This window comes from Ranitomeya variabilis, chromosome 1, assembly GCF_051348905.1.
Source record: "Ranitomeya variabilis isolate aRanVar5 chromosome 1, aRanVar5.hap1, whole genome shotgun sequence".
Lineage (NCBI taxonomy): Eukaryota > Metazoa > Chordata > Amphibia > Anura > Dendrobatidae > Ranitomeya > Ranitomeya variabilis.
Genome location: NC_135232.1, coordinates 1,117,275,233 through 1,117,563,590, shown reverse-complemented (window position 1 = coordinate 1,117,563,590; position 288,358 = coordinate 1,117,275,233). Strand labels below are relative to the sequence as shown.

The 288,358-nt window shown below is 42.6% G+C and overlaps 2 protein-coding genes across 2 annotated transcripts; one reads left to right on the top strand and one right to left on the bottom strand.

The window, feature by feature from the left end:
• The first annotated feature begins 96,209 nt into the window (after nt 1-96,209).
• Nucleotides 96,210-268,155, top strand: FGFRL1 (fibroblast growth factor receptor like 1). Its single transcript, XM_077280222.1, has 7 exons — nt 96,210-96,393; nt 103,675-103,769; nt 200,606-200,878; nt 257,767-257,847; nt 259,884-260,168; nt 261,357-261,710; nt 263,882-268,155. The coding sequence occupies exons 2-7, from the start codon at nt 103,709-103,711 to the stop codon at nt 264,280-264,282; spliced, it is 1,455 nt and encodes a 484-aa protein (XP_077136337.1). The 5' UTR covers nt 96,210-96,393; nt 103,675-103,708; the 3' UTR covers nt 264,283-268,155.
• On the bottom strand, nt 190,786-192,452 carry LOC143811469 (uncharacterized). The gene is made up of 4 exons (XM_077293225.1): nt 192,376-192,452; nt 192,079-192,289; nt 191,841-191,997; nt 190,786-191,719 (listed from the first exon to the last, which is right to left on the bottom strand). The coding sequence occupies exons 2-4, from the start codon at nt 192,191-192,193 to the stop codon at nt 190,786-190,788; spliced, it is 1,206 nt and encodes a 401-aa protein (XP_077149340.1). The 5' UTR covers nt 192,194-192,289; nt 192,376-192,452.
• Nucleotides 268,156-288,358: the final 20,203 nt, after the last annotated feature.

The following is a 288,358-nucleotide window of genomic DNA, read 5'->3' as shown; positions in this document are numbered from 1 at the left end:
TCTCCTGGCGCCAATGAGAAAGCCCAATCCTGAGGGTCGCCCCGCAAGAAGGAGATAACAATTTTAACTTGCTGAGCTGAGTCTCCAGACGAACGAGGTCTCAAAGAAAGAAACAATTTACAATTATTCCTAAAATTCCCAAATTTAAATCGATCTCCAGAGAACAGCTCAGGAATAGGAATCTTAGGCTCTGACCAGAGGCGTAGCTAGGTTTCAACTTAGGGGGGGCGAAACATCTGAGTGGGCCCCTAACCAGCTAACCCTGATTACAGCTACGGTTGCGCACTCTAGTTGTGAATATAGGGGAACCTCAGAATATGACCGCACTGTTATTGAAAATAAATCTATATACAAAAACGAACATTGACTTTACCGCCATATTGTGACCATATGCAACTTTGATGGTCACAATACTCTGAGTGCCACTATAACAATAATGCTTAAGTGCCCACTTAACATTTATTAATGTCCCCTAAGTTCCCCCATGTACTGCTCCATTATACACAGTATGGTGAGCTCAAAGCTTCCTTATACACAGTCTAAGGCCCCCACAGCTCCCCAATACACAGTATGACGATTCTATAACTTCCCTATACACCGTATGATGTTCCCACTGCTCCTTTACACAGTATGATGTTCCCACTGCTCCCCTATAGATAATATGAGCCCAACGCTCCCCTATACACAGTATAATGCTGACAGAACTCCACTATAGAAAGTATAATGCCCCCCAGAGCTCCCCTATATACAGTGTAATGGGCCAACAGCTCCCATATGCACAATATGCCTTCACAGTTCCCTATACACAGTATGATGGGCCGGCAGCCCCGTCAAACAGTATGATGTCCCCCACAGTTCCCCTGTACACAGTATGATGGACCCGCAGCTCCCTTATACACAGTATGATGAGCCCACAGCTCCCTTATACACAGTATGATGGGCCTGCAGCTCCCGTCAAACAGTATGATGGGCCCACAGCTTCCTTATACACAGTATGATGGGCCCACAGCTCTTTTATACACAGCTATGTGCAAAAAGAAAAAAAAGAGCATGAACCGCACATCCCAAAATCATACAAAAATTTAAATACTGAACATGAGGTTTTCAGTTTAACATTCTGATCAGACTGTATGAAGCCCACTGCCCCTTCACGGCAAACCTCGTAGTGGGTCCTAACGCCCTAACGGAGCGGAGCCGTGCGGCGACCACCGCCACCGCGGCAATGCACCAGCAGGGCGGACGGCCTGTTGCCCCACAGCACCCATGCTGCGAGACTGAGCCCCCAAGACTCCAGACCGGAGTCTTGGGGGCTCAGTCTCGCAGCATGGGTGCTGTGGGGCAACAGGCCGTCCGCCCTGCTGGTGCATGGCCTCTGCGGCGGTGGTCGCCGCACGGCTCCGCTCCGTTAGGGCGTTAGGACCCACTATGAGGTTTGCCGTGAAGGGGCAGTGGGCTTCATACAGTCTGATCAGAATGTTAAACTGAAAACCTCATGTTCAGTATTTAAATTTTTGCCTAGCGGCTTTAGATCAACGTATGATTTTGGGATGTGCGGTTCATGCTCTTTTTTTTCTTTTATACACAGTATGATGGGCCCGCAGCTTCCTTATACACAGTATGATGGGCCCGCAGCTCCCGTATACACAGTATGATGGGCCCGCAGCTCCCGTATACACAGTATGATGGGCCCGCAGCTCCCGTATACACAGTATGATGGGCCCGCAGCTCCCTTATACACAGTATGATGGGCCCGCAGCTCCCTTATACACAGTATGATGGACCCGCAGCTCCCGTAAACACAGTATGATGGGCCCGCAGCTCCCTTATACACAGTATGATGGACTCACAGCTTCCTTATACACAGTATGATGGACTCACAGCTCCCTGTAATGATTTGGATGCCCCGGTCATTTACTCATCCTCCGGCGTATTCACTATTTTGTGGCACTGCTGCAGTGTGGCTGCTCAAACTTGTGAGCGCAGCTTCTGACTGGCCAGAAGTTAGAAGCTATGTCACAAGCGCTCAATGTAAGACTATGAGGCTATGTGCACTTGTTGCGGATTTGTGCGGACTTACTGCGGATTTCCTGTGTTTTTTGTGCAGATTTCACCTGTGTTTTACTACCTGCAGAATCCTATACATGAGCAGATGTAAAACGCTGCGGAATCCGCGAATAGAATTGACATGCTGTGGAAAATACAAGGCAGCGTTTCCGTGCGTTTTTTTCCGCACCACGGGCACTGCGGATTTGGTTTTCCATAGGTTTACATGGTACTGTAAACCAGATGGAAAACTGCTGCAGATCCGCAGCGGCCAATCCGCACCGTGTGCACATAGCCTGAGAGTGAGAAAGAGGCCAGAACGAGCCTCTCATAGACTCACATTGATTAGTGACCTCTGCGCTGCTCCATGAAACACTGGAGCCTCGGACAGGCCACAAACTGCAGGAGACGGAGCCGAGCGGAGACAAAAACAGATGATAACGCCAGAAGGTGAGTATCAGACAGGGGGCAGGGGACGGGGATTATCAGCACCGCTCCAGCAATGAAATAAAAAATAATGCTGGAGTGGTGCTGTAAATGTGATGCAGCTCTTGGTTACTGTATGCGGGCTCCTTATACTAATACTCATAAAAGACCCAGGTGGTACGTATCAAAAGCCCCCTAACCCCATCTCCAGCCTCCCCAGACAGCAAATGTTACATGATGGAGTACATATAATATCATAACAAAACATTATGATATTCAGCCCCCAGTGCCCTGTCTCCCCTTCCCCACTTCAGCCCCAATACCCCCATCATCTCACATCCATCCCTCAGTGCCCTGTCCCACCTCACCCACCTTCTGCCCTCACATTACCCCCGTGGTCTCACATTTACCCCCCAGTGCCCTGTCTCCCCTCCCCCACTTCAGTATCCAATACCCCCATAGTCTCACATCCACCCCCTCAGTGCCCTGTCCCACCTCACCCACCTTCTCCCCTCACAACACCCAAATAGTCTTACATTCACCCCCCAGTACCCTGTCTCCCCTCCCCGCAATACCCCCATGGTCTCACATTCACCCCCCAGTACCCTGTCCCCCCTCACCCACTTTTAGCCCCCACAATACCCCAACGGTCTCACAGTGACATACCTGAATTTAATAAACCTAATAAGTTCCATCTCCACTTACTGATAACGTTTGCAGGCAGGACCAGGAAGTAGTGAAATGTAAGATGTGGGCACTAGGACCCAGCGTGCCTGAGCCAATCCCAGCGTGCACAGAGTGAAGAAAACTGCAGTCGGGGAAAAGCTTCATGATCAGGTCAGAGGGGCGAAACCATTCACTGCAGGGGGGAGGCTGCAGCCGCCACTGTGCTAATAGCCAGCTTGCAGCTTGTCAGACCCTCGTCACAGAAGTGGCCCTGCCCTGGCTCCCGGTGGGCCCCTTCATGTGACAGGGCCCGGGGCAATGGCCCCCTCTGCCCCCCCAGTAGCTACGCTACTGGCTCTGACATAGGACTGCCAATAACAAAATCCTGAATGCTCTGCACACGAGCAGCAAGCTGATCCACACTAGTAATCAGAGTTTGCACATTCATGTCTGCAGCAGAGTTTCAAGCCATTCAGAGGTAAAGGGGAAGGAAGAAAAAAAAAACAAAAAAACAAAACTCAGAACTTCTTTTTTCTTTTAATCCCACTTCTGCAATGCATTAACTATTCAGTGGCCTGGCATACTGTTGTGATCCTAATGGCAGAGGATCTCAGAGTCTTCAGCAAAGTCTGCAAACATAAAAACTAGCTCTTAGGGAGGTGGTAACTGAGCTGACCACATACCTGATCCTAGCCCACAAATAATAGCAGCCGGGGAACGTGCCTACGTTGGTTCTAGACGTCTCGCGCCAGCCGGAGATCTAACTAACCCTTTCAGAGAAAATACAGACCTCACTTGCCTCCAGAGAAAGATACCCCAAAGTAGATACAGGCCCCCAACAAATAATAACGGTGAGGTAAGAGGAAAGGACAAACGTAAGTATGAACTAGATTCAGCAAAGAGAGGCCCACTAAATAATAGCAGAAATATAGAAAGCGGACTTATGTGGTCAGCGAAAAACACTACTAAAATATCCACGCTGAATATCCAAGAACCCCCGTACCGACTAGTGGTATGGGGGGAGAATATCAGCCCCCTAAGAGCTTCCAGCAAAATCAGGAATCACATTATGAACAAGCTGGACAAAAAACAGAATAATACAAATAAACAAAAAACAAGAAAGCAGGACTTAGCTTATGTTGCAAAAATCAGGACCAGTAGACAAGAGCAACCAGACAAGGACTGATTACATGGATGCCAGGCAATGGACTAAGACTCCAGGAAGTTTAAATAGAAACACCCAGAGTCTTAACGAACAGGTGACTACAAACCTGAGGAAAGAGAATCCAAGAACCATACCGCGAGTGACCACAAGAGGGAGCCCAAAAGTATAGTTCATAACAGCAACCCTAGCCCTAAGTGCAACCCTAACCCTAACCCTACCCCTAACCCTAACCCTAATGGAAAAACAAAAATAATTATATTTTCTGTATTTTATTATTGTCCCTACCTATGGGGGTGATAAAGGGGGGGGGGGTTATTTACAATTTTTTTTATTTTGATCGCTGTGATAGAACTTATCACAGCGACCAAAATGTACAGGAACGAATCTGCCGGCCGGCAGATTCGGCGGGCGCACTGCGCATGCGCCCGCCATTTTCCAAGATGGCGGCGCCCATGGAGAAGACGGCCGGACACCGGGAGGGACATCGGAGCTAGGTAAGTATGGGGGGGTGGGATCGGAACACGGGGGGATCGGAGGACCGGGGGAGCGGACAGGAGGGAGGAGGGGAGCGGACAGGAGATCGGGGCAGAAAGGACGACTGGGGAGGCGATCGGTGGTGGTGGGGGGGGCAGATCGGGGTCTCCAGCCATGGCAGATGCTATTGCAGCATCGGCCATGGCTGGATTGTAATATTTCACCATTTTCATAGGTGAAATATTACAAATCGCTCTGATTGGCTGTTTCACTTTCAACAGCCAATCAGAGCGATCGAAGCCACCCCCCCTGGGCTGAAGTACCACTCCCCCAGTCCCTGCAGATCGGGAGAAATTGGAGTTAACCCTTTCACCCGATCTGCAGGGACACGATCTTTCCATGATGCCACATAGGCGTCATGGGTCGGATTGGCACCGACTTTCATGACGCCTACGTGGCATCATGGGTCGGGAAGGGGTTAATGATTATAGACAGCATTATTGGCGGGCATTACCTTGGCGGCGGGCAAATGCGAGAGTCTCTCCACTCTCAGGATGATGCGCCGGCCTCGGTGACGTCATTAAGTCGCACGAGCGTTCAAAGCTCGCGCATGTGTTATTCTGTGACTGCGCATCGCTGCGCATCGCTGCACATCGCTACGCATTGCCGGGGAACAAAACAAAGGGGGCACCATAGTTTGGGGAACTTTCCCCGCGGCACACCCGACCATGTGTCGCGGCACACTAGTGTGCCGCGGAACACTGGTTGAAAATCACTGGCCTAACACATAGAACCTTTTGCTCCCCCTGGTGGCCAAAGTGTGAAGTGTAATGTGTGACTGTGATACCTGGTCAGGTGAACTCCTTTAGTGCCATCAGACGTACCATCACTCCCCTTAGTGGCGGAGCGACAATACTGCAACAACCAGGACTCTGGGGCACTGCACAGTGACACACAGAACAAGGGTAGGAGGCAGAACAAGGGTTAACAGGTTCTTTATGTATAAGAACAGTAATGGTACAAGCAGGGCGGTAAGGAATGTGATTGGAGGATGGGGGGAAAGTCAAATGCAATAGAATGTAACAGGTTAACTTATCAGTAGTGTTGAGCGATACCTTCCGATATTCAAAAGTATCGGTATCGGATTGGATCGGCCGATATCCAAAAAATATCGGATATCGCCAATACCGATACCCGATACCAATGCAAGTCAATGGGACACAAATATCGAAACGTAAATAAGCCCTTTCTGTCCTTCTATGTTCTGTGCCGGAGGGGGGAAGAGTGTGGGCGGTGTGTGGGTGGTGCATGGGCGGACACTGAGTGTCTGTGTCTGTGGGTGTGGTCTGTGCGGGCCTGCCAGGGATCTGTACGTGCCTTCCGGGGCTGTATGCGGCGTGCAGAGGATCTCTGCGGTGTGCCGGGGTTGCCCGAGCTCTATGCGGCGTGGGGGGGTCTCTGTGCGGCGTGCGGGGTCTCTGCAGCGTGCGGGGTCTCTGTGCGGCGTGCGGGGTGTCTCAGTGCAGGCATCGTCCGATGGGACTACAAGTCTATCTCCCGTGGAGAACGGCAGCAACAGCTCTTGCAACCGCTCTCCAGGGGACCCAGATACACAATGACAGGAGGAAGGTATCCTTCCGCATTGTATTCCTCCACCACTGTAAAAAAAAGTCCCTAGTCTCACTTTATGGCATTGTTGTATGAGAAATTTTCCCAGGCAGCAATTGCCATAAAGTGAGACTTTGAACTCAGGTAACCTCGGTGATACACTGCAGGAGCCATTGTCTCCTGTCAGTGTGTCACTGAGGGTCCTATAGAGCAGTGACATCACCCGATGTCACTGTTCTATAGGGAAGATCGTCGTGGGACACTCGTTATTAATTGGACTACGGTAGACAGGTAGTATGCGGTTTATTATTTTACGTTTTTTGCAGGCGCTGAAGTATGGTAAGTATGGTGAAATGAAGAATATTAAAACACAGCAGCTGTCTGCGTAGCCTTTCTGGCTATAAAATATAGGGGGACCCCACGTCATTTTTTGGGGGATCCCCCTATTTTAATAGCCAGTAAAGGCTACGCAGACAGCTGCGGGCTGATATTCATCGCAGGCTACAAATATTGGCCCCCGGATGTCGGCTTTCCCCCTCTGCCCACGCCATTTTTTTCCGTTATTTATTTTATTTTTTTTAATTCAACGCTCATAAAGGCCTGTTTCACACTTGCATTGGTATGGGTCCGTCGCTATGCGTCGGGCCGACGTACCGACGCACGTTGTGAAATTTGTGCACGACATGGGCAGCGGATGCAGTTTTTCAACGCATCCGCTGCCCATTCTGAAGTGCGGGGAGGAGGGGGCGGAGTTTCGGCCACGCATGCGCGGTAGAAAATGGCGGACGCGATGGACAAAAAAACGTTCACTTGAACGGTCCGCCAAAACACGACGGATCCGTTGCACGACGGACGCGACGCGTGGCCATCCGTGGCCATCCGTTGCTAGTACAAGTCTATGGGAAAAAACGCATCCTGCGGGCACATTTGCAGGATCCGTTTTTTTCCACCAGATCCGTTTTTTCCACCAGATCCGTTTCTTCCACCGGATCCGTTTTTTTCTGCCGGATCCATTTTTTCCCGCCGGATCCGTTTCTTCCGCCGGATCCGTTCTTTTCCGTCGGATCCGTTTTTTTCCGCCGGATCCGTTTTTTCCACCAGATCCGTTTTTTTCCGCCGGATCCGTTTTTTTCCGCCAGATCCGGTTTTTCTCATAGAGTTGTTTTAGCGCCGGATTGTGCCTGATGGCCACACGTTTCATCGGTTTTTGCAGGATCCGTCAAAAAAGCTGTTTCCGCCGGACGGAAAACACATACAGAGGAACGGTTTTTCTGTCCGGCGAAAAAACGCACAGCAACGGATCCAGCAAAAAACGGATGAAATAGATGTGAAATGATGAATCCAGCCTCCGAATCCGTTTTTTCATGTATGTTTCCATTCAAATCATGCACATTTTCCATTTATTTATTTCCAAAAAATGCATCAAAACCGGTCAAAAAAACGGAACGAAAACTGCATCAAAAACAGCATCAAAAACCGCATCAAAAACAGCATCTAAAACCTCACCAAAAACTGCACCAAAAACTAGCATCAAAACCTGCACCAAAAACTACATGTCGTGTTTTGGCGGACCGTCGGCATGAAAAAACTTTCAAGTGAACGTTTTTTTGTCCATCGCGTCCGACCTTTTTCTACCACGCATGCGCAGCAGAAACTCCGCCCCCTCCTTCCCGCACTTCAGAATGGGCAGCAGATGCGTTGAAAAACTGCATCCGCTGCCCACGTCGGGCACAAATTTCACAACGTGCATCGGTACGTCGGCCCGACGCATAGCGACGGACCCGTACCAACGCAAGTATGAAACAGGCCTTTATGAGCTTTGAATAAAAAAAAAACACAAAAAAAGGAAAAAAACGGCATGGGCTCCCGCCCAATTTTCTGCGCCAGAGGGGGAAAGCCGACAGCCGGGGGCCAATATTTGTTGCCTGCGATGAATATCAGCCCGCAGCTGTCTGCATAGCCTTTACTGGCTATTAAAATAGGGGGACCCCCCAAAAAAATGACGTGGGGTCCCCCTATATTTTATAGCCAGAAAGGCTACGCAGACAGCTGCGGGCTGATATTCATAGCCTAGAGAGGGGCCATGGATATTGGCCCCCTCCCGGCTACAAATACCAGTCTGCAGCCGCCCCGGAAATGGCGCATCGGTAAGATGCGCCAATTCCGGCACTTAGCCCCTCTCTTCCCACTCCCGTGTAGCGATGGGATATGGGGTAATAAGGGGTTAATGTCATCTTGCTATTGTAAGGTGACATTAAGCCGGGTTAATAATGGAGAGGCGTCAATAAGACGCCTATCCGTTATTAATCCAATAGTAAGAAAGGGTTAATAAAACACACACACATTAGAAAAAAGTATTTTAATATTCTTCATTTCACCATACTTACCATACTTCAGCGCCTGCAAAAAACGTAAAATAATAAACCGCATACTACCTGTCCGCCGTAGTCCAATTAATAACGAGTGTCCCACGACGATCTCCCCTATAGAACAGTGACATCGGGTGATGTCACTGCTCTATAGGACCCTCAGTGACACACTGACAGGAAACAATGGCTCCTGCAGTGTATCACTGAGGTTACCTGAGTTCAAAGTCTCACTTTATGACAATTGCTGCCTGGGAAAATTTCTCATAAAGCAATGCCATAAAGTGAGACTAGGGACTTTTTTCTTACAGCGGCGGAGGAATACCTTCCTCCCGTCATTGTGTATCTGGGTCCCCTGGAGAGCGGTTGCAACAGCTGTTGCTGCCGTTCTCCACGGGAGATCGTCGTGGGACACTCGTGGATTTCTGCGGACTGGGAGTATATTGGTTGTTTGTTTTTTTCATATTTTTTACAGATGACACTGGCTTCGGGGATCAAAATGACAAGTAATGGTGAGTATGTAATCTATGTTTAATGTACTGTATGTCTATATGTATGTCATGTATGTAATGTATGAATGTACTGTATGTAGTATGTATGTATGTATGCAGTATGTATGTAGTACGTATGTATGTATGTACGCAGTATGTATGTATGTAGCATGTATGTATGTAGCATGTATGTAGCATGTATGTAGCATGTATGTATGTAGCATGTATGTAGCATGTATGTAGTATGTATGTAGTATGTATGTAGTATGAATGTATGTAGTATGTATGTAGCATGTATGTAGCATGTATGTAGTATGTATGTATGTATGTATGTAGTATATATGTATGTAGTATGTATGTAGTATGTAAGTATGTATGTAGTATGTATGTAGTATGTATGTAGCATGTAGGTATGTAGCATGTATGTAGCATGTATGTCGCATGTATGTATGTAGCATGTATGTAGCATGTATGTATGTATGGAGTATTTTTTTTTTTTTTCATTCAACACATTAGCCGGATGATGGGACTACTACTGTCCCATCATTGGCTAATGTGTCGATCACTGTCAGTGTAGCAGGCATCGTCCGATGGGACTTGTAGTCCCATCAGATGATGCCCGCACTGAGACACCCCGCACGCCGTAGAGACATGCTGCACGCCGCACAGACACCCCGCACGCCGCAGACACTCCGCACGCCACGCAGAGACCCCGCACGCCGCACAGAGACACCCCGCACGCCGCACAGAGACCCCACACGCTGCACAGAGACACCCCGCACGCCGCACAGAGACACGCCGCACAGAGACACGCCGCACAGAGACACCCCGCACAGAGAAACCCCGCGCGCCGCATAGAGCCCCGGCACACACGCAGAGAGCCCCACGGTCACGCACAGACACCGCCCGCACACACGCACAGGCACACATGCAGTCTCCGCCCACGCACCGCCCACACTTCATTATACTGCATAATTTCACTATAGGAACTTCCGATTCCGATTTCCGATATCGCAAAAATATCGGAACTCGGTATCGGAATTCCGATACAGTGAATATCGGCCGATACCCGATATTTGCAGTATCGGAATGCTCAACACTACTTATCAGTCTCTGTGCGCTGGAGGAAGGCAGCTGGAAGATCCCACGGCGGCACCTCAGGCGGCGCGAGATGTCTCTGATCCGGTCCCGCAGATGAGCTATGCACTTTCTCCTGGCTACGACGAATCCTCCGGGTTCTTCGGCACTCGATCTCCTGATCCATGCACACGGTGAGGCAGAGGTGATGGACGGCGGCACAGAAGAGGAAGCAGAGAGTTCAGTAGACAAGGCCGCAGTAGAAGCACACAGTCCAGCGGACACAGCCACAGGCAGGGGCCGGTCCTCAGCAGGCACCGTAAGGATGGGACTAAGCGGTGCCTCCACGGTGGTGAGCAGAGCGAAAGTCTATACTTTATCCTGGTCACTACCCTGTGAGGAAGTCTCTCTGGGCTGAGGGTATAAAGCGTTGGCAGTCTGGCTAGCTGGGGGTATAGGCACAGCTAGCGGGCGTGGGTCCATGAAGAGGGAGTTAACTGTCTTACTACTCACAAGTTTGGTCTCCGCCAAGTGTCCTGTGTTCCCGCTCAAACTGCTGTTTAAGTCCGACCCTCCCCATCAGTCAGGTGCTCCGGTCAGTAATCTCTTCCCCCTGCAACACTGGTGACAGCCCCGACGGTTCTGGCCCAGATACGCAGGAGAGACCATCAACTTGGTTCTCCTTCCTACATGTATTTTGTACATTGATGGTAGTGGGTTGTCTCAAAGGAGCTAGGGAATAGGTAAGGGTATACTGTCTAAGGGAAATATCCACAGTATTAGTAATTAGTAGTAGTGGATATTTCCCTTAAACAGTACACCCTTACCTATTCCTTAGCTCCATTGTATTGACGCTATTCAAACCCCTATCCCTCTTCCATTGTTACCTCGTTTCCCCTTGTCTACGTGATTAAAAATTAGGGGGTCTTTTATTTATTATGTATGACGCTTATGTCACTGTTACATTTTTGTAAATATTGTCTGTGGATTATTATAACCTCAGTTTTTATATATATATACACTCACTGGCCACTTTATTAGGTACACCTGTCCAACTTCTTGTTAACACTTAATTTCTAATCAGCCAATCACATGGCGGCAACTCAGTGCATTTAGGCATGTAGACATGGTCAAGACAATCTCCTGCAGTTCAAACCGAGCATCAGTATGGGGAAGAAAGGTGATTTGAGTGCCTTTGAACGTGGCATGGTTGTTGGTGCCAGAAGGGCTGGTCTGAGTATTTCAGAAACTGCTGATCTACTGGGATTTTCACGCACAACCATCTCTAGGGTTTACAGAGAATGGTCCGAAAAAGAAAAAAAATCCAGTGAGCGGCAGTTCTGTGGGCGGAAATGCCTTGTTGATGCCAGAGGTCAGAGGAGAATGGGCAGACTGGTTCGAGCTGATAGAAAGGCAACAGTGACTCAAATCGCCACCCGTTACAACCAAGGTAGGCCTAAGAGCATCTCTGAACGCACAGTGCGTCGAACTTTGAGGCAGATGGGCTACAGCAGCAGAAGACCACACCGGGTACCACTCCTTTCAGCTAAGAACAGGAAACTGAGGCTACAATTTGTACAAGCTCATCGAAATTGGACAGTAGAAGATTGGAAAAACGTTGCTTGGTCTGATGAGTCTCGATTTCTGCTGCGACATTCGGATGGTAGGGTCAGAATTTGGCGTAAACAACATGAAAGCATGGATCCATCCTGCCTTGTATGGAGCATCTTTGGGATGTGCAGCCGACAAATCTGCGGCAACTGTGTGATGCCATCATGTCAATATGGACCAAAATCTCTGAGGAATGCTTCCAGCACCTTGTTGAATCTATGCCACGAAGAATTGAGGCAGTTCTGAAGGCAAAAGGGGGTCCAACCCGTTACTAGCATGGTGTACCTAATAAAGTGGCCGGTGAGTATATATATATATATATATATATATATATATATATATATATATATATATATAATACACTGATGACTGTTGTTTTTACTTTTAGCGAATTTGAGAAAGACCCAGGCTCGGGTCGAAACGTTAAGAAATTGCTTGAAAGAGAAAAAATCTTTTTTGCCTTCCTTCACTGATTTGTCATTTACCACTGTGGTGGTGAACTACTTTGCAGAAGAATTAAACTGTATTCTTTGAAATATTTCTCATGAGTGCAGTTGTTAACCATATACTCTTTCTCCTCCTGGACTGATCCTTCTCATTCCTAAATTTCCCAATTTGCTTAATACAGATTTTCCTATTACTGAGATAGGAGATGATGTTGATCAAAAAGTTCTATGGAAGAACTGTAAGTGTCATTTTAGGAGAACTTGCAGCAGAATGTCCGATTCTGCCTCTAGCTCCTCCCCTCTCCATATAATTTTAAAATCACCAACTGCCATTTCCTATCTTTAACAAGCAGTAAATTGCAAAAGTGCTTGTTATTTCAAGCACTATACATCAATACCCATTTTTGAAGAAGGGGAATAACCCTTTAAATGCCCTTGGATCAATTTTTCCATGCTGTTTACTAGACTACACCCACGTGAAACCACTGATGCTGTTTATGGATCACAAGTGGAGTTTTATTTTTATCCAATAGCGCTTCTATCAAGGCAAGGATCCCCCCTAGAGTTTTATATTAGGACCAGATATGTATTCATAGCTCATGACTTCTTATTAAAGGGACCTCTATGAAGTGTGATAGGATTACTATGAGTCACTTTATATTTATTTTATTTTCCTTTGCTCGCCGCTTTAGGTATTTAGACGGCTCCATCTGTTCTGCTCTGACTCACTTATCGTAAATTGGTCCCCCAGAATGAAGAGTTCTCATCACATTGCTGGATGAGCGGTATGTGACACTACATGCATTACATCAAGTGGAAAACTGGGGCTGGGCTCCACCATGGAATATGTAATCCTCGTGCTGAACACTGGAATGGCACGGCCTCTGTTCATCCTTGGAATAGACCCTGAGAAATTATTTCACGACATGGGTCCTCCCAGCTGATATTTTTGCTTCCAGGCATGCAGTGACATAATATTATCATCCATTTAAATCTTAAAGGCCCAGAAAATAACATCTAATGTTGCAAAAATATGGAAAAAAATCACTTAATAGGGAGTTCCACAAATTAAAACCACAGACTCCAATTGAGATGCATTGTCTTATGGGAGCTTCTGGTAGTCTGAAAAATCACTTTGTGTCTCATCAGAAGCTTAGGGTATGTGTACACGTTCAGGATTTACAGAAGAAAATTCTACTGCAAATCCTGATGTGTTGGTTGGAAATTATGAGAGTTATTGCTATGTATGTGGTATATTTTTTTCATGCTTAGTACACCCTTTTTTTAGACATAGATTTTATCCCACTCATTAATATGGCTGCAAAAGTTAATATGCTGCATATTTAAATCTGCTGCAAATCTGCCTAGGAAGAGACCATGGATATTGCACCCCCTCCCGGCTACAAACATCAGCACTCAGCCACCCCAGAAAAGGCGCATCTCTAAGATGCGCCAATTCCGGCACTTAGGCTCGCTCTTCCCACTAGCCCTGTAGCAGTGGCATATGGGGTAATATTTGTAAATGAATGCCAGTTAATTTTCCCTCGCTCCAGAGTTCAGCACAGGTCAGGCTGTGAGGGAGCGCAGAATCAGTGACATCAGTGCTAGTCTCTGAAGCAGCACCAACAGCATCTCATTCATTCATCAGTGGTTTACAGCCGGGGTGGTCGCATCTTGACACCGTCATGTGGGAAGAGCGAGGCTAAGTGCCAGAATTGGCGCATCTTAGAGATGCGCCTTTTCTGGGGCGGCTGAGTGCTGATGTTTTTAGCCAAGGGGTCAATATCCATGGCTCCTTAGGCTATTAATATCAGCCCACAGTTGTCTGCATAGCCTTTGCTGATTATTAATTATGGGGGACCCCACGTAATTTTTTGAGGGGTCCCACATTTTAATAGCCAGTAAACGCTAAGTATTCACCTGTGAGCTGATATTAATAGCCTGTGAAGCTCCATGGGTATTACCCCTTTCCCAGGCTATAAACATCTGCCCCCAGTCGCTGGCTTTCCCTCTGCTAGGTTTGCGGGAGCCCACACCAATTTTTTCCATAAAATAATCATTTATTAATTAAGTACATGTCCAGTAATTTGCACACACACTGTACTAATTGCATTTGTCATCTATATATCTACCTATTCTATATTTATTTACTGTATGTAATCCATCTCTTCTATCCTGCAGATGAATTACCGACTATAGTCTGTGTATATTTCTATTCTATCAATTCTATTCTAACCGGTCAGTGTGATTTTACTGTACACCGCACATGAATTACCGGCTTTTCAAAGGACACCGGTGCGTAAAATATGGACAGCACTCGCATGGTGCGAGTGCTGTGCGATTTTTTTTTTTTGCACCCATTGACTTGCATTGGCGAGTCTCATCCGAGATACGCAGCAAATCGCAGCATGCTGTGATTTTTGTCTCAGTCCGATTTCAGCTGAGAAAAAAATTGCAGATGAGATGTTACCCATTGAATAACAATGGTCAGAATGCAATCCGATTTTTTATTGGATTGCACTCATCCGTTTTTCTCGTAAATGAGTATGAGCCCTAAGGGTCTGCATATATATGCAATCGCATTATTTTAGAACTTTAGTTTTCTTTTTCCACCTGAAAATATTTCAGTTTATTTTTTAACATAATTGTACAGATAGGTGACGTTAAAAGGTGGAAAAAGTCTAAAATTATTATTTTTGGTTTGATTTTACGTAACAAAAACCTATATGGGGCGCATAGTCTTTTTATATCCACTGTCTTTTTTTAACTTCTTTTTAACCTCTTCAGGCTTCGAAAGCCGTGAAGCAGCTAAAAAAAAAGCAACCTGACCGTCCGACGCTATTGTATATATTTTTAAAAATCACACTGGTGGCAAAGTGGTTGCAAAAACTGCAAGAAAGGCGACAAAGAAGATGCTTAAGGAAAAATAAACTAAGAAATGATGTGCACAGACTCTAAAAAGGAATTGCATGACTTTACAGTTAGTGGAGTACACAAACGCGCCATAAACTTTACTTTTTAATATAGTGAGTGGAATTAATAGATTTTTTTCTCCCTTAAAAGGCAATGTATGGCTCTCTCTTTCCCTTTTACCTTCCTGTATATAGTGAATTTCATTGCTCAACTTTTATGCTGCGGAAATGAGACTCTCCCCTCCATATAGTTCTGGAGCAGAGGTGTCCACGGCAGGTGCGGATATAATCCACATGACATTTATCCTCTTCTTATCGCTTTTTCTATGCAAAACATTTCCTTATCTCACATAGAAGGTGTGAATTGTAACCTCATACATGTAGCATTGTACAATGTCATTCATATAAGTTTCCTTAAAGAAGAAGCTCACAATACACTGCTTCTCGGGGTATGTTCACCCATGGCATAATTGCTGCTGATATTACTGCATCAAAAAAAGAATGTTGGCAGGAAAAATGCTACATTTTTTACTTTCCTTATGAATATTTTTGAGCTTTTTTTAAAATTTGTATAGGTTAAAAAGTGCTGCAGAAACGTTAAAAGAATAGACATGCTGCAGTTTAAAAAAGGCTCAAACCTGCAAAGTAAAAATAAGCAGCGTATGGTCTGATTTAAGCATTTTCAGCAACAGATATTCTCATCTTCCTAATCGTCCTAAACTAAAATCTTCCTATTCTTTATCACGGAGTCGTCAACTGCAGTAATTTTCCTTTCGATCTGTAATTTACTTCTGGATTACCTGCCAAATATATGTTAGCACAAAGTAGAGGAAAAATGGAATAAATACAAGACGGCAGGATTACACTACACCAAATTTATTTGGAGATGTTTGACATGGAGATGTAGAGTTCTAGTGAAAAACGGTAGAAAAATTGGAATATTTGCTTAATTTTTCACTTTTGATTTATTGGCACAAATAAAAAAAAATTCAAAGGAGTACACATAGTTTTTAACAGTCTAGGGGAAATATAACATACAGTGGGTACGGAAAGTATTCAGACCCCTTTAAATTTTTCACTCTTTGCTTCATTACAGCCATTTGGTAAATTAAAAAAAGTTCATTTTTTTCTCATTAATGTACACTCTGCACCCCATCTTGACTGAAAAAAAACAGAAATGTAGAAATGATGGCAAATTTAATAAAAAAGAAAATCTGAAGTATCACATGGTCATAAGTATTCATACCCTTTGCTCAGACACTCATATTTAAGTCACATGCTGTCCATTTCCTTGTGATCCTCCTTGAGATGGTTCTACTCCTTCATTGGAGTCCAGCTGTGTTTAATTAAACTGATAGGACTTGATTTGGAAAGGCGCACACCTGTCTATATAAGACCTTACACCTCACAGTGCATGTCAGACCAAATGAGAATCATGAGGTCAAAGGAACTGGCCAAGGAGCTCAGAGACAGAATTGTGGCAAGGCACAGATCAGGCCAAGGTTACAAAAGAATTTCTGCAGTGCTCAAGGTTCTTAAGAACACAGTGGCCTCCATAATCCTTAAATGGAAGAAGTTTGGGACCACCAGAAGTCTTCCTAGACCTGGCCGTCCAGCCAAACTGAGCAATTGTGGGAGAAGATCCTTGGTGAGAGAGGTAAAGAAGAACCTCAAGATCACTGTGGCTGAGCTCCAGAGATGCAGTAGAGAGATGGGAGAAAGTTCCACAAAGTTAACTATCACTGCAGCCCTCCACCAGTTGGGCCTTTATGGCAGAGTGGCCCAACGGAAGCCTATCCTCAGTGTAAAGCATATGAAAGCTCACATAGATTTTGCTAAAAAAAACACGTGAAGGACTCCCAGACTATGAGAAATAAGATCCTCTGGTCTGTTGTGATGAAGATAGACCTTTTTGGTGATAATTCTAAGTGGTATGTGTGGAGAAAACCAGGCGCTGCTCATCACCTGCTCAATACAATCCCAACAGTGAAACATGGTGGTGGCAGCATCATGCTATGGGGGTGTTTTTTAGCTGCAGGGACAGGATGACTGGTTGTTATTGAAGGAAACATGAAAATGGCTGTCCACCAACGTTCACCATCCAACCTGATGGACCATCCATCCAAATATCGGGTATCGGCCGATATTTGCTGTATCGGAATTCCGATACCGAGTTCCGATATTTTTGCGATATCGGAAATCGGAATCGGAAGTGTGCGGTGCGTATGGTTCCCAGGGTCTGGAGGAGAGGAGACTCTCCTTCAGGCCCTGGGATCCATATTCATGTAAAAAATAAATAACAAAAATAAAAAATATTGATATACTCACCCCTCCGGCGGACCCTGGCTCTTAGCGGTGCCTCCGTTCCAAAGAATGCAGTGAGTGTAGGACCTGCGATGACGTCGCGGCTTGTGATTGGTCGCGTGTGCGGTCACATGAGCAGTCTCGCGACCAATCACAAGACCGCGACGTCATCGCAGGTCCTTCACTCCCTGCATTCTTAGGAACGGAGGCAGACGCTTGGACCGGTGAGAGCCGAGGCCGTCGGAGGGGTGAGTATATCAATATTTTTTATTTTTATTCTTTATTTTATACATGAATATGGATCCCCGGGCCTGAAGGAGAGTTTCCTCTCCTTCAGACCCTGGGAACCATTCTGATATTTTGTGTCCCATTGATATGCATTGGTATCGGGTATCGGTATCGGCGATATCCAATATTTTTTGGATAACGGATGATCCAATCCGATACTGATACCTTTGCATATCGGAAGGTATCGCTCAACACTACATTGCATTAGTAGGAGTTCATTATTTTTCTTGGTCGCTAATAAGTAGATTTGAGATGTGTCTTTCTTGGAACTGGAGGGACGTAAAAGCGATCCTCCTGTAAAAGGTAAGTAACGCTGAATGAGAAGCCCTTGGCATCCATGATAGCTAAGTGAGTCGCCCACCAGGGCCGTGGGGTACTCAGCACCAGGTCCGGTCGCTTTTAACGGGGATGTCACGGTGGTTCTCGATCAGTAGGGACCGACGCAGCTTAAAGGGGTTCTCTGGAGTGATGATATGGTGGCTGGATGGTTACACTTCCCACAGGTGAAGCGGGGTCCCCAGGGCTCCCAAGGTGAGGGCAGCAATGATGGTGTATGCCAATAAATAACGAAGGACACTGTATGATAGTATTTACCTGGTTTACTGATGGTAGCAGTCCATCTCAGTCCAGGGTAAAAGGTACAGGTGTCGCGGTGGTCCAGCCGGCCTGGAGGCAATAGATGAATCCCTTTTCCAGTTGAGATCCATGAGCCTTTCCTGCTAACGCTGGTGTGCGAGCTCCCTGCTGCCTGAAGCTTGCTGGCAAGGTACCCCTTCTTCCCCTGTCCTGGGACAGGTATCTGTATGGCGAGCAGCATGAGCCATTTTACAGGGTCTCTATCATGACCCATGCTCTTCAGGTGCTGCTGCATCTTCAGGTGTGGTGTGGGCAAATCACATACAATTCTTGGCCCTCTAGTTCTGTTGTGCATCCTGGAGAGCGACACAACCTCGGGCTCCCGGCGCCCGGTTTCTGCGTTCTGGCTCTAAGGGTGCCCAGTCGCAGTTCCCCTCTGAGCCCTTTATCTCCTCTGTTCCTTCCCTCTGAATCCAAGTTCAGAGCTCCCCCTTCTGGCCTGGATTTGGAATGTGTTGTGTGTGGGTGCCTTACCTGGTAAAGAGGATCCCCCTTGCCTCCAAGCATGATATAACCCTCCCCGAAAGGAAGGCAATATCACTGTAACAACCGGTCACCTGGGGTGTTACATAAGTATAACTTTATTTTCTTCTTGTTTTTCCATAAAATAGATGAGCGAATCTATTTGAGCTGAATTAATGCATTTTAAGAAATTTGCTGGATCCAGCAAATTCAAACAAATCACCATAAAAATGACTGCTACACCCATTTTACACAGAGGAATAGACTGCATCAGCAAAAGCATTTTCACCTGACCTCAGGCACAGGCCCATAATGTCTTACAGCAATCACATCACATGATATGGCCCACACAATCAGAAAGGACTATCATAGTCTGTATAAAAGCCGAGGCAGAGAATTCAACATCCACTTTAGGGTGAATCTGGATAGTGAGAAAATGTCAGAGCTTTAAGGCCACGTTCACACTTTGCGGGTTCCTCTGCGGGTTAATCCCGCAGCGGAATTGATAAATCTGCAGGGCAAAACCGCTGCGGTTATCCCTGCAGATTTATCGCGGTTTGTTCCGCGGTTTCCGCTGCGGGATTACTCCTGTACTATTGATGCTGCATATGCAGCAATATGCAGCATCAATAGTAATGTAAAAAATAATAAAAATCGGTTATACTCACCCTCTGACGTCGCGATCTCCTCGGCGCTGCAAGCGGCTGTGCCGACAAGGACCTTCGTGATGTCACGGTCATGTGACCGCGACGTCACCACAGGTCCTGTTCGGCACAGCAACTGAGACCGGACGCCGCGGGCAGCGCTGAGAGGTGAGTATAGCATTATTTTTTATTTTAATTCTTTTTTTTACACCAAAATATGGTTCCCAGAGCCTGGAGGAGAGTCTCCTCTCCTCCACCCCGGGTACCATCGGCACATTATCCGCTTAACTTCCCGCAACGTGGGCACAGCCCCATGCGGGAAGTGAGCGGATCAATGCATTTCTATGGGTGCAGAATCGCTGCAATTCTGCACCAAGAAGTGACATGCTCCTTCTTTTTTTCCGCAGAAAAGCCGCGCGGCTTTTTCCGCGGAAATCCGCAGCATGTGCACAGCGGGTTTTGTTTTCCATAGGGTAACATTGTACTTTACCCTGCATGGAAAACTGCTGCGGATCTGCAGTGTCAAATCCGCTGCGGATCCGCGGCAAAACCCGCAAAGTGTGAACATAGCCTTAACAGTAGAGATAGAGAGAAAGCCATAAAAGAATGAAAAAAAATCATAAAAATAAAAACAAAGAAGCAAACAGATCAATCAAACTGTGATCACAAGTGGTTTAAAATCTTCAATTAATTTTCTCGGTGAGAGTTTTGATCATGTTGATACAATTTTTTTAAAACACAAATTCACAATAATTAAAGAATGGTTTGTCCCAAAAGAGATACCAAAAATTCCAGAAGTGTGTTCTCCTCTGTCCTTTGGCTTTAAAATAGATGTCAATCTGTTTCCAGCCTATTTTTCAAAGGAGAATTTAAATGGAGCCTTTAAATGTTTGCGTTGACCTCTAGGGTTTCTCTGGTAGAAGAACAGCTGTTTTAAGTCTTGAAGCTTCTGACAAACCTTTGTGAGGGCCATGGCAGAGCCGGCTGATCCCAGAACAAGATTAGGACAAATAGGGAATCTATGAATGTCTCTGTGTCACTGACATTGATTAAGAAGTCCTGTTCAATATGGCGCAGTGCAAGTTACATGGCCAAATATTTGACTTGGCCGATCGTGGAGGTATTTGCTCATTGGTCAGCAAATAACATCTTCCTCCATTAAAGCTGAATGGATAACAAAGCCAAGAAAACAGGAGAAGGTAAGATAATACTCTTGTATATATTTTCCTCATTAAGTGTTTGACTGAAGCATTTGTCTAAAAAGTTTGCCCATTACAGGGGTTTCCTGTCATAGACAACCCCTTTTCAAATGGCTAGTGTTTTTTGCGTTAATGAAAGAGCTTGACAATTGCAGACCTCATATTTAGTTTCACAGTACAGGAACCCAGGGCTGGTCTTAGGTCTTGTGGTAAATATTAACTGCCCTTTTTAAAGGAGGAAGTCTTGGCGAAATGGGAGCCAAGACTTTTGAAAATGACAAATTTTAACCAGTATACCATGTGAGATATAGACAGCAATCTCAGTGTCTCCAATGTGATGTGTATAAAGCCATCTCGGCGTCTTTTATGTTATATATATACAACAGTTTCAGTGTCTCCTATGTGATGTGTATACAGCAGTTTTGATGTATCATATGTGGTGTATATACAGTTGTCTTGGTGTCTCCTATTTGACTTATATACATCTGTCTAAGTGTCTCCTATGTGATGTATATACAGCAGAACCTCAGTGTTTCCTATGTGATGTATTTACACCAGTCTCAGTGTCTCCTATATGATGTATACAGCTGTCTTGGTGTTTCCTATGTGATGTATATACAGATGTCTAGGTGTCTCCTATGTGACGTACATACAGCTGTCTCGAGGTCTACTCTGTGATGTATATACAGCAAACTCTGTGTGTCCTATGTGATGTATTTACAGTAGTCTTAGTGTCTCCTATGTGATGTATACAGCTGTCTCAGGATCTCCTATGTGATGTATATACAGCAGACTCTCAGTGTCTCCTATATGATGTATTTATAGCAGTCTCGGTGTCTCCTATATGATGCATTTACAGCAGTCTCGGTGTCTCCTATATTATGTATTTACAGCAGTCTCGGTGTCTCCTATATGAAGAATGCAGCTGTCTTGGTGAGTCCTAGGTGATGAATATACAGCAGACTCAGTATATCCTAACATTTACTTGTATAGCACTATTACCATGAACATTTTTATTACATTACTTTTTGTGTATGGATTTCTTATTTGATGACTGTATGTTTGTATAATGTGGCCACCATGAGGCACAAACAGAAGGCACTGCACAGGTACTGTCCAAGGTAAGGCCGGCCCTAGAGGAACCTTCAACAACTTTATCATTGGACACGAGACAACCTTCAATAGTGGGATCTAATTCAACCTGGACAAATGTTTACATGGCATTTATATGTAACAGATATTAGATGACAACTCACAGCTGTTAATGGCACATTATTATTTACAGTGGGGGGGGGGAAGGAATGTTGTGAGACTGATATAAGTAATAAACTAAAGTAAGGGGAAATGAAAATTATTTTCTTTTAAGAGTAACTATCATTTTTTTATTTTTTATAACTCAATAGTGCACCGGAAAATAATAAACTTTGTTGAGTATCTTTTTAGGGAAATCTGCCTCTTTCTCTTCCTGGACTGATCTTTCAGTCTCAAAATGTGTCTCTGATGAATAGAGATTTTCCCATTACTGAGATAAGTGATGACAGTTGGTGCTGATAAAAGTTCTACGGAGACCTGTAACTGTTGTTTCAGAATGTCTGTCTGACTGCAGATTCTCCCCTCCTCTCTCCATAGGATTTTAATGGCACCAACTGTTATCTATCTCATTAATTAGAAAAACTATTGTCGCTGAATACAGATTTTACAGCTTTTACCCATGAATTGAGAGTGAAATTTCAGTCCAGGAGAAGAAAGAAGCAGATTTCTCTTATAAGATATATTACAAAATGGCTTATATTCAAGTGTATTTTGGATTAATTAACTAAAAATTAAAATGATGGTTACTCTCTAACCAAAAGTAGTACAAGCATGTTCACACTTTGCATTTTTGCAATGTTTTTTTCTACACCAAAAATCAGAGTGTTGGAAGGAAAAATGCTCAATAAAAAAATGTGCATTTTTGTCACCTTTTTACATGCGATCCTCACCCATTCATTTTAACGGAAAAACAAAGTACGGTAAGTTTCAAAATACACAGCGTATGCATGAGATTTCAGAAATCTCATGGATTATACTGCTAATTGGAAAACACTGCATGTATCACGCACCAAATGCACTGCAGAAAATATGCAGCAAAAAACGCCAATTGTGAACATACCCTAATTTTCATCAGTAGAGCTAGCCATAGATAAAGGATTATTGGTAACTAAAATCTATTAATTCCGACCATTGAGAATCTGCTTCATCTGCTTTCACAGATACCACTCGTACCTATGATACTCTATTGGGCCGTCTACATGACCCATTTTTTTCCTTAGACCGACTGGTCAGCAGAGAAAATTGGAGACATGTCCGATTTTGATCCAAGTGTCAGATGATCAAAATGCAATGCAAGTCAGTGGGTCCGATTTTTATGTACTGACAGAATAGAGAAGGTGGAGAAACTTTTTCTTTCTCTCGTCCGAGAAAAATTGATAGCAGCACACTGATCAAACTCTGATCCAAATAATTGGACTGTTTTTCTCGAATGTGCAGAAATCGGTCGTGTGACCCAACCCTTACAGTGACAGCTTCCTTGAAAGTTAAAGTCTATAGTCAAACAAAGATGGTTTGCTTAATAAGTTTCACACATAACTGGGAACAGGAACCACAGGCATGAGGGAAGCAGAGTAAAACAAGACAGAATTCAGGTAATAGGTTTCAGGCAGGATAAACATGTAGTACAGTAGAAGACATTATCATAAAATTGATGTCCTCTTGTAAGGGGTGTTGCACACCCGTCCCGGTATCCCAGGCTCCACTTCCTTCCCCAGTGTTTGTTGCACCAGGTTACGCTCCACATCCGGTTTTGTAGGTTGTCCAGTGTGGGATCAGTGACATCATCTTCTTGAACCTATGTAAGTCCCATTTAGACATGCACCTGTGTCTTGGGATTGAGGCTCTAGACCTCTATGTTTGGTGTGCTCCACAATCGGTGATTTTTGTTTGTGTTTCCAGTTGCATTTCATTCCTGTTGGGTTCCACTTCATCCGTCCTGCTGCTCCTGAGATCCCTCAGTGTGACAAGTCCTTGCTGCCCACTTGTCTTCCAGTTGCTGCATCATTGCTCAGGGTCCGTGTGGCCACCTGGACCTGGGAATTAGAGGTTCCCCCAACAATTGCTCATTCAGACATGAGTGATTTTCCTGGTACAAAGAAAAACGCTCCGACTTTCCTTTGTGTTTTTGATCAGAGTCATCAGAGCTTGGTCAGTGTCAGTTCTTATCATCACAGTTTGGTCAAAGTTTCTTCAATTGTTCATGTTTTGAGAAAAAAAGAGGTTTCTAAAGCTTCTCCTGTCTAACAGTCAATGAAGATCAGACAGCACATGTAGATGACATCTGAGTGCTGTCTGATTTTTTTCACTGACCCATAAACTTGCATCGCCAATTTTTGATCCAAGACTCGGATCAATATGGAGACCATCCTTTTGGGTAGACTACTTAGTCCAAGGAAAATATCAGACACGTGAACTACCCCATAGATCATCAGGTACGAGTGCTATCCGTGAAAAACACACAGCTCTCATACAAGAAAAACTAATGTCTGAATGAGCATTTAGGCTGAGGGACTTATCCTTCAGCACAACATGGGGCTTGGATTTTTGCGAAGGTATTTTGTGAAGTGTATTGGCTAGAAGAATCCAATGTTATTTCATGGCAAAAAAAATTTGAAGATTTCGCTGAGGATTTGCATTAGAATTTTACAAACATTGAAAGTGGTGAAAAAAATAAAAATTAATTTCGATGTTGAAATTTTGTCAGTTTCCGTACGCAAGACTGGTACTGTCTTCCACTTATATGGAAGCATTTCTGCAGCATTTTTGCTACCTATGCTTTTACCCTTAATACTTGGTAATATAAAATTATGGAAATATTAATTGAAGGTTGGGGGAAAAGGTAATTTTAGATCCTGTCTGTAGAGTTTGCTCCACTGAGGAATATTTGTGGAGCGCCTTAAACACCTTAGTGTCATGGTTCCCAATGGCAAGGGAACGTAAGAAACATATAAATAACGAACGAGCTCTCGGGTGATGGAAACTCGAGTTGACCGTGAGCTAAATCTACCACACAACTAATAGTAGCCAGGGAGCATACCTACGGCTTCCTAAATTCCACGCGCCAGCCGGAGGACTAACTAAGCCTGGTAGAGGAAGAAACAGACCTGGCTTACCTCTAGGGAAATACCCCAAAAGATGATAGCAGCCCCCCACATGTAATAACGGTGAAATAAGAGGAAAAGACATACACAGTATGAAAGTAGATTTAGCAAAGAGAGGTCCACTTACTAGATAGCAGAAGGATACAAAAGAGGACTTCACGGTCAACTGAAAACCCTTTCAAAAAACCATCCTGAAATTACTTTAAGACTCCTGTGTCAACTCATGACACAGGAGTGGCAATTTCAGCCCGCAAGAGCTTCCAGCTACAGAGAATTACAAAAACTGCAAACTGGACTAAAGATACAAAACAAAAGGACAAAGTCCACTTAGCTGATCAGCAGACTAGTAGCAGGAACATGCAACCGAAGGCTCTGGTTACAATGATGACCGGCAAGGAAATGACTGGAGAGCAAGGCTAAATAGGAAACTCCCAAACGCTGATGGAAGCAGGTGAACAGAAGCAGCAAAGTGCAAACAAGTCACCAGTACCACCAGCAACCACCAGGGGAGCCCAAAAAGCGGATACACAACAGTACCCTCCCCTTAAGGAGGGGGCACTGAACCCTCACAAGAACCGCCAGGGCGATCTGGATGAGCCCTATGAAAGGCACGAACCAAATCCGAGGCATGAACATCAGAGGCAGTTACCCAAGAATTATCTTCCTGACCATAGCCCTTCCATTTAACCAGATATTGAAGTCTCCGTCTGGAAATACGGGAGTCCAAGATCTTTTCTACCACGTACTCCAATTCACCCTCCACCAGCACAGGAGCAGGAGGTTCAGTAGAAGGAACCACCGGTATCTCATATCTCCGCAACAGCGACCGATGGAACACATTATGGATAGCGAAAGATGCCGGGAGGTCCAAACGAAAGGAGACAGGGTTAAGAATCTCCAAAATCCTATAAGGACCGGTGAACCGAGGCTTAAATTTAGGAGAAGAAACCCTCATAGGGACAAAACGGGAAGACAACCACACCAAGTCCCCAACACGACGACGGCGGTTAGCAAACTGCTGAGTCCTCTCCTGGGACAATTCCAAATTATCCACCACTTGTCCCCAAATCTGATGCAACCGATCCACTACCGCATCCACTCCAGGACAATCCGAAGATTCAACCTGACCAGATGAAAAACGCGGATGAAACCCTGAATTGCAAAAGAAAGGAGAAACCAAAGTGGCAGAACTAGCCCGATTATTAAGAGCAAACTCCGCCAACGGCAGAAAGGCAACCCAATCATCCTGATCCGCAGACACAAAACACCTCAAATAAGTCTCCAAAGTTTGATTAGTTCGTTCCGTCTGGCCATTGGTCTGAGGATGGAATGCAGACGAAAAAGACAAATCAATGCCCAACCTGGCACAGACTGCCCGCCAAAATCTAGACACGAACTGGGTACCCCTGTCAGAAACGATGTTTTCCGGAATACCATGCAGGCGAACCACATTTTGAAAAAACAGAGGGACCAACTCAGATGAGGAAGGCAACTTAGGCAATGGCACCAAATGAACCATTTTAGAAAAACGGTCACACACCACCCAGATGACAGACATCTTCTGAGAAACAGGGAGGTCCGAGATAAAGTCCATAGAGATGTGCGTCCAAGGCCTCTTCGGAATAGGCAAGGGCAACAACAACCCACTAGCCCTAGAACAACAAGGCTTGGCCCGAGCACACACATCGCAAGACTGCACAAAAACACGCACATCTCGAGACAGGGAAGGCCACCAGAAGGATCTAGCCACCAAATCTCTGGTGCCAAAAATTCCCGGATGACCTGCCAGAGTAGAAGAATGAACTTCTGAGATGACTCTAGTGGTCCACTCGTCAGGAACAAACAGTCTACCAGACGGACAACGATCAGGTCTATCCGCCTGAAATTCTTGCAAAGCACGTCGCAAATCAGGAGAGACAGCAGACAAAACCACTCCATCCTTAAGGACACCAGCAGGTTCAGAATTCCCAGGAGAGTCAGGCTCAAAACTCCTAGAAAGAGCATCTGCCTTCACATTCCTAGAACCCGGTAAGTACGAGACCACAAAATTAAACCGGGAAAAGAACAACGACCAACGTGCCTGTCTAGGATTCAGGCGCCTGGCAAACTCCAAATAAATTAAATTCTTGTGATCAGTCAAAACTACCACCTGATGTTTGGCACCCTCAAGCCAATGACGCCACTCCTCAAATGCCCACTTCATGGCCAAAAGCTCCCGATTACCAACATCATAGTTTCGCTCGGCGGCCGAAAATTTTCGCGAAAAGAACGCACAAGGTCTCATCACTGAGCAGTCGGGACTTTTCTGCGACAAAACCGCCCCCGCTCCAATCTCGGAAGCATCGACCTCAACCTGAAAGGGAAGGGAAACATCAGGCTGGCGCAACACAGGGGCAGACAAAAAGCGGCGCTTAAGCTCCCGAAAGGCCTCCACGGCAGAAGGGGACCAATTGGCAACATCAGCACCCTTTTTAGTCAAATCCGTCAGAGGTTTAGCAACGCCAGAAAAACCAGCTATAAATCGACGATAAAAATTAGCAAAGCCCAAGAATTTCTGGAGACTCTTCAGAGAAGTAGGCTGCGTCCAGTCGTAAATAGCCCGAACCTTGACAGGGTCCATCTCAATAGAAGAAGGGGAAAAAATGTACCCCAAAAAGGAAATTTTTTGAACCCCAAAAACACACTTTGAACCCTTTACACACAAAGAATTCTCCCGCAAAACCTGAAAAATCCTCCTGACCTGCTGAACATGAGACTCCCAGTCATCAGAAAAAATCAAAATATCATCCAAGTACACTATCATAAATTTATCCAAATATTCACGGAAAATATCATGCATTAAGGACTGAAAGACAGAAGGTGCATTAGAAAGGCCGAAAGGCATTACCAAATACTCAAAATGGCCCTCAGGCGTATTAAATGCGGTTTTCCACTCATCCCCCTGCTTAATTCGCACCAAATTATACGCCCCACGAAGATCAATCTTAGAGAACCACTTAGCCCCCCTTATGCGAGCAAACAAATCAGTCAGCAAAGGCAACGGATACTGATATTTGACTGTAATTTTATTCAGGAGTCGATAATCAATACAAGGCCTCAGAGAGCCATCCTTTTTAGAGACAAAGAAAAAACCGGCTCCTAAAGGTGATGAAGAAGGACAAATATGTCCCTTTTCCAGGGACTCCTTAATATACTCGCGCATAGCAGCATGTTCAGGTACAGATAGGTTAAACAAACGACCCTTTGGAAATTTACTGCCAGGAATCAGATCTATGGCGCAATCACAATCCCTGTGAGGAGGGAGTGAACCAATCTTAGGCTCTTCAAAAATATCATGATAATCAGACAAAAATGCCGGAATCTCAGATGGAATAGATGACGAAATGGGCACCATAGGAGTGTCCCCATGAGCCCCCCGACATCCCCAGCTTAACACAGACATAGCTTTCCAGTCAAGGACTGGGTTATGAGACTGTAACCATGGTAATCCAAGCACCAAAACATCATGTAAATTGTACAACACAAGGAAGCGAATCACCTCCTGATGGTCTGGAGTCATACGCATAGTCACTTGCGTCCAGAACTGTGGTTTATTACAAGCCAAAGGTGTAGAATCAATACCCTTCAGAGATATAGGGACTTCCAGAGGCTCTAAATCAAACCCACAGCGCCTGGGAAAGGACCAGTCCATAAGACTCAGAGCGGTGCCAGAGTCCACATAGGCATCCACGGTAATAACTGATAATGAACAAATCAAGGTTACAGACAAAATAAATTTGGACTGTAAAGTGCCAATTGAAATAGACTTGTCAACCTTCCTAGTACGTTTAGAGCATGCCGATATAACATGAGCAGAATCACCACAATAGAAGCATAACCCATTTTTACGCCTATAATTCTGCCGCTCGCTTCTGGACATAATTCTGTCACATTGCATTTTCTCTGGCGTCTCTTCAGAAGATACCGCCAAATGGTGCACGGGTTTGCGCTCCCGCAAACGCCGATCAATCTGAATTGCCATTGTCATGGACTCATTCAGACCTGTAGGCGCAGGGAACCCGACCATAACATCTTTAACGGCATCAGAAAGGCCCTCTCTGAAATTTGCCGCTAAGGCGCACTCATTCCACTGAGTAAGCACAGACCATTTACGAAATTTTTGGCAGTATATCTCAGCTTCATCTTGCCCTTGAGATAGGGCTATCAAAGCTTTTTCAGCTTGAATCTCCAAATTAGGTTCCTCATAAAGCAACCCTAAAGCCAGGAAAAATGCATCCACATTGAGCAACGCAGGATCCCCTGGTGCCAATGAAAATGCCCAATTTTGAGGGTCACCTCGCAGCAAAGAAATTACAATCTTAACCTGCTGGACAGGATCTCCTGAGGAGTGAGGTCTGAGAGAAAGGAATAATTTACAATTATATTTGAAATTCAGAAACCGAGATCTATCTCCGGAAAACACCTCTGGTGTAGGGATTTTAGGTTCAGAAATAGGAGTATGCATAACAAAATCTTGTAAATTTTGAACCTTCGTAGCAAGATTATTTAAACCTGCAGCCAAACTCTGAGGATCCATCTTTAAACAGGTGAGCTCAGAGCCATTCAAGGATTATAAGGAGAGAAAGGCAAAGGCAGTAATTAGAGCTGAAATACAACTGATCCAACTATGGAGCAAGCATAGGGAAAAAGAAAAAAAAAATTTTTACAGACTTCCTTTTTCTCTCCTTTCTTCTGCCAATAAGTTTAACACATGGCCGGTCATACTGTCATGGTTCCCAATGGCAAGGGAACGTAAGAAACATATAAATAACGAACGAGCTCTCGGGTGATGGAAACTCGAGTTGACCGTGAGCTAAATCTACCACACAACTAATAGTAGCCAGGGAGCATACCTACGGCTTCCTAAATGCCACGCGCCAGCCGGAGGACTAACTAAGCCTGGTAGAGGAAGAAACAGACCTGGCTTACCTCTAGGGAAATACCCCAAAAGATGATAGCAGCCCCCCACATGTAATAACGGTGAAATAAGAGGAAAAGACATACACAGTATGAAAGTAGATTTAGCAAAGAGAGGTCCACTTACTAGATAGCAGAAGGATACAAAAGAGGACTTCACGGTCAACTGAAAACCCTTTCAAAAAACCATCCTGAAATTACTTTAAGACTCCTGTGTCAACTCATGACACAGGAGTGGCAATTTCAGCCCGCAAGAGCTTCCAGCTACAGAGAATTACAAAAACTGCAAACTGGACAAAAGGTACAAAACAAAAGGATAAAGTCCACTTAGCTGATCAGCAGACTAGTAGCAGGAACATGCAACCGAAGGCTCTGGTTACAATGATGACCGGCAAGGAAATGACTGGAGAGCAAGGCTAAATAGGAAACTCCCAAACACTGATGGGAGCAAGTGAACTGAGACAGTAAAGCACACACAAGTCACCAGTACCACCAGCAACCACCAGGGGAGCCCAAAAAGCGGATACACAACACCTTAGACATAATTAGAGGTATTTACTAAGTGTTGCTCAAGTAAATTGGAAGGCAATTACGGTACTTAATGACAAATTAGCAATTATGGTGATTTAATAGGAATGGCTCGAGTGTCTTGGAGTGAAGCTGATGTGATTGTGTCTGGGATACGTCATTACAACAATATTCCTAAATTAGCATTGCACTAGCAGACGAGACAATATTTTCCACAGAAACCTTTAGATATTGGAGGTTTTCTGTTCACTTTTGGAAATATTCCCAGACCAAACTGGTACACTGTCCTCTTTGTCCAATATATGATCCATTACTTTTCAGTGTAAATGTATTCCACGCCATTTTCAGTGGCCTCTTTATGCCACCCAAATATCTAGGTACATTTTGGACTATAGTAATTCCACGTGCTGATGAATCACCTCTGACTCTTTTGGATACTCCACATATCTGATTCTGTCTGATGTCTGATACCTGAATCTTGGCCTAGTCAACTATTCTCACGTGTCTTTCAAGTTAGAGCACATTTGATCCTTCGATTTTTGACGTGTTGGACCATGATCTCCAATCTCCATCTCTTCATTCTACCCTCCCAGCAATCAATGGAGAAGGACTTTCTAGTCAGAAGAATAGATAGAACAAGGAAGAGGAAGGCCATCAACCAAATGGCTTGGTACAAGCAAAATAATGATGGAGAAGACTCTGGCGGACCTATCTAGGCTTGCACAGAATCGATCTTCCTAGCTGGTTGCTGCAGTGATGTTGCCTTCCCTTCGGGGAGGGTGATGTCACGCTTGGAGGCAAGGGGGATTCTTTCTATCAGGTAAGGCACTTACATTAAACACATCCGAATCTAGGCCAGGAAGGAGAGCTCTGAACCCGGATTCAGGGGAGCGTCCCTTAGCTATATGTATCCTGGTCAGGAGGAGGAGCTAGTTAGTTTGTAGAGAGTCTGAGAGAGTGCGGAGAGTAGAAGGACGTCTGGAGCAGACATAGGGGCCGAGCAGCCACGAGGGAGCTGCTACCCCTGGAAAGAGTGAGAAGCAGAAGGAGAGTTGAATTGTGAAGGAAATGAGGGGGAAGAAGCACAGTGGAGGAAAGGGCTCAGGAGAGGAACAGCAGAAGGACACCCTCAGAGCCAGAGCACAGAAGCCGGGTACCGGGAGCCCGAGGTCGTGTTGTTCTCCAGGACACACGACAGAACCGGAGGGCATAGTACTATATGTCAATTGCCTGTAACAAGTCTGAGGTGAAGCAGTAACCCTAGGAGGCGGGTCATCTAAGAGATCCTATAAACAGGCTCAAACTGCCTATGGTACAGACATCTGTCTTAGGACAGGAGAGAGGGGACCCTGTCAGCAAGCTTTAAGCCTCAGGGACCTCACCATCTGGTGCAAGTAGGAAAGGCTTACGGACCTCACTTGGGAGAGGGATCTCCTATTGCCTCCAAGCCGGCCGGACTACGGCTACCCTACACCTGGTACCCTGGACTGAGGACTGCTACCATCAGTAAACCAGGTAAAAGACTGCAAACTCTGTGTCCTCCACTTATTCGACGGCTTACACCATCTTGTGATACATTTGGGAAGCCCTGGGGACCCCACTTCACCTGTGGGAAGAGTTACCATCTTGCTGCAACAACATCACCCCAGAGGACCCCTTTAAGCAGCGTCGGTCTCTACTGACCGAATACTACAGGTGGCATCACAAACAATAGACATTACAAATCCCTTTAAATACCTTCCCCTTTAATTGTATACCCAGGGCCACGGACCGGGTCGCAGCCACAGTGACATCCCCTTTAAGACCCGGTACCGAGTACCCCGATGCCCTGCCGGGGTGCTCCACTTTCTCCACTCATGCAAGTTGTCCAAGTATATTTGACCTGGCCATATATCCTGATAGCAGCCGAAGTTGTGATAAAATCAGGTGCTATAGGTAACCAAGTAATTCTTTTCCTGGCTATCACAGCAAAATCCTGAAAGTGCCGACCCTTAGGGCTTGAGCACATGATTGTTTAAATGGGACGAGTGCTACCGATTTTATTCTAGGGACTATGCACATGGCCAATTTTTTTTTTCTCGAACTGAGTGATCTGAGGAGAAAAGATCACAGAGTGCATTATTTGCATTCGAGCTTCGGATGGCTCTCACTCATCCAAGTCTATGGGTCCAAAAAAAAAAATCGGACTGCAATCGGATGACATCCTACGGAATGTGCTGCGATTTTCACTGACAGACATAATGGAGAAGGTGGAGAACCTTTTTTTTCTCTCCACCTCTGAGAAAATCGGATCAGATTCTGATGAGAGCCTGATTAGCATAAATCAGACTGGTTTTTTCGGATGAAGAAAAAAACGGTTGTGTGATCCGAGCCTTAAAAGGATGATAAGTTGGGGCCATCTTCTGATAACAGGGCTGATGAAGTCAGGCTATCAGTGTGTTGGTACTGTTAGCTTAGCAATGGTGCATATTCGAGGGTGGTCATCAAAGTAATCTCCAACAACATAATTTAGGTAGCCCAGACCAACCTTGAGGATCACTTTTAGTTCTGGTACAGGTTCCTGGTTCTTGGTGTTCAAATTGTCCTCAAAAGACTGTGAAAGTTGCGTCTTGCACAAGTGCAATAAAAATGTTGGCACAGTTCATCAAGGAAGTCTTCACGCTGCATTCATGCATTGCCCTAATTGTGGTTTAGGGTCAAGCTGGGTAAACAATTGTCCTGACAAAGGAATCATTCCCCGTGTAGTAATGTTGCCTACAGACGCTTTCTTGGTCAGCACGACAGGCGGCACGACCATCGAATAACATCTTCTCCGTGCAACATGATATCACTGAGCAAATGAAAAATGGATGAATTTTATATGTGCTTGGAGAAAAACAATTCTCCTTTTTTAAAAATGGGAAATAATTAGCAGGACACAAGTGACAGTCTATCCCAGTGTAAAGCTCTCTGCCAGCTGCTGTGAGTAGGGTCTTCAAAGCTTCTTCCAGGAATGTGTGGCATAGATGTAGAACGCTGGTGGCAGCTGAAGCGGGTGGAGTTGGTTTTCAATCCGCCACCATGTAATGGTAAACAGCAGTTCAATTTGTTTCACATCACCAAGGACAAGACATTACTGATGAAGGAGCAATTCATGAAAGACAGCGACATCTCAGCTCTAACGGGAGGGAATTGTACATAGGCCCAAGTAAGTCTAACATAGTCCCGTGCTGTTCCTTCCATAGACAATGGACAGCAATTTGCAGGCAGGATCATCACTTAAGGTACCTTCACACTAAACGATATCGCTAGCGATCCGTGACGTTGCAGCGTCCTGGCTAGCGATATCGTTGAGTGTGACAGGCAGCAGCGATCAGGATCCTGCTGTGATGTCGCTGGTCGTTGAAGAAAGTTCAGAACTTTATTTGGTCGTCAGATCGGCGTGTATCGTCGTGTTTGACACCAAAGTAACGATACCAGCGATGTTTTACACTGGTAACCAGGGTAAACATCGGGTTACTAAGCGCGGCCCTGCGCTTAGCAACCCGATGTTTACCCTGGTTACCCGGGGACCTCAGCATCGTTGGTCGCTGGAGAGCGGTCTGTGTGACAGCTCTGCAGCGATCAAACAGCGACGCTGCAGCGATCGGCATCGTTGTCGCTATCGCTGCAGCGTCGCTTAATGTGAAGGTACCTTTAGTTAATGAAGGATGGGGGGAGAGTCAGATCAGTACCCCTTGCTTGCTAATTTTGTAAAAGCAACAGCAAAAATAAAATTCCCATGCAGGTTCACTATACTTGCAAACTATAACAACATATTGCTCCTCTGCACAAGAATATAACTAGTATAATATGGTCCCCTATGTACAAGAATATAACTACTATAATACTGCTCCTATGTACCAGAATATAACTACTATAATACTGACCCTATGTACAAGTATATAACTACTATAATACTGCCCCTATGTACAAGAATATAACTACTATAATACTGCCCCTATGTACAAGAATATAACTACTATAATACTGCCCCTATGTACAAGAATATAACTACTATAATACTGCCCCTATGTACAAGAATATAACTACTATAATACTGCTCCTATGTACAAGAATATAACTACTATAATACTGCTCCTATGTACCAGAATATAACTACTATAATACTGACCCTATGTACAAGTATATAACTACTATAATACTGCCCCTATGTACAAGAATATAACTACTATAATACTGCTCCTATGTACAAGAATATAACTACTATAATACTGCTCCTATGTACAAGAATAAAACTACTATAATACTGCTCCTATGTACCAGAATATAACTACTATAATACTGCCCTTATGTACAAAAATATAACTACTATAATACTGCCCCTATGTACAAGAATATAACTACTATAATACTGCTCCTATGTACAAGAATATAACTACTATAATACTGCTCCTATGTACAAGAATATAACTACTATAATACTGCTCCTATGTACAAGAATATAACTACTATAATACTGCTCCTATGTACAGGAATATAACTACTATAATACTGCCCCTATGTACAAGAGTATAACTACTATAATACTGCTCCTATGTACAAGAATATAACTACTATAATACTGCTCCTATGTACAAGAATATAACTACTATAATACTGCTCCTATGTACAAGAATATAACTACTATAATACTGCTCCTATGTACAAGAATATAACTACTATAATACTGCCCCTATGTACCAGAATATAAGTACTATAATACTGCTATGTACAAGAATATAACTACTATAATACTGCACATATGTATAAGAATATAACTACTATAATACTGCTCCTATGTACAAGAATATAACTACTATAATACTGCTCCTATGTACAAGAATATAACTACTATAATACTGCCCCTATGTACAAGAATATAACTACTATAATACTGCTCCTATGTACAAGAATATAACTACTATAATACTGCTCCTATGTACAAGAATATAACTACTATAATACTGCCCCTATGTACAAGAATATAACTACTATAATACTGCTCCTATGTACAAGAATATAACTACTATAATACTGCTCCTATGTACAAGAATATAACTACTATAATACTGCCCCTATGTACAAGAATACAACTACTATAATACTGCTCCTATGTACAAGAATATAACTACTATAATACTGTCCCCTATGTACAAGAATATAACTACTATAATACTGCTCCTATGTACAAGAATATAACTACTATAATACTGCTCCTATGTACAAGAATATAACTACTATAATACTGCTCCTATGTACAAGAATATAACTACTATAATACTGCTCCTATGTACAAGAATATAACTACTATAATACTGCTCCTATGTACAGGAATATAACTACTATAATACTGCCCCCTATGTACAAGAATACAACTACTATAATACTGTCCCCTATGTACAAGAATATAACTACTATAATACTGTTGTCACGGGGGTACTGGGTAGACTACAGCTGATTACCCGGGCCCCTGCAATATCCCTCAAACTAGGGAAACCCTGTCTGTCCCTCTCCCAGAGTTTACACTGAAGGTGTGCATGTCTGGGCCGCCAGGCCTGACCCTAAATCCTGTTTCAGTACTAAGCTGAAACCTCCACCCGCCACCCAGTGATAAGACTTCTCACCAACCACTACAGAAAGCACAGACAGGGAAAACTAAAAACGCACCACGCCGCAGACACACAGGAAAATACTATAATGTGCACAGGGCAAAACAATACAAACATAGGAAGGAGAAATATAACGAAGGATAATACACCACCAGATACGATATTTTCTCGCCTAGACCACCACTCCAGACCGAGATCACCAGGCACAAGACAAGCTATAATCGGCGACGCCCAAAGCCCAGCAAAACTATTTAAAGGCAATGGGCGTGACTAAGCCTCCAACCCGAGTACCAGCCAGATTAACCCCGGAAAATCTGGATCAATCTAGCCGGCGCCACTGAGCATATAGTGGACAAATGAGGAATTACCGCTGTCTGTCGGACGCCCTAGTGTGAACAGCGTCCGACATGACAACTGTCCCCTATGTACAAGAATATAACTACTATAATACTGCTCCTATGTACAAGAATATAACTACTATAATACTGCTCCTATGTACAAGAATATAACTACTATAATACTGCTCCTATGTACAAGAATATAACTACTATAATACTGCCCCATGTACATGAATATCACTACTATAATACTGCCCCTATGTACAAGAATATAACTACTATAATACTGCCCCCAATGTACAAGAATATAACTACTATAATACTGCTCCTATGTACAAGAATATAACTACTATAATACTGCCCCTATGTACAAGAATATAACTACTATAATACTGCCCCTATGTACAAGAATATAACTACTATAATACTGCCCCCTATGTACAAGAATATAACTACTATAATACTGCCCCTATGTACAAGAATATAACTACTATAATACTGCTCCTATGTACAGGAATATAACCACTATAATACTGCCTCCTATGTACAAGAATATAACTACTATAATACTGCTCCTATGTACAAGAATATAACTACTATAATACTGCTCCTATGTACAGGAATATAACCACTATAATACTGCCTCCTATGTACAAGAATATAACTACTATAATACTGCTCCTATGTACAAGAATATAACTACTATAATACTGCTCCTATGTACAGGAATATAACTACTATAATACTGCCTCCTATGTACAAGAATATAACTACTATAATACTGCTCCTATGTACAGGAATATAACCACTATAATACTGCCTCCTATGTACAAGAATATAACTACTATAATACTGCCCCCTATGTACAAGAATATAACTACTATAATACTGCCCCTATGTACAAGAATATAACTACTATAATACTGCTCCTATGTACAGGAATATAACCACTATAATACTGCCTCCTATGTACAAGAATATAACTACTATAATACTGCCCCTATGTGCAAGAATATAACTACTATAATACTGCTCCTATGTAAAAGAATATAACTACTATAATACTGCCCCATGTACATGAATATCACTACTATAATACTGCCCCTATGTACAAGAATATAACTACTATAATACTGCCCCCAATGTACAAGAATATAACTACTATAATACTGCTCCTATGTACAAGAATATAACTACTATAATACTGCCCCCTATGTACAAGAATATAACTACTATAATACTGCCCCTATGTACAAGAATATAACTACTATAATACTGCTCCTATGTACAGGAATATAACTACTATAATACTGCCTCCTATGTACAAGAATATAACTACTATAATACTGCTCCTATGTACAAGAATATAACTACTATAATACTGTTGTCACGGGGGTACTGGGTAGACTACAGCTGATTACCCGGGCCCCTGCAATATCCCTCAAACTAGGGAAACCCTGTCTGTCCCTCTCCCAGAGTTTACACTGAAGGTGTGCATGTCTGGGCCGCCAGGCCTGACCCTAAATCCTGTTTCAGTACTAAGCTGAAACCTCCACCCGCCACCCAGTGATAAGACTTCTCACCAACCACTACAGAAAGCACAGACAGGGAAAACTAAAAACGCCCCACGCCGCAGACACACAGGAAAATACTATAATGTGCACAGGGCAAAACAATACAAACATAGGAAGGAGAAATATAACGAAGGATAATACACCACCAGATACGATATTTCCTCGCCTAGACCACCACTCCAGACCGAGATCACCAGGCACAAGACAAGCTATAATCGGCGACGCCCAAAGCCCAGCAAAACTATTTAAAGGCAATGGGCGTGACTAAGCCTCCAACCCGAGTACCAGCCAGATTAACCCCGGAAAATCTGGATCAATCTAGCCGGCGCCACTGAGCATATAGTGGACAAATGAGGAATTACCGCTGTCTGTCGGACGCCCTAGTGTGAACAGCGTCCGACATGACAACTGTCCCCTATGTACAAGAATATAACTACTATAATACTGCTCCTATGTACAAGAATATAACTACTATAATACTGCTCCTATGTACAAGAATATAACTACTATAATACTGCTCCTATGTACAAGAATATAACTACTATAATACTGCTCCATGTACATGAATATCACTACTATAATACTGCCCCTATGTACAAGAATATAACTACTATAATACTGCCCCAATGTACAAGAATATAACTACTATAATACTGCTCCTATGTACAAGAATATAACTACTATAATACTGTCCCTGTGTACAAGAATATAACTACTATAATACTGCTCCTATGTACAAGAATATAAATACTGTAATACTGCTCCTATGTACAAGAATATAACTACTATAATACTGCCCCTATGTACAAGAATATAACTACTATAATACTGCTCCTATGTAAAAGAATATAACTACTATAATACTGCCCCATGTACATGAATATCACTACTATAATACTGCCCCTATGTACAAGAATATAACTACTATAATACTGCCCCCAATGTACAAGAATATAACTACTATAATACTGCTCCTATGTACAAGAATATAACTACTATAATACTGCCCCTATGTACAAGAATATAACTACTATAATACTGCCCCTATGTACAAGAATATAACTACTATAATACTGCCCCCTATGTACAAGAATATAACTACTATAATACTGCCCCTATGTACAAGAATATAACTACTATAATACTGCTCCTATGTACAGGAATATAACCACTATAATACTGCCTCCTATGTACAAGAATATAACTACTATAATACTGCTCCTATGTACAAGAATATAACTACTATAATACTGCTCCTATGTACAGGAATATAACCACTATAATACTGCCTCCTATGTACAAGAATATAACTACTATAATACTGCTCCTATGTACAAGAATATAACTACTATAATACTGCCCCTATGTACAAGAATATAACTACTATAATACTGCCCCCTATGTACAAGAATATAACTACTATAATACTGCCTCTATACACAAGGATATAACTATTATAATACTGCCCTCTATTGTACAAACATCAGTACAATAATTATACCGTAACTACTCAGTGGGTGCTATTACTGTGAGAATAAATTGACAGAAAGCACCAGAATCAGCAGAGAGATCAAGGGGAATAACAATAGAAATTTCAATCGTGCCAGCCTAAAACCTTAAGATGTAGATTATTCTTCATCTCGGACCTAATCATAGAAAGGTTGGAGGAGATAACACCACAGACAGCTCATCCAGAAACTGGCTACAAAGGATACCTCTACACATAATAAGACATATTTTCTTTGGTAAGACATCAAGATCAAGAGGATGCTAATATCGACCAAGCATGGTGTCAACAATCATGAGTCATGACACATTCCTACACAGCATGGAAGTAACATTGTCCAAACTGGAAACCCTATCAAAAGGGGATTTGTACATGATGTCATTTAGATGTCGGCACAGTCACCGAATTATACCAGGCGAAACCTCATCAGGAAAACACCAAAGTCTGTTTTCCTAAATTGCCCTTGTAGCTATTGAGGCATCACCATATCCAGCGTCTTTTAATCTATACTGTGAGGGCTCGCAAGCCTCCTGAAGATTGAGAATGTCACTTCTTGCAACCACTCCAAAGTTTGTGGACAGAAATGCAGCATGTTTTGGTGCTTTTTCACGTGGATTCAAGCCTGAATCCCCTTGAAAAAGACATTGTTTGCAGATACCCTAAGGGAACTTTAATTGTTGAGGTTTTTTTTTCTAAACACAGTAATGTAATGGGATAAGGCTAAGTATACTTAAAAAGTAACATTGAGCCAACAAGAAAAAAGTTCCCACTTGCTCAAAGTCTACATCTGAGATGCTGAAGGACAAACTGTTCCCATGCAGATTAGTCTGTCATCAGAAATGGTCAGGAGTGACCCACGCACACCTAATGTCTATGGCCAACTTAAGGTCACAGTGTCCCTAGTGGGTTAATGATCACCTGGGGGTGTAAAATAAATTCTATCTCATCCTGTGTTGCTTCTAACAACACCCAATAGTGTTGTATTCCAGATATTCCCATCCTGAAGGAATGTGTGAGCTCAGCTGACTCAGGCAGTGGTGGGATTCACACCTTCTCCTCCTCCATGAGACACCACCAAACCATTCTCATCAAACAATGACATATGCAGATGTTTATCTGACCCCTAGCATTAGACATGGTGGGAATTTGGTGGGTTTTATCTTCTTAAAGTAAATGTATGCATACCAGCGGCACACAGCAGGGTATGGCGAAATGATCTTCCGAACATGGCTGCATAAATTGTAGGTGAAACTATGAGACAACTTCTACAAGACCAGAACCTAAAATATGGCTCAATTGTCAATTTTGTGAACCCAATGAGGAAATTAACATTTGCCAATCCCTGCTGTAATATTTAGATTAATTATAACATTTCTCTACAGTTGTACAACTCTTGGCTAAAGGAAGATATCTGCCATACATCTTCGTTGCAAGAGGTCATCAAGAGAGACTTGAATGAGAACAAAGTAAGTGAGAAGCTGTCATGACAAGGTTTGGAAAGAGTGAACGGTTGAACAGGTTGTCTCATGACTTGAACCCTTTGTCCATATACCGTTTTATGACATTTGGGGGCAGATTAATTAAGACTGATGTTGCACACCCAGTCTTAACGAAGGTATCACTGGAGTACGATGCACCAAATTCATTAAGAGGCTCATTCCACTCAATAAATTTAGTGTATCTTCTCAGTGCATATGCCTCACCAGAAATGCTACTCTTGTTAGATACTGGAGTAGTATAGTTAGCGTAGGGAACACACTTTTAATGAATATGATGGATGCTCCTCCCCAGCTCCACCTATTTTGGTGGCGTGAAAAAGTCAAGTCACTACATTTGTGCACAACTTCATTATGTGCAAAAACTTGCAGCTTTTCAAAGCATTTTACACTAGTTGCCTGGAGAAAAAGCTTTGGTGAATCGGCGTAATGGACTTCATAAAGCGGGCTTCCCTGCTCAGGACCCTCCTCGATGTCACACTTGTCATACTTGTTAGGTGCACCCTTGATGTGGCCTAGAGGATCAGTGTATCGCTCTCTCCCCTGATTTTGCATTCCCCACCTCCTTTTCTGATAATCCAAGTCACCCCGCGAACTCCTTTGACATAATCACCAAAGGTGTTTGAGGCCAACTCAGACACCTGGTGCTGTCTGAGTATTCAGTAAGCTTTACGTTAAGTTACCAAACATATTTCTGGAGTTTGCTTTTCCTTTCCATTTCTCTCAGTTGGATAATCATCTCTTAAGAGAACTCCTGCTTCTTTAGCATTTGCCTGAATTTACTTTCTGGCTCAGATCTGCAGATAACTATTTGTTTAATGTAAACATAACATACTATTCTCTGATAATACTGGTGCTGTTCACGCTACAACCCTGCAGCAACACTACAGCGTGGAATCTTTTCTGCAAGCATTTATCCAGTTTGCCTATTCATCACTTCTGACTGCGGTTGAACATTTGTTTGCTGATTGCTTATGTCTCTGCTATTGCCATCTGTCTCCTGGTAGCATGCAATGCCGCCATTAACCATTTGTTTTCTGCAAGTCCAGGCTTGACTTCTTCAGTTCCTGTGCACATTCACACTCCCAACTCTGTCTCTTCTACTGTATTCTGCTTTTCTTGCCTCCCTCCATACACTGATCTACTGGTCCTCAGTGTTCCATGTGCCATTCTGCAAAGTCCTACCCACTGTACAGTTGTCATGATTAGGCCAGGGTCACACTTGTGAGAAACTTGCACGAGTCTCGTGTTTCAATACCCGGCACTGCCGCCGGTACATGGCACTGGAGTGTGCAGCTGCATGTATTTCTATGCAGCTGAGCGCTCTGGTCCGAGTGCCAGCGGCAGTGCCGGGTATTGAGACGTGAGACTCGTGCGAGTTTCTCGCAAGTGTGACCCCGGCCTTACACACCCTTTTTTTTCTGTACCAGAACCAGAGTGTTGGCAGGAAAAACACAGTGCAAAATACCAACATTTTTTAAGCATTTTTATGTTTTTTTACTTGCGTTTTGTTCTTATTTATTTGAATGGGTAAAAAATGCTGTAAAAGTGCTGAAAGAATTCACCTGCAGGGAAAAAAAGGAAAAAATAAGTAGCTAATGTATCAGATTTAATAAATCTCATTCACTTCCTACTTTATAATGTCAGTTTGGACTGACAGACTTCCCTTAAAGGGAATCTGTCAGCAGGTTTTTGCTATGTAATCTGAAGACAGCATGCTGTAGGAGTTAAAACACAGATTTCAGTGATGCCTCTCTTATCAAGCTCCGTAGTTTTGTTTACTTGCAATTAAGGTTTTATCACCTGTTGATTATCATTGCTCTGACACAGTAGCACGAGCCTGGTAGTCTGACTCCACCTACTCCTGTGATAAGCAGCTCACCGTCTATGGACATTGTATATAGAAAGCCTGATGGGGGTAGGGTTAGCTTTCTCAGTTCTGCTACATTGCTAAATCTAAAAGCTCTGATTGTGTCAGAAAGGCTGCACCCAGTAAGCTAAATGATACATAGTTGGATTCAGTGTCTCTTTGCCTACATAACGCTGCTCTCAGATGACGTAGTAAAAACCTGCAGACAGATTCCCTTTAAGGTAGCTTCTGTGCTCGTTAACTAACCGGATCAGAAAGAACTCCAATCTTGGCAGCTAACCTTTTAAGTGTCATGATTGGGTGGCAGGGGACCTTTCTTGTATGTGTGATCACTGCCGACAGCCTGAGGGCAAACAAAGGTGCCCATGGCTATGTCTTCTGAAATTCTGTTAGGGAACACATTATGTATTTTACTAGGAAAATGTATAATATATAGTACTTACATAAATACATTATATAAAAGCTATGCATAGTAATATTACTTCCACATATTTAATGTGGCCATAACCATCAGAACCAATTATTTAAAATGAGTAATGAACAATGTATAAAAAAGCTTAAGATATTCTAGAATTATGTTGTTTTATTCACTCTCACCTTTTTTACACACACACAAAAAAAATCATAATTATAACAATAATTGCAGATTGGTGAGTTAATGCAAAAGTTAAAAAAAGAACTTATTATTTCTGGAATTTTGAGCTGGAAAACCTGAAGCCAAAATGGCTTTGTTCTTAAGTGGTTAATAATAGCTGGGACTATCATGCTGAATAGGCAAGGCTGTGTTCCCACCATGAGCATTGTAAGAAAGTCCTTACTGAGAGCTGGAAGAGCCAGGAAAAATATGTAGACAATCCTCTTATCAAGCTGAGACTGAAGTTTATATGGAGATTTTGCAGCAGAAGAGCACATGGAATAGTCAGTGAGGTGAAGCATGCAGGCACGAACAGGAGTCCAGACAGATAAAGTGACGCTGGGATATCTGGCGATGGTTTGGCCCTAGCCTTGATGGAATGACCCCGAACAACACTAACAGGGGCTTTTTATACATGATACAGACAAAGAAAGCACATTGCGGCAAAAAGGGCGTATACATGATAATAACATCATATTGCAGAAAAGCATACATTCAAGGACAAAACAATGGTTAAATGTAATGACTTTGAGGCTCTTTTCCCCAAAGTCCATTAGAACTCGTAAATCCCATGATCCTTTGTTCCTTTTAACCACAGTCATTAATTATATTACATGTCTATTTTCCAATATCACTACAACAAATGCACTTGTTTATTACCATACGTTACCCTTTTTCTGATCCAAATAACCTGTGTGTATGCCAGATATATCTGCTAATGACCATGATCTCATATTGTGTCTGACTTTCAGAAGTACATCTTATTAGCTTTTTAGAAGCAGAATTAGCTAGTTTATATCTTTGCACAAGATGGCTGCTAGAGCTAACATGGCTGTTCAGTATATTATGACTGACAATTCTCTTACAAGCATTTGGTGAATTTTTCATGATGCCAATTTTCTGCACCCATTAAGGGGTCTAGTTTCCAAAATAGTATCACTTGTGGGGGGTTTCCACTGTTTAGGCACATCAGGGGCTCTCCAAACGCGACATGGCATCCGATCTCAATTCCAGCCAATTCTGCATTGAAAAAGTCAAACGGTGCTCCTTCACTTCCAAGCTCTGCGGTGCGCCCAAACAGTGGTTTACCTCCACATATGGGGTATCGACGTACTCAGGAGAAATTGCACAACAACTTTTGTAGTCTAATTTCTCCTGTTACCCTTGTGAAAATAAGAATTTGTGGGCGAAAAAATCATTTTTGTGAAAACAAATGCGATTTTTTATTTTCACGGCTCTACGTTATAAACTTCTGTGAAGCACTTGGGGGTTCAAAGTGCTCACCACACATCTAGATAAGTTCCTTGGGGCGTCTAGTTTCCAAAATGGTGTCACTTGTGGGGGGTTTCCACTGTTTAGGCACATTAGGGGCTCTCCAAACGCAACATGGCGTCCGATCTCAATTCCAGCCAATTCTGCATTGAAACAGTCAAACGGTGCTCCTTCACTTCCAAGCTCTGCGGTGCGCCCAAACAGTGGTTTACCTCCACATATGGGGTATCAGCGTACTCAGGAAAAATTGCACAACAAAATTTGTGGTTCAATTTCTGTTTTTACACTTGTGAAAATTAAAAAAAATGGTTCTGAAGTAAAATGTTTGCAAAAAAAAGTTAAATGTTCATTTTTTTCTTCCACATTGTTTCAGTTCCTGTGAAGTACATAAAGGGTTAATAAACTTCTTGAATGTGGTTTTGAGCAGCTTGAGGGGTGCAGTTTTTAGAATGGTGTCACACTTGGTTATTTTCTATCATATAGACCCCTCAAAATCACTTCAAAGGTGATGTGATCCCTAAAAAAAACATGGTGTTGCAAAAATGAGAAATTGCTGGTCAACTTTTAACCCTTATAACTCCCTAACAAAAAAAAAAATTGTTTCCAAAATTGTGCTGATGTAAAGTAGACATGTGAGAAATGTTATTTATTAACTATTTTTTGTGACATATCTCTCTGATTTAAGGGCATAAAAATACAAAGTTTGAAAATTGCAAAATTTTAAAAATGTTCGCCATATTTCCATTTTTTTCATAAATAATCGCAAGTAATATCGAAGAAATGTTACCACTAACTTGAAGTACAATATGTCACGAAAAAACAGTCTCAGAATCAGCGGGATCCGATAAAGCGTTCCAGAGTTATAACCTCTTAAAGTGACACTGGTCAGAATTGTAAAAATTGGCTCGGTCATTAAGTACCAAATTGGCTCTGTCACTAAGGGGTTAAGTAAAATAAGTTATTTGCATTTTTTTTTAATACGCAGCGTCAAAAACTCATTGTGTGAATGTAGCCCGATAGTGAATGAAATCTGTCTAAAAAAAAGTCTTGCGTCTCACTGTACATGATGCACATGTAACTTGAGTGACGCAATTTTATTTTCTCCCCATAGGGGTCATTGGAAGTGTCATCTTACGGTTATACAACTGTCAAATGGTGACAGTGGTGCTATTGCAGTATGTGCCATAACCCACAACCGTGATCGACTCTATTCGTGCAGTAAACATTCCGCCGGGTGCTACGAGGGATTTGAACAATGATTGTTTGGCATCACGGTCATGTAATCTGTAGTGAAGGTCAACTCAAGAAATCGTAGCTGCGAAGTAAACAGTGCGAAAGAAAGGCAAACAGTAAAGTCCACCAGGCAGCGAGATAAGCAAGACAGCAGTTTATTGCCCTTGTGTATTACTCCTCTGCTACTTGTTTTATATTCTAGAAGTCAGGAGGACTCCGGGCACTGACCACCTCATACCAGATGCTGGCGGCAAATAAAACTCTGACCATATTTAGGAGCCTTTAAGCCCTCCCTGATCCTGAGTTGACTGTAGATGACAACAGACCACTGCTCCTCTCAGAGGTTCACAATGCAAAAAGGACAGGTCCAAAGCAGATAAAAAATTGGACCCTCTGGGCCATATAGGCTAAAATCTGAAAACAACACTTCTCAATCACCGCCTTAGTCCATATTTTTTGAGTGTAATGAATGTGTTATGGTGCTGTTGTAGGATATCCCGAGGCTAGGGGCTCCTTCCCTATCCCTAAAGCTAGGATTGCCCTAGCTATCCCTGCTCCCTGGATTACTTCTAATGGTGAAGACGTCGGGGCCACATGCCTTGCTGAGCTCTTAAATCAGCCCTTATCTGTCCCCTCCCCAGTAAGGGAAGTGGGGAGTAGCGGTGCATAAGAAAACACAAAGCAGCCTAACAAGGCAAGATATACAGGGATAAATGAAAATACCAAAGATACAAATATGTACTCACAAACAGAGTGGAACATCGGGAAGTAAAGGAAGGAAAAAACAAATAGGAGAGGATGAGGCTATGCACATAGACAAATCACCAAGCAACAGTCTTCTGAGCAACACTCCAAACGCCTCCTCAAACAACCAACACCTCCAACTCCAGAACCAGGCAGTATTAAACTAACATTGGTAATCCCTGATTGACAGAGGAGAGTATAAATAGTAGAGGGGAGAGGCCTACACTGAACAGATGAGATCTTCAAAGCGTGGAAGTTCCAGGGGCTCTCAAATGAACAGATTAACCCCTGCACTGCAAAGAGAAACCTACACTGTTTATTAATATGATGGGGAAGTACTGCTAATTAGTGCAGAAGTACGTGAAATCAGACACCGTGGTTTTCTGGCCCCTCTTTGTTGCGGTAAGCCAATTACAGAATTAGTCTAAATGCCACCGTACACATTAGAGTCTAATGATTATATGTATATAAGTTTGAAGTCAGTTTATCAAAACCATAAGGCAGATTTCAAAAGAAAAAGTTTGATAAACTTTTCTATCCTTGTTTCTACTTCTGGGTCTATTCCTTGAGGAATGGGTTCCTCCGAAGCTAATCTGAAGGACGTTTACTAGACAAGGAGTTGTGCGACTATATGTGACCCCTATTACTTCTTCAGTTCAGCTCAAAAATGAATTTGTAGCCCATAAAAGTGTCCGCACATCATGAACAACATTCCTGTGAACCCAAACAATGTAATAAATTCATATTCCTGAGAGGATCTGCAATGGATTCCATGATTTCATACGTGGCTGCACTGAATCCACAGAGATTGTATTATTCATAGACATCCCGATGACAACCACTGCTATGACGTTTGCTCCTTTTCATTGTTCGTTTGCTTCCTAGGCGCAAAGTTAAGCAACTTTCATAATAGTCTTCATTAAAAATATTCTTCCATTTTCCTGCTGCAGAGAATCTAAGTTCTTTATCTAGCGGAGTGCTCTGAAAAATGTTACAAATCTAACAAAGATCCTGGTTCTGACAGCTCTCTCTGCTTCTTCTGTTCCCGTCTCCCAGTGTTAGAGATAGCAGCAGGATAAGGGCTGATCTGCAATGGAGAGGTGAGAAAGTGTCTCAAGGAGGGCAGAGAAAATGATCTATAGATAAGGAGGAAAGCACATGAAGAGAAAATCAGTGCAGGATAGAAGCTGTGCTGAAGGCTGACATGTCAAGTCAGCACATCTTCTATGCTGGATCCACACAGACCCCACATCCAGCCTGGGAGAGAAACTTTTAGGCCATGTGCACACGTCAGGAATGTTTGCAGAAAATTCCTGACCCAAACCGGACTTTTTCCGCAGAAAATCCACATGCGTTTTTTTGCGCATTTTTATCACCTTTTTGCGGGGTTTTTTTTTTCCGCGTAAAAAAACGCAACATGTGCACAAAAATTGCGGATTGCATTCTAGTAATAGGATGTTTAATGGATGCAGTTTTTCACGGTTTTGTCGCATTTTTATAGCTAACAAACGTGAAAAAAAAATGCAAAAAATCCGGAATGTCTGCACACAGCCTTAAAAGAGAAAAATCTGAAACTTGGATAGGGATATAAACTACTTATCTGGGGTTTCTGAAAATAAATGCATGAAGGAATGAATAATGAAGATGGAAACTTACTGCAATTTTATTAACGATTTTATTTTTCTATGTGACTAATGCCTTAAAAGGCTATTAATTTTGGGTTAATTTTGATTAAAGGAATTGTCCACTTTTTATTTTATTTTCTTGCTTAAATGAATGTATTTTAGGCGAAAAATATTTTTTTTGCAATTGGGTTTCAATAAAAAGTTTGCCTTCTATAACCTCTGTGTTGCACTGTCTATTGCTGGCTGCAGAATGAGTTAACTGAGAATCTATCTGAGAGCTCAGTCTCTTTTTGTATCATTTTTTTAGCTTCTCTGAGCTGATTTAGGACCACAGACCACATCAAAACTGAATGTGCCAGGACACAAAGAGTCTGGAAAAGCCAAACGATGCCAAAGTTATATTGAAACCCAATTGCAAACATTATTTTTAACCCAAAATACATGTGCATAAAATAAAAAAAATGGTCCTGAAAAGTGGAGAATAGTGAGCGAACGTGGTCGGATAAGGCGACAATACTTGAATTCCTTTGCAGTAAAACTGTACAGAACAAGCCCTGCTGTTTCCAGTCTAGACAATGCTCTGTGAGCGGCCCATGAGAAGCAGCTGCACAAATCTGCCCGCTGCACACAGTGTATCAGTCTGGAGCTGTTTTTCTCACCTTTCCTTACCAAGTGGCAAATTTTACAATGGTATGACAGCAATGTGGGAAAAAAGGGGGAGAATAGTCAAAGTTGCTATCCAAAAATTTGGTAAAACTGGGTGGTGGACATATAAGCCGTCACCCATCTTCCCTAGATAAAAAATGCCACATTTCTGGTGTACTCTGGAAATCGAGGATGAAATTCTATAAAATTCCAATCACAACGTCATTGCCGGTAATTTTTCCATTTTCGGCTAATACGTTCTGCTTTCACAACAATGGATTCCCAGATATTCCCCGTCGTCATCTAGAGAAGCATTTCCAGGGGTATAACGAGAAGCTCAAGGCGCCTTAATGCAAAATCCTCAACAGGGTTCTCAACTATCACGGGTCTTTAGCAGCATGGTACTTCACAATTCCAATTTTTTAGTGTATGAGAAAATCAGACCTAATATTCTGATAAGACTCTGATCTGCATTTGGTCAGAGTTTGATCAGAGTTTGCTCAGCGTTTGTTCAAAGCTTGGTCAAGGTTTGGTCAGAGTTTGGCCACAGTTTTGTCAAAGTTTGGTCAGAGTTTGGTCAGAGTTTGGCCAGAGTTTGGTCAGAGTTTTGTCAGCGTTTGCTCAGAGTTTGATCAGAGTTTGGTCAGGTTTGATCAGAGTTTTAGTCAGAGTTTGATCAGAGTTTGGTCAACGTTTTGTCAAAGTTTGATTAGAGTTTGATTAGAGTTTGGTCACAGTTTGGTCAGAGTTTGATCAAAGTTTGGTCAGATTTGGTCAGAGTTTGATCAGAGTTTGGTCAGAGTTTGGTCAGAATTTGGTCACAATTTGGTCAGAGTTTGGTCAGAATTTGATCTGAGTTTGATCATTGCTTGGTCAGAGTTTGGTCACAGTTTGATCAGAGTTTGATCAGAGTTTGATCAGAGTTTGGTCAGAGATTGGCCAGAGATTGGTAAGAGATTTGTCAGCGTTTAGTCAGAGTTTAGTCAGAGTTTGGTCAGAGTTTAGTCAGAGTTTGGTCAGAGTTTAGTCAGAGTTTAGTCAGAGTTTGGTCAGAGTTTAGTCAGCGTTTAGTCAGAGTTTAGTCAGAGTTTGGTCAGAGTTTAGTCAGAGTTTGATATGAGTTTGGACAGAGTTTGGTCAGAGTCTGATCAGCGTTTAGAGTCATAGTGTGGTACGAGTGTCGTCTAATTTTCTCGTACATGTTGAAATGAAAAAAAAAAAAAGTTTCTCCACCTTCTTCATTCTGACAGTCTGTGAATATCAGACCGCACTCGGATTTAATCCCAGTGCTGTCCAATTTTTCTCACAGACCCATTGACTTGCATTGCTGATTTTGATCCAACCCTTGGATCAAAATCGGACGTGTCTCGAACATTTTCCATGGACCTCTTGGAAAAAGTCAGACATGTGAATAACCCCATAGAATATCACAGGTAGTCGTGAAAAACACTGATACGCAAAAATTGGACGTGAGAACGAGCCCTTATAATAGCAAAAGGAGACTGCAACCCCTGCACCGTCTATTCTTACACCTCATTTTTACCTAGATCATTAAGAACGCAAGCACAGGAGCCCTGGCATTTTCACATGTTTGCCTGGTTTGCCGTGCTACCATCAATCTCTCCTGGATAGAGAAATAACTCCTCAACGGTTAAAAAAAAAAATATTTGTAATAATAAAAAAAGGGAAACTCAGCGACTTACCTCTATCTATGATGGTCTCATTTTATGTACATTTTAAAAAAAAATCTAATTATTTTTTTTACCATACTTATTGTTATTACTATTATTATTTATATTTTTTTACTGTCATTTTATATTGTTTTTTTTCCTGTTGATTTTCTTTGCAGGTGTAAATAATTTGCCAAAGCTGGAACATCTCTCATCCCCTATGACTGGAATAAAGGCAAAAATGAGGCAAGGACCTTGGACCAGCTCTGTTTGTTATTCTGTAAAGTTTGGCTGTCTAGCAGGGGCGCAGGACTGAACAGCTGCGTACACGAAACGACCCAACCAAATGTCTTTCTCGGCGTTTAACCCCTGCACGACCCTGGCCCGGGACGCATGGCTCTAGACTCGACGCACCTGTGTGCTTAGCCGTGATGAATGAAATTTCAATCCAGGGTGAGACGGGCGAGAGGGGCTTCACCGGGGTCCCCCAGTCAATCGAGAAGCACACTGAGTGCGGCGAGTCTGTCTGTGCTTGTCTCCCGGCCCATTGTGTTAGTGACTGAGGGGTTGAAAGATTTAACGACTGCAGTCTACGTTCAGACATGTTTTAATGCAGCGAGTATGCAGCCTGTCGTTTTATTGCGTCCCGGCCTCCCCGCCCCATGCACAATAAATGTGCTATACGACTGATAAAAAGAAAACCTTCTTGGCTTCTGGATACAATGCTCTAATTAGGAGACCAAACTTACGTCTTATTGCATTAGGTCGGACAGGAATACTCGCGGCATTGGGTTACCATTGTGGACGCTCACGGTTCATGACTTCATCGTGGGATTGGCAAAGTTCGGGAAGAGTTCTAGGAATAGACTGAAAGTCCATGAGGACCGCCGGCCTGCGGAACGTTACACACCCTTAATAAAATTTGTCACACTTGCACCTAATTTACCAGCGCCGGGAATAAACATCTGACGAAAATAGAAAAGGCATTCTGGAAGTTTGCAAAAGTTTTTATGTCGTGGGAGTAGGACTGTGAGTTATGCGGAGGTTTTAGGCAGGGGCTCAGCAATTACATCATTTGTCTGTAGCCCGGGAACGGTATTGTCAGGTCATCGGATCTGCCAACACATCGCAACGCACTCGCTACAGATGAAGTGCAAAACACTATTAGCGCCGACCGTATACAGGAGAACAGGAAAGAAGCAGCACCTAGTGATGAGCGAACGTGCTCGGGTAGCACCTTACCGGGGCATGCGCGTGTCCTAACTGAGTGACTTCGGCATGCTCGAATAATATGTTTACTTACATGTCTCGTGGCTGATCGACAGCCATAACACATGCAGGGATTGCCTAACAGCCGTGAGACATGCACCGCGGGGACTTGAACATATTATTCAAGCACGCCGAAGACACTCGGTTAGCACCTGAGCATGCTCAGATAAGGTGTTATCCGAGCTAGCGCGTGTGCTAACCGAGTGACTTTGTCATGCTCGACGTTCGCTCATCAACAGCAGCACCCTTCCCAATAATATAACAGTATGGGTGCAGTCAGGAAAGTATCCTGGACCAGAGACACTCCAAAAACCCAAGAAAAAACAAGAAGCCTGCAGACAGCACTGTATATGGGATCATAGGAGGAGCATTAACTCCTTCACGACATGGCCAATTTCCATTTTTGCATTTCCATTTTTTCTTCCCAGATCCATAATTTTGTTATTTTTCTATCCGCATAGACATACGAGGGATTTTTTTATTTTTGCAGGACGAGTTGTACTTTTGAATGACACCATACAGAGTACTAGAAAATGGAAAATAAAAATTCAAAGTGGGGAGAAATTGTGAAAAAAAACCCCGCTATTCTGACATTGTTTTTTGGAACTTATTTTTACAGTCTACTTTTTGTGATAAAAATGACCTGAAAATATAATTCATCTCAAAAGTGCGATTACGGCGATACCCAACATGTCCAGTTTTTTTTATTAATTTAGAGGTGGGAAAAAAAAACAGAAGTTTGAAATAACAAAATTTGGGGTTCTGTCGCAATTTTTCCAGACTCGTAACTTTTTTATTTTTCAGTCAATGTAGCTGGGAGAGGGATTATTTTTTGAATGGTGAGATGACGTTTTTATTGATATCATTTTTGGATTGATGTAACAATTTGATCGCTTGTTACAGCAATTTTTGTGGAAATGCAGTGACCCAAAAAACGTAATTTTGGCGTTATGAACTTTTTTCCGCTTACAGTGTTTATTGATCAGGTTACCGTAATTGTTATTATATTTTGATAGATCAGACTTTTCCGAATGCGGCGATTCAACATTTGTGTGTTTATTTACAATTTTTGCATATCTGTATTTTTAATTTTTAATCCCTTCCCCGACATGCGCTGTACTAGTATTTGCGTTCCCGCAAAAAAAACGGTACTAGTATGGGGCATCAACCGCATGGCCTCACGCTGTGCACTGCAGCGATCAGGTGGTGCGGGTGTCACATGTATGTGACAGCTGACACCCCGCAGCAACATTTAACCCCTAAGATGCCGCTTTTCATCATGTAAAAAAAATAAACAATAAAAGTACACATATTTGGTATCGCCGGGTCCGTAACAACCCGCTCTAGAAAACTGTCCCATTAGTTAACCCCTTCAGTGAACACCGTAAAAAATAAAAAACGAAGCAAAAAACAATGCTTTATCATCATACCACCGAACAAAAACTGCAGTAAAACGTTAGCAAAAAGATGAATGCAACTAAAAATGGTACCGATGAAAACAACATCTTGTCCCACAAAAAAAACAAGCTGCCATACAGCTCCATCAGCACAAAAATAAAAAAGTTATTGCTCTCAGAATAAAGCAATGCAAAAATAATTATTTTCTCTATAAAATAGTTTTTATTGTGTAAAAGCGCCAAAACATAAAAAAAAATATAAATGTGGTATCGCTGTAATGGTACTACTGACCCAAAGAGTAAAGCTGCCTTATCAATTTTACCACATGATATTGAAAAACATAAGCAATTCCTGAATTGCAGTTTTTTGTTCATTCTGTCTCCCAAAAATCGGAATAGAAAGCGATAAAAAAAAGTGATGTGTCCGAAAATGGTACCAATAAAAACGTACGAAATATGTAAAAATTATAGCTGTCAAAATACGGTGATGCAAAAACTAGCTTTTGCAATAAAAAGCCAAACATAAAAACCCAATATAAATCTGGTATCGCTATAATCACACCGACCCGAAGAATAAAGTCGCCTGATCGCTTATACCGTACGAGGAACGGCATAAACAATAAATAAAACCAATTCTTCACCAGCTGTTGATTTTTTCATTCTGCCTCCTAAAGATTGCAGTAAGGATTGACCCACATTTATCCTGCGCTCTGCGTTGAGCTCTTACAGCGAGGTTTCTATGTACATTTTTGAATATATAATGAGGCAGATGGAAACATTGTGGATGCCGTCTGACCTGTGATCCGGCAGTGTCCGCCTTTTTAGGATTGCATAAAAGTGCCTTCGGCTACAGTTTTGTGCACTTCTGAAAAGGACACTACTGAACAGAGGCCAGATGGAGTCCAGAGTAATTATGCTGCCTCATTAAGTGAATGGATCCATCTGGGGTTTCATCTGTCACGTCAATCAGAGATTTAGATGGAAACCTCGATGTAAGTGCTCAGCGTAGAGTGCCGAATAAATGTGATCATAAATGCTATGTAAAATGTTCCCAATAAAAGCTTCAACGTTATCCACAAAAAAGCAAGTCCTCGCTCAGGTCCGTCATCTGTTAACAGAAATATAGGGGGCTTCCACGTTACTGGCAGCACAAAGGCTCTGGAAAAGCAAAATGGCTCCTCACCCGCCAAAAAAAATTCAGCAAATTCTCCTCTCCCAAATCCAAGTGCCCCCCCTCTACTGAGCCCCAGTGTGCCTAAACCACATTTAGCCTCCATGTTTGGCATTTCTGTAGTGATGCGAGCCCGCCTAATTTACAGGTGCGGGTCTCCAGAAGCATTAGCTGGGCATAATGAACTGGTGACTGCAACAGCAGTTTCCAATTTTCACTCAGCAACATCCACTGCTGGTTGTTTCTGGGAAACGCCCATGGAGTCAAAATCGTCACTACATCTGTAGATAAATTCCCAAAGGCCGGGGTCACACTTGCAACTGCAATGTGAGAAACTCACCTCAATACCTGGCACTGCCACCGGCACTCGAGACCGGAGTGTGCGGCTGCATGTATTTCTATGAAGCTGAAAGCTTCGGTCTGAACCGCTGGTGGCAGTGCCGGGTATTGAGGCGAGAGACTCTCGTGAGTTTCTCGCAATGCAGTTGCAAGTGTGACCCCGGCCAAAGGGTTATAATTTCCAAAATGCGGTCACGTGAGGGGGAATTCTGCTTTTCTAGCACTTAGGGGCTCTTTATATGGAATCCGCAAACTATTCTAGGAAAATTTGCGCTCCAGGAGGCAAATAGTGCTCTGTCCCTACTGAGTCTCTCTGTATGGCTAAGCAGTACTGTACAGCCACGTAGGGGGTATTTCTACATTCAGTTGAAATTATGGGACACATTTTGGTGCCATTTACCCATTTCCCAGAATGAAAATGTAAAACTTGGGGCTAACACACAATCTTGGTGGTAAAAATGTAAATTATTTTTTCTTCACTGTTCAATGGTATAAAAGTCTGTGACACACCTCTGGTGTCAATATAATCACCGCACCCCTAGATGAATTCATTGAGAAGTTTAGTTTGTAAAATGGAGTCACATATGTTTTTTTTTGCTGTGTTGGCACCTCAGAGGCACTGCCAATGTAACATGGCACCATCAAACAAGTGCAGCAAAATTTGCAATGTAATACGGCATTTCTTCCCTTCTGAGCTTTGCACTGTGCCTCAAAAGTAGTTTTCGATGACATATGACTATCGTAGAACTCAGGAGAAATTGCACAACCAATTTTGGGGTTGATTTTCTCCTGTTACCCTTGTGAAAATACAATATTTGGAGCTAAAAAAGATTTTTGCAGCGAATATGGGATTTTTTTTATTTTCACGGCTTAACCCCTTCACCCCCAAGGGTGGTTTGCACGTTATGAACCGGGCCAATTTTTACAATTCTGACCACTGTCCCTTTATGAGGTTATAACTCTGGAACGCTTCAACGGATCCTGGTGATTCTGACATTGTTTTCTCGTGACATATTGTACTTCATGATAGTGGTAAAATTTATTTGATATTACCTGCGTTTATTTGTGAAAAAAATGGAAATTTGGCGAAAATGTTGAAAATTTCGCAATTTTCCAAATTTGAATTTTTATGCAATTAAATCACAGTGATATGTCACACAAAATACTTAATAAGTAACATTTCCCACATGTCTACTTTACATCAGCACCATTTTGGAACCAACATTTTTTTTTGTTAGGGAGTTATAAGGGTTAAAAGTTGACCAGCAATTTCTCATTTTTACAACACCATTTTTTTTTAGGGACCACATCTCATTTGAAGTCATTTTGAGGGGTCTATATGATAGAAAATACCCAAGTGTGACACCATTCTAAAAACTGCACCCCTCAAGGTGCTCAAAACTACATTCAAAAAGTTTATTAACCCTTCAGGTGTTTCACAGGAATTTTTGGAATGTTTAAATAAAAATGAACATTTAACTTTTTTTCACACAAAATTTACTTCAGCTCCAATTTGTTTTATTTTACCAAGGGTAACAGGAGAAAATGGACCCCAAAAGATGTTATACAATTTGTCCTGAGTACGCCGATACCCCATATGTGGGGGTAAACCACTGTTTGGGCGCATGACAGAGCTCGGAAGCGAAGGAGCGCCATTTGACTTTTCAATGCAAAATTGACTGGAATTGAGATGGGACGCCATGTTGCGTTTGGAGAGCCACTGATGTGCCTAAACATTGAAACCCCCCACAAGTGACACCATTTTGAAAAGTAGACCCCCTAAGGAACTTATCTAGATGTGTGGTGAGCACTTTGACCCACCAAGTGCTTCACAGAAGTTTATAATGCAGAACCGTAAAAATAAAAAATCATAATTTTTCACAAAAATGATCTTTTCGCCCCCAATTTTTTATTTTCCAAAGTGTAAGAGAAGAAATTGGACCCCAAAAGTTGTTGTACAATTTGCCCTGAGTACGCTGATACCCCATATGTGGGGGTAAACCACTGTTTGGGCGCATGGGAGAGCTCGGAAGGGAAGGAGCGCCGTTTGACTTTTCACTGCAAAATTGACAGGAATTGAGATAGAACGCCATGTTGCGTTTGGAGAGCCACTGATGTGCCTAAACATTGAAACCCCCCCACAAGTGACACCATTTTGGAAAGTAGACCCCCTAAGGAACTTATCTAGAGGTGTGGTGAGCACTTTGACCCACCAAGTGCTTCACAGAAGTTTATAATGCAGAGCCGTAAAAATAAAACAAAAATTTTTTCCCACAAAAATTATTTTTTAGCCCACAGTTTTGTATTTTCCCGAGGGTAACAGGAGAAATTAGACCCCAAAAGTTGTTGTCCAATTTGTCCTGAGTACGCTGATACCCCATATGTGGGGGGGAACCACTGTTTGGGCGCATGGGAGGGCTCGGAAGGGATGGAGCGCCATTTGGAATGCAGACTTAGATGGAATGGTCTGCAGGCATCACATTGCGTTTGCAGAGCCCCTAATGTACCTAAACAGTAAAAAAACCCCACAAGTGACACCATTTTGGAAAGTAGACCCCCTAAGGAACTCATCTAGATGTGTTGTGAGAGCTTTGAACCCCCAACTGTTTCACTACAGTTTATAACGCAGAGCCATGCAAATAAAAAAATTTTTTTTTTCCACAAAAATTATTTTTTAGCCCACAGTTTTGTATTTTTTCAAGGGTAACAGGAGAAATTGGACCCTATATATTGTTGTCCAATTTGTCCTGAGTATGCTGATACCTGATATCTGGGGGGGAACCACCGTTTGAGCGCATGGCAGAGCTCGGAAGGGAAGGAGCATCATTTGCAATGCAGACTTAGATGGATTGGTCTGCAGGCGTCACATTGCTTTTGCAGAGCCCCTAATGTACCTAAACAGTAGAAACCCCCCCACAAGTGACCCAATATTGGAAACTAGACCCCCCAAGGAACTTATCTAGTTGTGTTGTGAGAACTTTGAACCCCCAAGTGTTTCACTACAGTTTATAACGCAGAGCCATGAAAATAATAAAAAAAACAATTTCCCCCCAAAATTATTTTTTAGCCCCCAGTTTTGTATTTTCCCAATGGTAACAGGAGAAATTGGACCCCAAAAGTTGTTTTCCAATTTGTCTTGAGTACGCTGATACCCCATATGTGGGGGGGAACCACCGTTTGGGCGCATGGGAGGGCTCGGAAGGGAAGGAGCGCCATTTGGAATGCAGACTTAGATGGAATGGTCTGCAGGCGTCACATTGCGTTTGCAGAGCCCCTAATGTACCTAAACAGTAGAAACCCCCCACAAGTGACACCATTTTGGAAAGTAGACCCCCTAAGGAACTCATCTAGATGTGTTGTGAGAGCTTTGAACCCCCAAGTGTTTAACTACAGTTTATAACGCAGAGCCATGCAAATAAAAAATATTTTTTTTTCCACAAAAATTATTTTTTAGCCCCTAGTTTTGTATTTTCCCAATGTTAACAGGAGAAATTGGACCCCAAAATGTTGTTCTCCAATGCGTTCCGAGTACGCTGATACCCCATATGTTGGGGTAAACCCTTGTTTGGGCGCACGGGAGAGCTTGGAAGGAAAGGAGCACTGTCTTACTTTTTCAACGCAGAATTGGCTGGAATTTAAATCGGACGCCATGTCACGTTTGGAGAGCCCCTGATGTGCCTAAACAGTGGAAACCCCCCAATTATAACTGAAACCCTAATCTAAACACACCCCTAACCCTAATCCCAACGGTAACCCTAACCACACCTCTAACTGAGACACACCCCTAACCCTAATCCCAACCCTATTCCCAACCGTAAATGTAATCCAAACCCTAATCCTAACATTAGCCCCAACCCTAAATGTAGCCCTAACCATAGCCCTAACCCTAACCCTAGCCCTAACCCTAACCCTAGCCCTAACCCTAATGGGAAAATGGAAATAAATACGTTTTTTTTAATTTTTTTAATTTTTCCCTAACTAAGCGGGTGATAAAGGGGGGTTTGATTTACTTTTATAGCAGGTTATTTTGCGGATTTTTATGATTGGCAGCCGTCACACACTGAAAAAAATATTTTTTTGCGTTACCACATTTTGAGAGCTATAATTTTTCCATATTTGAGTCCACAGAGTCATGTGAGGTCTTGTTTTTTGCAGGACGAGTTGACGTTTTTATTGGTAACATGTTCGGGCACGGGAGATTTTTTGATCGCTTTTTATTCCGATTTTTGTGAGGCAGAATGACCAAAAACCAGCTATTCATTAATTTCTTTTGGGGGAGGCGTTTATACCGTTCCGCGTTTGGTAAAATTGATAAAGCAGTTTTATTCTTCGGGTCAGTACGATTACAGCGATATCTCATTTATATTTTTTTTATGTTTTGGCGCTTTTATACGATAAAAGCTATTTTATAGAAAAAATAATTATTTTGGCATCGCTTTATTCTGAGGACTATAACTTTTTTATTTTTTCGCTGATGATGGTGTATGGTGGCTCGTTTTTTGCGGGACAAGATGACGTTTTCAGCAGTACCATGGTTATTTATATCCGTCTTTTTGATCGCGTGTTTTTCCACTTTTTGTTTGGCGGTATGAGAATAAAGCGTTGTTTTTTGCCTCGTTTTTTTTTTTTTTTTTTTTTTACGGTGTTCACTGAAGGGGTTAACTAGTGATATAGTTTTATAGGTGGGTTCGTTACGGACGCGGCGATACTAAATATTTGTACTTTTATTGTTTGATTTTTTTTATTTAGATAAAGAAATGTATTTATGGGAATAATTTTTTTTTTAATTTATTTATTTAGGAATTTTTTATTTATTTATTTTTTTACACATGTGGACATTTTTTTTTAACTTTTTTACTTTGTCCCAGGGGGGGACATTACAGATCGGTGATTTGACAGTGTGCACAGCACTCTGTCAGATCACCGATCTCACTTAGAGTGCAGCAAGCTTACCAGCGCCTGCTCTGAGCAGGCACTTGGTAAGCCACCTCCCTCCCTGCAGGACCCGGATGCCGCAGCCATCTTGGATCCGGGACCTGCAGCGAGGAAGGAGGTAGGAGACCCTCGGAGCAACGCGATCACATCGCGTTGCTCCGGGGGTCTCAGGGAAGCCCGCAGGGAGCCCCCTCCCTGCGTGATGCTTCCCTATACCGCAGGTACACCGCGATCATGTTTGATCGCGGTGTGCCGGGGGTTAATGTGCCGGGGGCGGTCCGTGACCGCTCCTGGCACATAGTGCCGGATGTCAGCTGCGATAGTCAGCTGACACCCGGCCGCGATCGGCCGCGCTCCCCCCATGAGCGCGGCCGATCGTGCTGGACGTACTATTCCGTCCTTGGGAAGTAGGGCCCACCCCACATGGACGGAATAGTACGTCCAATGACAGAAAGGGGTTAATATTATAAACTTCTGCAAAACACCTGGGGGTTCAAGGTGTTCAATACACATCTAGATAAGTTCCTTAGCGGGTCTAGTTTCCAAAATGGTGTCACTTGGTGGGGGTTTCCACTGTTTAGGCACATCAGGGGCTCTCCGAACACGACATGGCATCTGCTAATTATTCCAGCAAATTTTACAGTCAAAAAGTCAAATGGCACTCCTTCCCTTCCAAGCCCTGCCGTGCACCCAAACAGTGGTTTTCCTCCACACTGTGCACTCAGGAGAAATTGCACAACAAATTTTATGGAGCAATTTCTCCTGTTACCCTTATGAAAATGCAAAATTTGGAGCTAAAAAAGATTTTTCTGGGAAAAATTTGATTTTTTTATTTCCACGGCTTAACGTTATAAACTTCTGTGAAGCGCCCGGGGATTCAAGGTGCTCACCACACATTATTATAATTTATTATTATTATTTATTTATACAGCACCATTAATTCCATGGTGCTGTACATGAGAAGGGGTTACATCCAAATACAGATATCACTTACAGGAAACAAACTAACAATGACAGACTGATACAGAGGGGAGAGGACCCTGCGGGCTTACATTCTACAGGATTATGGGGAAGGAGACAGTAGGTCGAGGGTTGCAGTAGCTCCGATGGTGTTGAGGTGGCCGTGTGGTCATTACAGGTTGTAAGCTTCTTTGAAGACGTGGGTTTTCAGGTTTCTTTTGAAGGATCCAAAAGTGGTGGATAACCGGACGTGTTGGGGCACAGAATTCCAGAGGATGGGGGATATTCGGCAGAAGTCTTGGAGGCAATTGGGTGAGGAGCGAATAAGCGTGGTGGAGAGAAAGAGGTCTTGGGAGGACCGGAGATTACGTGAGGGAAGATATTGAGAGATTAGTTTGTAAATATACGGAGGAGAAAGGTTATGGATGGCTTTGTAGGTCAGTGTTAGTAGTTTAAACTGGATACGCTGGAAAATTGGGAGCCAGTGAAGGGATTTGCAAAGAGGGGAAGCAGGAGTGTAGTGAGGAGAGAGATTAATTAGTCGGGCAGCAGAGTTAAGGACGGACTGGAGGGGTATGAGAGTGTTAGAATGTAGGCCACAGAGAAGGATGTTGCAGTAGTCGAGGCGGGAGATGATTAGGGCATGCATAAGCATTTTGGTAGAGTGAGGGTTGAGGAAAGGACGGATTCTGGAAATATTTTTTGAGCTGGAGGCGACAGGAGGTGGCGAGAGCTTGGATGTGTGGTTTGAAGTACAGGGCAGAGTCCAGGGTTTCTCCGAGGCAGCGGATTTTGGGGACAGGGGAAAGTGTGATTTCATTTATTTTGATAGATAGATCAGGTAGGGAAGATATGCGAGATGCAGGAAAGATAATGAGTTCAGATTTGTCCACATTGAGCTTGGGGAAGCGAGAGGAGAAGAAGGAAGATATGGCTGATAGACACTCTGGGATTCTGGAGAGCAGAGAGGTGACATCTGGGCCAGAGAGGTAGATTTGGGTGTCATCAGCATATAGATGGTACTGGAAGCCATAGGACCTTATGAGTTATCCCAGGTCGAGTGTATAGATTGAGAAGAGTAAGGGCCCTAGGACAGAGCCTTGAGGGACACCAACAGAGAGGGGGCGAGATGAAGAGGTAGTATGGGAGTAGGAAACGCTAAATGTGCGGTTGCTAAGGTATGAGGAGATCCAAGATAGGGCAACGTCTTTGACACCAAAGGAAGAGAGGATCTGTAGTAGGAGGCAGTGATCAACTGTGTCAAAGGCAGAGGACAGGGCAAGAAGGAGGAGTATACACTCCCTGACAGAAGCTACGTCGCCCATCCATGCCATGCAAACAAAAGCTGATAACCATCCATTGGTTGTACAAACCACTCCCCTGAAAGCTGCAACCCTCCGAAATGTGGCCCAGGCCAAGAAAACAAATTGGCATCAATGCAGAAACACTGATCATCAAACGGACACAGAACACATCTAGATAAGCTCCCAAAGGGGTCTAGTTTCCAAAATGGTGTCACTTGTGGGGGGTTTCCACTGTTTAGGCACATTAGGGGCTCTCCAAACATGGCATCTACTAATTATTCCAGCAAATTTTACATTCAAAAAGTGAAACGGTGCTCCTTCCCTTCCGAGCCCTGCCGTGCGCCCAAACAGTGGAATTCCCCCACATATGGAGTATCGGCACAAATTTGCACAACAAATTGTATAGTCCATTTTCTACACCTACCCTTGTCAAAGTAAAAAAAACAGGTCTAAAAGTAAATTTTTGTGAAAGAAAAGTAAATGTTTATTTTTTCCTTCCACATTCCAAAAATTCATATGAAGCACCTGAAGCGTTAATAAACTTCTTGAATGTGGTTTTGAGCACCTTGAGGGGTGCACTTTTTAGAATGGTAGGCATGTGGGAAATCTTATTTCTGAACTATTATGTGTGACATAACTCTCTAATTTAAGGGCACAAAAATTAAAAGTTTGAAAATTGCAAAAATTTCAACATTTTTGCCCAATTTCCATTTTTTTCATATATAAATGCAAGTTATAGTGAAGAAATTTTACCACTGTCATGAAGTACAATATGTCTTGAAAAAACAATGTCAGAATCACCAGGATCCGTTAAAGCGTTCCAGAGTTATAACCTCATAAAGTGACAGTGGTCAGAATTGTAAAAATTGTCTCGGTCAATGTAGGAAGTAGAGAACTTTTTAATTTGTTTATGTTGGTTCTGGATTGTGTGTTGGACATTGGGCTGCTGTCTTGGGGTTATATTTGAGCCAGAGTTTTCCTTCACTCCATATCTCCTATCATTGGCACCTTCATGTCACCTGCACCTCAAAAACATCTGTGAAATACGGCATATTTATACCAAGGAAACCGTAAATCCTCTTATTTTTGCTCTAATTCATTCTTGTCTTGACTTCTGCAGTTCACTACTTAGGATTCTTCCCCTCACTGATCTATCCTCTCGCCAATCCTCAGTAAACCATACAGGCTCAGCATTGCGTCCAATTGTTACACCGATGCCTTTATGCTCTATAAATCATTACCCATAAGACGGAGTACAATATAAACATATCACACTCACAAAGCTCTCCACAGTGCTGCACCACCCTACATCTCCTCCCTCATCACTGTCATTCACTCTTCTCTTGCTCTCTATTTTGCTAATGTTATACAGTAAAATGTAACATCCTCCACAATCCAAACCTTCTGCTTTTGTCTTCAAAACTTTTCTAATGCTGCACCGGATCTCTGGAATGCACTACCCCAGAAAATATTTTTCTACCTTGTGTATTACCCCTACTTTCTTATAGATTGGTAACCCTTGTGAGCAGGACAAATTGTAAATTGTTGCGGTAAATGGTGGCATTATGTAAATTTTTATTTATTTTACTCACTTATATAGCGCCATTAATTCTACAGCTCTTTACAGACATCATCCTCACTGTTCCCATTGGGGCTCACAATCTAAATTCCCTATCAGTAAATCTTTGGAGTGTGGGCGGAAACAGGAGACGCCAGAGGAAATCCAGGAAAACATGGGGAGAACCTACAAACTACTTGCAGATGTTGTCCTTGGTGGGATTTGAACCCAAGACCCTAGTGCTGCAAGGCTGCAGTGCTAACCACTGAGCCATCATACTGCCCACGGTAAATAAATGCTATTAATATTTATTATTAAAGTGTGTGAAGAGTGGCTTGGAGACCTACCCTAAGAGTAGCGGTAATAGCTGTTCTGGTCCTTAGGATAGGGCATCAATATAAGATCAGTCATCAATACCGTGTACCCTCTACTATCAGCTGCTGGCAGCACCACCAGTGGCTCGATGTGTGGAGCCAGAAGAGCATGATTCCATATGTTGTGTGTTGACCATTCTCGTATAGTAGAGCTCCTCTACTATTGAAGCTCTGTCTCTGTACACTGTTTATATCCAGCTACCACCGGCGCCGTAAACAGTTGATCGGTTGTACGATTGCTAGACCCTTGATGGACAACCCCTTTTAAATATGGTTTACGTGAAGTGTCAAACTCAGCTTTAAAAGTACTTTATTAGAAGTATATGATCTGCTATCTTCTCCGTTCTCTCATCCTAGTGACATCCTTTTATTTGGATTTTTTGAGCTTCTTTTGGGAAGACAGAACGTTCGATCTATTTTAGGAACCGCTTGACATTCTAAGTTAAGAGATTTTACATGATCACCGATATGGGTATGTCACCACCTCTTCAAGTTTACAAGTCTACACAACTCTGGACTCCAACAGGGACCAAATGACATCTAATTTTGGACCCTACAAATACTTACTGGAGGACTCTGATCAGAATCTTTGTAAATAGTGTACATCACATTCCTCATCATGAACTGATCTTGAGTCTTTATTATAATCCAGAGTTGCCTTCACAATTCTGCTGGCTTCACATCTCAAATCCCCCCAGAGTATTTATTATTTGATCTTGTATTTACAAAGTTACTTAGCTGTTTATGTAATTCCTATAGAGAACCTCATGTAGCTCAGACATGTCACATTGCTCCTAAGGAGTCACACACATGGCATCTGAGAACATTTTGGTTTCCAGCCACTGGTTGGGAAACTAACAGTTCTAAAGGAGAACATTCAGCGTTTTAGAGCTTAGACCCTAAGGACAGTACTAACCATTAAGATCATTTCCATGGAAATATATTTCCAACATGATCTTACCAATGAGTGAAAAACCAAATGATGGAATAGACCAGTTACAGAAAAACGTTAGATCCACCGTTATCTCTCAAACCTTTCGTCAATAAATAACATCAATGTCTTCTTCACTTACATCTTCGAGCAGATGCTTCTGGTAGAAAATTATAATTTGTTTTTTATCAATCAGTAAGAAAATATGGTTTTTACTTTTTTATCTAATGTTTTACAGATTCTATGATAGAGTTTTCCATTCCTTTTTATCCTGTAAAAGACTTACTCCACCATTGTCCAGTTGCCATCTTGTCCCATCAGCGATCATTGTATAGATTCTTGTTGCGGACATGCCATTTGGTCTTTTCACCAATCACTTAGTGTCTAAGATGCCTGAACACCAGTTATATATGTGCATCGCTTGGTTTGGCTATGAATTTGGCTGTTTTTATTTTTAACACAGATTTCACTTCGCTAATTTGACTCCTAGGTCTACTTGATCGTCTTTACAATTACCTAGTTCATCTGTCTACTCTCCTTAGCTTACAAGGCAATATGTACTCGCCATCCCTGGTACCACATCTGTATCTGCCTGAATCCCATTACCATTTATAATTCCTCCCATCTGGAAGAATGTCCTTTTTGCCAGCCACTATCTTGCAAATCAACTACCAGACCTGGTAGAAACCTAACCAAAGTTGGGGAAAACGGGGATCACTGAGTAAAATTGTGCCCTCCGGTTGGGTCTTTACCGGAGTATTGCAGGAATAAGACTACTAAACGGATTGCACCAAAGACAGTGAAGAATCAACGCCTTCAAAATTTTGTGCTGGAGAAGGATGTTATCAATACCACAGGTGGCAAGAATAACAAACAAATCAATTTTGGAACAAATTAAGCCAGATATGTCACTCGAAGCAAGGATCACCAAGCTACGACTTACCTACTTTGAACACATTATACGAAGAGAACAATCAGTGGAGAAGGACATCATAGTGGGAAAAATAGAAGGAGCAAGGCAAAGAGTAAGACCAGCAAGATAATGGTGGAGAAGACCGTGGTGGACCTACCTAGGCTTGCACAAGATCGATCTTCCTAAAGATCTTTCATCCATCAAGTTGCCATGAATCGAGATCAAGCCTAAGGCTGTTAAATAATAAATAAATCATCTGTTTGTCGGCTGTTTGGACCCCCACAGATCTCATCCTGAGTTCTACCTGAATGGAATGAAGAGCAAGACCAGCAACCCAATGGCTTGATACTATCAAGATAATGGTGGAGAAGACCGTGGTGGACCTATCTAGGCTTGCACAAGATCGATCTTCCTAAAGATCGTTCATCCATGAAGTTGCTATGAATAGAGATCAAGCCTAAGGCTGTTAAATAACAATAAATAAATCATCTGGGTGTCGGCTGTTTGGACCCCCACAGATCTCATCCTGAGTTCTACCTGAATGGAATGGAGGTCAAGAGTGCACGCCACCGCATCATGCTTTCTCTATGGGACTGACAGAGATAGCCAAGCATTATACATGAGTTACTGCATACAAAGCCCCTATTTCAAGATCTTTGGGTGTCGAAATGGTCAGATAACCGGGGATCAGAAGTGGCTATGCATAGGGAATAATTTATAAAGCTCTTTGAGAGAAACACTCTTTTAGTAGGCCATCACTGAAACTATGGGTGATCTTCTCATAGAGTGTTACTGTATTTTCTTGTTTAGCACACAGTTGCCCTAGAGGTATAGACTTTGGTGTTCGAGGATTAACGCAAGGCTTTTAATCATGGCATAAACTGTTTATATATAGAGCAGAACAAATCGAGGATCATATAACAATTTACATCTCCATCTTATCCAGCACCGAGAAACCACAATTATCCCGAAAACAGGAAAAAGGAGATCAATAACATAAAAAATCACATTGTTCTTGCCACAATTAAAATCTTCTCACAGTCAAGAGTTAGAAAAACAAAGCCGCGAGTTTACGTGTGATGTCGGCCAATAAACAAGTGATTTTCTACATTTCCATAAACACATCTCAATGTTTAGAGATTTGCACAAATTACCATTCCAAACAGAATTCTGCTGATTAGATTTTCATCCCTCAGACTGGAGCGGCCCCAGGATGTCAAATGAAATTGTGAAAATTTAATTAATGTGCAAACAAGAGGAAGGATTCATCGCTGCAACCCAAGACATCTTGGACGCTCGAAAGCGATTCTTAAAAAAGGTTGTCAGGCTTGGAATATCCATTTCCATATACCCTGTCAAAGAATTGTAAGGGGGGTCCTCTGTTCAGGATCTCCATCTCTTGCATCCTGAACAGATCTCTCTCTGGAGGACCAGTCTTGACCTGCGTTTACACAGACAACCTATTGATTTTAATAGGCACAGTGCAATACTTAATATCTCCTGAAGAGGCACTACAGGGAAATTGAAAACTTACTGCTAAGCTTCCCTACCAAATCACAGATGATCAGTAGTGATTACAGCAGGAGGACACTTCGTGATCTGCTAACGGTCCAGTGATTGCAACAAATAAAGATTATTAGAAGTAGGGAACTCCTCCACGGTGGTGTTGGACAAAAAATGAAATTTGGGTTGCCCATTTATGTGCTATTCCAAGATGTCTAGGACCTGTCATTTGCTAAAAGAAAATTCTGTTAAATACCAAGTAAAAATCCCTGAGGTCGCTTGATTATGCCTCTTTTTTCCATTTTTTTCTGCGTGGTTCCACTGCGGAGATATTCACAACTTGTTGCTTTCAGTATGTGAAATTTTTGCTTACAGACCAACTTCGAATTTCTTCAGTCTTCTCTGGGGGTGTTATATTTCACCCCTCCCTCCCAGATGCTGCCAATCAGAGCTCAGACTGAGACTGAGAGATGACTGGATCAGCTGCCCAGCTGATATTGGAAGCAACTGGGAGGGAGAAGACTGTAAAGAAGTGCCCAGTTGGATTACAAACAGAGATTTCACATACTGTGTTTTTCAAAAGTAATAAATGAGAATATCTCTGTGAAGGAGCGTCAGAGAGCAAAATGGGAACAAGGTGCAAAATCAGGTGAGCTCAGCGGTTTTTACAGACTAACTCTTTTTCTTCTAGCAAGTGATAAGAACCCTTCACAATTTTTATATTTTGAACAAATTTGGTCTAAAGCGTAATTGGATCCAAAGTCCTTAAAGTGGATGAAAAGAACCAAAGCAAGCTAGTCAAAAATATTAGACTCTGTCCTTCTTTTAAATGAGGAACATTATCCAATATCACATGTCTGTGAGTGGCAAAAGTATGTGAACCTTTGATTTCAGTATCTGGGGTGACCTCCTTGTGTAGCAATAGTGACGTATGTTAGAATGGCAATTGAAAAATGAAATCCTGGTTATAACTCTAAAGGTCACTGAACTCCACATATATGGAATGAAAGTTATCAGCAATATCCATATCACACCTGTTATTGCAGTGTCATCTAGATTAGGAAATGGATAGATAGATAATAGATAGATAGATAGATAGATAGATAGATAGATAGATAGATAGATAATAGATAGATAGATGATAGATAGATAGATAATAGATAACAGATAGATAGATAATAGATAGAAAGATAATAGATAGAAAATAGATAGATAATAGATAGTAGATAGATAGTTGAAAGACAGATAGATTTTCCTCCCCAGGCTTGGCTTGCTTCTCTCATTACTCTTTTTGTGTGAATTATGACCCTTCTTGCTCAAGTCTGAAGGCGCACATCCCAATCTCATTGATCCACAGTTCTGTCTCTTTTTTTCTTGGCCGGACTGCATTTGCTGTGCAATAGTCCGTTACACGAGGAATATACAGCACTCATGCCATGGATAATGCTGCGCCCCTCCCCCACACCACGATTGACATCCATGGAAAATGTGTTAAACATACGGTTTCCCACCGTCGTCTGTATAGGGGGCAGCGCCATGATAATCATACAGACGGGATTAAATTGTACTGCTAATCGCACGTCGTCTTAAATTGCCTAGCAACTTGTACCAATAGATTTTCCACTTGAGATGTTTACATTGTGTGATTTATAGGAAAGCAATAAGCCACGACAGGCGATGCATTAAGGGATTTGGATGCACACCCTGGGTGTGGTCCTTCGTCCTCAGCAATTTGGACTTGCGGCTAAATCCTTTAATACACACCCCGCAATGTAATAACTCAATAACAAGCCTGAGATTGAAGGAAATTAAGAATTAGTCGAGGGGGGAGGGGACAATTAGGAAGGTAGAATAGAGTCATTACATGTGAAAAGATTCATCATTGTTACTGTAAAGCCTCTGAATACATCACGTGCCATCATAGAGTAATTGTATCCGGTTACATTATATCAATAGATCACCCACAGTGATCGCAAACAGCTATAATCAGAAAATGATCTACTGTGTAAACTAGGTGTTTGTGTTACAGTGTTACATGCATTTTGTTTTTTTTCCCACAATCTGTATTAAAAATAAAAAATAGAAATCTTGCAATTCTCACACCGGCCACCGGGGCTTTGTTAGACTCTTAACTTCCCATTGTTTCAGGAAACAACACATGTATATAGCCACAATGGTCAACCCACGACTATAGCTTTTTTATTGTAGGATCTAATGAGCGTGTGCACGGATGTTACCAGTTATTGTAATCCTGCTTCTTATTATAAGGAAACTGTTGTATACTCTGGAAGGAACTAGGAGTCTAAAATAGCCCCAGTGGCCAGTGTGAAAATTGCAAAATTACAAATTTTTTTAATAAAGATTATCAGATGAAAAAAAAACATTAACAAAACAATAAGTAATTTTCTGGTGATAGCTTTCCATTAAGATATCCACCTAGAGCTGCGGCACCCCTTAGGTAACTGATGGCTGACCACATCTGACATTGGAGGAAAGTTAAGACACCCCCTTGTACATCCGATGGTCAGGCCAGACCATAATTATCTTACAGGTCCTTTCACATTAAAACTGCAATTTTTTTTTACTGCAGTTCTGCACTGTAATATGTAAAGCAATAGAGGAGGACATGATGGTTGTCTCTAGACCATTTAAACAGAACTCATGGCAAGTGTGCTAATATCCTCCTAAGGCCTTAGTCACATGTCAAGACAGATGGCAACACAGATGGCATACGTGCATTGTCTGTTGGAACCCAAACCACCAGAATTTCTTCCTTCTTCATGATCACCATTAACTTTTTCCCAGCTATAATAACTTCCCACCCATAAAAAACCTCCGCTATGCTCCCTTTCTTCATCTGAGTTATTACAATTACTTATTTTTAGAGCACCATTGATTCCATGATGCTGATGAGGTGGCTGCTCCAGCTGTGGTGCGGTGGCAGCTCCGGTGGTGATGAGGTGGCAGCTCCGGTGGTGATGAGGTGGCAGCTCTGGTGGTGATGAGGTGGCAGCTCTGGTGGTGATGAGATGGCAGCTCTGGTGATGGTGAGATAGCAGTTCCAATGGTGATGAGGTGGCAGCTCCGGTGGTGATGAGGCGGCAGCTCCAGTTGTGATGAGGTGGCAGCTCCAGTGGTGATGAGGTGGCAGCTCCAGTGGTGATGAGGTGGCAGCTCCGGTGGTGATGAGGTGGCAGCTCCGGTCGTGATGAGGTGGCAGCTCTGGTGATGGTGAGATAGCAGTTCCAATGGTGATGAGGTGGCAGCTCCAGTGGTGATGAGGTGGCAGCTCCAGTGGTGATGAGGTGGCAGCTCCAGTGGTGATGAGGTGGCAGCTCCGGTGGTGATGAGGTGGCAGTTCCGGTCGTGATGAGGTGGCAGTTCCGGTGGTGGTGAGGTGGCAATTCCAGTGGTGGTGAGGTGGCAGTTCCGATGGTGATGAGGTGGCAGCTTCAGTTGTGGTGTGGTGGCAGCTCCGTTGGTGATGAGGTGGCAGCTCCGGTAGTGATGAGGTGGCAGCTCCGGTGGTGATGAGGTGGCAGCTCTGGTGATGGTGAGGTGGCAGTTCCGATGGTGATGAGGTGACAGCTCTAGTGGTGATGAGGTGGCAGTTCCGATGGTGATGAGGTGGCAGCTTCAGTTGTGGTGTGGTGGCAGCTCCGTTGGTGATGAGGTGGCAGCTCCGGTAGTGATGAGGTGGCAGCTCCGGTGGTGATGAGGTGGCAGCCGCGGTGGTGATGAGCTGGCAGCTCCTGTGGTGGGGAGGTGGCACCTTAGGCAGGCCGTAAACTTTCTTGAAGAGATGGGTTTTCAAGTTCTGTCTGAAGGTTCTGAATACGGCAGATAATTGGACGTGTTAGGGCACAGAGTTCCAGAGGATGAGGGAAACCCAGGAGAAGTCTTGGAGGTAATTGGGTGAGGAACGTATGAGTATGGAGGAGAAAAGGAGGTCTTGGGAGGATGGGAAGAAACGTGTTGGAAGATATTAGATTAATTCAAAGATACAGAAGAGACGGCTTTGTAAGTCAGTGTAAGCAGTTTTAACTGGGTACGTTGGTGAATTGGAAGCCAATGAAGGGATTTGCAGAGGCGAAAAATGGAGGAGTAATGAGGAGAAAGGTGGATTAATCGAACAGCGGAGCTAAGGACGAACTGGAGAGGTGCGAGAGTGTTAACAGGAAGGCCACCGAGGATATTGTAGTAGTTAAAGCAAGAGATGATGAGGACATGTACAAACATTTCAGTAGTTTCAGGGTTAAGGAATGCTTTATGCATGTTTTGTGAGGTTTTAGCACAGCTCAAGAGATTTACCAACTTCTCCAGGAGTCCAGGATGTCGCCTGTTCTCTGAAGCCTCCTGGTTATTTTGGGAAAGTTGGCAATTTTTTTTTTCTTTACAAAAGCCCATGGTTAAAGGGATCCCAAAACAACAAAAGTACATTAACTTTTTGGCCCTAGTCCCGAATCTTTGTCAGAATGTGGCGGATTGCTGAAAGAAACAGATGCATGTGGAGGAAGCGCTGAGGTAGAGCGACCACAGTCGCACATGTAATGGCGCCGTATAGAGGAAAGGAGTAAAGCAGGTATTTAAATACACGTTTCCTGGATACCCGGTACTGAGTTGGGGGCATGACAGAGATGTGTGTGGGTGTAGCTGGGTATGTAACGATGACGTCAATGGAGCCATGGGATTTCCACGCGGTGAATACATCTCCGAAAATTAGGCAGGCTCTCATAGCTACAGAAATAACAAGCATGTGGATGTCAAATATGTTTTAGGCACATTTAACTCAGAAAGGAGGGGGGATTTGGATTTGGGAGCGCAGAATTTGCAATTTCTTTGGCGGGTGAAGAGCCATTTTGCTTTTCCAGAGCCTTTGCGCTATCAGTAACGTGGAAGCCCCCTATATTTCGGTTAACAGATGACAGACCTGAGTGGGGACTTGTATTTTGTGAATTGAGTTGAAGCTTTTATTGGGAACATTTTATATAATGTTTGGGATAAGATTTATCTGGTGCTCTACCGTAAGCACTTACTTTGGGGTTTCCATCTAAATCTCTGAGTGACGTGATTCAGATGAAACCCTTGAGGGATCAATTCACTATTATGAGGCAGCAGAGTTACGTTGGACTCCATCTGGCCTCTGTTCAGTGGTGTCCTTCTTTACAGAAGTGCACAAAACAGTGGCCGATGGCACTTTTATGCAATCCTAAAAAGACGGACACTGTCGGATCACAGGTCCTATGGCACCCACAGTGCCTCCATCTGCCTCAATATAGGGAATCTTCCACCAGAGGGTCCGTCTGAATCACGTATTTCAGATATTTACATGGAAACCCTAGTGTAAGCGCTCAGTGCAGAGCGCAAGATAAATGTGTGCCGAGCCTTAATGCGATCTTTGGGAGGCAGAATGAAAAAATCAACAGCATGTGAAGAATTGGTTTGATTTATTTTTTATGCCGTTCCTCATGCGATATAAGTGACTAGATGACTTTATTCTTCTGGTCAGTGCGATTACAGCGATACAAGATTTATATCGGGTTTTTATGTTTGGCTGCTGTCACACACTAAAAGACTTTAAAAAAAAAAAAAAAAAAACAACAAGTTTTTGCATTACCATATTTTGAGAGCTATAATTTTTCCATATTTCGGCTGACAGAGTCATGTGACGCCTTGTTTTTTGAGGGACGAGTTGACGTTTTTATTTGTACCATTTTCAACCAGATAACATTTTTTGATCGCTTTGTATTCTGATTTTCAGGAGGTAGAATGAACAAAAACCGGCAATTCAGGACTTGCATCTTTTTTGTTTTTATGTTGTTCCGTGTGTGGTAAAATTGCTAAAAAAGCTTTATTCAATACGATTACAGAGATAGCTCATTTCTATGGTTGCGCTTTTACACAATAAAACAATTTTATGGAACAGAGAATTATTTTTGCATCGCTTTATTCTGAGAGCTATAACTTTTTTATTTCTCCTCTGATGGAGCTGTATGGCGGCTTGTTTTTTGTGGAACAAGATGACGTTTTCAGCGGTACATGTTTATTTTCAATCGACTTTTTGATTGTTTAATTCCACTGGCAGCCATGAGGGAGCTGCAGCCTCTGGAAGGACAGATAACCTGGAAGGGTTGGATGTGGAGTAGCCGGAAGGGAAGGAGCACAGGAGAGGAACAGAGCTCAGAGGGGAACTGTGGCAGGGCACCCTCAGAGCTGAAGCGCAGTACCGGGAACCGGGAGCTCGAGGCTTTTGTGGGACTCTAGGACACAGCAGAACCGGAGGGCATGACACTACACGTTAACTGCCCGCACCACGCCTGAGACGCAGCAGCAACTAAGGAGCCAGGGGCATGATAGAGTCCCGGTAAAAAAGGCTCAAGCTGCCAGTCATGCAGGTACCTGTCTCAGGACAGAGGGAATAGAGGACTCTGCAGGAGGCGTCAGGCAGCAGGGACCTCACCTTTGACGGCGCTAGTTGGAAAGGCTCAAACCAGGTAAAGACTTACAGCTTGTCTCCTCCATTTATTTATCGGCACATATCACATCTCGACCACACACCATAGGACCCCTGGGGACCCCGCTTCACCTGTGGGAAGTGTAACACCCGTGCTGCCACAACATCCCCCAGGGGACCCCTTTAATGCAGCGTTGGTCCAACTACTGACCGAACTCCACAGGTGGCGTCACAACAAACTTTGAACATTTTCCCCTTTAACGTTGAGGCCCTGGGCCACAGACCGGGTCGCAGCCACCGTGACATCCCCCTTGCGACCGGACCCGGAACCGAGTACCCCACTGCCCTGCGGGCGACTCAATTACACCTGTTAGTGCTTCACTGACAGAAGCCTCTTAGACCATAATCTAAACAGGCCACCGTAGCTGGCAGACCCAGAGGTCGTCATGATGATCTCGGGTTGTCATGACAATGATCGGCAGCCCACAGGGCCTTCTAAATGCTGAGATCATTACTGATCGTGTCATTTGGGGGGTTTAATAGCCAGGATCTTGGCAATTACTTAAAAAAGTCAAAATGGCAGAATTTAATTTTGTTGGTCACCTCACTTCCCTAAAAAAAAATGCAACAAAAACATTGCATGTACCCCATATTGGCAGCAATAAAAATGTCACAAAAGAAAATAAAAGCCCTCGATCAATAAAAAGATGACACAAACCAAAAAACATATTTTTTTTACAATATGCAGAATTTTTTTTCCATCACTTACAATGAATAAAATCAACACGAGTTTGATATCGCCGTAATTGCCCCTGATCTGAACACTCATCTCTCTGGGTCATTTTCATGCACAATGAATGGAGTAAAAACAATAGCCAAAAAATCATTTTTAAAAAAATTAATTTTTTTCACCATGAGATTGTTTTTCTTATCTTGAAGGGCATTATATGATGTCATACAAAAGTACAAGTCATCCAGAGAAAAAAACTAAAAGAAAAACAAAGTTTCATCCAATATTTGGGTGCCACTCGTCAATGAGTTCGTGGAGAAAAAAAAATCAGACTGAAGGCGGATGACACATGAGTGCGGTCCGGTTTCCACCATCTGACACAATGGAGAAGATGGAGAATTTTTTTTTTCCATCTTCTCCTTATTGAGAAAATGAGTCCGACCATGCTAATCACACTCTGATCAGCGTCGGCACAGTGTCATCCGATTTTCCCAGATGAGGATCAGATCTGAAAGAAAAATTTCTCCATCTTCTCCGTTCGGTAAGTCAGTGAAAATGGGACTGCACTCACATGTTATCCGACTGCAGTCTGATCTTGTACACAGGTTCATTGGCTTGTTATAGTCGAGTCTGATCTGAATGTTGGAGGCAATTCGTGCTGATTTGGTCAGGGAAAAAAATTGGACATGCACAGCCCCGTAGAATAACATTGGCCCGGAGCCATCCATGTTTGGTCAGACAGAAAATACTGTCTGATCCCAACATCTGATACACCGTGTAGAGGGGATGGAATAAAGCAAAAACCAAAGACCATGTCCTGCCTGGTGGTACGTGTGACCGTCACTCTCCCTGTGTTTTCCAAGACTGGAGATGAGCAAACATTGACTCCTGTGACTTCAGGAACCACAAAATGACGTTTCTCTACACAAGGACCACCGTGTTTGATTCCATGCTCTCAGCCAGTCCCCCGACATGAGACATGAGAAGAAAGCCTTCAATTCATCATCACATGACAAGGACGACCCTGCACCAAAATGAGGAGAGGTTCTCCAAGGGGGATCCAATGTGACAAACAGCTGTGACTCTTTAAGGCTCTGTCTACACTTGTCTATACTCCCCCTCCATGTCTGTACGGACCCTGTACGCTGGGAGCAGTCATGGGGAACCGAAAATGGATCTTTTCTAGTGATGAGCGAATATACTCATTACTCGAGATTTCTCGAGCACGCTCGGGGGTCCTCCAAGTATTTTTTCCTGCTCGGAGATTTAGTTTTCATCGCCTCAGCTGAATGATTTACATCTGTTAGCCAGCATAAGTACATGTGGGGGTTGCCTGGTTGCTAGGGAGTCCCCACATGTACTTATGCCGGCTAAGGGTATGTTTCCACGGTCAGTAAACGCTGCGTCAAACACGCAGCGTCCAGATGTTCCAGCATAGTGGAGGGGATTTTATGAAATCCCGTCTCCACTATGCGTGGAAACCCGCATCAGTCTTCCCTGCGACTCCGGACATGCTGCGCGTCTTTTCAGATCGCAGCATGTCCGTACACCTTGCGGGGACGCAGCGTCCCCGCAAGGCATAACACAGGGCCCTATGGGAGAGAGCGATGATCCCGGATGTGTACAGTTAACACATCCGGCATCATCGCGTCCCAGAAAGGGGGCGGGGCTTAGCGCCGAGCGGCTTCGCTGCTGCGGAGATACCGCCGGCCATCCTGACCGTGAACACGTACCCTTACAGATGTAAATCATTCAGCGGCGGCGATGAAAACTAAATCTCCGAGCACTAAAAAATACTTGGAGGACACCAGAGCATGCTCGGGAAATCTCAAGTAACGAGTATATTCGCTCATCACTAGTCTTTTCCCTAAACATTCCCGCAAAGCTGGAAGCTACAATTGTCCACAATGTCTGAAAAATGAAGATTTCCATCACTGGAACTAAGAAGCCAAGGCCGACCCCTGAGGAACAAGCCCAGAGCATTATCCTCCAGCATCTGTACAGGGGCACAGTGTAGTCAGGGGGCATCGTTCTCCTGGAATCGCCAAACCCAGACTCCTCCATCCGAGAAGTGTGATCCATCACTGCCCGGAATTTTGGCTAAATTTTGTTGAAATGTGACATTTGTGGAATTCAAAATTTTTGTGATTTTTTTGATTTTTGGCAGCTGTACCCCTGTCTTGGACAACTCCGTCAACTTTTTTTTAAAAGTAGGAATGGCTGGAGGGGAAGAGGGCCCCCGACAAAATCATCATAATATTCGCTGCGGAAATGAGCAATGTTCTGAATTTTTATTTTTATCGCTAATCGTACGGACCTGGAGATCATTTTCACCTCAAAATAAAAACCTTAAAAATATTACTTTGAAAACAATGGTGGAATTGTTTTTTTTTTGTTTTTTTTAATGTCACCTAAATTTGGAATTTTTATTCTCCCATTTTTTAGGACGTTAAATGGTAAAATGAATGGAATCATTGAAAACTACAACTCATCCTCCACAAAAACTAGCCCCGGTATGGCTATAGTGATGGAGAAGTAGAAAAAAAAAGTTATGGCTCTTGGAAGAAGAGGAGGAAAAAAACGACAGCAGAAAAAAAATTAAAAATCGTTGCAAGGGGATTTAAATTCTGCAAACTCCCAATTGGCTATTTCCTCTTGTTTTGATATTTGGTCAACTTTTCACATCCATTGGTTAAGAGATGGGGGGAATTCGGATCCTTATGACCGCAAACATCTGAATAATAAACCTTAGATTTAGGGGTGTAAATAAGGGTGAGGGCTCGTGTAGAAGGCTGATTTTCCCGTTCGAGCACTATCTGTGATTTTCTCGCATAGCACTCGTTCTACGGGTTCGGATAAAGTGTTATCTGAACATGCTCGGGTGCTAACCGGGTGTTTTCGGCATGCTCGAATAATATGTTTGAGTCCCGGCGGCTCGTACCCATGATATTCTATGGAGCTTTGAACATGTCCAATTTTTTTCTCGGACCGAGTAATCCACGGAAACAAATTGATGACCTGTCCAATTGATCCGAGTTGTGCAGCTACATGGGGAGCGCAGGGACAGTCAATCTGGCCGCATCCATTGCAGTGCTTGCGAGATGCAAAGCAAAAAGCTTTCAAGTGCTGAGCTTCTTGCCGAGAAGACCAGCCACCTCTGATAGACTCCATTGCAGAGGTATCATCCACATGATAGGATCATGGATAGGGTACACATTTTACCTATAGTGCAAATATTAGGACTAAATCGTGAGCGTCCATCCTGACCTTGATATCCCATCCTCCGCGAGTTCTCCAGACTCTGCACCTGTGCAAACCCCATTATATGGAAATGACAGATGCTGCGAGATCTTCTTCCTGAGCAAACGGTTCTGTTACTAGTTAATCCGAGCAATCATCTCCTGTCCGCCGCTCTATCCGCCTCCATCCATCATATGCATCTACATGAGAGCAGATTACACTGGTGGAGCATGTGATTTAGGACCTCTTCCACTTTGAACATTCTCTATAGAAACCTTTTGGCACTGCTCAGGGGCTTTTAGAAGATAAAAATTACAGACGTTTTTTAGTTAAAAAATAAATAAATAAAAGTCATTTTGGCAAATTTTTTCAGAGAAACTATATGACATACAAAGGTTTGTTGCCATTTGGAAACCATCAGCAAGTTGCTATTGACTGTTTCTGTAGCTCAAATTCTAGGTTGTACAAAGAGACAGGAACACTGGTGCCTTGTGAGTTGTTACTTTGAAACGATCAGCTTTCTGCTATTTACCGATCCTGTTATTCTTAAATTTTCATTCTTACTATAAGTTGTATGTATACCGAGTAAAACAAGACTCAATAATGCTTAAATGTCCAATTTTCTAAAGCAATCTCTTTTATAGAGGACCTGTTACTTGCTTAAAAAATTCAGTTAAATACATTGTAAAAATCTCTCGGCTCCCCTGATTCTGACGCTCTTTTCCGTTTTGCTCTACGTCGCTCCATTGCAGAGATATTCACATTTGTTGCTTTTGGAGTGTAGAATGTGAAATTTCTGTTCATAGTGCCACTGGGCGTTTCTGCAAAGTCTTCCATGGGGACTCAGCTCAGGATCTAATCTAGCAATTTTTCAGTGTTAGAAACTGCCGAGTTTGTGATTATCAAGCACTGGGAGGGTATGGTGAAAGCAGAAAACTCTAAAGAAACGCCCAGTTGCACTACAAACAGTGATTTCACATACTGCTCTCCAAAAGCAATAAATGTGAATATCTCCGCAATGGAGCTACGTAGAGCAAAACGGAAAAAAACGACGGAATCAGGGGAGCGCAGGGATTTTTTTTTTAAATAAGGTATTTAACTCAAATTTTTGGAGCAAGTAACGGGTCCTCTTTAAGTGATGAACACCTATAAAGTATGAAATGACCCTTTTTTATGATAAAACATTTTGAACTCACCTTTCACCAGAATGGAGCTCTTTTATGCCAGTTGCAGTGGAGGAGCATGAAGCATACACTACAGCCACTCCGTTCGTTACAGCAGTCCAATAGAAAATGAATAAATAGGGATAAAAGTGGGCCACACTGGCACTCGGTGGTCGTCCCAGTGGTCAAACCCTCACACGATAGGTGATGTCTTTCATCTACCACAATTTTGACCACGAGGGAACTGGAGAACCCCATAAACGCCAACTTTGGGTTGACTATGAATAAGCCTACCCTCTTTTTGACTCCCGTTGTGGGATTGCCTGGGGGAAAATTGGGACTGTTGGCTAAGTAAGCATGCTTAGACCCCTCAAACCCAGATTTTAGGCTGCAATAGAGTTCAAAGTTCAAACCAATAAAGCTGCAGAGAATCCAGGTGAAATATGGACACTAAATGTGACACTGACCGATCCCATGCCATGAAAATTTACAAAAGGGGATGTTAGAACAGCAAATCATTCACAGCCAACATCAGAGCGCACTTACCACATTACACAGAATAAGATTACTGGATCCATCAACAGCACCTTGCTGACAGTTTCCTATAACAATATTTTTTTTAAAGTTAACTAAAAGCGAAGCATAAAAAGTAATGAAGACGTGTTAAGCCTGTGCTGGATCCTACGTGTGCAGAGTATACGGCGATCGAGTGTGGGGGGAGCGCACGTAGAAGAAGGGACCACGCTGGTGCTCAGTGACCACTCGTTATCGCAGTTATGTCCACAAGTAAAGCCGGATAATCCCAAACATGTCCGAAAAAAATCACCTGTTATGAGAGGGGCTGGTGGGGGGACACTGCGGCCCCCGGTCGTTATTCAGGCTTCGATTTCACTCTTTTTCATCGCAGGATCATATGATGAAAGAGGCGGCCGGCCGTATACTGCCATCGTTACCCACCATAAACAGTATAGACATCAAAGCCTGGAAAATAATCTGGGGCAACTCATATTTGTGTCTGGCGTGGTATGTCCTGTGTATGTGTGCTATGCCGGGCTGGGGAGGGGGTCCGCACAGGGAGGGCACATTCTATGGAGGGACGGACCAGACCTCATCTATGGGATAGTCATCAGTGATGGCTGCTTTATAGTATTATTCCAGTGGGGCACAGCCCAGACCAGTGACTCCATCTTGCCTGCACTGGGAGTCTAAAGTCAGGCTGTTGTCTCATGCAAGTGATCATCTCATGAGACGTGATCATTATTATCTGAGTGCTCGTATTTATTTTACTCACTTATTAATTCCACAGTATTATCAGCACTGTCCCTATTGGGGCTCACAATCTAGATTCCCTACCAGTATGGAGTGTGGGAGGAAACAGTGCTACCCACTGAGCCACCATGCTGCCCACTGCACATTGCTAACCCCTGAGTCACCATGCTGCCCACTACAGTGCTAACCATTGAGCCACCATGCTGCCCACTGCAGTGCTAACCATTGAGCCACAATGCTGCCCACTGCTAACCACTGAGCCACCATGCTGCCCACTGCACATTGCTAACCACTGAGCCACCATGCTGCCCATTGAACAGTGCTAACCACTGAGCCACCATGCTGCCCTAGTGTTGGATCAAAATCAACAATGCAAGACAACAAGACAGTGAAAAAAAATCGCCCGCACTCGGATGCCATCTGAGTTTCACACTGTCACATAGGAGAAGGTGGACACTTTTTTTCTCCACCTATGAGAAAATTGGATGTCAGCTGGACCAAACTCAGCTCACAATAATCCGTCTATTGTTCTCGTGAGAAACTGATGTCTGAACGAGGCGCAATACACGGCACTCGGGTCAATATCAGACATATCGCTGCGATTTCATGCAGACTGCTCGGCCCGAAAAAGATCACGGAAATGTAAAACGCGCCGTAGACTTCATAGGTGAAAAGCAGCCGTGTGAATGAGGCCGCACGGCACAGAATGATCTCTGGACATGAGACGTACAGTGGTCTCTGTGCCCCCCGCATAATGGCAGGGCTGAGATCAGTAACACGTTGCTGCTGTTCACTGATCCGGGTTTCCTCTTCCTTCTGATTGTTATTATGGCTGTTGAGGGCAGTGTGAGGATAACATTGGTCAGTACAGATGTAGCAGAGCTGGGGCGGTGTGAGGATAATGCCTTCCAGCAATGGTCAGTACAGATGTATGATATATATGTGTGTGTACAAGTGTATGTATACATACAGGGCCGTATTTAGAGTTTCTGCTGCCCTTGGCACTTTTAGTGCTGCCTCCCCCTTTGGTAAGTATGACACTATCGGCAGTGACTTTGGCAAAAATCGCTGAGGTGTAAGTCGCCTTTTGCAGTAGATCCGGCAGTTTTTCCGCATCTGCAGCGTAAAGGATCACTTACGGCAACACTGCGTTCGGCCTCATTCATTTCCTATGGGATTTGTGGACATTTGCGGCACTTGCCGCGGTCCGGCAAATGCGGTATCATACCTCCCAACTTTTGAAGAAGAGAAAGAAGGGTAAAGTTTGCGGCGCGCTACGCGGCAAATTTTAGGCCATATCTCTGACTACACCCATTTCACAACTAGTCACACCCATATCCACACCCCAACCACACCCATTTAGCACTGCTGATCACACTGTTTCATAAACAATAATTATAAACAAAAAAAATATGGCCACACAGTGCTCCATACTGTATAATGACCACACATGATGCTCGATACTGTATAATGGCCACACAGTGCTCTATACTGTATAATGGCCACACATGATGCTCTATACTGTATAACGACCACACATGATGCTCCATACTGTATAATGGCCACACAGTGCTCTATACTGTATAATGGCCCCACATGATGCTAAATACTGTATAATGGCCACACAGTGCTCCATACTGTATAATGGCCACACATGATGTTCCATACTGTATAATGGCCACACAGTGCTCCATACTGTACAACGACCCCAAATGATGCTCAATACTGTATAATGGCTACACATGATGCTCCATACTGTATAATGGCCACACAGTGCTCTATACTGTATAATGGCCACACATGATATTCCATACTGTATAATGGCCACACAGTGCTCCATACTGTATAATGGCCCCACATGATGCTCAGTACTGTATAATGGCCACACATGATGCTCCATACTGTATAATGGCCACACAGTGCTCCATACTGTATAATGGCCCACATGATGCTCAGTACTGTATAATGGCCACACATGATGCTCCATACTGTATAATGGCCACACATAATGCTCAATACTGTATAATGGCCACACATGATGCTCCATACTGCATAATGGCCCCCTCCCTCCCATCTTGTATGCATGGCTCATCTCCCCCCTCCCATCTTGTATGCATGGCTCATATCACCCCCCATCCTGTATGCATGGCTCATCTCCCCCTCCCATCCTGCATGGCTCATCTCCCCCCCATCCTGTAAGCATGGCTCATCTCACCCCCCATCCTGTATGCATGGCTCATCTACCCCTCCCATCCTGTAAGCATGGCTCATCTCACCCCCCCATCCTGTATGCATGGCTCATCTCCCCCTCCCATCCTTTATGCATGGCTCATCTCCCCCTCCCATCCTGTATGCATGGCTCATCTCACCCCCCCTCCCATCCAATAAGCATGGCTCATCTCACCCCCCCCCATCCTGTATGCATGGCTCATCTCCCTCTCCCATCCTGTATGCATGGCTCATCTCCCCCTCCCATCCTGTATGCATGGCTCATCTCCCCCTCCCGTCCTGTATGCATGGCTCATCTCACCCCCCCATCCTTTATGCATGGCTCGGCTCCCCGCTCCCATCTTGCATGGCTCATCTCACCCCCCTCCCATCCTGCATGCATGGCTCATCTCACCCCCCCTTCCATCCTGTAAGCATGGCTCATCTCACCCCCCCATCCTGTATGCATGGCTCATCTCCCCCTCCCATCCTGTATGCATGGCTCATCTCACCCCCCCATCCTTTATGCATGGCTCGGCTCCCCGCTCCCATCTTGCATGGCTCATCTCACCCCCCTCCCATCCTGTATGCATGCCTCATCTCACCCCCCCTCCCATCCTGTAAGCATGGCTCATCTCACCCCCCATCCTGTATGCATGGCTCATCTCCCCCTCCCATCCTGTATGCATGGCTCATCTCCCCCTCCCATCCTGTATGCATGGCTCATCTCACCCCCCCCATCCTTTACGCATGGGGGGTGAGATGAGGGGGTGTCAGGCATCCAGATGTACCAGAGCCGGACTCGTCTAGACTGTGTGCACATACAACACACAACATACACCATGAGACAACATGCGACAAACATGCGACATGCAACATGCGACAACATGCGATGTGCAACATGTGACAACATGCATCATGCAATAACATGCGACATGGGATGACATGCGACAACATGCAACATGCGACAACATGCGACATGCAACATGCGACAACATGCAACAACATGCGACATCATGTAACATGCGACATGCAACATACGACATGCACCATACAACATACACCACATACATACAATACATACATATAGACATACAGTACATATAACATAGAGTACATACTCACCATCACTTGTCAATTTGATCCCCGAAACCAGTGTCACCTGTAAAAAATATTAAAATAATAAACAAACACTATACTCGCTGATCCGCAGAAATCCAATTAAAACGAGTGTCCCACGACGATCTCCAGTGGAGAGCAGCAGCATCAGCTGATGCGACCGCTCTCCAGGGGCTCCAGGAATACAATGAAGGAAGGTATCCTTCCGCACTGTATTCCTCCGCCACTGTAAAAAATAGTCCCTAGTCTCACTTGTGACACTGGTGTGTGAGAAAGTTCCCACGCAGCAATGCCATAAAGTGAGACCCTGAACTCAGGTAACCTCAGTGATGCACTGCAGGAGCCATTGTCTCCTGTCAGTGTGTCACTGGAGGGCCTATAGAGCGGTGACATCACCCGATGTCACTGTACTATAGGGGAGATCGTCGTGGGACACTCGTTATTAATTGGACTACGGCGGACAGGTAGTATATGGTTTATTATTTTTAATTTTTTGCAGGTGATCGAGTATGGTAAGTATGGTTAAATTAAGAATATTAAAATACTTTTTTCTGGCTGTGTCTTTATTTTTTTTTTTAACTCTTTCACTTCTCTAGGATTAATAATGGATAGGCGTCTTATTGATGCCTCTCCTTTATTAACCTGGCTTAATGTCACTTTACAATAGCAAGGTGACATTAACCCCTTATTACCCCATATCCCACCGCTACAAGGGAGTGGGAAGAGAGGGGATAAGTGCCGAAATAGCGCATCTGTAAGATGCGCCATTTCCGGGGCGGCTGCGGACTGGTATTTGTAGCCGGGGGGGCAATATCCATGGCCCCTCTCTAGGCTATGAATATCAGCCCGCAGCTGTCTGCGTAGCCTTTCTGGCTATAAAATATAGGGGGACCCCACGTCTTTTTTTGGGGTCCCCCTATTTCTATAGCCAGTAAAGGCTACGCAGACAGCTGCGGGCTGATATTCATAGCCTAGAGAGGGGCCATGGGTATTACCCCCTTCCCAGACTACAAATATTGGCCCCCGGCCGTCGGCTTTCCCCCTCTGGCGCAGAAAATTGCGCGGGAGCCCACGCCATTTTTTTTTTAATTAAACGTTCATTCCTAAACATCGGCCTTGCTATTACATATCTACTAAATGGTGGCCCGATTCTAACGCATCGGGTATTCTAGAATATGTATGTAGTTTATTTACGAAGTGGTGTTTAAATCCCGCTGCAATATCGCTGATTGGTCGCGGCCGGCCAGCAGCGAGCAATCAGCGATGCGTGGTTTAAATACCGCGCCAATTCATGGCTGGACTGCACCTGTCGCTGATTGGTTGCGCCAGCCGCCCGCGACCAATCAGCGACGCAGGATTTCCGTTACAAACAGACCCTTGTTATGATCCTAGTGGCTTAGGATCACAAATCTAACCAGCTAAGTAGAAGATAATAGGACGAGCTCTGGGGATGTGGTAACTGGACTAACCGCAAACCTGATCCTAACCGCACACACTATAGGCAGCCGTGGAACGTTTCCTGAAATCCTAGACGTCTTTTCACGGCCTGAGAAACTGACTACCCCTAAAGAGAAGGTACAGACCTCACTTGCCTCAGAGAAATAACCCCAGAGATATAGAAGCCCCCCACAAATAATAACAGTGAGTTAAGAGGAAAAGACAAACACAGAGATGAAACAGGTTAAGCAAATGAGGCCCGCTAACGCTAGATAGCAGAAAATAGCAAGGGATCTGTGCGGTCAGTAAAAAACCCTATGCAAAAATATCCACGCAGAGAATGCGAGAACCCCCACACCAACTAACGATGTGGGGGGAGCAACTCAGCACCCCAGAGCACAAGCAAGCAGGGAAATCACATATTAGCAAGCTGGACAAAACTCATCATATACTAGGAAACATCTTGAACACAGATGAGCAAAAATAAGCAATCCAAACTTAGCTTCTCTTGGAGAGACTGATAACGGATGTAGACAGGAGCAATCAGAATAGCACTGAATACAACGACAACAGGCAAGGAATGAAGGACCAGGTGGATTAAATAGGAAACCTAACTAGCAGATGACGAGACAGCTGATCCTGCCAGAAACCTGCAAAATAACAAAAAGAGCCACCAGGGGGAGCTGTCATGATCTCTACAGGCAGAGATCATAGCAAGCCTATAGAGGGACAAGCTCTCGGAAGATGGAACTATACTGACCATGAACTAAGCCTGCCGCGCAACTAGAAATAGCCAGGTAGCATTTCCTATTTATCGCTAGATGTCCAGCTCTGGCCTAAGACCTAAATAGCTAGCAGAGGGAAATATAAGACCTGGCTCACCTCTAGAGAAATATTCCAAAGAAGACAGTAGCCCCCCACATATAATGACGGTGAGTTCAGATGAAACTACAAACGCAGCAGGAAAATAGTCTTAGCAAATTTGAGGTCCGCTTACTAGACAGCAGAAGACAGATAGTATACTTTCATGGTCAGCAGAAAAACACTAACAAAACACCATCCAGAGATTACCTTAAACTCTGGCATTAACTCATAACGCCAGAGTAGCAATCCCTGATCAACGAGAGCTTTCCAGACACAGTAACAAAACTTCAGCTGTGAACTGGAACAAATAGGCAAAACAAAACATGGACAAAAGTCCAACTTAACTAGTAGTTGTCTAGAAGCAGGAACAAGCACTGAGAGGCATCAGATAACATTGTTGACCGGCAAGAAACCACCTGAGAAATGAGCTTAAATAGCGACACCCACTACTGATGGAACCAGGTGAAACAGGAAAGAGGATGACAAGTCCAATTCCACAAGCGGCCACCGGGGGAGCCCAGAATCCAAATTCACAACAGTACCCCCCCCTCAAGGAGGGGGCACCGAACCCTCACCAGATCCACCAGGGCGACCAGGATGAGCCCTATGGAAGGCACGAACAAGATCAGAAGCATGAACATCAGATGCATTGACCCAAGAATTATCCTCCTGGCCGTAACCCTTCCAGTTGACCAGATACTGGAGTTTCCGTCTGGAAACACGAGAGTCCAAAATTTTCTCCACAACGTACTCCAACTCACCCTCAACCAACACCGGAGCAGGAGGCTCAACTGAAGGTACAACAGGTACCTCATACCTGCGCAATAACGACCGATGAAAAACGTTATGAATGGAAAAGGACGCAGGGAGGTCCAAACGGAAAGAAACAGGATTAAGAATCTCCAATATTCTATAAGGGCCGATGAACCGAGGCTTAAACTTAGGAGAAGAGACCCTCATAGGGACAAAACGAGAAGACAACCACACTAAATCTCCAACACAAAGCCGAGAACCAACACGACGATGACGGTTGGCAAAACGCTGAGTCTTCTCCTGGGACAACTTCAAATTGTCCATAACCTGCCCCCAGATGTGATGCAATCTCTCCACCACCGCATCCACTCCAGGACAATCCGAGGATTCCACCTGACCGGAGGAAAATCGAGGGTGAAACCCCGAATTACAGAAAAACGGGGACACCAAGGTGGAAGAACTGGCCCGATTATTGAGGGCGAACTCTGCCAATGGCAAAAAAGCAACCCAATCATCCTGGTCAGCAGAGACAAAACACCTCAGATATGTCTCAAGGGTCTGATTAGTCCGCTCGGTCTGGCCATTAGTCTGAGGGTGAAAAGCAGATGAAAAAGACAAATCTATGCCCATCCTAGCACAGAATGCCCGCCAAAATCTAGACACAAATTGGGTACCTCTGTCAGAAACAATATTCTCAGGAATACCGTGCAATCGGACAACATTCTGAAAAAACAGAGGAACCAACTCAGAAGAAGAAGGCAACTTGGGCAGAGGAACCAAATGGACCATTTTAGAGAAACGGTCACAGACCACCCAGATGACAGACATCTTCTGGGAAACAGGCAGATCTGAAATAAAATCCATCGAGATGTGTGTCCAAGGCCTCTTAGGAATAGGCAAGGGCAACAGCAGTCCGCTAGCCCGAGAACTACAAGACTTGGCCCGAGCACAAACGTCACATGACTGCACAAAGACTCGCACATCTCGTGACAGGGAAGGCCACCAGAAGGATCTTGCCACCAAATCCCTGGTACCAAAAATTCCGGGATGACCTGCCAATGCAGAAGAATGTACCTCAGAGATGACTCTGCTGGTCCAATCATCCGGAACAAACAGTCTATCAGGCGGACAACGATCCGGTCTATCCGCCTGAAACTCTTGCAAGGACCGCCGCAGATCAGGAGAAACGGCCGACAAAATTACTCCCTCCCTAAGGATACCTGTGGGTTCAGAATTACCAGGAGAGTCCGGGTCAAAACTCCTAGAAAGGGCATCTGCCTTAACATTCTTAGAACCCGGTAGGTATGACACCACAAAATTAAAGCGAGAAAAAAATAAAGACCAGCGCGCCTGTCTAGGATTCAGGCGTCTGGCAGTCTCAAGATAAATCAAATTTTTGTGGTCAGTCAATACCACCACCTGATGCCTAGCCCCCTCGAGCCAATGGCGCCACTCCTCAAACGCCCACTTCATGGCCAAAAGCTCCCGATTCCCAACATCATAATTCCGCTCTGCGGGCGAAAATTTGCGAGAAAAGAAGGCACAAGGCCTAATGACGGAGCAGTCGGAACCTTTCTGCGACAACACTGCCCCAGCTCCGATCTCCGAAGCGTCAACCTCAACCTGAAAAGGCAGATTCACATCAGGCTGACGCAACACAGGGGCAGAGGCAAAACGGCGCTTAAGCTCCTGAAAGGCCTCTACAGCATGAGGGGACCAATTAGCAACATCAGCGCCTTGTCTGGTCAAATCAGTCAGTGGTTTAACGACATCCGAAAAACCAGCAATAAATCGGCGGTAAAAGTTGGCAAAGCCCAAAAATCTCTGAAGACCCTTAAGAGAGGAGGGCTGAGTCCAGTCACAAATAGCTTGCACCTTGACGGGATCCATCTCAATGGAAGAGGGAGAAAAAATATACCCCAAAAAGGAAATTTTCTGGACCCCAAAAACGCACTTAGACCCCTTCACACATAAAGAATTAGACCGCAGAACCTGAAAAACTCTCCTGACCTGCTGGACATGAGAGTCCCAGTCATCAGAAAAAATCAGAATATCATCCAGATATATTATCATAAATTTATCCAGAAAATCGCGGAAAATATCATGCATAAAAGACTGGAAAACTGAAGGGGCATTAGAAAGACCAAAAGGCATGACCAAATACTCAAAGTGGCCCTCGGGCGTATTAAATGCGGTCTTCCACTCATCCCCCTGCCTGATCCGCACCAAATTATACGCCCCACGAAGATCAATTTTAGAGAACCACTTAGCACCCTCTATACGAGCAAACAAATCAGTAAGCAATGGCAATGGGTATTGATACTTAACAGTGATCTTATTCAGAAGCCGATAATCAATACATGGTCTCAAAGAGCCGTCTTTTTTTGAGACAAAGAAAAACCCAGCTCCCAAGGGAGAAGAAGATGGACGAATATGTCCCTTTTCCAAAGACTCCTTTACATATTCCCGCATAGCAGCATGTTCCGGCACAGACAAATTAAACAAACGACCCTTTGGATATTTACAACCCGGTATCAAATCTATGGCACAATCGCACTCACGGTGCGGAGGTAACGACCCAAGCTTGGGTTCGTCAAAGACGTCTTGATAATCAGAGAGGAACTCAGGGACTTCAGAGGGAATGGACGACGAAATAGAAACCAAAGGTACGTCCCCATGAATACCCTTACATCCCCAGCTCAACACAGACATTGCTCTCCAGTCCAAGACTGGGTTGTGAGACTGCAACCATGGCAATCCCAGTACCAAATCGTCATGTAAATTATACAGCACCAGGAAACGAATAATCTCCTGGTGATCCGGATTGATACGCATGGTTACTTGTGTCCAGTATTGTGGTTTATTATTAGCCAATGGGGTGGAGTCAATCCCCTTCAGAGGAATAAGAGTCTCCAAAGGCTCTAAATTAAAACCACAACGATTGGCAAAGGACCAATCCATAAGACTCAGAGCGGCGCCAGAGTCAACATAGGCGTCCGTAGCAATGGATGACAAAGAGCAAATCAGAGTTACAGACAAAATAAACTTAGACTGAATGGTGCCAATGGAAACAGACTTATCAAGCTTCTTTGTACGCCTAGAGCATGCTGATATAACATGAGTAGAATCCCCACAATAGAAACACAATCCATTCTTCCGTCTAAAATTCTGTCGCTCGCTCCTGGACAGAATTCTATCACACTGCATACTTTCTGGCGTCTTTTCCATAGACACCGCCAGATGGTGCACCGGTTTGCGCTCCCGCAGACGCCTATCAATCTGAATAGCCATTGTCATGGACTCATTCAGACCTGCAGGCAAAGGGAACCCCACCATAACATCCTTAACGGCATCAGAGAGACCTACTCTGAAAGTTGCCGCCAAGGCGCACTCATTCCACTGAGTAAGCACAGACCATTTACGGAATTTTTGGCAGAAAACTTCAGCTTCGTCTTGCCCCTGAGATAGTGCCATCAAAGTTTTTTCTGCCTGAAGTTCCAAATGAGGTTCCTCATAAAGCAAGCCCAAGGCCAGAAAAAACGCATCCACATCGCGTAACGCAGGATCCCCTGCTGGCAATGAGAAGGCCCAATCTTGAGGGTCACCCCTGAGCAAGGAAATCACAATCCTAACCTGCTGAGCAGGGTCTCCAGCTGAACGAGACTTCAGAGACAAATAAAGCTTACAATTATTTCGGAAATTCTGGAAGCTAGCTCTATTCCCTGTGAAGAACTCCGGCAAAGGAATTCTCGGCTCAGATACAGGAGCATGTACCACAAAATCTTGTAAATTTTGTACTTTCGTGATGAGATTATTCAAACCCGCAGTTACACTCTGGAGATCCATTAGTGTCAGGTGCACACAGAGCATACAGAGATTAGGAGGAGAGAGAGAAAAAAGACTGCAGCAAGGCAGACTGGAGGAAAAAAAAAAAAAAAAAAAAAATACCAGCAGACTTCTTATAACTCTCCTTTCTCAACCTGGGTCTTTAACACTTTATTGGCCGGTCAAACTATCATGATCTCTACAGGCAGAGATCATAGCAAGCCTATAGAGGGACAAGCTCTCGGAAGATGGAACTATACTGACCATGAACTAAGCCTGCCGCGCAACTAGAAATAGCCAGGTAGCATTTCCTATTTATCGCTAGATGTCCAGCTCTGGCCTAAGACCTAAATAGCTAGCAGAGGGAAATATAAGACCTGGCTCACCTCTAGAGAAATATTCCAAAGAAGACAGTAGCCCCCCACATATAATGACGGTGAGTTCAGATGAAACAACAAACGCAGCAGGAAAATAGTCTTAGCAAATTTGAGGTCCGCTTACTAGACAGCAGAAGACAGATAGTATACTTTCATGGTCAGCAGAAAAACACTAACAAAACACCATCCAGAGATTACCTTAAACTCTGGCATTAACTCATAACGCCAGAGTAGCAATCCCTGATCAACGAGAGCTTTCCAGACACAGTAACAAAACTTCAGCTGTGAACTGGAACAAATAGGCAAAACAAAACATGGACAAAAGTCCAACTTAACTAGTAGTTGTCTAGAAGCAGGAACAAGCACTGAGAGGCATCAGATAACATTGTTGACCGGCAAGAAACCACCAGAGAAATGAGCTTAAATAGCGACACCCACTACTGATGGAACCAGGTGAAACAGGAAAGAGGATGACAAGTCCAATTCCACAAGCGGCCACCGGGGGAGCCCAGAATCCAAATTCACAACAGGGAGCCCAAAGAGAGAACTCACACAGTACCACTCACGACCACAGGAGGGAGCCCGGAAACAGAGTTCACAACAGACCCTTAGACGATTATATATATACACTAGATGGTGGCTCGATTCTAACGCATCGGGTATTCTAGAATATGTATGTATGTACTTCGCGCTGTGAGTGGGGGTTAAATTCCGCGCCAATATCGCTAATTGGTCGCGGCCGGCCACGTAGTATATAGCACAGCCACGTAGTATATAGCACAGCCACGTAGAATATAGCACAGCCACGTAGTTTATAGCACAGCCACGTAGAATATAGCACAGCCACGTAGAATATAGCACAGCCACGTAGAATATAGAACAGCCACGTAGAATATAGCACAGCCACGTAGAATATAGCACAGCCACGTAGTATATAGCACAGCCACGTAGTATATAGCACAGCCACGTAGAATATAGCACAGCCACGTAGTATATAGCACAGCCACGTAGTATATAGCACAGCCACGTAGTATATAGCACAGCCACATAGTATATAGCACAGCCACGTAGAATATAGCACAGCCACGTAGAATATAGCACAGCCACGTAGTATATAGCACAGCCACGTAGTATATAGCACAGCCACGTAGAATATAGCACAGCCACGTAGAATATAGCACAGCCACGTAGTATATAGCACAGCCACGTAGTATATAGCACAGCCACATAGTATATAGCACAGCCATGTAGAATATAGCACAGCCACGTAGTATATAGCACAGCCACGTAGTATATAGCACAGCCACGTAGTATATAACACAGCCCACGTAGTATATAGCAGCCACGTAGTATATAGCACAGCCAAGTAGTATATAGCACAGCGATGTAGTATATAGCACAGCCCACGTGGTATATAACACAGCCCACGTAGTATATAGCAGCCAGGTAGTATATAGCAGCCACGTAGTAAATAACACAGCCCACAAAAAGAATTAAAATAGAAAATAGTTATATACTCTCCTTCCGTCGTCCACCGAAGCTGTCCCGCTCCTCGCGATGCGGCCGGCAGCTTCCTTTCCCAGAGATGCATTGCGAAATTATCCAGATGACTTAGCGGTCTTTGCCAGAGACTGCTAAGTCATCTGTGTAATTTCGCAATGCATCTCTGGGAACGGAAGCTGTCGAGAGCATCAGGAGGAGCGGGAAAGCTGCGGAGGCGACGGAAGGTGAGAATAGCATGATTTTTTATTTTTTTAATTACTTTTACCATTATATCTTTTTACTATTGATGCTGCATAGCCAGCATTAATAGTAAAAAAGTTGGTGTAGGATGGGGAGTAGGGAGGAGCCAATTCGCGGCCGAACTGCCGTGCGCGACCAATCAGCGACTTGGGATTTCCGTTACAGACAGACAGACGGAAGTACCCCTTAGATGATTATAATGGATGGATAATCTATCTATAGATATATTTATAGATAGATATATGGATAGATACATAGATATACTAAACATCGGGCTTGGTATTATCTATCTATCGTATCTATCTATTATCTATCGATATATCTATCTAGCTATCTATAGATATATCTATCGATACATATATTTATAGATAGATAATAGATACGATAGATAGGTACGATAGATCTATCTATCATCTATCTATCGATCTATCTGTTATCTATCATCTATCTGTCTGTGTGTGTAAACATTATTCTTCAATGGAGTATGTAAATGAAGAGGTTGGACAAGAAATGACATCACCTTTTTTTTTGGTATATCTTTATTTAGCTTACAAAAACACAAATCCGCATGAAAAAAGCATCAAAAAACGCACGAAAAACATGTCAGAAACGCGTCAAAAAAGCGCATGAAAAACGGAAGTGACCTGCCAGTGACCTCAGGTGCAGATTTGGTGCAGATTTTACCTGCGTCAAATCCTGATCAAATCCTGATGCAATCCTGAACGTGGACACATACCCTAAAGGGGACGAATAATATTGCACGCCCCACTTTTCAGTTTTTGAATTTCCACAAAAATTTTAAATAACAAATAAATTTAATTCAACTTCACAATTGTGTTCCACTTGTTGTTGATTCCTCACCAAAAATTTACATTTGGTATCTTTATGTTTGAAGCATGATATGTGGGGAAAGGTAGAAAAGTTCCAGGGGGCCGAATACTTTCGCAAGGCACTATATATATATATATATATATATATATATATATATATATATACATTGAGAAAGGCTCAGTGTGAGCTGAAACGTCACAATGCCACCATATGGGTCTGAATAAAATCCTCTTTCTTCACTTTTAGGGTATGTTTCCACGGTAAGGAAACGCTGCTTGTTTGACGCTGCGCAGAGCTGCAGCGTCAAACAAGCAGCGTCCAGATGTTCCAGCATAGTGGAGGGGATTTGCTGTAATCCCGTCTCCACTATGCGTGGAAACCCGCACGCGGCGGCCTTGCGACTACGGACATGCTGCGCGTCTTTTCAGATCGCAGCATGTCCGTACACCTTGCGGGGACGCAGCGTCCCCGCAAGACATATCACAGGGCACTATGGGAGAGAGCGATCATCCCGGATGTGAAGAGTTAACACATCCGGCATGATCGCGTCCCAGAAAGGGGGCGGGGCTTAGCGCCGGGCGGCTTCGCCGCTGCGGCGATACCGACGCCCATCCGTACCGTGGAGTCATACCCTCAGGCTGGGGTAAGGCTACTTTCACACTAGCGTCGTGCACTGCACGTCGCTATGCGTCGCTTTGCAGAAAAAACGCATCCTGCAAAAGTGCTTGCAGGATGCGTTTTTTCTCCATAGACTTTTATTAGCGACGCAGTGCGACGGTTGCGTCGGACCGTCGCCACCAAAAAACGTTGCTTGTAACGTTTTTTGGTGCGTTGTCTGCAGCATTTGCGACGGCGCATGCGCGGCCGGAACTCCGCCCCCTCCTCCCCGCACCTCACAATGGGGCAGCGGATGCGTTGGAAAACTGCATCTGCTGCCCCCCGTTGTGCGGCGCATTCACAGGTAGCGTCGGTGCGCCGCAACGTTGCATAGCGACGTGCAGTGCACGACGCTAGTGTGAAAGTAGCCTAAGGGTATGTGTCCACGTTCAGGAAATGCTGCGTGTTTGACGCTGCGTGGGGCCGCAGTGTCAAACACGCAGCGTCCAGATGTTCCAGCATAGTGGAGGGGATTTTATGAAATCCCGTCTCCACTATGTGTGGTAACACGCATCTGGCAGCCCTGCGACTCCGGACATGCTGCGCGTCTTTTAAGATCGCAGCATGTCCGTGTAACTTGCGGCGACGCTGCGCCGCCGCCGCAAGGTATAACACAGGGCCCTATGTGTGGGGTGCGATGATCCCGGATGTGTGCAATGAACACATCCGGCATCATCGCGTCACAGAAGGGGGCGGAGCTTAGCACCGAGCGGGTTTAACGCTCCGACCAAACCGCCGGCCATCCTGAAGGTGGACACGCACCCTTACACTAGCGTACAATACGGACGAGTGCTATGTGAGAACATTTTGTATAGCATTCGGCCCAGTTTTAATCTATGGGGCAGCTCACATCACCGTTTATTTTCTCGGGCGTATTCAGCAGGCTGCAATTTGCAGTGTATCTTGCTCAAGTCTCGCCAATACAAGTTGCGTATTCGTGTGCGGATTTATTGCGGATTTCCTGCGTTTTTTGTGCGAATTTCACAAGCGTATTTCTATTAAGGAGCAGGTGTAAGGGTATGTGCACACGTTGCGGATTCTCTGTGGATCCGCAGTGTTTTTTGCAGTGTGCAGAAACGCTGCAGATCCGCAATTGATTTACAGTACAATGTAAATCAATGAGAAAAAAAAATGCTGTGCACACTTTGTGGAAAATCCGCTGCGGTTTTAAAGAAATAGCATGTCAATTCTTTTTTGGGAATCTGCAGCGTTTTTGTACCCATTCCATTATAGAAAACCACAGGGGTAAAAACCGCAGCAAATCCGCAAGAAAACCGAAAAAAAACGCACAAAAAAAACGCTGCAGAACCGCACAATAAACCGCAGGTGCGTTTTCTGCCAGGAGAGGCAGAATCCGCACCAGAAATTCCTAAGCTGAATCCGCAACATAAACGCTGCGGAATCTGCACAAAGAATTGACATGCTGCTGAAAATAATCTGCGGTATTTTCCGCATCATGGGCTCTGTGGATTTGGTTTTCCATAGGTTTACATGGTACTGTACAACGCATGGAAGACTGCTGTGGATCCACTCCTCCTCCTCCTCCTCCTCCCAGCACTTGTGCTGTTCTGCACAGATGTAGCAGAGCTGACTTTCACGCTTTAACCCTTTAGGACACGTCTGCCCCCTCCTGCCCTCACAGCAGCCTGGATCTGTTTTCCTGCCCCTATATATATATATATATATATATATATATATATATATATATATATAATGTTGGGGCCGGTGACAATACAACCAGTCTGGACGGTCCAATATCCTTTGTGGCCAACAGAATGAGCTGAGACTTTGTTGCAATGTGTCAGTGCAGGTAATGGCTTCAGTCTGCACAGCCTATAGCTGCACATCCAGGAGTTGTCAGCCCCGCCGCATCCTCGGTGACCTGTGCCCCTGCCCGGGGTTATCCCATCTCGTCCGCCGTGTCCTCCGGCTGCTCGGGGCTCCGCTGCCCGCTGACGGCCGCCGTGTTGCTCTTCCCCGGGGATCGCTTTACCTTGCGCTCACATTCACTCACAACCGAGTAACAGCTGCAGGGCGCTAAGGGTTAAAACTCCAGACACTTTCATTGGCTGACAAGGAGAGCAATCTACGCCGATTGGGTGAAAGTTTTGAAGTGGGAGGGGCTTGTGTTCTTGCTCTGCGGTCCCTGGAATCACAAAGCCTGCGGGGAGCGCACAGCACGGAGCGGGGATCCCGGGGCTCTGTGTGACCGGGGCCAGCGGGGAGGAGGAGGACCGGAGCCGGGAGGCAGGCTGCCCCGCACCGCCGGGATATACTGGGGATATTACTGCACGGAGGAGGAGGAGGAGAGCCCGCACTGCACGGACTGCCCGGAGGTGGGTGATCGGCGGCGGCTGCAGCGCTCCACATACAGGGCATCCATCCATCACTCACCATGTGCTCCTGCATCTGATGGAGGCACCGACCACATACAATGACCGGCAGCACCGAGACAACAAACTACAGCCGCTATATGTCACCTACCCCAGAGTACAGCCACCTATACACAGGGCTCTATATGTCACCTACCCCAGAGTACAGCCACCTATACACAGGGCTCTATATGTCACCTACCCCAGAGTACAGCCACCTATACACAGGGCGCTATATGTCACCTACCCCAGAGTACAGCCACCTATACACAGGGCTCTATATGTCACCTACCCCAGAGTACAGCCACCTATACACAGGGCGCTATATGTCACCTACCCCAGAGTACAGCCACCTATACACAGGGCTCTATATGTCACCTACCCCAGAGTACAGCCACCTATACACAGGGCTCTATATGTCACCTACCCCAGAGTACAGCCACCTATACACAGGGCTCTATATGTCACCTACCCCAGAGTACAGCCACCTATACACGGGGCGCTATATGTCACCTACCCCAGAGTACAGCCACCTATACACAGGGCGCTATATGTCACCTACCCCAGAGTACAGCCACCTATACACAGGGCGCTATATGTCACCTACCCCAGAGTACAGCCACCTATACACAGGGCTCTATATGTCACCTACCCCAGAGTACAGCCACCTATACACAGGGCGCTATATGTCACCTACCCCAGAGTACAGCCACCTATACACAGGGCTCTATATGTCACCTACCCCAGAGTACAGCCACCTATACACAGGGCGCTATATGTCACCTACCCCAGAGTACAGCCACCTATACACAGGGCGCTATATGTCACCTACCCCAGAGTACAGCCACCTATACACAGGGCGCTATATGTCACCTACCCCAGAGTACAGCCACCTATACACAGGGCGCTATATGTCACCTACCCCAGAGTACAGCCACCTATACACAGGGCTCTATATGTCACCTACCCCAGAGTACAGCCACCTATACACAGGGCGCTATATGTCACCTACCCCAGAGTACAGCCACCTATACACAGAGCGCTATATGTCACCTACCCCAGAGTACAGCCACCTATACACAGGGCTCTATATGTCACCTACCCCAGAGTACAGCCACCTATACACAGGGCGCTATATGTCACCTACCCCAGAGTACAGCCACCTATACACAGGGCGCTATGTCACCTACCCCAGAGTACAGCCACCTATACACAGGGCACTATATGTCACCTACCCCAGAGTACAGCCACCTATACACAGGGCGCTATATGTCACCTACCCCAGAGTACAGCCACCTATACACAGGGCTCTATATGTCACCTACCCCAGAGTACAGCCACCTATACACAGGGCGCTATATGTCACCTACCCCAGAGTACAGCCACCTATACACAGGGCTCTATATGTCACCTACCCCAGAGTACAGCCACCTATACACAGGGCGCTATATGTCACCTACCCCAGAGTACAGCCACCTATACACAGGGCTCTATATGTCACCTACCCCAGAGTACAGCCACCTATACACAGGGCTCTATATGTCACCTACCCCAGAGTACAGCCACCTATACACAGGGCTCTATATGTCACCTACCCCAGAGTACAGCCACCTATACACAGGGCTCTATATGTCAACTACCCCAGAGTACAGCCACCTATACACAGGGCTCTATATGTCACCTACCCCAGAGTACAGCCACCTATACACAGGGCGCTATATGTCACCTACCCCAGAGTACAGCCACCTATACACAGGGCTCTATATGTCACCTACCCCAGAGTACAGCCACCTATACACAGGGCGCTATATGTCACCTACCCCAGAGTACAGCCACCTATACACAGGGCTCTATATGTCACCTACCCCAGAGTACAGCCACCTATACACAGGGCGCTATATGTCACCTACCCCAGAGTACAGCCACCTATACACAGAGCGCTATGTCACCTACCCCAGAGTACAGCCACCTATACACAGGGCTCTATATGTCACCTACCCCAGAGTACAGCCACCTATACACAGGGCGCTATATGTCACCTACCCCAGAGTACAGCCACCTATACACAGGGCTCTATATGTCACCTACCCCAGAGTACAGCCACCTATACACAGGGCGCTATATGTCACCTACCCCAGAGTACAGCCACCTATACACAGGGCACTATATGTCACCTACCCCAGAGTACAGCCACCTATACACAGGGCGCTATATGTCACCTACCCCAGAGTACAGCCACCTATACACAGGGCTCTATATGTCACCTACCCCAGAGTACAGCCACCTATACACAGGGCGCTATATGTCACCTACCCCAGAGTACAGCCACCTATACACAGGGCTCTATATGTCACCTACCCCAGAGTACAGCCACCTATACACAGGGCGCTATATGTCACCTACCCCAGAGTACAGCCACCTATACACAGGGCTCTATATGTCACCTACCCCAGAGTACAGCCACCTATACACAGGGCTCTATATGTCACCTACCCCAGAGTACAGCCACCTATACACAGGGCACTATATGTCACCTACCCCAGAGTACAGCCACCTATACACAGGGCTCTATATGTCACCTACCCCAGAGTACAGCCACCTATACACAGGGCGCTATATGTCACCTACCCCAGAGTACAGCCACCTATACACAGGGCTCTATATGTCACCTACCCCAGAGTACAGCCACCTATACACAGGGCTCTATATGTCACCTACCCCAGAGTACAGCCACCTATACACAGGGCGCTATATGTCACCTACCCCAGAGTACAGCCACCTATACACAGGGCGCTATATGTCACCTACCCCAGAGTACAGCCACCTATACACAGGGCTCTATATGTCACCTACCCCAGAGTACAGCCACCTATACACAGGGCTCTATATGTCACCTACCCCAGAGTAAAGTATCTAATAAAAATAGCCTTTAATCTGTAGAATAAACGTTTAGCAGTTGCTGCAACAATGAAGATATGCAGCGCCCCATATACCATGGGATAAAGCATAAGAATGACAATGACCACAAAGGGTACGTTCACATTTGCGTTGTTGTGTGTTGCGTCGGCGACGCAACGCACAACGCATGCAAACCGCATGCAAAAACGCATGGTTTTGTGACGCATGCGTCCATTTTTGGCTTGCTTTTGGACGCAAAAAAAATGCAACTTGCTGCGTCCTCTGCGCCCTGACGCTTGCGCCAAAAAAACGCATGCGTCACAAAACGCAAGACATTTCATGTCCATGTGCCCCCCATGTTAAATATAGGGGCGCATGGCGCATGCGTCGCCGCGGCTGCGCCCGACGCAACGCTAATGTGAACGTAGCCTTACTGAGAAAATGCTATATTAGACACAGCCCCCCATGAGAACAACCACTAAACTGTAGAACCCCATAACTCCTATAATATCCTGTAACCATATACAGTGCCATATGGTTATAATATCCAATAAGGATTACCACTAACCCATAAGGTGCCATATAAAGTATTCTAATATCCCCTAGGAGCCCATACAGGACCCTATAAGAATTACAGCTAACCAACACAGTGCCATATAACCTTTATAATATCCCTAGAAGAATCGCTAACCCATGCAGTGTGTTACACCCCATCGAAAATTACATTGAACCTATGAAGGTCCCTAGACCCAACCACTAACCGCACAGTGTGCTCTGACCTATAGATTGTGAAAAGCTCCATATGGATAATCAGTAACCCGTGTATAAATCCTATAGTAATGCTCTTTGGTGCATGTGAAATGTTTCCGCTGTGGACATCTGCTACCATGTGCCGGTGTTCATATATGTAAAGATTTAACCTGTTATATACAAGTGTATTTTATATATACTCTCCATCTGTGTATGCAGCCCTTCATCTGTGTGGTGCTTTGTACATACAATACATAGAGGGCCCTAAACAGGCAGCCCGCACACAGGTGCCCTATACAGGCAGCCCGCGCACAGGTGCCCTATACAGGCAGCCAGCGCACAGGTGCCCTGTACAGGCAGCCGGCGCACAGGTGCCCTATACAGGCAGCCGACGCACAGGTGCCCTATACAGGCAGCCGGCACACAGGTGCCCTATACAGGCAGCCGGCACACAGGTGCCCTATACAGGCAGCCGGCGCACAGGTGCCCTATACAGGCATCCGGCGCACAGGTGCCCTATACAGGCATCCGGCGCACAGGTGCCCTATACAGGCATCCGGCGCACAGGTGCCCTATACAGGCATCCGGCGCACAGGTGCCCTATACAGGCATCCGGCGCACAGGTGCCCTATACAGGCATCCGGCGCACAGGTGCCCTATACAGGCATCCGGCGCACAGGTGCCCTATACAGGCATCCGGCGCACAGGTGCCCTATACAGGCATCCGGCGCACAGGTGCCCTATACAGGCATCCGGCGCACAGGTGCCCTATACAGGCATCCGGCGCACAGGTGCCCTATACAGGCATCCGGCGCACAGGTGCCCTATACAGGCATCCGGCGCACAGGTGCCCTATACAGGCATCCGGCGCACAGGTGCCCTATACAGGCATCCGGCGCACAGGTGCCCTATACAGGCATCCGGCGCACAGGTGCCCTATACAGGCATCCGGCGCACAGGTGCCCTATACAGGCATCCGGCGCACAGGTGCCCTATACAGGCATCCGGCGCACAGGTGCCCTATACAGGCATCCGGCGCACAGGTGCCCTATACAGGCAGCCGGCACACAGGTGCCCTATACAGGCAGTATAGGGTTCTGGTGGCGTTTTTAGGGTCTCTGAGTATAGGGTTCTGGTGGCGTTTTTAGGGTCTCTGAGTATAGGGTTCTGGTGGCGTTTTTAGGGTCTCTGAGTATAGGGTTCTGGTGGCGTTTTTAGGGTCTCTGAGTATAGGGTTCTGGTGGCGTTTTTAGGGTCTCTGAGTATAGGGTTCTGGTGGCGTTTTTAGGGTCTCTGAGTATAGGGTTCTGGTGGCGTTTTTAGGGTCTCTGAGTATAGGGTTCTGGTGGCGTTTTTAGGGTCTCTGAGTATAGGGTTCTGGTGGCGTTTTTAGGGTCTCTGAGTATAGGGTTCTGGTGGCGTTTTTAGGGTCTCTGAGTATAGGGTTCTGGTGGCGTTTTTAGGGTCTCTGAGTATAGGGTTCTGGTGGCGTTTTTAGGGTCTCTGAGTATAGGGTTCTGGTGGCGTTTTTAGGGTCTCTGAGTATAGCGTTCTGGTGGCGTTTTTAGGGTCTGAATTTGGATTTAAGAGTCCGGGACTCTTTCTGCCTTTTGAACTGTTGTATCTCTGCAGTAGATTTTTCCATATGGAATCTGCAGAACTTCTTTTCTGTGGCGCAGATGAAAACGTGTGCAGCATGTGGGATGGGTTTACGGAAACCCCATTCATGAGCATGGCATACGGATGAGACGTGGATTTTGAAGAACGCATGTGATCAGGACCCATTACTCCAGTATAAATCAGCCCTAAAATAGATCCATTTTCTTCCCCCGCGAGTCGCTTATATTTACTTAAACCTCCCGGAATTTGATATTTTGACTAAGAAACGCGTCTGAGCGCGATACACAAATGCCCTGTGTTCACCAGGAGCCCCCCGGCCCGGACCTTACCCACTGAATGCAGCTTTTCATTCTCAACCCATCAACGTGACTGCATCGTATAGGGAGTCGAGCACTGGGCCGGTATAGACCACGGGATTAACCCCTTAGGCTGTTGTATATTTTGGCTGACAAGGGGTTAAGAGCCCCCTCCGCCTCCTCTTCTTCTTTTTTGCTAAATTTGTCTTCCAGATTGTAGGTGTAATTATTTAACTTGTTGGAATCAATACGAGGATTGTTGTGTGTCCCCAGGGTGGGAAGCGTTTACAAGAGCCAGGAATTTTGACACTGTTTAGAGAGTGAGAGTTTAGCAGTGTACTTGGCTGCAATTAATGTGCACCTCTGGGCTGTTTGTGCAACGCGTTTGTAAGTCGAGACGCCCTTTGACACGCGCGTCGTAGGATGCATTGGTGGAGACGGTCGCGTGGTCACATGTGCATACGGGGGGTTTAGATTGCAAGCATTTGTGGCCAGGGCGATGTCGTCGGTAATAAAAAAAACCAAAAAACCCCCCAAAAAACGGATTATAACCGCAGCTAATAGGAGGAACAATAACCGCACCCTCATAAGGATTTTAAGAAATTCTGTCTTACAGAGTGTCAGCTCTTAGGATCACCATTAATGCAAACAAAAAAGGGAATAAAAGCAGAAAAAAATGCAACAAAAACAAATAACTCGAAAAGATTGTCAATTGTTTATTAACAATCAATAATAGTTTCCGCTCTGTGTGAACACTGCCTTTAGGATTTGCTCACACGTCACACTTTTTTTTTTTTCAGCCAAGAGTAAGGGTAAACGTGTAATCTTATGGATCCTTACTCTTTTATAACTTTTTTTGTTTATGTTTCTATGATGTTTATATCGGTCACAGTAAAAGTTTTGTGTTAATTTTATTTATTTATTTATTTATTTTTGGTGCTGGAGTTTTCTCTGTCAGCGGACCTCTCTATGTGATCACACAATGCATTTACTTTAAAATAATTTTCCAGAATTGCAGTATTAATAATTTATTAAAGCGCTTTTTAAAGAAAAAAAAGCGCTATTATTATTATGATTATTATTATGATTATTATTATTATTATTATCATTACTACACCTGTGTGCTGAAAGCATATTTTCAGTCATTCCATCAGTCCTAGACTGTAAGTTCTTGGGTTTAGAGATAAGGTATTTTCTCTATCTAGCAGCTGATTTGTGTCCACCCTATAGTCCCATGCCTAAGAAACAAAAATGCTTGTTATTTTATTTTGTATTTTTTTGCAATGTTGTACAGCATTACAGACTATGGCGGCGCTAAGTTATTATTATTACTAATTAGTAGTATTAATAATAAGAGTTGGTCATTAGGATTGTGTATTTAGTTTGGTTAGTTTATTGACTGTTGATTTATTTTTGGGGGCATTTTTCTCATAATTACATACAGTTTTTTATGCACATATCTACATTTTAGGGTCATAGAAATTTTTATATCATTTATATCATTTTTTTTTTCAGACATTAAAAAAAAAAAAAAAAAAAAAAAAAAAGATTTGTGATGTTTAAACACCTGTAACTGGAAAATATTAATAATTATAAATTTAATAATTTAATTATTTAATATTATTTATTGTATTAAATATTGGACATATTTAATTCTATATATATACATTTTTTATTTTAGGTATTTGAAAGATTTTTCCACCAGAGCTCCCAACATGGAATTCCAGTTTGCTTTCCTTATTGTTGGACTTATTGCATTTTGCGACTCTGCGAGAGGTAAGATTGATGGCTGTAAATACGTCAGGCATGATGCATGGGAAAAAAAAGAAAAAAAAAATGGATCTGGAGAGAGAAGTTGGCCTTAACAACCAATCAGATGGCAGCATTTCCTAATCTATTGCTCATAAAAAAAATGAAAGTTGATTGGTCACTATAGGTGATATTTGCATATTTGTCTGCAAATGGGTTTTCTTTGATTACCAATGAGCTTTATTTCTGGTGGTTTTCTTTAAAAATATTTGTGACACTTTTGTTTTTTTTGAGTCTTGTTCTTTGCTTTGGGTTTAAGCTTCGGTAAAGTCACATTTGTCATGTGTTATCAATGCAAAAAAAATTCCAATTTGCGATATTGCCTTTTGATTAGTGATTCTTTTTTGCATTATTCTGGATCTAAACATGAATGTTTTCCTTCACTGACAGCATGCAAAGATCCTAAAAACCATAAAAATGCGATTTTAAAAAGTTGGATAACTATTTATTATGCGAGGAGTTTATGGTATTTCTGTAGCTTTGACAAACTTTTGGAAGAGGGTTTTTTTTTGTGTAGGCTAGTTTGGAGCGAATTCCACCAGGAGCCGCTTGGAAGAAGTGACATGCATTTTCCAGATCTAAAAAAAAAAAACCACTAAAGAAAAACTCCTATGAACAGCAAAGATGATTTTCCATAGAAATGAATAGGAAGATTTTTCCAAGCTTTGTTTTTTTTTTTTTAACCAAAAAGAACAAATGTTTCAGGCAGTGTTCAAATTCGGTTTTTTTTTTTTTTGGGGTGTGGATTCTCTCCAGTAACTGCCTTAAAATGGCTTAAAAATGCTTGAAACACTAATTCATTTTCATTTCAATGTTATTTCGCTTTGTCATTCTTATGATTTTTTTTTTTAACATGTTTTTCTCCAATTCAGTTTTCGAAAAAACAAAAAAAAAATGTAAAGAAAAGTGAAAACCTAGGAGCGCAAAAACTGGACACTTATGGTGACAATTATTGTAGGTTTTAAAGGGACATCATCATTCTTGGAAATTGGTGCATAAACAGTAATAAAAAAAAACAAAAACAAACAAAAGTGAATAGTTGTTAGAAAATGTTATCAGTTGTGATTACAGAAATGCCCCTTTAAATGGGTCTTTAAGCCATAAAGATGGTAGAAGATAATGGTTCCACTAATGGATTCATCAGAAGGAGCTTTTAATCCCCTTTTGTTTTTCCTGGGGCGTAAAGCAAACAAACAATCTTGTCCTTCCCCCCCCCCAAGTGTGAATTGTGACGGCTCCTGTGGTGCGGGCCCCTTTGTTATCACTGTGGCAGGATAATGGCTGCTGCTGAAGAGATCACTTGGTTATCATGGAGGAAGCCGGACACTAAGTGCTTTATGACCTTTTAAGAAATTGTCCCACTGGGAGTAGATTGTAGGTTTTGGGATGTGGTCAGATGACACCTTATCTCAGCATGTGCTCTCATGACTAGTGCTCGGATATGCTCCAAGTATAGCGGGTGCTCGAGGACATGTTCGGGTCCCCGTGTTAGACAGCCACCATACATGCGAGGATTGCCCTTGTATATCAGGCAATCCCCGCGTGTTTTGTGGCTATCTAACATGGGGACCTGAACATGTCACTCGAGTACCCGCGATACTCATGCCTGATCACCCTTGTAAACTCACATAATGAGCACGTATTAGATGACTGGCGGCGAAATAATTGATCGACAGTCTTCTTGGCCGACTCTCCCAATGTTCTTCCCTCAGATGAACTCCTGTGTTCTCTATGAGAAGGCCACCAGCTGACACTTCGGCGGCTTACCTCCCAGGAAAACATTATGAACACCAGTCCGAAATCACATTTTCCCCCACAATAAGTTGTCGGGTGCACTCACACACATTAGAAAGTCTGTCAAACCCATCTAATGTGTATGGAGGGAAGGAGGATGTGTTCACACAGAGTCTTTTTGAAGAGGTTTTGGAGCAGAAATTCCAAGGGGGGACTATTCATCAAAGCTTTTCAGTAGATTTCTGTGGAAAAAATTTTTGAAAAGTCACAAAAAAAATGCAACTCCTGGCATTTTTACGTCATTTTTGCCCCAGCTTCGACAAAGTGGCGTGTGGCGACCCCCGCTAGTCAAATCCGTGACGAATGTTGGAGTCCGCTGCGCCACAAATCTTACACCTGCAAAGGCAGCAGTAAGATTTGTGGTGAGGCGCTCATAGCGGTGCACGCCACTACTTGTGTCTCTTAATGAATCAGGAGCGTCCGCTCCATCATGCCACCGAGAGAATCGGCGGTCTTGATGAATCAGGGCCCAAGTTTTTGAGTTAGGAGATTTGAGGAGGATTTTGGAGCATTTTGGCTCCAAAAAGACCAACCCTAAGGGCAGTCTCACACGTCCAGATAATTCCGGTACCGGAAAAAATCGGTACCGGAGTTGTCCATGTGCCCGTGAGCTCACGTAGGCCATACGTGCGGCAGTGTGCCGAGTGGGTACCACACGGAGCGTGCAGGAGACAGCGCTAAAGTTTATCGCTGTCCCCTGCATCGTGCTGAAGCCACAATTCATATCTTCTGTGCAGCAGCGTTTGCTGCATAGAAGATATGAATAATAGTGTTTAAAAGAAAGATCTATCTGTCCGCCGCCCCCCCACCCCCTGTGCGCCCGCCCGCTGTTCTGAAAATACTCACCCGCTTCCCTCATTGGCTGTCGCTGCTTCCTGTCCTGACCGCAGCGGGTGAGTATTTTCAGAACAGCGGGCGGGCGCACAGGGGGTGGGGGGGGCGGCGGACAGATAGATCTTTCTTTTAAACACTATTATTCATATCTTCTATGCAGCAAACGCTGCTGCACAGAAGATATGAGTCGCGGCTTCAGCACCTTGTGGGGGAGACAACGCTTACTGTAGCGCTGTCTCCTGCACGGCACACGGAGAACGTCCGTGTGAGGTACGTGTTTTACACGGACCCATTGACTTTAATGGGTCCGTGTAATACGTGCGCTCCCACGAACAATGACATGTCTCCGTGTTTGGCACACGGAGACACGGTCCGCAAAAAATCAGTGACATCTGCACAGATGCATTGATTTTAATGTGTCTACGTGTGTCAGTGGCTCCGGTACGTGAGGAAACTGTCACCTCACGTACCGGAGCCACTGACGTGTGAAACCGGCCTAAGGTTGTGTTCACACGTTGCGCTGTGGCTGCGGTTTTTTCTTCAGGCAAAACCTGATCTCTTGGCCGTAAAGAAGCTGCTTACAAAAAGTATGTGTTAGGCTAAGTTCGCACTAGGTGTTTTTGCTGCTCTTTTGTGCTAGTTTTCAGCTGTGTTTTAGGGTATGTGTCCACGTTCAGGATTGCATCAGGATTTGGTCAGGATTTTTCATCAGTATTTGTAAGCCAAAACCAGGACTGGAACAATTAGAGGAAAAGTATAACAGAAACACATGCACCACTTCTGCATTTATCACCCACTCCTGGTTTTGGCTTACAAATACTGATGAAAAATCCTGACCAAATCCTGATGCAATCCTGAACGTGGACACATACCCTTACAGTACCAGCAAATCCCATGAGATTTCAGAAATCTCATGCGCACACATTGGTGTTTTTGTCATCAGTATTTTGTGCTTTCCATGTTTTTTTGGACATAGAGCATGTCACTTCTTTCAGCGTATTTTCGAGGTGTGAGATTGGACAGTTCCGGTGGCTGACCAAGGTGTGAGATTGTGGAAAATGCAGGTGGCTGACCAAGGTGTGAGATTGGACAATGCTGGTGGCTGACCGAGTTGTGAGATTGGACAACGCCTGAGCAACTCAATGGCTGACCAAAGTGTGAAAGTTAAACAGTGTCCTACAAACTCAATGCACTGCCAGTGTCTTAGGGTAAATTATTCCAGAACAATTTACCTCCTCATCTGTTACATTTGTATATATATTTTTTCATGAACATATGTCTTGCATTGGTGACCTGTTTTCATGCTTCTGTGGCGAGGGCAAATCTGAACTTTGGGATCCTGAAAAACACAGCAAAAAACGTACCAAAAGATTTGTTTTGATGCTCCTTCTTTTCTGCTAATAAGTTCAGATTTTGCTGCAGAAAAAAAAAACATGCCTAGTGTGGGCTTAGCCTCTTAGTTTTTGCTGCTTTTTTCTTGTCTCTTGTACATACTGATAAAGTTTAGTGCCACCACAACTTCCTCAGGTCTTTTCACCAAAAATGTAGCAAAACCTAATGGCTGTGGTTTTTTTTTTTGCTGTGTTTTTGCATTTGCTCATCACTTTCTATGGGTGAAAAAACACTGCAAAAACTGAAAGAAGTGACACGCTGCAGTTTTTAAAAACGCATGAGTTTTCTAATTCAGTCAGGAAAAAAAATTATGCAGGAGATTTCTGAAATCTCATCGCTTTTGCTGGCATTGTAAAACGCAGCTTAAAATTTACATAAGAAAAAAAAGGCAGCAAAAAGCGCAGGTATCAGGTTTTGCTGTGTTTTTGGTACAAAAAAACCTAAGGAAGTTTTTTGTTTGTTTTTTTTGTTATGGGAGGGGGGGACACTAAACTTAATTAGCATTTAGAGGAGACAATAAAAACACAGCAAAAAACGCAGCAAACATGTGAACACAGCCTAAAACAAATTTCGACATTGCAATGAAGTGGTTTTTGGTGCTGATTGACTTTAAAAAAAAAAAAAAAAAGAAAAGTCTTCAAAACTTCTGTGTGAACCAAGCCTTAACGGATTACACCCCCTTGTGTGAGTTTTTCCGTTTCGGCACCCTGCCCCCACCCGCTATGTTGGCTTCCTCACAACCTGTACTTGATCCTGTAATGGTGTGGATCACTTAGTGAAGCGTACAAAAGTGTGAAACTACACAGATTTCTACCAGAACAAAGCTGGTGACTGAGGGGAAAGGGGGGATGGACGGGTGCAGAAAAACACGCAGCACATCTGGCTTAATTTTCATGTTATGTTCTGGCGCTACAAATTTCTCCATAATTTGTAAATTCATTTCCTGATCTGCAAGTTCTCAATGAAGGCGTTACTTGTGTCGGCCATGTTGGAATTCCTGTCAGTCACATCTATCCACTTTATGTAGCAGGTGTCGGTAGCCCCGGGCTCGGCCGCTGATGGTGTTCTACATGTACCGTCACTCCATCTAATATATAATTGCCTAGAATACTACTTCCTGCAATTTGTGCCAACTTCCGTGGCTTTGTCCGGAGCTAATGTCCGGAGCTAATGTCCGGAGCTAATGTCCGGAGATAAATGACGTCACCAGTGTCCTACACCCAGGCAGAGCACAGGGGCCCCAGGCAGCATATGGGGCCCCAGGCAGCATATGGGGCCCCAGGCAGAGCACAGTGGCCCCAGGCAGAGCACAGGGGCCCCAGGCAGCATATGGGGCCCCAGGCAGAGCACAGTGGTCCCAGGCAGAGCACAGGGGCCCCAGGCAGCCTATGGGGCCCCAGGCAGAGCACAGTGGCCCCAGGCAGAGCACAGGGGCCCCAGGCAGCATATGGGGCCCCAGGCAGAGCACAGGGGCCCCAGGCAGCATATGGGGCACCAGGCAGAGCACAGTGGCCCCAGGCAGAACATGGGGCCCCAGGCAGAGCACAGGGGCCCCAGGCAGAACATGGGGCCCCAGGCAGAGCACAGGGGCCCCAGGCAGCATATGGGGCCCCAGGCAGAGCACAGGGGCCCCAGGCAGCATATGGGGCCCCAGGCAGAGCACAGGGGCCCCAGGCAGAGCACAGGGGCCCCAGGCAGAACATGGGGCCCCAGGCAGAGCACAGGGGCCCCAGGCAGAGCACAGGGGCCCCAGGCAGCATATGGGGCCCCAGGCAGAGCACAGGGGCCCCAGGCAGAGCACAGGGGCCCCAGGCAGCATATGGGGCCCCAGGCAGAGCACAGTGGCCCCAGGCAGCATATGGGGCCCCAGGCAGAGCACAGTGGCCCCAGGCAGCATATGGGGCCCCAGGCAGAGCACAGTGGTCCCAGGCAGAGCACAGGGGCCCCAGGCAGCTTATGGGGCCCCAGGCAGAGCACAGTGGCCCCAGGCAGAACATGGGGCCCCAGGCAGAGCACAGTGGCCCCAGGCAGAGCACAGTGGCCCCAGGCAGAGCACAGGGGCCCCAGGCAGAACATGGGGCCCCAGGCAGAGCACAGGGGCCCCAGGCAGCATATGGGGCCCCAGGCAGAGCACAGGGGCCCCAGGCAGCATATGGGGCCCCAGGCAGAGCACAGTGGCCCCAGGCAGAGCACACACCAAATCGGAGGCCGAGGGGCCCCGCCCACCAAATCGGAGGCCGAGGGGCCCCGCCCACCAAATCGGAGGCCGAGGGGCCCCGCCCACCAAATCGGAGGCCGAGGGTCCCCGCCCACCAAATCGGAGGCCGAGGGTCCACACCATCCAAATCGGAGAACGAGGGTCCCCGCCCACCAAATCGGAGGCCGAGGGTCCCCGCCCACCAAATCGGAGGCCGAGGGTCCCCGCCCACCAAATCGGAGGCCGAGGGTCCCCGCCCACCAAATCGGAGGCCGAGGGTCCCCGCCCACCAAATCGGAGGCCGAGGGTCCCCGCCCACCAAATCGGAGGCCGAGGGTCCCCGCCCACCAAATCGGAGGCCGAGGGTCCCCGCCCACCAAATCGGAGGCCGAGGGGCCCCGCCAACGAAAGCGGAGGCCGAGGGGCCCCGCCCACCAAATCGGAGGCCGAGGGGCCCCGCCCACCAAATCGGAGGCCGAGGGGCCCCGCCCACCAAATCGGAGGCCGAGGGGCCCCGCCCACCAAATCGGAGGCCGAGGGGCCCCGCCCACCAAATCGGAGGCCGAGGGGCCCCGCCCACCAAATCGGAGGCCGAGGGGCCCCGCCCACCAAATCGGAGGCCGAGGGGCCCCGCCCACCAAATCGGAGGCCGAGGGGCCCCGCCCACCAAATCGGAGGCCGAGGGGCCCCGCCCACCAAATCGGAGGCCGAGGGGCCCCGCCCACCAAATCGGAGGCCGAGGGGCCCCGCCCACCAAATCGGAGGCCGAGGGGCCCCGCCCACCAAATCGGAGGCCGAGGGGCCCCGCCCACCAAATCGGAGGCCGAGGGGCCCCGCCCACCAAATCGGAGGCCGAGGGGCCTGGCCCCGCCCACCAAATCGGAGGCCGAGGAGCCCCGCCCACCAAAAGTAAGTGCGGCCACAAAAGTAAGTGCGCCCCCGGGTGCAAAAGTAAGCGCGCCCCCCAGTCCCGTGTGTGAAAAGTGCTGCTGTAAAGCTGGTAGCGCTGTTCAAGCACCATGTATTTCCTTCAGGAAATGCCCATCTAATATATAATTGCCTAGAATACTACTTCCTGCAATTTGTGCCAAGAAAGAACATACCAATATACATAGTTATTGATACATATTATTTATTATTTACATTATTGTTCTTAAGCAAAGAACCGTTGTTGTGGCATTTGCCACAACACGCAAAGTTGTTGTCTGATGTCTTTCATCCCTCTCCTCATAAGCATGTTCATGGATCCTGTGTAACTGTACCTTAAATAACAAGAATTGTCAAGAGCTGGTGAGTGCTGCCATTTTTTGTTCTTTCTTACTATTATTTATTAATTGTATTATTCTTACATTTGAATAAATAAAGTATATATGGATTCTAGACTCCCGATTCTTTAGAATCGGGCTGCCATCTAGTGCAGTGTAATAATGAGGCCGGAGCTTTCTGTATTACAACAGTGACATATTTGTGCTAAGACCCCATCACGGGAGCATGGCGGTAACTGGTACAGTAGTAATGTGACTTTACCTCAGGATGTCGCTCACAAAGGAGCTTTTGTTGGCTCGGTCGAACCTAGAATTTATTCCGTGAGCTACTGTTTAATTTTTTTTTTCTGAGCAATATTTTTGAAGTATGTTATTGGCTTCTTTTTTTTAATTTTATTTATTTATTTTTTCTTCTCTTGCTTCAAGAGCTTTTTTTCATGACTAGTGATGAGCGATGGTGCTCGGATAAGGTGTTATCTGATCATGCTCGGGTGCTAACTTTGGCGTGCTCGAATACCATGTTCGAGTCCCCACGGCTGTTCGACAGACGCAACACATGTGGGGATTCCCTGTTTGTTAGGTAAATGTATTGCGGCTGTCGAACAGACGCGAGACTTGCAGCCGCGGGGACTCGCACATATTTTTTCAAGCACCCTGAAGACACTGTTAGCACCAGAGCATGCTCAGATAACACCTTATCCGACCACGTTCACTCATCACTAATGACAAGCCCTGGAAAACATGAAAATAAATCCCAAACATTGTGAAATGGCCACTTGGCAACGCTAAGATTATGGTGGTGATGCCAAACCTTTTTTAAGTGGTTACAAAAAGTTCAGAAATTAATTTAAAAAAAATGTTTTGTTGGTCCTTTTTTTTTTTTTTTTTCTTAATCTTTCTATTGACTGAGCCATTTTACGGTTCTTTTTTTTTTTTTGGTATGTGCGATGTTTTGATGGCTTTTTGTTGCTTTGTTTAGGGTAGATGGGGCAATGGAACACACTTCTCTGGCTTTTTTGTTTCTTCATGGCATTTACCCTATGTGTTAAGGTAAAAAAAAACGCTATTAACCTCCGTATTAACCCCACATCTGCAGTTTAATAGCATTTTTTCACATCACAGGTTCCCTTTAAATTACTTTATATGTTGATAGATGACATCTTTGCAGATGTGACAATACCAGATATGTTTTTTGTCACAAGAAGTGCAAAAAATGCAACATTATAGCGGCAAAAAAGTGCCTTCTAAACACAACTTCGCAATATATCTAAGGCCATGTTCACACGCTCAGTATTTGGTCAGTATTTTACCTCAGTATTTGGTCAGTATTTTACCTCAGTATTTGTAAGCCCAAATCAGGAGTGGAACAATCAGAGGAAAAGTATAATAGAACCACATCACCTCTTCTGTATTTATCACCCACTCGTGGTTTTAGCTAGAAATACTGAGGTAAAATGCTGACCAAATACTGAACGTGTGAACGTGGCCTAATCGTGTGCTGTGCTCAGTCTTTGTTGCCCATAGCTGCCAATCAGAGGGCAGCTTTCATTTCTTAAACAGCTCTGGTGAAATATAAGCTGAGTTCTGATTGGTTGCTCTGGGCTACAAAGGCTGCGCTTTTGTTGTACAGTTAATATGGCTGCCCAGTTATAAATCACTCCTTACTATTGAAAGGGCGACTCTACTGCAGAAGAGCTCAACACACACCATTTATTAGATAGACACAACCTGCAAAAACAGCGGACGTCACGTGCAGCCATTCCTTGCGTTCTAGGGCAGGTTTAACCTTGCGGGCAGATATCAATTCTTCCGCTATCACCTGGCAAAGCGGTTTTTGGTTTATGGTACAAAATATTCATTGTGGGTCGTTTTAGATCGTCAGATAGGAAAAATTAATACATTATTATTATTTTTTTTTTTAATACGTTATTTTTCAAGGGATCCTAATATAGCAGAGCTATGCTTGTCAATGAGATAATAAGATTACATTTTTTAATATAGATTTTTTTCTTTTAATTTTACATTACTGTGTCCCGTAAAAAAAGTACAATAATGAGAAAGACCTATACAAAATGCACAATAAGAAAAAAACAAAAAAAGCCATTTAAAAAATATAAAAAATGTCTATCTATCTATCTATCTATCTATCTATCTATCTATCTATCTATCTATCTTCCATCTATCTATCTTCCTTCTATCTATCTTCCTTCTATCTATCTTCCTTCTATCTATCTTCCTTCTATCTATCTTCCTTCTATCTATCTTCCTTCTATCTATCTATCTATCTATCTTCCTTCTATCTATCTATCTTCCTTCTATCTATCTATCTTCCTTCTATCTATCTATCTTCCTTCTATCTATCTTCCTTCTATCTATCTATCTTCCTTCTATCTATCTATCTTCCTTCTATCTATCTATCTTCCTTCTATCTATCTATCTTCCTTCTATCTATCTATCTTCCTTCTATCTATCATCCTTCTATCTATCTATCTATCACCCTTCTATCTATCTATCTATCTATCTATCTATCTATCTATCTATCTATCTAATTATATTATTATATATTTGGTTTTAGAATTTTCAAAAATTAAATTTAGATTTTAATTTATTTTTTGATTAATTAGACTTGGTCAGATGTTCTCTATCATTATAATGTTATAGACTTTTGCTCTGGATGTGTAAGTATAGGCTCGGTGGCCATAATTACAGGCGGCTGACCCCAGGCGGTTGGAGAGCTGTTACGGTATTTTGTTTGTTCTGTCTATTCTGGATCTGAACTTTGGACGGGTGAATTGCCCAGTACTCAACAAAGACAATATTGTGTTTTTAATTTTATTTTGTTTTCCAAATCATTTAATTTTTAGCTATGTCTTTTTTGTTTTTCTGCGAAATATGGCAGTAGCTATGTTTGTCCTGAAAATCAGGCATGGTGACCATATATTTCCTATGGATTTATCGGTTTTTGGATGTCTCATTCCATATGGCTCTGTGTGTCCGCTGGGAATGGGTGCAAGGGCGCCCCTAGTGGATGTCCCAGCCGTCATTATTCCCCTTTTGTCAGATGTTTCAAAAACTCTTGGAAAACTTTTCCTATTAACTTCTATGGAGAATCCACTTTGCTGTTCATAGGATGAGTTTTTGTTTTTTTTTTTACATTTTCTGTTTCCTGAAGAGTTTTTTCAAAAACACTTGGTGGATTAAAAAGCGCATGTCCAATCCCAATCAAAATGCTGCAAATAATCTGGAAAATTCTTCTCCAAAACCCTTCAAAACTTCTTCAGTAAAAATAAAAACTCCTCCAAAAAGAAACATCTCTTAAGGGTATGTTCACACTGAGGTTTTTTTTTTTTTTTTTTAGGAGTTTTTGGAGCAGAAACTGTGCGGAAACTCTCCAAAGTCCTCCTCAAAACAAAAAAAAAATTTGGAGTTTCTGCTTATTTTCCACTCCAAAAACTCAGCAATCAGACTCAGTCCCTCGGGTATATGTTCACACTGTAAATTTTTCCAATGGTCAAAATATCCATTTTTCAAGCAGAAGAAATTAATTAGGACCATTCTTTTGATTGTTTTATTGTTTTTTTCAGCCATTTTTATTTCAGAGTAGCCCCCCTCAAAAAAAAAAAAAAAATGGCAAAAAAGACAGTGTGAACATGCCTTATGTTATGCCAAGGTGATCGTCTGATGGAGCCCCTCTAGAGGCTCTAGGACTTAACAGTTCCTCTGTAGCGGCCACTAGAGGTGAAATACAGTATTACAGTACGTACAGAGATCCTAATAATGGCAGCTCGTGTCATCTATGGATGGAGGGGCTTCTAGGTCCGTGAGATGGGATTGAGGAAAAATGTATCTGGTCACTGACCATCAATACAAGAGCAGGGAAGGACTTGGGTAGCGCCTGTGTCGAGCACTGGGCCGCGGAGCTTACACTCTGTAGCAATGCGGCCATATATGACAGATGTGTTGTGACATGAGCTAAGCGACATCAGCCATAATTCCAGCTTTCTCCGTCGCCCTCATTGTTCTGTAAGTGCAGTTTCTCAGAATATAAGTGGTGTTGATCCATTAGATTAGGGGGCGCTTCTGTAGGGTGCTGGTGAATCTTACAATGGGGGGACTGGTACTGGCTACAGCGGAGGATTCAGGTATAGGGTCTGTGCCCGGCCCCCTGCACTGCTGACACCGGATATACAGAAGACTTTCTGTTCCGGAGCCTCCATAATCTTATATCCTGGCTCCTATTATTCATGTTAGCAGCCGCTCAGGACCCCGGGGGTCGCCCTGCGCTCATCCAGCTCCGTAATTAGGGGCACAAGACACAAGCAGGTAATCGCCTCCAAGAAACTGGATTTTTTTTTTCCTTATTCAATAATTCATTCTTTTGTTCTATCCTTCTTTGTTTCCATACAACATACGGTACTTCTTTCTTTCTTTCCTTCTTTCCTTCTTTCCTTCTTTCCTTCTTTCCTTCTTTCCTTCCTACTTTTTTATTTCCATATATCCTTCTTTTTTTCCATCCATCGTACTTCTTTGTTTCTTTCTTTTTATCCATCGAACTTTTCCATCCATTGTTCCTTCTTTCCTTCTTTCCTTCTTTCCTTCTTTCCTTCTTTCCTTCTTTCCTTCTTTCCTTCCTACTTTTTTATTTCCATATATCCTTCTTTTTTTCCATCCATCGTACTTCTTTGTTTCTTTCTTTTTATCCATCGAACTTTTCCATCCATTGTTCTTTCGTTCGTTCTTTCTTTCCTTCTTTCCTTCTTTCCTTCTTTCCTTCTTTCCTTCTTTCCTTCTTTCCTTCCTACTTTTTTATTTCCATATATCCTTCTTTTTTTCCATCCATCGTACTTCTTTCTTTCTGTCCTTTGTTTCCATACATCACACTTTTTTCTCTTTAATTCTAACAATCCATTGTACAGGGTGGGCCATAATACAGTATGGGGATACACCTGGGTGGGCCATGTATATGGATGCACCTAAATAAAATGGGAATGGTTGGTGATATCAACTTCCTGTTTGTGGCACATTAGTATATGGGAGGGGGGAAACTTTTCAAGATGGGTGGTGACCACCTTGGCCCACCCTGTACTTAATTTCCATATATCTATCTTTCTTTCTTTCTTTCTTTCTTTCTTTCTTTCTTTCTTTCTTTCTTTCTTTCTTTCTTTCTTTCTTTCTTTCTTTCTTTCTTTCTTTCTTCCTTCCTTCTCGGCCCCCATACACAGATTAAAGTCGTCCTACCTGCAGATATTGCTGGGTTGGTTGATAGTCCAATGTGTATGGGGGTCTCTGGACTCTTCTCCCGCTGGATAATGTCAGGAATAAGAAGGATCCGGCCAGTTGAATTTCAGCACCGGTCCTTATACTCTCCACAAGATAAGCCACTATCAGAGGAGTCTGGCAATGGCTCCCTCACACAGAGGACAGGAGCCTTTGACTGAGCAGAAGGTTCCTGTATATGGGGAAGATGAATGACAAAGCTGTCAGCCAAATTCTCTGTCATATCCAATGTGTATAATGGCTTTAAAGGGGTGTGCTTTTTTTTTTCTAAGCCTGCCCCTCTGCTGTAGCTTGGGTTAGGAAAATAACCTCTTCTTTTCCCACCATCCCTGTGTCCACGGCTGAGTCTCCACCACAGCTCCCGATGCCTGCCATCATCTGGACTTCTGTACGTCTCTTCAATAGCTTGATCTTCAAAATTAGGTATCTGACGTACCAAAGGAAATTTTTGGAAGTTCCTATCACCTGGTTCTTGTCAAAGTCAGATTGACTCTTTGAAAAGACGTCTTGTTGCCCCTTAAGTGTACATTTATCTGTCCACCTCCGTCTTTGAGCCATTGTTTGTGTCTGTGAGGCACCGCTTAACGCAAATGTCAGGAAATTCCGAAAAAAAACCAAAAGTTTCATATTCCAATCGCTCTTTTTAATCTCCGCCATGCCATACAGCAGGTATGTTTAATACGTCTACATTTCATCTCTTTTTAAGACGCCGGTTGAAACTATGCCTTCAAACCTGTCGAAAGAAATAAAAACACGTCTGGGTTTCTTAATTTGGAAAAGTCTGCCATCTTTTCCCCCCCAGTGTTTATTAAGAGTGGATTTCAAGAGAGATGTTTAGTTTTCCAGAGACAAGAAAAACCTGTGACCGCATGATGTGGAGGCACGTTGCAGATAAATGCAGCCGTTAATTAGCCGTTAATTTGGGGCGCGAGACGTTCCGTATGAGGCCTCTACTGAAAAGAGCCTTTGAACTAATAACATAATATTCATTATTTTGGACAATTTCTGGCACTATATTTAGGAATCTGTCAGATGACGTCTGGCTCTACTAATGGATTTATAAGAATCCCTTACAGTAAACTTTTTGGAAACAGATATTTTGTTGGTGGAAGAGAGGGGCTAGATCGGGGGTTAGGATTTTTTACCAATTTTTGCCATTAAAGTAAACCTGTCACCAGATTTGGCCAATAAGAGATGCGGCCATCACCTTTCAGGGCTGATATACAGCATTCTATAATGCTGTATATCTGCCCCCACCCGGCCTGCAAGAGAAGAGAAATCACTTTTATTATACTCACCTAGGCGGTGGTCCGGTCCGATGGGCGTCGCTGGTCTTGGTCCGGCACCTCCCATCTTCTTACGATCCCCGTCCTCCTGCTTACTTCATGTAGATCACGCGTCTCCTCAGCACCGTGCTCAAAAAAAATATGGAAAGGAAGTCTTCCCAGCAGAACCAAAGCTCCTTCTCTAGACAGCACTGTTTTGGGTTTTTTGCTTCTCATCAGGACAAGGTACTGGTTGGCTGAATGAAATGCCTAAAAACAGCCCAGGGAAAGTACAATCTCTCATTTTTGCAACCCAACTATGTATAGAGAATTATTTTCATGGAAATACTCCATGGGGGGAAATTAAGCTAAGCTACGCTACCCCCCACTTTTTCAGCCAACCCAGTACCCTGCTTTGTACTGATGAGTGGCAAAAAGCCTTGCTATCTACAGACAGGCCTCTGGTTTGGCTGGTATGAGTTGGTTTCCATTTTGTCCCATGAAGCATTGCCCTGAAAATCAGTCTCTCTACATAGTTGGGTTACTTCATTGAGAGCCAGTACTAAGAATCTCAAGATTCTGTAATGGAGGTATTTCAATAATGGTCACCGTTCTGAGTTTTTCATGAATAGCATGCACTAAGGGTGGACTAAGGACTAAGCTTAGCCACCAATGATCTAAAGATGCCCATACATAGTAGAATAATGTTGATGAAAATGGAAGTTTTTCAAGCATAATGAATGTTTGGGCGATGAGTTTTTGATGAAAAACATGCACGATGTGTGGATCTAGAAGACCAAACTTGGTCACCTTGTTTAAAGATGCCCATACATAGTTTTTCAAGCATAATGAACGTTTGTGGGTGAGTTTTTGATGACAAACATGCTCTATGGGTGAATCTAGAAGACCAAGTTTGGTCACCACTGGTCTAATGATGCCCATACATTGTAGACTAAGGTTGATGTAAATTGATGTTTTTCAAGCTTGATGATTGTTAGTCCATGTTTTTCATTAAAATCTCACCCCACAAACATTCATTATGCTTAAAAAGCATCCATTTTCATCAATCTCACTTTGCAATGTATGGGCATCTTTAGACCAGAAGTGACCAAGCTTGGTCTTCTAAATCCATCCATAGTGCATATGTTTCATCAAAAACCCACCACACGATCATTCATTATGCTTGAAAAAGTCCATCTTCATCAACCTTAGTCTATATGGGCATCTTTAGACCAGTGATGACCTAGTTTTGGTCTTCTAGATTCGCCCATCGTGCATGTTTTTCATCAAAAACTCACCCCACGATTGGTGGATCGAGAAGGCCAAGCTTGGTCACCACTGGTCTAAAGGTGCCCTTACATTATAGATGAAGGTTGATGAAAATGGACTCTTTCAAGCATAATGAATGTTTGTCAGATGAAATTTAACAACAAATGATTGTTTTATCGAAATGATTAGACACCAAAGCCCCCCCCCCCATACCTAGTAGATGACAGATCATCTATTACAGCTGTATCACCTGACAATCTGATGAGTATAGGTGCCTCTTGTCTTTCCATGGAGAGAAGAATCGGGCAGTTGGAACTTTAGCCTTCAATTCTTTTTGTTCTAAGGGAGATTTAGACAACACATGGCCACACGATTGACTCCGGTTTCTTAAAAAAGACAAACAATTAAAGTGCCGAAACCTTAAAGGCGTCATCGCTTCTAGAGTCCGGAGGAGTGAAAGTAGATTCCTGGGGATGAATGTTACTACTTTTATAGAAATGGTAGATTTTTTTTTTTTTTTTTAAAGAAATCCCCCCCCCCCCCAAAAAAAAAAAACGTTTTGAAACTTAAACATTCCTTCCAAAAAGTTATTTATCCCCCTATCAAGAAATTTCCACCACTGCTGCCACATATCTATCGGAAGATCAGATAGGTTTGCCCTAACCTCTCCCAGCCTGAGATTGTTGTGTTCTTACTAGAGGTTTTCCATCAATTATCCAGAGTTTGCAGGTTAATAGCGATTTTGTCTATTATGCCGCTATCTACATGTATCTCCATCATGACATCAGCTAGATTCCTGCCCGGGGGGGGAAATAAAAAAAATAAATAATAATGACTACATCACTTGTGACATCAAGTAACCTCAACACATGTTCTTCATCAAGTCAAAATTGACTACTGCCACTTGAGTTTATTTCATCCGATGCCCGTGGATAACCTGATTTTGGCTTATGTCCTACGGCAGGAGTTGCCTTTTGGAATCTGTTTCCAAAATCTTCTCCATCGAAACCCCCCCCCATTCCTTAAGTACCACCAGCAACTTAGAGAGTGCGAATCCCTTGGGCGAGATCAGACGTGACATGTAACAAGGTAATAGATGTCTTCTGACATTGTGTTCATTCATTCATTCATTCATTCATTTTTTTTTTTTTTTTCTCTTCTCTTCTCGTTTTCGTTTTTTTTTTTTTTTCCACTTTTCTCCGAGTCAAATAAACATCAGCTGTATGGTGTTGCCCTGATTAGACAGTCGTCCCATTGTATCCCAACAGAAACATATTATTCCTCCGTTCCGTGAACAACCTAGAATTTTCATTTCTTTAAAGACTCTTCAATTATCGGGAGGAAATCTGGCCAGTTTCTGTAGGCTACGTCTTCCATCCAGTACGTAGTTTGTTTTTTATATATATGTATATACTATACTATATACGTATATAGTATTCACCTTTTTATTTTTAATTTTTTTTGTTCCAAATTTTTCTTCTCTTGAAAAAGGCTTATTCTGTTTTCTGTTCCAGCTGAGATTTATTTTTTTTTTTTCCCTCTGCGTAACTCAAGAAGTCAAAGTGGTTTTTCGTTTTTTGGCAGCCCTCTGAGTTATTTCCCCCCCCTTTTCTAGCCTCCTTCTTCCCATCTGGTAAATTTACTTCACAAGCGTTTCATGGAATTTGAGGTGTCGCATCGCCAAAGGGTACACAGCGAAAAAAAAAGTGCACCCCCCCCACCCCTTCCTTCTTCCCTTCCCTAAAAATGCAGTGACTTCTGGTGTTGGCTTTACGTCTCGGAGCTGATACTCGAGAATGAAAACGCGCTGTTTGTAAAATAGTTTCCCGTTACCCACAAATATGACTCCGCTCATATTCTGGACGTTCTTTATGATGCCAGTAAATTGCGAAGGGAATTTTGGCAAGCGTTGCGTCCTTACATGCTGATTCTATTCTTACTTTTTTTTCTTCTTCTGTTTTTTGTTTTTTTTGTTTCCCCGCTCCCGTCCAGGTAATATCAGTTTCTGTTGTCCAAAAATAGTAGTTGAATTGAATAAAGCAAGTAATGTCTACGGTTATTATAAATAATGTTATTCGAGGACATCGATGACAGCTGCAGAAGCGGAGTGTGCTGATCTTGTAGAGGGAAGTGACCTGTACTTTTGTGAATCTGAGGGTGTTGATGAAGGGGTGGTATCGTGAAAAAGGCAGCAAAAAGATATGGTGAAGGCAATGAGAGCTTAGGAATAATAATGGCTGCAGGACACCAATGCACTGATCTTGAGGGAGAAAGTGACCTGTTCACCAAAGCATATACGGTAAGTAAGTTTGTTAGTGAGAAAGAGAGAAAGTATGTTAGTGAGCAAAGAAATGTATGTAGCAGGGTAACATTTGTGGTAAGAGAGAGTATATAAAACCGTACAGCCAATTAAATAATGAGAATGATGACAGCAGCAGAAGAGTAGTGTGTTGATAGTGTGGGAGGCAGTGACCTGTTCATTCATGTGATTCTTTTAGTGAAAATAGGCATACTGTAACAGAGTAGCATAATATTTGTTGGTGCATGAATAGCAGTGGTCTCAATCAGATGATAGTGAAGATGGCAGCGGCAGAAGAGAAGTGTGATGAATGTGTGGAATGCAGTGACCTCTGCATTCATGTAATCAGTTTAGGGAAAATAGTGGTACAGTAATAAAAAGCGTGAGATTAGTATGATATGGGTTGGTGCAGGAATAGCCATGACGGCAATAGGATGATAGTGAAGATGTGAAGATGTCAGCAGCAGAAGAAAAGTGTGATGAATGTGTGTTAAGCAGTGACCTGTTCATTCATGGGATTATTTTAGTGAAAACAGTAGTACTGTAATAAACATGGAATAGAGTAGTATAATTTGGGTTGGTGCAGGGATATCCATGGTGGCAATCAGATCATAGTGAAGCTGGCAGAAGAGAAGTGTGATGAATGTGTTGGAAGCAGTGACCTTTTCAGTCATGTGACCATTTTAGTGAAAATAGTGGTACTGTAATAGAAAAGTAATAAAGTAGTATAAATATGGGTTGGTGCATGAATAGCAGTGGTGACAATCAGGACATAGTGAAGATGGAAGCAGCAGAAGAGAAGTGTGATGAATGTGTGGGAGGCAGTGACCTGTTCATTCCAGGGATTATTTGAGTGGTAAGAGAAGTGCTCTAGTAGTAAAGCAGTAGGGTAGTATCATATGGGTTGATGTAGGAATGGCAGTGTTGGCAATCAGATCATGGTGAAGATGACTGCGGCTGTAGAAGAGTATGATGATCTTGTAGGAGGCAGTGACTTGCACTTTCATGTCAGTATATGATTGAGGACGGTCCTGCCTACGATAGAGCAATGTAAGGAAATGATCTGGACAGACAATACAATAAAGGAGCATTAGAATTTTAACAACAGCAGGAGAGGAGTATGCTGATTTTGAGGGAGTAAAGTGGCCTGTATGTGATTTTTGTAAATGGCAGAGGGCTACAGCCTGCAGCTATAATGACCACTTGGAATGGAGAAGCCATAATCACAGTCTAATAAAACAAGACAATAGTGGGTAATTAAACCCATATTATGCCCACGCTTCTATTTTGTGCATTAATTAGTGTTGGTATTACAGCCCAGCGGGAGTTTTATAAGATGTTTGTTTTTCTAACCAGTTTTGATTGAAGGAGACACAGTAGCTATAAACCAGTTGTGGGTGAATGGCCCAGTACTGTATGTGTGAATGACTGAGCGCTATCTCGGGGGCCTAATGGCTGCATTCATGGCTTGCCAGCCCCTGTCATTTCACTCGCTCTCTCTCCTTTCTGCAGTGTGAATGCCTGAATGGATTTTGCTTTGGCAATTAAGCAGCCCCCATTGTCCTGCCAGTCTCTGCCCTTTCCAGGGCATGATGGATTTATAAGTTATCCGCTTTATCATTCTGAGCATGCAGCTCCTTCTTATTTTACTTTTATTTCATAACTGGATGTAACATATACACTATCAGAAGGTGAGAACCTGAACGTTCGCCCCTAAGATGCTATTATTTTTCAGAGGATGTCGTCCACCTTTCATAAATCCTGCCAGTCTACTTGCTGAATGATATATCGCTTGTAAACAAATATCAGTCTTTGTATTTTATGGGTTTTTTTTCAATATTTTTTTTTTTTTAAATCTATTTGATATTCTGAGTTATAGCCTGAATTATACTCCAGAGCTGCTTGCACAATTCTGCTAGACTAGATGGTGGCCCGATTCTAACGCATCGGGTATTCTAGAATATGCATGTCCACGTAGTCTATTGCCCAGTGACGTAGTATATTGCCCAGTGACGTAGTATATTGCCCAGTGACGTAGTCTATTGCCCAGTGACGTAGTCTATTGCCCAGTGACGTAGTCTATTGCCCAGTGACGTAGTCTATTGCCCAGTGACGTAGTCTATTGCCCAGTGACGTAGTCTATTGCCCAGTGACTTTGTATATTGCCCAGTGACTTTGTATATTGCCCAGTGACGTAGTCTATTGCCCAGTGACGTAGTCTATTGCCCAGTGACGTAGTCTATTGCCCAGTGACGTAGTCTATTGCCCAGTGACGTAGTCTATTGCCCAGTGACGTAGTCTATTGCCCAGTGACGTAGTCTATTGCCCAGTGACTTTGTATATTGCCCAGTGACTTTGTATATTGCCCAGTGACTTTGTATATTGCCCAGTGACTTTGTATATTGCCCAGTGACGTAGTATATTGCCCAGTGACGTAGTATATTGCCCAGTGACGTAGTATATTGCCCAGTGACGTAGTATATTGCCCAGTGACGTAGTATATTGCCCAGTGACGTAGTATATTGCCCAGTGACGTAGTATATTGCCCAGTGACGTATATTGCCCAGCCATGTAGTACATTGCCCAGTGACGTAGTATATTGCCCAGTGACGTAGTATATTGCCCAGTGACGTAGTATATTGCCCAGTGACGTAGTATATTGCCCAGTGACGTAGTATATTGCCCAGTGACGTAGTATATTGCCCAGTGACGTAGTACATTGCCCAGTGACGTAGTATATTGCCCAGTGACGTAGTATATTGCCCAGTGACGTAGTATATTGCCCAGTGACGTAGTATATTGCCCAGTGACGTAGTATATTGCCCAGTGACTTTGTATATTGCCCAGTGACTTTGTATATTGCCCAGTGACGTAGTATATTGCCCAGTGACGTAGTCTATTGCCCAGTGACGTAGTCTATTGCCCAGTGACGTAGTCTATTGCCCAGTGACGTAGTCTATTGCCCAGTGACGTAGTCTATTGCCCAGTGACGTAGTCTATTGCCCAGTGACGTAGTCTATTGCCCAGTGACGTAGTCTATTGCCCAGTGACGTAGTCTATTGCCCAGTGACGTAGTATATTGCCCAGTGACGTAGTATATTGCCCAGTGACGTAGTATATTGCCCAGTGACGTAGTATATTGCCCAGCCATGTAGTACATTGCCCAGTGACGTAGTATATTGCCCAGTGACGTAGTATATTGCCCAGTGACGTAGTATATTGCCCAGTGACGTATATTGCCCAGCCATGTTGTATATTGCCCAGTGACGTAGTCTATTGCCCAGTGACGTAGTCTATTGCCCAGTGACGTAGTATATTGCCCAGTGACCTAGTCTATTGCCCAGTGACCTAGTCTATTGCCCAGTGACGTAGTCTATTGCCCAGTGACGTAGTCTATTGCCCAGTGACTTTGTATATTGCCCAGTGACGTAGTATATTGCCCAGTGACGTAGTATATTGCCCAGTGACGTAGTATATTGCCCAGTGACGTATATTGCCCAGCCATGTAGTACATTGCTCAGTGACGTAGTATATTGCCCAGTGACGTAGTATATTGCCCAGTGACGTAGTATATTGCCCAGCCATGTTGTATATTGCCCAGTGACGTAGTATATTGCCCAGCCACGTAGTATATTGCCCAGTGACGTAGTATATTGCCCAGTGACGTAGTATATTGCCCAGTGACGTAGTATATTGCCCAGTGACGTAGTATATTGCCCAGTGACGTAGTATATTGCCCAGTGACGTAGTATATTGCCCAGTGACGTAGTATATTGCCCAGTGACGTAGTATATTGCCCAGTGACGTAGTATATTGCCCAGTGACGTATATTGCCCAGCCATGTAGTACATTGCCCAGTGACGTAGTATATTGCCCAGTGACGTAGTATATTGCCCAGTGACGTAGTATATTGCCCAGTGACGTAGTATATTGCCCAGTGACGTAGTATATTGCCCAGTGACGTAGTATATTGCCCAGTGACGTAGTACATTGCCCAGTGACGTAGTATATTGCCCAGTGACGTAGTATATTGCCCAGTGACGTAGTATATTGCCCAGTGACTTTGTATATTGCCCAGTGACTTTGTATATTGCCCAGTGACGTAGTCTATTGCCCAGTGACGTAGTCTATTGCCCAGTGACGTAGTCTATTGCCCAGTGACGTAGTCTATTGCCCAGTGACGTAGTCTATTGCCCAGTGACGTAGTCTATTGCCCAGTGACGTAGTATATTGCCCAGTGACGTAGTATATTGCCCAGTGACGTAGTATATTGCCCAGTGACGTATATTGCCCAGCCATGTAGTACATTGCCCAGTGACGTAGTATATTGCCCAGTGACGTAGTATATTGCCCAGTGACGTATATTGCCCAGCCATGTTGTATATTGCCCAGTGACGTAGTATATTGCCCAGCCACGTAGTATATTGCCCAGTGACGTAGTATATTGCCCAGCCACGTAGTATATTGCCCAGTGACGTAGTATATTGCCCAGTGACGTAGTATATTGCCCAGTGACGTAGTATATTGCCCAGTGACGTAGTATATTGCCCAGTGACGTAGTATATTGCCCAGTGACGTAGTATATAGCCCAGCCACGTAGTATATAGCCCAGCCAGGTACTATATTGGCCAGTCACGTAGTATATTGCCCAGCCACGTATGTCACAGGTTAAAAAATAAAAAATAAACATATACTCACCTTCCGAGGGGCCCCTTGTAGTTCTGTCGCCTGTGTTCAGTTCAGGCGGCAGCTTCCGGTCCGAGGGTGTGATGACGTCACAGTCACATGACCGTGACGTAATGGCAGGTCCATGTCGCACACCAACCTTAGCACCGGAACCTGCCGCTTGCATGGACCGGTCACCGGAGCGTCGAAAAGGCGGCGGAAGGTGAGTATATAATGATTTGTTGGTTTTTTTTATATTATTTTTAACATTAGATGTTTTTACTATTGAGGCTGCATAGGCAGCCTCAATAGTAAAAACTTGGTCACACAGGGTTAATAGCGGCGGTAACGGAGTGAGTTACTTGCGGCATAACGCGGTCCGTTACCGCTGGCATTAACCCTGTGTGAGCAGTGACTGCGGGGAGTATGGAGCGGGCGCCGGGCACTGACTGCAGGGGAGTAGGGAGGGACTAATTGGACTGTGCCCGTCGCTGATTGGTCGCGGCAGCCATGACAGGCAGCTGGCGAGACCAATCAGCGAATGAATATCCATGACGGAAGTTGCCGACAGAAAGACGGAAGTACCCCTTAGACAATTATATATAGATAGTTTTGAACATGCTGCAAACTTAGTGTTAGACTCCTCCAACTAATAGCTCAACTATACGTTACACGGACATTTAGTTTTTCCTATATAACTTTACTATAAAAAGACACTTCTGTGAAACATTGGGGCAAATGTACACAGTGAGTGCAGCTCTGGGGTATAATACAGGATGTAACTCAGGATCAGTAATGTAATGTATGTACACAGTGACTGCACCAGCAGAATAGTGAGTGCAGCTCTGGAGTATAATACAGGATGTAACTCAGGATCAGTAATGTAATGTACACAGTGACTGCACCAGCAGAATAGTGAGTGCAGCTCTGGGGTATAATACAGGATGTAACTCAGGATCAGTAATGTATGTACACAGTGATTGCACCAGCAGAATAGTGAGTGCAGCTCTGGAGTATAATACAGGATGTAACTCAGGATCAGTAATGTAATGTATGTACACAGTGACTGCACCAGCAGAATAGTGAGTGCAGCTCTGGAGTATAATACAGGATGTAACTCAGGATCAGTAATGTAATGTATGTACACAGTGACTGCACCAGCAGAATAGTGAGTGCAGCTCTGGAGTATAATACAGGATGTAACTCAGGATCAGTAATGTAATGTATGTACACAGTGACTGCACCAGCAGAATAGTGAGTGCAGCTCTGGGGCATAATACAGGATGTAACTCAGGATCAGTAATGTAATGTATGTACACAGTGACTGCACCAGCAGAATAGTGAGTGCAGCTCTGGAGTATAATACAGGATGTAACTCAGGATCAGTAATGTAATGTATGTACACAGTGACTGCACCAGCAGAATAGTGAGTGCAGCTCTGGAGTATAATACAGGACGTAACTCAGGATCAGTAATGTAATGTATGTACACAGTGACTGCACCAGCAGAATAGTGAGTGCAGCTCTGGGGTATAATACAGGATGTAACTCAGGATCAGTAATGTATGTACACAGTGACTGCACCAGCAGAATAGTGAGTGCAGCTCTGGAGTATAGTACAGGATGTAACTCAGGATCAGTAATGTAATGTATGTAACGTAATGTATGTACACAGTGACTGCACCAGCAGAATAGTGAGTGCAGCTCTGGGGTATAATACAGGGTGTAACTCAGGATCAGTAATGTAATGTATGTACACAGTGACTGCACCAGCAGAATACTGAGCGCAGCTCTGAAGTATACTTTGTCTCCCTGCAGCCCATTGTGTCTGTATAGCATATGATGGGATCCCGTCTGTTGAATACAAATCCACCAAGTATTTGACAATAACCTAATTCAGTAGTCCAGCTCCTCCAACAAACCCCATATTTTTAGAAAACCTCCACTTCCTTTCCATCCACCTAAAGACGTAAGAGACCTACATGAGACAGTATATAATGTAAGGGCCCTTTATATAAAGGAGGAGGGGAAAAAGGAGCATTTGTTGGGTCTCACTCTGGCCGCCTAATTGAGTCTTGTTTATCCTGTCCGCCACTGACTCCCCTTAGGTTTACTACCAGTGTTTGGCCAGAGGAAATGAATTACCATAATTTACTGTTTTTAAAACAAGACACATAGTGAACCCACTTCCCCCTACCCAACTAGGAGCCCATTTACAGAGTCTGGGTCTATTTACTGAGAACAATCACATGATTATGAGACATGTCCTCCACGGCTATGGTAGATTCAGACTCCGTTTTTGTCAGTTTGTAAACTTTTTTTTAAATAAATTTTGGGCTTGTATATACCTTACTGAAAATGTCCACCACCCAGCTTCTCACAGATCGGAAAGGAAAATCTGCTCATGGGTTAATTTGCAAAAACCATAGAGCATCGGGTCTGGTGGCCCAACCTCACAGCATCTTACATGCCCGTGGCCCAGTTGGAAATATACAGCCGGTCTTATAAGCTCATATGACCAAGCTCAATCTTGCTGGAAATCGTTAGTGTTGTCGCGTAAAGTTAGTTTGGCTAAATCGGTGTACTTGATTTGTTCCTACTGATCTTCCTGGTTCAGGAATAGAATGCCAAAACTGAATGACTATCGGGATTACTATGACACACAGGCCGAGCTGGAGGAGTTCAGAAGGTCTATATTGCGGGTGATACCCTGCAGTTATTTACAGCTCCAGACAAAGAGAGTCCACAGGCCGAGTTCATAAGTCAACTGCTGTGTACTCTCCAGCAGGGTGTCTGGAATTTCTGGAGCTCCTGGATGAAGGAATAAATATTAGCGTAGGTCTGAACATCTTTCCTGCATCACCTCGAAGATTTGTGAGCCTTGGGGGTAATTAGATGGTTAACAGAAAAGGGAGTGAGCAGTTTAAGGTCAAGGGTAGGTGACTTAACAACCTTTCTTAGCAAGTTTTGTAACAACAGGGCAGGTCTCTGGTGCGGTGGGGGTCTTTAATTCTTCTATGAACATGGTTTTTGACGGAAACCACATTGCTGGCCCCCCAGCTGTTCTTCTTGTCACTTAACAAATGGTATGCTGAGAAGCAAATTGTAGGCTTCGGGAAGCTCCTGGCTTTGGGAAAAAGAAACATTTTTGGTGCCTAAAATTAGCTCAAGTATGACCTCCGCATCTCCTTGGTTTTCTCATCTTTAGTGCTGAAGCATTTATGGATTCACCGTCTACTGCCACCTTACCAGTCACTATGGCTCCATGGTATTTTGAGAAACAAGTTGTAGGTCTTGGAAAGTCCTTGTTTTTGGGAAACTAAGACTTTTTCATACTTATTGTATCAGTTCAAGTTTGACCTTCGCATGGGCGAAGACAGAGTAAGTCTGTTCTCCTAGGCTTTTTCGTCTTTAATGCTGAACCATTACCAGTCACTAAAGGTCCATTGTATTTTGAGAAGCAAATCGTAGGCCTTGGAAACCCCTTGTCTTTGTGAAATAAAGATTCTTTCATACTTATTATAGTTAGTTCTAGTATGACCTTTGTATGGGCTGAGGCACAGTGGAAGGTTTGTTTTCCTTGGCTTCCTGTTCTTCAGAGCTGAACCATTTATGGATCCACCACCTACCACCACTTTACCTGTCACTATGGGCATTTGGTATATTGAGAAGCAAGTTGCAGGCCTTGGGAATCTCTGTCTTTGGTAAACTATTAGGTCTAGAATGACCACTTCATGAACTGAGATGTAGTAGAAGTCTGTTGTCTTTAGTTTCCTTTTCTTTGGCGCTGAACCATTCGTGGCACAACCACCTTCTGCCACCTTATCAGTCGTCACTACGGATTCATGGTGTATTGAGAAGCAAGTCGTAGACTTCAAGAAACCTGTTGGGAATAAAAAACGTGTTTGTGCTTATTGTATTACTTCTAATATGACCTTTGCATGGACTGAAGCATAGTGGAAGCCTTGTTCTTTTTGTTTCAGCCCTAAAGACATGAAAACCAATCATGGATCCACCACCTTTGGCCAACTTTAGTTGTGACATCGTGGTGTCTATTCACATATTGGTGACTCTTGGGCCGTGAGGGAAATCGGTTTGTGCCGGCTCCTGTTAATAGACTAGAGTAACCTGGTCGAATAGTTTACTATACATTTTTGCACATTCTTTCAAAGTCGGTCATGAAAAGTTCAGAGTTAGTGGAGTTGGTGCTTCCCAAACACTTTAGGATCTTGTTGGTTTATCCTGCTGTTTTCATATAATTGCACTAACACTTTATCAGCACTGAAAACTGGCAGAAAACCTTTTTGGACAACCATGTAAATGAGGCACGGAGTAAAAGTCTTTGCTTATTTCAGACCCTATGAACTGATCTTCTATCCATTGCAACGTCCGATTGGCCTTGGGATGATTTCTGTATAGTTGGAGAAATGCGGAAGTATAGTAGTGTCACCTATTCTTCTAATGATGATATATCAGAACTCGGATGTTGTACGGAGCCATAATACAGCTGTTTCCACCAATCCCGCCTAGTCTTCTTCTGTTCTTGTGAAATTCCACATTATAGTGCAGTGATTTGCCGGATTATGAGACTTTCCGGATACTAGATTAAAGGAATTTAACTCTAATGACTGGCAGAGATTCGATTTTAGAAAAGCAACAGAGAGTCTTCTTTGTGGATTTCTGTGACTCAAAAATGGGAAATTTGGTAAAAGATATCAATTTTCGATTTATTTTTTTTTTTTTAAATTTTTGCTTAAGGTTTGCCTTTTATTAAAAAAAAGTACATTAGGAGGTTCTCAGACTTATTTGTACGTAAAATTATATTTTCTCTATAAAATTAGGGAAAGTCTTGTACAATTCACTGTTGAGTAGGAAACTCAATCAAAACTTTCTTCAAACAGTCCCGAAGCTTCATTTCAAGTTTAGCCGGTCGTATTTATAAAGGGAAAAGTGGGGGAAGGTTAGCCCTATTACTCACTGTTGGTTACTCATAATATATCTTCCTCATCATCATTTTATTACCCTCTTGCAAATATGAGATTAGCTCAGGGCTCCCTCCAGCTCGAATGGTAATGAATGTTCTCCGCCATCAGGTTCAAGTTAATTGTTCACACCTGTAACTTGCGGCCTGGACGTGATGTGTAAGGTATGACAAGTAAATTAAGGCCAGATATAAAATAGGGACGGCGCGCTTTCATGTTCCATTCGAGAACACTGGATATACTGTTTGCCTTCTGTAATGGGAGTTGGCACGCAGACGTAGTCAGGTAGTGACTGAACAGTAATAGGATTTCCTGTTGTACCTCTCGTTTGATTGAATCGGTAACATAGGGACCTCTGATGAGGCGCCACATAGAGGCTTGCAGTATACGGTTTCACACGGACTGGAAAGAGTGTGAAAATGTCATGAAAATAATATTACCCCGCTGTTAAAATTGCTTCAGCTGCTCCACAATCTTCATACCATTGTGTACTTTTAATTTACATCTTAATTCGAACCAAACGGTGAACTGGGTTTCAAAAATATTTGGATGGAAGATCTGTGGAAACGATATGCTTCGGGTAATTGTAAGGCTTTCATGAAATGATCTTGCTATAATTTCTATGAAGTGCCTTTTTTTTCCCCCTAGAATTAATTAAGGCTTTACAGAAAGGTTTATAATGTATAGGAAATTCCTGATGGTATGGTCCAGGTGGTGGAGGGATGACGGAACAGTCAGTTGTTTGCTTGGAGAGGGCCAAGAATAGAGTCAGCCTTTGTATTCTGAAGTTTTTAGCAAGAATCTATGATATTCTATGGTAGACTTTGACCATTTAATAGTATGGAATTTTTTTTTAAAGAAATATGAATATAGAAAAATATCTAATTTTTGTAAGCCCTGCAACATGATTGTAAAAATTATTCAAGTGAGGAGACCATACCACTTGGTCTCACTGATGTAATAGTGACGTCAGGCGGGGTGGCGAGGTGCAGGTTTGTCACAAGTGGTGGCAGCGGCGGGATTCTGTGTGATCTCTCTGGTGTCATTCTTCACAAGTCCAATCTAGAGCCTCTCATCTAGCCAAATCAGTTCTTATACTTTCCACTGACAAGGGCCAATAGCCCGAAACACCGTGTCTGCAAATTGAGATTCTTATTTGACTTTTATTCCAAGTCATATTGCAAGACTTGTTAAAGGGTCGATAGTGACTTGTAGGATTGCTGCTTCCAACAGGTGTGTCTATAGAGTTCAAGTCATCTTCCTCTCTGAAGAGGCAATTTGCATATGAAAAATTATTGGATCTTTTCCTGAAAATCGGTCTTTGGGGTCTCATCCTCCTCAAAAGCGTCTGTCCTATGTTTATGGAGGACTCTCAATTCTCCACAATAGCAGATGTTGAGGAAAAATTGGATCCAATAATTGTTCCTCCAGCAGTGGCGTATTCCCTTTTCCCTCTAGATTGTGGTTGAGTCAGGAGAAATCTCGAATTCAGCTTTTTGCTATTCATTTATTTAACGGCCTTTGGCAACGTTTTAAGCCATGGCGATCAATGAACGCTCTGCAGGAAGATCAATATTGTGCAAGCCTATATAGGTCCACCAGGATCTTCTCCGCCATTATCTTGATAGTATCAAGCGATTGGGTTGCTGGTCTTCCTCTTTGCCTTGCTTCCTCTGTTCTTCCGACCATGATGTCCTTCCTCAGTGATTGCTCTCCTCTTATCAAAAGTAGGTAAGTCGTAGCTTGGTGATCCTTGCTTCAAGAGACATGTCTGGCTTGATTTGTTCCAAAATTGATTTATTTGTTCTTCTTGCCATCCATGGTATTGATAACATCTTTCTCCAGCGCCACATTTCAAAGGCGTCAATTTGTCTTCTGTCTTGTTTCTTTATCGTCCGGCTTTCCCATCCATATGTTACCACAGAAAAGACCAAACTATGTACGGGCCGTGTCTTCGTCACCGGTGAAATGTTCCTCGATTTGAAGACCTTCTCCAGTGACTTTATTGTTGATTTGCTCCTAGCTGTTCTCCTATTGACTTTTTTTTTTGCTAACCTTATTAATAATAATAATAATAATAATAATAATAATAATAATAATCTTTATTTTTATATAGCGCTAACATATTACGCAGCGCTTTACAGGTTGCACACATCATCATCGCTGTCCCCGATGGGGCTCACAATCTAAATTCCCTATAAGTATGTCTTTGGAATGTGGGAGGAAACCGGAGTGCCCGGAGGAAACCCACGCAAACACGGAGAGAACATACAAACTCTTTGCAGATGTTGTCCAAGGTGGGATTAGAACCCAGGACTCCAGCGCTGCAAGGCTGCTGTGCTAACCACTGCGCCACCGTGCTGCCCTGCGCCACCGTGCTGCCCTATAAAAATATCCATAAAATTAAACATTGTTGGTTGCCTTTTTCCAATTCAGAGAGGATCCTGTCTTGTTGTAGGAGCTACATATACATATAAGTAGTTTGGGGTGGGAAATCCTGCTGACAGATTCACCTTTTAAAACCTCAAAAGATATATTTTTTTGTGATTATTACTTACCATATACAATCTTTATATTTTGTACATCACAATATCATTTAAAAAAAAAAAACACCTATCACTGCTGATTTTTATTTATTTTTTTAGTAGTTTTTTTTTTTTTTTGACGATTGGGTAGAACAATGAACAGTGTATATAAGATCGTGTTATCGGCCCGGGTACAATGTTTATTTTTCAGCTAGTGTTGACCTAGGTAAAAATTGCAGCATCTGATATTAATTTCAAGCAGCTCTCCAATTAGAGGCATGTTAGCCGTACAAGTCTTCATTTATAAAGCTGTGGGGTTTTTTTTCGGTACAGGAAGGTGGTTTTGGCAGTTTGCTGCAAACTGTACTCACAACACAAAGCCTTTACTGTGCCATTAACATTTGTAGTCAATTATATGTACAGGTCATCTATATGGGACGCTGTGCAGAGAAGCATAGACTTGTACTGACTCCTTTAGCACACGGCTAAGTACATTTTTGGGTTTTATTTGACTGCAGTTCCTGGCATGCATGGAACCTACTGGTATTTCATCCTGTCTTTTGGAGAACACCGGTCCTTTGACAAGCAATATACAAGTCAAAATGACTGTTTAGCATAGACGTAGATATCTTACCATCATGGTTATGTCTTTGTCTTGTTGTTATGGGGTTCATTTTGATATTGTAATAAGTACCGTATGTCTTTTTAAAGGGTTTGTGCAGGATTAGGATTTTTTGCCTTGTTGACTATACTTAGAAGAGAAAAACCTTAAGAGTTGGAGGCTTCCCTTTTAGTAGTCAACTCTTAAGCTCTGGTTCTGATCATTAATGGACCTCCGAGAAGTCTGATGTAAATAGAAGGTTAGTGACTATAGTTGACTACATTGACCTTGTGAGATGAACTAGAACTCACAAAGGTGCCAATTCATCAAAGTCTTTTTTTTTGGCAGAAAACTGATGTAAAAGCATTGAAAAGTCAGTTTTGTTGCGCAATGCATGAGTTGCAAAAATATCTAACGACTTTTGTTGGGGAGGAACCGGGGCAGGACAGGATGAGGCTACGCCAACCCGAACAATTCATGAAAAGTGCTGGCATTTTTCATGCCAGACATAAGTTTGGCTCCTTGTTCTCCAGCAAAATTGATGTAATATAAGCTTTACTAGTCTTACGGAATTGGCCACATAATCTGTGAACAACTTGGTCCAGAATTTAGGCAACACGGAGAATTTTGTCATTGGAAGGGGACGAAAAGGATCCAGCCTGTTGGATTTCCAATGTACAATTAATTTGTTTTCCGAGGAGATAAGCCATTGTCAGAAGAACCTGGCAGTGGATTTCTTATAGAGAACAGGAGTGTTGGCCAAGCATTCCTGTGTATGGTTGAGTCTGCCGAACAGTTTGGCTGACAGCCATCTAATGTGTATGGGTGCTGTAAGGCTGGCCATACACATCAAATAGCTACTTCTTATGACCCCCTCCATTACTGAGTTTGCAGAGTGGAGTAATCACCTACCAGACAACTTTGGGGCAGCTTGTTTTCCCAGAGAACAGAGCGATGGAGTATGTTAACCTTACACTGCTTGATCCTTCTCACCCTTGACACTTGCCATCAAGGGGAATCGTGACACCCACATACACATTAGCTGGTCTGTTGGCCCTGACAAAATATGTAGGCAGAATATTTCAAGATCTATCTCATTTCATGTTGGCCATCGATTTGCAGATGCTTTGTTGACACTGATACCAGACACTTTGTCTCCCTCAAACCCTGAAATGTGATCTTACATATTAGACTTATAAGATAATTGGAAGATCCCAATGATATTGATGGTTTGGCCCATTTGAGTAATGATGTAGAAATATTTGACATATGTCGAAGGAAGTCAACATGTCCAATAGACTGCTCTCACGAGAGGTAAACCAAAGGCTTTTTCCCCTCTCTAATGAAGCCATGTATGCCCAGATTAACTGAGCATGTATGTGTATGGGAATTCATCATATGTCGGCTGAAAACTATTGAAATTTCATGACAATCTTAAGAAAAAAAAACATCTTCCAAATTAGGACTATGGTAATTGGAAAACTGTTTTTGATGAATGATTCTTTTGTGGTTGATGTGTCAGCCCAGTCCTTGTCAAGCTTATCAGATCCTAGAATATTCTGAAACACAATCTGATACTTACTTTTTTTTTTAACTTTGCAAATGTAGATTATTCCATTTTTTTTTATGAAGATGACTTGGTCTGATCCTTTTATGAAGTAGAACTTTCAACTCTTGCCTTTTTTGCGAATTCTTTGAAAAATCTTCAGGATCTGAAACCAGTCCCGGTCCAGCTTCCATATGTCATGTGTGAGTTGTTATGTTATGTTTGTCCTGGTGAGTGTAGCCCTCTTTGTAGCACTTGATAACTTTTTAGCCCTCCAAACATAACCCACTAGCCTTTATTTTTTGAAGCTCAGATTACATAAAACAACATTATGGAAGGTGCCGCTTGTACATGTGAGATTTTAGAAAAACAACGGTCTCTGTTTCATTGTGCTAAGGCCACAAATCTTTTCTTAATTAAAGTCTTAATTTTCTGTTTGTTTTTCCATTTATTTTTTAAGTGACCCCAAATTAATTTTACGGTTTTCTATTCTAGAAATCCGAGATATTGAGAATGTACTTGACCTTTTCTGCTAAAATGTCATTCTTCTGGAGGTCCTACTGCTTAGATCACGATAGTAAAAAAAATGAAGTGTAAAAAAATATTATGTTTTCTTTAGAAATGTTTTCCCTTGAATGGCAGTGTCCCCCTAGTCAGTCTTTGAAGGCCAACAAACAAGATTCTTGAATTATTTATTTTGTAATAGACAATTGCTCTAGACTTACAAGTAATGCAGTGTTATGCCTAGTGCGCGATCCGCGCAGGCCGTACATGACACATGGATTCAATGTTTTATGCTCCGCCCCCGCAGAGCCTGCACTAGACATTACATAGCTTATCAATTTTGAATACAGCATTTCTTTAAGTGATGAACGGCTCTTGCACAACTTCTGACCGACTTTTCCGAGTCCTTTTCCATCATGTCAAAATTTTCTATTGGAGGGAATGCAAACAAATGATGTCGATCAAAAAGATTTCTGAAACAAATCTAGAAATAATGTACCAGAACTCGTTGTTCATTTATAATATTGGTGTTTTTTGTATCATCAGATCCCAAAAACACTGTAAATTTTACATATGGATCAGCTAGGCGAGTATAGCCGGTGGGGATCGGAAAGTCACATAAAAAACGTTTGCCCTGTGGTCACATTATTGGTCCGGGATATTTTTCTCCAAAACTGTAGGTGATCCTCTCAGAAGAAAGTAGTAAATTCCCAAAAGATAGGTTTACCTTCTGTTCCATCTTGGACTCCTAATCTGTTTTTAGCTAGATGTACACCATCCTAAGAAGGGCAGAATGTGGCTTGTGAAGGCTTTTTTGTAGAACACAATAAAAAAATGATGGTAAGAAAGGTTGTAAATCTGCTATTTTATGTGAATACCTCTTGAATTTCCCAGCACTGGATATATGTGGAATCATAGGGTCAAGAATTTTTTGGACACCCTTTATTTAGCCTTTTCTAATCTCTTAGAGTTGTTTCACTACTTAGAGCTTTTCTTTCTTGTCACTTGTTCACTGTTCAGAAGATTTATTTTTTTTCATCCTTTTTTTTTATTTTGACTCCTTATCTTGAACTTTTGGCTTCATTTGTAGATATTTGAGAAGGTATCAAAACCCCCCAAAATGCTCTGGCTTGCCAACGATGTGGGAGTTCTATCGGAGCCTCGAACTAGTTAATGAGATACGTGATGACAAGGAACTCCCGGCCATATCAGGTTTTTTTGCAGACGCTGTGTTCTTTTATTTTTAAAAGCGCTGATTGGGATGATCAGACACATTCTCATGCTTCTTACATGACCTTCCTCCTTCTTTTTGAAGTCAGAGTTTAATAAGCTTGGGGTGTGAAGAGTCTTGAGGTAGCCAGTAAAAGGATCTGCCATTGTTTCATCATTGCCATTATAAGCCTCCCGGAATGACTTGGCTCTTAGAGCGTAGACCCGGCATTTACACTTCGAGAAAGGAAACTCTATGTCAGAGGATCTCAACTCAAATTATGGTGGTGAATCAGCTCTACCACCCAAGGTTCAGGACTTTATTAGTGATGTGCCTCCTGTTTATAGATTTACTATATTAGCCTTCACATAAATTAGATTTTTTTTAGATTTATTGGAGCAGTGGAAGCTTCGTGAAGCCATTATCCGGTTGTATAAAAGATTTGTCTAGAAAAAACGTTATCAGGACGTCATCGTGCTGGCTTTAGAGTAAATTTGCAATAGGACCTTCTTACTATTGCTGGTTCGTGCCCCCAAACTTTTTTTTTTTTTTAGCCCATTCCTTGTAGGAACCATTAGGGTCATGATCCCAAGGCCATTTCAACATTTTTAATTATTTCCAGACGCCAAGACTGACTACTGGATGACTGATCCAACCGAGTCACCTGCTGACTACTGTGTTGGTCACTAAGCACCAGGTCAGATTATTTTAGGTATTTCCTTCATTAAAGTGTCTCAAGCCTTCTCTAATGAATATACACATAAAATGATTTTTTTCTTTCATTTTAAAGAGATTGTCCAGAATTAGAAAAAAACATGGCTGCTTTCTTCCAAAAACAGCGCCACTATTGTCCACAGGTTGTGTGCGGTATTGCAGTTCGGTTCCATTCACTTCGCTGCAGCTGATTTGCTGCATGCAGCCTATGGGCAGTTGTGTGACACCATGCTGTAATGATGACGCTGCACTGGGCCTATGAATCAAAAGACATCCCAACAGGTTGGAGGAGGTTACCAGATGGATTACCAATATGGCCTATAAACAAGGGTTTTGCAAATATTTTTGCTGAACTGTAAAAATTTACTAAAGAAAATACATACTCGGCCTCCTTTCCTAAGCTGCTTCTGGAGGTTCCCAGATGGTCTCCATGTTTCGTCTTCTAGAAGACACGCCACGACTTGTGACCAATGCACCATTATTGTGGCAGTTGATTGTCTGCAGCAGTCACATCTTATTACCGAGAAAAGTGGAAGCTAGGAAACTAGTGGTGGGGTGGGATGTGGGAACTGTAAGTGAAAATATATTTTTGTCTACCATTTCCACTACCTCCTTACCACTCCAGGACCCCCCCTCTAGTTCTGTAGCTTCCTCTTCTGGTGGGACTGAGACGTGACTACTGCAGACAGTGAGCAAAAGGGATTTCAGGGCCCAGATCTAGCGGCCGCATCGGTTGTCTATGGCTGTCGGACCAGAGCCCTGCAAATCTCCTTCTACTTGCGATATTCCTAGCACCTCGTCTGATTACTATCCTACCGTGACATCCTGCAACATAATAAAGGTCTCTAATAATATATATATATATCTCTATATAATTTTTTAATTCTACCATGGGTCCTTCGTGGTGTACAAAAATAAATATGATAAATAAAAAAAAATGTATTATTGTGTGTGTATGCATGTGTGTATGTATATGTATGTATGTATGTATGTGTATATATATATATATATATATATATATGTGTATATGTATGTATATGTATGTATGTATATGTATATATATGTATATATATGTGTATATATGTGTATATATGTGTATATATATATGTATATATATATATATGTATATATATATATATGTATATATATATGTATATATATATATGTATATATGTATATATATATGTATATATATATGTATATGTAATTTTATTTTCTTATTTGCACCACAAAGGACCCATATTAGAATTAAAAAATTATATACAACTAGATGGTGGCCCGATTCTAACGCATCGGGTATTCTAGAATATACATGTCCACATAGTATATTGCCCAGTGACGTAGTGTATTGCCCAGTGACGTAGTATATTGCCCAGTTACGTAGTATATTGCCCAGTGACGTAGTATATTGCACAGCGACGTAGTATACAGCACAGAACCATGTAGTATATTGCCCAGTGACCTAGTATATAGCACAGAGCCACAAATATATTGCCCAGTCACGTAGTATATTGCCCAGTGACGTAGTATATTGCCCAGCCACGTAGTATATTGCCCAGCCACGTGTGTCACAGGTTAAAAAATAAACATATACTCACCTTCCGAGGGCCCCTTGTAGTTCTGTCGCCTGTGTTCGGTTCAGGCGGCAGCTTCCGGTCCGAGGGTGTGATGACGTCGCAGTCACATGACCGTGACATCACGGCAGGTCCTTCTCGCGCAGGGCCTGCGATGACGTCGCGGTCACATGACTGTGACGTAATGGCAGGTCCTTCTCGCGCAGGCGTGCAGGGCCTGTGATGACGTCGCGGTCACATGACCGTGACGTCATGGCAGGTCCTTTTCGCACACCAACCTTAGCACCGGAACCTGCCGCTTGCATGGACCGGTCACCGGAGCGTCGGAAAGGCAGCGGAAGGTGAGTATATAATGATTTTTTTTTTTTTATTATTATTTTTAACATTAGATGTTTTTACTATTGAGGCTGCATACGCAGCACCAATAGTAAAAACTTGGTCACACAGGGTTAATAGCGGTGGTAACGGAGTGAGTTACCCGCGGCATAACGCGGTCCATTACCGCTGGCATTAACCCTGTGTGAGCCGTGACTGTGGGGAGTATGGAGCGGGCGCCGGGCACTGACTGCAGGGGAGTAGGGAGGGACTAATCGGACTGTGCCCGTCGCTGATTGGTCGCGGCAGCCATGACAGGCAGCTGGCGAGACCAATCAGCGAATGAATAACCGTTACGGAAGTTGCCGACAGAAAGACGGAAGTACCCCTTAGACAATTATATATATATAGATATGTATGATATGTATTATATTTAATGTATTAGAATATATAATTTTAATATTATATTAAATTTTTTACATTAACACCTTTTTTTAAAATTATACGCATTAAATATGAATCCAGGACACACACTAATTGCCTGTACAATTCCGGATATTCCCAACATTTAACGCGCAATCATTAATTATTAAATATTCAATGTTATTGAACCTCTAGTACAAATGATATTTTGTATTGATTTTTCTTCTTTTTTATTTCTCCTTTAATTCCTTTTCATGTACTTTTCTCTCCCAGTTTTCTTTTATTCGCGGCACATTTTCTCTCTATATGTGGAGGATCGTCTGATCCATTATTCGTAGCGGCTTTCGCCATGTTGGCTTTTGTCCTGTTTATTTGATATACCTGAACACCTGGTGCACGGTGAAGTCCTAGCAAGTTTGCACACCTCCAGGTTCCTCTCTCCAGCGTCCCAGCGTCTTTCATCTTCCAGAGCTTTTGTTCCTTATTTCCTTTACCCCTAAAAAGGATATTTTCAACAAGGCGTATTAATCCCCTATGGCTGGCCCCATGAGTGGTAGTCTGGAAATGAAAACCCTACCTTGCTAAAATAACATGATTGCCGGGCTCTCCTATCCATCTGCATTCCCTGACTTAAGTATTCATTGCAAATCTCCCATGGTTTTAAAACTCCTTCCTTTGTTTTGTTCTGCTCTAAAGGCTTGATTGAAAGTGACTGTGGCAGCAGTAATGCCTGGCTGACTCTGCAGAAAACAAGCCCCGGCCTCATTTGCACACTGGAGTTGAAAGAAGCTTCCATTATCTGTGCTCATGGCGGCCAACGAAATCATCCATATTGTGTCAGTACAGAGATTCCCATTCTAAGGATAACTCAGGTGAAATTCTTCTCGACTCTGAGACTAATGTTGTTCCTGCAACTGAAAGGCTTGTGCAAATATTATCCATTACCCGTGTCTCTGGGATGGAGCGTGAATGCGAAATAGCAGAGTCTTTAGTTTCAGGAGTCACAATTGAGTAATGACGGAATTTTCTTTGTAAAGCAGACTTGGTTCATGGAGTGTTTGCTGATATTCCCCGTTCCTGTCTGAAGAGTCTGCCATATATCACTCAATCTGTTTTCTATCTTGAATTGCCTACTCTGGTACATCACCCTCCTGTTTAACCCCTCTCACTTTCCTCAACACTTTTTAACAGCTACGAAGAAAGTAGTAGAGTTTTGTGTAAATCTGTCTATCTTATCTATCTACCATATATATCTGTAATGAAAACTACATCTATAACAAAAACTACATCTACAGAATGGGAAGAAAAGAACTGAGCAACAGCACGTGTGAAAGACTTGGGTATACTAAGAGACTCTGTAATGAAAACTACATCTATAAAAAAAACTACATCTACAGAATGGGAAGAAAAGAACTGAGCAACAGCACGTGTGAAAAAGACTTGGGTATACTAAGAGATCACAGGCTGCACATGAGTCAACAGCGTGATGCAGTAGCAAAAAAGGCAAACACAGTTCTGGGATCTATTAAGGCTGGGTTCACATTGCGTTAATGATGTCCGTTAGACGGACTACGTTACACCGCGGCATAAACGCGGTGTAACGTAGTCCGTTGCGGCCTCCAATGACTGCAATGTCGGACGCATCGCTAGCGCACGCCCACAATGGGCGTGCGCTAGGGATGTGCCGTCATTGAGTGACGGACCCTGAGACGCGGGCTGCAGCGTTTCCGGGTCCGTCACTGCTAGCGCAGAGTGAACCTAGCCTAAGAGAAGCATACAGTCTAGATCATGTGAAGTCATTGTCCTCTACTCCTCTTTGGTCAGACCTCATCTGGAATACTGTGTCCAGTTCTGGACATCACATTTTAAAAAAAGACATTGAAAAACTAGAGCAGTTCAGAGAAGAGCTACCTGGATGGTGAGCGGACTGCAAAGTATGTCCTACAAGGAGTGGTTGAAGGATCTGGGAATGTTTAGGTGGCAAAAAAGAAGGCTTAGAGGAAACTTAATAGTTGTCTGCAAATATCTGAAGGGCTGTCACGGTGTAGAAGGATCATCCTTATTCTCATTTATACATGGAGACACGAGAAGCAATGGGATGAAACTGAAAGGGAGAAGATACAGATTAGATATTAGAAGAAACTTATTGACAGTGAGGGTGATCAATGAATGGAACAGGCTGCCCCGAGAGGTGGTGAGTTCTCCTTCAATGGAAGTCTTCAAACAGCGGCTGGACAGACATCTGTCTGAGATGATTTAGTGACTCCTGCATTGAGCAGGGGGTTGGACATGATAACCCTGGAGGTCCCATCCAACTCTAATATTATATCTATTTATCTAATAGCTTTCATTCTGTTTTTTTCATCTGACATCATCCATAATTCTGACAGTGGCCGCTTGGATAATATGAACCGATCATCTTTCTTTTCCTCCGTAGTTCCTTTGTATTGCCATTTGGCACTGTGTAGAACCACATGCATGTACGTAAAGAATAAGTAATTAATGGAACGAGCTGAGGACTTTCCGTCTGCATAGATTACACAACTTATGGTTGTTTTGAGTTTACAGAGACGTTTTATGTCTGGATTAAGCCTTTTCAGTGCTGACAATAACCGTCCATGAAAAAATCAATCTGACCATGAAATTCCTTTATCTCGCATATTATATGTAAGACATTTTTTTTTTCTGCACACTGCTCCACGCGGCTGCATATTTCTAGAAGCATTGACTTAGCTGGTGTCATTCCTCAGCTGCAGTCTATGTGCCTGTCTTTCTGTCTTCCCTGGGCAGCACTCTCCTGCCGAGAGACAGACAGGTTTAATCTCCCCGGTTTCACCAGCTGGAGAACTCCCAGTAGGTTCCTCTTCCAGCCGGAGCCCATTGGGTCACCTGTGCCCTCTCATCGATAAAACTTTGAAGCCCGAGACATCACACAGTCTTGGCATGAGTTTCATCATCTATTGAAGACGGTCTCGTTTCATGAACCTGTGTCTGGAAAAAGTCTACGGCATAGGGAGAATGAGCTGCCTCCTAAATGAATTATGCACATTCATACATCTTGAAAGGCCCTTATTATCGCAGCGAGGGGTCTCCTTTTAATCGACTGCCAAAGCGTGGCTTGAATTTATATTTAGTGTGCTGTATACAGTATGTGTTCCCTTGTAATTCCTTTCTAAATAGAAAATATAATTGAAAGTGTAAATTTAAAGAGGTTCTCCGCTAGCCTCTGGACAATAAAATTACCAGAAAGTGTCCCCTTGTTTGCAACTCCCTGTGATCAGCTTTAATCCATTAGTAAATTTAGCAGTAAGTATTCAGTTTCCCTACAGCACCACCGCAGGGAAAAAGAAGTATTACCCAACGCCCAACCAGATCGATAGGGTGTCTGTGTAATGTGGGACAGGACAGGTCCACCAGCGAGAGAGACACGCTATGTAATCATTCTTTACTCTGGCTAAAGAAATGAGGATCCAAGTCAGATGACTTACCCCAATTAAGTCAGAATTATCTAACTGGGGGTGTAAAGTAAACCTTAAATTGAAGGTTAGCCTGATGATGTAACCCGAGTGTTTCCTAAACTAGTCCTCGAGGAATTCCATCACCTCACGTCTTAAGGATTTCCTGTATAGCTATACATGTGCTAATTATTAATGTAGTGAAATTACTGATCAAATCACCCGGCTGGATAGAAAAAAAAACTGATTTAGAAAGTTGTAGACAGTTTATACCCTTTTGGTCTAATACTAGGTTATCTTCATAGAAAGGATAGATAAGTAGTTGTTAGACATCTCTGACACCACTTATCTCAAAAGAGGACTTCAAATAGAGGCCCCTTTTTACGGCAAGTGGTGGCTCTTTCCCGCTTCTTTATTGATGTTGTAGCAAAGATGGAGTAAAGCCCCCATATACATTAGATGGCTGTTGGCTGAATGAGGGTTTGGTGGACAACCATCTCAGCTGTCTCTTCCTTCTATCGCCCAACCAAGTTCTCCTGTGTTCTCTGAGAGTGCAGTTACTCCGACATATTGGATCCCTAATTTTCCCTGACAATTATTTGTTTGGAGCACCAATTCACATTTAGACTGTCGTCTGAGCCCGTTAATATCAGAGGGTTCAACCAACATTATTCTAATGTGTTTGGGGGAATTTAATAACGGTAGTCTTGTGACACTCTAAATTCAGGTCAGTAGTCTGACCTTCATTGTCGTCATTTAGGTCCATATGCAAACTGTGAAATACAGCTTCCTGATCCCAGTCCAAGGCCTGTTTCACACGTCTGGTGTTCATGGTTCAAGTATATCCCTAGATGTTCAAGTTGGCTTCTGGTTTTCTGACCCGAATTTAAGAGCCTCCGACTGTTGAGATTGAGTTCAGGTCAGGACACCCATAGCTTGTCCTTACATCGTGATTCATACTTGGACCATGAATGTCAGACCATGAATTGTGTTGTTGTGTTTTCCCCAAATTTCCAGTTTTTACCAGGCTGAAGAGAGACAGTTTTGTTTTGCTTCACTTCTCATAGGAACTCCTTGAACTGCATGGAAATAATATATCACTTTGCATCTTCAATTTGTCCTTGTGTCTCTTCCACTCCCTTCCCCCCACCTCTACACTTTCCATTCATTGAGATAAGAAACCTAGTGAAAGACAGTGCAAAGCACCATGTCCATTCACTTACTCTACTGAGTGGGAAATTTGATATAGTGCAGTGAGTGAGTGGTTCCACAGACATGAACCATTGTGGAAAGGATGCAAGAGCTGGTCTTCAGTATCCTGTGAATCACCGGGCTGGTGCAGGTTATGCTTCTGCTTTCAGCTTTTAGTATGATACCATCTTAATGGAAGTCTTGCTGGTGTTATCATTCCCTGTCTGAAAAAAAAAAAACAATCTGGTGTTTTGTATTTTAGAAGGGAATATATAGATTTCTGGATATAGGATCCTTAAGGCCCCGTCTCACTTAGCGACGCTAAAGCGATCCCGACAACGCTACGACCTGTCAGGGATCGTTGCTGCGTCGCTATGTGGTCGCTGGTGAGATGTCCAACAGTGAGATCTTCCCAACGACGTTGTGTCGTGTCGTTGGTCGTTGTGACCCTGTCACATGGCAGCTATTATGACGATTCAGACCTCGATGAGGGACGTCCTGTGTGAACGAGGTCGTTGGTAAGGTGTCAAACACAGCGATGTGTGCTACCCAGCGGGACCTCAACGATCAAAAAAAGGTCCAGGCCATTCCGACACGACCAGCGATCTCGCAGCAGGGGCCTGATCGCTGGTACGTGTCACACATAGCGAGATCGCTACTGAGGTCGCTGTTGCGTCACAAAACTTGTGACTCAGCACTGATCTCGCTAGCGACCTCGCTTAGTGTGACGGGGGCTTTAGTGTGTGCCTGGTCTTGACAAAAAAATGAGCAAGAGCTTGGGTCATCAAATGGATAGTCTTCTAATGAATATCCGGAGGACTGTTGACCCAATATTGAACTTATGGTGTCATCAATTGGTTTGTCAAAAAAAAATCTGGATCATTGAATTTGAAAAACTAATTAACCTTTTTGGCAGGTCACACTCCGTCAACTTTCTGTTATGTCCCCCTGAAAGCCCCTATGGATGTTTTGGGGTAATGCTGCATTCCAGGAGAAACCAGGAGGCTTCTGAAGCACCTCGGAGATTTGTCAACTCATCTAGGAGTCTGGGAAGGTTTTTTTTTCGGAAACCTTCCATACATTTCAGGAAAGTTTTCAAGTATGCCCTGAACAACAGCATTCACGTAGTAAGTGGCACTACTGTGTTTGCGCACTACTAGGCATTCCCTGATATGACTCCAGGAGAGTATCTAGTGGGTAGGTATCGCACTCGTCCCATATCTATTTTTCATTATAAAGTACTTTTCAACTTAATTGAGGATCTTTGGATCTAAGACTAGTTTTTCTTGTTCAGAATTTTATTTTGCACCTGACTTTTACTAAAGTTGGAAGAGCTGCACCTGGTCCACAGGCCAATGGTTGGTTTGACCCAGGTCTATTGTTATACGTTTTCTATTGTTTCAATTGTTCTCTTCAGTCATTTCATAAGGAGAAACGTTTCAGCCTGTTCCAATCTCTGTGACTTGCTCCGTATCTAATTTTTCAGCGCCCTGTGAAATTTTCCTGTTCTCCTGAGACACAAGTGTCTCGTGCTTTGTCATTAGATAACAGTGCTTTCCCCGACACAAGCAAGGTCACTAGACATGTCAGACACACAGACTACAAAAAATCATTCTGTGCACAGATTACCGGGCCTCAGCTGACATCCTCTGACTTCTCTCCAGATTATTTCCCAGTATCAGGACATTTTAATGGGAGATTAAGTTAAATAAAGACCAATTGCTTGCATAACTACATACTTAGGTCAACTATGAGTGACCATGATTTTTTTTTTCGTCATTTATTCTATTGACATACATATGGTTATCATATTCCACAGCGCTTTACAGACATAATCACTGTCCCCATAGGGCTCACAATCTAGATTAGCTATCACTGTGTCTTTTGAGCGTGGGAGGAAACTGGAGAACCTGGAGGAAACCTAAGCAAAAACGGGAAGAACATAAAAGTTCCTTGCAGATGTCTTGGGTGGGATTTGTACCCAGAACCACAATGCCAACAACTAAGCCACCGTGCTGACCATATCTTAGCTTGTAATAGTATATCATTCCATGTGTACTTACTTTGAGTATGTGACGATGAAATTCTTTGTCATGGGACCAATTTTTGAAAAATATAGTACTAAGTGGCAGCAGAGATAACATGGTGCAACCTCTGGTCATTTGCTTAGAGTAAAATATTGAAAGAGTGGTGGAAGTCGAATGGACAAGAACCTTTGGTTACAATCTTTAGGATTGCTTGAACCCCTAAACTACATGACTTTGACTTGCCTAGGGTATTATGTTTTCCAAACTTCAAAGTTATCCATACTTTCATGGCTGTATAGTCGAGAAGCCAAGGTTCTGACTCTACCACCTCTATTTTTCTGTGCTCGCGACTCCTTCATAAATGGCCAATAGTTAGTAATTACAAATACCTACTAGAAAATGGATTTGTGTCACTTCCACGCATCTGTGTGTCACTGTCCGTGATGTAGAGACTTTCTGTGAGTCTCCTGACCCGTACTTGGCATAGACAAACAGTATATGAGGTTATCAAATTCAGATCAGCATACTCTTGGATAGTCCATGACCACGGAGGTGTAGATGCGTGGACGCGACTGATAGAACTAGCTCCGACACCATAACTCCAACTTCGCAGCCCTGTATGACTGACCATAGACTTCATTATTTCATCCACCCCAATACTTAATTATTCCTTCCATGACATAGTTCATCAAGAAGTGGATAAAGTGTTAAATTTTGGTTGCACGACTGCTTGGTAAAGGTTTCGAAATGCTCCCATTAGATTCTTTGTAAATAGAAGTTAATGCCGCCAAGCTCCCAAGAGTCGGGTAAGTGTTCCAACCTGAAATAAAGGAAGCAAAAGAGGGGGAGGCAAACTATTCAGATCTTAGTCGGCCATATCCTTTTTTTTCTTTCTTGCAAGACCTAAGTAGGAGCCAAGTTCTGGACAGTACCGTTTAGTGGCCTGCAGTGTACAATAGCCACATAAAAGACTGTAAAGGGGGGAGAAACTCTCTCTAGAGGTAATTCCGTTTTTTTGAATAGCGTGATACCTGAATTATTGGCTTTAAAAAGAGCTTTTTTTCAATCAAGCAGATAAATGGATACTTAATGGATGCTTGGGGGGGCAGAAAATTGGCAGTCGAGACACAGAAGGTCCTTGTTTGACTTTTAACTACCGAGCCAAAGCCCCTGACCTTGTGTGATTGTCGGTAAAAGAAGCTGCTTAGTAAGATTGAACTGGCTGCTCGCTTCTCTCGGAGGTGGGAATCGGTGTGTAATGACAGGTACAACAGGGTTGCGATGACAGATTCATTCAAACAATATTCGGAGACTGAATATGGCCTTTAGATCGTCAGCGAGCATTTGGCAGCCCCCACTTGCGACATAGAGGGGAAGAAAAGGGGGAATAAGGAATTCGGCGGGGTCTGTGCCAGCGCTGACGTAAGGCAGGTGACTCAGGTTGATTTATTGCCACAAGTGAATACTTTGACACAAAGCAAAATGTTGTGTATTCACTGTTATTTCCTAAGCTGTGCCGCCATGTCGCTGCCGTGCTTAATTGCCTTCTGTTCAGGGCCACTTACCAACTGGAGGGATGCGATTAAAATTTATAAAAAAAACAACAACATTATTTAAGTCATTTTCTTCTTTGTCTAACCAGGTGTGTTTTGCCTGCACTGGGTTCCATTATAGTAAAAAAAAAAATATATAGTCTAGGCCCTGTTTTTAGGATAAAAGAAATACTCGGCACGGTATTAAAGGAGCTATATTAGACTGTAAAAAAATCTTCGTCACTTTTGTCTATATCCTTTGTCTGGTATAGCTCATTAATCAAATTTAACAGAAGGAGGGAGAGATGGAGGCACAGATGGTGCTGCTTTCTGTTAAGGGTTTCATCTCACCCCAATGTTTGGATTCACAGCTACAGTGCACAATACTGCTGAGTGATGGATTCCAAGCTGCTGCTTCTAACTATAGGTTCACACTATAAAAATCGAGTTTCACCCAGAAAGCGTAGAAGATATTTTTCTCATTTGTCATCCAGATACAATTCGTATTTATCCCATGGCGCTTTACATGTGAGGAGGGGTATACATAATAAAAACAAGTACAATATTCTTAAACAATACAAGTCATAACTGGTACAGGAGGAGAGAGGACCCTGCCCGTGAGGGCTCACAATCTACAAGGGATGGGTGAGAATACAATAGGTGAGGGTAGAGCTGGTCGTGCAGTGGTTTGGTTGATCGGTGGTTACTGCAGGTTGGAGCCTTGCCGGAAGAGGTAGGTCTTCAGGTTCTCTTTGAAGGTTTTGATGGTAGGCGAGAGTCTGATGTGTTGTGGTAGAGGGTTCCAGAGTAGGGGTGATACGCGAGAGAAATCTTGTATGCGATTGTGGGAAGAGAAGAGGGGAGTAGAGAAGGAGATCTTGTGAGGATCGGAGGTTGCGTGTAGGTAAGTACCGGGAGACGAGGTCACAGATGTATGGAGGAGACAGGTTGTGGATGGCTTTGTATGCCATGGTTAGGCTTTTGTACTGGAGTCTCTGGGCAATGGGGAGCCAGTGAAGGGATTGACAGAGAGGAGAGGCCGGGGAATAGCGGGGGGGGGGGGGGACAGGTGGATTAGTCGGGCGGCAGCAGAGTTTAGAATAGATTGGAGGGGTGCGAGAGTGTGTGAGAAGGGAGGCCACAGAGCAGGAGGTTGCAGTAGTCGAAGCGGGAGATGATGAGGACATGGACTAGGGTTTTTGCAGATTCTTGGTTTAGGAATGTACGGATCCATGAAATATTTTTGAGTTGAAGGAGGCAGGAAGTGGAAAGGTCTTGGATATGTGGTTTGAAGGAGAGATCAGTGTCTAGGGAGAGTGGGCAGCCGTTAACTGTAATGGATAGGTTCGTTGGGGGGGGGTCGCATGAGATGGGGGAAAGACAATGAATTCTGTTTTATCCATGTTAAGTTTTAGAAATCTAGTGGAGAAGAAGGATGAAATAGCGGACAGACATTGAGGGATTCTGGTTAGTAAGGTGGTGATATCTGGTCCAGAGATGTAGATCTGTGTGTCATCAGAATTGCAATGTATTTGTAAAAAAAATGTATGCTATATGGTGGATTCATATACCATTTGATTTTTTTTTCTGCACACATATGGGGAAGTCTCATACAGCACATAGAAGAAACCGGTGTATGCTGTGAATTTTTCACAAACGGATTTGGTCCATGAAACAAAAACAAAAGCGCTCTGCACTGCTCTATTGAATAATGCTGGTCTGAGTGCCGTTCATTAGAGATAAAGGGAGCAAGTAGCTCTCCTGTCTGTATGGGAGCCATTATAGCAGCTTGTCTCTCCCCAGTAGCTCAGAGACAATTACAAATTGTTTATGGAAAGTTATCTGGATTGACAGGTTGTCACCTCCTATAATGAAGCAATATCAAAGCTTTTCCCATAATGGAACAGCTAAGAAAATGGTGGTTGGAAATGATGTATCATAGGATCTTAAAAATATTTATTCTGTATTAATTTATATATAACTTGAGTTGTAATGAGTGCACATTTTGATGTTTTGGTAGTGGGAAATGATGGACACCTAAATTCTTATTTTCCCACTTACAAAGTATTGTTTAATTAATAGATCTTGGAATGAAAAAAAAATTCCACAATTGAATGCGTTAAAAAAAAAAAAAAAAAGAAAAAAGAAATGTTCCTGGGCTGAGATAATCTTGTAAACGTGTCCCTGCTACTGTGTAATGGCTGTGTCTGACCATACAGGATCATGTTCTGATCATACCACAGCTCCTGGGCAGGAGGGGATGCAAAAGAGAGTATACAGACATTACAGAGCGAGATCGCAAATTATTCGTTTTGTGAAGCAAAACATTTTGCTGCCTGTTTTTAAGCAATATTTTACCTAAAAGAGAGAATTATTTGTGATCCCCTGCTGTCTTGTCTGTAGACTCTTTTTTTTTTTTTTTTTGTTTCCTCTCCTGCTCAGGAACATCTCAGCACAGGAACATTTTTTATAAACACAACCAATTGTGGAATTTAATATTATTCAAAGATCTGTTGATTAAAATGTTAATTAAAATTAACGTTGTTCATGGGAAAACCTGTTTAAGGACTTGTTTTGGTGAGAAGCAATATATTGTATACTGATGACTGTTAGGGATTTGCTTTACAGCTCCTAGGCAGCCAAGTTGAAGTATGACATCTTCTTAATTGATGTAGTTGTCCTTCACTGACTTGCTAGCGTGAGATCCAGGAAAATCACTGTAGCCACTAGAGAAGGCTCCCACTATAATGAGAGAATAACGTCAACATGTGGGATGCTATCCCCTTCACATTACTGCACAGTAATGAGGGACTGTGATTGAGCAAGACCTTCAGGGTCACAGCTCAGTTCCTAGGAGGTCTTCCTGTGGAGGAGTCAAGAGGAACCCAGCTGTGGAAACAGTGCAGTCTGGGGTCTTTATCTTCTGCAACACATTCAATTGGTTGGCTTTTTTCTTACATGTTTTTACATGGTTGATAGCTGTATACAAACCCATTAATCACAGTATACTCCCAACACTCCTACGTCATGTGAAAAGTGAGGAGTCCTTCCCGGTCACTTGGTGTAAGAAAGCGTGGTTTTTACTGTTTAGATTTTTTTCCCACTGCTCAGTCCTGTATGCAGGTGGTAACACCATCTCAAAATGGTGAATGGTCTTTTAACAAGCTACAGTCACATCCCTCTACAAAAGCACCATCACCATCCTAAAGTATTCCCCTCATCTTCTGTAGTCATAGGTCTGTTCACTGGTGCCACCACCATCTCAAAGTGGCCTCTTCAACAGCCTTTAGCCACAGTCCCATACTTTTGTTTCACCACCAACTCCGAGATATCTCCTCAACAATTTGTAGCCACAATCCTGTATTTGGGTTTCACCCCCATGTCAGAGATACCTCATCAACCACCTGTAGCCATAGTCCTGTACTTAAATTTCACCACAATCTCACAGATACTTTCTCAACAATCCGTAATGACAGTCCCGTACTTAAAATTCACCCCAATCTGAAAAATACCTCCTCAACCACCTTTAGCCACAGTCCAATGCTTAGGTTGCACCACTGTCTCAGAGAGATTTCCTCAACCACCTGTAGCCAAAGTTTAATACTTTAAGTGCCACAACCATCTCGGAGTTATCTCCTCAACCATTTTTTGCCACAGTCCAGTACTTAGGTGTCACCACCGCCTCAGAGATATTTCCTCAATCATCTGTAGCCATTTTCCAATTTATAAGTTCCAGCACCATGTCAGAGATAACTCGTCAACCATGTTCATCTAAAGTCAAGTACTTAGGTGCCACCACCATCTCAGATATCTCCTTAACCACCTGTAATTACGTTCCACAGAAGACCCCTACTTAACCATCTAAAGAAGACAGACATACATTAACGAGTTAGTGATTCGTCTTGATCCCTTCAGTTCATGTAATTTAAGATGATCTCCAAGCAGGTTCTTCTCTTCCAGACAGAAATGACTAAACAATTCACTTTGAGCATCTGACTTTGTGTTCTGGGATGTGCAAAGTTGACTTTTGGTCATGCTTGTACATGTGAGTTTTACATGATACATGTTCAGGAATGAGGGGCCATCGCATGTCATTCAGCCAGGTCTGCGTAATTGGATGGACCTATTTTGTAGTACATAGGGATATACTATTCTTTCTTTTTGTACTTGTCACTCTGTACTTTTCTCTCTGTTTTCGCAGCTGAGGTATGACCACCCTCATACCGATGGAAGAGGGTCATAATTGCTGAATTCTTAGCTGTGTTTCACACCTGTTCACACCAGCTGCCCTGTCTCTTCACTTCAGGAACATAAACAAAATCTACGGAAAGCTTATGTAAAAAATTCCACAAATGCTAAAAGAAATGGTAAAGACATTGATTGAGGCTGTGATCAAAAGTTGATGATGTTGTTGATTGCCATCATAAATTGTTGATTCTATGGTCTATTAGATAAATATATTGGGTCCAATCATTTATTGGTGCGGTGGTCATATATACGCTGGTAATGAGGGCCAATATGAGGATTAAGGAGCACCTTAAAGATCACCTCTGAGTAGATATGGAATGTATTTTACTTAACCAGCTTTTTTTTAACATTTTCTTTTGAAGGGGAAACTTTTTAGCTTTTTGTTTGGACCAGGGCTGTATAGTCTGAGTCGGTGTCCATTTTGGTGGAGTTGGTAAAAAGTGGACCGACTCTGATTTCTAAACTATATAATAAATTGGGTACAGTAGTTCACTGCAGTCTGTGCTGTACATTTTTTCATAAATGTTTGTTCTGTTCCTGATCTAAGCATCTCGGCTTTTAGTTGAGGTGAATGCACTTTATGTACATGCTCAGTAGTGACCAGTGTTGTGGAGTTGGAGTCAGGGAAATTGAGAAGTCGGATGTTTGGCTTACCGACTCCACAGCCCTGGTTAGGACAATGGACTGACCAGGCTTGGAAAGAAACTCCTCTTACTCCTGTTTGCATTAGTTGGTAAAACTAAAAATTTGAAGAAATCTAGAGGAAAGTTAAAATTCATTTTGAAGAGATGGAAATTTGCAATCCAGTTTTTCGTTTTAATTAATTTCGTTATCGAAACTTCTACAGATATTTTGATATCGTTAGTTTTGGGCTGTGCCTATTAAAGTGTTACAATGCCATAACACAGAGAGTGGAGTGTAGCTACCAAATTTTTCAGATTCCACCAGCCTTAGCTGGCCCTGTGTAATCTCCGACTCCTTTCGATATCGCTTTCCCGGCTTGTGAACTGTGAGTTCCCGGTACTTCTGCCTCCCCGCCTGTAATATGTGCTCCTCAGATGCTGGAATGTAGGCCATGTCTGAGCTCATAGCCCTCTTATCAGCTGACATGTAAAGATAAATCTGAGTGGTGCGAAGCTCTTTCTCCGGGTGACGTCCGCATGTAAATATTCCTCACATTTGCTTTATCCGTTGGACATACCGTACATAAAATAAAGCACAAAATAACTGACATATTAGTATTCCTGTCACTAAAGCATAGCTCATCTGCCTTTTAGTTCTTCTTTATTTTTTCTGTAATCTTTTTTGTAGGTTTTTTTAATTCATTATTTGGTATTTATTGAAGTAACTTTTTTTGTTGTTGTTGTCTTGTAGTTTTTTTTGTCTTTAAAGCGAACCTGTCACCAGGTTTGGCCGATATGAGGTAAAACCACCGCTTTTCAGGCCTGATATACAGCATTATATAATGATGTATATAAACCCCCAACCCGATCTGAAAGAGAAGAAAAAGAGATTTTATTATACTCCCCTGCTGGTCGGTCCGGTCCGTTGGGCGTCTATGTTCTTGGTCTGGCGCCTCTCAACGTCTTACAATCGCCGTGTTACTTCTTGCTTCGTGTGGCTCTTTTTCTTGTCTTGCAGGTCAGGTTGGGTCAGCCTTGAAAGGTGGTGGTCTTACCTCATAATCTGCCAAATCTGGTGACAGGTTCACTTTATAGAAGGCCTCCCTTGACTATTTTTTTTTAATTAAATCTGTGTATATGTGTATGTAATGTAGTGTAAACGTATTACTATACTCACCTAGTGCCACACTCTCCGGGATCCAGCGTCGTTCTGCTCCTCTTCTCAGTGACATCACTTCTCTTCACACTAGCCGGCTCACACTATGCATAAGCCGGAAGTCTCTTTTAGGGCTTGTGCAGAGCGTTGTTTCAGTCCTAGTTCAAAACTGCACATGTCCGAATTTTTCCTTGGACTGAGTGGTTCAAAGAAAAAAAAATGCACGATTTGCCTCCGATAATTAGAGTTCACTGTTCAATGCAAGACTATGGGTCCATGAAGAACATCGGATGACATCCAAGTGTTGTCCAATTGTGAAAATTCCGAAAGGACTGACAGAATGGAGAACCTTTTTTTTTGTTTGTTTTATTCTCCGTATCTGAAAAAAACTGATCCCACTCTGATCAGAGTCTGACTAGCATAATCGGACTGCTCTTCTTGGATGGAGAACATACGGTCGTGTCACCCTAACCTTACAATGTAAGTCTATGGAGCTTTGTGTTGACTTCCCATAGGTTTACATTGTAAAAGCCACTTCCGGGTTGCATTTCTTTCTATGTTTGCAGAGCGGTGAAGTCACTGAGAAGCGGAGACGAACGGTGCTGGATCTCGGAGATAACGGCAGTAAATGAGTAGATCATCACACTCCTGCTACATGCACATATACACAGATGTAATGAACAAAAAAAATTAATTGAAAAGCTTCTTTAACCGGTTTTTGCAACTTTTCGGCATCAAAAGTCGCAAATCCTATAGAAAGTCCCGAAAATGCCCCAAATTGATAACACTTTTGGAAAACTTACTCCAGTCAGGGACTGGAGTGAAATGCCCAATTGGTAAAAGTCACATTTCAAAGTATCTGTAAATGTAATAAAATATCTGGATAAGCAATGTTGTCGAGGAGAAATTAAAATAAAAAAAAGACTTAAAAAAAAAAGAAAAAAAAGACAACTTAAAAAGTGACAAATTACTCTAGAAAAATGAAGGAAGAGCAATGATAAATTGGGGTGATAATGTTCCTATTCTAGTATTTGTAATTATAAATAGAATAGTGGAAAAAAATAACATATTAGATTAAAAAATATTAAATTATTACAAATTCATCATTTTAAAATAATATAAAAAAAAAACTTACAGGTTTTCTCATACCAGATTGTTTTTCGGAGAAAAAAAATACGTTGGAAAAAGAGCTAAAAAAAAGTTAACCCATTTTACAAAGCAAAAATGTAATTCTGCAGAGCTGATTAGAATTTTTGTGTAAATTGAGTAATTTTGTCTTGTCTTGATTTGTCAGGTTTTTTGATGTTACATCATGTTGTTGTTTTTTTTGGTGGGGGGAAGGAATTTCTTTAGACATTTTCAAATTGGGTCTATCCCCCACACTATAGGGAGAATATTACCAAAGAATCCACACTGGAAAAACCTATAGGAAGTAGAAAAAAAAATTGTTTTTTTGTTTTTTTTTGTATATGGTATTTATTTTACAAAATTAGAAACTGAGACAAGAAAAAAATATTCTAAAATACTCAGTATGGTTGTATTAAACCTAAGCTGGTAGAAGCACATATAACTCTTCTTCAGGATGTGAGGATTCTCTCCAATTCTACAAGTGATAACTTGTGAATTCATAGATTGGCGTCGTTTTTCGTTTAGTCTGTGCATGCAAATGTAGAGATTAGCTGTGAATATGCTCTGTTGTTTTATGGGTTTGATTAGAGAATTTTATAGAGGAGCGAGGAAAAGTGAATGGAAAGCTGGAGAGATTAGAGAGACAATGCCGCAGCCCGGGCTTCCTGTTTGGATCCTGGATGTGTCTCTGTACAAGTAAAGCTTGTGAAAATACCCACATCCACTCAACATAAAGGAAGACTTTTCTCCAGACTTAGATGGCATGTTGATAGATTGTTATCATTAGTGTGTGGCTTTAGAGGGCATGACCCGTGGTCTCCTTCTGAACCATCATAACTGCTGCTGATTTCACACTAATCCGTGGAATTCTCAAATGTTAAGTGGAGACAGAAACCGAAGAGCTGGAGACTTTGAGAACTTGGAGACTTGACTTCTGCCTTGAGTAACTAACATTTTGAATTAATTGTTCCTGCAATACTGGAAGGAGATGGCCATATACAATCTAGCCAAACATTTCAGGGCACCTTCCCGTCTACTTTTTTCATCTATATCTGTCCTTCTAACTAGAAGGTTGGAATATACACTACTTGGCCACGCCAAGGGTGCAGTGAGCGATAGTCTTGGTTTGAACAATAATTTTCACACACAACCCAAGAACAGATGTAGTTCTGTTTCTGAAAAAAATTCTGTTTTTTTCCAGTCCTGTAAAACCTCTTTTATGTGCTGTAAAAGCTAGCTTGGATTTTCTTATTGGCCAATGCTAAGAACTTCCATAGACATTCTAAAAATTTAGATACATCTTAGAGCACCCTAAGTGAAATGATTAATATATTTAGTATCTCCCCTACATGGCCAAGTTCTAGGTTAGGTCCAAAAAACATTAAGGTCAGTTGTTTTCAATGGACAAATTTTCAGTGAGAGCTGTGGATGGACAAGATCCTTATGTCAAGGAGATAATTGAGTGTAAATATCTGGAGGTCTACAGGATCCACTGTGAACTCTCTAAAGGCCCACATACACTTTAGACGATTGATATCAGTAGGATCAGCGGAGAGCCTAATGTATATAGGCCTCCTGACTCTCCCAGGACAGATGATGTCGAGGGAGAGAAGAAGCCATCACTTTGGATTTCCGATGACTGATCATTTTGTTCTCCGAAAGATAAGTTGAGGAGGGGTGAGACTCCTTCATGGAGAATACAGAAGATCTCAGTCGAGCGTTGCTGTGTGTGGAGGACTTGGGAATGATATTCTGAATGATTATTCGGCCTCCAGCTATTTACTGTGTATGGGGGACTCTGAGCAGAAAAGTACTAGACATGAAATGTCCAAAACTGGCCACCATATGTTCTTGAGTAGGGTTGAGCGAAACGGATCGGTCATTTTCATAAGTCGCCGACTTTTGGCAAAGTCGGGTTTCATGAAACCTGACCTGATCCCTGTGTGGGGTCGGCCACGCGGTACGCGACTTTCGCGCCAAAGTCGCGTTTCAATGACGCGAAAACTGCCATTTCTCAGCCAATGAAGGTGGATGCAGAGTGTGGGCAGCGTGATGACATAGGTCCTGGTCCCCACCATCTTAGAGAAGGGCATTGCAGTGATTGGCTTGCTTTCTGCGGCGTCACAGGGGCTATAAAGTGGCGTGCACGCCGACCGCCATCTTACTGCTGCTGATCTGAGCATAGGGAGAGGTTGCTGCCGCTTCTTCAGAAGCAGGGATAGCGTTAGGCAGGGTACATTAACCCCCAAACCGCTTGTGCTGTAGCGATTTCCACTGTCCAACACCACCTTTTGTTTGCAGGGACAGTGGAAGCTACATTGTTTTTTTCCTCAGCGCTGTAGCTCATTGGGCTGCCCTAGAAGGCTCCCTGATAGCTGCGTTGCTGTGTGTACGCCGCTGTGCAAACCAACTGCTTTTTTCAAAGCACAAATCCTGTTGCTCCTTCCTTTCTGCACAGCTATCTTGTTTGTTTGTCCACACTTTTGTGTGCAGCAGTCCTTTTTATAGCTGCCTGCCATACTTTTCTGAGATTACTGCAGGGAGTTAGTAATTGTAGGACAGTCCCTTTTTTTTTTTTTTTTTCGTTATATCTCTTCTAGCCACTTTCTGCCACATAAAGTATACTGTAATACAGTGGCCCAGATTTATTCACTAGTCTCCCTGAAGAAAAAAAAAAAAAAGGGTGCAGATTAAAATTGGCAAATCTGCATCAGTGGCAGTCCTGCCTGTGTGTGGCATCTGTGTCTCATTTTCTGGCACAGAAAACATACAGTCTAACAGTGGGCCTGATTTCTTGCCAATTCTCCCATTAATTAAAAAAAAATAGTGGGAGATAAAGATTGGCAATTCTGCCTCTGTGCCAGTGCTGTGTGTGGCATCTGTCTCTCATTGTGTGCCACAGAAAACCTAGTGTGTAATACTGGGCCTGATTTCTTGACAATTCTCCCACAATAAAGTTAAAAAAAAGGGGGAGATTAAGATTGGCAATTCTGCCTCAGTGCAAGTCGTGTGTGTGTCATCTGTCTTTCATTTTATGCCACAGAACGTATACTGTATAAGAGTGGCCCACATTTCTTAAATATTCTCCCAGAAAAACTAGAAAAGGGGAGATTTTTATTGGTAGTGTCTGCATCAGCGTCAGTCCTGTTAGTGGCATATCTGTCTGCCACAGAAGCTGTGTACTGTTATACATTGGGCCTGATTTTCCCTGCAGTCTCACCCACCTACAAAGGGATATATAAATCCTACATAAGTTTGAGTTCACCTTGTAACTGGTTTTACAGTAACAAATACCGTTACTTTGGTTACGTTTTGCAAACAATGAGGAAGTCTGGTGGAAGAGGTCGTGGCCGTGGGCGGTCATTGTCAGCTGGTAATAATGGTAGTGGTGGTGGAGCATCAGGTGGTCGTGGGAAAAGCAATATAGCACCTAAGTCTCGAGTTGTTGAGCCAGGTTCGTCGTCTGGCTACACAAGGCCTCGAACGCTCCCTTTTCTGGGAGTAGGAAAACCGCTTTTAAAGCCGGAGCAGCAAGAACAAGTTTTGGCTTTCCTTGCTGACTCAGCCTCTAGCTCTTTTGCCTCCTCTTCTGAAACTGCTAAATGTAAAAGCAGCGCGTCGTTAGTGGATGGTCACGGTCAGGGACAAGTCGCTTCCTTGTCTTCTTCACCCAGAACAAGAGAGAAGGATGCGTCAGGCGACACAACGGGTTACTCCATGGAGCTCTTTACACATACCGTTCCTGGGTTAGACAGTGAAACAATTAACAGGCCATGCCCATTAGAAGTTGAATCGGACATGGAGTGCACAGATGCACAGCCAGATTACTATGCTGTTCCTTTGACTCAGACCAGAACATTGCCCTCGCAGTGTACTGAGCCAGAATCAAACCCAGCTGAGACTATGGTGCCCCGTCACGAACGATATACCACCGGCTTACACGGTGAAACAGACGAAGTTGCACACGAGATAGAAGAGGAGGTCATAGATGACCCAGTTGTTGACCCCGATTGGCAGCCATTGGGGGAACAGGGTGCAGGCGGCAGTAGTTCTGAAGCGGAGGAGGAGGAGCCGCAGCAGGCATCAACATCGCAACAGGTTCCATCTGCCGGGCCCGTATCTGGCCAAAAACGCGTGGCAAAACCAAAACCAGTTGTAGGACAGCGTGGCCATCCGGTTAAAGAAGCTCAGTCTGCAATGCCTGAAAAGGTATCCGATAGTAGAAAGAGTGCAGTCTGGCATTTTTTTAAACAACATCCAAATGATCAGCGCAAAGTCATCTGTTAAAAATGTTCAACTACCTTAAGCAGAGGTCAGAATCTTAAAAGTCTAAATACAAGTTGCATGCATAGACACTTATCCACCATGCATTTGCAAGCCTGGACTAACTACCAAACGTCCCTAAAGGTTGCAGCACCCTCGGCCAATGAAGCAAGTCAGCAACGCTACATCCCTTCCCTCACTGTATGCCCACCATTTCCCGCACCACCTGCAGTATCTGTGCAGCTTTCGTCGCCAGGCCAAAGCAGTCAGGGAATCACCAGGTTCGTAGTAGGAAACACTGCATGTAGGGCACCGGCAAGAGTACCATCTCCAACCCTCTCTGTCTGCCATGTCCACCAGCACCCCCGCTAGTTCCACGATCTCCAGCTCTCCAGTCCAGCTCACCCTACATGAGACTCTTGTTAGGAAAAGGAAGTACTCATCCTCACATCCGCGTACACAGGGTTTGAACGCCCACATTGCTAGACTAATCTCATTAGAGATGATGCCCTACCGGTTAGTTGAAAGCGAATCTTTCAAAGCCCTGATGGACTACGCTGTACCACGCTACGAGCTACCCAGTCGACACTTCTTTTCGAGAAAAGCCATCCCAGCCCTTCAACAGCATGTTAAAGACCGCATCGTCCATGCACTCAGGCAATCTGTGAGTACAAAGGTGCACCTGACAACAGATGCATGGACCAGTAGGCATGGGCAGGGACGTTACGTGTCCATCACGGCACACTGGGTTAATGTGGTGGATGCAGGGTCCACAGGGGACAGCAATATTGGGACAGTTCTGCCTAGCCCACGGTCTAGGAAACTGTTGGCGTTCGCCCCCCCTCCTCCTCGTCCTCCTGCAGAAGCGAGAGCTCGTCCACAGACCGCAGTCGCACAATCAGTCCATCCACAGCTGCCACTGTTGCACACCAGGTGTCCCATTATGGGACAGCTAGTGGCAAGCGTCAGCAGGCTGTATTGGCAATGAAGTGTTTTGGCGACAACAGACACACCGCGAAAGTTCTGTCCGAGTTCTTGCAGAAAGAAACTCGGTCATGGCTGGGCACTGTACATCTTGAGGCAGGCAAGGTAGTGAGTGATAACGGAAGGAATTTCATGGCTGCCATAGCCCTTTCCCAACTGAAACACATTCCTTGCCTGGCTCTCGCCTTAAACCTGGTGGTGCAGTGCTTCCTGAAAAGTTATCCGGGGTTACCCGACCTGCTCCTCAAAGTGCGCAGACTTTGCTCGCATATCCGCCGTTCGCCTGTACACTCCAGCTGTATGCAGAACTATCAGCGGTCTTTGAACCTTCCCCGGCATCGCCTAATCATCGACGTTGCAACAAGGTGGAACTCCACACTGCACATGCTTCAGAGACTGTGCGAACAGAGGCGTGCTGTTATGTATTTGTGGGAGGATACACATACACGGGCAGGCAGTTGGATGGCAGGCATGGAGTTGTCAGCTGTGCAGTGGTCGAAGGTACAAGACCTGTGTCAAGTCCTTCAGTGTTTTGAGGAATGCACACGGCTGGTTAGTGCAAACAACGCCATAATAAGCATGAGCATCCCCCTAATGCGTCTGCTGATGCAAAATTTGACGCACATAAAGGAGCAGGCGTCTGCAGCCGAGGAAGAGGAAAGCCTTGATGACAGTCAGCCATTGTCTGGTCAGGGCAGTGTAGAGGACGCGGTAGCGGGCGAAGAGGAGGATGAGGAGGATGATGGGGATGAGTATTTTTTTTAATGAGGAAGCTTCTCTTGTTCTCCTACTAAGTCTGACTGCAGTCCCTAATTCAAATTGTCCTCCGCTGACCACACAAATGCTGCCTGTGTACCCCTGTAACCTTTTTTAAACTGCATTGAGCCAACTTTTTTGTTTAAGGCCTACTACCTGTGTCTGTCTGCGCCACTCAATAAAGCTGTCCTCCTCTGAAAAAAGCTGAGCTTCAATTGTCAGGTTTTCAGCCTATAGGAATTTGAAAACTGCAGTGGGGCTACTAGTTTGGTTGGGCCTACTAACGGTGTCTGCCGCTCCTTGGTCTTCTCCACTTTGCAAAGACTAGCTTCAATCTTCAGGCTTTAGGGCTATTTTTTAAAATAGGAAACTGCATTTGGGCTACTAGTTTGGTTGGGGCCTACTAATGGTGTCTGCCGCTCCTTGGTGTTCTCCACTTTGCAAAGACTAGCTTCAATCTTCCGGCTTTAGGGCTATTTTTAAAAATAGGAAACTGCATTTGGGCTACTTGTTTGGTTGGGGTCTACTAACGGTGTCTGCCGCTCCTTGCTGTTCTCCTCCACTGAACAAAGCAGTGCCGCCTGTTTAATACTGTTAGCAACTTTGAATTGCATTTAGCCTAGTTACCTATTTGGCCTACTCACGGTGTCAGCCTCTCATTACCGTTGTCCTCCACTGAACAAAGCAATGCCGCCTGGTTAGTCCTGTTACCAACTTTGAACTGCATTTAGGCCACTTTATTATTTGGGCCTATATCTGTGTTTCCTCCTCATCCTGCCAATTGCCCAGCCAGTGATAGATGAGTCTGCTGGTACATTGACCCAGACCACTACATTCCCCTTGCACGCTACACAGCCAGAATCTGACCCTGCTGAACGTCAGGTTCCCCTTCCCGCATACTATAAAACCTTACACGCGGACAAAGAGGAAAGTGCAGTTTCCTTCATCAGGTGCGGGGGCATACTCGTTGGCGACGGCACATGGCTCCTCATAGTACGCAAAAGTGTCGCTGCCGGTGGGAGGCGCCCCCGCCGTGCAAACACACCGCCGTACTTTGAGGGGCCCTGTGCCAGTGCCAATGCGAACGAGTGGGCCCCCCCTGCTTGCTCAGGATCACAGCACTTGCAAAGTTGAAATACTTACCTCTCCCTGCTCCACCGCCATGACGTAGTCCACGTTTCCTGGGCCCACTAAAAACTTGAACCAGCCCTACCCCCCACAACTTTACCCAAATGACCCTCAATTTCCAAGGCCTAAATATTATTATAAGGTAAATTAAGATTGGCAAGCTTCAGTAACAAGAATGGATGTTTTTGCCATTAAAATGGGCACTGTAGGTGTTTTCCTGGCCCCACTCACTGCCGACTATGCTTCCCCATTGACTTGCATTGGGTTTCGTGTTTCGGTCGATCCCGACTTTTCGAGATAATCGGCCAATTCCACTCGACTCGACTTTTGAGATAGTCGGGTTTCGCGAAACCCGACTCGACCCTAAAAAAGTAAGTCGCTCAACCCTATTCTTGAGTAAAGTAAAAAATAATGTCCTCGTCTTTACGGACAAGCCATAGCACACACAGAATTTTTTTTGCTTGTTTTTGGGTTTTGACAAGTGAATTGGGCATCAGGTGCGTACAGCCTCACACCATACTGATTTTACTGTCTGGCACCTACAACCCCTTTCGGAAACTTTCCTGTGTTCTTACATTTTTACGAGTTCAGTATCGGTAGCAGCTTTTGTCTGTGGATGTGAACATGATACTTTTACCAGATGGCAAGTATTCATTTGTATTGTTTGATGGATCCAAGTTGTGGTTTGTTATCACCTTTAACATATTGTTCCAGTGTACCCTGCTGAGATCTGGCTCTCACCTGTACGCCCGGCATCAGATATCTTATTATAACATCGTCTATACAGCTATATTACTGCCGCCAGACATGTTCTCATGGTGTAAGCTGAAGATAGTTATGTATGAGTTAGATAACATCGAGAACCTAAGGTACACATTATTTGGTGTAGTAACGTAGAAATACCTACGGTAGGTTCACCGGCTGCCTTTTTCATTTAATCTTTGTATTTATATGCACGCTTTTATGTATCAATCCATTTTTCTTATCTATCTATAGTGTCTTCTTACAGTTTGTAACTATGTCATTTGTATTTTTCCACATATTGGGACAGATTTATCAAGACAGATGACTGAGACATTAGTGTCAAGAAAAAAAATTAGATTAATGTAAATTACACCAAATTTATTAAAACGTTCAGTTTTAGACTATCCTAAATTTAGAGAATATAACCCACACCTACTATGACCAGGAGCTGATTTGATCCAAACTTTGTGATTTTTCTAGAGTAAACCTTGTCGAAAAGCCTTTCTATCTACAGTTTCTGTTTCTGTGTCTGTCTATCATTCATTCATTTATTTATCCATCCATCCTTCCAGTCATGGCTTAGTGGTTAGTACTGTGACTTTGGGTTCAAGTCCTACCAAGGACAACATCTGCAAGGGGTGTGTATGTTCTCCTCGTGTTTATGTGGATTTCCTCCAGGGTTCTCCTCTTTTCTCCCACTCGCCAAGGGTTTACAGATAGGGAATTTAGATTGTGAGCGCTGTGAGCTATAATGGTGCTATGTAAGTACTCATAACAACGAAATCTAAGATCTGTTTTTCTCTATCCCTGATCTATTTGTCTCATATCTATCTAAAAATCTCCTAACTTTTTTTTTTAAACCCTGGTACGTCAATCCGTGTCACTCACAACTAAACTTTAGATTGACTAATCACATGGATTCTCTCTACTGGAAGAAATATATTGGACGTTTTCAGCTTCTCATTGTTTTTACAATAGTTCTTAGCACAAAGGAACCTGAACCGTTGAAGACTATTTTATGTTATAAATGACCTGTTTATACTTCACTCTCGATAGGAATTCCAGAATCCAAACATTTTGTCTTCAAAGTCTTCTTCTTCGAGAACTTTTTTTTTATCCCATCCCTTTGGGTGAAAAAGTCTAAAAGAGGTATAAATACAGAGATTTTGCTAGCTGATAAAACTGGGTCATCTAGATGAGACATGCCAACAGTAACGTACTCAGCTTAGATGGCTGGAGAAAGAGGCGCAGACCAGGGCTGTGGAGTCGGTAAGCCAAACCTCCGACTCCTCAATTTCCATGACACCGACTTCGACTCCACCAAAATGGGCTCCAACTCTGACTCCACAGCCCTGCCGCAGACATATTCTGATAATGGTGGCTCGACTTGGAGTGATCCTACAATTGTCTATAGAAAAATTTTTTTTATTGAAGGAGTCTTACCGTAATTGTTTTAAGGATTATTTTTGTGTTATATTTTCTAGATCTACTACTGGTTCCCCTCTATGTAAGAGTAGCCTGTTGCTAAATGTCGCTGCATATCAGCCGGGTGCTACAAATAACTTTAGAATGAAAGATCATGGAGTCATCCACGTCACATGGAATGTTTTGTAGAAAGTTACATTTTCACTATGTGGGACTATGTCCTTGTTCATTGTTGAAATCTTCATCTCATCAGGACCAATCATTTTCTGCCCTTGTAGGTTATTTGTGGCCATAATCCTACCCTCATGTGGACATCTTTAAGCAGATCGTTTTGAAGTCATACTTTGTCAGAATTTTGGTAGTACCTCCATGATTTTCTATCCATGCATAGTGAATTCTCCCCTAAAATTCCATCTCTTTCAGGTGGTTGGCTCGCTAAAGGTTGAATACTTTGTTAAAAGATTATATGGCTGGTGGATCATTTTTGACAAAGTTTGAGGCCTCAGATTAATCAAGAATGGAGTTGTACTTGCCAGTCTTGATGAAGAGTCCACTGGAGTAAGATGCACCAAATTTATCTAAGGAGTTGTCTAGTACTTTATATTGATGGCCCATCCTTAGGGTAGATTATAAATAACAGATCGTTGGAGGTGCAACACTTGGCACCCCATTGATTAGCTGTTCTAAATGCCGGCGGCGGTCCATCAACTGCACAGTAGCCACAGATGGGTCCTGCACATCCATCTACTGTATTTTTCAGACTGAGACTCACTTTTTTCTCTCAAAAGTATTGGAAAAAATGAGGGTGCGTCTTATAGTCGAAATATACTTACCAGTACTGTAGTGTGGTGGCAGTCGGGCCCCGCACCATGAGCACCGCCGAATGTGCCGCACCAGTCTGGATTGGGAGTGATATCGCCAGACCACTGAACACACCCTGTGACCACGCTCCACCAGCGCTGCCAATTTTCCCCTGGTAAGCTGAATTCGGACTGTTAGACGGACCATCATTTGACGCATTAATTTTTCTTTCCTATTTTCCTTCTGAAAATTTGGGGTGCGTCTTATAGTCCAAAAAATACGGTATATTCAAATGGATTGGAGTGGATCTGCTGTAAGCTTCTCTGGCCTGTTTTGTTTCTCTCTGAAACTGATCACTTCTGGCTGCCACCAAGAATTGTTGATCAGTGGAGTGCTTGTTGTTGGGAGTGCCGGTTGTCGCAGCCCCAACGATCTGATATTGATGACCTGTCCTAAGGATAGATCATCAATATAAAGTATTGGAAAATGCCTTAAAGCGTGGACCTCCTAATGAATATGGACCATCTTTCAGCTGACGAGCGTCAGATTGAGAAATGTGCTCCAGTTCTTTACTATTACTGGAGAGAGAAAAGCAATGAGGAGTACTTTACCCCAACGGTTAGTTCTAAAGAGTTTTCATGTTACCATACTATAGTTTTCTTCCCAAAGTATAGTGAAGCTTTCCAAAAGTCCAAGTCTAAACCCAAATTTCTTCAGATTTTTAACTTTTTACCTATTTTTCTTTATTGGGCCACCCTTCTAGAAGAACATTGTCCTTCTCCAGAAGGTTACTTTCTGAAAGTGTGAATGCTCAAAAGATGAGTAAATGTAGAACATTATCCCATGGTTCATTATATGACATAGTAGGTTTTGCGTCTCGTATAGAAAATTAGGCTTTTGAGGATTTTTATTTCCCTTTTGCAATCAGTGATCATTTTCTTTAATTGTAAGACAGCTTAGAGGCGAGAGTGGGGAAAAGAGCGAAGCTCAAAGATGCTACTGGCAAGAAGTTAAATAAATAGGGCTTTTAAGAAGAAACCGGAGAAGTCGAGGATTACAATCACACAGGATGGTTATTTATTTAAGGCTCGGCTGTGTTATTTCATCTCAGCTGTGCACTGAGGTGTTTATGAATCTCCTCTGTGATTGCAGCTAAAGCAAGCAAGGCTTTTAATTTTTACATTAAATCAATGAAGTTAGGACCCTGGAGTTAGCTTGAAGTTCCCGGTAATGTCTGTGTATGGGTCTTTGTTCTCCACCTCACCATGATGACGGCGGCTTGAAGGACCAAGGTTCTTTGGTGGCATTCATAATATTTTGAAGATAAATGACTTCTACAGAACTCCTCAACATCCATAAACCGAAGACTAAGATTGATGGTTTTCAAGGAGAAATGTGCCAAGGCTGCCAGTAATGTTTTGTTAATCATCTGTGTTCCAGGATCTTTAGAGGCTTGGATAAGAGTGTCTCCATGTTGTGTATGCACCAGTCTGCTGTGGCCTCTGACATATCGGTCAGGTTGTTTCCTTTTACAGACCAGTTTCCGATAAGAAGAGAAGCTTATCTATATAGCTCCTTAGCTCTAATCGCTAATGCATCATACTCTACCAAGCTTTATTTATTTTTTTTACTTCAAGATGAACTTACAGAAATGCTCTAAATCCCACTCTGCATGCTGGGATCCCACATCTCAAAAGTTTGGAATCGGAAGTTCAAACTTTTAATAGTAAGTCTGGTTTCGGTTTCCCTATATAAAAAGGGCAGCCCCAGACACTTGATAAATACTTTAACGGGAATCTGTCAGCTGATTTTTGCTATGTAATCTTAGAACAACATGGTGTAGGGGGAGAGAGTATGATTTCAACGATGTATCACTTACTGGGCAGCTTGGTACAGTTTTGATAGAATCACTGTTTTCCCTGTAACAATGGTCAGAATGCTGAGCTGTGTATAACCCCGCCCTCACCGCTGATTGGCAGCTTTCTGTTTACACTGTCAGCAAGCTGCCAATCGGTGTTGGGGGCGTGATTACACAGATCAGCCTGACTGGTCTGCATGTGATACCTAGTCCTGCACTGATAATCTCCTGTTAATAAAGTACTGATTTTTGTATTGAAACTTCAACACACAGCCTGGAATCAGGCTTTCTTTCTCTATATTATATTGCTCTCAAATTATATAGCAAAAACCTTCTGACAGATTCCCTTTAGGAATAGTTGATCATTATGAAACGCCCAGAAAACTCTATAAGTGTGTGATCAAAATGTAACAGTCTGAAATGTAAAATGTGTGTATTTTTTATTTTTTTTTGCCGCAGTGCGTTAAAAATAAAAAAAGAAAACGTTTGTAATAGTTGTGCAGAGCTATAACCGGCTGTCTCATTGAAAATGAAGAAAATAGAAGTGCGCATGCTTGACCTCCACTGCATTTACATAGGTCTCTTAAGAGCCCCGTTCATGAGTTTGATAGGGGTCCCAACATTTAGACCTCCAGTGATCAAAGGAATGCTGTAAAATCTTGGTCTGATGTCTTGATTTAATAATTTTCTACCATTTTGGGTATACAAGTCCATTACAGACTAACATGTCTGCATGGTTATATACTACAACCAATCTGCGTGGTCTCATCCTCCATCCTGATTTTACTCCCTTCCTTAGGGTACTGTCACACTCTGCAACTTTCCAACGATCATGACCAGCGATACGACCTGGCCGTGATCGTTGGTAAGTAGTGTTGAGCGATACCGTCCGATACTTGAAATTATCGGTATCGGAAAGTATCGGCCGATACCGGCAAAGTATCGGATCCAATCCGATACCGATACCCGATACCAATACAAGTCAATGGGACTCAAGTATCGGACGGTATTCCTGATGGTTCCCAGGGTCTGAAGGAGAGGAAACTCTCCTTCAGGCCCTGGGAACCATATTAATGTGTAAAAGAGAGAATTAAAATAAAAAATATTGCTATACTCACCTCTCCGAGGGAACCGGCAGCGTTGTTTGCTTAAAATTCGCGCTTTTCTTTCCTTACATGAAGTCCCGGCTTTGTGATTGGTTGCGTCGCAGTCACATGGGCGACGCAACCAATCACAGCAAGCCGTGACGTAATTTCAGGTCCTTAAGGATTTTAAAATTACGTCCCGGCTTTGTGATTGGTTGCGTCGCAGTCACATGGGCGACGCAACCAATCACAAGCCGTGACGTCACGGGAGGCTGGACACGCGTGCATTTTAAAATGCGCGCTTGTCCAGCCTCCCGTGACGTCCCGGCTTGTGATTGGTTGACCGCGACGCAACCAATCACAAGCCGGGACGTCACGGGAGGCTGGACAAGCGCGCATTTTAAAATGCGCGTGTGTCCAGCCTCCCGTGACGTCACGGCTTGTGATTGGTTGCGTCACCCATGTGACTGCGACGCAACCAATCACAAAGCCGGGACGTAATTTTAAAATCCTTAAGGACCTGAAATTACGTCACGGCTTGCTGTGATTGGTTGCGTCGCCCATGTGACTGCGACGCAACCAATCACAAGCCGGGACTTCACGTAAAGGAAAGAAAAGCGCGAATTTTAAACAAAGAACGCTGCCGCTTCCCTCGGTAAGGTGCAGGCTGCGTCGGAGAGGTGAGTATAGCAATATTTTTTATTTTAATTCTCTCTTTTACACATTTTTACATTAATGTTGTTTTGATACCGATACCCGATACCACAAAAGTATCGGAATTCCGATACCCGCAAGTATCGGCCGATACCCGATACTTGCGGTATCGGAATGCTCAACACTATTGGTAAGTCGTTGTTTGGTCGCTGGGGAGCTGTCACACAGACCGCTCTCCAGCGACCAACGATGCCGAAGTCCCCGGGTAACCAGGGTAAACATCGGGTTACTAAGCGCAGGGCCACGCTTAGTAACCCGATGTTTACCCTGGTTACCATCGTAAAAGTAAAAAAACAAAAAACCGTACATACTCACATTCCGGTGTCCGTCAGGTCCCTTGCCGTCTGCTTCCCGCTCTGACTGAGTGCCGCCGTCAAGTGAAAGCAGATCACAGCGGTGACGTCACCGCTGTGCTCTGCTCTTACATTCCGGCCGGCAGTCAGTCAGAGCGGGAAGCAGATGGCAAGGGACCTGACGGACACCGGAATGTGAGTATGTACTGTTTGTTTTTTTTTTACTTTTACGATGGTAACCAGGGTAAACATCGGGTTACTAAGCGCGGCCCTGCACTTAGTAACCCGATGTTTACCCTGGTTACAAGCGAACGCATCGTTGGATCGGTGTCACACACACCGATCCAACGATGACAGCGGGAGATCCAGCGACGAAAGAAAGTTCCAAACGATCTGCTACGACGTACGATTCTCAGCAGGGTCCCTGATCGCTGCTGCGTGTCAGACACAGCGAGATCGTATGGATATCGCTGGAACGTCACGGATCGTACCGTCGTAGCGACAAAAGTGCCACTGTGAGACAGTACCCTTAGTCTCCCTTTGTTTTACCGTAGTTTACTTCCGCTCCCAGTCATATTGTTCAGGACATGCTGGGAGTTGTAGTTTTTAGAACTGGGGAGCCACCAAGTTGTGATCACCTACTATGAGAAAGCATCTAATAGGACAGTCATTAATATCTTGAGAGATTACAAGGTTAATTAATGTGTTATATTTTTTGACCCACAAAAAAACCCCAAATCTCGAAAATTATTTTACCTTAAGATTTAATTTAATCCTTAAAATATAAGAAATAAAATATAAAAAAAAACAGGCTGGTATTTTGGCGTCAAACATTGTAAAGCTATGGAAACGTAAATGATTTTCGTTTACTGACTCGGTGTTCAGGATGATGCCAAGAAATCCTGCATTTTTCTAAGGCAGTAGAGATCTTCAGGAAATTGGAGCCCTTCTATATTGTCGACCATTACCATTTGAATTGGTTTGAATCCTGATGAGTATCCTGATATAATCTGATGGACCATCCTAAAAAAGCCAATGAAGTGGTTCTTTTTACTTGCAGCCTTTGTGATCGGCCAGGATCATGTTCTTCAAAGGATGCCTGTCTATTTCAAGTCACCAAGTCCATATCACAGCTGAACATTAGAGTCACCCGATAGGCCTTGCGTCCAGCTTCATGTCTTCCTTCCCAGTCTTGTTTTTTGTTTTTTTTCTTTTGGTGGGTAAGAAATAAGGAATAAAGACGCTTTGTACATTCTTGGAGTCCATTCTGCCCAATCGATTATGACGGCTGGATTGGTTACCAGCTCCTGATAACCTATTTAGTTTGTCTCGGGACCTCGTGGAATGTTTAGTATCTTCTTGGTTCTTATTCCGGGAGAATGATGTAATCTGCAGGACTCTGAAACACAAATCCTTTTGGGAGAAGATTACTGACTCTAAAAATCGGGGCTATTGGATTTCCCTGCTTTGCAGTGGACAATACTAATGGTTCATCATTTCTGTATCTGGTTTCATTCGAGATTACATATGATGTTCCTTGAATCATAGATAGCTTGGTCTTCTCTTTCTCCTTGGGTGGATTTTGAATGATACATTCTTTTTGGCAATGTTTGGAAATATAGACAACATAGAAAGACTGTTTCTGTTCCCACCGAAGAATTCTTAAAGGGAATCTCAGTAGGATCAACCCTCCTAAGCTGTCTATATCTCTATGCAGGTTGAATTAAAAAAAAGCTGAAAACAATGATACCTTGACATCTGTAATGTCTTATTGCAGAGGAATCCATGTTTTTCTTAATATATAAATAAGCTGTTAAGATCTATGGGCGGGACATAGAGAATCTGCCTCCAGATCTTAAGTGGGAGGGGGCTTTCAGTGTAAGACATCTAATGACTTACAGTCTGTTCTCCTGATCTACATGTCTCGCACTAGTAACACTATCTTTCATTTATAATAAGCTCTGGAGGCAGATTCTCAGGGAGATCTATGTCCAGCCCATAGATCTTAACAACTTATTTAAATATTATGAAAATAGTGGATTTCTTTGGAATAAGACATATCAAGATATCATTTTATTGAACTCTCTATGACCTACATGCCCATATAGATGTCTTAGGGTAGATCCTACAGACTGATGCCCTTTAACTGTTAATAGGATTGACTCTTCCTAAACTGAGGCATTGGTGGCTACGTTTAGTCTAAAGAACCTCCTAGTTCTTAACCCTTCAACTACATCAAGATTATATGGTCTTCCCATATAGGATTCCCAGGTTGTGGTCGTCGGAAAAGTCACCAATTGGCCGTGTGTACAGTGGTGAAAAACCAGAGGAAAAAATGAAACCACAACCAGAAGACAGGTCATGGGTCAAAACTAGGAGGTTTGTCAACAAGCAACAGAGCACAGATCTGAAGGGGTAAGACTGAGGCAAAGTCCAATGTTGAAGCTAAGGCCAATGTTATAGTTAAGGTGGCCATACACATCAAATAGTAATCACCCAACTGTTGTCACTCCTGACTCTCTGATGCACATGAGTACTTGGCCCAGCCATGAGTGCAAGTGTTGTGGATTATGTGTAGAGTAGAGTGAACCACTGCCAAACATCTCCGACAATGGCTTACTTTCGGAAAAGACAGAAGGATGAGACTTTTAAATTCAGAATGACTTATCCTTCTCTCCTGAACTCTTGGTTCGGGAAAAGAGTTGGGAGGCTTCAATATACATTTGGTGGATAGTAACAGCTCACACAACTGCCGAAGTTGTATTAAGAACAGTCTACTCGTTTTCATGATAAAACGGGGCTATGTTTAAAGACCTGGTGATTTGGGGTAAAAGAGTGGTGGTCAAACGGGGTGAAGTGCGTATTTAGTATATACAAAGTAAAATCTTCCCTTGACATGCTGTATGTTGAGGTTTTCTAATGGATTATTGAGTACCGAAGCTGGCCTGAGTCTAAAGTGGTTGAATGGAAGATATGAGGAGGGTATAAACAATAGACTTCTCTTATACAGTTGCTTCTTCTAGTGAGCAGAATCCAGTCATTTGTTTTTGCCAATCTGCTCTTATACAAGATAGTAATCTCAGTAATGGAAAAAGAATTTGCTTTACTGTTTTTTATGATGTTCAAGACTACTACCAAGAACAAAGTTTATAAAAGCAGCCTCATTCAAACTCATTACAGCTCCTACTAAGGAGATGACAAGTTTACCTTGGCGCCAACAGTTTTATAGCTGGCATCAAACATAGAACCAATGACTAATGTAAAAAAAAAAAAAATGTTAGTACTTTATTACTCATCTACATATCATTCATACAGTTTTAACCACATTTATCGCAATGGGATTCTTGTCATCTTCAGGCTGTATCTGCTTTCTTTTAGGCTTACGGAGAGCCCTCAAAATGTCAAGGCAGTATTAGGTTATCTGGTCCTGGACAAAGTGCGACCTGCATCATGTGATGTGTTGGTTATGGGAGTACTATTGTAGAAAATGTACTTTCAAATAAGTATCTTACATGATACAGCTTTGGAGAAATAACAGGATTGATGGGAGAATATCCACCCAGGAAACTTCTTGTAGGATTGGGCTTTTTACCATTTGCTGTTTTTTTACCAGGTGCATCATCCAAGTTTTTTATATCGACATAATTTAGAGGAACGTCCTGAAGAGATTTATCAACAAATCAAGTAATATGAATTTCCTAAAATACAATTATACTTAGACCACAAATAGCATTAAATACATAAAGAAGACCACACGAGACAGAAACTTTTGAACTTAGCTAACATAGCATTTACGATACCCAAATCCCGCTCTTGTTTGGTAGTTTTGTTCTATTTCCAGACTTCACCCGCCACAGAAGACTTTATTGGTTTTGCTCCTCGTGTGTTGTCTATTGAGTGTCTTGCGCAAGAATCTTGTTTTTTCTTGCTTTGAACGTGTCCTCAAAGCCTCACAGATTCTTATCCATGCAGAAATATTTGCACTGAAAATATACATCCTATTTCGGTAATATAAAGAAGCCTCTGCCATTAGCTTTACATTTTGTCATTGCCGGCTTCTTATCATAGTCCACCCATTCTTGTCTAATCTTCGAGATATACCGGTATGTATGTGCAGCCAGGGATACTCTTCCATAGAGTGCAGTTCGCAAATATTTCGCAAGTAAGTAACTATAAAGACTACTTTTTGTACATGATGGCCACTATAGATTTGTAGACTTTCTCGAAATCTTCTCTGAAGTTATTTGACATACAGTCTTCAATTATTGATTCATGGATACACAATGGAATATCATTCTGGATCATTGGGGGCCAAAAAATAGGTTGCGATCTACTTGTAAACCATAGACTGGAAACCGGTGGATCTTGTTCTTTGGCCACAAATCTAAATGCCTCTTCATATTATAGGTTCATGATTTTTTTTTTCAAGTGGTTGTCAAATTGTAAAGTATCTTGTAAGTCTGGGGATTAAGAGAAATGTCACTGAACTCAATAATTTCATTAGTGTCTGAGAGTCAGAAGTCTCCAGTGGCTCCCTCAATGGCAGATGTATCGAAAGACGGATCAGGAATATTGGATTTCTTCATTTTACGTATATTTTATGGGAGACAGGCATTTTCCAGAAGAGACATATGATTCTCTTTCAATTGGAACTAATATGCCAGGCTTGATTTGACTGGGAGAGTTAACTGTTGACTGAACGGTATGCATGGGTAACTTTGTGCTGGTGTGGGACACTAACAATGCAACCAATATGCTCTAGGAGAAAGTGGAGCAGAGGAAAAGGAGAACTTTGGTCATCTATGAAGTTAATGTGGGCAGCCATCTGTTCCACCCCATTTGGGGAGAGTAGACTAAGCCACTACTAAAGGCCTGTGGAGGTGGCTGATCTTCCGGAAGAGTAAAAAAAAATTGGGTGTTGAAATTCAACATGACTGATCCTTCTCTCCTGACAAAATTTGTCGAGGCAGAGCTAGGACCTTAGATGGTCTACAGATCCCTCCGAAATCAGAACATATTTTCTCCAGTGTGTATCGAGAACATAACAGTAGTTATTTTTACCACTATGGGGGTGAGAGGGACAGGGACATATGGAAAAGGGTTCATGACTCTAGCCCCTAAAAACACTTACTAAGACACCGCACAAAAAGTGACTGGCCAATATTTTTTGGAAAATAAGGTTTGATGCATGTATGGAACTTACGGTAGACCTTTCAGTGTTCAACTCTTTAGACCATTCTGCTCACAATGCTTATTGAGGAGCCATGTACCATATCGAGCAAAGAAAAAACAAAGCCTGGCCATTCAGTGGGTTGGCAGAGCATGACTTGTAATGACTCGGTTGCGGCTGGTGAGGCTTAGCAGAGACATTGTGAAGCAGACGGGAGAACAATCTGTTTTGAAAGGTGTTGAATTTAGGAAAAGCCTGGCAGGCAGACAGATTGTCTCAATAGCTTACGTTGGCTGAGCACATTGATCCCTCTTCCTGGACTCCTAATGTAATTGTGATTTAGGTAGGCTTGTTAGTCATCTCTTGGCAGACGGATTCTCAGCGCAAAGAGAGAAAGGAATCAAATTCTTTTGTCTTCTGCAATCTGCCATGGAAAGATAAAAAAGAAAGAAAGAAAAATCAAACCGCCTCTGTTATGTATGTTGCTCCTCGAAATGAAGGAACCATATCGGCTTTTGTTTTCTTGTCTTGTGGGTCACATTTCCCTGTGCACTTCGGTGGCACCAAAGTAGACGAGTTTCACCGGGGATGTGGTGATTTTTCACATTCTTCAGGAATTTGAAGAAAATGGTGAATCAGCTGGGACGCTGGGTACGGAAAGGTGCTGAGGTCATTTCAGGAGCTTCGTCATCTTGACAAGATGAGAGAGTAGGGTAACCCATAATTACTCACTTCCTTTCCCCATCTTGGAAGGACCCTAAAAATGTAGATTAAGAAAAATTCAGGTCGTGAACACTTTTGCAAGTGCATTCTCAATAATAATAATAATAAAAAAAAGACTTGGATAAAAATATATTTTTTTATAGTTTTTTTTTTTTAAAGGCTATAACCATGCAAACCCATTGATCTGCATGGGAGCTGGAAACACAATGATTGGTGATTCTTAATAATAAAAAAAAATCATTTTGTAAAATCACTTTTTACAATTTTAGATTCAAAGGAGCGCTATAAATAAATTGGTTTCAGAGTTTTCTTTCAACAGATGAGTGTGCTGTTTGCTTTGACATGATGGTGTTTTCACAATGAACGCTGCTGCTTGCACAGTTTCCATTGAGGCCATTGTATTTTCTTTCTATGTCACATTAACATTGCCTGGCTGAAGAGCACATGCCATGGTTGTGGGTGCTTATTTTGTCCATATGTTGCAAAAACAGTAAGATAAAACCCTTTGGTGTTTATCTCACATTTTAGTTTTTCATTCCTCCAGTTGTTTGTATTGTGTCAGGCAGTGTGCGAGCACAAAAACAACCCAGATAACAGACAAAAGGTATCGCCACATGTTCAGGTCTATGTTTCAGCCTTTAAGGGGCAGTATTATAGTAATTATATTCTTGTACATAGGGGCAGTATTATAGTAGTTATAATCTTGTACATAGGAGCAGTATTATAGTAGTTATATTCTTGTACATAGGAGCAGTATTATAGTAGTTATATTCTTGTACATAGGGGCAGTATTATAGTACTTATATTCTTGTACATAGGGGCAGTATTATAGTAGTTATATTATTGTACATAGGAGCAGTATTATAGTAGTTATATTCTTGTACATAGGGGCAGTATTATAGTAGTTATATTATTGTACATAGGAGCAGTATTATAGTACTTATATTCTTGTACATAGGGGCAGTATTATAGTAATATTATTGTACATAGGAGCAGTATTATAGTAGTTATATTCTTGTACATAGGGGCAGTATTATAGTAGTTATATTATTGTACATAGGAGCAGTATTATAGTACTTATATTCTTGTACATAGGAGCAGTATTATAGTAGTTATATTCTTGTACATAGGAGCAGTATTATAGTAGTTATATTCTTGTACATAGGGGTAGTATTATAGTAGTTATATTCTTGTACATAGAGGCAGTATTATAGTAGTTATATTCTTGTATATAGGAGCAGTATTATAGTAGTTATGTTCTTGTACATAGGAGCAGTATTATAGTAATTATATTCTTGTACATAGGGGCAGTATTATAGTAGTTATATTATTGTATATAGGGGCAGTATTATAGTAGTTATATTCTTGTACATAGGGGCAGTATTATAGTAGTTATATTCTTGTATATAGGGGCAGTATTATAGTAGTTATATTCTTGTATATAGGAGCAGTATTATAGTAGTTATATTCTTGTACATAGTGGGCAGTATTATAGTAGTTATATTCTTGTACATAGGGGCAGTATTATAGTAGTTATATTCTTGTACATAGGAGCAGTATTATAGTAGTTATATTCTTGTACATAGGGGCAGTATTATAGTAGTTATATTCTTGTACATAGGAGCAGTATTATAGTAGTTATATTCTTGTACATAGGGGCAGTATTATAGTAGTTATATTCTTGTACATAGGGGCAGTATTATAGTAGTTATATTCTTGTACATAGGAGCAGTATTATAGTAGTTATATTCTTGTACATAGGGGCAGTATTATAGTAGTTATATTCTTGTACATAGGGGCAGTATTATAGTAGTTATATTCTTGTACATAGGGGCAGTCATTTCCTTTTACCCCAATCCTCATTACAGCTCATAAAAAGTGCCCTTCTCCACAGGGGGCACCAATGAGCACAGAAAAAAATAATCTGTAAATAGAGTGTGAAACTCGACCTCTGTTCTTGGACATCCTGGGACGACAATCACAATATTTTTCATCCTTTTTTTCCCCCCCAAGTTTTATTCTGCACATATAATACTCCCACCCATGTCTGGGAAAAAAACATTGTGCAGGGAACGCCCAGAAGAACGGCTTGGAGTACATGTAATGTAATTGTGACAAGAGATTTCATGCTCTGTCTCCTGTAATACAATAAGAGGTGTTTTCTTGTCTGTTGTTTTGCTCCTTGTGTGGCATCTCCTTGTAATTAACCTGAGGAGTGATTTTGCTTTACTAATTTGTAGGAAGCAGTTTGTGACATCTGCTGGCGCCCCGGGGCCCTTCTCGATAAGGTTGTGTTCCAGTTTTCTTTCACTACTGAACAAATGTGAGCACTTTTTTTGTTATCGTAAATTCCTGTAAGACATTGTCAAATTTGTTTGGCAGCTCTTTCGGATACGTATTTGTAAATCTAAATGCACTTTAGGCCATTTTTACCCCAGAAAAGGATTTTGGCTCTATGTATGGGTTGGATCTCCTTTCATTATTGAAAAAGGTTGACTCGGAGTGTGATTGCATGATTAGATAGTTGGGTCATTCTCCACATGGATCTAACCTTGTTGTAAAAGCAAGAATCTATGTAATGTTCAATGTATAATTAAAGTGGAGTTGAATTTTTAAAAAATCCACTTTTGCCAACATGTGGATTTTTAGCAATTCGCTTCCGAATGTGGATTCGGCAAATGTGTCCATCGAAAGGTTAAAAATATGTAAAAAAAATCCTTAGATCCCTCCTCTCCTCAACTTCACTTGTAAGGTCCTCATCACATCTTCTGTTTCCTGTGGACCTTTTACTCTAAGCCAGGACTTTCTACTATAACGAGGCTCCGTCCTGTTCTGCGCATGCGCGCACAAGGTCGGGTCGCACATCGTGACGTTATGAGCTCTTATGCGCTCATGCACAACTCTCCCAAAGCCTCTTCAGCCCAAGTAGCCGAGATTAGAAGATGGAAAGAGGACTGGTTGGATTACGGGTGAGGAGTGGAAAGGCTGGAGAGTTGAGAAGATTTTTTTTCTTTAATCTTTTTATAAATTATATTTATTATGCCCTGGGGTTAGTTAATAAGGGACATTAAATTTGCAGAGAATATCTTCTCCGGGAATCAAATTTCCCGGGAAAAATTGGGCGAACTAGTCGAATTTGAAATTTTGCCTGATCAGCTAATCTCCAATAATGGAGTGTTTTTGTTAATGATTTTTTTTTAACAAAAAAAAAACCCCTCAGTTGAACTAAAAACAATAAATTGTCACCCTTAACCCCTTAAACATCTAGCTTTTTTCTCTGACAAATGGCTTCTGTAACCTATCTGCTCCCTAGAGGAGGCAGATGAGTCAGGGACACAGTTTGGATGACATAGGAAGAAAAATTCATTCTTCAGTGAGATGTGTTTTATATTGAACATTTTCACTGGTTTGGAAATAAAAAAAACAAACGATAAATGTCTGGAGCCTGGCCGCACCATATGGCATAACCGTGACCGGTTGTCATTGGCATTACGAAACACTAGTGTCATCTCTTCACTTTCCTGTGGCACCATTAGCAGCTTGTAAGTGGGTGAAGTAATGTGCTAGACGTGTGTTTTTCTTTTCAACACTTGCTTATGTATTGCCATCTTGTTATCCATGTTCGCATGAGACTTTACTGTTGGAGATTTGCTCAATTAACTTTTATTTTTCTATAAAAGGCTTGTGCTACAGAAGGTGACACTATTGTGAGGACAATGTTAATTCTCTACATTGTTTTATAATACTATTGTTTTTTGTGCTATGAATCGTCGTTTTTTAATCATGCTGGAACCTTTTGAAAAACTTACTCGGAATCTTCATTTTTTACTGCAAAAATGACGGAACACTTGCTGTTTCTGTCTCCTGGATCCCGTTAAGGAACCCCTGGGTATTACATAATATCTTGAGCCGTCTGAACAACCCATGTTTAATGTCACTAAAATGACTAATTTGCTGATGAGTCAACCAAAAAAGATCATCTGATCCTACCAAAACCCACCTACTGAGTAAATCCCTCTAGTTACATTAATTCTAGTTTCTCAAGGTTAAAGAGTATTCATGTTTATTCACTGATCTTGGGTGGAGAAAGATAGACACGTACTAATAACTAGTTAAAATTTATTGAGATTTTTGAGGCTTTTATCTTAGCAGCAGGTCAATGAAATAGTTTCAAGTCAAGGTTAAAGGCACTCAATGTATTTTAGACCAAAGTCGAAGATTTGAACCATAGCGAAAATACTTTTGTTTAAAGTTGGCCTTTGTCCCAATTTTCATCTGATAATCGAGGACCTTTTGTCCACCAATGATCTTTCTTTTTTTCAGGAAAATTGGTAATTCTTTGCCTGGTGTCATTGAACATGTATGACATAATGATTGTTCCTTCAGAGGTTCTCCAACCATCAACCAAGTCTTATCGTAATGGGTATGCCCTCCTAGAGTTTCACTTTGAGTTACTGAAGGTCTTCTAAAAACTGTACTGCAAAACTTTGAGCACTTAACCAAAATGTCAAATATTCATAGCTGGGATTGTAGTATGGAAGAATTTACACCATGTACACAAAATTCTGAGTTATAAATATATTCTTGAAGTATCACAATTTGTGAGGTCAAGGGGTCCTACAATGACTTTTGTAGTGGACTTAAGGGTTCCTACTGTAATTTCGGTGGTGGTCCTAATATATCTTCATCTGTCGTTGGGTGGGCAGTCGGTTAAAAAATGTAGAGACAATCTTGATCTGAAAGTTAAATTCCAAAATTCAACCAAACTGTAGTCTGACGGCCATCTAGCACCCTGATCGGAGGAAGCTAGCCTAGTCACATAATTGTTTACGACTTTGTATTAGTCATTTAACGCTTGTCTCAAAGTTGTATTTTTGGCAGTAACACCCCCCATATACACACATATCACTTGCTTGGCCAGAGTGCTGATGTTGGAGTGAAACTCTGTATTCCCTTCCATGAAAGGTCTAGATTTCACACTCCAGGTGTTCCCATGGCGGAAGGTCAAGTGTTGAAGACTAGAACAGAATCAGGAACCCTGGGGCCAAATACTAAAAATGCAACTGGTTGCCTGCAGTTGACCTGTGACAGCTCAGCCGGTTAAACGTGTGACCTGTTTAAGTACAGATATGTTGACTCGGGGTCGTTATTCTGTCACATCAGGCAATCTGTTGAGGTCTTCAGAATAGAATAGACAGCCAAGAATAGAGTCAGAATGTTTCTGTCTGCACTTCATTACATTTTTATTCTGGCAGGAACAAACACATTGACAAAATCCTATCTATGTTGATGTCACTGGCCTGGGAATGCTCTGCCGGCTGGTCCTCTGGCAGTTTCATTATTACATATCAGTACATCTGGACCCATCATCTGGTCCTTATCGATCTGTAATAGATAAATGACAAATATCCCTGCAAACAAAAACTAATTTAGACAGTCATGTATGCAGCTTTTTGGTTAAACTCTACTATTAATTAGACACAGAATCATTAAACCTTCCTTGTTCAACTTTGTTGAATTCCTATGAAATTCCAGAAATTACCCCACATGCAATGTGCAAATTGCCTCTTCAGAGAGGAAGAGGACTTGAACTTTATAGCGCCACATGTTGAAAGGCACAATCCTACAAGTCACTACTGACCCTTTAAGGAGTCTTGCAATATGACTTAGGATAAAAGCTAAATCAGAATCTCAATTTGCAGACACTGTTTTGGGCTATTGGCCTTCAGCAGTGCAAAGTATGAGAACTGATTAGGCAAGGTGCCAGAGCTTCTCACCTAGCCAAATCAGTTCTCATACTTTGCACTCCAGAGCCCCTCACCTAGCCAAATCAGTTCTCATACGTTCCACTCCTCCTTACCTTGGCATGCCAGAGCCGGTATGCCACTCTCCACAAGGAGAAACGTTACCCCTTAGACCTCAGCCAACATGCAATGGGAAGACAACGCTGCTCTTATAGTGTGCATTAACTTTATATACAGCAGGAAGAGTTGTTGCAAATCGATTCACAAGACATGGACTATCGGACATGTTTGTAACGTCTAAACTCTGAGAACTGCCTCCTCCCTGGTGGCATTCGCGGCTCCTCTTTTCATTAACCGGCACAATGACGTCACCCCAGGTCGGCTAATCAAAAGTAGAGCCTTGGATCTTAGTAGATGGTTCTCAGGGCTCCCGTCTGACGTCCAGAGATTACTGACGTGACTGATGGACCTGGTCCTACGAATTGTTGCACACCAGCAGCAGGTGGAGAATCTAATGTCCGCACCAATGAAGCCAAAGCCATTTTTTTGGGTTCTTTACCTTGAAAATACGTCTTGTAGTTTTTGTTCAATCATATCAAGGCATCTTGTTAGCTGCTGAGTATATTGGCTGCTTGCGTTCTCTTTGTCATGTTTGATTTACGAACCTAATTTGAAAAAAGTTTTTTTTAAATGACTTTCGAGAAGCATGTGGTTCTTATGAGCTATTAAAACTACGTTGGACAGAACAATCTTGCCAAGAAGCCGGGTCAATTCTTCTTGGAAAATAAAAAGGAAAGCAATCTTTATTTTAACAGTGTCTAAAGTTTCACTCTAGGTTCCATAAATATTTGTTGGTGTTCCTTCTTCTAAGACCCTCACGTGCCCCTTGGCAGTAGCGAGTGCTCTCTACTGAACAGTGAATGTAAATATATTCATTGGAGATAACCAGAAACTGAAGGGTGCCAAGGGACTGCCGCCAAGGAATCGGATCCCGGTTAAGATTTGAAGAATGTTCCTAATTTTTGTACAATGCGACCTGCCAAGCAGTAATAGTCCAGGAGGCCTCGGTGTAAGAGACACAATTTTCTACAATGTGTTATAGAAATACACTTTTTTTTTAAATATGGCTTTGCAGTGGGAAAATACAGTCTCCACCATGATGAAAATTAATTTTAAAAACAGACGTTCTTTAAGTGTCATTGTGGGAACGTGTACCTTTTACTCGTCTACTTGAATCCGTTGGATTTTTTGGGAGGCAGGCGGTTGTTTCCACAATGTAGACCAGTGCCTTAAATTTGGGTAAGCGGTGAAAAAGAAATAAAGTTATATTACTGAGGTGTTAAAAACGTTTTCTTGTTCATAGAAACAATCAGATTTTGTTTTTTTGTCATTTAGTTTATCAGCAAAACTATTGAGAGCTGTAATTCCATATTCGATACTATTTATTTATTTTGTGTGTATTTTTCTTTAATTTCTTACTACGGTACTTTTCCATTTTTTTTTATTTGGCCAAATACTCTTTTTTGACTTCCACATGACCAAAAACTATCAGTTAAGGGAACAGTAGTACATGGTGGATCCACTGGAGAAGTACCTGTCCTAACTCTATGTTCTCTCTTATTCACGCGTCTGTCTTTCACCCACATGGTCCATCTGTGTTTTCCATGGATAGAATATTTATTTTTTTATAGTCTTTGGGCATATTCACATCTTTTTATTTTGCTAATGCATGGATCCGAGAAGTTTAATTTTTTTTTTTTGCATATAAGAAAAATTTGTACCAACTGGATGGTTAAAAAAGAAAAACTGACTCAAAATGTATGAAATTTTAATTTTGGTACATTGATAAAAAAAAAATTTTGCAAGCAAAAAAAAAGCCGAAACTTAGTCTCAATGAGGCACATGGCCTCACAATGGGTCAGAGGAGCTCATCCCGGTACCTAATGGCAGTCAGGGTACCTCTGGCACATGGAGGGCTGTGCGGCCCTCCAAAAAAATGCTACCCCACACCATTAGGCTAGGGTCACATTGCGTTAGGGCATAGCGCTATGGACTGCGCTAACGCAATGTCCCAAATGGGATCGCGTTAGCCGATCCCGCTAGCGCAGATCCCCGATCTGCTCTAGCAAGGAACGGACCGCGAACGCTGCAAGCAGCGTTCGCGGGCCGTCACTCAAATGATGGCACATCGCTAGCGCACGCCCAATGTGGGCGTGCGCTAGGGATGCGTTCGCCATTACAGGCAATGGCGGCGTTAACGGACTACGTTACACCGCGTTATGCCGCGGTGTAACGTAGTCCGTTAAATGCGGTCACATAACGCAATGTGACTCTAGCCTTACTGACCCACTTCCAAACCGGTCATGCTGGAGGATGTTGCAGGCAGCAGATCACTCTCCACGGCGTCTCCAGACTCTGTCACTTGCTTAGTATGAACCTGCTCTCATCCGTGAAGAGCACAGGGCGCCAATATCGAATCTGCCAATCGCCCTGCATGGTGTTGGGTTGTAAGCACAACACCCACTTGTGAACATCGGGCCCTCATATTACCCTCATGGAGTCTGTTTCTCACAGTTTGAGGAGACACATGGATGTTACTGGCATGCTGGAGGTCATTTTGCAGGGCTTTGGCACTGCTCTTAATGTTCCCTCTTGCACAGAGAAGGAGGTAGCGGTCCTCCTGCTGGGTTGTTTCCCTGCTATGTCCCCCTCCATGTCTCCTGGTATTCTGGCTGTCTTCTGGTATCTGCTCTGTGCTCTGGACACAGCTACCCTTGTTGCCACAGCTCTTGCTGATGTGCCATCCTGGATGAGCTGCAGTATCTGACCAACTTCTGTGGGTTATAGACACCGCCTCTTGCTACTGGGCAGTACCTCTAGGGGTAAGAGCAATCACAAAATGTAAAAGTGACCAAAACAGCCAAAAAGGTAAGAACACAGAAATGATCTGTGGTCACCCCCTGCAGAACCATTCCTTTATAGGGGTTGTCTTGCTAATTGCCGATCATTTCTACCTGTTGGCTGTTCCATTTGCACAACAGCAGTAGAAATTGTTTCACAATCCGTGTTGCTTCATAACTGGATGGATTTATTTCACAGAAGTGTGACTGACTTGGAGTTACATTGTGTTTAAGTGTTCCTTTTACTTTTTTGAGCAGTTCGTGCATGTGTGGGAGTATCTATCTATCTGTCTATATACTGTATACTATATATAATGTGTATATATGTGTGCGTGTGTATATATATATATATACATATATATATATATATATATATTAGTGTGTATATGTGTATATATATATATATATATATATATATATACGTGTATATATATATATATATACAGTATGTGTGTGTGTATGTGTGTGTATATATATATATATATATATATATATATATATTTATTTTATAGCTGGGAATATCTTCTAAGTCCTCAGGATCATACTAATAGGGTTATTACATTAGTCCATTAATTTTTTTGCCACTTTATTAGGTTCTTAAAATTCTAAAAGCGCAAAATAATGTATTAAACATTTAATATAAAGTAAAGTAATATAAATTGCATTGCTGTTATTACTGTTAATAATAATAATAATAATAATAATATTATGTCATGCTTTTGATGGCCTTTTCCAAAATGTTGTAGACTTTTTTTTCATACCTTTGCCAGGGGATAAGAAAAAATGTAAATGCCGCACGAACCACGAAAATGCACACAAAGTGCTGACAAGTGGGCACTATTCACAACTCATGGATTTTACTTAATCAGCCTCGTGCGCCATGTTAAATGAGACCCGCTGCTTTGATGCTGGATGTCTTTCGACTGGCAGAAAGCCAGATTATCAAACTTACAATCTCGACACTGTTCTACGCGGGAGTCTTCTTTGACCTTGTTAGCAGGACCCCATAAATAGTTGCTCTAGATTCTGATTGGCTGCGGGGGGACTCCGTCCTCCTCTCTCAGCTGTTCTATAGCATTAGCCATGCAGACCGGCTTCATCATGGCAGACACCTGCCTAGCATGCGTAGACATCCAGTCTCTGGGCTTCTCTGGATGGCTTTCCACTTTGATGTACGGTGATGACATTGTTATGACCATTGTATATGTGCGCTGGCTCCCGCATACATCACAAATATAGAACACGGATGATCTGTAGATGTTCCCTGGAGGCGACGTGCGTCACCCCTGCTGAGCTGGAATGGGACATGAGCTTACATTAGGAAATCCTCACCACCGCCATTACTGATTGCGAAAAGGAAAAATTAGTATCCGTGCAGTTCCTAAATACGTTCTACATTGACATAAAGAATCTGGGGGCAAATATTTTATTCACCTCACTGAGCATTTTAGACCAGGATTCGAAACCCGTGACCATGTCTATCCATAAACATCGCCACCCCTCTTTACAGGTTGTGTCTTGTATTGTAGCTCTATTCAATCCACTTCTGTGGTGCGGATCTGCAATACCAGACCCATCCTATAGACAGGGGTGGCACTGTGCAACCCCCTTGAATTTATATATCCATCTAAATAGAGACGTCACTGGACCCAATGCAAAATATGTATTATGGCTCCACTGCAACCATATTATAGTGGTATTCTATGGGCGGAGGGGGTCTGTCTATCTATTATCTATCTATTAGCTATCTATTATCGATTATCTATCTTATATAGTGCCATTCATTTTCACGTGTGGATAGTGTTAAGCAGGCGTAAGGAGACTTAGAGGCCATATAATGCTCCTCTGGGATATTACATTTGCAAATAGCGTTTTCAGAGAGGAAGAGGACGTAAACTCTAACGCCACCTATTGGATTTAACAATCCTAAAAGTCAATATCGACCTTTTAATGAGCCTTCCCACAAGACTTAGGATAAGAAGGCAAACCAGACATGCCATGTGCAGACACGTGTTTTGGAGTGTTTGCCCCTCAGCAGTGCAGATTTGGCCGGGTGAGAGGCCACCTAGCCAACTCCAAAATTTGCCCAGAAACATGTGTCTGCAAATGAAGTGTCTGGTTGGTTTTACTTCTTATCCTAAGTCATGTGGCAAGGTTCATTAAAGGGTCGATATTGACTTTTGGGATTGCTACGTCCATTAGACGGCGCTAGAGTTTAAGTCCTCTAACTCTCTGAAGAGACTATTTGCATAATAAATTTCCAAAGCGCATTAAAGACATCATAACTGTCCCCATTGGGACTCACAATCTATATGTCTTTGGAGTGTTCGAAGAAACAGGAGGAAATCCACACAAACACGGGGAGATCATGCAAACTCCTTGCAGATGTTGTCGTTGGTGGGATTTGAACCTGGAATCCAACTACATAGATAATGAGATCGATAGATTGATCTAGCCATCTGTCTATCAATCTATTCATCTATTGATGGATTTATTAATCGATCGATCTATCCATCTGTCGATCGATCTATCCATCTGTCTGTCAATCGATCTGTCCATTTGTTGATTGTTCTATCTATCATCTGTCGATCGATCTGTCCATCTGTCGGTCGATCGATCTGTCCATCTGTCGGTCCATCGATCTGTCCATCTGTCGGTCGATCGATCGGTCCATGTGTCTGTCAATCGATCTGTCCATTTGTCAGTCGATCGATCGAGCGATCTATCGATCGATCTGTCGGTCCATCGATCGGTCCATCTGTCGGTCGATCGATCGGTCCATCTGTCTGTCCATCGATCTGTCCATCTGTCGATCGATCAATCTGTCCATCTGTTTATCGATCGATCTGTCGGTCTATCTGTCGGTCTATCGATCGGTCCATCTGTCGGTCGATCGATCGGTCCATCTGTCGGTCGATCGATCGGTCCATCTGTCGGTCGATCGATCGGTCCATCTGTCGGTCGATCGATCGGTCCATTTGTTTATTGAGCGATCTGTCCATCTGTTTATCGATCGATCTGTCGGTCTATCTGTCGGTCTATCGATCGGTCCATCTGTCGGTCTATCGATCGGTCCATCTGTCGGTCTATCGATCGGTCCATCTGTCGGTCTATCGATCGGTCCATCTGTCGGTCGATCGATCGGTCCATCTGTCGGTCGATCGATCGGTCCATCTGTCGGTCGATCGATCGGTCCATCTGTCGGTCGATCGATCGGTCCATCTGTCGGTCGATCGATCGGTCCATCTGTCGGTCGATCGATCGGTCCATCTGTCGGTCGATCGATCGGTCCATTTGTTTATTGAGCGATCTGTCCATCTGTTGATCGATCTGTCGGTCTATCTGTCGGTCTATCAATCGGTCCATCTGTTTATCGATTGATCTGTCTGTCGGTCTATCGATCGGTCCATCTGTCGGTCTATCGATCGGTCCATCTGTTTATCGATTGATCTGTCGGTCTATCGATCGGTCCATCTGTTTATCGATTGATCTGTCGGTCTATCGATCGGTCCATCTGTCGATCGATTGATCTGTCGGTCTATCAATCGGTCCATCTGTCGGTCGATCGATCGGTCCATCTGTCGGTCGATCGATGGATCGATCTCATTATCACAGCCTGTCCACTCATTTTTGGAATTTCCTCTTTACAATTATATGTAATGTTAATTACTAGTCTTTGAACTGTATTTCAGCAAATCGTCTCCAAGGAACATTTTCATGACAAGGATGGAGGCCATATGTGAATTTCTCCAGCTAAACTCTCCTTCAAGTGCAGGAATGATCTCAGGACACATACTCCCTCCCCAGGATACCATTAAAAGTGGTTCACAGAAAGTTAGGAATGTGGAGAGGGATTTTGTCAGTGCCTTGAGGTGCAAAACACTTCCCACAGTACACATGATGCTGCTGTTTATATGCATAAAATGCACACAGAGCCATGGCGCTAGCATCTGGTACCTAAGGTACTGGCAGCTGTGTGGAGTAAACAATGTGTATACACGGTAGTGTCACCCATGGCAACCAGTAGAATTCTAGAATAGAATGCTGTGTGTAACCGTCAGGTAATAGATACACAGCATCTGATTGGTTGCCGCTCGCACCAACCATTTCCAATCAGCAGAACCAACTCTTGTATTCTTATTATTCTAAAAGTATTTTATTACTGTAAAAAAAAATCTGTTTAGGTCCATCACTAAATTTATTTTTTTTTTACAAAAATTTATCATAAATGAAGCAAAAAAAAAAAAAACTTTCTGGGCTGGACTTTGTTATGGGGCCTTGAAAATTGATTTTTAAAAACCAGAAAAGCAATAATTTAGGTTTAGTCCACATCTGCATTGGAGGCTCCATCCATCACATCATATTTGGTGTGTGGGGGTGGGGTAATGTTTATGTTTTATTTTGAGGCCTGTGAGGCAGTGAGGGGAATTGTATATGAAGGTCGTAATTACAGCTACAGCTGCGGTTACAATGCAAAATAAGAGTAGATTTAGTCAAGCTATTTGACTAAGGCTTCTTTCACACTTCAGTTGTGTGGCGTCAGTTGGGTCCGACATCGTGGCGGATCGACGGATCCGTCAAATTTCATGCAAAAACGGTTCTAACGGATCCGTTTTTTTAACGGATCAGCTGCCCTAATCCGTTAAAAAAACGGATCCGTTAGAACCGTTGCGAACGTTTTTACATCCGTTGCAACCGTTTTTTGACGGATCCGTTTTTTAAAAGGGGAGGATTTCAATGTGATTGGCTACTGGAAACTTCTGGAAAACTATATATAGCGTGTATTTACACCACATCTTTGAAAGGTTGTAGAGAAAGTGGCAGAAATGGAAGGAGTCCTGGCGAACATTGCAAAGATCTATGCAGATTTTACTTTTGAGGCAAATCAGTTGGCAGTCAGCGTTCGAGAGAGGGAGGAACGAAGACTGCGAATCCTACGGCAGCGGCGTAAGAGAAGGCTGTGGATCCATCCCATCACAGCACAACGTATGACCCGTGGTGTTTATTCCACGCTTTACATGGAACTAAGGGAAAACCCTCAAAAGTTCTTCAATTATGTGAGGATGAGAGCTGAAAATTTTGCATTTTTATTGGGCTATGTGGAAGACTGTATACGGAGACGAGACACCCAGATGCGATTCTCAATATCACCAGCAGAGCGTCTCATGGTGACTATTCGGTAAGTCATTTTTTTATTAAATGATTCTCATTCATCAGACTTATAACTGTGTTGGTTTTTTTTGTATTTTTTTTATAAAGTATTGTCTTTTCTTTTTGTTAACAGATTCCTTGCAACTGGAGAGTCCTTCTCATCCCTCCATTTTCAATTTCGACTTGGGATATCCACCATCTCGGGGATCATCAGAGATACCTGCCGGGCATTGTGGGAGTGCCTACAAGTGGAATACATCCCAGAGCCATCACAGGAGAGGTGGCTGGAGATCGCCCAAATTTTTCATCAGATTTGCCAGTTTCCAAATTGTGTTGGAGCAGTTGATGGAAAGCACATAAGGATCGTCAAACCTTCAGGCTCTGGGTCACAGTTTTATAACTATAAGAAGTATTTCTCTATTGTGTTGATGGCCATAGCTGACGCACAATGCAAGTTCATCGCTGTGGATATAGGTGCGTATGGACGTGCAAATGATTCACAAATCTTTAAAAATTCACCAATGGGGCGCCGTTTATATGGAGAGACATTTGATTTTCCGCCCCCTAGACCTCTCCCTGGAACCACCGGTCCACCGTTACCATTTGTTTGTGTTGGAGATGATGCCTTCCAGCTTTCCCCACATTTGCTTAAACCCTTTGGAAGTAGTGGACTGACCCAGAGGAAGAAAATTTTCAATTACCGTTTAACCAGAGCACGCAGAGTAGTGGAATGTGCCTTTGGCATCCTAACTGCCAAATGGAGAGTGCTACTAACTGCCATTAAACTGCAGACTGAAACTGTCGATGATGTGGTCAAAGCGTGCGTTGTCCTGCATAATTTTGTTCTATCAAAAGAACAAGTTTCCCTGGAGGATAATGTTTCAGAAAGCACCTTACGGGATTACCAAAACCCCACTTTTCGCAGTCCAGTTGCAGTCTGCAGAATGCGGGACAGTTTTGCAGACTACTTCATGTCTCCTGCAGGATCAGTTGACTGGCAGTATGAAATGGTGTAAAAAATTTATTTATTTTTATACTTGTAAAAATACCAATTTTTGTTTGCATACAAAATCTTTTTACTTTAATGCAGCATTGTATGTTTTGCAACGGTACCCTTTAAACACTGTTAATGTTACTATTGCCATAACCTTGGTGACTTAAAAAATTAAAAGAAAAAAAAAAAGAAAGACAATAAAATTTTTTTTAAACCAAACAACTGTTTATTTATTGACTTTTACAGATTCTCATGGTTTTGGGTGGAGATAGTAGCGGAGGGGCTGACAGGCGGGCGGACCACGTCGAGAGTGGGGGACAGGACATCACGGGGAGGAACAGAAGTGGAATGGGTGGTGAAAACATGAGGTTGTGTAGAGACTTGAGGTGCAGATGTGGTGTGTGTGAGGTATGAAGGTGTTGCTGGGATTGATAACGGAGAAGTTAAAGGGGAAGAATGGAAGGGGGACGTTAAAAACTGGGAAAGACTAAGGGGGGAAGGAACAAATGACGAAGGAGTAGAATGGACGGGAGGAGGACGTACAGGAGGAGGACGGATGGGAGGATAGACGGTGGATTGAGAGGGGAAAGGTGTTGACACATGAAGGGTAGGTGGAGGGGCATGGGATATCGCCTGCGCTAGAGCAGTGTGGCAGCCTTGCATCACATGCATCTGCAGGTCAGGAGTTAGATTTTCCATGTGCCTGAGGACCGCCTGAAAAAAACAGTGCCTTGGTGACTGGTTTGCATCTGATTGCATCCTATCAAGACGACTGCTGAGTTCAAGTATGCTTTTGTTAAGCATATTGTACCCAGCAGACGTTTGCTCACTCAAAAGCTTGATGGCACTGTGAAAGGATGCATTCAGATGCAAAAAGTCAGGCGCATAGCTCCTTTCCTGACCTCTCTGGCGCTGCCGTCCTGACCACAAAGTTGGTCTAGAAGTTGCGGCAGTGGCAGAGGGGTGGGGTAAAGGGAACTCTAACTCATCACCTGCAGCTTCAAGTGACGAAGTCCGCCCTGCTGCTCCAGCGCTGGTGGATGAGGCTGAGGGATCAAACAAAAGGGTAGGTGCAGAAACAGAGGGGTCGACGTGGTCCCCGGTGGCGGACTCTCGAGGGATCGCTCCAGAGGGCTGCAACTCTGATGCAGGCTCCCGAGTGCTGCAGAAAGTGCTGTTAAAGAAGAAGAAAAAAAATATTAGTATCTTTATATTACAATTGCCCTTACTGCAAAAAAATTGAAGGTTACACATTTTTTCAGTTTGACTGAAAATATGTGGTGTTGAATATTTACCTTCTGCTCAGCAGCGTCGACCGTAGGAACGACAGGGCTCTGGCATGTTTGTATCTGCTCCTGCGTCCTCTAGATCCACTCGGGGCCTGCATCTCCTTATTAAACTCCCTCTTGAAGCGATCCCTGATTGACCGCCACCGCACGATAATCCTGTTACCTGGAAAGAGATAGCAAAAATTGGTTACTATACACCACATTAAATCATGCTAAAATAAGGTTATGAAGTGTGAATACTTACGCGCTAGATCCTGGGCCCCAGCATCGAGTTCCTCCCAGTTATCCATAACAGCACTGCACACTTCCTCCCATAGCCGTCGGGTGATTAACTGGTCAGCATGGCGGCGGTCCGACATGTTCCACAGCGGCTCCCTACTTTGTACTGCTTCGATGAGGGTGTTCACATCGATGCCCTCCTCTTCATCATCTTGTTCGGGAGCACGCTGTGAAGCCTACGAAAAATATAACAATAAAAAGGGAAAGATTACAACACATGAATTTTACATTTTACTACACAACAAAACAAAAAGGAACTTACTCTTCGGCGACCGCCGCGATTATCATTCCGACGACTATGGGAGGTGCTTTGAGGAACTCTATGTCGAGCCCCGGATTGTGAGGACTAATAAAAAAAATTTTAAAAAAAAATTAATAATGTTCTTAGATTGAGGCATATGTATTGTGTGTGCTGTCATGAATGTTTGTGTTGGGTGTAGTGCATTGTATGTGAGGATCGGTCTGTTCAAAACTTACACTATGCGCTCCCGCTCCTTGTCTTTCTCCACCCTGTCCGTCTCCTTCTGTAAGCCCCTCTGCTTCATATTCCTGTGAATACAGAACACATAAAGGGTTAAAAAACAATGACCATAGTTGTATCACCAAAAAATTTTACAGAACAAAAAAAAAAAAATACAATACCTCAGTTTGCTGCTGATGTGCTGGGGGGCTCTCAGAAGAAGACATTATGGTCTTTGCGTACCTCTTGGTCCCAAGTATCTGTAAGTATACAGACAGTTCTAAGCTACTATACACAAGGATAGATGCAGCTGTAGGATTTAACACTTACATCTTTTTTAAAAACTTTTACATTTCATCCCACACAAAATGAAATTTTTTTTCTAACCGTCATACTTTATATGGTAGATATGCTTGATGCACAAGCTGCCAAACCCTCTAGCCCTGTTTCCCCACCAAAAAAAACCCCCAAGAACCCTTTAAAGCAACACCAAAACTGAAATTGATATGCGCAATGCGCATGTTGGTAAAAGCCACCTATCAAACCTTATCAAAAATGTTCCTCATTCGAACTTAAAATACCAATTCCAAAAATTGGTAATTATGATTACCCTACAGTTTGTATTAAAAAAATTTTTTTTTTTTTTAATGGTACAGTAGGAGCTACACTGCTCTTTATTTGAAATACTATAACATTTGGGATAACAACAAAAATGCAGAACACATCACACATCATTTATACACACACACAAAACTCATTTTACACCACAGCTATAAAAAATAACAGCTTAAATAGTATGAAAAACATATAAACAGGGCAGGCAGGCGCACGCACACAAGCACGCACACAAGCATGCACGCACACAAGCACGCACACAAGCACGCACGCACACAAGCATGCAAGCACGCACACAAGCACGCACGCACGCACACAAGCACGCACGCACACAAGCATGCACGCAAGCACGCACACAAGCACGCACGCACACAAGCATGCACGCACACAAGCACGCACACAAACACGCACGCACACAAGCACGCACGCACGCATGCATGCATGCATGCTGGATGGCAGTACTCACATGGCTGTCTCAGGCAGGGTCTGGCTTGCAGGGCCTCTCTGGCTGGATGGCAGTGCCTGGCTGGCAAAGTCTTGCTGGCAGAGTGTCTCTGGCTTGCAGGGCCTCTCTGGCTGGATGGCAGTGCCTGGCTGGCAAAGTCTTGCTGGCAGAGTGTCTCTGGCTTGCAGGGCCTCTCTGGCTGGATGGCAGTGCCTGGCTGGCAAAGTCTTGCTGGCAGAGGTCTTGCTGGCTGGGTCTGGCTGGGTCTCTCGGGCATGGAAGGGTCTCTCTTGCTGGCTGGTACATTTGGGAATGACCTGTCCTCTTTATATAGTTTTTGGGTTGTCTGGGCAAAGTTGCAACTTTTTGGAGCATGCTCAATCAAAAAAAGCGGATTGAGGCGACGGATCCGCCAAAAAACGGATCGCGACGGATCCGTCGCCCATAGGCACCCATTCAAAAAAAAGGCGGACGCGACGGATCCGCCGCGTTCCGCCTTTTTGCCGGCGACAAAAAACGTTACAAAGTCCGTCAATGTCTAGACAACGTCCGCCAAATATCGACGGATCCGTCGCAAGGCGGATGGAACGGACGACCATCCGCCACAATCCGTCTCTAATGCAAGTCAATGGAAAAATAGCGGATCCGCCCAAAAAAAAAAACGGATCCGCCATTTTACGAAAATGGCGGTTTTTGACTGACGCCGAAAGACTGAAGTGTGAAAGAGGCCTAAGTCAGATTTAGGAAAACCTGACGTGGGCTTTTATTTTTGCAGAGATCGGTAGGAAGATAGTGGGACGGATCCCTCCCTCCACATTAAGTCTTGGGAGTGGCCCACATCCTCGATTCCCATTTAAACCTTCAGTTAAGGTTTGGGTGTGTCAATGTTTGGTTTGCAAGTTGCAGAGCAGGAGGCTCTGTGCAGGCCTATCTGTGTGAGACTGAACACTGGCCACAGCCAGAGAAAGCAAAGCTATTGCTGCGCCCATGAGTTACATACATGGTGGTGCAGTCGCCCACTGTAACAGATTGATACGGACTGTTATGGACGATCCGGCTGTGAACTGCAGGATAATGTTTGAGTTTAAATCTAAATTGCCAAATTAAAGACATTTAAGTTGAACTATCTTGGGTCCGTGCCTCGTTGCCGCACCGTTGTGAAAGTCACTGTTCTACAGGCCTTTATCGTGAAATATTTATTGGTTTTCATTCATTATTTTTTTGGTTGCTGTTCAGATAGGTATATTGGTCACTCTATACCTGTATCCTGGTTCCATATTCATTTTTGCTGCATATTTGTGCTGGGATTATCTACATAAATATCATGTCACTGTCTATTAAAGCCTTTTATTCACTTACCGTATATTGCTGCATCCCCTCTAGGCATGAGTCACCTTACATTTTTTTACAATTTTTTTTTTTCATTTATTAATGTTAATCAAATATTTTATTATATTATGCACTTCTTTATCCTATATTATTTTCTGAAGTCAGTATGTACTTCTCTTGCGAGTACGCTGAGTTTTATGTACCCCATAGAATTGCATTTGATGCTGAAAATCCGCATGTGCATTTCCGCTAAATACCAAAACATAAAAACAAAGCAGCTTAAGGGTATGTGCACACGTTTAGGATTTCTTGCAGAAATATCCTGACAAAAAACGGACATTTCTGCCAGAACTCCGCATGCGTTTTTTTTTCCGCGCGTTTTTGATGCTTTTTTTTTGCGTTTTTTTCCGAAGCTTCCCAATGAAATAGCAGGAAAAACGCGAAAAATCCGCAAAATTAATGAACATGATGCGTTTTTTACCGTGATGCGTTTTTTTTGGGGGGAAAAAACGCATCATGTGCACAAAAATTGCAGAATCAATTATAATTGGTGGGATGCATATGTATGCGTTTTTTATGCGTTTTTATAGCGAAAAAAAAGCAACGTGTGCACACAGTCTAAAGGAGTATTCCCTTCTCCAAGATCCTATCCCGATATGTACAGTGGTAGGTGTAATAATAATGATATTAGTATATACCTCCAATAAGAAATGTAGTATAGTTTTTCTGATTTGCGATGTTTTTCCTCATGTGCAATAATTACAGGACCTTAGGTGTCCATGGATGCCACCAATGATAGTGACAGCTAGTTGCTAGTGGACGTAACCATGGATACCTAAGGTCCTGCATTGCCTGCACATTAGGAAAGAGACATAGGAAATCAGAAAAACTATACTACATTTCTAATTGGAGGTATATGCTAATATTATTATTACACCTACAAAATATTGGGATAGGAGCTTGTAGATGGGAATATCCCTTTTAAATTAAAACATGACAAACCAAAAAAAAGACAAAAATGCATGTAATAAGCAAACGCTCAAAAATGCAAGTAACCAAATTTACTTAATAGGTGAAGAAATCAAAAACTCACCAAATACCTACCGTGGGAACATAGCCATGCTGGTGGTATAACAGAGTCGGAATATGCATGGTTTGGTGCGGGCTCAGCTCCTGAGCCTACTCCATAGACCTGCATCCGACATAGGTAGGGGTTAAAATTGAAGGATAACTTATTCTGTCTTTTCTAATAAACCTTAAATTCATCTCGTAGGCATTGGCCTCCACCATTAATTAGGAGCTCATAATTTCCCCCCGCAAAGTAGAAGCCAGCCAAAAAAAAATGAAATAAAAATAGCAGCAGTTTATTGGACTGTGTAAGAATGCCGCCGCACATGACCATAGCTATGCTTTGATAAATGGTTAGTCCTGCGTGTGCCAGTATGGCATCAGACGGCCTTTTCTATGTGCTCAGGGTTTGTTTGTATTGGCCGGGATTCCAATTCTGGATGGGGCCCATTCTAATCCTCCGCAGAATATACATTGAATGTTGCACAGCTGTTGACGGAACAGGTGCACAGCTCCTCTCTTTTTCACACAATTGCCGCCGCAGTTGCTTATCCTTTGCTGACACCAATACATTGCCACTTTTGTCTCCGTCTGGGAAAGGAGAGACGTAAAAAAAGAAAAAAAACGAACTGCTTGCTATAGATTTTCTGAGCCTTCGTATCACATTGCGAAAAATTGGGTACGGAAAAGAACCAATGAAAAAAGGGTGTATTAACAAAGCTGGTTACTGATTTGAGCCAAAAATATTAAAACGTTTGAACTTAAGGGGCCAATAAAAAAAAAAATGTCAAAAAAATTCTTAATAGATAAATAATAAATCATGATAAGTTTAAAAACTAAATGATGTGAATATTATATTTTATTATTTAATATTTGTATTTTTATTATTCTTTACTTTCTATTTTTTTTCCTCTTTCCCTTTTTGCCAGATTGGTTTAATTAAAATAAATAGAATTTTTAATAAAAAAGCCTAAAAACTAAAAATGATTTCAATTCACTTATAGAACCAGCAGAAAAAGATTTGTAAATTAAGTGCACCCAAAGTTTTTTTTTTTTTTTCTTTTTTTTTTTTTTTAGTATGAGCTTTCCAACAGAACAGCATTAAAGGGTATCTGTCAGTAGGATGAATCCTCCTAAGCCGTCCATATGAGTATGTAGGAAGTTGAACAAAATGACACCTTGATATCTCCAATCCTATGTCATATACCAGAGAAATTCACTGAGCAGTTAAGATCTATGGGAGGGACATAGATCTCCCTGAGAATCTGCCTCCAGAGCTTATTATAAGAGACATGTAGTGACATGTAATGACTGACAGTGTGTTCTCCTGAGCTACGTCTCATACTGGTAACATTTAAAATAAGCTCTGGAGGCAGATTCTCAGGAAGATCTATGTCCAGCCCAAAGATCTTAACAGCTCATTTACATATTTAAAAAAAACCTTGGATTTCTCTGGGATAAGATCGGATCACAGATATCAAGGTATCATTTTATTCAGCTTCCTATGACCTACATGGTCATGAAGACGGCTTAGGAGGGTTGATCCTACTGACAGATTCACTTTAAGGCATTGGGATTTAGCTAGACATTGTGTCACATGGAATGGTATGAGAAATTCTTATTTTTTTGCAGGTGGTCTCATCACTTCCCAAGTCAGTCAAATAATTTTTTTTTTCCTCTCCTGTCATCAGACGAGGGTGAAAAATTCAGTGTAGCTCTGTGTACATATGGGTATATCATTAAACATACCAGAGCTCAGTGCAGGAGCTAAGCAGCTGATGTATTAAATATATACTGTGATAAGCCACTGCATCAAAAGTCAAATTTCAGAGGCTAATTATGTTGACTTAACGACGGCCCGAATTTCAGAATTACTAATCTGCTTATCTCTTTAACACCATTGGCGTAAAAAAAAAAATATATTTTGAAAATTTTAATATGCGTCTGTGCTTGTGTGTGAAATATTACCGCTTACTTTAGTATTTCTATCTATGTCTAGTGTTTTTTATAGTAATATTTTTTTGTAATAGAAAAAAAAAAGACTTCTATAAAAATAGAACAAAAATAAATAAATAAACCATATCGATCTGGTTGTCAAATTTTTGTTAATTTTTTTTTTCTATTAAGCGGAGTATTAATCAAATGTATTTTGTTTATAAAAGCAACATAAATAAATCACTGATACCGCCAATCTGAGCTTTCTATCTTTTCTAGATTTAAGGTACAAAGGCTTCAGTAATGCCCTTTAGGCCTTATTCAGATGTCACTGATTTTTTATTTTATTTTTTCTCATATGCAAAAAAAAAAAAAGGACTGATTTTCATCATTGTGTCTGTTTTTACCATTGTTGTTTTATTTATTTTTAATTTTCTCATGAAAGAAAATAAAATAAAAATTGCAAAGTTTCAGGTACCAATGACAAGGGTAAAAATTGATGGCATCTGTTCGGAGACCCATAGAATTTTATGGGTGATTTTGATCCATGGCTCTGATCAAATTTTGGACATTTCTGTTTTTTTTTTTTTTTTCTGTGTGGACCACCAGAGCCACATAGACTTGGGTACATGTTCTATTCTTAAAAAATACGGATAGAACTAGTATATGAAAAATGGACATCTGAAAAATGGAGGCCTTAAAGAGAACCCATCATATCGCCTGATGTGTTTTATTTTGGAAAATATTATGAATCATCATACTATATGGATTCCTGATAATTATTCCTTTTTTTTGCCCTTTTCCTCTGTTATTCCTATTAGAAATTTCTAATAAATAGATGTTTCCTGTTGGGGGCGTGTCCGAATATACTGTCCAATCAGTAGGGACACGCCCATATGACAAAGGGAATGTTAAAACCCAGTTGTCAATTTAATTATACATTTCCAGGAAGAATAGCACAATAGAAAAAAAGCTCCATAATCCTTATTTCTTAATCATTACAAGTATTTACTCAACCAGAAATGCCAAAAGTGGTCCTCTTTAGTAAGGCCTGCACAATCCCTTTTTTTTTTTGAAGAAGAAGAAGAAGAAGAAAAGTCCCACGATGACCAGGAAATTTTCTTCTACTGGGACCTATAATAGATGTTGAAACTTTAGAGAAAGTGTTTGGCTTTCCTACAGCACTCCCACAGGGCAAATGAAGTATTACACAATTCTTATTGAAATAAGTGTTCTGTTTATGGAATACATAGATGTGCCAGGTCCTCCAGAGTGAGACTCTGTACTCCATAGCCAGGGGCATAACTGTAGTGGGTTCAGGGGTATTAGTGGCACCTTGTGGCCAGGAGGAGTCAATTTGAGCGGCTGATCGTGCACGCGCCCTGACACTCCAGCTGGTCATCTCTTAAAATTTAGTCAAAGCAGGTCCTTTGAAGGATAAGGCCGGTTTCCTATCTTTGGGCTATTTTGGGTTTAATATACATTTTAGTCTCGGGTTCATAGACTAAAGATCAAATATGGCCGGAGCTATGTCCTCTCGACTCAATGCCAGCATAAAGCTAATGTTGGCTGGACCTCTGCGGATTGCAGGCTGCTGTCCAGTTTTTCCAGTTGCAAAGCACTAAATCTAATTTTTTTCCGTTCATAACATAAGATGGACATAAGAATTCTAACAGAAGGGTAACCGGCACCTGACCTCGTGCCATTGAGATTATTTTTTTTAGATTAACTCTATTATTCTATTAAAAAAAAAATATATGTATGTATGTATGTATGTATTTATTTATTTTTTTTGCTTTTCATATGTGTGCAGCTTCGGTTGGAGGATTTGTGCCAATGGGCATCTAAATGTGAAAAATAGTTAGCAGCCGGAGGGCAGCGATTTAGCAAGCACACGCGGAATTGAAATGTATCACGTTGCTATAAAGTGCAGCGTAGGCGCATCGTAGTATAAAACCACATGAAGATTCCATAATCGCCTTTATACACTGTGCTGGCTCAGCGCTGACATATGTAATGATTTTTTTTAAGGATGAATACTCAACACAAAAATAAAATTAAACTTGTTTAAATCATTGGATAATTTTTGGACCTTTTTTTAAAAAATATTAACATCCAAAATAATCCATTTTTTTATTTTTCAAGTTAAATGGAACAAAAGCCAAAATAAAAAAAGGCACTGGAAAGACTGAACGTGTGCATGTATGTGTGTATATACATTATTTTTAATGGATAGATATCTAGAAAGGCAAAAATTAAAGGTCATTGACATGGAAGTGGTGATGGGGCTGGGGCCTGGCTCCGGTACTGAGACTCCATACCTGATTTATTGCATTTTCAACTATTCCATGTAACCAAATGAAGACCAATTAACTCTTTGCTCCAGTACTATTTTTTAAAAATACATTTTGTAAAAAAAATTTTTATTAATTCCGATTTTCTATATATATATTATTATTATTATTTTTTTTTTTTTCATTTAATATTTTTTTTTCTTTTTCTGTAATAAAACAGTATTACAGGTAAAGTGGATCTCCACGAATCCCACCTTAGACTCTATTTTGAAATTTAAAAATTAGTATAATTTTTGTAAAATTGTTTGGAAAATTTAATTAATTTAAACTTTTTTTCCTCTTGCAGGTCCTCCACGCATTTCGGACAAAGTGATCCACCGGCAAACCGTAAGATTAGGAAGAACCATCAGATTGTTATGTCCAGTTGAAGGAGACCCCCCACCCCTTACAATGTGGATGAAAGATGGACGCTCAATCCATAGTGGTTGGACCAGGTTTAGGGCATATGGTCAAGGGCTGAAAATTAAAGATGTGGAAAGCGAGGACGCGGGAAGCTACATTTGCAAAGCCACCAATGGATTTGGAAGCATCAATGTGAATTATACGCTCATTGTAATTGGTATGTACATAACCTTGTTCACAAAAATATTCATTGTGTTCATAAAGTAGGGCAAATTCTGTTATTTTTAACTCCTTGTAGGGTTCATGTATAGAATGTATGTAAAAAATTCACAAAATTTGTAAATTCATTGCCATCCAAAGCTGCATTTATAATTCTTCAGCCGTCAGTGCTGAAATCTCCCAACATTCCTGGGAGATTTGTCTTTTTAGAGCTTTCCCTTCTTCCAGTTAAAGGGATGCCAGATAATAAGCTGATCAGAGTATAGCGCTAATTCCCGACAATCAGATATAATTTGGTATTGGACATTATGATGGATGTAGATGGAAGTCCCTTGTCTCTTTCAATGCTGGTGACTCAACCATTAGCATCGGCTCCGCGTTCAGTGGATAATACTGCAGGGTCGGTCATGATGACTATTTCCCTAAATGAGTAATATTTGGCTACTGTTTTGAGCAGCTGCATCATTGATAGAATCGGAGAGGTGATTCGGTGAAATCAAGGTCATCTTCTCAGTATCTGCTCTGAGGAGAAGCTTAGTAAAGAAGGCTATAACTTGTGGTGTGTGTTCTTGGCAGAATCATGCATGACGCTAGAAAAAGCTTGACATTTCCCTGAATTATTCATTGGTTAATACTCAGATGCCGACAGCGCTGCTTGTGGAATTATAGGATTTTTTTTCCTTATAAAATTGACTTTTTTTTTCCATAATTTTTGTTTACTTTTTAAAACATTTTTTTTGGCCTGTGTGGTTTCCTTTTTGGGAAGAAAATGATTTAGTGAAAAGTTGTATCATTTAAGGTTTCATACGCATGGAGATGTTTCTTGTGTACACTTTTCTGGGGCTTTACTGTGCTGCCATTTTCCTCCAATTTTATCCAGAGGTGGTTTCTGTTGAATCGGACCCCGGATTACGGTGCTCTTACCACAAAGTTGGGGTTGGCCATAAGTGGGAGGAGGTATATGTATATATGAGTCTTAATAGTCTCGAGACAACGGCAGAGGTGAATTGACCAGCTGAGCTTTGGGTGCATTGTCTTAGGGCCCATTTAAAACGGCACCCTTAGCATCTTATCGAACCACTCCTCTCCCAGCTCAACTAAGAGATAATTTGAAGGCAGTGGAGTAAAAGTCATCAGTAGTGGACTGGCCAGTTGGGAAGACTGGCCCATAGCACCTTATCTAATTCCCCCCATCTCCTTTAGGAGTCACTTAGACAGATGGTCAGTCCACCACTGCTGGATCTTGTTCCTAAACCTTCTAAGTGTCTCCTAATGGAGATGGAGGAATTAGACAAGGTACTATGGGCCAGTCTTCCCAACTGACCAGTCCACTACTGATGACTTTTACTCTGCTACTTCAAAATAATCTCTTAGTTGAGTTGTGGGAGGAGTGGTTTGATAAGATGCTAAGGGTGCTGTTTTAAATGGGCCCTAAGTCACTGCACCCAAGGCTCAGTTGGTCAATTCACCTCTGCTGTTGTCTCTTCAGAGTATTGGATCCCATTCCCAAGAGGGGCCCATGGCATCTTACCAAACCACCCACTACACACATCTCCATTGAGATACTTGAGAAGTATGTATTCAAGAGCCTCCAGTGGTGAACTGACCAATTGGGGAGTGAACCGGCCATCTGAGCTCTCATGACCAAGAGGTTACCATAGGCCTTTACCCCACCCTTCCTAACTTCCATCTTTTTGTGTCATATCAATGTTTGTGGCCACATGATCATAATTTGACCCCAGACCAATCTTGGTCCATCCTATTTTTTTCCCCACCCAAGACTGTGTGTTTTATGGCTCAAATCACACATTAAATAAAATAAACCCTATAATAGTATATGTGAGTAAGTTTTATGCCCTCGGGGCCCTTCAGTACAGATAGTCTTGTTATTTTGACCCGAGATAATTCTTGCTATGCCTAGAAATTCAGACTTTGCTGTCCAATCTGTTTTAGGGTGTAGAAACATAGATAGTCCTAGGACACGCAGGTTCTACGACCTCGCGCTGGATAATTAGGAAATGCTTACAGACCTGAATAATGGAATTTGTGGTTGACATAATGCCGCGGCCGGTACAGTAATTACCTTCTGCGAGCTTGACTCCAATTGGCCGCTGTGAGTTTCCTCGCATGTATTCTCCCCAGGCTAGTAAATAAAATGTCTTCCAGATTCAATTAGACTCCAGGACACTATTTCTAGTTTATCAGTATCCAAAACATATTTTCCTAATGCGGGAAATGACTTCCCCTTTAATGTTTTCAGATGTTTTTGAAAAGTCATAAAAATTAAAGTTCTTCTTTTCTCCCACATAAGGCATCCATGCTTTCTCCAGATGTCGGGGCTTAGTGCACGGTGGATATAGGATAAGCTGGAAGGATTATGTATATATGCATGGAAATGAATAAACATCCACTTTTCAGCTTCCAAAAATGTCCTTTGCGGAGATTTCTCAGCTAAGCCGCCTGTGTGTACTGTATTTTGTACAAATAAATGTCAAGAGATGGGAATAATCCGGCCTTACAATGTCTGCAGATGTGCGACTTATCAGGCTACAGTCATCAGTTCAGAGAAGGGTGCAAAAAAAAAAAAAAAGTCAGTAGTCTGCGGATTGAAAAGAATGGTTATCTTCCCAAAAGTTTTTTTTTAATTTAATGAAAATAGATACTGTGAAATTTCAATAATCCTGCACCTGGTTCTCCCGGAATTCTTAATATAGGTCAAAAAATTCCAAAAATTATCCACTTTTCCAGCGACAACACTTGGCGCCACTTTTCCTTCAGGAGACCTGGCGCCAACACCCCTGGAACGGCACCTGTGCAGAAGGTGAGCACTTATTCTAAAAAGAGGTTGTCCAGGTAGTGTTCAGCCATATTAATCTTACAACAATTGGGAATGGCTGCAAGTTTTTTAACCATTCCAAGGGAATCCCTATAGATGCACCATGCCTATTTTCCGGGTGGGAGTTTTTGCAATTTCTAACTTATGAGGACCCCTAGGGGTATGTGCACTTGCCATCTCTAAGATGCCATCGGACCTGCCAAGGAATTTCTAGACCAAGCCACTTTTGGAAAGAGCCATCTGTCTATTCCCTGAAGTGGTTTCGTTGGAAGTTTCGCCAGCGGCTCCGTCTTTGACATCTTTTTGCTAAAAATTTTGACTATAACTAGCGTTGAAAAACATGCTGCTTCTGTTACCCACTTCAAGGTTTCCAAACCCTGAGTAGCAACAAAAAACAGAACATGAGCACAGCAGTGTCTTTTTGATATTACTGTGCATTATGTTTGGGTGCAAAACAATCCACTGTCCACAAGTACAATCTGAAAACCGGTAATCGAAAAAGTTTTGCAATTCTGCAGTTTTTTGAACTTAGAACGTGCCAGAAGCATGTAGAATTTCCGTGAACTTGACGCAGACAGTCACGCGCAATGAATTCATACTGCAGCGACGCTTCATCATTCTCATTTATGACCAAACCCAACATTTTTGATTTTGAAGTCTTCTGTAATTGTCTATCCTGCACTCAGCATCCCTAATATCCACCACAGACCTTCTCTTCATGTTCCATCCATGTGTCAGGATCGTGTTCTCTGTTGCGTCATTCCAATATCTTCCTCAATGTCTTTCTGTGCCTTTGAAGTCAGGAAGATGGGCGAGTTTAGACCTTCTGATTTCACTGGAAGGATTTAAATAGACATTGAATTGATTCTACTCCGGGTTCGTCAGAGAAAGCGCTTTTGACAAATCCACAGATTTAAAGAACCCCATACACATTAGACTAAAATCAGCCATATCCTCCAATATTGGTAGCTTTCTGATGAAGGTGGGGAGCTTAAAGGAATTGTACCAAGTTTGGAAGTTATCCCTTATCCATGGGATGGGAAAAAACGTCGCAATTGTTGGGGGTCTGACTAACGGAACCTCAAATGAACCTAAGAACCGAGAGTTGAATGGAGTGGTGGTCGATCATGCTCATCTTTGCTCCATTCCATCTTAATTGGATCACCAGAGATAGCCGTTCAGCTGGTCTTCTGCACACCAATTAAAAGTGAATGGTGTGGAATGATTGACCACCACTCCATTCAACTCCTAGTTCTTGGGATCAGTGAGGGTCCCAGTAGTCGGACCTCCTAGCCATCAGGAAGTTATAAATTCCAAACTTGATACAACTCCTTTAAGAGTTTCAATATTTCACTCTAAGCAAGACGTAGAAGAATGTACCTCACAACCTTTCAAGTCCGTTCACTTCCATGTTCAATTGTTGTATTGTGCCTCCTTTGGTGATACAACTGCATATTGTGCCAACCCATCGTCCCGTGGTGGTGGTGGTGGTGATCGCTTCCTGTTGCTCGCTTATTGTTCCTTAGAGTGCCGAGTGAATAAAATTCCTCCAATTAAATCCGCTTTGATAATGCATCTTACAGATGCCCAAATGTGAAAAATTCCTGTTCAAAGACTTCAGAAATTCTAATTTGTGAAAAAGTTTATACAAATATGTCAAGAAAATCTTTTGTCTCAAAGAGCTTGGGACTCGGTGACTGTGACCTTTGGGTATGTTTTTCTTTTATTTTGAGTCCTTTTTCAGTATATTATATTTTTGTAGAACATTATGAATGGCATATTCTTTTTCTGTTCCCTTTATAGCTCTTAAAGAATCGTTGCGGAGGCCATGGCACACACACAAGTGCCTTATGAAGTTGTCTAGTCAGACTCGTGTCTCCATGCTCTTGTTTTCCTTGGTACTGTTGAAAGCAAATTTTTTGATGGTTTGCTGCATCTGTAAATTTCTTCCCAGACTAATAAGAGCAGTTGAACTCCTTTACCTTGGGTGTTTGTCAGATTTTTTTCCCTTGCTTATATTCTCCCAGTATGTAGATGTTCACTAATTTAATGAAGAAATGGGAAAGCCAAGAACAATACGTGTAGTCTTTAACCAGTAGTCGAGTTAAACAGGCTTTGTGGCTTACCACAAGATTTGGAATGACAATTACTACACGAGAACAAAAATTACAAGTTCAACGGAAGGAATCCTTCTCTAAACCGACCAGTATTGAGACTCTGTAAAAAAAAAAAAATTAAAGTTCAGTTTATGAAACGACCAAAAATTTAAATATACAGAAATTCTGGAAAAAATAATAAGCAGCTTGGGTTGAAATGAAGAGTGAAATGAAAAACACTGTCCATTGTCTCCTTAAACTGACAAATTTCATTTCCTATAGGGATTTAGAAGAAGCGAATGTGTTTTCCATTAATTTGTATGTTCCGGGTTAAACCAATTGTGTAAACAGAAGTATCCACGCAGTAATAACTTATAGAAATAAATGTTCTCCACTTGGGTTGGAAAAATAGACATAATAATTGGAATAACAGGAGGTGCCTTAAGTGTAATCCGTAAGTAAAATGTACCCATGCATAGCGATGAGTTCGGTTTCATCCTTGATGTGACATGGTGGACCTTCAGATGTTCTTCAATGTGTCAGCACATGCATTGTCTCATCAGGGGTAACGTTAATAGGAGTTCATGGTCATTTTTCTAAAGCGAACCTGTCATCTCATTTATGTTGCCTGGTTCAAGGAGTTTGAATCAGACACTGGCTTTGGATGCAATTTAAACTTTGGAAATCCGGCTCAGAGACCATGTGTCTCTCCTGACTAATCCGTCGCCGCTCGCCAGCAGCTTCTCCCCACCTTGTTGCAGTTGACTGTCATGTCTCCCCCCATGTGAGAGACCTGTCAGTCAATGGTAGCAGGTCGATGAGTGACCTGCCAGTTAAAGGGAGCAAGTCGTTGAGAGACCTGACAGTCAAAGCGAGGAGATCGGTGAGAGACCTGCCACTCAAAGCGAGCAGGTCGGTGAGACTCCTACCTGTCAAAGGGAGCAGATCAGTGAGAGACCTACCAGTCAAAGGGAGCAGGTCGGTAAGAGACCTACCGGTCAAAGGGAGCAAGTTGGTGAGAGACCTACCAGTCAAAGGGAACTGGTCAGTGAGAGACCTACCGGTCAAAGGGAGCAGATCGACGAGAGACCTACTACTCAAAGGGAGCAGGACGGTAAGAGACCTACCTGTCAAAGGGAGCAGATCAGTGAGAGACCTACCAGTCAAAGGGAGCAGGTCGGTGAGAGACCTACCAGTCACAGGGAGCAGGTCGGTGAGAGACCTACCAGTCACAGGGAGCAGGTCGGTGAGAGACCTACCAGTCACAGGGAGCAGGTCGGTGAGAGACCTACCAGTCATAACGAGCAGGTCGGTGAGAGACCTACCAGTGAAAACAAGCAGATCGGTGAGAGACCTACCTGTCAAAGGGAGCAGGTCTTTGAGACCTACCAGTCAAGGGAAGCAGATCGGGGAGAGACCTACCAGTCAAAGGGAGCAGGTCAAGGAGAGACCTACTAGTCAAAGGGAGCAGGTCAAGGAGAGACCTACCAGTCAAAGGGAGCAGGTCAGGGTGAGACTTGTAAGTCAAAAGGAGCATGTGGGGGAAAGACCTGTCACTCAAAAGGATCAGGTCGAGGACAGACCTGTCAGTTAATGGGAGCAAGTCATGGCGAGACATGCCAGTCAAAGGGAGCAGGTCAGGGCGAGACATGTCAGTGAAATGGAACAGGTTGAAAAGAGACCTGTTAGTCATGGAAAGCAGGTCAGGGAGAGACCTGTCAATCAATGGAAGTATGTCGGGGCGAGCAGGAGTCCGTCAAGGAGAGCAGGTTGGCGAGAGACCGGTCAGTCAAGGGAAGCAGATCACTGAAAGACCTGTCAGTCAAATGGAGCAGATTGGAAAGAGATCTGTTAGTCAAGGTGAGCAGGTCATTGAGAGACCTGTCAGTCAAGAGGAGCAGGTCGGAGAGAGACCTGTTAGGCTACTTTCACACTAGCGTTAACTGCAATACGTCGCAAATGCGTCGTTTTTGCGAAACGCCGCATCCAGCAAAAGTTTTTGCTGGATACGTTGTTTCGTCATAGAGTAACATTAGCGACGCATTTGCGACGCATTTGCGACGCATTTCCAAACGGTGAATGCGTTTGGCGGCGTTTGGGCGTATGGTAGCGGTCCGTCGGGAGAAAAAAACGTTACATGTAACGTTTTTTGCTCCCGACGGTCCGCTTTTTCCGACCGCGCATGCGCAGTCGGAACTCCGCCCCCACCTCCCCGCACTTCCCCGCACATCACAATGGGGCAGCGGATGCGTGGGAAATATGCATCCGCTGCCCCCGTTGTGCGGCGGAGACCACACTAGCGTCGGGAACGTCGGCCCGACGCGCAGCGACGGGTTGTTCCCGACGCTAGTGTGAAAGTAGCCTTAGTCAAGTCAAGGAAAGCAGGTTGGGGACAGACCTGTCAGTCAAGAGGAGCAGGTTAGGGAGGGACCTGACAGTCAACTTGAGCAGGTTAGGGCAGCATGTTCTGACATGTTCTCTTTAAATACTGTAGATCAGTGCCAGTCACACATTGTGGCCAAAGAGTCCTGTTTTTTTGAGAATAGCAAAAAAGCTAGGCTACTTTGGATTTGGGCTGCTGTCAGTAATTTAGCACTAAAATTGGATTCGTGGTAGGAATTTTCCATAAGGATGCTTATGATCATATATTTTTATTACATATTTGTTAGAATTTTTTTACTGGCTACTTTTTTATATCTTTAGTGCTGACCTGAATGTTGATTCCTGGCCAGTATGGATATCTGATTGAGAACATGGCTGATTGACTTGTAACATACGTCTATGGCCAGATTCCCCTTTCAAGACGTTTGTATGACCTTTGAATAATTGAATGTGCTATGAAGTCTGCTATGATCTTGCTATCTCTTGACCTTTAAAGATATGCCCATCATCCAATTCTTTGTTCAAAACCATTAAAGGCCTAACATTGCCCAAATTTTCCAGCTGCTAACTATTCCGGATTTCATTGATGCCATGTGTTGTAACTGGTGCTTGCATTTTGTTCTTCTTTTTCTGATGGCAATGAGAAGATCAAAGATTGTTCAGATGTTTTACGTTGTCTTATCTTTACGGGTCTTCAGCCTCTGGGGTTTGTACTTTTAATCAAAGCCATAAAGGTACACACTCCGTCACCTTTTGGTGGTGTTAAGATATGGTAGGTTCATATTCTTCAAGATCTGGGACAATCGGAGACTCATTTAACACTTGGCCAGTTCGACATGGTGCACTTTAAAATCAATCATAAAATGTTAACAAAAAAATAGGGCTGTAAAAAACTAAAGTTGGTGAGAAGATATACTGAATGACATCAAACATGATGCATGACTTGATTCATGGGAATGGACACTTGCTCCTTCTAAGAGAAGTTGAGTAAGAGAACTGTTGAGTTCTAGAGATAAGGTACAACTGGCATTTCACAGTCCTATTGGATAAAAGGTGCCACCAACCAGTCAGGTCACTTTTATGCTGCATTGTGTGGTGGATTTTGCTCTACCCCTGTCTTAAAGAGGACCTGTCACCAGATTAGTGGTCAGTTTTTGCTCTTATCTTTTTTCCTTTGCTCCCCTTTATATTGTGTGTTTTTGTTATTTGAATGTCCGCCATACTGTTCCAGAGATAACAAACTTTTTATTTACTGCAGAATTCTTTGTGGGTGTGGCTCACAGGATGATTATGCAAAGCAGCCTGAAGACACGCCCCTTAGGATCCTGTAAGCAATGTCCTCTTTAGTGAAGACAATAAAAATTAGCGCTAAATAAAAGTCCCATATCTCCGTATGTTAGATATAAAAAAAACAACAACAAAGAACGGAATACTCGGGGGAAGCCGGTATAAAATAAGAGCAAAAACTGGCCAATTTTGACTTAATTCCAGGTCCTTTTTAAGGGCAAGGCCATTTTTCAAATCAAATTCAGGATGTAGACCATGCTTTTAAAACGTTTACTGCACAATTACTAGTTATCAAAACGTCTCATTTGTGAGGCATCTGCGCCTCTTCTCTTTGGTTTGGTCTACGAGATGTCCCTTTTCATAGAATGCAGCAGAGATGCTCTTTAAGAAACATATTACTTCTACTTTTCCTTAACTAAGAAATTATATTTTTGCTGAATTTCACATTATTGGACCTCATCCATGAGATTTATTATATTTTGCTGCAGTGAAAAAAAATTTTTTTGGCAGATAGCTTGGTAATTTATTTAACTTCACGTTTCCCAATTCCGGATGAAACGAAAAGAAAAAAAATCATAATATATAAAATGTCCCTTAGAATAAAATCTTTGTTCCCCAATGTGGATTTTGCATATGTACACAAGGCTGCATGAAGAGCCATTTCAGAATTGAACTGGAGGCTGAAAGAATTTTTCTGGCAAAACGCTTGGAAAAGAAGACTCGAGACTTGAAGTCCCGAGAGTTCTGAAAAACTAGACTCTGCTTTCAGTGAGGGCCTGCTAAAGACATTAAGTTCCCTGCAAACATCCATCTATCAGCGGTAAAGCATTTGTAAAAGGCCTACTTTGTTCTGAACTCACTGGCCCACTGATTATTCACAGTGCCTTTATTGTGGAAATTGGTTGATGACCCTTTACCCTCAGTAATGATGACAGATTTATGTATTTTAACACCCAGGGTTGATGTGCTTTTTAACTGCGGCCAACCAGAGTCACTGCTGCCAATATCTATTTTTATGGTTGGTTTCTTTTTAAGGTACCCTGTGTATCTGAGGAACAAACATAAATTGGTTCAGCAAAAGAAGCAAAAATAGTCATATAGGGCCATAATGTCCCACCAGTTTTTGGCTACACCTATTTTCACAGTGTTGTCCATAGTTGTGAGGTCTACAAGTAGCTGATGCCAACATGTAGAAGCTAAAGCTTCATGACTGTGGTGTGCTGCTACTGCCAATAATTATTTTTATGTTTAGTCTCTTAAGGTACCCAGTGTGTCAGAGGAACAAGAATAGTCATAAAGGGCCATAATGACCCATCTGTTCTAGGTTACACATCATTACTCCATGTTGTCCATAGCTGTAAGGTCTACTGGTAGCTGATGCCATCGTGTAGCACTAGGCTGCTAGAGGGCTACACGGCATATTGTGCCACTGCTGGCAATATCTATTTTTATTGTTGGATTCTTAAGGTACCCAATGTGTTTGAGACATAAACATGAATCAGTTTAGCAAGAATAGCCATATGGGGCCATGTTTACCCATCGGTTCTAGCCTGTACATCATTAGGCCTAATTGTCCATAGCTGTATGGTCTGCAAATATGGGAAGTCAACGTGTAGGTTAAAAATAGCGGGCTACACGGCATTGTGTGCCACTGCTACCAATATTTATTTTTATGGTTGGTGTCTTTTAAGATACCTTGTGTGTCTGAGGAACAAGAATAGTCATTTAGGATTATACCCTGTTGTCCATACAGTAGCTGTACGGTCTACGAGTAGCTGATGTCAACTTATAGGTCTAGGCTAATGCTAGGGCTACATGGCATAGTGATGTGCCACAGTTGCCAAATTCGTTTTTTATGGTTTCAAGGTATTCTGTGTATCAGAGGATCAAAAATTAATCAGTTAAGCAAGAATTGTCATATCGGGCCGTGTAGGTCCATCAGTTCTAGGCTACATATCGTTAGTTGTAAAGTCTACAGGTAGTTGATGCTAAAGTATAGAGCTAGGCTAAAGCTAGAGGGGGCCACACTGCATTGTGGTGTGCCACTAATACCAATAATTATTTTTATGATTAATTTCTTTTAAGGTACCCTGTGTGACTGATGAACTAAAATAATCATATATGTCCACCTCTTATGCCATGTTGTCCATAGCTTTAAGGTCTACAGGTTGCTGATGCCAACATGTAGATATAGGCTTTAGCTAAAGGTCTACAAGGCATGGTGCTACCAATCTCCATTTGTATGGTTTGTCTCTATTAATATGCACTAGCCAAAGGGTCTTCAAGTCAATTTGAATATCTGGGCTTAAATCGGGCTTTATGTCTTGGTGGTGTACTATTGCCTCTCCTACCAGTGTCTTGGCTATAATGTCTACAAGAAGCTAATGTCAATGTATAAATCTATTCTAAAGCCAAAACTTTATGGCATAGTTGGTGACCTGTAAACACTGCTGCCAGTGTCTATATTTATGGTGCAATTTTGGCACATAGAGCTCTCCTTGTCGATGTCATTGCTCCTCCTTAAAGCCAGAGCTACGGTACCCCAAGACCTGTCTTGTTCTTCAACTTACCAAAGACAAGATATTGCATGCAAATTGAAGATACAAATTCCTGGATAGTTCTAGTACCATACCACGGTTATGACCAGTGTTGAGATGTGATGTCCCCATGGAGTGAGGTGGCATTTTGATTGGTAGTCCAAGTCACTGGTGCACCACGATGGAGAAGGTCTCGTTTGTAAAGTCTATGACCTCGTATTTAGAAAGTTTTTGGTCAGCATGACAACATATAGTGATTACCCAGCTTGGACAATCCTATCTGAGTTGTAGGGCCTCCTCATCTAATCGGAGATTGGTCTTATGTGTAATCCTCACCTTCTGGTTGGATGTTCGCTTACCATTTCCATCCATTAATACATATGCATGTCACGGACTCTCTCTTTTTGCTAATTCATTAGCCTAAGACACCCTTTATTAACTACAGTATATATCAAAAACTATCTTTAAAAAGTGTTTTTTATGAGTCACGTGACGTATATGATTCAACCCCAAATAAAATCACTACACAAGTGGTTGAAATTTATGCATCAGTTTTATGAGAGGGTTAACAGTGCTTTTCATTATTACGAAGCGCTCGGGATGGAGCGGAGAGGTCCGCTTCATGCCAGGTCTCTAGCACTTCATTTCTGTTAACCATATTTTTTTCCATTTTCAGTTTGTCCATAAAAACAAGGAAATATAATTAAATAGGCAGCATAACGAAACAAGCACAGGGACATCCAAATCCAGAAACCTCACAATAAATGGACTAACGCAGAAGAAAAGAAAACCTGGCAGTAAAGGAGCAAAAAAAAAGTCCCTCTCCACAGCCCCATTCCCATTATGGCCAGTCCGGCAGGCAGCCTTTATGGTTTGTGAATTGCTCCGTTCTACTTAATAGGAGAAGGAAAAATGTAGGCATGTATATTTTCGATTTAGGGCTTTCATCCTCTAGGGGTTTACTATCCACGCTAGGTACAGCGATGAATATCCTATAATCCAGAATGCCAGATCTCAGTGAAGGAACACAATTTTTGTAGGAGCCCATCAGCTGATTTTTATCTGGATGAACCCTTAACATTTCTATCAGAAATGAATGTCCTGAGACAAAATCCTTCAACTAGGTCAAGTAGGATCCATCACTAATGAAAACCAACCTTAGGGCTCATTCAGACATCATATTTTTCACACTCGAGAAAATGGTCAATGATTTTGATCAGACTTTGGTCTGAGTTTCATCAATTTTTTTCGGATGAGAAAAAAGGAAAGAGTTTCTCCACTTTACATAAAAAAATGGACAGTAACAAATCAAGCCAGACATGTCATTAGAAGCAAGGATCACCACGTTACGACTTTCCTATTTTGGACACGTCATAGGAAGAGAGCAATCACTGGAGAAAGACAGCATGGTCAGAAGAATAGAAGAAACAAGGCGAAGAAGAAGACCAGCAACTTGATGGCTTGATACTGTCACGATAACGGTGGAGAAGACCCTGATGGATCTTTCTAGGCTTGCACAAGATCAATCTTCCTACAGATCTTTTATCCATCAAGTCTCCATGGCTCGAAATCGAGCTGAAGACTGTAAATAAAAATAAACATAGATGACATCCAAGTGCTGTTCGATATGTATTTTTTTTACGGATCTATAGACTTGCATTGTTTATTTTGATCAATAGTGGATGTTTCCAGAATTTTGGGTGCCCCTTTCGGTCCGCAGAAAAAAGGATCGGACATGTGAACGGTCCCATAGAATGTTACTAGGTGAGGGTTCTATCTAGAAAATTTATAGAACCCGATCATGAAAAATGTATGTCTGAATGAGGCCTTGGATTGAGCCGCGTGTTTTGCCCCATTATTAGACTTTCTAATATCGTACGTCAAGGATTTCACTGACTAAGATGGGTGACAACCAGTATGACCACAGCGTTACCGGTATCCTGGAAGGTAAATCATGGCAGCGGTATAGCAGCAGGCTATGTATATCCAGACGACCAGAACCCAGAGAGCCACGGCTCCAGTTGACAAGCAGCATAGAATTACTCTGTCTACCGCATAGAAATCCCAGGAATCTCGCAGAAGAGTGAGATGGCGCCTCGTGACTGTGTAACATAATTCCAATATTTGTGCCCAATGTTCTGTGTTGTTAAACCACTGTTTGCTACCACCAGACATTTCTTACTGAACTTTGAGGCCGTTCTTTACTTGTTTCTTCGATGGAGAACATGACTATCTCCGTGTAATTTTTTTAATCTCTGTAGCGCCACGGATTTTAGGATGTAACCATCTGAGCTGCTGTCCGGGATGTTTGTTTCCTGAGGTAACCTGTAGATGGACCTCCAGGAACAACCTGAACGGGAAGCAAAAAAAAATATAGTGCTACGCTGTGAGCTACAATGGCTGGGCACTCGATCACACCGAATGGAAGGAACCGTGCTGCCGTCATGTCACCGCTGCACAGTCCTCCTGTGCTCAGCACCCATGTAGTGTTTGTCAGATCATAGCGGTATTATCTGTAAATATTAATTGGAGACTGTATCAGAGTAGTATTTACTGACTGTATGGCGATATAATTATGGAATTTACGGGAAAAACTGTATAAAATTTTGGGCATAAATTTGTGGTCTTTTTTCTCTTGTGGTATTTGCTGCATTTTTTTCTGCCAAATTCTTCAAAACAGTGCCATCAGTTCCCGAATTTGGCGCAAAATCAACGCTCTTTATTTTTTTTCCTTAACCAGTTTTGCCAACATTTTAGCACCAAAAGTCGCACATTTTTTTAAAAAGTTACAAAAATGCACCAAACTGAAAATTCCTCTTCAAACCTTACTACACTGAAGAGGACCGGAGCGACAGGCGCCTCCAAAAATTAGACATTTGGTAAAAGTCGTGTTTCGTGAAGACAAATTAAAAAAAGACTAAGAAAGACAACTTTAAAAATAAAGAGATAAAAAGTCCAGAGAATAAGGCGCTAATACTAAAACTGCTAAAAAGGAAGCTGAAAAATTGATTCTGTCAGAACCCCTGAAGGAGCCCTGGTCTACCACACTTTGGTGTCCACCTACAAAAGATGGATATTGCTGTAACAACGGGCAGATCCAGCACAAAGTGACTCCATCCGTCTCATTATTGTCAATGGCTCCTCTAACGGTTCTTTCCAAATCCTGCATTTCAAGGCATCAGGTAGCAGCCCCTGATGGTGTTTCTAAGATCTGGCGAAACGTGATGTTAATGTAGCCTAAGAAACATTTTGAAGAAAATCTGATAAATGCTAAGAGCAAGATATCACTTCATATTTACCCTGAAATATTTTGAAATTTTAAGTAAAGTTCTAGAATATTCCTTTACATAAAAATTCTAATAATCCTCCCTGACTTGACCATCTGCCATCCTACCAATGTTATCTGCTGACCATGCCCTACATAATTTTATGATTTTTGAAACATTGCTTTCTGATTTGTGGTATTGGAATGTGTACTAGTTATCTTGTATTCATCTGGTGTTGTATTCTATGTTGTACTTCAGAGCTGTAATCACAATTCTGCCAATATAAATAGGCTATACAAAAGAGTGCACAACTCACTAAATATAAATAACATCTATTCTTTATTAATGCATGAGTAAAAGTGTATATATTTTTATACGTTAAAAACTACATACAGCACCAGACACAAAAATGGGTCCACTACTGTAGATGAGCAAGGAAATTCCAAACAATTGAATAAATACAATTAGGAATGATATAGATATATATTAATAGCACTCTAAATTGAGGTTGAATATTCAAAAGAAATATGTTCAAGAGCTCAGAAATTTGCAGTGCATAAAAGATAGTTGGTGTTTCGCACATAGCTTTGTCAGGGAATACTAATAATGAAAACTGTCAATAAGCTTCTTAGCAAACACAACTATAAGGGGGTCATTGTCCCTGGTGAAAAACATAGTTAGAAAAAGATAGTGATATAAGTGTATTTGAGATGGTATAGGGTATAAAAACAGTGGTAAATGTATGCTCGCCAAGAAGAAACACACCAGACGTGTGATTCACACATAGCTTTGTCAGGGAATATTATTAATAAAAACACGTCTATAAAGGGATCATTGTCCATTGTACCTGTCATAAAACATAGTTAGAAAAATATGGTAATATAGGAGTATTTGAGATGGTGTAGGGTATAAAAACAGTGGTAAGAAGAACCGCACCAGATGCGTGTTTCGCACATAGGTTTGTCAGGGAATACTGTTAATAAAAACACCTATAAAGGGGTCATTGTCCATTGTACCTGGCGTAAAACATAGAGTTAGAAAAATATGGTAATATATGTGTATTTGAGATGGTATGGGGTATAAACAGTGGTAAGAAGAAATGTATCACACGCGTGTTTCGCACATAACTTTGTCAGGGATTGCTATTAATGGAAACAGTCAAAAAAATTGTCAGCAGACACACCTGTAAAGGCTTTAATGTCCCTGGTTTAAAACATCCAAACAAGCTTACAACAAGCGGAAAGGGTTTCAGCAGAATTGTGAATGCAGCTCTGAAGGCTATAACTTTTCTGTCCAATATTGTCCAAAAGTGGACTTGCCCTTTATCTGTAATCACTATTAAATACTATCTTATAGTTTCCACATACAATTTGCCCACGTTCCGTGCATGCTGGCGGGCCGGGCGCGCTCCCAGTACCCGTCGCCTGCCTGTAGTGGAATCCTCCTTCCTGTATATCCCAGGCGGCCTTATCTCCCCATCGCACAGGATGACACTAGTTAAGCATTGGTAGCCGTAGGAAATCCAGCGTGGAGGAAGTGGACGTCCATTCACTGTTTACTTAGGATCAGTTCCACCGATCACTTCCAGATGTTGGCTTTAATTGTCACACTTTGCTATATTTGAGCTGTAATACTTGGAAAGGCCGGTTAATAAATCAATCCACAGGACTCATCTCTGGGTGAAGCTGCCAGGATTTCTTTTTTTTGCATCGGTCTCCAAAGTCTCTGAATCTTGGAGAAAGTCTAGCAGACAAACAATGACGTTCCATCTATCCCCGGGCTCATTCCTTCTTATTCAATCTCCATGGACGACAGTGAAACAACGGAATCGTGGGATGATGCATGAAAGCAATGTGAACGTTCCGTCCGATATGAGGCGGCCGTCAGAACGACTGATATCCCTCACTATAGAACGATTGATTCCTTATTCCCTTAAAAGGGGTCTCAAGATATTTCATATCCATAGAGCAGGGAAAAAGGTATTGATTACTTGTCTGAGTTTGGTACTCAACTTTGTCCAACCGTTTCTATGACAATAAATGTAGAGAAAGGGCAAATTTTTTTTGTCCATTTAAAAATACCATGCGCATATGTACATACACTTACATATATATATATACATAAACCGTCCAATACACACAAATATATTACACATGCATATACACACATAATACACACAGACATGTATGTATGGAAACATTTTGATGTACACACATACGTACGAAATTATGCTCATTCAGTATATAAACATGCACCCTCATGTACCTATACATACATCTACACATACACACATCCCATCATATACCTATATCTACACATTATTATTATTATTTATTATTATAGCGCCATTTATTCCATGGCGCTTTACATATGAGGGGTATACATAATAAAAACAGGTACAATAATATTGAACAATACAAGTCACAACTTATATAAGGAGAGAGGACCCTGCCCGCGAGGGCTCACAATCTACAAGGGATGGGTGAGGATACAGTAGGTGAGGATAGAGCTGGTCTTGCAGCGGTTTGGTCGATCAGTGGTTACTGCAGGTTGTAGGCTTGTCGGAAGAGGTAGGTCTTCAGGTTATTTTTGAAGGTTTTGATGGTAGGCGAAAGTCTGATGTGTTGTGGTAGAGGGTTCCAGAGTAGGGGTGATGCACCAGAGAAATCTTGTATACGATTGTGGGAAGAGGAGATAAGAGGGGAGTAGAGAAGGAGATCTTGTGAGGATCGGAGGTTGCATGTAGGTAAGTACCGTGAGACGAGGTCACAGATGTATGGAGGAGACTGGTTGTGGATGGCTTTGTATGTCATGGTTAGGGTTTTGTACTGGAGTCTCTGGGTAATGGGGAGCCAGTGAAGGGATTGACAGAGGGGAGAGGCCGGGGAATAGCGGGGGACAGGTGGATTAGCCGGGCAGCTGAGTTTAGAATAGATTGGAGGGGTGCGAGAGTGTTAGAGGGGAGACCACAGAGCAGGAGGTTACAGTACTTGAGGCGGGAGATGATGAGGGCATGGACTAGAGTTTTTGCAGATTCTTGGTTTAGGAATGTACAGATCCGTGAAATATTTTAGAGTTGAAGTTGGCAGGAAGTGGAAAGGGCTTGGATATGCGGTTTGAAGGAGAGATCAGTGTCAAGGATTTCACCGAGGCAGCGAGCTTGTGGGACTGGGGAGAGTGGGCAGCCGTTTACTGTAATGGATAGGTTCGTTGGGGGGGGGTCGCGTGAGATGGGGGAAAGATGATGAATTCTGTTTTGTCCATGTTAAGTTTTAGAAAATCTAGACGAGAAGGATGAAATAGTGGACAGACCTTGAGGGATTCTGGTTAGTAGGGAGGTGATATCTGGTCAAGAGATGTAGATCTGTGTGTCATCAGCATAGAGATGATACTGAAAGCCGTGAGATTCTATGAGCTGTGCCAGACCAAAGGTGTAAATGGAGAAGAGCAGGGGCCCAAGAACTGAACCTTGTGGGACTCCGACAGATAGGGAACGAGGTGAGGAGGTGGTGTGTGAGTGGGAGACGCTGAATGTTCGGTCAGTTAGGTATGACGAGATCCAGGATAGGGCCAAGTCTGTGATGCCAAGGGATGAGAGGGTCCGCAGCAACAGGGAATGGTCCACTGTGTCAAAGGCAGAGAACAGGTCCAGGAGGAGGAGGACAGAGTAGTGTCGCTTGCTCTTGGCGGTTAAGAGGTCATTGGTGACCTTAGTTAGAGCAGTTTCAGTGGAATGGTGTGACTGGAAGCCTGATTGTAAGCGGTTGAAGAGGGAGCAGGAAGAGATATGGGAGGACAGTTCAAGATGGACGTGTTGTTCCAGTAGTTTTGAGACATAGGGGAGAAGTGATATAGGGTGATAGCTAGATACAGAGGATGGGTCAAGAGAGGGCTTTTTGAGGATAGGTGTGATTGAGGCATGTTTAAAGCTTGAGGGGAAAACCAGTTGTTAGTGATAGGTTGAAGAGGTGGGTTAGGGTTTGGGATGAAGAATGTGGCGAGGTTTGGGATGAAGTGGGAAGGGATCGGGTCAAGTGCACAGGTGGTTTGATGCGATCTTGAGAGACACATACACACATCCCATCATATACCTATATCTACACATACACACATCCCATCATATACCTATATCTACACATACACACATACCCTCATATACCTATACATACTTGTGCACACACCATCCTCATACACACATATTCATACATGCCCTCATATACTTATACACACATCCTCATATACCTATACACATATACATACATGCGCACACATACAGTGCTTTGCGAAAGTATTCGGCTCCCTGGAACTTTTCTACCTTTTCCCACATATCCTGCTTCAAACATAAAGATACTAAATGTAAATTTTTGGTGAAGAATCAACAAGTGGAACACAATTGTGAAGTTGAACGAAATTTATTGTTTATTTTAAATTTTTGTGGAAATTCAAAAACTGAAAAGTGGGGCGTGCAATATTATTCGGCCCCTTTAACTTAATACTTTGTTGCGCCACCTTTTGCTGCGATTACAGCTGCAAGTCGCTTGGGGTATGTCTCTATCAGTTTTGTACATGGAGAGACTGAAATTCTTGTCCATTCTTCCTTGGCAAACCGCTCGAGCTCAGTGAGGTTTGATGGAGATCGTTTGTGAACAGCAGATTTCAGCTCTTTCCACAGATTCTCGATTGGATTGAGGTCTGGACTTTGACTTGGCCATTCTAACACCTGGATACGTTTATTTGTGAACCATTCCATTGTAGATTTAGCTTTGTTTGGGATCATTGTCTTGTTGGAAGACAAATCTCCGTCCCAGTCTCAGGTCTTTTGCAGACTCCAACAGGTTTTCTTCAGGAATGGTCCTGTATTTGGTTCCATCCATCTTCCCATCAATTTTAACCATCTTCCCTGTCCCTGCTGAAGAAAAGCAGGCCCAAAGCATGATGCTGCCACCACCATGTTTGACAGTGTGGATGGTGTGTTCAGAGAGATGAGATATGTTGCCTTTACGCCAAACATATAGTTTGTCATTGTTGCCAAAAAGTTCGATTTTGGTTTCATCTGACCAGAGCACCTTCTTCCACGTTTGGTGTCTCCCAGGTGGCTTGTTGCAAACTTTAAACGACACTTTTTATGGATATCTTTGAGAAATTGCTTTCTTCTTGCTACTCTTCCATAACGGCCAGATTTGTGCAGTGTACGACTGATTGTTGTCCTATGGACAGACTGTCCCACCTCAGCTGTAGATCTCTGCAGTTCATCCAGAGTGATCATGGGCCTCTTGGCTGCATCTCTGATCAGTCTTCTCCTTGTTTGAGATGAAAGTTTAGAGGGACGGCTGGGTCTTGGTGGATTTGTAGTGGTATGATACTCCTTCCATTTCAATATGATCGCTTGCACAGTGCTCCTTGGGATAGTTAAGGTTTTGGAAATAATTTTGTATCCAAATCTGGCTTTAAACTTCTCCACAACAGTATCACGGACCTGCCTGTTGTGTTCCTTGGTCTTCATGATGCTCTCTGTGCTTCACACAGAACCCTGAGACTATCACAGAGCAGGTGCATTTATACGGACACTTGATTACACACAGGTGGATTATATTTATCATCATTAGGCATTTAGGACAACATTGGATCATTCAGAGATCCACAATGATCTTCTGGAGGGAGTTTGCTGCACTGAAAGTAAAGGGGGCGAATAATATTGCACGCCCTTTTTAGTTTTTGAATTTCCACAGAAATTTAAAATAATCAATAAATTTTGTTCAACTTCACAATTGTGTTCCACTTGTTGTTGATTCTTCACCAAAACTTTACATTTGGTGTCTTTATGTTTGAAGCATGATATGTGGGAAAAGGTTGAAAAGTTCCAGGGGGCCGAATACTTTCCCAAGGCACTGTACATACCCTCATATACTTATGCATACATATACACACATGCCCTCATATACCTGTACATACATACATACACACACACCCTTATATACCTATACACATACCTACCCTCATATGCCTGTACACACACATTCCTCTATGCATACACACCATTATATACCTATACACACACATAGCATCCTATACACACACATTCATACATGCCCTCATATGCCTATACACACACACCCCCTTATATACCTATACACACACATACCGTCCTATACACACATGCATTCATACATGCACACATACCTACCCTTATATACCTACACACATGCACACACATACTTATATACCTGTACACACATACCTACCCTCATATACATATACACACACATTCATACATGCACACCCACATATACCTATACACACACACACACACCCCTACCCACCCTCATATACCTGTACACACATACACACCCTCATATACACACACACATTCATACATGCGCACACATACGCACCTATCTGGAACTCTACATCTCCTTTCTTCCATCCCGGGTCCTCTCTGCGTTCCAGAAGACGTGCTTTATTGTGTGAGCTTGGAGGGAATAACTTGCTAGAAAACGCTGAGAAATTTTAGGCCACATTGTGTTTGCGCTAGGAAGCGAGGGACTTGCTGGAATGCAGAGCGTGCGTCCAAAAACATTCCCTGCACTATCCCTTATTGGTTTATAACGGCTGTTTTTATTGGCCCGCCGGTCCCATGAATCCCGGTGATGTCATTCTCCCTTATGGTGGAGATGAAAGTACAAAGAAATGTTCTGTGGTTTTTCACAGATCGAGCCAACAGCTGAAACGGCTCACGTGTGTTAATGTAACCCCTTCTCTGCCAGTGGGCTGGGATGGAGGTTCATAATGGTACACGAAGAGTTAAACAACCACCTTTTTGTGGAAAAAAATGCCGCTCGTATTCTGCACCATTGTGATCCAAAAGTCCGCGCTGCCACTCAACCAATCTTAGAGACAAAAACTGCAGGTGGTTTCTGCCGCAATAGGCAGCCATAATTTAATAAAAAAGGGAAATATAGACCACCTAATGCCCTAGATTTCCCCCCATCCCGAACCTTTTCTTTTCACCTAAGAAGAGCCTCCGCCAGGGGTCATTGTCGTCAGATCACCAGCCCACCAGGACGCATACCCAAGGAACAGCTGTCCGTCTCTTTGTAGGGATGGACTCGGAGCGGACATAGTTACGCTTGAAAAAAGACTCCTGCCCATCACGTTCAACTTTGGGATTGGAAAAGTCACTCACATAGAGTGATTGCAGACTCCTAGCAGAAGACTGGACAACCCCTTTTAATGAAAACATGCCTGGTGATCTAGGGGAGTGAAGCATTTTGTTATAAGATCAATGGTAGTCTAGGGCAGTGAAGGTCTTAATGAAAACATCCCTGGTGGTCTAAAGCAGTGAAAGTTTATTCATAACATCCCAGATAGTTTAGGACAGTGTTACCTTTAATAATAAGATCCCTGGTGGTCAACAACCATAAAGGGTTTAATGATACTATTATATCCAAGGTGGTGTAGGACAGTGAAAGGTTTAGTGATAATATGCAAGGTGGTCTAGGCTTTGTAAGGGTGTAATGATAGCAATTCTGAGGGTCTAGGGCAGTGATATGTTTATTAATAACATCCCTGGTGGTCTAGGGTGTGGAAGGGTATAATAATCACATCTGGTTGGTGAGAGCAATGAAAAGTTTAATAATGTCTATGGTGGACTAAGGCAGTAAAGGGTTTAAATATAACATCCCTAGTTGTCTAGGGCAGCGAAGGTCATAATGAAAACATCCCTGGTGGTCTAGGGCTGAGAAAAGTTTAATTCTAATATCCCTGGTGGTCTAGAGCCGTTACAGGTTTAATGATAACTTTCATGGTAGCCTGGGGTATGGAAGTTTTTTTTTTAATGATAAAAAAATATAATGGTCTAGGGCAGCTAAGGTTTTAATGATAACATCCTCATTGTTCTAGGGCAGTGAAGGTCTTAATCATAATGTCCCTGGTGGTTTAGAACTCTGAATGATTTAGCGCTAGCATCCCTGGTGGTCTACGGCAGTGAAAGTCTTAATGATAACGTCCCTGGTGATCTTGGATAGTGAAAGATTTTGTGTTAGTATCCCTGGTGGTCTAGCACAGCGAAGATCTTAATCATAACGTCCCTGGTGGTTTTGAAATGTGAAGGACTTAGTGATAGCATCCCTGGTGGTCTAGGGAAGTGAAGGTGTTAATGATGTCCCTGGTGGTCTTGGATAGTGAAAGATTTAGTGATGGCATCCCTGGTGGTCTAAGATGGTGAAAGTTCTTAATCATGATGTCCCCTGGTGGTCTTGGATAGTGAAGGATTTAGTGATAGCATTCCTGGTGGTCTAAGGCGGTGAAAGTCTTAATGATAATGTCCCCTGGTGGTCTAGAGTGGTGAAAGATTTAGTGATAGCATCCCTGGTAGTCTAGGGCCGTGAAGGTCTTCATGATAACGTTTCTGGTGGTCTTGGATTGTGAAGGACTTAGTGATAGCATCCCTGGTGGCCTAGGTCAGTGAAGGTCTTAATGATAATGTCCCCTGGTGGTCTAGGGCAGTGAAGAATTTAGTGATAGCATCCCTGGTGGTCTAGGGTAAAATAATGAAGATGTTAGCTCATGGTGGTGGGGTCTGTAAATTGCCCATCTATTTCATTATCAGTCGATCGCAGATGAATTAGAGATGACGTGTGTAAGGAATCTGTATGTCCCCCCACCTTATACACACGGACCCTGTAGTTATATTACATTTTCAGGTAGTTGCGTTTTATGAAATTCTCCAATTTCCTCCAAGACCAAAATGTCATCGTTAAGTGTTTTGATTTATGGTCCGGAGTCTCGGGCTCATGTGCTTCTAACGCGTCCCCCCAGGAATCCCGCAGCTATAAGCCAAGTGCTGCCTCCATACGTGCAGACTGATGCAGACCCTCCGCTGACAGACGCACAGTGGCAGGAAATTGTACAGTGTCAGGGGGTCCATTGTGATCCAGCATCAGCCCCACAGTGAGGGGAGATTTATGGGATGCAGGGAGCCAGTGTTTGGGTTCTGGAGTATTTGTAATGGCTACGTATAGGACACTGTGTTATCCATCCAATGGTCGCCACTACGGGGAGCCGAGACTTCCCCATATTAGCTGCATACATGGTCATTTCATCCACCCCGTCCGCCCACATCATAAAACTCCATGGCGGAACTGAAAAAACAGCCCGGAGATTTGGTAGATTATTATTATTTTTATTTGGCTTTTATGATTTTTTATTTGGCTTTTATGCATTTTTTTATTTTGACTTTTATGCTTTTTATATTTGGCTTGTATGCATTTTTTTTTTATTGACTTTAATGGTTTTTTATTTGGCTTTTATGCTTTGATTTAATTTGGCTTTTTTGCTTTGATTTAATTTGGCTTTGTTGCTTTTTTTAATTTGGCTTTTATGCATTTTTTTATTTGGCTTTGTTGCTGTTTTTAATCTGGCTTGTATGCTTTTTTATTTGGCTTTTATGCTTTTTTTTTAATTTGGCTTTTATGCTGTTTTTTAATTTGGCTTTTATGCTTTTTTATTTGGCTTTAATGCTTTTCTTAATTTGGCTTTTATGCTTTTTTTATTTGGCTTTTATGCATTTTTTTAATTTGGCTTTTATACTTTATTTTTATTTGGCTTTTATGCTTTTAATATCTTTTTATTTGGCTTTTATGGTTTTTTTAATTCGGCTTTTATGTGTTTTTTTTTAAATATTGTCTTAGGTTAATATTGAGCATTTCTATTATATTTTCAACATATATTAGCACTATGCGCGCATGCTTTTTTTGTTCCAGGGCGGGCGGAAGCCCCCAAAATTTACAAGCAGAAACCACGTCGGTAAGGCTACGTTCACACAAGGAGCTTTTGCAGATTTTCTGCAACAATTATATAAATTAGGTTTTCATTGCGTTTTTCTTAAGGAAATTTAGGCCAGCGTCGAAAACTCATCTTCTGCACACAGCCTTAGTTTTTTTTTTTCCGAATGTGTATTTTTATTTCATAAATCCGTAGTATAGGTGAAAACATTCAACTTCGTAATAGATCTTATCGGAGAAAGTGGCTTCTTTCGGGACTTATCTTTTATTCTCAAAATTGTGAACTTAGGGGTAAAAATGTGTATTCAGTGAAGATAGATTTTCCCATCACTGAGATAGGAGATGGCAGTTGGTGCTCATAAAGTTCTATGGAGATTTCTATAGATTCTCTCATTACTGTTATATGAGATGACACTTGGTGCTTATAAAGTTCTATGGAGAATTCTACCGCATTATACATTACTATTATAGGAGATGACAGTTAGTACTTATAGGTTTCTATGTAAACCAAAGGGGAAGGGGCCCTGACTAGCACCTCCCCTTTCCATAGAATCTCATCAGCACAGACATCTCCTATAACAGTAATGTAAAAAATCTATAAAAATCGCCATAGAACTTTGAGCACCAAGTGTCATTTCATATAACAGTAATGGGAGAACCTGTATTCACTAAAGACACATTTTACCCCGAAGTTGAGAATTTTGAGAATAAGAGAAGTCCAGGAGGAGAGAGAAGAAGATTTCTCTGGTAAGATAATATTGTTTTTTTTCTTACTTTTACTATACTATTGATTTATTAACTAAAAATGTAAACAACGGTTACATTTCTTGTTCTTTGTGGCTTTAGAGCATTTTTTGTAGCATTTTGGGTGTTGCTTAAAGTCCATTCAGCAATGAATAAAATGAGAGCATTTTTTAAAGCAAAAACGCTCACAAAAAAGCTAAAAAAAAGGTCCAGATCCAGGCAAAATCTCCCGTTGACATGTATTGTACAGTATGGAGTGTCTTCCTAGCGGAAATGTCACTTCCTTTAACAACTAGCTTTTCCCTAGAATGTCCGTGTGTTCCTCTAGCTCCTCCCTAGAATGTCTGTGTTTCTATAGCTCCTCCCTAGAATGTTTCTATAGCTCCTCCCTAGAATGTCTGTTTCTCTAGCTCCTTCCTAGAATGTCTGTGTGTTACTCTTGCTCCTCCCTAGAATGCCTGTGTTCCTCTAGCTTTTCCCTAGAATGTCCGTGTTCCTCTAGCTCCTCCCTAGAATGTCTGTTTCTCTAGCTCCTCCCTAGAATGTCTGTTTCTCTAGCTCCTCCCTAGAATGTCTGTGTGTTCGTCTAGCTCCTCCCTAGAATGCCTGTTTTCCTCTAGCTTTTCCCTAGAATGTCCGTGTTCCTCTAGCTCCTCCCTAGAATGTCTGTTTCTCTAGCTCCTCCCTAGAATGTCTGTTTCTGTAGCTCCTCCCTAGAATGTCTGTGTTCCTCTTGCTCCTCCCTAGAATGCCTGTGTTCCTCTAGCATTTCCCTAGAATGTCCATGTGTTCCTCTAGCTCCTCCCTAGAATGTCTGTTTCTGTAGCTCCTCCCTAGAATGTATGTGTTCCTCTAGCTCCTCCCTAGAATGCCTGTGTTCCTCTAGCTTTTCCCTAGAATGTCTGTGTTCCTCTAGCTCCTCTCTAGAATGCCTGTGTTCCTCTAGCTCCTCCCTAGAATGTCTGTTTCTCTAGCTCCTCCTTTGAATGTCTGTGTGTTCCTCTAGCTCCTCCCTAGAATGTCTGTGTTCCTCTAGCTCCTCCCTAGAATGTCTGTGTGTTCCTCTAGCTCCTCCCTAGAATGTCTGTGTGTTCCTCTAGCTCCTCTCTAGAATGTCTGTGTTTCTCCAGCTCCTCCCTAGAATGTCTGTGTTCCTCTAGCTCCTTCCTAGAATGTCTGTGTGTTTCTCTAGCTTTTCCCTAGAATGTCCGTGTTCCTCTAGCTCCTCCCTAGAATGTCTGTGTGTTTCTCTAGCTCCTCCTTTGAATGTCTGTGTGTTTCTCTAGCTCCTCCCTAGAATGTCTGTGTTCCTCTAGCTCCTCCCTAGAATGTCCGTGTTCCTCCAGCTCCTCCCTAGAATGTCTGTGTATTCCTCTAGCTCCTCCCTAGAATGTCTGTGTTCCTCCAGCTCCTCCCTAGAATGTCTGTGTGTTTCTCTAGCTCCTCCCTAGAATGTCTGTGTTCCTCTAGCTCCTCCCTAGAATGTCTGTGTGTTCCTCCAGCTCCTCCCTAGAATGTCTGTGTTCCTCTAGCTCCTCTCTAGAATGTCTGTGTGTTTCTCTAGCTCCTCCCTAGAATGTCTGTGTTCCTCTAGCTCCTCCCTAGAATGTCTGTGTATTCCTCTAGCTCCTCTCTAGAATGTCTGTGTGTTTCTCTAGCTCCTCCCTAGAATGTCTGTGTTCCTCTAGCTCCTCCCTAGAATGTCTGTGCGTTCCTCCAGCTCCTCCCTAGAATGTATGTGTTCCTCTAGCTCCTCCCTAGAATGCCTGTGTTCCTCTAGCTTTTCCCTAGAATGTCTGTGTTCCTCTAGCTCCTCTCTAGAATGCCTGTGTTCCTCTAGCTCCTCCCTAGAATGTCTGTTTCTCTAGCTCCTCCTTTGAATGTCTGTGTGTTCCTCTAGCTCCTCCCTAGAATGTCTGTGTTCCTCTAGCTCCTCCCTAGAATGTCTGTGTGTTCCTCTAGCTCCTCCCTAGAATGTCTGTGTGTTCCTCTAGCTCCTCTCTAGAATGTCTGTGTTTCTCCAGCTCCTCCCTAGAATGTCTGTGTTCCTCTAGCTCCTTCCTAGAATGTCTGTGTGTTTCTCTAGCTTTTCCCTAGAATGTCCGTGTTCCTCTAGCTCCTCCCTAGAATGTCTGTGCGTTCCTCCAGCTCCTCCCTAGAATGTCTGTGTTCCTCTAGCTCCTCCCTAGAATGTCTGTGTGTTCCTCCAGCTCCTCCCTAGAATGTCTGTGTATTCCTCTAGCTCCTCTCTAGAATGTCTGTGTGTTTCTCTAGCTCCTCTCTAGAATGCCTGTGTTCCTCTAGCTCCTCCCTAGAATGTCTGTTTCTCTAGCTCCTCCTTAGAATGTCTGTGTATTCCTCTAGCTCCTCCCTAGAATGTCTGTGTTCCTCTAGCTCCTCCCTAGAATGTCTGTGTGTTCCTCTAGCTCCTCTCTAGAATGTCTGTGTTCCTCCAGCTCCTCCCTAGAATGTCTGTGTTCCTCTAGCTCCTCCCTAGAATGTCCGTGTTCCTCCAGCTCCTCCCTAGAATGTCTGTGTGTTTCTCTAGCTCCTCCCTAGAATGTCTGTGTTCCTCTAGCTCCTCCCTAGAATGTCTGTGTTCCTCCAGCTCCTCCCTAGAATGTCTGTGTTCCTCTAGCTCCTCTCTAGAATGTCTGTGTGTTTCTCTAGCTCCTCCCTAGAATGTCTGTGTATTCCTCTAGCTCCTCTCTAGAATGTCTGTGTTCCTCTAGCTCCTCCCTAGAATGTCTGTGTATTCCTCTAGCTCCTCTCTAGAATGTCTGTGTGTTTCTCTAGCTCCTCCCTAGAATGTCTGTGTTCCTCTAGCTCCTCCCTAGAATGTCTGTGTGTTCCTCCAGCTCCTCCCTAGAATGTCTGTGTTCCTCCAGCTCCTCCCTAGAATGTCCGTGTGTTCCTCTAGCTCCTCCCTAGAATGTCTGTGTTCTTCTAGCTCCTCCCTAGAATGTCCGTGTGTTCCTCTAGCTCCTCCCTAGAATGTCTGTGTCTGTCTCTAGCTCCTCCCTAGAATGTCCGTGTGTTCCTCTAGCTCCTCTCTAGAATGTCCGTGTGTTCCTCTAGCTCCTCTCTAGAATGTCCGTGTGTTCCTCTAGCTCCTCCCTAGAATGTCCGTGTATTCCTCTAGCTCCTCCCTAGAATGTCTGTGTTCCTCCAGCTCCTCCCTATAATGTCTGTGTTCTTCTAGCTCCTCTCTAGAATGTCCGTGTGTTCCTCTAGCTCCTCCCTAGAATGTCTGTGTCTGTCTCTAGCTCCTCCCTAGAATGTCTGTGTGTTCCTCTAGCTCCTCTCTAGAATGTCCGTGTGTTCCTCTAGCTCCTCCCTAGAATGTCCGTGTATTCCTCTAGCTCCTCCCTAGAATGTCTGTGTTCCTCCAGCTCCTCCCTAGAATGTCTGTGTTCCTCTAGCTCCTCTCTAGAATGTCCGTGTGTTCCTCTAGCTCCTCCCTAGAATGTCTGTGTATTCCTCTAGCTCCTCCCTAGAATGTCTGTGTTCCTCCAGCTCCTCCCTAGAATGTCTGTGTTCCTCCAGCTCCTCCCTAGAATGTCTGTGTTCCTCTAGCTCCTCTCTAGAATGTCTGTGTGTTTCTCTAGCTCCTCTCTAGAATGTCTGTGTGTTTCTCTAGCTCCTCCCTAGAATGTCTGTGTATTCCTCTAGCTCCTCCCTAGAATGTCCGTGTTCCTCCAGCTCCTCCCTAGAATGTCTGTGTTCCTCCAGCTCCTCCCTAGAATGTCCGTGTGTTCCTCCAGCTCCTCCCCCTCCATAGAATTTTAAAAGCACCAACTGCCATCTCTTTTTGTCACAGAATAAAAATTTTACCCATGAATTCAGAATGATCAGTCCAAGAGAAGAAAGAAGCAGATTTCTCTTATAAGATATTTTGGAAAGTTTCTGCTTTTAATTTTGTCTCTTTATTTATGGAATAAAAATGTAAAACAAAGGTAACACTTTAACTACATTTTTAAATGTCATCAATAGTTATTATATCTGAGCCAATAAAAGACAGTTGATATCGAAATAAGCAGAACAGGATCCTGGGAATATTCCTAATTTTGCTATAGGAGAAAAACGTATGGTTTTGGAAATACTTTTTAATGCATCCTGTAAAATAAATCCTACATTTCATAAAATCATATAGTCCGAGCCCCTGATTCTGGCAGGCGCTCCCTATTTCTGTTGGCTGGTATCTCTTAACTCCATTTCTCCCTAGATAAATATCATTATTCACATACCATGCTTATTACAGAAGGACGTCTTTCTGGGAAAATCTCACATCTCGGCATATTTCATCTCCTTTTTGTTCTCCAGAATAACAGGCTCTAAGCGGACGGTTCGGCTACTGGATTCTTTGGGAGAATGTTTTTTTTGGCAGGAGCGGGGGACGTTGCTGCGGAGCTTAGATTGGTTACATATCGATTAAACAGGATGAAAGGCCAGGCACTAAATTATATATCTGAGAGGCTGGGGCCTCGGCCGAGGAGACGGGTGTGAGGCTTTAAGAGGACGGAAAGTAATTCGAGAGTTCTCTGGGGAAGTTCATTGAGAGTTGGGCGATGAGATAAATGGTTGGGTGTGAAAAGAAGTAATTAATGAAAAAAAAAAAAAGTTCAAAAGTTTAAGTGAATACATACGGCTGATTATTAGATTGCACGAAAAGGAATCTGGGCTGTGTATTATCCTAGGGTGCCAAGTGAGGCATGAGAGTAGGTGGCACCAATAAGAGATCATTGATGGCTTACGTTGGGTCCTCCAAAAGTAACAGTCGGATGGAAAGAAGATTAAGAAGATTTTTGGGTTTTGAAGCTTGTTGAACCCCAAAGCGTGGACCGCCACTCGCTTCATATGTAATTTACACAGTTGACAATAATTCCGAATTTTGCCAAGACTTGTCCTGAACTTTTGCAAACCATGATCTGAGAAGGGTTTCCATTAAAAAAAACCCAAAAGTGGTCTGAAAAGGGGCAGGGTTTACATAAATACCGCCCCAAAAGTAGACGGTCCCTGGGACGGGACTTAGAGGAGTTATTCAGTTCTAGGATAATGATGACCTATCCTTAGGTCCGACACTCGGCACCTCCACCGATTTTAGCTGTTATTAGCTCCAATGACCGAATGTAAACTTTGACGGAAGTTGAACGTCACAGCTCCGTTCAGTGTGAAGGTAATCAATTTTATTTGCCCGGAGAAATCCTTTGTGTCCCTATTTTACCTATTTTTTAGCTCCGCGGTGTACAAGCCTTCTTGGGTGCGGGCAAGATGCATCTACTACCTCTGCACCGTGTGTAGCTAAGCCCCTACGTACATGTGATAGTAGTGGTCTGGAGGTGTAAACTTCTGTACCTATACTAAGAAACTTGCCCTTTAGGACCAGGACAATGAATTTTCCTAATTTATTTAGAAATTTTTTTTCCACATAGAGTACACTGTATATACGTATGTTCTTGTGCAGGCTCTTGTTATATGGCTACATACCCTTGGTTTTTGGCTGTTTTTTTTAGCAGAAGGTCACAACTTCTCCTTTAATCTCAGACTCTGCCAGGAGAAATCACTTAATTGCGAAGACAGACTCTGCTGACGTCCGAGGGCTGAAGATTAGAGACAGAAATTTAGAAAAAAAATAAGACCTTAATCATGGCTCATGAAGGTTTTTATAATGTGGACTCTCCTCTGTTATTTAGCCTGATGTCTCATTGTAAGCATTTAGTTTTGTGGGATGAGTCCTTCACATCCTTCGTGGTCAACTGTGTAATATTCTGAATATCATGTCATAGGGTCCAACAACCAGGCTTGGGCAGGTGCTTGTAGGAGTACTCTCCGTTATGTCCTCTCTAACATTAGTGGATCCTAAAAGTACCCACTGACAATCCTTTATCTGTGGGGACTTCCTGGTTTTCATTCTCTAAGAAGTGATTCAAGGGTGTCATGGCAGTCACTTATATCCTGGGATTGTCCCATCTTGGACATTTTTTTGACATATGGAGAAACGTCCTATCTCAAGAACTTGGTGTTGTTACACACTATCCGTAATGGAAAGGTGGAAAGGTGACCTATGTATGCCATAGATGCTCTTAATGAAAGGGTTGTCTCAAGGACGTTCATGTCCTTAAAACAAGATCCGCTTGTACCAAGAGATTTTTCATTAATATGTGAAAATCTCTCATAGCTATCACTGCATCCCCTGCTAAGACGTCAGTCATGTACTAGCCTATCTGGGACGTTTATGACTTGAAGAACCAGACTCTGCCACACATTATCAGTACTGGAGAGGTAAGTGGCAGCAGCTTACATATGCCATAAATGTCCCAGATGAGATACCTCTTTAAACAGGACCTGTCATTTGCTAAAAAAAATTAGTTAAATATCTTGTAAAAATCCCCTCACTCCCCTGATTCTGCCTCCCTTTTCAGTTCTGCTCCGCCTCGCTCCATTGCTGAGATATTCACTGTTGTTCTTTTGCACCGCACTATGTGAAATCTTTTATTTGCAGTCCAGCTGAGCGTTTATTCAGTCTGCGTTATGTACATTTCCTCCCTCCCAGATGCTGCCAATCACGACAGCTGATCTATCCATCACAGACGCTACTGAACTATGATTGGCAGCATCTGGGAGAGAGGGGTGAAAGAGTACAAATGCAGAGAAGACTGAAGAAACACACAGTTGCCCTACAATCAGAGATTTCACATACTGTGCTGCAAAAGTTGCAAATGTGAATATCTCTGCAGTGGAGCGACGTAGAGCAAAATGGAAAAAAGCGGCAGAATCAGGGGAGTTCAGGGATTTTTATCTGGTATTTAAGTCAATTTTCTGAGCAAGTGACAGATCCTTTTTAAAAAGCCATTATTGGGGTATGCGGGAAAATAGTTTTTGGGAGTGGTTCCAAGTGGATAGGAGTAACTCAAAATTGAACCCTATTCTCTATGGGGCCCAATAATTATATATTTTAGGTTCTTCTTTATCACAGAAGTGTGTCATGTCGTGTCTACGATACATTACTTCCACACCTGTGTAAAAAATTTCCCAAAATATCATTAGCCCCATTCCTCCACGCCTCACAGGCCCTATGAGCATGAGTAGTAAACAGCCTCTTTGGCCTCATAGATTGATTGTTCCCCAGCAGATGTTTCATTCCCATTATGGAGGAACATTATCTGTAGTAGTTAGTGACGTACGCCATAATATATGATTGTTTCCTTCTCTAACGACGGGGTCACCTGTAAGTCATTTTCTATCGGGGACCTTCTGGGAAGGGGGTGAGTGGGCGAGAACTTGCAGGAACGGCCTCATTCTTAACAGCAGATGCCTTCACTTTTCTTTTTCACTTTTTTTTTTTTTGAGGAAGGCATTTTGATAGGCTGCGATCTGGACACCACCTGCTTCCCAGGCTGAAAGCATGCCAGAATTGGATCTTTTGGACCCCAGAAACCCTTTCATGTGCTAAATAAGACATTGTGCCTCTCAGCTTGGTAAATGTGTCTTTACTTGTCCTTCAGTGGCCCTCAATAGGCATGTGTCTGCGGATGGGCTGATGAGAGCACAAATGTTATGCATTAATTGGCCGACTGGAAGGAGGCGGTGGGGGAGGAAGCCATCGGGAAAAGCACAGGACAATATGACCAAAGCAAGAAAATGGGGGGAGGACAATGGGACTGGTTTGTGTTACGAGAAAAAAAACATGAAGTGTGAAAATAACTGGTGGATTGAATTTCTCAAAAGCTTGAAAAATGTGGAAATTCTGCATATTTTCTATTAGGAACTACCTAGATGTGAAGTCTTCAAAATAACCATACAGATTGATCAGAGATAAGGGTGTCTGACATTGTTTTATATAGTATTGTGTGCCCGGGTACATTTTCATAAAGTAGAACTATCTGTAAAATTGTGGAACTAGCGTCAAGTACCACCACTCTCATGTGCATAGCCTTTTTTCTATTTTCTCCTTAAAGAGGATCTGTTACGATGTCAAAAGCAGACAGTGTTTACTTTTTTATTTTATTCCCACTGCTCCCCTGAGTAGTCCGTTTTTTGTTTTTTTAAAATCCGCCTTACGGTTCTAGAAATATGGACCTTTTTATATAGCGTGGGCGTGTCTCACGGGATATTCTAAAGACACGCCCCCATAGAATCCTGTGAGCCACACCCATTTCGTAAAGGAAATAAATCAGAGCACTAAATGAAAAGGTCCTTATCTCTAGAACCGTATTCCCAATTTTAATTTTTTAAAAAGTTTATTACTCAGGGGTTATGTTGGAAGGAAATAAGACCAAAGACTGGCCACTTTTGACCTGGTGACAGGTCCTCCTTGAAGAGTGCTCCCCTGAGTATTTTATTTTTTTTTTTATTTTTTTTTTTTTAACTTTGCCATGTGGTTCCAGAGTTATGGAACTTTTTATTTTGCGCACCCAGTACGTGAATCAAGTTTTTATGATTTTTACCATGGCTGGGTGGGCTTTGCTTGCAGTGTAATTATGCAAAGCACATATCTCTGGTTGTAAGAAATAAAAAGAAAATAGCTAAATATTCAGGGAATCATTGGAAATATAAGAGAGAATAATGTGCACAATAGGGTGGACATCAACAGCCACTGTGCCTTGGACAAGGCTAGGCTAGGACAGAACAGAAGGAAAACAAAGCCTAAGACAGCAGGGGGCAACAGCAAGCACAGTAGTAAGCTCCTCCCAGAGGAAATATAACTGCTCTCTACTCTAAGGCATCAAAGGCGGTCCATTCAACATGAAATACTGGGGAAAATGAAGTATATTTTTGTGACAGGCCTTCAGAACCTAACTTTGGAATATTTTCTGTATCATTGCCATAAATATTGTGTGTGACTGGAGATGCCCTTTAAGCACTCTGATTGGAGGGCCTCCATTTCTCATCAGTGACAACTCCCCCGTCCGGTCCTCAGCTTATATTATACAGGGCTGTTTGTTAGTCCTGACATTTGCACAAACACCACGTTGTCCAATTTTCCAACATGTTCCTCTCTTCCATATAAATAGATTAATCATGTAAACCGGCCATAATACATCCTTCAGACCATGGCTTCCACTCATTTACAGCTCTGAAACTTTCCTTAAAGTTGATAAATAACATATTCAGCATTTTCCAGAAAATTGTGCCAAAGCCTTGTACTGCACTTCACCTATTCCCAAAAGTGAGGGCAGGGAGCAATGTTTTCTGTCCTGTACAGCCTGGCACACAGCGGACAACATGGCCCAGGCGCAAAGATTTATAGACTACTGTGCCTCCGGGGTACGCCGAGCAAGTTATTCCACCAGATGAGGGCGCAACTGAGCAAATACCCAGAGTCCTGGACGGATGTACCAGGTAGTGCAAAGGATGGATGGATACTGCATGAATCCTGCAGAGAGCAGGGGGCCGAACACCATGACCCTGGGGTCCCCCCAACTCTACCATTCTATACTGTAGATAATAGATAGGTAATAAATAGATAGATAGATAATAGATGGATAACAGATAGATAGATGATAGATAATAGATAGCTAAATAGATATATGATAGATAGATAATATATAGATAATAGATAAATAATAGCTAGATAATAGATAAATAGATGATAGATAGAAGATAGATGATATATAGATAATAGATAAATAGATAATAGATGGATAGATAGATACTAGATAGATAATAGATAGATACCGTAATAGCTAGAAAATAGATGGATAATAGATAATATATGGATGGATAATAGATGGATAAATAAAAATAGATAATAGATAGATAATATATAGATAGATGATAGATAGATGATAGACAGATAATAGATAGATAGATAATACATAGATAATAGATGGATACATAATATATAGATAGATAATAGATAAATAATAGCTAGATAAATAGATAGATGGATAATAGATAGATAATAGATCATATATAAATAGAGAGATGGATAATAGATGATAGATATATAGATAATAGATAGATACAGTATTTGATAGACGATAGATAGATAGATAGATGATAGATAGATTAAATAGATAGATAAATAGATGATAGATAATAGATGGATAATAGATAGATGGATAATAGATAGACACAGTATGTGATAGATAATAGATGGATAGATAACAGATGGATAGATAATAGATAGATAATATATAGATAGATAATAGATAGATAATAGATAGATGATAGATAGATAATTTTTTTTTTTTTTTTTTTCTAAGTATTCAGCAGTTATAACATGGCAGTTAGACAGGGCAGGAGACAGGTAAGACAATCAAAATCTATTCCCTATTCAGTTGGCACACAGCAAATACTCACCATATGTATTTGTATAATCTATATCATGGCTGCTGCTTTCACACACAATCACCACCCTTGCATCAACTCTTTACACTCCATCCATATTGGCCCCTCTGTCCTGGCCTCTCCTATGTATAGCACTCATGCTCTGTTCACATTGCTTAACAGTACAGATCCATTCAGTCCCACCATCCAACACAAGAGACGCTCTCACAAATCACTTAACCATCTGCTCACTCTTTCTATCCTCCTTCTCCTAGTTGCTGGAGACATCTCTCCGAACCCCGGCCCCCCATGTTATAGCCAGTCAAACCTCCCAACTGCTACACCCAGAAACCCCTCTAACCTTATTAATATTCCATGCATGCCTTCTGTCTCTTTCAATTGTGCTCTTTGGAATTCTCGCTCTGTGTGTAATAAACTCTCCTTCATTCATGACTTCTTCCTTTCTAACTCTCTTAATCTCCTGGCTCTTACTGAAACCTGGATCCAGCAGTCAGACACCACCGCTGCTGCTGCTCTCTCATTTGGTGGACTACACTTTTCTCATACCCCAAGATCAGACAACAGAGCAGGTGGAGGCGTTGGTCTGCTCCTTTCACCCAAATGTACCTTCCAAGTTATCCCCCAAGTACCCTCACTTGTATTCCCTTCCTTTGAGGTCCATGCTGTCAGATTCTACGTCCCCTTCTCCATGCGAGTGGCGGTGGTGTATCGTCCTCCCGGCCCCTCTCACCAGTTCCTGGATCATTTTGCCACCTGGCTTCCACACTTTCTCTCTTATGACACCCCCACCCTCATCATGGGTGATTTCAATATCCCAATTGCTTCTCCCCTCTCCCCATCTGCTTCTCACCTTTTATCTCTAACCTCCTCTTTCGGCCTCTCGCAGCATACTAACTCTCCAACACATGATGATGGAAACTCCCTTGATTTGGTCTTCTCCCGGCTTTGCTCACTGGATGATTTCACAAACTCCCCTCTCCCGCTCTCTGACCACAACCTTCTTTCATTCTCTATCAAGAACTGCCATCCCGCTCAGGTCATCCCCACTTTCCACACTTATAGAAACATACAGGCCATTAACACCCAGAAACTTATGAAGAACTTGCAGTCTTCATTGGCCCCAATCTCCTCCATCTCTTGTCCTGATTCTGCTCTGAAGCATTACAATGAAACCCTGCAAAGTGCCCTGGAAGAAGCTGCACCTCCTATACATAGAACAACTCGGCACAGACGGCGACAACCGTGGCACACGCTGCAAACACGTTTCCTGCAGCGGTGCTCCAGGTGCGCCGAACGTCTGTGGAGAAAATCTAATCTGCCTGAAGATTTCATCCATTATAAGTTCATGTTAAAAACATACAACTCTGCCCTTCACCTCTCCAAACAAACCTATTTCAACACCCTCATCACCTCGCTGTCCAATAACCCTAAACGTCTCTTTGACACTTTCCGGTCCCTACTCAACCCAAGAGAGCAGGCCCCAACCACAGATCTCCACGCTGACGATCTGGCCAATTACTTCAAAGAAAAAATTGACCACATTCGACAGGAAATCATTTCCCAATCTCTTCATACCAAGCACTGTCCTCCCTCCCCCACTGCATCTAGTTCACTCTCTGACTTTGAACCAGTTACAGAAGAAGAAGTAAGCAGGCTCCTTGCATCTTCTCGCCCGACCACTTGCACCAGCGACCTCATTCCGTCGCATCTCCTCCAGTCCCTTTCCCCGGCTGTCACCTCTCACCTAACAAAAATATTCAACCTTTCCCTCACTTCCGGTATTTTTCCCTCCTCATTTAAGCATGCCATCATACATCCACTACTTAAAAAGCCCTCCCTCGATCAAAATTGTGCCGCTAATTATAGACCTGTCTCTAATCTTCCCTTCATCTCTAAACTCCTGGAACGCCTGGTCCACTCCCGTCTTACCCGCTATCTCTCAGATAATTCTCTTCTCGACCCTCTTCAATCTGGTTTCCGCTCTTTACACTCTACTGAAACTGCCCTCACTAAAGTCTCTAATGACCTACTAACAGCTAAATCTAATGGTCACTATTCCATGCTAATTCTCTTGGATCTCTCCGCAGCATTCGACACTGTGGATCATCAGCTCCTCCTCACTATGCTCCGCTCCATCGGCCTCAAGGACACCGTTCTCTCTTGGTTCTCCTCCTATCTCTCTGGCCGATCCTTCACTGTTTGTTTTGCTGGTTCCTCCTCCTCTCACCTTCCCCTTACTGTTGGGGTTCCTCAAGGATCAGTCCTAGGCCCCCTCCTCTTCTCTTTGTATACTGCCCCTATTGGACAAACAATCAGTAGATTTGGTTTCCAGTACCATCTCTATGCTGACGACACCCAATTATATACCTCTTCTCCTGTTATCACGCCGACCTTTTTAGAAAACACCAGTGATTGTCTTACCGCTGTCTCTAACATCATGTCCTCCCTCTATCTGAAACTGAACCTGTCAAAAACTGAACTCCTCGTGTTCTCTCCCTCTACAAACCTACCTTTGCCCGACATTGCCATCTCTGTGTGCGGTTCCACCATTACTCCAAAGCAACATGCCCGCTGCCTTGGAGTCATCCTTGATTCCGAGCTTTCATTCACCCCCCACATCCGATCACTGGCTCGCTCTTCTTATCTGCATCTCAAAAACATTTCCAGAATTCGCCCTTTTCTTACTTTCGACTCTGCAAAAACTCTTACTGTCTCACTTATTCATTCTCGTCTGGACTATTGTAACTCTCTACTAATTGGCCTACCTTTTACCAGACTCTCCCCGCTCCAATCTGTCCTGAATGCTGCTGCCAGGATCATATTCCTCGCCAACCGTTACACCGATGCCTCTACCTTGTGCCAGTCATTACACTGGCTACCCATCCAATCCAGAATCCAGTACAAAACTACTACCCTCATCCACAAAGCACTCCATGGCTCAGCACCACCCTACATCTCCTCTCTGGTCTCAGTCTACCAACCTACCCGTGCCCTCCGCTCTGCTAATGACCTCAGGTTAGCATCCTCAATAATCAGAACCTCCCACTCCCGTCTCCAAGACTTTACACGTGCGGCGCCGATTCTTTGGAATGCACTACCTAGGTTAATACGATTAATCCCCAATCCCCACAGTTTTAAGCGTGCACTAAAAACTCATTTGTTCAGATTGGCCTACCGCCTCAACGCATTAACCTAATTATCCCTGTGTGGCCTATTAATAAAAAACAACAACATAATCACGTTCCTCCATCATGTTCTCATACACTTTATGCAGTTAATAGCCTCTGTGTCTGTACTGTTACATACTTAGGCAGTTAACTGGTTCATGCAGCTTTACATGAACACCCGAGCCTTACACTATGGCTGGTCCAAATAACTAAAGCAATTGTTACCATCCACCTCTTGTGTCTCCCCTTTTCCTCATAGTTTGTAAGCTTGCGAGCAGCAGGGCCCTCTTTCCTCCTGGTATCTGTTTTGAACTGTGATTTCTGTTATGCTGTAATGTCTGTTGTCTGTATAAGTCCCCTCTATAAGTTGTAAAGCGCTGCGGAATATGTTGGCGCTATATAAATAAAATTATTATTATTATTATTATTATTAATAGATAATCGAGAGATAGATAATACATAGATAATAGATGGATAGATAATATATAGATAGATAATAGATAAATAATAGCTAGATAACTAGATAGATGGATAATAGATAGATAGATAATAGATAGATAATAGATAGATAGATAATAGACAGATAGATAATAGACAGATAATAGATAGATAGATAATATATAGATAGATGATAGATAATAGCTAGATAATAGATGGATAATAGATAGATAATAGACAGATAATAGATAGATAATATATAGATAGATGATAGATAATAGCTAGATAATAGATGGATAATAGATAGATAATAGACAGATAATAGATAGGCACAGTATGTGATGGGGGGATTCTGCTTCCAGTGTGTGATGGCTGCATTACTTCAGCCTCCGGCGTCGGTGCCCTCGGTACCCGGGCTTGTTCTGTCGCTGTGACTTTGCCCCCATTATTAATAACGATGTGGGTGGAATGTGACAAGTGTCAGCCGTCGTTGTAAATCACAGATATAAATAAGGTGACGGGGGCAGGGCGGCTGCTAATTAGAGCAACCCTAGCCCCTTGAAGATGAATGGATCAGTGTGTTTCCCGTCCACTTGCCTGCACACAGCCCTCTTTCCTCCCACATTACGAGATCCTGGTGTCCGGCTGTTGGGATGGATGATGGATCCCGCTCAGCTTCTTTCCTTCCACTTGTCTTGGTACAGACTCATCATGTCCTTCAGTCTAATGTCTGTATGGAGACGGCGGATAATCCAGCGTGGTGCTAAACGTCTCTCGGCCTGGAGTCGGCCACTTATGGGAAATTCTTAGAACATCCTTGCTTAGTTTTTTTCTTTCTGGCGAAAAATGGGTGACGAGCGGATAACTTGTCGCCTCATCTTCCTTGTAGTCCGAGTCACTTGCCAGCTCAGGCTGCTGCAATATCGGACAGGGAGCCGCCATGTTTTATTAATTCTTGTTTTCATATTTTTTACCTATTTAAAGGGGTTTTATGAGAAAATGAACATGGCTGATGTCTTCTAGAAACAAGTGACATTCACAATAAAAAGTGGAAAAGCTGCAATACCAGAAAAAAACCTAAGAGGGCGCTGTTTCTAGAAAAAAAAGTTTCCTTTTTTTCACTTTCCTCTTGTATGTTTAGATTTTTTTCGGGGGCGTCACGTCACAGACCATTTGTTGGCAGAGCTCGCCTGTAGATTGCTTCCAGGCTCCTTTGGGTTAATAATGAAGACAAGTCATGTATATTGGATATACTGTACATGCCCAGGTGGGCATCGGCCCATTTGTCACCGATTACTAGAAATCAAGCCCAGCGGCTGACACACATCAGATGCCATACGGGAGAGGGCAGATTGTATTTCACGCTTCGTTGTTTATTAATATGAGTCTGGGATATTGATTTCATAGAGACCGACGGGGCCGGACCCCGAAGCAGACGTTCCACATGGATTCAGATCTGAAAACACTCGTGTGAGACATTTGTTGTTTCCACTTATGTGATAATGAAGTAATGTGATAGGCGGCCATTCATGGCTTACTTATTGATCCGGCTATTTTCCTGACTCACCTTCCCAGTGGATCAGAATGTGATCATAAACACTTTTAGAATGATGTGTGTGCACCTGTATGTGTGTACATGTGTGCGCTTGTGTGTCTGTATGTGTGTGTGTGTGTGTGTGTCGTGTGTATTTGTGTGCCTGTAATGTAAGCTTGTGTCTTTGTCAGTAAGAATGTCGGGATGTAGAGAGTATGCATGTGTTTGGTGTAGGTGTGCGTGATCGTATGTATGAGTCTGAGTACATGAACTGTATGCTTATGTCATGGTGTATGTGTCACACTGTAAGCACACAGTTTGCCATGGATGTGTGTGTACCAACCTGTAGGGTGTATGTGTCACATTGTAGGCGTACAAACTGCCATGTATGTGTGTGTGTCATCCTGTACGGTGTATGTGTCACACTGTAAGTGTACATGGTACCATGTATGTGTGTGTGCCAGCCTGTATGGTGTATTTGTCACACTGTAGGTGTACAGGCTGCCATGTATGTGTGTGTGCTACCCTGTACGGAGTATGTGTGTCACACTGTAGGTGTACAGGCTGCCATGTGTGTGTGCCAGCCTGTATGGTGTATGTGTGTCACACTGTAGGTGTACAGGCTGCCATGTATGTGTGTGTGCCAGCCTGTACGGAGTATGTGTGTCACACTGTAGGTGTACAGGCTGCCATGTGTGTGTGTGCCAGCCTGTACGGAGTATGTGTGTCACACTGTAGGTGTACAGGCTGCCATGTGTGTGTGTGCCAGCCTGTACGGAGTATGTGTGTCACACTGTAGGTGTACAGGCTGCCATGTGTGTGTGTGCCAGCCTGTACAGAGTATGTGTGTCACACTGTAGGTGTACAGGCTGCCATGTGTGTGTGTGTGCCAGCCTGTACGGAGTATGTGTGTCACACTGTAGGTGTACAGGCTGCCATGTATGTGTGTGGTATGACATTGCTAGTACAAGCCCTGTGTACACAGTAGTATCTCGGCTTTTGCACACTTGTGCTTGACATGGAGAGGCCATAACAAGACGAATGTCTCTGGAAACAATACAGAGTGATTGTGCTCTGACATGTCTAATAAATGAGCAGCCACAAGTGCACAGCGTACAATATTTGCCCGCGATAACCTCCGTGTGATCAGACAGCTGCGGCTTTGTCCCGGGACTCATTGCCGCCTTGTAGCTGAGGTGTGGCACAGAATAGGTGGATTTGCAGGTAAAATGAAGTCGATCACTCTTGTAAAGCCTGGCTGTCCGCCGTGCATGTGGGAACAGTCATTAGGCTTTACCAGACCTTTTGAAGGCAGAGAGGGTGAAGTTTAAGGTACTGGGAACTCGCCGCGTTACAGGTGACAGACACCTCACCCTATTCTCTCCAAACAATGGCTACATTTGTCATTTACCTTTCTTTTTTTTTTTTTAATGAAGGGGATTTAATTTTTCTTTTGTATGTGAAAAATTGCGCCGGGCTTTGATGTTGAAAACATCTTTATGGTCAAACAACTAGCTGACATGTTTTGTGTTTGTTCTTGGTACAATTGAGATAATTCCTATAAAACGTAAAAAAAATTCTGTCTTGCCTTGTCATGTAAATTTTGTGCCTGAGTGGTCTACCGCCATGTTTCTCCTCAGCTGTTGCGAAACTACAGTTTTCCCCCCAAGAAAAACACATTTCCGAATGTTTGACCTTGCCCCTTCTCTGGACAAGTGGCACATACCCCATGGCATCCAAAAACCGCTGGACCGAGGGGGCTGCCAACAACCAATGTTTTATTTTTGGAGGTAGGGGATATATTCATTTTTGGGATGCATATATAACGATAAAAAAAGGAACAAAAAGCTTATTGCAATTGACAGCCTGATCCTTCCACATTTCCTGCGTTTCGCCGTCCTGGGGTTAAATATTCTTGTACGTTCTTCTTGGCTAATTGTCCCATTGTGGCCCGTGAAGTTGCGTCTTTATGCCTCACAGCAGGTATCGGGAAGTCACGCCGGGCTCTTAGCGGAATCATATATGCCAGGTCTGAAAAGCCGATCTTTTGTTTCCCAGCGGTGGATGGCCCTTGTAAGCTGATTAACAGTCATTTTGACACCTTTGTACTTGCGGCTCTTAATAAACAGGTTTCTCTTAAACACCAGGCCTCTGGGGAGCGGAGAAGCGCGAGTGCTGCCCAATTGTTTCCTGTAGCAGAGGCCTAGAAAAAAGTAGGATTTTTTTATTTTTTATTTCAGTGTGAATAAAACTGGAGCACAGTTCCATTTTTAATAATTATAGTACAACACAAAAATATAGATTTATTATAAAGTTAAGTATTTTTTATTCTAACAATTATTGTAAAAAAAAAAAAAAAAAACATGCTAGCCTGGTATGCCATCCATACCATGAACTGAGAATGACTCATGATCATCACCATCATCAGAAACTGATCTATTGTTTAAATGATTTTTTGTGTTATTTTTATTTTTTGAAAACCGTTTGCCATTTTTTCCACATCACAATCTTTATTAAAAAAGTAAAATTAAAACATTTTTTGCAATTTTCACTGGAACTTTTTTTTTCAGACTCTAACTTCCTGTAGTTTAAGGAAACAATAAATGTACATTGGCAGCAGCAGACTGAGTCCGACCCTATCTTTTTGTACAGAAGCATCTTATAAGCGTAAAAGAAATTGTTAATTTGACCCATTATTTCATGTTTGCACAGTAAGCCAATCATATTATGAACTGAGACTGATTAATTTGCTCCCTTATGATTTGGATGCTAGGGTTTCTTAAAGGGAAGCGATCATCATCAAAAATATAACTATTGGTTAAATCATTTTTTGGCATTACATTTATTTTTAAAACATTTTTGGCCATTTTTTTTCCATATCACAAATGTTATTAATTTTTAAACCATGCAGTTTTTACTCTGGTGACAAAGACTTTTTTTTACACTCTAACGTACTGTTGTTTCAGGAAACAACACATGTACATTAGCTGCAATAAACTGACTCTGACGCTATCGTTTGTACAGAAGCCTCTAATTAGCGTAAAACGGTAAAAAAAAAAATAACATCAAGTTGACCCATTTTATCATGTTATGAACTGAGAATGACTCCTGCTCCCTCTTGATCATCATCAAAACGTGAACTATTGTTTAAATCATTTTTTTTTTTCATTCAATTTAGTTTTAAAACATTTTTGCCATTTTTTCCATATCATAAACTTTATTACAAAATCTTGCAATTTTCATACTTCCCACTGGGACTTTTTATTACACTTTAACTTCCTATTGTTTCAGGAAACAACACAAACATTAGCAGCAATAGACTGACTCCGACCCTATTGTGAATGGTAAATAATCTGTTATCAGCTGTGTGTGGAGATGTTACCTGTCATTTTAATTCTGCCTCTTATAATAATGATCCTGCTGAAAACTCTTTTTGAAATTGCAAAAGTATACCAGAGTGAAAATTGCAAGATTGCCAATTGTTTTTTTTTCCTTCTATAAAGATCATAATATGAAAAAATAAACATTGCCAACATTTTTAAAAAAATACATGTGACCTGATTTAACCCTCCGTCACATACAATATTCGGACTAACGAGTTCACATACAATGTGCCTGTCAGGCGCCTGCTGGAAAAATACCTATAATATCTAATGTTTGCAATTTCAGTGCTCTAAAAGTGATCAGTGACCTTCATAGGGATGTAATAAAAGAGACTACACATAATCAGTTGCAAAAAAAAAATTTACTTAACATAAAACTAATAACTATGAAATACAAACTTTTCAAAACTCCCGCCAAATAGTCCCCAGTTCGACTCTCTCAAAAAAATGTACAAAGAAAATTTTTGAACACAAACTTAATTTTAAGGTACCTTAAGTACTATTAAAAACATATTCAATCAGAAGTAGATGCTGAGGTTTCCCCAGAAAAGTCACACTTGCAGAGCAAATAGCAAGAATTACACACCATTTTTGCATGTGTCAGGCAAATTGCTTTATGACATTTGAGACATTCATAATTTGAAAGCCTTCTGGTTCCGCTTTCCGTTTGGCAGGTGGTGCATCTCCTTCTTTTGTGAGGTGGTGCAGATGGTGACTTTTCACCATCATCTTCTGGGCGGAACCTTTTGAGCTGAACTTGAAGGCGAGAGGGGATACCGATTGGTTTCACGCTTCTCCTGCGTAGCTCTCCAAGTACTAGTTCATGGGCCAATTTTTTCAGATACAATCGTCTACGGAGTGGTTCAAGCTTGTTTTCAAGATAAATCACTTGTGAATTTATACCACCCAAATTCAACATAGCAAAAAATATGACCATTGGCCAGCGTTTGATGTTTCTGCTGACGTTGAAAGTGGAGCACATCTGATCTGCTGTATCCACACCCCCTTTGGTGGCATTGTAAAATGTAATTATCTCCGGGGTTTTTTCTGCCCCAGTCCCAGGATCGATGGCAGCATCATCATGAAGTGTTGATAGAAGAAGTACGATTTTTTTGGCATGTGGTACATAGGAAACTAAAGCCTTTCCATTATGGAATGCAAACATACTGCTGTACTGTTGTCTCTCTTTCACACTTACAAACTGTGGCGGCAATTCCCTTTTGTTTTTTCTTACAGTTCCCACATATGACAGCTTCTGAATTTTCAGATAATCAATCAGATCACAACTTGTAAACCAATTGTCAGCTGTAATATTGCGACCCGATCCAAATAAGGGTTCAGCCAGTCTTTTTACAACATCAATGGGTTTGTTGCTCACACAGTAAGGACCTTCTGGTTGTTTTCCTGCATAAACTTCCAGGTTGTAAGTGTAGGTCTTACTGGCATCAACAAGGGCATACATTTTTATTCCATATTTATTTGGCTTTGATGGAATATATTGACGAAAGGCACATCTACCACGAAAACCAGGGAGCATTTCGTCAATAGTGAGATTCTCTCCAGGGTAATAACTTTGTTTACAGTTTACAACAAATCTTTGAAATATATCACGAATTGGAGCAAGTCGGTCATGTGTTTTGCGTTCGGTTCGGGTAGTTCTGTCGTCAAACCGAAGGCAACGAATTAGAATCTTGAATCTGTTTATGGACATAAGGCTAAATTTTTCAACTCCATCCCCATCTTTACCCCAAAGTTCCTCCAAACTTTGTCTATTTGCCCTATAAGCTCCTGCAAGGTACAGTAATCCAAAAAAAGCACGCAGTTCTATTTCATCTGTGGGCTTGATGGTTCTGTTGCAGATGTACTTGTCCTTTATAATGTCTATATATTGGTTGGTATATGTGACAATAGAGTCCAGAATGTCATCTGTAAATATACTGTTCCAGCATTCAACTGCAGTTTTTGCATTACGTGCAGTTCCTATTACTGCAGGAAGGTGAGTAATAATGTTTAAAGGTTCCCTACGTTTTTTCTGGAATGGCTTCTTGTTCCATTTAGTATTTTTATCTTTTCCAATATAATATGATCCAACTTCTTCATCCTCACCACTGTCACCATCTTGCTCTGTTTCAGAATCCAGGACACATTCTTCCACCTCATCATGAGAATCAATCTCACTTTCCTCTCCTAAATCCTCATTCAGTGTGAGGTCTCTATCATCTAACAGCATGTTTGTTACTTCCTCAACATCAAGTTGTTTGGATAAATTGTACATTTTCCTCTCCATTTCAGCAGATAATCTGAAGCAAGAGAAGGAATATGTTAGGGAACTACTGTATATGCCTGAGCAGCACACTTTCTTTTATAAAATCTCCCTTATTTCTATGAAATATCCTCACATTTTGTGCTATACATTCATAAAACAAGCTAAATAAACTATTGTGATGAATAAAAACATAAAATACCAACCTTACTGAATGTGACGTATTCACATACAATGAGCCTGAGAGATCTGTGCAGCTATATCCTCTCCCCTGAAGCTCTGAAATCCAACTGTGATATCAGGTTTCACAGACCTTCAAGAGACAGGAGACTACCTGGAGGGAGGGGCTTTCCTCACAATCTGGTGAGGAAGGAGAAATGAAAGTAAAGGTACCTTCACACGAAACGACTTTGTAACGATATCGCTAGCGATCCGTGACGTTGCAGCGTCCTCGCTAGCGATATCGTTTAGTTTGACACGCAGCAGCGATCAGGATCCTGCTGTGATGTCGCTGGTCGCTGAATAAAGTCCAGAACTTTATTTGGTCGTCCGATCGCCGTGTATCGTTGTGTTTGAAAGCAAAAGCAACGATACCAGCGATGTTTTACACTGGTAACCAGGGTAAACATCGGGTTACCAAGCGCAGGGCCGCGCTTAGTAACCCGATGTTTACCCTGGTTACCAGCGTAAAAGTAAAAAAAACAAACAGTACATACTCACCTGCGCGTCCCCCAGCGTCTGCTTCCCACACTGACTGAGCGCCGGCCCGAAAGTGAAAGCACAGAGGTGACGTCACCGCTGTGCTGTTAGGGCCGGCGCTCAGTCAGTGTCAGGAAGCAGACGCTGGGGGACGCGCAGGTGAGCATGTAGTGTTTGTTGTTTTTACTTTTACGCTGGTAACCAGGGTAAACATCGGGTTACTAAGCACGGCCCTGCGCTTAGCAACCCGATGTTTACCCTGGTTACCAGGGGACCTCGGCATCGTTGGTCGCTGGAGAGCGGTCTGTGTGACAGCTCCCCAGCGATCAAACAGCGACGCTGCAGCGATCGGCATCGTTGTCGCTATCGCTGCAGCGTCGCTTCGTGTAAAGGTACCTTAAAAGAGAAGCGCCTGTCAGATCAGTTGTATGTGACGGAGGGTTAACCCCTTAATGACAGCCAATATGTCTTTTAACTGACCTGAGATATAAGAGAATAGCCTCCCCATACAGGTGACAATCCAGCAGCTGTCCGCTGTCCACTATAGCTGACAACTTGCTGTATCAGCCATGATCACTGTTTGCCCCATCCAAATCTGTTTAACCCCTTAGATGCTGCTGTCAATAGTGACTACATCATTATAAATGGTTAACAGAGTGTGGGGGCTTCCTCTTTATCCAAATTGGTGCCCTCAAATCATGATTGTATGGTCCTGATGTTTGCCATGGCAATTCATGACCAAATAGTGGCCTTAGAGTCTGATGGCTGTTGTAACCTGTTCAGAAGTCAGCAACATTTAGGTGGTAAAAATACACATTTTCATTTAGGTCATACCACTTTGCATTAATTCCTGTAAAGCACCTGAAGGGTTAATAAACTACCTGACTGCAGTTTTCAATATGTCAGGGGGTGCTGTTTTTAAAATGGTATCACGTTTGGGGGTTTCCCAATATATGAGACCCTAAAGTCACTTCAAACATGGATAAGTCCCTAAAAAAATAAATTTTGTAAATTTCCTTGAAAAAAATGAAAAATTGCTGCTACATTTTTAAACCTCCTAAAATGCTAACAAAATAAAATAACATTTTACAAATGGTCCTGATGTAAAGCCGACATGTGGGAAATGTTATTTATTAATGGTTTGCTGTGGTATGACCATCTGGATTAAAGGGATAATCATTCAAATTTAGAAAATTGCAAATTTTTTTAAATTTTTCTCAAATTTTTTATATTTTTTATAAATAAACACAAAACGTATTGACCTAAATTTACCATTATCATAAAGTATAATGTGTCATGAAAAAACAGTCTCAAAATCACTGGGATTTGTTGAAGGGTTGCAGAGTTATTACCACATAAAGTGACACTGGTCAGATTTCAAAAATTTGGCTCCGTCACTAAGGGGTTAAAGAGATTGTCCACTACTTTATCATTGATGACTATCCTTAAGATAGGTCATCAAAGTCGGATCAGTCTGGGTCTGAAATCTTGTAGCCCCGCCGATCAGCTGTTCTTGGTATTGGCGGCGGCAGACACCAGCCGGAAATGCTCAATTGAGGAGCTGCTCGGTCTTCTGATAATGGTTGCGGCGGGGTACTGCACATCCTAAGGATAGGTCATCAATGATAAAGTGGTGGACAACCTCTTTAACCAATAGATCGTTTTCTGTGGAAATCACTAATCTGCAATGTATAGGCCTATAATAAACTTTAATTTTGTTCATTGAGATGCTGAAGGGAAGTTAAGGGACATCTTGGGTCAAGGACATATATGTGGAGCCACGTGAAGAATCAGATTTGCGGTAGAGAGCCAACGATCCGCTAATCATTGACCATATAAATACGTTTTTGGGTAATCGGCCCAAAGACCATGGAAAGGAGATGAGGGATAAGCAAGCACAAAGTCCTCCTATCCAAGAGCGTTAAGAGATCTGAACATTCGATAACCCCTAGCGTAGAAGCCGCGTTAATTTTTATTTTTTTTCCTTTCATGGTCCACTTATTCACCAGTTTTTCTTATTTTTAAAGGAAAATTTCAGCAATTCCCTAATTCACATTTTCCTCTAGACATCGTTCCCACCAGAAAATTCAGCAAAACATCAACATTTTGTTCCGCACATTCATAAAACATCATCATGACACCATTGAAATAACAGATGCCCTAGAGAATCTTTTTTTTCCCCTGTCCTCCGCATAGCAAAAGACTTGTCTTTCTTAACTTAAAACACCCTTGCCCCCCTCTCAAAGCTTCATGCATTAAAATGGGGGAATGGGATTTTAACAGATACCATGGTGGGGACCATTTGTCCTTGATTAGACTCAAGAATGAAAAGAAAGCTTGTAGTTCATTAAGCTGTGGAGGGATTAGCAATGTCGGAAGGCTGCTTTGAAAAGGCACTTGGGATGGTACTCAAAGAGGCCGGGTACCTTCAAGAATCTTCCAGCCTGTGGATTCCTAATGGTCTCCCTTTTGTGTGACACGTTGTAGGAACAAGAGTCCTTTCTCCTAATAGAACTTTCTTACAACCAGCTTCCCTTTTGTCTTCCTTCTGGTTAATTACAGACTTGAGTAAGGCATACCAGTCGGGGCTGACCCATACATGGCTCAGGAAAAGATGGAAAAGAGATGAACCTATTAATTAAAACATGGCACCCCTCCCCTTCTTGCCCTTAACCCTTCTGGGCCCATTCCAAGAACAAATAATAGATTTTTTTTTTTCCCGAGCTAATTCGGGTGTGGGAGAATGTCTCTTTATACTGATAGACTTGTTGCATTTTTTATTCACCTTCCTCTTTTTTTTCGTTGTTTTTTCAGAACCTCTATATACATTTGCAAAAAAAAAAAAAATATCAGAAAACTATGAAACTCTCAATGTTTTTTTAATTACCTGTTGGGAATTCAATGTAAATGACCGGCAGGACTGAAGGTGTCCCATGCACCTCCAATACTCCTCGTCCCCCACACACACTTGTACGCTTGGTTCTCCTGAGCACTTACGTTATATGTTTTTAATCTGGAGAGAAGGGAAAGACAATGCTAGTCACCTCTGGTGTCCTCATGGAAAAAAAGTAATAGATGCTGAAGTTCAGCATTCCCGATGCATTGTCCAGCTGTGAAGAATATGAAGGCCACCATACACATTGAACAGTTGGCTGTAATGGTGCAGAAGAGTATTTTTTATGTAGTTTAGCTTTGCTAAAAAAATTGTCTAACGGTAGGTTCATACGACTGATGTGAAAAATGGACCAATCATCCTGATCAAAATTTGATCAATGGCATCAGTTTTTATCTAACGTGGAAAGAAAAAAAAGGTTCTCAATCTTCTCCTTTCTGTCAATCCGTGAAAATATCATCCAAGTGCTGTCTGATTTTTTTTTTTTTTTAACGAACTCATAGACTTGCATTGCCAATTTTGATTTGGATCAAAAATGGACGTCTCCAATTTTTCTCATAGGTCACTGAGTCCAAAGAAGAATTGGACATGTCCAGCGCCCCATAGGATATCCCCGTGAAACCATGGATCGTATGAGTACGAAAAAATCATTGTGTTCACGTGCCCTAATAGTCTGACTTTTTTGGACGCTTCTTATCATTCAGGGTATTTTAAAATCCAAAAGCACAGCAGGTATGAGGTGCGTCAAAAGTCAGGGCCATCATTTTCAAGATAGAACAAAGAGTGATGATTAAGGTCAATCTAAGACCAAAGAGTGGCTATCAAATAAACCTATTTTATAAAGTCACGAAAGTGGGTTTGGCAGCTGAAAACCCTGGGTAATTTGACCCTTATCATTTGGTAACCTTAAATGTAGCGTTACCCGTTCCAGATAATGGGTGACCAACTCATATGTAAGTGATAGGAACTCTTCAGCAGAAGAAGCTCTAAGTTTACAACTAAGACAGATGGACAAATGCTTTAAATGATAATATAAAATAAATAAAGCAAAAATGTACAAAAAAAATCAAAAGATATGTATTTGACTATAACATTTGGAAGGACACATAAGTCCATACATAAGGCACTCTCTGGTATGCTTACAATGAGGAGCATCACAAATATGGCACAGCAGCTGGTATAATATAAGTACAGGGCTTAGACTATTCTCTGTGGATCGGAAGATGAATATAGATGTCTGTATCATTAATATATATGTACGCGACCACATGTTATTATTTACGGTGAATCCACTGCTCAAAATCAGACTTGCTTTGGCCTTCAAGTCCTTTGTGATGGTGGAAATAATAGCGGTATCCTACCTCAACCACTTCTGTTGGTCCTTCCCATGGGACACCGGTGGGGGGGTCGATGTTAATTATAAGGCCTTAGAAAAGCTATTTTGTCATTTGTGCTTGTAAGTGAGAAGTTATTGGATATTACAACGCGGCTCTACTGTAAAACAATGTGTTTCCCTCTGAACTTTTTTTGGGCTATGGTATGGAAAGACTGCAACAGTCTCCATGTAGTCAAATCCGAGGCCGGGTATGAGTTTCAAAGGGAACGATGAGCAGTCAGTATTTGAAAAATTTTAATTCACTAAAGCCTCCTGTTCTCCTTGATGTTTGCTAGAGTTACGTTAAGCAGCTGTAGTGTAGTATGTGCACATGGAGAAGGAAGGGTCCGTTGTGTGTCCTTCCTCTTGTGCTATCATTACTTCTCGCCGCTCTGAAGGCTTTTTTACCTACTCACGAGCCATGCCCATGTTTGACAGGAACGTGCTTTGGGTGTTGAAAACTTTGATGTTAGATGAGGGTTAAGCAGCTGGCGGAGGTGTCCTCTACAGAGAGAAATGTCACCCGAAAATCCCTGGCCACGTTGTAAAATCCCACCCTCTTTGTAGATTAATCTTCACAGATTGACTTGTAGTGTTGATCGGGCAAGACCCGTGAGCGACCAGATTCCAAGAGAACAGGAGAAGACCTCTGGTAGAGGCAGTGAAATGTCTAGCACAGTGTCATGTCCCAAAAGTGACCTTGGACGGTTCACGTCAACCATTACGAAGAGTCTGATAGTTTACGAAGGTTGGATGTCCTCCACTTATCTGAGATGGTTTGGTTAAAATCATTATGCCGGAAATGACTCCTTGTGGTTGAAGTAGGACTTCTGTTTCAAGTACCTGATAAAAGCTCATAAACAAACTACTGCTGACCTATAGAATGGCATATTTAATTTTTGAATTACATTGACTTGGGGGTTAACACTGTATCCCTCTAGTAACGAACCTGTACGTCCCGTTCCAACAATGTTGATATGATCTCCTAGAATATTCGTGAAACTTGGTCCCAGCTGGTGGGTGTGAGACAGTGAAATTTGATGGAATGCACCATAGAGACACTGCCCAGTGGATCTGACTCCACCATAGAAGATTGTCATCAAATCCATAGAATATATCAGCACCAATTGTTACACTCCAGGGCTCTCTTCCATATTGTCAAGTAAAATAAAACATGCCACACGCTCAATCTGCCTCTTTCGACTTTGGGTGTCTGAAAGTGTGGTTGATGTAATCAATACGCACCACCAGCCCATCCCTAGTAGCCACTTCTACGGGAGATCAGCCAATATATGAATGTGTTCCACCTACTGCTCAGTATACAGTGAAGAACTCTCAAGGTAGACCATTTTCAACAATGGGTCAGCACTCCCAAAAAGTGGTCTTCCTATAGCCTCATCTAGGATGACTTTCCAGAAGATACCTTGCAAACTTCAATTCTACTCCACTGGTCTTGAATGTGTGTTTTTAATTGATTTTCTTTCTGTTTTATTCTTTATTTTTGGATACATTTTTTATATTTTGAACTTTATCAATCAATTATAGAATTTAACCCATTGTAGCGTTCTACTCTGGAGAGTTCATGACCTAAAGTAGGTAACTCTCTCTAGGTAATTTTTCACAGTCCTACTTTCCTGGCAGCACGATTCCTTAAGATTTTGAACTTTTTTTTCTTTTTCTTTTTTTTTTGTTGTGGCAAGAAGTAATACCCTAGTGGTAGACTTAATGTTAATTAGAAATGTAATTATCGAAAAAGGATGGGGGAAGTGTTAAAAAAAAAAAAAAAATGGCGAACCCTTCCATGTTAAAATCTGTCAAAAATTTCTTGATTCTGTGGGTTCAGTAGAAAGTTACTTTGAGATATTCGATATTTAGAGTTTAAATTTGCAGAAGACTAGTGTTGGCCAAACAGGCCAATATCGATGGATTTGGCCAACGATCTGAAGTGTATGTGGCGCCTGGCAGATGATTTTCGGGGGAGATAAGGATGCAGCATGACTTATTTTAGACTCCACTTTTCTAAGAGATAAGATGCCCCCAGATATGTCTCTCTCCTAAGCAGCACAAGAGCGCTGGGCATGTGTATGGGAGAATTGGGCCAAACGATCGGTTGAACCTTCATTCCGACAGCCATCTAAGGTGTATGTGGCGACGATACTATTAGCTCTTATTGGTGCAGTCAATATACTCATTTTATATCCTAATTTAGGAAACTTTTGCCAAAGTCAGACCTGTCCACACACTGGCCAACCAGACTCTTGGCACAATAATGGGCACCTTAATTGTTAGAGCTGTGGTAAAACCACATGTTTAAAATTTGTATGGGCAAAATAAAATTAAATTTTTCATAATATTTTTAACATTTTCTAAATGAAAAAAAATGTTGTTTTTTATCTAATTCTTTTGGGATTTTTACCATCAATTTACCGTAAATGTATATTTTTACGTGATCTTGTCTTCTTTAGTCAGAAAAAATAAATGGGTGAATGTGAATTAATTTTCAAAAATGTGCTTACAAAATTTGCTTGTCCCCTAAATATGTAGTAGAAATGTTCCCATTTGGTTAACTGCCATCTGAGGAAGACGGAGCTGTTCCGTCGAAACGCGTTGTGGAAACTACTAAATGAAGATTTTATATCAACTCACCGTCTCTCATACACTCCTATGACCGTTTTTTTTTTGTCCCTTCCCATTTGGATAGGGGCTTTGACCATCGCTGTCCTAGTTACAACTTTTTACAATGGGAGGTCCTTGTAAACTGGTTTTAGACCGGTCAACCAAACCCATCCGGATATCTTTATCAGTATATCAATTTCTGGGAAAGGTGACAACCGGTGTGGAGGACCAAATTTCCGAATGGCAAAATTAGGTGACAGTTTACTATGGGGGAAAAAAAAAACAAAACTTTCAATCACAGGAGCTGAAGAATCCGAGTCGATAAGTGTTTGTCGTCTTTGTGCTATGATGGAGAGGACCGTAATGAGGTCTCGGCTTTTCTTCTGAAGACGTTGCCTCATTCTGTCTCATGACGGGATTACATCACTTTCCCCTTCATTTCACTACCCCCCCATCCTCCTTTTTTGGCTTTTCTTCCCAATTCCCCCCCTTGTCCTTCCACAAGTGTGGAGTTGGGGGCTGCGTACCACCAGGCGGCTTCATTACCCTCCCAACCCTTTCTCTTTGATGTGGGCTCTGGTCTCGGGATTTAGGATCAGGGGTCACTCTGTTTATTTATGCAAAGCTGGATCTCCTGTGAAATTGGACTTTTAGGGCCTCCGACATCAAATGCTACAGATGTGGCTGTCAGGTGGGAGCAGTAGCTGGCAACAAATTAAGGAACAGTAGTCCCATGTAAGGGCCATTATGGTGGTAATTACTGGGCAGGGGGCGAGTTCTTATTCAGCTACACCAGATTTGGATCTTATAGGTAGAAACCTTGTACAGATGTAGCAGAGCTGACATTGTCATTTAAAGGGATTTAATTGTCATTTAAAGGGATTTTTCCCAACTTTACGTGTATAAAGCCTAATGACTCCTACAGGAGTGCGGGTTGACTCATAACATTCGGTGCCAATTTATAAACTGAAATGCACCGCAAATCTGTATCCAAAATTCACAAATATTTTGTGCACCCATACCATCATTTTTATACGTAACGGTGACAGGCCAGCAGATTTGTGGGGGTGATCCCATTGATATGAGTTGGTAATATCCACCACGAGAAGGTGCAATCCGGAAAGAAAAGACCCTTTGCAGCGGATTTTACGAATGATGATGTATGTAAAATCTGCACTGAATCCGCAACATAAAAACCCGGCCAAAAAGTTCAGCAAAGTTTTGTAATATACTTTTTGCCTTTTTTTTCTTTTTTTCAAGTCATTTTCTGTCTCAGATTTTGCATCAAATTTATCAAAACTGTGTTTCATGAATCAGCGCAAATTAAAAGAGGCTTCGTAATTTTGGGGCTTTTCTGCTTGTATGTGTCATATTCCCACGTAGTGTAAATGTTGGGAGTTTTTTCTTCTCCGCTGTGTTTTTATTTTTTTCCCCATGATGAGTTTTTTGGTGAATATTTGATGCTGCGTATTTTCGGGGGAAAAAAAATTGCAAATAACATTTTAATTAATGAATGCAGAAAATCTATAACATCAAAAACTCACCTAAAGCTCATAGTGGAAATGTAGCCTAACAGTTTAAGTAAAGTGGGTTTCATAAAAACTCACGCTCATTGCGGGTTTAAAGGCGCTGATGAACTGTGCGGTTTTTGCTGTTTTTGCCAATGTTTTACCCTACGGGGATGCTTGGTGGTGACTCGATTGTTATCAACGGATCCATACATTGTTCTGATTATTGCTTATTTCAGGAACAGCGCCACCCTAACCCTAATCCAGTGCGGGGGACCTTTCACTTTGACGACCATGTTTCCTTATACAATATAGGAGCAGAGCTTGTCCTTCCCGCACCATAGAATCATATTTATGCCAAATATTAGGTCTACATTAAAGGTATTCTCTGCTTTGGACAGGTACTGCTAATTAAAAAGGTCCCTTGGTGAAATCGGAAATCCGCTACAATCTATGGGAACACCTCTTTAGTTCCACTGCAGCGCCCCCACAGGAAAAACTAAGTATTACACAGCGGGTATTCAAATCAATGGGTGGCCTGTGTAATGTAGGAGAGGATGGGTCCTCCAGAGAGAGAGAGACGCTCTTTGTAACTGCTCTAAAATCGGCTGAAGAGATTAGTATCCTGAGCGGAGGACCCCCCTATATTAAATCAGATGTCCCGAATAGGGTATACTAAAATGGGTTTTCTAAAATTAAGAACTGTAGTGTGTGGCCCTTTAAGGACCAGTGTTCACCGTCAGCACAAATCCCAGCGAATATTAAATAGCACATCGCATATATATGTATATGAGAAAAGTGGCAACTCGATCCCTCTGATGGTGCCGGGCTTTGTCCCGTCGGTGAGCCGGTGGCAGCTCACCGCTGGCTCCGGCTCACCGCTGGCACCGGCTTCAATCAAGCTATTTGCAGAGTGGGCACAGCGCCCCTCCAAGTCGCTGCTCGCCGGTTTAGCGGACTGTGTTTTGTCAGTAAGTGCGCAGGTTTCTGATATTTGGCAGGATAACAAGGAGCGGGGAAGCGACATCTTCAAAGGATCAAATGGATTTCAAGCCTTACGGCTCACATCAAAGGCTTGGCAGCCGCTCAAGTGGTAGTTGGGGAATGCCAGTCACATGCTGGAAGTATATGTCAATGGTGGGCACAAGTGCAGCGTGGGGGGAGGGAGGTGGCAAGCTACATGTAACCCCTCTTCTCCTAACCTCTCGTCTGGCCTAATAAAGACGTGAGATTGGAACGTCGCACGCTACCCTCCATGGGTTTAATCAGCAGAGGTGTTAGATTAGGAATATCTCTCCCTTCCAGCCAATTCTCAGGATCCCAGAGGAAACGTCTTTGCCACAAGTAAAATCCATAAACTACTGCTTTTTTTTTTTTTGTGGATCCTTTCCGAGCCTCGTGCTTCACGAATAGAATTCGAGGACAGCAGTGAAGACCGACACCTTTTTTGATTAAAAGGGAAACTCCACTTTTCAATAATTTTTGAAAATTAAAAAAAAAAAAAAAAAAAAAAAAACACAAATTGGGTAATTTTGTAAATCTGTTGCTTTTTGTACTTATTTATATGATTTTTTTTTCCTATATAATCCTGACGGTTTTCCTGACACCAGCGAGCAGTGCACTGTGGAAGTTGTGGTGACAGTTACACAGGTGGAGCTTAGCAGTTAGGTCACATGACTGACAACGTGGTGAAGCTAAACTGTAGTCTGTTTCCATGGACACCAGTAGAATTCTGATTTAAATTTAAATTTGATGTGAAATTAAATATTTATGTTTATATTTTTCAGATGATTCCAGTGCAGGAAAACCCAACCATCCGCCCGACGGGCGTAATCCAGATTTAGAAGAGTTCTCCAACAAGCAATGGGGTGAGCCAGAAATTATTTTTTTTTAACTTATTTATTTTATTTCATTTTTTTTTTTTTGGGGGGGGGGGGGGGGTGATTATGTAGAATATATACTAAAATAATATCAGAACAATTTCTTGCAGCAGATTATCCCCATGATACGGTGCTGACCTATCACTGCCATCATCTGCACTCCAAAGGAGTACGTTCTGATATCAGTCCAGCTAAAGGCTGAATAAACTGGTGAAAAGTCAAAGTTTGGGAACCACTTGCAATTTTTTACAGAAATGAAGAAAAATTCCTTAGTAAAGTGATTTTCAAAGTTTCATATCTTTCAAAAAAACGCGAAAAATCCTGAACATGTGCACACAGCCGTACAATTTGTATTTAAATCTCATTTTTTATACCTGCATTCTTTTTTGATATCATATACAGTATGGTCCATAATGTTTAGTATTAATACAGTTTTTATGCCATAGAAGCCAATGGATTGGGTTTAAAAACACATGCTCCATGTTCTTCTTTTTTTTCTTTTTTTTTTTTCAATAGTTCCAGTCTAGGAAGGAATTTTCCTTTTATGAATGTCCCTTTCATTCTGTCGATCTCTTAAAAACCAATTAGGTTTTCCCCAAAAAAACATTTATTTTTCTGCTGCGAAGGTCAGCTGGCTTCTGTACTGTGGGGATGTAGGAGTATTGCGTAGAGTGAAGTCACCATCTGAATGTGGCCTTTCATTGTATATATGAAGGGATGTTTGCAGCATATGTTCGGCGTTGACTTTGACAAGTATTTGAGTACAAGCAACGGAAATCTGTCGAAAGAAAAAAAAAATATGAAAAATCCAATTGACAAGTAAACAGCATAAGTGATGTTATTGTAACAAATGTGCTGACTACGACGTCTGACCGTCAGGCTCAAGAGCCTCATTTATCCATATTTGACATATTTATATATACTTCTGCTCTCGGGTGGACGTATTCACGGGTGTTATCCATCATCCAGAATCCTTTTTTTGCCCCAGTGAATTGCTGATTTATTACCAGAGAACCCGTGTCCTCATATGGATAACTTAGAAGGTGGTTCCAATTTTTGAATACCCTTCTTTGAGCCAGGATGGAGAGGTTCTTTGTAGGACAAGAATTGTCCATGTATACTACGGATGACCAGTGTCTGCATGGAAATTTCCCAGTTCCCTGTTAACCTTGGCTGTTTACCTGTTGGGTGTGGATCCTCGTACCCAGACCGCAGGAATCATCTGATTGATGTCTTTTGATGATTCAACCTCTTTAGAAGACATTTCACCTGAAACTAAAGACAAAAGGTTACGTTAAAACCATTGTTTCATAGTGACGTGTCAAAAGTGTTGATTGGGAGGTCCAAGTGCTGGGACTCAACCACCAGTCACTGAAACGAAATTCTGAGCACTGTGCCTCTATGGTTAGGATTGGTGCTGCTCAGGTCTCCTCAAAGAGGTGGACTTAGCTTTGAATGGACTCGTACACTTCATTGAACTCCTACACCACTGACTCCATCAACCCTAGAAGATCACAGCTGAAGGAATGGGTGGAAATCTCAGCAACTTAGACCCCACTGATCAAAAAATTCTAACATGTCACTATGACGGGCCAAAACTTTCGTGAAGTGCCAATTACTCAGTTGTCTTTTGACAAGTTTCTGAGAAGTTGAATGTCACTACCATGACCACTATTACCATCAAATTCATCACCGTGTTACACACATTGAAGATTTGCTTTTCTATAGGAGCTGTAATGGTTGGGGTATTGAGGTAGTAGCGTTTTTAAGGACTTGACAGAAGAAGATAATCTCATGGACAACCGAGGTTCTTGGGAATGGTAGCACTGGTCACTAAAGACATATAGCGTGAGGTTTTTTGTCCAGTGCTCCAAATCTTTTGGCACCTGATGACCACATTCAGTTGGTGTTCTGGACATCTTTATAGTCTACAAACAACCACCAGGAGTAATCCTTAATTGAAGATTAATATTCTTACTTATAATGTAAATATTTATTAAATAGAGTCATCTTTGTCTTCTCAGTTCGACCTCGTTTTACCCAACCGGCAAAAATGAGGAAAAGAGTAATTGCCCGTCCAGTGGGTAGTTCTGTTCGACTAAAATGCATTGCCAGTGGGAATCCCAGGCCGGAGATCACTTGGCTTAAGGACAACAAGCCTCTGACCACTCAAGAGATTGGCGAGAACAAAAAGAAGAAGTGGACCCTCAATCTGAAGAACCTGAAGCCAGAAGACAGCGGCAAGTACACGTGTCAAGTGTTCAACAGAGTCGGACAGATTAACGCAACCTACAAAGTAGAAGTTATCCGTAAGTACCATTCCTGCCATAGCGATGATGTTATCAGTAGGATTTTCTTGGCACCTTTCTTCTCTCTTCCGTATCAGCAGTGATGAGAAGCACATGAGCTGGCCAGGCTGGTGCTCTCATCTAAGAAAGGAGGAGACATCTGGTAGTAATCACCATTCAGCTGTGTAGAGACACTAAAAACATGTGTTTACACTAAAACCAGGAGCACAGACAGGAAAATGAATCAGCCCTCATCCCCATGTCAGATCTGGCATTTTCCTTGTATCAGAACCCAGGATATAATAAGGACTACCATACCAGGTCGAACAGTATACCTAACAACTTGTATCGGCTCCCTGAGACCTCTTGGCAGGGTGTCAGCAGGCTGCAATATAGTAATAGAAGGTATAACAAAATCACAAAGAGCAGCTAGTAAAAAATGAAAACTTTTACGAGGTGGAAAACTCTTGACGTTGGCCAGTATAAGACTAGTCCTCCTACCAGGGAGCCTGCCAGATACTTTACTTAACAACATCTGTGAATCAATATTTTATAACCTTGAAAATAAATCATATATTTCTTAAAATGCATGTCTGACTCATATTGTACATTCGAGAACTGGTTAGAAAATATTGGTTTCAGATTTAGAAATATTTCCCCTTTTAAATCAAAAAGTCCCTTGTTTAAAAAAAAGAAAAAAAAAGTTGGTGACAACTAATTTGGCCAACAATATTTTCTGTCCGGGAGTTTTCACCTACCATTATAGCAAATGTGAAGTGCTCGCTAAGGAAAAGTACAAACACTAGAAAAATGTAATAGTTTCATCAGAAAATAAGTATTTTTTCGGGAACACAATTATTATTTTGGTAAGGGTCAGCTTTACATTTTTTTTTTTTTTGCAAGTTATAATTTATGTAATGTATTGCAGTTTTCATACTGGCCACTAGATGTCACAATATAGTCAAAACAGCAATGCCACTTTACTGCCTGCTGTGAAATATCACATAATCAGTCCACACAGGACAGAATTGCTGTGGATTTTACCTAATTTTACCCATTTTCTACAGTGCAGATTTTAAATTTTACATCTTTTTTTTGTATCGGGGGTAATGTAGGAAACAAAAAGCAGTGCAAGTGGACTTTTGCTATAAGTGGTTATGCTTCACTGTAATACAAAAATATAACAAATCTTGTTCTTTCCTCCATCAGAGCGAACAAAATCTAAACCCATACTGACGGGCAACCACCCAGTCAACACCACCGTGGATTTCGGAGGCACCACTTCCTTCCAGTGTAAGGTCCGCAGTGACGTCAAGCCGGTGATCCAATGGTTGAAGCGGGTCGAATACGGCTCCGAAAACAAGTACAATTCCACTATCGATTTCGGTGGCCAGAAATTTATCGTCCTCCCTAATGGAGATGTTTGGTCTCGGCCTGACGGCTCTTACTTAAATAAACTCATCATAACACGGGCAAAAGAAGAGGATGCCGGCATGTATATTTGCCTCGGCGCCAACACAATGGGATACAGCTTTAAAATTGCATTTTTGACCGTACTACCAGGTAAGATGAAACCATATTTTGTCAAAAAATATATATTCTAATGACGATTTTATATAGACACTGTAGCGGCAGCCATCCACGGACTAATATTCGAAAGATTGCCGTCCCGTCTCTCCACCCACAAAATAGCGGCTGTCTACGGTGGCCCACAGTGCCCATAATACCCAAACCCATTGGCAATGTCCACATACAGTATATATATTCAGACTGCGTTATTCCCAGAAAGTATATAAACTCCACCCCTTTGTCAAGCATGGCCTAACAGCTGTCAGCTGTATGTTTTAAAGAGTAACCATCATTTTAATTTTTTTTCCCCCATAAATCAATAGTATATGTAAAATCTAAAAAACTTTGTAATATATCTTATGAGAAATCTGGTTTTCTTGGACTGATCTTTCATTTTTAGAGTTCTCAATTCAGGGGTAAACTCTGCTGTGAATGCAGAATTCCCCATTACTGAGATAGGGCATGACAGTTGGTGCTCATAAAGTTCTATGGAGAGGGGAGGAGCAATGAGATAGGAGATGACAGTTGGTGCTCATAAAGTTCTATGGAGAGGGGAGGAGCTAGGGGCAGAACCTATTTTTTTCATTGCTTTTTTTTCCATTTCACAATCTTTATTAAAAATTAAAAACATGGAAATCTTGCCATATTCACATTGGCCACTGGGCTTTTTTTTTAGACTCGGACTTCCTGTTTTTTAAAATCCACACATACATTACAGCAATGAACGGACTAATCTTTTTTTTTTTTTAATTGAAGCATCTAATAAGCGTGTGCAAATGTCATTGGGAAGGAAGGGGAAAGCAAGTGACATTATCTATTGTGGTTGGTTCATTATGTGTTATCAACTGTGTATAGAGTCATTGAAACCCTGCGGCTGATGATAAGGAAACTGATGTCAACTCTTCCTGAAATGACAGGAAGTATGAGTCTAAGAAAAGCACCAGTGTATATATATATATATATATATATATATATATATATATATATATATATATATATATATATATATATATATATATATATATATATATATATAGTAATAAAGAAATTATATATCTTCGTACCGTGTTAGCCAATACATGGAAAAATATTAAGAATTGAGCATCCTCAGTGGTTGATGGCTAATTGAAAAGATGGTAACAAATTGCTAGCTTAGTACATGTAACACAAAAACAAGATTTGAACAATATGTGATAACTTAAATAAACTTAGTTTGAACAGAGCTTATTCATGCCGAGAAGACAATAGATAAAATGGGTGGTCCAAAAAAGTTAATGAACATAATATGCTGGGATGGTTTGCTTGACACTAATAAGCACTGCTCAAGCTTTTATAGTGGCTTCCATTCAAAATTCAGCCATGACAGCTGTCCTATAGTCTAGAATAAGGTCTCATGCTCGTGACATGAGCAGTATGATGCTATGTAGAGTACTCATGCCTCCATATGAGGCTTAGTACATTGAGGCAATGATACCCTAAAAGTAGTGAATCCTAAACATTACCATAATGTATGATATGAGGCATACAGAGGTGCAGTAGAACCCCAAAAGAAGCCTATAAATGCCCCCTATTATGGCTCCGTACATGAGTCTACAGACTGAAATTGCATAGTAAGGAACAACTGTGCCGGGCAATTATCGGCTATTGTATCTGAAAGACCCAGATGATCACCATGTCGTCAGGCACGGCAAACTCTGCCATTCAAAACTTTTCGCAAACCAACGGCATAGTTGAAATGATTGGCTTGTTGACATTAGAGAAAGGTATTAGTGACAATTGACCACATCTTATTTCTGAGCCGCTCCAGACGGCCAGACTCACTGCTGAGCGATGGTATTTTTGGAACCACATGTGGCCGGAGAAGGTTTATTCTGTTAAAATAAGGCAAAAGACAAAATAAAACAGAACCTCGGAGATCCGCGTCGAGCAAAAGCTAACTGTTTGCTTGTCCTTTAAGACATTAATGGGACACCTACAACAAAGCCTCATTTGCTGGCGGCGCATGTTGCTGTTTGGCAGATGTTGTGTTATCAGAAAACCGTTGAGCACTAGTAGTCGGTCGTTCTGCCTGACATCTGTTTTTCATTTTTCATTTTCTGGTTTTAATCAGATGCATCCATATTATTTTTTCAACTTTTTTTTCTCTTTCTATCCTCCATCTACAGATCCGAAGCCTCCCACAGCACCTGTGAGCATGTCGCCCAGCAGTCTTCCATGGCCTGTAATTATCGGGGTTCCAGCCGGAGCAGTTTTCATATTTGGGACTATTCTCCTATGGCTTTGCCAAACCAAGAAGAAACCATGTTCTCCTCCAAGTGCGGCTGTCGTTCATAGACCTCAGCCAAGAGTATGTATACCGCAGATGGTGGACAAAGACTGCATCTCCTCCATAAACTATGAGGAGTACGTTGCTCAACAGCAACATTTACTTCCCCAAGGACCTATTTTGGCCAACGGAGTGGCATCAAAAATGTACCCAAAGATTTACACGGACATCCATACCCATACGCACTCTCATGTCGAAGGCAAAGTTCATCAACATCAACATATTCACTATCAGTGTTAATTGCTAGACACAAAGAACTTTTTCTTCTTCTGCGGTACCTCAAATAAAAAAAAAAGACTGCCTGGTTCAGCCTACACTGCCAGTAGACATGAAAATGTAATGACTAATGGATTCATGAAGGATGATAGACTCTCCGAGTAATCGGGGACATTGTTGCTATTTTTTTTGTTTTTGTATTTTTATTGGAAGCACCGTGATCCACCATTGAGCGGGTCATTTACTGGTGCCATATCCCACTCAACGTCACTCATGCGCACTAGTTCAGTTTTCACGTTTGTGCCTTTTTTGGTTCCCCAAGCTTTAGGTACTGGTCAAAGTTTGGCCTTCGCGAAAGGTCCACCGAAGTATGGACTAACTTGTATGAAGGCAGTATTTTTTTACTTTAGACATGAGCTGGCATGTTCAGCAGCGGAGAATAGTTTCTTCTCGAGTGAATTAATGTTCTCCCATGTTCCTGCTTTCATGTAGTCAAGTCTCTCCTAGACTTCCCTACGTCTTCTTGATGGACATCATGGTTACTATAGAAGATCAAGCACAGTAGAAGCTGGAAGACTTATAGTATGGATTCCCTAAGACCTGTCTCTCGAAGCAAGGATCATCAAGCTACGACTTGCCTACTTTGAACACGTCATAGGAAGAGAGCAGTCACTAGAGAAGGACATCATGGTCGGAAGAACAGAAGGAACAAGGCGAAGAAAGCCAACAACCCGCTGGCAAGAAATAAGATAACGGCAGAGAAGACCCTGGTGGACCTATCTAGGCTTGCACAAGATCGATCTTCCTACAGATCGTTCATCCATCAAGTCTCCATGGCTCAAGATCGAGCCGAAGGCCGTTATATAATAATAATAATAATAATTATAATAATAATAAAAAAAAAACAAAACTGCTTAGGATAAAATGTGGATTAAAACTTTTTCTTAAAGAGTATTTTCGGGAAAAAAAAATGTTAGTTAGTAAAATCAATAACATTTCACCGTCTGAGAAAAAAATGCCTTATAATCAAGACTATATCGAGTACAGACTTTATACAGCAATTTCGTGACTATAGAAAAATGTGTAATTCTATATAGATTTTAAACTAAAGCCATGTATATTTAATTTATTTTGTTAAACAGAAAAAAAATGTCTATGTAAAATATTATTTTCGACAAAATGTTAATTTTTATTATTTTTAATATTTTTTTTGTTTGTATGCCTATTCCTAATGTGACTCCCAAACGTCCCTTATGAAGCAATCTATAATGGCCATTTAAAGAGTCCGCTACAGGGCAGGGGGGTATTTACTTTTTTTTTTTTTTTTTTTTAACGTTGTCAGATTCCTCACACTGCCCTTATTGTCATCGTTAAATGGTTCCCCAATTCAAAATGATGTTTTTTTTCGTACTTTTCTCTTGACAATCTTGTACAGAATATCCCCCTCATTTCTAAAGCTTTATAAGTTATTTGGTTTAAAAAGTATATTTTATACCTAGATCATAAATTTATCGTCTGTTCCTCTTCAGGCATTTTTATTTCATTTGTCCAATTTAAAAAAATAAATAAATAAATACATTTTTTAGAATAAAAAAAAATCCATGGTTAATTTCTAAGACTCGTTCAATAAGGTATAAAGGCGAACTATATTTTTTCATATGGATTATTTTTGATAAATTAACATAACTTTGATTTTAAAATGGCGCCGCCTAGTGATCAAAATTTCAGAAACTTGTTAAAAAAAATTCAATATTGAAATTAGACAGATTTACTCAGCAGTGAACAATTTTTGCCGGCATTCCCAGATTCGACACCACCCAAATTATATATATCTAATTTGGTCTGTAGAAAATTAAGACATTGAACTATTTTTGCTTTAGTTTAACTTCGAAAAATTTCTTTAAAAAAAAAAATTGTGGAGTTGTAGACCATTTAAAAAAAATTGGGAAGAATTTCGGGAAAGACCCGTGTCTGCTATTCCGTGGCCCGTTTGGAAGCTAAAGCTTCACGGTATAAGGAATTTTGATCAAAATTGCCAAGAAATCAAAGGGGAAGGCTCTAAGAAATAAACTGATCAGTATGTTTTGCTCCTTGAACCTCCAGTGATCAGTTGGAAACTGTCAGCAAGTGTTAAGTTTCCCTGCGGCGTCAGAACACCCATTTTTCAGTTATTTTTGTGCTGGTTTTTGCTCTTTTTGCAGCGTTTTTTTGGGTGCTTTCGTCTACAGTACGTGTTTAACAAAGTTAGTTTTCACTAAATATGCCGCAAAAACGCTATTTTGAATTTTTTTTCCACTTTCTCATTGCTTTCTACTGGGTAAAAAAAACGCTGTAGAAACGCTGAAGAAATTGACATGCTCCAGATGTAAAAAATGCAGCTGTTTTCCCAATTCAGGAAGGATATCAAAAAAACAATCAAGAGTGTGCATGAGATTTCTGAAGTCTCATAGCTTTTCCTGGTACTATATAAAGCGGTTTTCACTTTTCATTAAAAAAAGCAGCAAGAAACGCTGCAGAAATGCAACGTGTGAACACATGCAGAGGTTGCCTGTTTGTTAGACAATCCCTACATGTGTTGCGGCTGTCAAACAGCCGTGAGACATGCATACGCGGGGACTCGAACATATTTTCAGAACATGCTCCGATAACACCTTATCCCAGCACGTTCACTTATCATTGGAATAACCCCTTTGCTTTGGATTTAGAAGTGTGTTCCAGGGTGTTCAGCACCTGCACAAAGTGGAAGCAGACATGTTATTAGGCTAGCAAATATAGGAAAAAAAATGTAAAATAAAAAAAATGTATAATGTACATCATAGTGTGTGTATTTAAAAAAAAATAATTGCCATATAATTAAAATATATATATATATACATATTTAAATTTTTTTAACCCCAATTTTGGTTTGCATTCAGAATATCTTGTTCCACTATATACAATGAACCCAAATTTTAGTTGGTCCCACCTCATCGTAGATTAAAATCGCATTACACAATTAATTTAGTGTTCACACAAAGAGGAAACCTACAATGTTCATTCAGCACAAACAGGGCTGTGGAGCCGGTAAGCCAAACCTCCGACTCCTCAATTTCCATGACTCGGACTCCACCAAAGTGCGCTCCGACTCCACAACTCCAACTCCACAGCCCCGACTCCACAGCCCTTAGCACAAAGTGGTAAATCCAAGTCCTGAATGATCTTTGCCAAAAAAAATGCAACTAACTCTATAAAGATAACTAAAAAGTTAATTTATCAAATATTCAAAAACCTCCGACTCCTCAATTTCCATGACTCCGATTCCACCAAACTGGGTTACGACTCCAACTCCACAGCCCTTAGCACAAAGTAGTAAATCCAAGTCGTGAATGATCTTTGCAAAAAAAAAAAATGCAACTGACTCTATCAAGATAACGAAAAAGTTAATTTATCAAATATTCAAAAATTTTACAAATTTTGGTGCAAATCTTTAGCTAACGTCAATTAAAATTATGCCTAAAAATCAGTAGCTAAGCCAAGGCAAACATTTTAGTGTACTATTAAAAGAAAAACATGGAAATATTCATCTAATTTTGTTAGGTGTGTTTGTACAGTTAAAAATAATAATCCCAACTTCTGGGCAAAAATATCTTTTTATAAGATTTTATTTTTGGTAATGGCAAAAAATGTTTTTTGTTTTTCTTTTTGTAAATGTTAGAATGTTCCTATGTTGTATCTAATGAAGCTCAATGTCTGATAATCTCTGTAATATCTCCTCCCTTTATGTTTTGTTATGTTTTTTGTTTGTTTTTTTGCAATTAGATATGTAAAAGTGTATATTATACATTTTTGTATAGTAAGACGTGTATAAAAATGTGCCATATGGAGCTTTCATAAAATCTGCTTATGGTTCAAAACCCAGTGGCTTATTTTTATTTTTTATTTCCCTTTTTGTACCTTTATGTATTTTTGTATATTTACTATGGATTATTAGTGTGTGTATATATATGTGTATATATATATATATATATATATATATATATATATATATATATATATATATTAATTAATAATATATATATTGCTCAAAAAAATAAAAGGAACACTTAAACAACAGAATATAACTCAGAGTAAATCATCAAACTTCTGTGAAATCAAACTGTCCACTTAGGAAACAACACTGTTTGACAACCCTCAGTAAAGTAGTGGTTCTGCAGGTGGGGACCGCAGACCACATCTCAGTACCAATGCTTTCTGGCTGATGTTTTGGTCACTTTTGAATGTTGGTTGTGCTTTCACACTCGTGGTAGCATGAGACGGACTCTACAACCCACACTAGTGGCTCAGTAGAAGCAAGGAAAACACAAAAGGCACCAAAAGAATTGTATGAACATTATAGTTAAAAAATAATTATACATATAATTTTATAGCCTTTGTATTGGAAAAATATGGGGCCCACTGTAAACTTGAATCAAGAAACCACGAAGAAACCACAGTGTAGTAGTCCAGAATTTAAACAAATATTGCAAAGTTAATTAGATATACAAAAAGGTCTCTAACAAGTAGATGGGCTAAAATTGGCAATCAAGTGCATATTAAAAGGCAAGGGAGACACAATGACAATCCTGCTCTGTATATGTCAAGCTCATGGTAGTAAGTATGTCCACCCAGATGCCACATATAAAATACATCATTATAGTACCAATAGATTTACCTAGTTACATCATAAAAAGGGTCATATAACAATGTATTCAAAAAGGTACATAGACATACGTCACAAATGAAGGAAAAAACATACCAGATGGAACTACACAGGATGTCAAGTGGCTCAGGCAGTGCAGCTCATCCAGGATGGAACATCAATGCGAGCTGTGGCAAGAAGGTTTGCTCTGTCTGTCAGCGTAGTGTCCAGACAAGCCAGTACACCAGGAGATGTAGAGGGAGCCGTAGGAGGGCAACAACCCAGCATCAGGACCGCTGCCTCCTTTGTGCAAGAAGGAACAGGAGGCGCACTGCCAGAGCACTGCAAAATGACCTCCAGCAGGCCACAAATGTGCATGTGTCTGCACAAACGGTTAGAAACCGACTCCATGAGGATGGTCTGAGTGCCCGACGTCCACAGATGGGGGTTGTGCTCACTGCCCAACACCGTGCAGATCGTTTGGCATTTGCCACAGAACACCAGGATTGGCAAATTCACCATTGGCGCCCTGTGCTCTTCACAGATGAAAGTAGGTTCACACTGAGCACATGTGACAGAGTCTGGAGGGTCGCTGTTGTGAATTCTGCTCTTGGGCTCTCTCCGGTGGTTGTTAGTGGTAGTGCAGTGGTCTCTGGATTATAAGCTGGGCAGGTGTTTCTGCTTATTGCTGCTCTATTAGGTATTTAGGTTTGTAGGATCCATCAATCCCTGCCAGTTGTCCATTGTATCTTGGAGGGATTGCATCTCTGTCTGGCTCCACTTGCCCTGCTGTCATTTCAGCTAAAGATAAGTGCCCTGTTTTGGTTCTCTGTAGCACGCATGCAGTGTGCTTTTATGTGCAGTGCAATCTAATGTGTTTTTGTCCAGTTTTTGACTTGTTTGGATTTTTCTGTCGTGCTGGTTTCTCTGGAGATGCAGATATACATCCTATGTCTTTAGTTAGATGTAGTGTATAGTATATTCTGCTGTGGATTTTTCTAGTGTTTTAATACTGACTGCTTAGAACTCTGTCCTATCCTTGCTATCTAGCTAGAAGGGCCTCTTTTGCTAAATTCTGTCTTTTCTGCCTGTGTACGTATTTCCTCTTAAATTCACAGTCAATATTTGTGGGGGCTGCCTATCCTTGGGGGCTCTGCTCTGAGGCAAGATAGGATTTCCCATTTCCATATTTAGGGGTATTTAGTCCTCCGGCTGTGTCGAGGTGTCTAGGCCTGGTTAGGTACATCCCACGGCTACTTCTAGTAGCGGTGTTAGAATTAGGATTGCGGTCAGTACAGGTTCCACCTACTCCAGAGATAGTCTCATGCGGCTCCAGGGTCACCAGATCATAACAGGTCGCACAGCCATCCATGTGCTCACCAGAGGTAGCCTGACTGTCAATAGGTACCCTGATGAGATCCTCAGACCCCTTGTGAGATCATATGCTGGTGCGGTTGGCCCTGGGTTCCTCCTAATGCAGGACAATGCCAGACCTCATGTGGCTGGAGTGTGTCAGCAGTTCCTGCAAGATGAAGGTATGGACTGGCCCGCCCGTTCCACAGCCCTGAATCCGATTGAGCACATCTGGGACATAATGTCTTGCTCCATTGCACCACAGACTGTCCAGGAGTTGGCGGATGCTTTATTCCAGGTCTGGGAGGAGATCCCTCAGGAGACCATCCGCCGCCTCATCAGGAGCATGCCCAGGCGTTGTACAGTAGGGAGGTCATACAGGCACGTGGAGACTACACACAATACTGAACATTACCTTGTCATGAGACATTTCAACTGAAGTTGAATCAGCCTGTAATTTGATTTGCCACTTTGATTTTAAGTATCATTACAAATCCAGACCTCCATGGGATACTTATTTTTATTTACATTAATAATTGTTATGTTTTATTCTGAACACATTCCACTATGCAATGAATATGCAAAATTGCAACTGGAATATTTCATTCAGAGATATCTAGGATGTGTTATTTTAGTGTTCCCATTATATTTTTTGAGCAGTGTGTGTGTGTGTATGTATGTATATATATATATATATATATGTATATATATGTATCTCAAAAAAAGAAAAGCAGCACAAAATAATAGAAAAAAGTGGACTTTATTGCCTGAATGGCGTGGCAACGTTTCGGATACGAAATCCTTTTTCAAGCAGTGAACACGAGTGAAACAACCATTTATATAAATGGCTGTTTCACTCATGTGTTCACTGCTTGAAAAAGGATTTTGTATCCGAAACGTTGCCACGCCATTCAGGCAATAAAGTCCACTTTTTTCTATTATTTTGTGCTGCTTTTCTTTTTTTGATACTATAACTGGAGGCTATTGGACTGCTGGTTGGGAAAGCTCTGCACGTTATAGAGGTAGTATTGGATGCTGTTCCAATTTTATATATATATATATATATATATATATATATACACATCTCTAGCAAAAATTAAGAGACCACTGCACAGTTTTATAAAGATCGGCTTCTCTACATGTTGACAACCATTTCATTCCAGTGTCAGTTGAATTCCCACCAGAGTACACCTCACTCTACTTAATGTGCATCTGATTAGGTAGTCACCTGAACCAAGTCTTATTTTACGAAAGAAAGTATAAAAAACCCTGCTGTGGTGTTCACAATCCTCATGCAATAGGATAAGCTGGATGGCAAAACAAGTGCTAGTAATATCCCAAAAGTAATAGGAATGGAAAAATAACTTAAGCATGCCAAAGGAGTTGAAAAGAAAACTCGAGTGAGGAAAAGAAGGACTCAATTCTGGCTTTACTAGCAGAGGGACACAGTGAGCGTCATGTTGCCTCCATCCTTTACATTTCTAAGACGGAAGTCCATTACAACAAGGTCAAGCAGCAGACATTGGGGACAACAAAGCTACAGACCGGCAGAGGGCGAAAATGACTCTCCACTGACCTGGATGACCGTCATCTTATTCGAATGTCCCTCAGCAACCCCAGGATGACATCAAGTGACCTAGAAAAGGAATGGCAAATGGCAGCTGTGGTGAAGTACACGGCAATAACAGTTCGTAACAGGCTCCTAGAGGCAGGATTCAAGTCATGTAAAGCTAGAAAAAAGCCTTTCATCAATGAGAAGCAAAAGAGAGCCAGGCTGAAGTTTGCCAAAGACCATAAGGATTGGACCATAGAGGACTGGAGTAAGGTAATCTTCTCTGATGAGTCTAATTTTCAGCTTTGCCCAACACCTGGTCGTCTAATGGTTAGACGGAGACCTGGAGAGGCGTACAAGCCACAGTATCTTCCACCCACTGAAATTTGGTGGAGGATCAGTGATGATCAGGGGATGCTTCAGCAAGGCTGGAATTGGGCAGGTTAATCTTCACGAAGGACATATGAATCAAGCCGCATACAAGGTTATCCTGGAAGAACAGTTGATTCTTTCTGCTCAGGCAATGTTCCCCAACTCTGAGGACTGGTTTTTCCAGCAGGACAATGCGCCATGCCACACAGCTAGGTCAATCATGGTGTGGATGAAGAACCACCACATCAAATCCCTGTCATGGCCAGCCCAATCTCCAGACCTGAACCCCATTGAAAACCTCTGGAATGTAATCAAGAGGAAGATGGATAGTCACAAGCCATCAAACAAAGAAGAACTGCTTAAATCTTTGTACCAGGAGAGGCATAAGGTTACCTAAAAGCAGTGTGAAAGACTGATGGCAAGCATGCCAAAATGCATGAAAGCTGTGATTAAAAATCATGGTTATTCCACAAAATATTGATTTGTGAACTCTTCCTGAGTTAAAACATTAGCATTATTGTTTCTAAATGATTATGAACTGGTTTTCTTTGCATTATTTGAGGTCTGAAAGCACTGTTTTGTTTTGTTTTTTATTTTGACTATTTTTCTTTGTCAGAAAAAAATACGAAATGTATTGCTTGGAAATTAGGAGACGTGGTAAGAAGTTTATAGAATAAAAGAACAATTTACATTTTACTCAAAAACATACCTGTAAAGAGAAAAATCAGACAAACTGAAAATTTTGCAGTGGTCTCTTAATTTTTGCCAGAGCGCTCTCTCGCTCTCTCTCTCTCTATGTATACAGTATAATTCTTTTTTTCAATGTGGGAAGCAATCTTCAAAATCAATTTTCATTCTGCACACAATTACATATGCCAATCATAAAAAGTTGACAATCTGATTTTCGCAGCTCATAGGATTGTTAGGTGGGTGGCCCATTACTAAAGGGGTTTTCTACTTTTATAAAAGTAGACCCCATATAATTCCAGTACTGTAAAATAATAAAGACAGATATTACTTAAAGTGGTTGTCCACTACTCGGATAACCTCTTGTGAGACCCTGTGTTTTCCACCCAGTAAAATAATAACCTCCAGTGCGGCACTGTTCTAACGGTGACGGCACTCGCACTTACAGGGATTGCGTGACATTGTCATTCGATCCCTGTGGCTAATCAGCGCTGGGTTCACTCTCCTCTCCTACATACATAATTGACATTCGGAGGAGGTTAGAGCAGGTGCAGCTGTCACTTCCTTTGGATGTCTTGATTTGTCCAAAAGAGAGGAGAGTGAAGCCAGCGCTGATTGGCCACAGGGATCACTTGACATAACAATGTCATGCGATCCCCAAAAAAGCCAGTGCAGACACCGCTGGAATGGCATTGGCACAGGAGGACAGTATAGCTTTTATTATTTTACTGGGAGGAAACCTAGGAATTCAGAAGGAGTGGTCTTGAGTATTGAACAACCCCTTTAATCTCCCCCGTTTCAACCCTGGCTCCATGCTGCTGCCACTGTGACATCAAATCATTGCTGCAATCAGTGAGCTCAGCGACTGGAGATGGCACTAGCTTCTGAGTTCTGTGATTGGCCTCACCAGTGATGTGAGCGCTCAACATGGTGTCACTGTTGCAGCCAAAACAAAGAGACCAGAGCAGCAAGCAAGGAACCAGCGTTGGAGGCAGGAATGATGAATACTATCTGTCTTTGTGTTTTACATTACAGGAATCGTTTGGGGTTTGTTTTTCTAAACGTGGAACACCCCCTTGATGATGCAATTGACGATGATGATTTTTAGACTCCCATAAATGATGGCTGCCATGTCTTCACTGGCCAAGGATCACAAACATGCACTTTCAGCTTCTACAGTTCTCGGCACATCTTCTAATCCCTGCCGTGAGCACTGAAGTCCCCAGGCTTTGGGACTTCCAGCACTGATGAGGCCCAGGAGAGTTTTGGACAAGCGCGCAGATGATCACAACGGGGATTTCAATGCTTGTGGAGGGATCAGAAGATGCAATGAAGACCTGACGTGTGACTGTGAGGAATGGAGGGATATGTGGTAAGATAAGTCTAGGGAATTTTTTATTCTTTAACCTTTTGATGGCCCTTTAGAGTTCAAAAAAAGGATTGCCAGTAAGCCACCATGTTGCTGAATCCACAAATTACCCCCATTTTGGCCAATGCAAATTTTTGTGAAATTCAAGGACAACTCAATTCCACTTGAATTTATTTGTTCATCTCTAGTCCACCTCTTTAGCCATACTGTAGCTACGGTCCTTTGCCAAAAGTTGCATTGCTGTAGTGGGTCTTCATGATTAAAGAGGGTACTGGTCAATAGACTTCTCCCAATGTATAGACCAGTATTTTCATCCTTTTTGCTAAGTAGGAACGCTTTCAAAATGTTCTTCAACTACGTAACTCCTCCAACTACCTAATACCTACTGCAAACATGTTGCTGTCTTATGGGGAACCTCTGACCAATTTTCAAGAAGCCGCAGAGTTCCACAGAAGCTTGTCTGGAAAAGAATTGAATCTATCTTAAAAGGTCAGTTGACCCTAAGTAGACGAGACAAAGAATACATGATGTGGTTTACCTTGGCACTTTATTTTTTAATAGCATCATATTTCATAAGAACACATTTCAAATTGCTCCTTAGACAAAAATTGCAACCAGCCCTTGAAAACATGACTGATTTACAAATCCCTTTTGGGCAACAATTTCTTTTCTACATTTTTTTATGTTGACTCAAGGGCATCTTGTGATTATGCAAAAACAATGAAACAAAGACTTTTAATAAAATGTAATTATTAATAATAAAATAATCAAATTTTATGGAACTTATAATTAGGAGTAAGTTTTAATATTTTAAATATCTTAAAGGGCTAGTATAATGTCATCCTCATCTGATCAGTAGATATGAGCAGATCATTTTTGGCAACCATGGTCGAGGTCTTTGTTCTCTGGCCGTGGACAGTAGCTGCGTGAATTTCTTGAGCTTTCGGGCTCCCTGGAACGGTACATAATCACATGCCCTTGCGTGATGTCATCTGTTGGGCATACAAATGACGTCTCGTCAGCTTGGCTAAACATAAGCCAAGACTGGGATCCTGGAGAGTCAGGAGATTCACACAATTCCTGTCCATGGTCAATGCACTGACCTGGACCATGGGCCTGTATTGCGCAAAGTGATCTGCTCATCTCTAGCTGTAATCTCTGTGATGAATCAGTACAACACAGTGGTATCAACACTTCACTCAACTTTTTCCAAAGGCCATGGTTCATATTTTGCCAACAATTTGCATAGGTTCTTGTCCTGGCCATTTATTTCCTTAAGAGTATACACAAAATAAGCTGAGTAGTAACACCAACATTTTACAATGATTAATGATTTGCAAGTTTTCATGCCCAGCACTGAGTCTTTGCTGACTTTCCACATGTCTAGGGCTGTTGATTAGTCTGATTGTTCTCTTTCCACTATGTGCAAGAAAAACTTATTTATTCATATGTGACGCCCGGGAGACCGAGGTACCCAGCACCAGATCAATGAGGTCCGTCTCTTGAGGGGGATGTCACTAGTGGCTTGACCCGGTGCTGTGGCCTCAGGCGATGCACTGTGTAAGGGATATCATGAAGGAACAGACACTTACTTGATCAGCGGCAGGTCCTCTCAGCTGTGATGACCCCGATCCTGGATCGATGGCTATTGTCCAAATGAAAGACTGAGGCGCTGAAACGTTTAACCAGTTTACTTCAACAAAAAGGGATTTGCAACCAATACTGTCACCGGAGTCTGTATGAGCACTCTGAATTACTTTGACCCTGTCAGGATTTCCACCTCTTATTATACGCAGTTTCTGTATGGCCCTGCTGCTGTTTGTGAACTGGCTGCCGACCCAATCTGTCTCTTCTGTGCTCTGGTTCGACGGACAACCCGAGTCCTTTTTTTGTCGGCTTACCCCCTCTGGGAGTACCGCTGAACTCTGTGTCTGTTGCTGCGTCTTACCCCTGGTGAAGCTGATATCACCTCACTTCCTTCCGGTTGCTGTATTATATATAATTAATATAGCCACGGATCCGGTATCCGTCTCTGCGCCTATTCTGGGTAGAGGTTATTGCTACCCGGTTCTCACAATGTCCTTTTTCTCTATTCCTCTTTTCCTACTATGGGTATCACGGGCCTGTAATCCGTCATAGGGCTGTTAGGAGTTCAGTTATACGACCTCTCACTTTCAACTCCTCAACCCAACTGCCAGTCCTTTTCTCAGACCAGAATAGATCAAGGGGAGTCTCTGGAGCTCCCCCTTCTGGCCGGAGATGGTAGTGCAGTCTTGCTATTTTAATATTTGTATTTGGTGTCAATAACTATTTTTGTGGCAAATACCCCTAGGGGCGCCACATTCCCCCTTAGTTAAGAACAGTACTCCGGGACTGTGGGATGATAACATTTTGAAATAACAATTGATATGTACAGAGTCTTAAAAATGAAAAGTCCATTAATACAGTTCTATCCTTGAAGGTACTAGGAAGCAAAGTTCACAAAGCAGTCTTTCCGGAGCTTTGATTTTGTGTTTCCGGGCTGATAAAAAGTTCAAGAATATGCAAAAAGTTCATACAGGTAAGTCTCTGTAGGTACTGGGCTTAAACGTTACAGAACGATAACAATGACAATGACTATAGTCTTATAGTTGGTAATCCGCATACCTGGCCGGTAATTGACCCTGGGTACTACGCTGGGATCTACGTAATAGCGGTGTCTCTTTATGTGGTGTACTACTGTCTACTGCGGATATAGTATCTGCCCTCTCTGCTAAAGATAATTTCACCACTAAGGGGTTGGCAAGTCCACCGTGAATGGGATCACTCTGATCAGGAATCTGTTCTTCCTGACCTGGAACCTCTTGTAGTATGGGGTCAACCTCTTCCTGTCTTGGGACTTCTAATATTGGATTCGGTGTTGGATAAAAGGCCACCATGGGAACCACTACTGCACCATGGTATGTTAGTAGGGTTTTGGGAAAGTCTCCTATACAGGTGTGATGTGATTTCCTCCTCTTTTTCCTTTACTGGTTGAACCTGTATAGGTTGAATAACTTCTGATTCTGGCTGGACAACTTCTGGCTCTTTCAACGTTTCCGGACATAATTTAAGATTGTCTCTTGACACTAGTACAGATGTTAAACCTCCGTTTTTGCTAATGAGACACATTTTAGGATTATCCATTCTTGTTGGTAAAACTGTGTAGGGTACGGCTTCCCATTGATTATCCAGTTTATTGGTTCGACGATTCCTCTTGAGTACTTGGTCACCCGGTCTTAATGGAGTTGCTAGAGCATTCTGGTTGAAAGTTCGCTCTTGTCTTTCTCTGGTTTGCTGGAGGCTTCTTTCCACACTCTCTTGCACTTGGCGATACTGCTTTTGCCGTACGACATCCCAATTGGAGTCTTGAACTTCTGCGTCTGGTTTCAGAATTCCCATTTCTAGATCGATTGGCAATTGGCCGGGTCTTGCACGCATAAGATAAGCTGGGGTGCAGTTGGTAGAGCTCACCGGGACATGATTATACAGATCCACCAAGTCAGGCAATTTCTCTGGCCATTGATTCCTTTCCGTTTCAGGTAAAGTCTTTAGTAGGTCTATCACAATATGGTTCATCTTCTCACATAAGCCGTTTGTTTGCGGATGATAGGCCGTCGTCCGGATCTTTTTGCAACCATACATATTACAGAATTCTCTGAAGATCTCTGATTCAAAGGCTGTACCCTGGTCAGTGAGAACCTGTTCCGGATATCCATGGGGTCTACAAAAGTACGTTTGGAACGCTTTGGCTGCTGTTTTTGCAGTCAGATCTTTTACAGGTACTACTACCAAGAAGCGCCAATAATGATCCACGATGGTCAAGGCATAGACGTAACCGGACCGGCTCGGTGTCAACTTCACGTGGTCCATGGCTACCAGTTCAAGTGGTTTTTTGGTGATTATGGGCTGCAGTGGTGCTCTTTGGCTCTTTTGATCGTTCCTTCTGAGGTTGCACGGGCCACAGTTTCTACACCACTGTTCGATTGATTTTCTCATCCCGACCCAATAAAATCTTTCTCTCAGAAGTACTTCTAGCTTTTTCCAACCAAAGTGACCAGCACCATTGTGGTAAGCCTCGAGGACCATCCTCACATCTTGTTTAGGCACGATAATCTGCCAAACCAATTCATGTGTTTTCGGATTGGTGTATCTTCTACAGAGTTTCCCTTGATACAGGAACATTTTGCCTCTCTCTTTCCAGAGTTGATGCGTCTCTTCTGGGGCATCCTCATCGGGATATGCACTTTGCTCAGTCAATAGTTCCTTCACTAGCTTCACAGCCGGATTGCTATCTTGGGTGTCAGCCCATCTATGGTGTGCTAACGGATTAAAATTCACTTCTTGTTGTTTCTGATAGGTATTTGACTGACGATGTTTTACCTTGGGCTGATGAAAGGCTGGTAGTTCAATTTCTTCAAGCTCCCCCGTTTCTTCTTCTACATCTCTCAAGTGTGGCATCCGGGATAGGGCATCGGCATTTCCATTCTTGCGACCTGCTCGATACTTGATCACGAAGTTGTAATTAGATAACCAGGCTATCCATCGCTGTTCTAACGCACCTAATTTAGCCGTGTCTAGGTGGGTCAATGGATTGTTGTCAGTATAGACAATAAATTCTGCACCGGTCAAATAGTGTTTGAAACATTCAGTCACAGCCCAAACTACTGCCAGTAGCTCCAATTTGAAGGAGCTATAATTTTCAGAATTTCTTTCAGTAGGCTGGAGTTTTCTACTTGCAAAGGCGATGACTTTCTCCCGACCTTCTTGCTTTTGTGACAGCACCGCTCCCAATCCCACATTACTGGCATCGGTGTAGAGGATGAAAGGTTGATGGTAATCCGGGTACGCCAGAACTTCTTCTCCGGTTAGTGCCTTCTTTAGTTGTTCAAAGGAGTCTTCTCTTTCGTCGTTCCACTGAAAAGGAGGGTTTCGGTTTGAAGGTTTCTTCGTCTGCCCTATCAAAGCATCTTGGAAGGGCGCTGCCAATTTGGTAAATCCTTTTATAAATCTACGATAGTAACCCACTAATCCCAAGAATTGCCTCACTTCTTTTGCGTTGGTAGGTCTTGGCCAATCCCTTATGGCAGTTATTTTCTCGGGATCCGGTGCTATTCCCTCCGAACTCACGATGTGCCCTAAGTATTGTACCTTTGGCTTGAGAAGGTGACATTTGGATGGTTTGATTTTCATACCATACTTGGATAAGGCTTCGAACACCTCTGCCAGGTCTGTTAAGTGCTGTTCGTAAGTCTTTGAGTAGACGATCACATCATCTAGGTACAGGAGGACGGTCTCGAAGTTCTTGTGTCCGAGGCAACATTCCATCAGTCGCTGGAAAGTACCGGATGCGTTGCAGAGTCCGAACGGCATGCGATTCAATTCACTTAGACCCATTGGTGTGGTGAATGCCGTTTTTTCTTTATCTCTCTCAGCCACAGGGACTTGCCAATACCCGCTTGTTAAGTCTAAGGTGGAAAAATAATTAGCAGATTTCAAAGCAGTCAAGGACTCTTCTATCCTAGGCAAGGGATAGGCGTCTTTATGGGTGATGTTATTAATCCGCCGGTAGTCTACGCACATTCTCATGGTTCCGTCCTTTTTTTTGACAATCACCAGAGGGGCCGCCCAAGGGCTACAGCTATCTCTTATTACCTCGGCCTGTTTCATCTCTCTCAGCATGTCCTTCGCGCATTGATAGTGAGCGGGCGGTATGGGTCTATATCTTTCTTTTATCGGGGGATGGTCACCGGTGGGGATTGTATGTTCCACCCCTTCTATTCGTCCGAAGTCCAATGGGTGTTTACTGAAGACCTGTTCATATTCCGTCACTAATCTATACACCCCTTGTCTTTGATGGGTAGGTGTTGAATCTACACCTACGTCTAGCTGTTGGCACCAATCCTCCAATTTTCCATCTGAGCCGTTATTTTCCACCTGACAGGTCGATTCTAAGGGCTCAACGGTTGTGATGGCATTGTTGTCAACAGTATATAACTTTGCCACTGTAGCGTACCTTGGCAAAGTGACCTCTTCCTCTCCACAGTTCAAAAGTCGTACCGGCACCCGTCCCCGGTGTACCTCGACCACCCCTCGTGCCGTGAGTATAGTGGGCCTGCTGTCGGTGTACGCTGGTTCTATTAAGGCTTGATAGTCTCGTCCTTTAGTACCAATGGCCGCTCTACACCATACCAGCATTTCTGTTTTTGGTGGGATTACCATAGACGTTGGATCACTCACCCTCACACTGCCGATTTCTCCACCTGCAACTTCTATCTGTTGCCTTAACATTAATACTTTTATTTCCCTCCGGAGAACTCTCTGCTGGCAGGATCGGGCAGTTTCAGCAATTTGTTGTAAGACAGAAATAACTTCGGAAAAGCAGTTCTCTAACACATTCATTCCTATCAATACAGTTGGTTCACAGTTCTGTCGGTCAACATCAATGACAATTATACCCTGTTTCTTCAATTCTGCTTTACCAATCTTTATGGTCATCTCTCCCTGAATCCTAGTTTCAGTACCAACTTACCATTACTGGCCCATATATCTAGTTCAACATCAGAGGGTCCTTTATCAATATCTACCTCAGCCCAGTACCTCTTATAAAGGATATATGGTATAGATGAAATCTGGGAACCTGTATCCAGCAAAGCGTTGAGGGGAATTCCGTCCAGCACGATAGGGATGATGGGTCGTCCTCCGATGTATCTGTCGTGCCACGGTGTTGGGCCTTGAAAATTCATTCCTGCGAAGCGGCCCGCATTCCCAGGGGATTCCCGTTTAAATCACAATTTCGTGCAAAGTGGCCTGGCTGCTGGCAACGGCAACAAATGGGCTGTCCATCCGGTTGGTAGCGGTCACTGGGTCGTCCTCTCCATGTCGGGTATCTCCGGGACCTCATCCATGGAACATCCTCTCTACGGTTTGCCAACTCCATCTTGGGTTCTCTCATCTCCTGCATGGTTTTAGCCATTGAAGCAACAACATCAGTTAAAGAGTCAAGCTTTTGCTGAAGAGCCTCATTAGTAATGGGCCCCAGGGACTTAGCACTGGCACCGGACGTAGCTGATGTCACTGGCATTCCCCGTTGCTGAAGTGCATCTGCCATGGGTTGTGTGAGATCCTGATCCCGAGGTGCCTCTGCCAGCTGGAGACGTATAGCGCTCTCCTTTAATTGGGCAAATGTCAATTCAGGGTTCTTAAAAACAAGCATGCTCACATGCCCCCGGTGAGAAGGGGTGTAGAGTCCCTCAATAAATTGATCTCTTAGCAGTTTATCGGCTCCTGTGTTAAAAATGGGTTCAGCCAGTGTAAGTGATTTAAGGGCTTCCTGCAGGTTTAAGGCAAAATCTCTCACGCCCTCATTAGCTTTTTGTTTGCAATTAAAGAATCATACTTTAGCTTTGCTGCTGGCAGTGGTTTCAAATGTAGCTTTTAATCCAGCAAATATGCGTTCAACAGTACCTTTTAGATCAGTTGCCCATGCCGTGACTTCTCGCTTAGCGTGGCCACTTAACTGCATCATCAGGAGACTAACACGCTGAGCTTCACCCACGGGGAACATATCAAAATGAGCCAGCATCTTTTCCCTGAAACCGTCAAGGGTATTAGGTTCACCTTCATACATTGGAAGCCACGGGCCACCCGGGGTATATGGCATCAACACCGGCATGATGGGTGCCACTCCTTGCACTGCTGCGCTGCCAGGCTCTCTATCGACACTCTGTCTTTCAGCTGTATTAGCGTCGCCGGGTGCTGTGGCGTCTCCGTGCTGCAACATACTGTACCCCCTTAGTTAATCCAGGCCCCTCCGGTCCCAGCTTCCGTCTAGATAATGTAGATTCGTTCCTCTGTGCAGCAGGATGACAATGGCACGCCCCCTGCTGCCTCTAACTGCCGCACGCTCTGTGATGGTGGATTTTGAAGTTTTTCAGTTAGACTGGGGCTTGGGTAATGACGTAGCTCGATTAACAGTTTTGTGCCGAACGGTTATGAGATGATTACATCAGGGGATGGCGGCCATTTTTACCCCATTATAACCAATGGAGAAAAGTCACTTTCAATAGTTTTCAATGGGGAACGGGATTTTCTTTAACAAAGTCAATCTCCAAGATTTTTCATCCAAATTTTCACAGTTTCAGACTCCAATTACGGCACACAATACCCGGTGTACGGGCTGGCCCAATCCTGTTCGTGACGCCAGTTGTGACGCCCGGGAGACCGAGGTACCCAGCACCAGATCAATGAGGTCCGTCTCTTGAGGGGGATGTCACTAGTGGCTTGACCCGGTGCTGTGGCCTCAGGCGATGCACAGTGTAAGGGATATCATGAAGGAACAGACACTTACTTGATCAGCAGCAGGTCCTCTCAGCTGTGATGACCCCGATCCTGGATCGATGGCTATTGTCCAAATGAAAGACTGAGGCGCTGAAACGTTTAACCAGTGTCGGGACCACACTCAGTCGGAGCAGCCTTTGGAAGTGGGGAATCACCAGAAATAATACACAAGACACGTCTCGTATAGTATATCACTGGGAAGTCTCTGAAGCACGCCTGCCTTCAAGGTGCTATCCCCTCTTTATATAGTTACACAGGTAGTTTCAGTGGTTATACAAGTTTTGCTTGTTTAAACAAAGAGAGAAAAGAGAAGACAAAAGAAAACAGTTTCGGCTATGTGATAGTTTCACAACAAACAAAACAGTACAGTTTCGCCTAAGTGGCAATTTCACAGACAAAAAATAGGATTTCACACTATGGCTAAAATGTCCTTGAATGGACAGGTCAATATTGATCACAAATTCTTTTTGGTTCATTGAGGTAACCATTTTTGTTCCGCTCTTCACAATCCCCCCTTTGACATATTCCATTCAAAACCTTGTCATATAGATGATTATTTTAGTCATTCTTTTTGTGATATAAAAAAAAAAAAACTTTATATTCTCGCATCCATTACACAAAATTTATTTGTGCATACCGAGATACCCTTGAATACAACCTTGAATAATACATATATAATTACAATAACTATAACTGTATGTATTAGGCTTTGCATAATCCCGGTAACCCACCCACCGATCCCCCTGAACCAATTGGCCGGGTTAAGAAAAGAAAAGGTATCTGACCACCAGCTATCCTTATTTTGGTCATTGTCTTTGTCATACTGATCCCTGAGTCGTTGTACGTCTTCTAATTTAAATCTCATACTCATAGTACTATTCGGGTCTATATAATGACAGCAGGTGGGTCCGATGATTTGACACATACCCCCTTGTGAGGCAGTTAGGTAATCCAATACCAGGGTATGTTGGTTAGTGACTATTATAAGCTGATTCTGTACAGCTATACTAGTATTTAATATGTCCAATATATCCCAGATCTTGTCATCTAGATAATCCGTGGCTCTAACTAATTTATCCCACATCTGTGTTAACATTATTAACATCAATATCATGAGTCTTATACTGCTTTTTTGCAATGGCTTGCATGTATCCATGATGCCTTTCCTTCAAGCTTGACTGCTGTTGGAGTTGTTAACAGGACTTGGAAAGGTCCGTCAAATCTCGGTTCCAGAGTCTTTCTGGTGTGTCTTTTCACGTAGATTTGATCACCAGGTTCCAACTTGTGGCCTCCTTCGAGATTTTCTGGATCTGGAAGGGAAGCAAAAACTTGCGAATGCACTTTAGTTAAACGTTTTTGTAATTCTTGTACATAAGCAGTTAAAGTCTCAGTATTCAACATCAGTTGTTGTGGAAAATAACAACCCAAATTTGCTGCTCTACCAAAAAGAATCTCATGTGGTGACAGCTTAGCCTTCCCCCTTGGGGCGTTTCGGATGGAATACAGGGCAAGTGGTAGACACTCGGTCCAAGGCTTTCCTGTTTCTGCCATGGCCTTCTGGATTTTTAATTTTATTGTTCCATTTAATCTTTCCACTTTACCTGAACTCTGTGGGTGATACGGAGTGTGAAACTGGTTTTCTACTCCCAACATTTTCATAACATTCTGGAATATTTCTCCAGTAAAATGGGTACCCCTATCTGACTCGATCACCTCAGGCATGCCGTAACGGGGTATCAGTTCATGTGCTATTTTAATGGCAGTAGTTTTTGCTGAGGCTTTACGAACTGGATAAGCCTCTGGCCACCCTGAGAACATGTCCACACACACAAGCACATATTCGTATCCATTGTACCTAGGAAGCTGGATGTAGTCGATCTGGAGTCTTTGAAAGGGATACAGTGGTCTTACATGATGCTTGGTTGGGGTTTTAATGGTCTGACCTGGATTGTGTGCCAGGCATATAGCGCATGCAGCACACATGTTCCGAGCGAAATTACCAAAGCCTGGAGCCAACCACCTTTCTTTTACCTTGAGCGTCATACCGTTTGCCGATACATGCGTAGGTAGGTGGAGGTCACTCGCCACTGCGGGGTACCAGGCTCTGGGTAAACACAACAAAGTTCCTTTTTTCCATAATCCTTGCTGATCTTCTGCCCCTTTTTTCTGCCACTGCCCTCTTTCTTCGTCATCTACCTGTTTCTGAGCTTCCTTCAATCTCTCCTCATCATCTTCAGAGCTATCTTGTGTGTGGGCATGATGTAAGGGTTTACGTGCTGCCTGTTTTGCTGCTTTGTCGGCTTTATCGTTACCCCTGGCTTCCTCGGTGTCGAGTCTCACATGTGCAGCTACCTTTATCACCGCTATTTCTTTAGTTTCTTGTGCTGCCTCCAGAATCTGTCTAATGAGGGAGGCATGTTTAACAGGTTGGCCTGAAGCAGTCATATAACCTCTGGCTCTCCATATTACGCCAAAATCGAAAATAATGCCATGTGCATATCTAGAATCAGTGTATATGTTTGCTGTCTGATCTTTGGCTATTTTTAGAGCTTCAACTAATGCCGTAAGTTCTGCTTCTTGTACAGACTGATTAGCAGGGAGAGGTTCTGCTTTCAGCACTTCATGCTGAGTTACTACCGCATAACCTGTATGAAATTGTCCATTCATATCTGCATATCTACTGCCATCTATGAAAAGTTCAAATGTAGCATTACAGAGTGGCTTGTCACGTACATTACGTAAGCCCTGAGTCTCTTGTTCCATTAATTGTACACAATCATGCATTGACTCTGATGGGTCAAAGGAGTTGGAGAGTGCAGTTTCCTCAGGTATGGTACCCCCCTCAGACTCTAAAGGGAGCAAAGACGCAAGATTAAGAGTCTGAACCCTGGCAAAGGAAATGTTGGGCGGCAGTAGTAGGGAACATTGGAGACGGAGGTGTCTGGCCATTGAAATATGTTTAGGTTGGACCTGGTTAAGAATGCCATGTACATCATGAGTGGTCTGAACTAGAAGTGGGTGATCAAGAACAATCTCAGAAGCTTTATCTAATAACAGTGAAATTGCGGCTACTACTCTTAGGGTACCGTCACACATTGAAATTTTCATTGCTGCGACGGCACGATTCGTGACGTCGCAGCGTCGTATGATCATCGCTCCAGCGTCGTAGACTGCGGTCACACGTTGCAATCACGGCGCTGGAGCGATGCCGAAGTCCCCGGGTAACCAGGGTAAACATCGGGTAACTAAGCGCGGCCCTGCGCTTAGTTACCCGATGTTTACCCTGGTTACAAGCGAAGACATCGCTGGATCGCTGTCACACACAACGATCCAGCGATGTCAGCGGGTGATCAAGCGACGAAAGAAAGTTCCAAACGATCTGCTACGACGTACGATTCTCAGCAGGGTGTCTGATCGCAGTAGCGTGTCAGACACAGCGATATCGTAACGATATCGCTAGAACGTCACGAATCGTACCGTCGTAGCGATGGAAATTTCAATGTGTGACGGTACCCTTACACAAGAAGGTGCGGCTCTAGCTACAGGGTCCAGATGAGCTGATATGTATGCCACAGGTCTCTGTTTGTTTCCATGTTTTTGTGTGAGCACCCCTGTAGCATGTGAGGATATCTCAGCTGCCATCAATTGAAAAGGTTTAGTGTAGTCTGGGAGTCCCAGAGCCGGAGCTGATACCAGTGCTGTTTTCAAAGAGGAAAATGACTGTTTAGCCTCTTCACTGAGTGAATATGGCGTGTTGGCAATACAGTCATATAAAGACTGCATGAGTTGACTTGCATGTATGATCCACTGTCTACAGTGTGAAACAATACCCAGGAAAGCACGCAGCTGTTTGTGATTCCTGGGTTCAAGCATGTTACGTATGGCTTCCGTACGTTGAGGTGTGAGGTGTCTGATGCCCTGTGATATGCAGTGACCTAAGAACACGACTGTTTGTTGACAAGCCTGGAGTTTCTGTCTATTTACTTTACAGCCTTCTTGCGCTAGGAAAATTAAGAAATTAACAGTTGAGGTAACTGCCGTCTGCTCATCAGGGCAACAAATAAGTAAGTCATCTACATACTGTAGAATGACTACTCCTGGTTCTGGGGTGAACTTTTTCAGCACGGTCTGCATTGCTTCAGAGTACAAAGTTGGTGAGTGTACCATACCTTGTGGCAATCTTGTCCATGCTAATTGTTTACCCTTGAATGTAAAGGCAAACAAATGCCAACAGTTCTTATGTAGTGGCACAGAAAAAAATGCGTTTGATAAGTCAATTACCGTAAAATATGCAGCAGTGCTGGGAATTTGAGACAGTAAGGTATGAGGATTCGGTACCACAGGGGTGACCGGTGCCAAAACCTTATTGATTTCCCGTAGGTCGTGCACCATGCGATATTTCACCATAGTTTCTTTGGAGGAAACTTTCTTTTTAACAGGATATAAGGGTGTATTGGCGGGTGACCTGATTTCTACCAAAACACCTTGTAACACATAATCCTGAATTTGTTGAGAAATCGCCTGTTCTTGCTGGGCGCTGATGGGGTATTGCCTGAGCTGAGGTAAAATGGTTCCCGGGGCAGTTTCTAACAGTATAGGAGCTACTGATAAAAATCCTACATCAGTGTCTCCTTTTGCCCATAGGCTGTCAGGAACCCGAGACAAGTCAATTTTTGCTTGTTGAGTGTAAATTTCGGGAAAATCCTCCATTGCCTGTATTCTAACATATTGTTCCAGAGTTTCTGCATCTTCAGGGATGGTCAGCATAACTGTGCCATCTTCTCTAAAATGGATGTTTGCGTGCATTTTACTTAAGACATCAGTACCCAGCAAGCAGGTAGGTGCACCTTTAGCAAATAAAAATTTGGATACAAAGGTTTTAGGGCCAAAGCTCACATTTAAAGGTTTTGTAAAAGGCAACGCCTGAATTTTACCATCATACCCTTCTGCATATGTTACCTTTGAGGATATATTGTCAGGATATGGTAAAAAGTCTTGATTTAAAATGGAGGATGTTGCTCCCGTATCTATCAGAAAAGGTACATTTTTACCCTCAACCTCAACTTGTATTATTGGTCTTCTAGAAGGAAGAGAGACCTGCATAACCTTCAGTCATTCTGAGCTGTCTGTTTGATCAGGCGCTGGGTTATTTATCCTATTTTTGGGTACAAAGGTTCCTGAATCTATATCTGCTTTTCTCTTCCTACATTCCCTTTGGAAATGTCCTGGCTTCTTACAGTAATGACAAGTAAACTTTTGATTAGCAGAGCCAGTATTAGCCTGTGCAATTCTTACTGGCTTAGAATTTTCTCTTAAGTCCATTTCTATCCCTACAGCTTTCTGTCTAGCCAGGTGTGGGTCTTCCAAGGTTCTCCAATCAGGGGTTGCGGCCTTAAGCTTTTCCTTCACTTTTGGAGACAATCCATCTATAAAGGTTTTTGTAACTAACCTCATCATTCCTGAAGCGGTTAGATCCATGCCTTCATCTCTGAAATTATTTTCTACACTTAGATAATATTCGTCTACTGATTGTCCAGATTTCTGAGCCACCACTCCCGTTGTTCCTCTCTGCCTCTGTCTCTCCCTCATGAAAACCATTAAGTGATCTACAAATTGCGTACCTGATTCTATCGTTTGTAAGGCACCATCTCCTGCTTGGGGCCTATGTACCTGTAGATTTGCTAATAGCTCCTGGAAGAGTCCAGGAGTCATTTTCATTCTACATAATTCTTCTCCATCTGCCCAAACTCCA

Bases quoted from the DNA above. Each gene is read 5' to 3' on its own strand.
- FGFRL1 (XM_077280222.1), top strand. From the start codon at position 103,709: ATGGAATTCCAGTTTGCTTTCCTTATTGTTGGACTTATTGCATTTTGC. The intron at 257,848-259,883 runs GTGAGCCAGAAA...TTGTCTTCTCAG, and splicing joins GTTCTCCAACAAGCAATGGG to TTCGACCTCGTTTTACCCAA. The intron at 261,711-263,881 runs GTAAGATGAAAC...CTCCATCTACAG, and splicing joins ATTTTTGACCGTACTACCAG to ATCCGAAGCCTCCCACAGCA.
- LOC143811469 (XM_077293225.1), bottom strand. From the start codon at position 192,193: ATGTCGGACCGCCGCCATGCTGACCAGTTAATCACCCGACGGCTATGG. The intron at 191,998-192,078 runs GTAAGTATTCAC...ATCTCTTTCCAG, and splicing joins TGGGGCCCAGGATCTAGCGC to GTAACAGGATTATCGTGCGG. The intron at 191,720-191,840 runs GTAAATATTCAA...CTTCTTTAACAG, and splicing joins TCGACGCTGCTGAGCAGAAG to CACTTTCTGCAGCACTCGGG.